A 288358-nucleotide genomic window follows, 5' to 3' on the forward strand; every position below is an offset into this window, starting at 1 on the left:
TAATGAGGCATTGCCATGAATATGCAGCACCTCACTGGCATAATGCCGGCCGTGGCGATTTGAAAGTGCTGCTTTCCAATTGAGTACTGCCTATGTAGATTGGGGCTTTTCAAAAGGACCCCCCGCCCCCCCTTAGTCTTCGAAAGCCCTATACTCCTATTTGGTTTTAGGAATAAGGGGCTTTTGAAGACTGGGGGGGGTCCTTTTGAAAGTCCCGTCCCCCCCATCTGCATGGGTGGTGTGCAATTTGAAAGCAGCATTTTCAAATCTCCATGGCTGGTATTATGCTAATGAGGTGCTGCATATTCATGGGAGCACCTCTTTAGCATCTGCCGAAGTGTCTCATTAGCATCCCCTTTTCGAAAGACTGGGGCTAGTGTAGACATAGCCACACAAATGCATTTTAAAATAGCATTTAGCTATTTCAAAACACAGCACCTACACACTTACAGCCTATTTTGAAACAGAGCCATTGGACGCACTATGGCTTATGTCAAAATAGTCTCTATTCCCTGTCCTACCAGTCCCTATTTTCAAATAACTGTTTCAAAATAGACACTATTCCATGTGGAATGAGGTTCACGTATTTCAAAATAAGACCACCAATATTTCAAAATTATTTTGAAATAGTGGTTGCTTTGTTTAGGCGCTGGGGCTGTGTCTACATTAGAGAATTTTGTCAACAGAAGGGGCCTTCTCTCAATGTGACTCAGGGAGCCTCTACACATATACAGCGTTCTGTTGACAGTCTCAAAAGAATTCTGCATTTTTCTCAGTGTTATCCCTTGAAATTCAGAGGAATAAAGCTTCTGTCGACAGAGTTCTGTTGGCAGAAGTGCAGCATAGACACTTCTATCAACAAAAAAGGCTTCTTGTTCACTGGACATTTCTGTTTTCAGAGTTTCTGGTGAGCCTTTCTGTTCACAGAGGGCAGGGCAGTCTGGCTGCTCTTTCAACAGGGGATTGTTCTGTTGATCTGCTTTTTTGTGTGTAGATGAATTTTGTCTACGGTTTCTGTAAACACAACTCTGCCAACAAAGGTTACTGTTGACAGATGCTTCTATTGTAGATGTAGACTAGGATAGTTATTTCAAAATAGCTATCCTCTGTGGACCTACCCTTGTCTCTACCTGACATACTTTCCTGATTCATCCTAGGACTTCTTTAACCCTTTTTCATGGCTGCATCACACTGATAGCTCTTAGTCATCCTGTGGTCAATCAATCCACCTAGGTCTTTCTCCACATTTGTCACTTGTTATTGGTAAGTCCCCCATTTATAGCAAAAACATCTGGGCTGTGGCCACACTTGGCTAAAATTTCAAAATGGCCATGCTAATAGCTATATTGAAGAATATTAATGAGGTGCTGAATTAAATATTCAGTGCCTCATTAGCACTGGCACACTTCTGGCTGTGGCACTTCGAAAGCCCTGCTTTCGAAAGCACGCAGCTCAGTGTGGTTACACAATGGTCATTTTCGAAAGGATCTGGCACATTTTGAAATCCCCTTACTCCTCTCAGCTGAGAGGAATAAGGGGATTTCAAAAATGTGTGGGGTCCTTTCAAAAAGGACCCATGTGTAGCTGTGCTGAGCTGAGAGCGTTTGAAAGCAGCGCTTTCAAAGTGCCATGGCCCGAAGTGTGCAAATGCTAATGAGGCGCTCAATATTCAATTCAGCACATCATTAGTATTCTTTGATTTGGCTATCAGCATGGCCATTTCAAAGTTCTGGCCAAGTGTACACAGCTCTGCTGTTAGTCCCTAAATGCATGACCTTGTCCTGTAAAACTTTATCTAATTTTCATTACTGCACTTTACAATGTCTTCTAAGTCTTCTTTATGATATTATGTTTTCTCTGTGATGACAATACCTCCCAATATTGTGTCATCTGCAAATTTTATTATCACACTTACTTTTTCCACTCAGACCATTAATAAAAATGTTAAATAAGCTTGTTCCAAAAACCTATCCCTTAGATATTCATTAGTAAATTCTCTCTAGCCTGACAGTTTATCTTTTTTGTATGATTCATTTTAGTTCCCCCTTTAACCAGTTCCTTATCCACCTTTCAATTCTCATATTAAACCTCATCTTTTCCAATTTAACTAATAATTTCCCATGTGGAACTATATCAAATGCCTTACTGAAATCCACGTCGATTAGATCTATTGAATTTTCTTTATCTAAAAAATCCACTTATCTTCTCAAAGGAGATCAGGCTGGTCCGGCACAATCTACCATGTTGTATTTTATTTCGATTGCCATTCTCCTCCATGTTCTTAACTAATTTTCCTGTTAAAATTGCTCCAACCCCTTGCATACAATTGATGTCAAACTCGTAGGCCTATGCTTACTTGGGTCACTGTTTTTCCCTTTTTTAAAAATAGGAATGACATTAGTAATTCTCCAGTCATAGAGTATGGCCCTCCTGAAGTTACAAATTCATTAACAACTCTTGCCCTTGGACTTGCAACTTCATGCACCAGTTCCTTTAATATTCTTGGATGGAGATTAGCCAGGTCCCCCAATTCAGATCCATCAAGCTGTTTGATTTTGACTTCCACCTCAGATGTGGTAATGTCTACCTCTATCACCATTGTCATTAACTACCCTGGTGCCATCCTAATCTTTTCATCAGACTAATTAAAACTGAGGTAAAGTATTTGTTATTGGGGTTGGTCCATGTCTACATATATATCTACTCTTTACTCTCCACTTAATTCTTGGTGTTTAGTGGTACCACTTCATTCCTTTTCATTTCTTATTTATATGGCTATGGAGGCTTTCACTATTAGTTTTAATTCCCATTGCAAGATCCAGCTGTGCTTCAGTTTTGGGAGTTCTCATTTATTCCTAAATGTTCTGTCCTTCTAGAAATAGTGGTCCTATCTGACCCCTTCGCTCTTGCATTCAGTGAAGGCTTTCTGTTTTTTCTTAACCACCTGTTTGAGACGCTTGCTCATCTGGCTTGGTCTGCAATCCTACCCTAAAATTTCATTCCCCTTGTTTGGGATTCAGGCCTCAGACAGTTTCTGCAATTTTGACTTAAAATTATTTCATCCTCCTCCCCAATGAGATCCTTGACTTTGTTGGTCCAGTCCACCTCCTTAACTAATTCTCTTAATTAAATTTATCACTTTTGAAATCAAGGAAATTGCAGGTCTATTTTTGTTTACACTTCCATTTAGTTTGGACCAAATTAACTCATGATCAGCTGAACCAAGTTTGTCTTCTACAACCAATCTACAATAAGGAGGTAAGAAACAAACATCTTTTTATCTCAATCAAAAAAGTAATCAACATATGTGCATTAAAGTTCAATGTACAGAACTGTGAAGGATATATATGTCAAGATCTCAATGACTCAGGCTAGAATGTTGGGCAATCAGTAGTTCATATTACTTTACTTTACACTTCACCGAAGTGACTATTTATGAAACTGCTTTGTCACCCACTATTAACATGATCCAAAGTTCCTGAGATCATTGAGGTCAGTGGTGGGCTTTTTGATTTCCATGAGGTTTAGGTGAGGCCTTCCTGAACTTCAGCGGGAAGATTAAACTTGCTAGATTTATTTCCAGAAATTATGCAGTGCTACACTTCTTAGTAGTCTTATAGGCTCTAACTTATAAAAGCAAGAGCCAGTTGCAAAGACAGAAATAGAGAATAAAGCTACAGTATTAATAGTGTGTTCATATGGTATTTCTTATCAGCAGTGACATAATTAAGGCTGTGCCTAGACAGTGGGAAACTCTCAGCAAAAGACATGCAAAGTGTGCACTTGCTATTTGTGCATCTTTTGCAGACAGTTCAGTTGGGAGAGGCTTTTCTGACATGTGGTCCATCCGCACTGTCAAGACATCCCTTTTTCCTCAAGGAATGAGGTGTACGGGGATGTTGACAAAATGCTCCCAACTGGCAGATCTCATCCAAGACACATACATCCTGGAGGCATGCTCTGTTGACAAAACTTCTGTTGACAGAAGCCTGCTGTCTAACATATCCTCAGTGATCCTCAAACAAGCAACACAATGTACTCATTGTTGAAATATTTTAGTTAGCTTATCTGGTGCTGAAATACCACCTTTTTTTGGAAGGTGTCCAGTTCTTAACTTCCACTGAGTTCGTTAGATGGCCGTTTTGGGCATTCTTTTTCAAAGGCTCAGGTTCACAATAAAGAGAGAATTGCTTTAATGTTACATCTTTTGAATTTTCCCTTTCCAGGAACAGCCAAATTATTTTTGGGAGATTCCTTCAATGTAAAATGCCAGTTGTATTCTTTGAGTAAAATATGCAAAATATTAGATCCAGCTAGAGCAATTAAAAATAATATTCAGTCCCACTGAAGCAAATTACTAAGTCCACTTGCTGATATGTAGATGTGATGAGTCAGCTTTTTATGAGAGTTAATGAAAACAGTTTAACATTTATCAGAAAGCACTTACAACTATATCTTAAAGTTCTTATTTTAGCTTCTCTCTTATGCCAATAATTGCAGACTCTTGTCCAAAATCACTGAACCATACCTAAAAATACACACAAGTGTTTAAAACCAGAAGTTCTCTCTAATTTAATTTTTCCTTCCCAGCTTTAGATGCTTAGACCTCCTTTTGATTTTCGAATATAACACTATCTACCCTAGAACATTCTCAACCTAAAATTAACTTTTCCATGCTCAAAATAAAAATTACTACATCAACTCTCTTTGGCTACGTCTACACGTGAACACTACATCAAAATAGCTTATTTCGATGAATAGCGTCTACACGTCCTCCAGGGCTGGTGCCGTTGACGTTCAACATCGACGTTGGGCAGCACCACATCGAAATAGGCGCAGAGAGGGTATGTCTACACACCAAAGTAGCACACATCGAAATAAGGGTGCCAGGAACAGCTGCAGACAGGGTCACAGGGCGGACTAGTGCTTCCGGGGCAACAGCTAGCCGCTCCCTTAAAGGGCCCCTCCCAGACACACTCAGCCTGCACAGCACACAGTCTGCAGAGCCATAGGCACGCACACCTTGAGCAATGCAGTCATGGACCCGCAGCACCAGCAGCAGCAGCAGCCAGAGGTCCACCCAGCCGCCCCTGTAGGAGCAGGGCTCGCCCTGCTCCATGCCATGCAGGAGGCAGCTAAGCACATCCTTGCCACAGAGGAGGAGCTGCCCGCAGGGGAGGAGCACCAACCCCCAACCCTGCAGCACCCCGCCCCCCGCCGCCTCATACGCCGCCGGCTGTGGAGCTACCCCACCAGCACCAACTGGTGGGAGCGGGTGGTGCTCGGAGAGTGGGACGACGACCGCTGGCTCCAGAACTTTCGCATGAGCCAGCAGACATTTCTGGAGCTATGCCAGTGGCTCACCCCCGCACTGAGGCACCAGGACACCTTCATGCGGCGTGCCCTCAGTGTGGAGAAACAGGTTGGCACCGCTGTCTGGAAGCTGGCCACTCCAGACAGCTACCAATCCGTGGGCCAGCAGTTTGGCTTTGGCAAGGCCACCATCGGGGCTGTCCTCATGGAGGTAAGAGGACCCACAGGGGGAGGGGGAGACAGCCCTGGCAGGGGAGGGCCACACACACCCTGCACACCCCTTTATTGGTGCTCTCCCATGTGCTTCCCCTGCAGGTCGTCTGCACCATCAATGTCCTGCTCCTCCACAGGCTCATGAGGCTTGGGGACCTAGATGCCGCCATCGCGGGCTTTGCCACCCTGGGCTTCCCCAATTGCTTCGGGGCTCTGGATGGGACTCACATCCCCATCCGTGCCCCAGAGCACAGTGGAGGATGCTACCTAAACAGGAAGGGCTACCATTCTGTGGTCCTCCAGGCCTTGGTGGACAGCCGGGGCCATTTCCTGGACATTTATGTGGGCTGGCCTGGCAACACCCACGACCTCCGGCTATTCCGGAACTCGGGCCTGTGCCGCCGGCTGGAGGCGGGGACCTACATCCCCCAGTGGGAGATCCCTGTGGGAGACACCACCATGCCCCTCTGCACCATTGCAGATGCGGCATACCCCCTCCGGCCCTGGCTCATGCACCCTTACAAGGGCCACATGTCAGCCAGCCAGGAGCACTTCAACATGCACCTGAACCATGCGCGCCAGGTGGTGGAGCGCACATTTGGCTGCCTCAAAGGGCACTGGCGGTGTCTCCTCACCCGCCTTGATGCGGGCCCCACCAACATCCCCCAGATTGTGGGCACGTGCAGCGCCCTCCAAAACCTCGTCGAGAGCAAGGGGGTGGCTGGCAGGGCCGATGTGCAGCCACCCGCTGCCCCCAGTCGCCAGGTAGACCCTGAAGGGACCCGGGTCCGGGAGGCCCTGCGGGCCCATTTTGATGTGGCCACGGGGTGAATGCGGGCAGGCCCCCCACCCTCCACAACACTCCCTGCCCCTACGTCCACACCACAGAGCACCCAAGAGCACACCCCCACCCACTTTTCTTGTAAATAAAAGCAGACATTTGTTCGTCAAACCAGATATATGTTGAGCTCTCATTATTATTATCCTAACTAACTATTTACAGGCCAAATAAATATTATATATATATATATATAAGTCAGATAAGATGAAAGAAAAAAGGGGAAGACAAGGAAGGGGATAACTATGTACATGGGGGGGTAGGTATCAGCATAACATCATCATAACAGCATGGGTCTAATAGAAACTATTTACAAAAGAAGATAAAACTGAAGGGGATATATACAAAGGGGGGGGCCACATCCTGGGCCCCACACCCCCTAATGTCCAGCGCTGGGGGTGGGCGGCCGTGACCCATGCCTCGGCCTCAGCCCTGGCAGGGGCTGGCTGGGGGCCGGGCGGACCGGGAGATAAGGCCGGCGGGTGTCAGCTGGTCCCAGGTCCCGCACGGCAGAAGGGCCCTTGGTGGCGGGTGGCGGTGCAACGGCGGGTGGAGCAGCGGGTGGAGCGGCAGGTGGAGCAGGCAGGGCAGGCAGAGCGGTGGCTGGCACGACATGGGGGGGCCAGGTAGTCCGTGATACGCTCGAATGTCCTCATAAAGGACCCCCATGCCTCCTGGCGCCAGGCCAGCGCCTGCTCCTGAAGTTGAAGGCGCCGCTCCTCCACCCGCAGGCGCTGCTCGGCGACTTCCAGCTGCCGACAGTGCATCGCCAGCAGCTGGGGGTCCATCGCCGTCCAGGAGTGGGGCTGGCTGTGCTGTCGTCCCCACCGTGGGCCTGGTCGGTGCTCCGCCGAGGGCTGGCCTGGAGGGATGGCCCCGGTGGGCTCTCTGGGACCACTGACACCTCGCCGGCGCTCTCCGGTCCTTCCGATGGTGCAGCTGCGGAACACAGGGGGGGAAGAAGAGTGGAGACAGCTGTTAGTGTGGGCCCCGAGCCGTGGCCCTTGTCCCCCCACCCCTCTGCTGCAGGTTCCCCATCCCCGTCCCCGGGAGATGCTGCTGATGATGTTGGATGTCCCATCCCCTCCCCCCAGGGGACCCTAGGTTCCGCTCCCCCAATCCCCAGGGATGGGGCATGGCACTGTCCTGCTGGGGGGGCAGGGGCTGATGCACTCCTGTGAGGGACATGCCACTGCTGTCCTTGGGGCCATGGTTATCTGGGCATGTGGAGGGCCCTGGTCATGTCTGTTACCCCCGCCCCTCAACCCCGGGGGTGCGCACCGGGGGGGTACATACCTGATTGTCCGCTCCCATGGTTGGGGGACACCCGGTGGGCGGACGCCCTGCTGGAGCTCCCTGATGGCAGGATGATGTGCAGCCCCCCGTCACTGGAGGAGGACTCCACCTCCTCCTCCTCCTCCGGCATCCCAGGGGTGGGCTCCTGGGGGGGCCCCCGGGGTGCGGGGCTTACCTCCGGGGCAGACTCCACCTCCGGGGCATGCTGGGGCTCGTCGGCCGAGGTATCAAGAGTGGCCGGAGGGGAGGAGGTGTGCCGGGGGCCCAGGATGGCCCTGAGCTCCCTGTAAAAGGGGCAAGTGATGGGGGCGGCCCCAGATCGGCCGGCTGCATCCCGGGATCCAGCGTAACCCGGGATCCACTTTACTGCGGACATGATCCGGAGTGCGGGCTGGGTGACCCCAGGTGGCCAGGCCCTTGGCCAGCTGAGCGAATGCATCCGCGTTCCGCCAGTTGCTCCCCATTACCTGGAGCACCTCCTCCTAACTCTAGAGCCCCAGCTGGTCCCGAAGCTCGGCCTCCGTCCAGGAGGGGCCCCGCTGCCACTTCCCAGACTGGTTGCCAGTCTGGGAGCCCTGGCTCCCCTTGGGGGGTGTCCTGGGGGCTCTTAGGGGGCTGGCGGGTGGCCATCACAGCGCTGGGGGGTTGATGTGGCTGCTCAGAGATGTGCAAGCTGGCTGCATGGCTGGGCGGCCGCGTGGCTGGGCTGCCACCTACATGCTCTCTCAGCTTCCTGCACAGGAAGGCAGGGGGTGGGGAGCTTTAAGGGGCCGCTGCACGTGGCGACCATAGAGCTCAGGGGCTGGAAAGAGCGTCTCTCAACCCCTCAGCTGATGGCTGCCATGGCGGACCCCGCTATTTCGATGTTGCAGGACGCGCAACGACTACACGTTCCCTACTTCGACGTTGAACGTCGAAGTAGGGAGCTATTCCTATCTCCTGATGGGGATAGCGACTTCGACATCTCGCTGCCTTACGTCGATGTCAACTTCAAAATAGTGCCCGCCATGTGTAGCTGTGACGGGCGCTATTTCGAAGTTGGCGCCGCTACTTCAAAGTAGCCGGCACGTGTAGACGTGGCCTTTATGTTTAAAATTGTCATCCTCATTTCCATTATGAGCAAGCCCAAGTAACAGTATAAATTGTAAAGCAAAAGTAAATACTATCCTCCTCTTTTTCCTTTTCCAGATGCAGATTCATTCCCTAGTGCACCCGTGCAGATATCTACAGTTTCCTGCTATCTCACAGAAAAACTTAAATCCCAAACTGTGCTTCTTGCATACTGATTCCTGCTGCTGTTTATTTGCATATATTTCCCTAGGAGAGTCAGACCTTGCACCACCACTCATCAAAAATCTACACGACTACCCTTTTTTAAGTGTAATGAACAAGAATCAGGATAGGGAAATTTGAGGAAGATCTACTTTCTATTTCATTTCAGACGTTCAGTTAAAAAGCAAGAGAGAAAGTCAAATGGTACCTGAAACAAGTACCAACCCTCCAGACTCCAGCATGTACAAAATGTGTATGCCAGCCTTCACAGAGGTATAAACAAGCGTGACATCATCCCAGTTCTCCCACAGTTGTGTTGATTTCCCACTCATTTCAAGATGCAGTTCAAAAGAAGACTTCAAAAAGCCCAGAAGAAAGGACAGACATAATTGCAGTGTCTGCTGTCTCTATCCTCAACTGGTAGCTGATGCTAAGGGTGGTGGAAGAAAGACAAAGGGAGAAGAGACAACAAAGTCGTAATTATACATCACCATAGTGCCATGTCCCACAGAGCTAAGTGACTGTATGAAATTATAACACTGAACTCCACAAAAAGGTTGAATGCTCTGGGGTTACCGTCTTTATCTGTTTGGGAGTCCTGGAAGGAATTCTTTCTGAGGCAGAAAAGCTCCAGGCACCCCTTCCCTCTTCAGTGGTTGAGTCATAAACATCTAATGAGTCCTTAGTCTAAGAAGCTGGAGTGGGAGTTCTTCGCAGTATGGATTTAGGAAGGATCACAGCATGGGGGTAATTTGATTAGGTTTTTTTTTTTGATTTCTCAATGCATAGTAAATAAATTAATATATATAAGGCACACAGATGTTTTAAACTTGAAAAAGAAAGCTATCAATAGATCAGGAAACCTTCAGAACTCTGTAAGCCAAATAAAATATTTGTACCTCTCTAGCTTCCCAGCATGGTTTGAGCTTCATTGTATATTCTGTATAATGTGAATACATGCAGGGGGTTTTCTACTCTTTATTGCGCTACTATTAGAAATCACAAAAGAGAAAAAATAATAATAAAACAATACGTGACTACTTAGACAACTTGCTAAAAATGTTAGTCCAGTGATTAATTATAACAACTCGTGTTCAAGACAGCTATGCATATTAGTCACAATGACCATGGTTTACAACGAGTGTGTAAAAATGTGTCATAGAGAGGATGCATGCAGAATTATTAAACATGAGTCATCCTTGGATGCCTACTCAAAATGTAATTAGTGGAATGTAATTAACATCTAATTATAATTTCCAGTACAAAAAAAAATCTTGGCTGTTTTGCCAGATTCTAGTCAAAATGTGGCAGAAAGTCTGCTATGTCTTTGTTATGATTATTTTAGCCAAAGGAAGCACATTTTGACCTTTTAAAAATATGCTTACTAGCTTGGATTTTTAACTGTCAGTTGTCATGTTATTAATTAGCAGTTGATGGGCAATAGCAAGACTATAAAGTGATTAGATAGAGAAACATTAAAATATAGCAACAATCAGAGCTTTTATGGTGAACTAATTAAATGAAGACCACACCTCTCCTGACTCACCTTCTCCAGTAGATGGCACTGTGGAAACAGACTGCAGCTTTGCATTCGGAAAGTCTTTTAGATCGTAGGCATTCAGTGATTTAATATAATATGTAACATAATTAATTATTTAATTAATTAATTAAATATAAAATACATTGTTGAATATTTTGGGTATATATGTCGCGTGATTGTAATTAACACTGTAACCATCACTAAGCTGTCGACTTCTAGTGTTGCTATAGTATGGTGGGGTGGAGAAAGGAGAAACATGGCAAACAGACGGTGAAATCAGAAAGAAAGTTGAGAGAGAAAGATAGAGCAGTGGAAATCCGATATTGATGAGGAAGAGCATAAAAGAGAAAGAAAGAAAAGATCTTTGTCTTTGATTAATTTCATTCAGGGAAGGGGGAGGGGAAGTTAGAAAAAATGTGCTTCCCTGCCATGTAACCTGTAACATTCTTCTGAAGTTTGAAAACTGGGCATGCCTGCCGGATGAAAGTCTTCAGCCCTGTTCCTGCTGAAGTCCCAACCCCCCTCAGGCATTTCACAAGGCGGTTGAAACCCTGAGCGGCCCCACCCGTTGCCTTAGGCCAGAAGCGCCTACCTCACCACCCTGCTGAAAGGCAGAAACCCTGAGCTTCTCCCACACCAGACTGGTAGGTGGAGATCGGGAGCTCCATGAGTCACAATTTAACGGTGAAAGGCACAAGAAGTGACTATTCCAATGCAGACGAATCATAGACCATAGTTTTACTTCACAGTATTTCCAATATTTGGATTTACTAGAATGAAGAGGGTACTCAAAAGCTAATATCATTATATTGTCTCAGAACATACTGCAAGTTAATTTGAATGAAAACAGAACACCCCACAAAGTGCATTTAATCACACTGATTTGTGACTCTTCAGTCTTAGAATCTGGATTCTGGACCTTCTGCCATGTTCTCTTTCTTTTTTTCCCAGATATACAAGAGCTACCATTTGCCATATGGAACAATATCAGAAAATAACATAACAGAGAGGTAGCCATGTTAGTCTGTACTCCAACAAAACCAAGCATGTACTGCAAAATCAGCATTTATATTTAAATTATATAACAAGCATTAAGACATCCTTACACATATTATACATTTTTTAAGCTGTTTAGAGCTTTGGATGCCACAATTTAGCCAATTTGGCCATTCATTCAGTTGTCTTTATTCAGCCCAATTTCTGGCCATATTTAAACTAATTTTAAATAGAAAAGGCTATTTCCCAAACCGTCTAAAAACCAATGACCAGATTCTCTAGTATAGGCGTGCTTTCATTTGTTTTCTTAGGCAAAACTATTTTTTAAAGAAAATAACTATATATTTTCATTTTCTCTATGTTGTGTTGAAATACTGTAAAATCTAAGCAGGCAGTTTTGTTCAGGGTGATGACAATGAATATGCTTTGAATAATTTCTATTTTGTGTCCCCCCATCAAAAAAAATCCCACAAAAACAAACAGGAAATCATCTTTGATAGCGGGTAAAATTAATACGACATGGATTCTTTCTTCACCTTTTATAATGATTATTTAACCACACTTAATTTGCATCATTAAAATAAATTTTGCATATTATAATGATGAGCAACAACGAACCATATAAAAAACTTTAATTAGAACATGTACATGTAATTAAATCTGGTCTGATCATTTAAATTCAGGTGAAAGCTACTTGCTTTCCAAAGTAAGTATTATCTAATCTGTCTGTCTGTCTAATATTTGTCTTTATAAGATGATTATGTAAATTACAAGTAATGCTTTCTGAGTTATGTCTGGGGTACATAATTTTCAGATGACTCCTTTTTCTTTATATCTCATATCTGCTCAAATTACTTGAAAGTCAATAAATAAATTTATGTACCTGTATCTTCAAAATATTAGACATGACCTTACATCTACATTCTCAGTGTGTGTTGAAATACCAGCCTCGTGTACAGCTATATGTATAGGAACAAAAAACTAAAAGCAATTCCTTAGCAGAGTCTGGGTACATCACACTATCTGCTAAATATTAGTTTATCAGCAAATGCATGCCAAAGGGTAAGTACAGGAAGATGTTATACAAGATAAGGCCACCTTCCTTTCCTCACTACATCCTTTCTGATTATAAAAGATGTATTTACTTTCTTTGGGTATTGGAACTTTTATACAAATATATTGTCGGTGTTAAAAGGGGGAATTGCTAACCTCTCTACCCGCTCTGGGCAGCCCCAGCTAGCGCAACTGGGGGCGAGGCTCCCAGACACCAGCTTTCCGAATCTTCAAGGGCCTAGGCCTGAGATGGTAAGGACAGACAGCGGAGACCCATCGACGTAAGATCGCCCAGCCCCTCTGCAGACCGCCCCCACCCACCTCTGGCAGGGAGATCCAGGGTTGTGCACGTACCCTTGCCGCTGTATGATGGAACTTTCCCCTGGCAGGCAGTGGCTGGCCACCAGGGCAAGGTTGAGGCAAAAGAGGGAGGCTTTAGACATGGGTTTGGTTAAACTATTGAGTCTATTTATTTAACAGAACCAATAGCAAGCAAACAGGCAACAACACATATAAAACAAACACATAAAACAATTCATAATAACTCCTATAGACTAACAAACACTTACTATAATTAATATTAACTCCATAAAGGCAACCTGTTGGACTTTCTTTATTTCACCGGAAGACAAAATGTGAGGTTAAAGGAAAACTGTTAGGAAAGAGGTATAAGGAGGTCTGATATTTTAGCTCCAAGCGGGGGGAGGGCACTGCTCCTCCCCCTATACGCTCCGGCCGGGTTGCTAAACTGACCTATTGGAGACCTTAGGGCTGTGCCTTCTAAGGCCTCCTCCCAGCTGAGTGAGTATCTTTGGACTCCCCATCTGGTGCTTGGAGGATTAGGATAGGGAAGAGGGGATAGGATAAGTGCAGGGTAGGCTTGGGGAAGCGGGAGGCTGAGCCTCCACCGTTTCGACCCACCTGCACAATAAATTAACGAATATAACTATTAAGTATATACTAATGGCTGACTATAATAACTAAGTTAAACTACAAGGCTGCGTCTACACGTGCACGCTACTTCGAAGTAGCGACAGTAACTTCGAAATAGCGCCCGTCACGTCTACACGTGTTGGGCGCTATTTCGAAGTTGAAATCGACGTTAGGCGGCGAGACGTCGAAGTCGCTAACCCCATGAGCGGATGGGAATAGCGCCCTACTTCGACGTTCAACATCGAAGTAGGGACGTGTAGACGATCCGCGTCCCGCAACATCGAAATAGCGGGGTCCTCCATGGCGGCCATCAGCTGGGGGGTTGAGAGATACTCTCTCTCCAGCCCTTGCGGGGCTCTGTGGTCACCGTGGGCAGCAGCCCTTAGCCCAGGGCTTCTGGCTGCTGCTGCTGCAGCTGGGGGTCCGTGCTGCATATACAGGGTCTGCAACTAGTTGTTGGCTCTGTGTATCTTGCACTGTTTAATGAAAGTGTGTCTGGGAGGGGCCCTTTAAGGGAGCGGCTTGCTGTTGAGTCCGCCCCGTGACCCTGTCTGCAGCTGTGCCTGGCTCCCTTATTTCGATGTGTGCTACTTTGGCGTGTAGACGTTCCCTCGCTGTGCCTATTTCGATGTTGGGCTGAGCAACGTCGAAGTTGAACATCGACGTTGCCAGCCCTGGAGGACGTGTAGACGTTATTCGTCGAAATAGCCTATTTCGATGTCGCAACATCGAAATAAGCTATTTCGAAGTTGGGTGCACGTGTAGACGTAGCCCAACTGATTTAAACTGAACTATTAATACAAGTGTACAGCTTTTTTCTGTTTCCCTTTTTTGTGTTAGTGTTTATATTTGGGCAGTTGGACCTGGCCCTAGGGTCGAGCCCCTGGGTGTAACCCTTCCCTGGCCCTGGAAGGGCGCGGCCCGGGTTGCGATCCTGAACCCCCCTGGTAGGAGACCCAGTGCCCTGAAATATCTGTGGAGATGTGAAAAATCTGTAGAGTAGTGTCAAGAAGGTCCGGGCTATGCCACAGGCCTATGGGTAAGTTACGTGTCCTGACGTAAAGGTCCAGTCCGGCTTGGTATCTTGTTCAGGTAAGTAGTCACGATCGGTAGTCACGGGTAGTGAATGATGGTCCCAGCACGCAGTGCGCAGGCGATGATGTGGCCAGAGGAGCGGCGTTGATGCAATGACGTTGGTGGGCCTCTGGTTTCCCCACCGGGTACACAGTACCCGTGGCCAAAGCCACGGGCCAATTCGCCACCTGGTGAGTACGCCTGAAGGCCCACTTGCCACTCCTAGATGCAAGCGCAGTGCTGGGGCTCAGGGAGGCGCTTGATCCACGGCACTGCTTCAGAACTCAGCTGCCCCTGAGGCGAGCTGCAGCTCCAGTGATTCAGCACAGCTTCAGCGCTGCCCAGAGGCAGGTGCTGCAGAGATTTCAGCTTTAGGCGGAGCCCCCTAAAGGGCAGACGCTGCTGTGATTTCAGCTCTTCGTTCTCTTCTTGAGCTGGCCTAAGGGTCAGCAGACATTGCTGTAGCAACCAGCGCTCCCCTAAGTGGCAGCAGCTATTATGATAGCTGGCTCCCAGGGCCACAGAATGGTGGGTGGCTCCTGAATTTATAGAGCAGTCTTATGAATATGTATGACATGATTATCATATGAGAGTTCTGTACCTGCGGTTCTCAACCAGGTCCTCTGGGCTGTGGAATTTACTAGAAACCCCCCACCTGTGCCCAATCAGAGGCCTGGATTTTGAACCTGGGGCATGAATTATTCATGAGTTCAGGTTACCGGGAAACCAACTGACACAGAGTGACCGTTTCAGGGGGCTGCTAAATGGCAGCCTATGTAACTTTAGATTCTACCTGTACCTGCATTGATGTTTAATGGCCAAAGGCTTGTTTTCCCTGGCCCACGGGGGCGATAATGCCCAACGGATAAAAATCCCTGACATATATGTGTTCCCATGGCCTTCTTGCTCTTGGAAGTTGCATTACCACAGCTAAAAGAAAGATGCTTCCGATGTTTTTTTTTTAAGAAATTGAAATTCTAATGTCAAAATTTTATTATCTACAAACAAGTGATAAATTAGCTTTTCTTTAAATCTACTAGTGGATGACCCTAATTTTGACATCAGCTTGACAAACAGAAATTTCTTTTCTTAAAAAAAATAAGTTGATCTGTAAGTGTTTGAGGCATTCATGGCCAAATAAGAACCTCAGAATATAAGGCCATCCATATTGGCTCAGATCAAAGGTTCATCTACCCTAGTATCTTCTGACAGTAGCCAATGGCAAGTACTCCAGAAGGAATGAACAGAACACAAAAATCAAGTATTCCATTGCCTCTTGCTAATTCCCAGCTTCTATCAAACACAAGCTAATAACCCTATCCCTGTCAAACCTTGTTAACAGCCACTGATGAACCTAACCTCCATGAACTCATCTAGTTCTTCTTTTGAGACCAGTTATAGTCCTGGCCTTCACAACAAATGAAGTTTCACATATTATAAGAGCTTTGGCTAGTCAGACTTTGTGATCATTGAAGTAAAACATGGCCCTGTGATGGGTAGTTTCAGGGTTGTCTCTGTAACTTGCGTACCTTATCAGCTGTCCAGCACAGAACTCATGCCTACCCCATAACTATGTACTAATACTAGATATGGATAATGTCAGGAGACACTGTGCATCTAGAGAATGTGCCTTTCCCAGGGACAACTCTTGTGCACTGATAGGTAGAGAATATAAGTGAAAAGGGTTTGGTTAAAGAGACCTTGTATTTGTAGACACTCTAATGGAACGATCAACTGAGAGAGAAGGCCCAGGCTTTTCTTTTGCTTACAGCCCACTGGATTCAAGAAATTCAAAAGCAAATTTGAGATTTTATTTTGAGGATTTTCATCATTATCCACCTGGGAGCAATGGCATCGCATGTCTTTTTAAGTGTATGTAACATATCACTAGAGTATGTCATGTCTTCTTGTAGGAATTGTTTCATAGGTAATGCAAGAGCCTGATACTTCTAAGAGGCACAAAAGTTATATTCTTTGTTATGGTGCTAGTTTTGTGCAAGAGGTCCTAGGCTTGATCCTATATGTGCATCATGATGGAATTTATTACACAAGATAAATAGCAGGCAGATTACACATATATCACATCTATGCTGTAAGTTAATGGCATCAACATTGATGATGCTCTCTTTGACTGTATATGGTATACAGTTTAGTGTATGTTGTCTACCTCCTGTGATTTCTTATTAACAATCCTTAATTAAAACAATTCTCCATGGACAGTTCATTTATGGCTATCCAGAAACTGCTTGGCCATTTCAAATGCTACCTTTCTGCTGTTGCCGAACTGCACAGCTTGCAAATAGAACTGCTATAATGCAAGATACTGTGACCTCTTGGAATTCGACCTAGAACACACTACAATGCCTGCTGAAGAACTAACAGGTTCTGACAGGAATCTGCTCTGAAGACTTAAATACCAATTTTCTCACTCAGTGCCAGAGGAACATGGCACAGACTCATTCAAATCCTTGACCTCTGTGAAGAATTAACTCAGCAGATAAAGTCCAGCAATGACTATCCCTATCATACTGCCAGCTGTCAGAGCACCAAGTATTCATCTCAGCTCTGAAATTCTTCATGAAGGTATCTAAGTAAAATGTAGAAAAATATGAAATCTATCTCTGAGCAATTCAACTATAATACTTAGCAATTATATATTACTTTATACGATCAGGCTTGTTGAGTCTCTGAGTACTGACTATCATGGCTTGTATGCTTGATAGTCCTTTCTAGCTTTACTCTCTCAGATCCATGGCAATTATGTTCAAACTGCCACACCTGCTAGTAGATTTTTTCAAAAGAATACTTGCCGTAACGAAATTGGAAAACAGACAGACTCCTAACAAATGCACTTATATTTTCCTTTTCTTCAATACTTCAGACGGAAGGTGAGGAACTCAGTACAGATGTTCACAGTTATCTGCAAGGTCCTTTCTCATATTTCACACTCACACAAAACAAATAGAATACTGGTCTTTGCTCTTGCACCTAAACAGGGAGCAGCACATTAGAAATATTTAGTAAAGTTGATTGGAATACAGAGCTTTCTTTCTATGTGAAATTTTGATAAAACATTTCCTTTTCAAATTTACATCTACATATTCTGCATAAGAAGAAAGTGAGGTAATATGTTTTATTAATACAAGTTCTGCTGATGAGTAAGAGAAGGTTCTGGGCTTACACAGAGTTCTTTTTGCTTTGTTACTAATGTAAACTAACTCAGCGGTGTGCTTAAATGGAAGGGTGCATTTATCCCAGCTAAGTTAATAAAATGATATGCCTTTGTGCCTTTAGAGGAATAAACTCCCCTAATTATTCTTCTGAACTGACTGGGAGAGGGCTTAGTGCTACAGAATGCATGGTTTAGGAAATCTTAGAGTAAAGAGTGTGTTGGAATCACCTTGCAAGTCATAAGCAAGAGTGGTGGATAGAGTGAGGCTATGGAAGTACAGAGAGGCTGCTGGGATCAGAGCAGATGATACAGGGCAGTCTGTCACTCAGACACTCATTATAACCTGCATGCATCAAAAGCTCATCACCAAATGAATCTTTTTGTTAAAGTGCTACATCTCTGCTGTCTTGTTGGAGTACAGACTAACCTGGCTATCTCACTGTTAGGCTACGTCTACACGTGCCCCAAACTTCGAAATGGCCATGCAAATGGCCATTTCGAAGTTTACTAATTAAGCGCTGAAATGTATATTCAGTGCTTCATTAGCAAGCGGGCGGCAGCCGCGCTTCGAAATTGACGCTCCTTGCTGCTGCGCGGCGCGTCCAGACGGGGCTCCTTTTCGAAAGGATGCTGCCTACTTCGAAGTCCCCTTATTCCCATGAGCTCATGAGAATAAGGGGACTTCGAAGTAGGCGGCGTCCTTTCGAAAAGGAGCCCCATCTGGACGCGCCGTGCAGCGGCAAGGCGCGTCAATTTCGAAGCGCCGCTGGCGCCCGCATGCTAATGAAGCGCTGAATATGCATTTCAGCGCTTCATTAGTAAACTTCGAAATGGCCATTTGCATGGCCATTTCGAAGTTTGGGGCATGTGTACACACGGCCTTACTGTGCTTATAGGCTGATTACAAGCATCCACAGTTGGAAGCTACAGCATTTGGGGAATCCAGGATTGAAGAGCAAGTGGTGACACAATCACTAACTTCTAGATTTCACCTCAACTGTGACCCAAAGAAAAGCTCAGAGGAAGTATCTACTCCATTTCTTTCCTCACTTGTAGACCTCAATCCTTGCCAAGTGTTCACAGAGTGACTCCTGTGAGGCTGCAAGAGGGAGGGCTGTGGTGGCTATAGAACTATCATTTCCCTTTGACATCCTGAAGCATCCTAAATGTATATGTTTGTCCCATTTTTTCTTATAGGACAACTGTTCCCATTTCCTAGAAAATCCTGTAGAAGGGCCAGGATATTTCTTAAACTCGAACTCTGAATTCTTGTTAAGTGGTTTGTTTAAGGCTCATGTGATGTCAGTCCTCCTCACAGAGAAGGCAAGGGTCTTAACATTGCAAACTAACAAATCAAAAGACATCTGGAGCATATTCATGGCCACTCATTATGTTTGCATGATTCCTCTGTTGCTTTCACAATCTATATGGTGATGTGTCTCCCACAAGGACATCCTTCAATCTGCCCTGTGGTAGAGATGGTTCAATATACAGTTATTAAAGGTGGATACAACTATGGTAATTAAGCCAGCATAAATATTTTTTGTGTTTGTACAGCACCTGATGCAATGGAGACCTGGTTCTAAGTTCTAGTACAATACAACTACAGGGGTCATCTGTATAGCTCATTCTGATGTACATTATTTTGTACTTAAGCTGTTGGAACTTTGAGGAGCACAATGTAAAAATTCCTTGCACTTACATTATGTCACTTAGAAAACAGAAAATTCATATACTGTACCCACTCTTCCATCATAGTGTACCCTCCCAGCATCTTCTACAACTCTCCTCTGTCTCAGTTGTTGATCTTGCATTGTGTGCAGTTGGCGCTTAGCACATACATCAATGGCTCTATTTCCATTGTTTCTTACAGAGAAAAATTCTCATTATATGTCATTTCACTTTATGCCGCAGCTTTCTGATTCCTATCCCTGACATATATCAAGAACCCCCTGTCATTGATTGTTGTTATCATGATCATCATTTCCTTACTCTTGAAAATCCCTGCAGGTTTCAAGGAGTATAATCCCCCAGAGAATATACCTGTGCCAGGTCTGATTCAGCATAATTTAGTCTCTGAACTTCTGTAACTCCAGAACTGCAGAGATACAAATGCAAGGACCTGGGGATATGCTAACATTTAGACTTAGCCTCGTTGTCTCTAACAAAACTTTATCTCTTTTCTGTGAAAATTCCAGTGTTCCCACCCTCTGCAGGATTCTCTACAGCATGGTTTTCTAAACTAGGGGGTGTGCCCTCCTGGGGGGATATGAAGAAATTCCGGGGGGGGCGTGAGGTGACCCAGTCCCGTGCCACTTCATTCTCCTACTCCAAGAAAGAGATGTTCTTTGCTTCCTGCTCTCAGCCTCCGCTATTTTACGTGGGTGACCCAGTGCAGCTGCTATAAAAAACAGGCTGTCAGCAAAGACCAATGTGGAGCTAGCTCCCTCCTTCAAAGAAGTGTGGGTTGTGGGGGAGGGAGGAAGAGGAGTAGGATGGGGTTAGATGGTGGACTGGGGTACCCCGGGTCGGGGGAAGGGAGGGAGATGGGGTAAGAACTGGGGGCTGGTGGTGCCTGGCTTTGGGGGAGGGGCTTGGGCAGGCGGCTTGTAGGGCTTGGGCAGCTGGTCCCAGCAGCGCAGGGCTCAGGCAGCTGACCTGCTGTTTGGGTGGGCAGGTTGGGCAGCTGGCAGGTGGGTGGCTAGCCCTGGCAGCAGGCAGGCGAGCAGGAAACTGGCCCCAGTGGCTGGTGGGTAGGCAGGCAGCTCTGGCAGTGCAGGGATCAGATGGATCAGCTGGTGTGGGAAACTCTGGCGGCTGGCACAGGGCTCAGGAAGCTGGCCAGCTGGGGCTGCACCAGGCACGCACAAGGTGGGGCTGTTCCATTAACCTGTCCAGTCCATAATTGGCATCTGGGCTGGGATGGGGCCAGCACGGTGTTCGGCACCCCACCCAGGACAGCAGCTGACCTCTGTAGGGCCCGAGCCATTCCTGCAGCTCTGGGGCTATGTCAGCAGCCCACTCAGGGCAGAGCTGGTGCCCATGGGGCCTAGGCCTTGTACCACTTGGGGCTGGAACCAGCCATCGCAGCTTGTGGCTGGGCTGGTGTCAGCCCAGCAGGGGTCAAGGTCCAGCAGGAGGTAAGGGGGCCCCAGGGCTGAGGGGGCACACTAAGGCTTTGGTGTTTGTCATGCAGCTCAGGGCAGGGAAGGGCAGCACAGCTCCACTGAGTCTGCTGTCCACTATTTTCCAGACAGCTTTTCTGGTAACCCCACTCATAAATTAGTAAGCAATCCATTCAATGTTGATGTCGATACATTGCCAGAAGCATTGCAAGAACAAGCACTTCAAATAAAATGATTCAAGTGTAAAACAATTTCGAAAACTCAGGCTTGGTTGAATGTTGGATAAAGTATTTCCCAATGTACTCAAAAGCTGGAGAAGAAGTGCTATGTATTATTCTTCCATGTTTGTAAATATACCCCTGTCAAAAAAGCTTTTAAAGTTTACTCACATTAAAAACAAAGAAATCAACTGCATGTCAAAAACTTGTGCACTTTCGTCTTTCAAACCTAGGATTTCCCAACTTGTGAAGAAAATGCAGCAGCATTCTTCATGTTAAATTAATGTTGTTTCTGCTGTTTCTGATGCTAAATTACATTTTTATTAAATTGTTGGGCAAAGAAAAACTATTTGTGCTTATTTTTCATTTTAATTAACAATTTTATGTCAAGATTGTGTTTATTTTAAATTATGAATTAAATTGTTGGTTAAAAAGGGGGTTGGATGTTGGTAAAGAAGAGGTGGGGGGCATGAAAGTCTCTCAAAATCAAAAGGGGGATGTGATGCTGAAAAGTTTGGGAACCACTGCTCTACAGTATCTAAACTGGCCCTTAGAAACTAAGCTAAGTCCATCTGGGCTGGAACTATGTGCCAATTAAAACAGGCTCACGGCAAACCCATTGAGAGTGTAGCTTATAATAGAAATGCTGATAAAACTCTTTTTCCATATTAAATAAATACTAAAATGTGGGCTTCAACAGATACAACTGAAATTGAGGAAAGTCAAAGAGCTCAAAAGAAAAGTTAGCTGTCTAAACTTCACTCATTCTGTTATTATTTTAAAGTCTTTTATTTTGTCAGTGTAAATCAAACTTTGGACAGTAGATTTTTGTACTCCCATTCCTTTCAGGATTTTGATTTATAAAGGTTACTGAAGAATGGGAGCTTTTCCACACACTTTAAGAACATGTAGATCAGAATCTACATGAGTTAGCTGATTGAAGATTTTTCCAACTCCTTACTTTATTTTTACCAGCATGGAGGCTTATTTCTATAGATAAGTTATCAACAGTAATAAGCCATTAAATATCTTTTTTTTTCATTCAAGCTAGTTCTATGCATTGAACAAAGGGTCTAGCTAGAAGCACTTGGTAATTTCTATCATGATACAAAACAAGGCTAAAGTTACACTATGGTTTCTATTTCGAGATACATACATGCAATGTTTCATTCCCAGTAGCCCTCATCCAACAAGGGTTACTGGGAAGCTCAAAATAAGCACTCATGTCAAACCCTGGTACAGCGTCGCCTGCACTTCCTTCGTAATAAGATACCTCAGAATAAGTTATGCAAGTTGTGCAACACAATTTAAATTGCATAACTTACTTTGAGCAAGGTAGCTTAAGAGACTATATTTGATGCAACTGCAATAGGAAGAGTTACAGCACTTTGGTATAAAACAGTAGACAAACAATTCCATGAATACATTTTCTATTGAAAATTATGCAAAAAATATAATTTGACCTTGGACACCAAAAATATAAAGAAAAAAAATCAAAGATATTTTTCTACTTACACACACACACACGGAACTCTCCTGCAATTGGGAAACAAAAAAAAGCAGTTTAAATAAAAGTCAAGAACAAGTCTTCCCAACTCCTAGAAATTCCTGTAGAAGGGACAGGATATTCCTTAAATTTAAACTCTGAAATCCTGTTTAATGATTTGCTCAAGGCTCATGTGCTTTCAGTCCTCCTCACAGAGAACACAAGGGTCTTGACACTTCAAACTAACAGCTCAAAAGACATCTGGAGCATATTCATGAACACTCAGTATGTCTGCATGATTCCTCCGCTGCAAATAATCACATCAAATAACATATGTAGCAAACAATTTTTTTCTGCTTACAAATTGTTAGTGAGCAGCTTACAATTTTTGCAATTGTATTCATAATTATCTGCTGAATAATATGGGCAAATAATTTCTGGCTTGGAAATCACTCATGAGTCATTCACCTAAAACAGTTGACATTCAAAATCCAAGCACATTCAACACTCAAGCTGTACTGGTTACTTTTCATTGGATGGATAGCTGTATCTAACTCCACAGGGTACTAAAAACATATCCAGTAACCTTTATACAGCCATGGCATGAAAGTTCTCATAAAAGTTCTATCCAGCTGCTGATGTTAAGTTAGCTGTCTGGTTACTCTTGGAATCCTTTTTTGGATTTTTAGTGGTAGGTGTCAGGGCCCTTTGACTCCTGGTGACGCGGAGCTGTGTGAAGAGGAGCTTTTGCCCCTACCAGTCAGTGACTGAACAGGAAACAGAGTTTCAAAACAGAGCCTCTCACATCCCGCTGTTGGATTAGAGACCTGAGGTTTGTTACACAGCTGTCTTTATTTTATGAAAAGAGGCTTTCTCCTGGTTCCATAAAATGACTTTTCCTGCTTTATATCAGTCATTGGCATTATTATTATTACCCGATCTCTTAAGGGATTTTGGATGCCTGCAGACAACGGGATTGTAGCAACTTTGGCCCACAGCAGCACCCCCTCTAGGTGTTGCAGGCCAGTACGGCTTGCCCTCTTTCTGGCTGCCCCTGGGGCTTTGCCCCTTTAAGGGCCGGCTGAAGGCAAGTGAGCAATTTGAGAGCCCAGCCCACAGTTTGGGGCAGGGCAGAGGTCAATCTGACAGTCTGGGATCCTGGCCGTCAGTTTGGCGGGAGGGGACAGCAGACCCACACACTGTTTGGAGGGCCAGCCCTTGCTTCCAGGCCGGGCTGCAGGTGAGTAGACAGTTTGCGGAACCCAGCCTTCAATTCAGTGCAGGGCACCAGTCAAATACACAGTTTGGAAGCCCAGCCTTCAGTTCGTGGCGGGGCAGCAGTCACACAAGCAGTTTGGATGCCCGGCCCTTGGTTTGGGGTCCTGGCCCTCAGTTCAGGGTGGGGCAGCAGACACACACAGTTTGAAAGCCCAGCGCTTGCTTCAGGGCACAGCTGTAGGTGAGTAAACAGTTTGGGAAGCCCAGCCCTCAGTTCAGGGTGGGGCATTAGACACACACCCAGGTTTTGGGACCCCAGCCTCAGTTCAGGGCAGGGAGCAGCAGTCACATGATTATCCCCTAAACAGGGGTGGCTTTGGAGAGGCCAGGGGTCTAGAGGGTCAGATCTAGAGAAGTAGTTATTCCTCTTTATTTGGCACTGGTGAGAACACATCTGGAATATCATGTCCAGTTTTGGGCACTCCAGTATAAAAACAATGTGGATTTGCTGGAGCAGGTTCAGTGAAGGGCAACAAAAATGATTAAGGGTCTGGAGCACAAGACCTATGAGGATAGGCTGAGGGATTTGGGCTTGTTTAGTTTACAGAAGAGAAGACTTAGATGTGATTTAATAGCAGCCTTCAACTTCCTGAAGGGGAGCTCTAAAAAGGAGGGTGAGAAACTGTTCTCAGTGGTGTCAGATGGCAGAACAAGGAGTAATGGTCTGAAGTTGAAGAGGGAGAGGTGTAGGTTAGATATTAGGAAAAATTCCTTCACTAGGCAGGTGGTGAAGCATTGGAATGCATTGCCTAGAGAGGTGGTGGATTCTCCATCCCTTGAGGTTTTTAAGTCCCAGCTGGACAAGGTCCTGGCTGGGATGACTTAGTGGGGGTTGATTCTGCTTGAAGCAGGGGGCTGGACTAGATGACCTCCTGAGGTCCCTTCCAGCCCTGTGATTCTGTGGGGTGACCCCGCCAGGGAGAGGGGTAGGGTGGTGCAGGCCCTCCCACTCCACTGCAACCCAGCCCAGGGCCCTACTGATCGCTCACACCTGAGCTTGGCAGTGGGGATCCAGACCACAACACACTACCATGGGCTCAGGGGGAGCTTTCCTGGGGCCACTTCCTACCTTGACCTCCGTCGGTGCAGGGTCCCAGTCGGCTTGGTCTGCCGGTCCCAGCTGGTTGGTTTTGTCAGGGTAGACCACCCTCAGTGGCTCCAGCCAGTCAGACATCTCTATGTCATTTGGATAGTCCACTGGTGGCAGAAACATGGGCTCCAAGCAGCTGGAGGCCTCAGAGCTGCAGGTGTCAGGCAGGACTCCGGGACCTTGTTGTTCTGGATCCTCAGGGTAACTAGCCCCAGGCTACCTCTCTGTTCCTGGAAGGGTCTTGGGGGAGGGAGCCCTCCACTGACGCGAGGGCCCTGGTTGATCCAGGAAGTCAGGGTAATAGCCCAATGGCAGGCGTATCTGCGTCTGCCCAGGCTGGTCTGGGTAGCTGGGGGTCAACTCTGGCCGGCGGGCTGGTCGGAGGTGGGTCTCCTGCTCCTGGCACCCAGGAGCCTCGTCAGGGCCCCTCACCCTGCTTGGAGTCCCGGCCTTTAATGGGCCTGAAGCCCCACCCCTGGTCCTTCTGGCTTGGGCGCCACCCTCTGCGGAGCAGGGCCCAGGTGTTCCAGCTCTGGGCCTGCCCACCAGGGTCTCTGAGAGGCCTCCTCTGCCTCTGAGTCAGGGGGAGGCCACAGCACCTTGCTACAGGGATCCAAGGGCATCCACGCTTGAGGTAGTATCACTTACAATAACCAAACTTGCATGAACAACCACCATGAAGTAGGCATAGTTCTAGATTTCTTTGGGGTGAGGGAGGGGGAGATAGCTATATAATTAAGCTGCACCATTACGGTGGCCAGCCAGTTCATCTTCTGGGATCCAAGACTTTTTCATCTTAATTCTGACAATTAAACAGAATCAGAAAGGAGCCAGATGACATCGCTACCTCTACCATCTCTAGCCAAATCCTGAATACTACCTGGAATATGAAACCTTCTCTCTCACTCCCCACCTTCCCTTTCTGACATTTGTGTATTCTTTTCCTTCTATACTTTACTTCCTCTTTGTCCTATCCTGCTTCTTTTACCCTCTGTTTAAAGTCTGGCTTAGGTAGCGAAGACTTCATATTTTTCAATACTGATATAAACGTGACCATAGAGAAAACTAGAAAAACCCTAACCCCTCCAATTCTGCTACTAGATTGCCATGACTCTGAGTGCTGATTAGACCATGCGCTGTGCCTGTGTTTCCCCAGCAGTCGTTTTGCAAGTGAATGTCAGCACCTGAGACAGAACTGGCATTTTGTCTCTTAGCTGTTTTTTTTTTCCTCCGTCTCCCCTTTTGTGTGTGTTTGCTTTGTTTTCTCTTTTGGGAAATGGGATCACACTTTAATAAGAACAGAAGTAACAACACTCCAGTCCATCTCAGCTAACTTCCTCTCTGTTTCCCCTCCCCAAAAAGACAGTTATTACTAGCTTTAATAGCATGTAAGAGATTGTCAGACAAGGTTGTCTCCCTCCATCACCTTCTAAAAACTCTCTCCAGATAAAGGGAAAAGAAACAGAGGATGTTGTTAGAAGGAAAACCTTACTTCCTACTTTACATTTCAAATGCTCTAAATGTTCTTTTTTCTCTTTTCTGTATTTTAATATGTTTTAAAGAATTATTAATAGTGTGTTTGCCGTGGTACTTTTTTGTACATCAACCCCTGAGCCTTTTCTATACTGTTTAATACTAGACAGGGGTTGGATTATGTTATCATCTTTCATCTGTGGGCTCATATAGTCCACCCACATTAATACAACACTCTTCCACCATTAAACTCCAATAAGAAGAATGGGAACTGTCACTAGCAGCATTTGCTGAAAGGATACACATTTTCTTGAACACCTTGGAAACTTGGATAGCTGTTTGAAAAATAGCCACACCTTCTTCATCAGTGGTTTCCAATAGAGGATGTAAGTTATTGCAACCCAATTACACAGGAATTTCTGGACCGGGTACCTCTCTTCTGTGGCAGTCTACTGGATTCCTGGGCCAGTTTCAGTTCAGAATCAATGATCTTGGGCACTTTCTCCAGAAAACAGGCTAAAGCAGTAACCCCTGGTATCATTCTATTAGAGCTTCTCTGTCATGGAAAAAATGTTTAGTGTCAGAAGAATCCTCTAGATCATGTGAAAGCAAATAAGAGCAAATAAGAGCCCTTATCACCGTGACCCTAGTCTACCCAAATCTAGCAACTAGGAGAGGCTGAAGCATCATGAATGATCCAAACTAGCATCTATACTGTCCTGAGGAAGGGTAGGGGGGGAAAACTGCCATTGAGTCTTGGACCAAATTAAGGTATTCTGATGCCTGAAACACAGACCATTATGAGGAGCCTGATGGTCCCAGCCTGCATTGTAGGTGAATTCTTTTGGCACAGCAATACATTTCAGAGTTTAAATGGATGGCACGGCTTATACCTTCTAGAGATATTAAATTCTCTGCATACTCAGACAGGCTTAGTATACAATCAGTTGAGCTCTTCAAGCTTTTTTGTGCATCCATGAAGGACAGAAACATAAAACCATATTTTGCAGACTACCAAGTAGCAGCATAAAAAGAATTTAAAGCAGTAGCAAAATCCCACGGGAGAATTACCCTTGGTTAGGGGAAATCTCTGTCCACAGAAAATGCTGTAGGGTGAACAAGCTCCCTTGCACCCTGGACACATCTACACAGGCAGAGGTCACTGTTGACAGAGAAATCTCAACAGTACCTCTGTCAACAGATAGCATCTACACACATAAGTAGATTGAGTAAGCAAGCTGTTCTGTTCACAGAGAGCAGCCAGACTGCCCTGCCTTCTCTTGACAGAATAGCTGACTGGATTATCTGCAAACAATGTTGCCCAGGGAACTGGAACCCCTCTCTGTCAACAGAAGTGTCTACACTGGCACTTAGTTGACTGAAAACTGTCAACTACAGAGGTGCTATGCCTGATCAGGAACAGAGATAACACTGGCAACTAAACAGCTGAGTTTTGTCAACGAACCCTCACCAGAGTGCTTTAAAGGTGTAGACTCTCAGCGAGTTTGTCAGCAAAAGCCCAGTTTTGGCGACAGAAGCTGCCCCTGTAGACTCTGATCCTCCTGAAATTGAGCAAGAGGAATGTTTCAAAGTCAGTACAGAAGGGCATTTGTAGAGGATTATGAGTGATCAGTACAAATTGCTGAAGATCTACTAAGCATTCCATCATGAGAATTCCCTTGTAATTTATATACATGAATAGAGGAAGGGCAATCTTGAGGCCTCAGTATATCTACAGATGAGCCAACTCTTAATATCATTGACTCCCCAGCAAATAAGGCCTTCCTGAGTGGTTCTAAACTAATTATTCTGTCAACCCCATTCCTGTTAATGTTTGACTTCACTTCTATGGTGTGTTTGGAAGAAAAGTGGCTCCCTGCCAGCACTAATATACATTTGAACAAAGCTCACAAGAAAAGAGGGGCTTGGTCAGATTCACTTGGGAGACATGAAGAGAAGAGTGGAATGTCAGCACACTTGTACTTCACAGAAAGGATAAGCCTTGCATACATTTGCAGAGAAAGACTTTTCAGATGTGACTGTAACATTTTCTCCTGATTATTTATCTTTATTTCGATAGTTATTAGAGTTCCAGCAGTGTTTTTTAGGCTAAAGGGAGATTTTGGCAGATAATGTTTGAGGAAATTGATAAAAGACATGAAAGGAAACATGTAGAACCAACCTTCACAACTAACTTTATTTTCTTATTTATTACATTTTCTATGCGTGTTTCCTGTTCAAATTAAGTTACTGCTCTGGTGCAAGCCAGCACAAGCCAAAAACCTGATTATAATCTAGCCTTCAGTTATTCTATTTAGCAAGACACATAAATCAATTAATTACTTAGCAGTTATATAGAAGGCGTAATCAGAAAATAGATGCTGTATTTACATTTTTTTCTCTATTTAAAATGAAAAATTCCATTGATATATCACAAAATTAGCTACCGTGAGTGATACATCTGCAGATTACTTTGGCTCTCGCTGCAAACTGCTATGTGTGTGTATAATGAATGACAGGCATAAAATTAGTAAGACTACAAAGAGGTTGAAGGGTTGACTAGTTTGGTTTCACATGCATTTATTCATCAGAAATAAAGAGGTAGGTAATGCATATATAAATGTATATAATATAGAGAGTTGTACATGGAACATTTTGATTATTTTCTCTTTTCCTGGATGCACATCATTTTTGCAGGGTGAGGAAGGGAGTAAGGGAAAGTAGAAATAATTAGTTTTGTGCTTATCATCACACAGACAACTCTGATTGCGTACCACATTCTTCTCCCTGTGTTTCTGTCGGTTCCTTGTCTTTCTAGATTGTAAGCTCCTTGTGGTAGACACCATTTGTCGGACAACTAGCATATTGGGGTCCCTAGTCTTAAATGGGGTCTCTGGATGCTACTGTAACATAAATATTACATGACAATAGATGATATTTACTAACTGACATTTTATAAGCCTAGAAAAGCATGATACTGAAAGGAAATAGATGTATGTGTGTGCTGAGTCTGACTCCTTGACTGTGCATTTTTAATAAGATGTTCCTCAGTTCTTTCAGTCCTTGCAAGCACTTTCATTTGGGAAGTGCACTCATCTTGGTCAACAGCTTTTTGCAGAGTGAAATCTATTCTCACTGACTAGGTTGCCATGTGTATAAAAATAATTATAGAGCCCCACTTACTCCATCTGCTAACTATTCATATTCACATGATTTATCATTGTAACTCTGTAATGTTATTGTCAATGCTCCTTTGGTTTCTTGTTAACTGAAAAGTACATTCTTCTTTAAATCTTCATGTTCTTGAAGCTGTCTAATTGCTTTGTCTAGCAGTCTGCAGTGCTTTTCACGCTTTCCAGTGTTTCCGACCCTGCCCTCTTGAATTTTTCTTCAATACCACCTGGTTCTAGGAAAGCCTGAAAGCTATGTAACCACCTCTCCCTGTTCTTCGCAAGTTTATATTCTGGAGTGTGATGTTCAGGTGGCTTCACTTGCTACATTTTTGCTAAAGAATTGATTTGCTGGAAGCACTGTGTAATAAATCTGGGACAAAACAGCATGCCAGTCCTTGCCCCAGTCACTATGGTTACAAAAGGCTATTTCCCTGTTGCATGAAAAGGTCAGTTTCTATGGACCCCTGGAGCTACTGTTACATTTTCAACCAATTCTGAGCCTGTCTGTAGTATCCCCTTGAAACAATGGGAACATTTGTTTGATTCTGAGTCAATGCAAAAGGAGAGATTTGGTGTTCATTTTAATCTGAAAATCAAAGCAAAACTCCAGGGATATGAAGCCAGATGAATCGAAAACAAAATGAAGATTTTGTTTATGAAACTCCATGGAGTTGCATGAAACACTGTTGGGTATAACACTCTACTACCATACCACTAGTTCCCACTCATAACTTTGAATGCGACCAAGGAGATTACCTCCTCCGCTAATTTTATGGGAAAAAGGAACTCACTCCCCAGCTGTTGTTTATTACCTCAGAAAGAAGGCTGACAGTTGGGTTATAACAAACCCCTGATGATAAAGGGTATAAATGTTATCTCAACTAACTATGCTACCAAAAAAGGTCCAGTTATTGTACAGCAAATGACCTGTCAGCTTCTGTTCGCTGAGCATCACTGTCCATCACCACTTCACCAGCAGTAAGTCAAGGGAGAGAAAATGCTAGTTCCACAGATATAATGCCCCTTGGGAAAAGCACAGTCCTGTTAATTTATTGGTGGCAGTGAGAGAACAGTTGTCAAAGTGCCTGGAAGCAGACCAGCAGACTGTTGACTTAATTATGCCAGACAACACAGCCAACATTTTAAAGCTGTGAAAGATGGCAATTTTTCACACTCATCCCTCCCCCATCTCCTCCCACTGCCGGAATCCACTCGTATAAGACATTCAAAACATTAAATACAGAATTCAGCATTATGCCCAGTCTTTAAACCAAAAAAAACAACAAACCAGAAACAAAAAAGACTTAACATAACGGCACCAAAACAAAACAAAAAATTCACCTTTACAATTACTTCACCAAAGAATATCTTTTCTAGTAGAATTCAATGCTGAAAACCAAAATGCTAGCAAGTCAGTAGCTAATTCACAACAAACGAAAATAACAAGATACGCTGCACCTTGCTACTTTCTGGAGCTCACATCCTTTAATTAATAAAGGAGTGGGATGGTAAATGCAGTCTAGGAAATAGAAAATATCACACATGCATTTCTATCCAGAGATAAGGGATTGCTGAGGATTCTGTTTGTCTAATCAAATCTATATAATTACATTCCAGAATTGTCATTTTGTCTGTGTGTCACTATGAAGCCTAGTGTGTCTGTGAAGTCTTTGTGAAGCAATAGAAACAGCTGTGGGTCAGAAGTATGATGTTGTAACATGTATCTTGCTCTGTCCAGTGATGATAACAATTCATCTGCATGTCCCCTGTATGGTATTCTGGCTCTGTGCTGATAGTCTGTATAGCAGACTCCAAGAGGGCCCCCAAAGACCACAAAATCAAATAGGGATCAAAGTCACACAGACAGATTTGCTGTAAATGAAACACAATAATAGTTGCCTATATCAGATGTCTCAACTATGTTAAGGATGTGTGCCCATAAAAATGAACTCAGGTCAGAGAGTGAAAGAGATTTGTCACTTCCCCCCTCAGATGGACAAAGACAACTTCCTTAGGGTTACCTTTTTATACACAGGTACAATCAAGTTACACATCACTTCTGATGTACCAAGTAACCACCTCTGATCTTACCTAGATACCACCAATTACTTTGCACATGGAGGTTCGATAACTACATCACTATCTATCATGCTGTCATTTTAGACCCTGTCCTGAACGCAAGTCAGTATTATTCCTGTAGAGTGTGTTAGTATCAACGTGCTTCATCATGAGGTGTTCTGTTACCATCCTTCTGGAATGTGCTTCCAATCTACTTCTACTACCAATTAGTATTTTATATCATTAATCCTGTTCGTGCCAGATTCTGTTAGCAGGGCCTGCCTCTTGCTCACAGCTTAAGTTTGATTTACATTAGCATTGTCTTGATCATTGCAGCATATTCATGGCAGCGCCTCATTAGCATCTGCCGAAATCCCTCATTACAATGCCGCGTCCAAAATGAGGGAGATACTGTACATGTGGCCAGAGAGAAAAGATATTAATGGATGAGCAACTTTGACATCATCTTAACAAAAGCTCAAGCACTGGGATCAGACTAAGATTTAACCATGGATGGATCTTCCTTCCCTCCTTCCACATGTAAGCAGTAAGACAATGGTTTTCCCATATTAATTTCTGTGGAATATTTCCACAAACAATTCTGGATATGTATGTCTTGTTGAATTACAAGTGTTCAATATATAACATTTGAACTGTTTGGTGTTCTTCTGAGATCTGTTACCTCATATTTTCCTGTTCTCTGGTAGGATAAATGTCCTTCTTCAAATAAAGCTTTTGGTGCTAATACTCAGATTAATAAATGTGTTTCTTTTTTTTTTAAATAGTCATCAATATTTGTAAAAAAATTGCTTTTCTCCAGATCATTTCAGTCAGTAAAATCATTCGTAGAATTCAGTGAAAAGGAAAAAGGAGTAGTTGATGCACACTAATTTGTATTTTTTCAGGGTTTGCCCAGCTTTAATTAACATTCTACCATGCTTGGATCTAATAAAATGTTACTTCCCGACCTTGTACCTCTGGACAGCTCACCTCATGTGCTGCAAATGTGATCTCAAACAGTGTGATCCTGCTTTCTGCTGCTATTTCTCTTATTCTCTTCTTTGTTAAGTGATTATGTGACACCAGTTCAGGAGTTGAATAAGACACCATAGATGCAGGATTCCTCCCTTTCTCTCTAGATCCTGAACAGGCAACAAGGGCCAATCAGCAGCTCTCAGATTTGTGCTGTCTGCAGCCCTGTTGCTTGAAGATGGTCTGATATATCCTGTTACTTTTGGTCTGGATCTGAATCTGAAGAGCTTGCCTTAATCCTCCAGTGGGTTCAGTAATGGATCCCCTTAACAATGGAAAGCATTTGAGCACAGATCCTATGGGTAGAATGTTCAGTGAATAGGTGATCTACCTAGATAAGCCCTTTCTGCCACTGGTGTTATGGGGATGTGCTGTAGAGAGGTGAATGGGGCTTGAGGCAAACTACCATAGTTAAGCCCTTATTTGCATAGTTGTAATTGGAGTGGAAAAGGAGGGGCAAACTTCTCATTTGGAACAGTTACACTGGAGCTGTCATGGATCACAAACCGTTGCTGTAATTGTATTTCCTTTTGCAATGGTTGAGAATCTGAATTAAAAATTCCTTAACTCCTGATATATGAAGGGAATACATGATGAAAAAGAAGGGAATGCTTGGAAAAAGGAGTGCAGCACTTTTACCAGACAGAGGTTGTTCTGAATTTTCTTTGCTGATGAAGATGTTTGAATAAGTAGTTTTTGATCTCCCAGCCAAGTGTCTTCCTCTGCTTGATGCTGTAGTGATGATGTACTGTGTCTGTTGCCATTACTTCACTGCAGGATCCAATCAGAGGAAAAAAAAACTAATTATAGAAATAGTTTTGATAACTAGAAAAATAAGCACAATTTATGGAAAACACATCATACCTGAATGAGTTAATGAAATGTTCTCTACAGGGAAATAAAAAAAAAAAACATCCCATACAAAATAAAACCCCTCTCCAAGGCCTGATTCCATGAATGGCTGAACATATCCTGGGAAAATGCTCAATGAACTCTGTTTCCCCCGGAAATTGAGGGAGCTCAGTTACTTGCAGGTTTGGGCCTTGAGTGTTGACAAGATCTTAATCTAGATTTAAAGTTTCCATGACCTTCCACCAATAAAAAAAGGAATGAGGCAGCAATTAACATTAACTTTCATTTTTTAATGAAAGCCAAGGCAAAAAAGGCTTATGTCATAAGTAATGTAACAAAATGCTCTACATTTTTTACTTCCATTTATGTCCTAAAAACAGATGAATAATTATAACTGGTATTAATCAACAGCATTTGCAAATATTTCCATTAAAAATAAACATCTTGGATTTCAAAATATAAATGAGAATTTTTCTTCATATCCATTTTCAATCTACTTATGTGTGAAAATCTATATAGTGTGGTCCCTGGATATTAAGCTCTTAAAATAAAACTGGTATCAATTTAGACTATTCATATATTCTTTAAGATTTTGAAGCACCTGAAGTTAAAGGGACATAGATCTAAGGGCTTTCCTTTGACTGTATCTGTGAGACTAAGATTGGCCAGGGGAGAAATAGAATGTCAGTAAAGAAAAGAGTTGAGTTTCAATGACTAGGCAAGAGAAAGGAAGACAGAATTCAACAAAACTAACAAATGCCACATGCCAGAGGTGAGGAAGCTGGTAGAATGTGTGTCCTAGACTTAGTTCTGGCAGGTACAGGCAGAAGGAAAAGTTATTGATCAATTTTTGTGAAATCGTAAGTTGAGATGGGTGGTAGTAATTTTGAAGGCTGGCTACTACTGGCAGCTCGGGCTTTTAGAATTTGCAGGACAGAGTGACAGAGACTGGATATAACAAAGAAACAAATATGAGGAAGAAGGGTGCTTTCAAATGCAGGGTTTCCATTCAAATGAACCCCATGTACATGTTTTTTTTTTCTGAAAACAGCACTTCCAGAACAGTGAATGGCCACCATTATGCAAAGTAGGTGCACAATATGTAAATCAACACCTTATTTGCATTTCTGATTGGCCACATTTGCCGTCCACTTCTGAAAGGGGAATGTTGTGCAGATGCAGCCTTTAAGACTGGATCGATACAGTATCTTTGTATTGGAAATATACTTGAAGATCATTTGCACTTCAGGTAGGGTGAACATCCATCCCCTTTTTATTGTGACAGTACCTTACTTAAGCTGTCTCACAGGCACCTTAAAATAAGACAGTCTTTTTTAAGAAACAGTCTTAAGTCGTAAGCTGTATTAAGATAGTCTATTTTAAGAAAATGAACAAATTTTTCATGTTTTGCTGGTACCCTGTTCCCTGGCACCCAGTGTCTCAAGGTGGCAGCCGCCACTGCCATGGAACTCCTCCACTGGGTGGCAGCCCCATTTACTGGGACCCCATGAAAGCAGCCCCCACAGCTGGTGATCTCTGCCTTGGGGCAGCCTTTTAATTCCCTGGGGCCCCCCTACTAGGAGGTTGTGGAGCCCCCATCTTCCACTCCCCCTCATCAGGAGGCTACAAAGCTCCTGTCACTGGTGCCTTATTGTGGGGCAGTAGTCCTCATTGCTGAGAAGCCCTCACATGGAAGAGCAGTCATGCATCCCCAGAGGCCATTGTTCTGTATTTGCAATAGGGCAATGTGGTCACCCTAACTTCAGCTCTTGCAGGATGTGTCTTCTACATTACTTAGCACTGTTTTTTCACAGGTATTGAAATTCAGCCCTCTGAAGATAGCCAGGATGGCCTATAAAATACTTAAGCTTTGCACTGAGGAACTGTATAGGATGTTAGTGTGGCATAGGCCTTGTGCTGGTCCTCTGCCCAGAAATGAACATCACCCAGCAACAGCATTACATGTATACTGCATTATTATCACAGTGTTACAACTGAATTATGGTCTGAGTACTATGTATCTGATTCTGTGTCTTTTTACTATTTCATCTCCAATAGCTGAGAACTAGGGCAGTCCTTATATTCCCCGGAGCTCTTGGCATTGCCAGTCAGTGACCATCAGCTACGGAATTCATGGAATTGCTTTCTTGGTTTCATCTTATTGATGCTGGGGAGGCAGGGGGAAGAGTGATGGGGGTTTGTTGTGGTTTTTACAATTAGGGCGCTTTTGAAGACCTATCTATGTTCCAAGGCTGTCTCTAAGGGAATGATCAATTGGAGGTGAAGTGATGGGCCACTCTGTCTGTATTTCATTACTGGGAATGTTATTCAGTTCACTTCCTTTTATCCATGGCATTTTTTTATAATACTGAATCTTTGTTATTTGTAATGTCATGTTTCTTTAATTAATTTTCCTTCTTGCCTGGTTTTCTCTATTATGACTGAGATGCTTAAAAGAAAATTGGCAAAAGAGAGTTTTCCTACATATTGGTACATAATTAAAAATATCAGACAGAGGGACTTTTCTGTATATATGTGCTACAGCTTTAGTTCACAGTTTACTCAGGTATCTCTGATGTGTCATGCAACTATGTCTCAGTCAGCAGCCAGGTAGACAATAGTTTTCTATACCATAGGAAGGACAGGGCACTAAACTATTTATATTATTTTACTGTCTCTTACAATTTGATTGTTTGGTAATCAAAAATACTTATTCTGAAGAAAAGTTGATTCTGACCAGCATGGGTTGGTATGAACTTGACTTCTTGTTTGAACCTATGCTCACACAACAGTAGTTTGTTAGAAATATAAAACTGATGAGTGCTCTTATATTAATCTTATTATTTAAATATAATCCAGAATGTTTCCTAAATGTGACAGTGGATACTCTCAAACCTGTTAACTTTCCCATTTAGTAATTTCTCTGAATATGCCAGTGAAGCCATCAAAACACAGCTCATGTGTATCACACAAGGGCAATGTCTATACTAGCCCCCACCTCTCAAAAGGGGGATGCTAATCAGACACTCTGACAGTGAATATGCAGTGCCTCATTTCCATAAAACTAGCTGCAGCAATTCGAAAGTGCCACTTACTAATTGCGCATTGACCTTGTAGACAGAGTCCTTTCGAAAGGAGCCCCCCAGTCTTCGAAAGCCCCTTATTCCTGTTTGGTTTTAGGAAGAAGGGGCTTTCGAAGACTGGGGGATCCTTTAGAAAGGACCCCGTTTACAAGGGTGATGTGCAATTAGAAAGCGGCACTTCCAAATTGCCACAGCCAGCATTATGGTAATGAGGCACTGCATATTCATTAGCATATGCTGAAGTGTCTCATTAGCAAACCCCTTTCAAAAGGCAGGGGCTAGTGTAGACATAGACAAGATATGATACAAGAAAGAATTCCAGTAAAGTTTGAGTCCACTTGAACATCATGGGTTAAATTCATTCTTGATTTAAGAGATTTCCTAGGGATGGCTTTAGAGCCATGTAGTTTAAATTTGTATGTGGTAATAGAAATTTTGATAAAAATGACTAATTTAAGTTCCCTTGCTAGTGTTCATTATTATTATTATTAGTAGTAGTAGTAGTAGCAGTAGTAGTAGTAGTATATTGATAGCCCCCAAGGACCCAGTCATGGGATAGACCACTACTTTGGTAGACACTATACAAACACATAAACTCAGAAAACTTACCTTTCCAAATGATCTTACAATTTAAGTATAATATCACCAAGACACCAAAAAGAAGCATACAAAAATATTTAGTGTGACGCAGCAGGTCCCAAACAATGTTCCAGTGGAGCACTGGAGATCCCCAAGCTATGGCAAAGTGTTCTGCCACTGAAAATGAATAATGGAAGTCTCTTCTCCATTCTCAGGGGAAAAAAAATAAATTTTGGGATGGAATTTTCTTGATTTTAGTTTTCTTGAAATAACTGTACAGTAACCAATCTTTCTTAAAATTGCTGATTGTTAACAGGCAACAAGGACTTACCTTGTTAAGTCATTGCTTGTGTCAGTTAATAGCTTAGAGGCCTTAGACCAGCAGTGAGTAACTTTTTTGATACAGGTCCAATTTAAATTGTCATTACTATCCGAAAGTCTTTGCAGGCCACAGCAACATGAAAATAAATTTTTGTTTCACATTTTTTAAAAAAAATAAAACTAATTTAAGTGTTTTAAATATAGGAAGCAGTATATTGATCTCACATTTTATAGGGATTTAAAGCTGGAATTTTCCAGTGACAATCTTATCAAAGTCTAGGTAAAAGTGCAGCATAAAATTCCCAGAGATTGCTAAACAAGTGCTCCTGAAAATCCTTCCTTTTGCTACCACCTATCTTTGTGAAACTGGATTTTCCAGGTATAGCACCACAAGAACAAAGTACAGAAATAAACTGGATGCAGAGAATGAACTGCAGATTCAGTTGTCAGGTATCACACCTGATATCAGGCATCTTTCTTCATCCTGTCAGTCTCATCCATCACATTATTACACATTTATTTAGTAAGTATACTGATTTTATGTATGTTTTCTCTGTCATCCTTGTTATATTTGTTTTCTTAATGTCTGCTTTAATTATTATTTCTAGAATTGTGTTTACCATGCAATAATTCAATTAATATTATTCTGAAAAATTTTCCATTAGTAATGTTCCTCTTAGTTATTATGATGAGGTAAAAAAGATAAAAGTGTTCTGCAGAGAACACCTTGATGTCCAAGTGCTCCATGATGAGAAAAAGTTTGGGGAGCACTTGTGTAATGGACTGAGTACCCGAGAATAGATGTCTCCCTTGAGTGAACAGAGTGGCAGGAAGACACGAGAAAAGACTTCACAGAGTGTGGGTAAGATGTAAAAGAGAGAGAAAGAATGATGGTTTGGTGGAAAACTGCCTGAAAATATAATCCCAAACATTCTGAATCCAGCATGCAAAGAGTGAGTAATCACATTGTCACCACACTTGTGAGTTTCATAAACCCTCTTATTACCCAAAAGCCCATTTTAGTAGGTCTTGATGTGGTATAGTGCTTCCATTAAGTTGCAGTTCAGAAGTTCTTGGTAACTTTCAATAAAATAGAAAAAGATATGCTAATTTGCTTTTATAATCCCTTTTCTGCTGACGCAGTCAAAGTTATTCCTTCACTGTATAGATAAAATGCTCATTCTCATCACATATGGATAACTGATCTTAAACACATATAACGAGCTTTCAGCTCATGAAATCTCTCACTGTCTATCCTGCAATGTCCCTGAGGCTTCACAATGTGAATCTAGTGCTTCTGGAAGAAAACGGATGCACAACAAGCTATACTAATAAGTCTAGTTTTGTTGAGGCCCACTGATGACAGATGGGTGTGCCAGATGTGTAGTCAACAAAGGTTAATTGTATTTAACAAAAGCAGACATCCATATGAAAGGGTCAGCAAACACATCACAGTACTGATGCTGAGGTCTGATGGTGCGATCCAGATAAATAAAGTTTCAGTTACAAAGCAGTCTTTTTCCCAGAGAGTTCTTTGCACTGGAGTTCAAATGTTTGCATGACAATCCTGAGGGGACACCAAATAAAGCATGAAGACATCTTTTTGTTTGTCTTTTACATCATTTTTATTAAAGTTTTTGTTTATTAAAAAAACCCAGTAAGAGTAGTTCTAACTCTTGGCCTTTTTCACTAGTCTCACACTATTTGGTGTGGTTCTTAAAGTCCTAGCCACTAGAGGCATTAATTTATATGAGAAACTCAGGTTTTCATTTAAAGGGACACTTTTATCCTTTAGGATAGCAAAGAATAGCCAAAAACATGACTCTTAAAGCCTCCAAATCAAGAAAAGAAATGAAAATGACCCCATATTTATTTTATTTTAAAACCTCCCATATTTTCTGAGGATTTGATACATTTTTTAACACTTATGGCAGGCAATACAGCACTAGTGAAACCAAACGAAGCCAACCCATGGAATGAGCTTGGGGCACTTATGAGGGAGACAGAGGAGAGCAGGGATTTTGCTAGGTCAGAGAAATAGCAACGAGTAAGTCCCACTGCCCTTGGTCTCAGCCAAATTATACCACAGCCGTGTAGCTTTCTACACCATTGCTCCTCTATATGACTGTTCTGTTCCTTATCTCCACCTGTCTGGCCTTACTCTCGTTCATTCTGTGATCAGGGTTGGGTTGCATAGCTGCATAACTGCAGAATATAATGACCCTTGAGTATAGTTACATGCTTAGTAGCAAAGCACTATGTGAGACAGTATGAGGCCAGAGTTAATACTGAATATGAGGAAGAGGATGTGCACCATGTAACCGGTTAACTTTTGGAAGACATGCTGTAATGTCAAGAAGACCAAAGGTACATCTATGCAGCAACTGGTTGGTGTAATTCTCATCTGGGGTAGACATATATACTCTAGCCCCTGCCTAAAACAGTGCAGCCATGGCAGTACAGGCCTTTTTTTGGGTGACCGCTCATGCAGGTATCTTGTGGGTCAAGTGTCATTGTATTTGGGCAGCTAGTCCATGCCACCACACATGTAGCTACAGATACACTGCAAAATTTAGCACTAGAAGTTGATCAAAGCTAGTGAGTGTGGGCCTGGCCAAGCTATGAATTAAATTTTCTAGATGCTGTGGATATGTATCCTTCAAGAGTTTGGCTCTTTTGATATTTGGATTAAGAGTTGAGGTTGCTTTTGAATATGACTGCTTGCTTAGCTGGTGATTTCCTGGACTTTTAGTGATTGTATTAGAGTCAAATGCATTTGAACAACTTAATTCTAAGGGCATGTTGTCATGATCCTGCAGTTCAGAACAAAGAGATATAAACGTGCAGACAACACTTCTCGTGTAGCGCTATATCTGCCCTGTACAATCCCTGAAAGCATAATCTAACAGGTTCCTAGTACCTATTAGATTACCTGTCCATGAACTAATTAAGTTTCTTTTTCTGCTGGCAGGGTCTACTTGGGAACATGTACAGAGCATCACACTAATGCCTGCTGTAATTTACATCTCCATAGTCCAGACTTTGAAATCATCTGTACAAGTCCAAACAATACTGTTTTAAAGTGGGACTACACAGAAGAGTCACTCTCATATGCTGTCATTCTAAAAATGTACATGAGGATTAAATTCCATTAAGAAAAAAATTCCTACTTCTCTGGTGATCAGTTTAAAATACATAAATAAGGGAGTAAATAATATATTTGTGTTACCATAATACTTTAAGCAAACTTTAGTTAGGTAAATTATCTAGGTCTTCTCTATCATTGAGAAAATATTTGACTAACACCAAACAGCTAAAACCAATTAATTGATATTGACATCACATGATAATCTGCAATTAGCAGACTATGATTGCAGAGTTATATCTGCTGACAGTTAATCTCATTAACACAAATAGAATCAAATCAAACAAAAATATATTATTCATCACTCCTAAACTTTATTTGGAATCGTTTTTAAATATACACCTGTTAGCCGGCGGCCAGGTAATGTGGGGTGAGGTACCAACTATGCCCTTGTTATCATCCAAGTTTAAAACTACAAGAGCAGAGAGCTCGTCGCTGCAAGCAGCCAAGACAGGCTGACGGATTCCCCTGGGTCCTAAGCAACCCAGTTTTTTACTGTTAGAGCAGGCAGCTCCTAGCACTCTTACCTACGGCCAGGCTGTTGTAGCCAAATGGTTAAAGTTCTTTTGTTGTGCCGGCTGTGTTGCAGTGACAAAAGGGTTAACAAAATAGTTAGGCTTGGATCTTAACTAGTTACAAGTTATTAAGCTACAGTTATAAGCGTGTGGTTACAAAAGGCTATTGTTTACTTCTTATATGCTAGCAAAGTACAGGTGTTAACAAGTTACGTTACAATCCAATACAAAGATATCTGTTATCATCTAACACAATGATACCTTGATGCTAGTTACAGAGCTCTAATTCTTTAGCTGTGCACAAAAAAAAAAGTCAGAGACCTAGCATGGGTGTATCTTACCCTCTCTGCGTCTCTCGATACCAGCGTAGCCAAGCCGGATCGGTCACTCAATTCTGACGGAAAGACGAATACGAGGTTGGGCGTCCCCAGCTGTGGACCTCGGGAGGCAATCACCTGACCCGACCAGCAGGAAGTTGGTCGAATGCACTCAAAGTTAGAGTTCTGCTGGACCCATCTTTTATACCCCCTTTTGGGTTACGTATTCTCTTTCTTATCTATGGTGCCAGATCATACTGGTTTGTCTTTGTGACTCCAGTTTGTTACAAGGGCATTTCTACTTAGTTTGCACTTGTAAGACAAGAGATAAACAATTTAGGAGTACAGGACATTCTTTTGTGCGGGCGGGGCACGTCCCCTTCTGGGTGATTGTGTGTGCATCATATTGATCAATGCCAGCTGGGGTGATTTCTTGAGGGTTCACCCCCCGCCCCTCATGTTGACAGTCTGGCCTGTTAGCCTTCTAGCTGTACTTTCTGCTTCTCAGGGTCACGATAAGCCAGCATATCTGGGCTCAATGAGGGCATCAAAGACTGTGCTGTCAGCAGCCATTTCCGTGCCCTGTGTGCTCCTCAGTGGGGGGGGGCAACGAGCAAGCTGGCTTGTAAGGGGGAGACTCTGTCTGGCTACATTCCACCCCCTGATGCACCACACTACATCCCAGAACGCAAGGTGGCGGTGATGCCAGCACCTTTTGCCCTCCTTGGGGGAAGTCTAAAAGTGCCCAATGATCCGATCAGTATGTGGGGAATCGCGGAATTGGCTAGGATCACTTGTCAGCTCCATGTATCGGATTTGCATAGAGGAGATAGCCATATTAATTAGTCTCCTGACGATGCACAGTGTTATACAAAACACAACTACTATGATAAGAACAACCAAAATAGTGGTTACAATAGAATGCAGGAATGGAGAGAGAGAAAATCCTAATTGTTGGACTAACCACTCCAGCCATGAGGTTTTTCCAGTCTCAGCTGTAGCATGCAGGACTTGAACTGCATCTTTGATAGCAGAGACATCTTGCTCGATTTGTCCTGAGTGATTAACATAAAAGCAGCAGGACTGATTTATTACAGCACAGACACCTCCTTGTTGGGCTAGAATGGCATCTAGAGCAATTCTATTTTGTAGAGCAAAGCGAGCTACGGATTGGAGTTGGTTATTTAAAAGATTTAAGGCATCTGCAGTATGATTAAGAGCTATTTCTAGTTGGCCTGAGATGTTAACTAAGGCTCGCTCAAGTTCAGCAACTCCCAACCAGGGAAAAAGTGCACGGGTAAATCTGTGGAAGCCTGTGGGTCGCTCAATGAAGGGGTTACGAGTGAACTTTCTTTTGGATCGATGCAAGAAGCTTCCCAGGTTGGTTATGCCGGGAACGGTGATGTGAGGGTATACAGTTAATCCCCCGGGTACTATGTGCCCAAGTGAGCATCGTCCAGTCCAGTTTGTTGGTAAGTATTTATAAGCTTTTTCCCCACAGATGAAAAACAATACAGGCTCTTTACTGAGGATGGGAGAAAAGGGTCCCTTATACCATCCTTCGTTTGGATCGAGCCTGGGGGCATGGTATGGGACACAATAGTGATCACTGGTAATAGAACAGTATAGAGTAACCAGTAGGTCTTGCAAAATTTGGTCTGGCTTGAAAAGGTTATCTTTAGCACACTGATTTGATAACAGAGTGTTGGAATTTACAAGGGTGGGGTCATATATGTATCCTGTGTGAGGGAGGATAAAAAGGGATTTGTTATACCAAGCTTGGCTTTCAGGGTATTCATTAAACTTTAGAGGGACAATTGCAGCATCCTTAACACCAAACAAAACTTTGTGACCTAGGGAGGCATTAATGACATTTCCCCAACAGTTTAACTGCAGTCCCTTTTCTTGTTGTGAGTGAACATCCTAGATCCCTAACTTCCTGTTGAATGAGACCAGGTGGGTGCACTGGTGGTCACCCAGGCTTCCCATCTGAGCCTCAGCATTTCCCCTGCTCTCAAAACAAATGGGATACATTGCTTTAGACGACCCTATTACATATTCCAGTGGTTGCCCCCACATAGTACGCTGCCATTGTTTTGGCTCCCCCCCAGAGTTAGTGTGAGGACTGCCTCCGGACCATTCCAGTCCCCACCGGAAAATGTCGCTCTTATTCCACCAGTCATTTAGGCCAAGGGGCACAAACTCAATTCCAGGTCCAGTGGGGGAGTTGAGCAGTGTGCACATCCAGCAGTCGGTTGCTTTGGTGATGGAGGCGATAGCTTGAACGGCACCCCGGAGTGGGTGGTCGGGTATGGCGATGGCAGTTGGAGCTAGGAGGATGATGATGAGTTGAAGGAGCGCATCCCTTGTCAGTCGGGGCTTTCCTAGATAGCTCATTTTAAAACTGAATACAATAATCAAAGAAGCTATAACAGCAAGCAGTAAATATATACAGAGTTCATAGTGCAGCTTGGCGTCTGGGCCAATCTCGGGAGGCGTCCATTCCACTGAGGAGTTGTTTGGAGCCATGGGGCTGTTTCTGGAACAAATCACAAGGTCAGCCGGTCTTGGATACAATCCAAGCCTCAGTGATAGTTAGTGGTGCCTGGTCAGGGCCAGCAGTAATCCAAACTCCCTTCCCTTTGTATGAGTGCAGTACATGAGTCTGTGTTCCCAGGCTAGGGTGTCTAATTACAACAGTATCTCCAGGATTATATTTGGAGTCCTTGAGCGGTGCAGCTGAAGCTGAGAAATTTCTCCCAGTAGGGAAAAATCCTCTGCTGATTGGACTGCCCGTAGGGGTCTGTCGGTTGTTCAGTCTCTGTACAACCTCATCCAGCCTGTTTCCCCAAGTGCCATCTGTGGGCTTCAGGTGGTTTTTTAACAGCCCATTCCAGCGCTCGACTATGCCGTTGGACTGGGGTCGATAAGGGAGGTGGTAAGTCCACTGAATTCCATGCTTAACAGCCCACTCTTGTACTGCTTTGTTTTTAAAGTGTGAGCCATTGTCAGATTGGATCTCTTGGGGTGTAGGGACTATTGCTATTACACGATTCAGTCCCGTGATGGTGGAAAGTCCTGTTGCCCCCTGGGTGGGGTATGCAAACCCTATTCCTGAGACAACCTCCACTCCAGTTAAAATATATTTCCACCGTTGTCTGGTAGTAGGGAGTGGGCCAATGTAATCAACCTGCCAGGTTGCCCATAGTGTTTTTCCATCTTTTAGTCTGGCAAATCGCTGCCCTTCTGCTACATGTTTTCGGGTTTCTGCACAGATAGTACAGGCTTGCACCAGGTCTCTAGCCTGTCGGTGGGTGATGGGCCACCCCCTGATATGTGCTTGCCGCGTTAACTCCTCACTTCCAGTGTGCCCTAAAGTATCATGCAGCCATAGGTACAAACGTTCCCAATCTACTTGGGCAGCAGAGATCTGGGCTGCTGCATCTGCCAGGTTATTTAGCTGTGCAGCTGGAGTATTATTCTTTTGATGGGCTGACACATGGCCTATGTTTAAGGCATTTTGGGTTGCATGATGGTATATCCATTTCCAGTATTTTAATCCCCATACAGGCTTTCCTCCAATTTCCCAGTTGTTATTTTTCCAGTTAGTTATCCACTGAGTAGCCCCTGCCCATATTGCGTAGGAATCGGTGTATACAACATTGGCTCCTGCCTTACAAGCTAGTACAATAGCAGCTAGTTCAGCTAGTTGGGCTGATCCCTCTATGTCTGCAGTTAGGGGTGCAGCTGATGCATCCGCTGGGACCGCTGCAGCTTTTCCCTTCCATTTCCCTTTTACCAGCTTTGCACTGCCATCTGTGAACCATACTCCCTCAGATTGAGATGGGTTAAACGGAGGAGCATCCTTAATAGGAGATGGTTGTGGGGGTAGATGGTATTCGGTAGGCATTCCCACTTTCCACAGGGACTCCTTAACCATAGTGGGATTCTGCGCAGTGTCTGCCCCACTGACCCTGTGATGTATGTAGAGTGCCCACCTTTGTACAGTCATCTTTTGGGCTACCCCAGGTGGTAACTCTTTTCCCTCCAATATAGGCTTAATGATCGGGAGAGGAGTGTGGAGTGTTACAGATTGGCCTTGGGTTAACTCCTCTGTCTCCCTCAGAGCTGTGTAAGCTGACAGGAGTACCTTTTCGTAGGGGGTATAATTGGTCTGTGACCCTTGCCATGACTTTGAGCCAAATTGAATAGGACGGCGAGGTACAGTTTCACTCTCCTGCCATAGGGCATAGGAGGACCCAGTATTCCCCACGGTGAGGTACAAGTGGAAGGGGGCATTGGGGTGGATTGGACCCAGAGCTTGATAGGTATGAATCTCACCTATTAGCTGTCTGAGGGCCTCCTCATGCACAGGGGTCCATTCCCATGTGGCACTCTTTTTAAGCAAGTTGTAAAGGGGTCGGGCTATGATAGCAAAACGCGGTACATGCTTTCTCCAGAATCCCAAAACCCCTAACATTTGTCTCAGTTGGGCTTTATCTTCTGGGGACGATGCCTGACTTAATTCATTTACAGTTTCATCAGGTATCGACCTTCATCCTCCCATCCAGATGGTACCCAGGAATTTTACCTCATGAGAGGGACCTTGGCATTTATCAGGTGGTAGATCTAAGCCAAGACCTTTCAGGGCTACCTTTACCTCAGTTAAGGCTTCCTGTACCTCCTCAGAGGTATCCCCTCCTATTAAGATGTCATCAATGTACTGTAGGATCTGGGTGTTAGAAGGCAGGTTTAGACCGTCTAAAACCTTTGCTAGTGCGGCATGGCAGATGGTGGGTGAGTGCGTATAGCCTTGGGGCATGTGAGTGAATGTATATTGGACCCCTTTCCAGGTAAAAGCGAACTTTTCCTGATCCTGAGGTTGCAAGGGAACCATGAAAAACATATCCTTTATATCCAATACAGCTAACCACTCCTTATTCCAAGTCTGTATGGTGTTTACAATGTCAATAATGTTGGGGACTGCTGCTGTAAGGGGCCCTGTGTTGCTATTAAGCTTTCGGTAATCTATGGTGAGCCTCCATTTTCAATTGGGCTTTTTCACAGGCCAGACAGGTGAGTTATATGGAGAATTGGTACGGATTAGAATACCCCGTTTCTCCAGGTCCTTTACAAGTTCAGAAATCGGGCCTATAGCTTCTGCTGGGACATTATACTGTTTCACGTTGGTTAAATTAAAAGTGTCAAAAACTCAGACTGCTGGGAGCTGGGAGGAGAAGATGAGATAGATCACTCCACTTCCTCTGTGCTGTACACTCCACAAGAAGCTCTAGTACAAGCCACTGTCAGAAGCAGAATATTGATTTAGATTGGTTTAGCTCATTTAGGGGGGAGGGAGAGCTCAGGGGTTTGAGCATTAGACTGTTAAACTCAGGTTTATGAGTTCAGTCATTGCAGAGACCCTTAAGGCATGGGGGCAAATAGATGTCAGGGATGGTGCTTGGTCCTGCCAAGAGGGCAGGGGCCTGGACTAGATGACTTCCCAAGGTACCTTCCAGTTCTAGGAGGTGTGCACCTACAATTACCTTATCTTAATGAACCCTTGGTCTTATCCAGTATGCCAGGTCTTATGTACTTATATCAGCCTAAGCCCCCGCCCCTGCATATTTATTGCTTTTTTTCAAATGGATTTTATTTATTTATGTTAGTCTTCAAACATGCATGAAATGGATGTGTGGTTGTAGTACACACAAATGTTAATAGCTAAGCATGTACAGACTGAATTCTTTTATTAGATTTTTCACTTTTCTCTACAGATATGGTCCATGTCAGTTTTAATTTCTACTGCCCAAAAGGGACAAAAAAGTGACAACTAACCAGATTGTTGACACAAAGAATACACACAGCTGAGAATTAGTGTACAGTTGTCATTGCATCTTAGAAAAGTTAAGAGCAGTCCTCAGAGAAAGCTGTAAAATGTGATATGGGAATTTTAAAGAAATACAATTCATTTAGAGACAAATATTGACATGGACCTAGCAACTGGAGCACTCATTTGCTTTATGAGAAGATATGAGAGCTCAGCAACCATTGGGATTTACTAGTGTTTCTCGTCGTAAGAATAATTACAGTAGGACAAAGGAATTTGGCAAACATACTAGAAATAAATAAATGCCAAGAGATACACATGTATTACCTTATGTTCTTAGTTCAGATGCTTAAACAAAACAGAAGTAAATACAGTAAAAGAAGACTGGATGGAAACTTTATATGGATTGTCACCATTTCTGATAGCCTTCACTACCTCTGCTCCCACTAGAGCCCATTAGACATTTTTGCAAGTTGAGAATTAGAATGGATTGCAAACAGGCCCACTGACTTGGGGAGAGAAGGGCATGAAGGGGGTAATTGCTGCAAAGCCACTGAATCAAAGGGGTGTGGAGCTCCTGGCTGCTCTGAAGGTTGGGGAGGAAGGGTGCACTGAGATCTGGGCAGCACTAAGGGCTGACTGCCCAGTGCCTATGGTGGCTGTTGGCCCTGGTGTTTGCAACTCCTGGTACCTGTGCAACACCAGCCCATTTTCATTATGAAAGAGTGAAACAGAAGATTGAGAAAAGTAAATGTCTATTAAAAAATAAAGAGTATGAAAGAGCTGCGAGTAAAACTAAAGATTGGGAGGTGAATATATTATGATTTTTAATTAAATGCCTTTTTTTCAAAAGCATGTCTATTACAGTATATTCTTAAAAAGAATGTAGTACACTTGGACCTCTTTAATCCAACAACCTTGGGAAATATGCTGAGCCAAATTTTGGAGTTTTCCAGACCATGGGTCTTTGCTATAAGGGTAAATAAAATCTATTACTAAAGCTTTTGTAAGTACAAACCATCATTGAGTATGCTACATGTATAACATGTTATAAGATAAATCCTTAATGCACTTAATTTAAACTGTTTTTTTTTATCATCATGTAGGTAATTAGGCAGAAAACCACTAATTGTACAGTACAGTGCTCTGCCATTTCTCATGTTTCCAAGTTAAATGTGTGCTAGATGGTACGTATATAGAACAGGCAAGGGAGAAAAGGAGGAGGAGTTGCACTATGATTGCTTGGAACTCCAGTAGATAGAGGGAGAAAAGCCTGCTGAGAATCTATGGGTCAAGCTTAGTGGTGTAGGCAGCACTGGAGATGTGATGGTTGGTGTCCACTACAGGCTGCCAAATCAGGATGATGAGGTAGATGAGGCTTTTTTTGGACAACTGAGAGAAGTTTCCAGATTGCAGGCTCTTGTTATCGTGGGGGACTTCAATTACCCTGACATCTGTTGGGAGACCAACATGGCAGTACACAAGCAGTCCAAGTTATTAGGGACACACAAAGAATTCCTCCAACTCTGCACGACCTCAATTCAAGTTCTGTTCAGATTTTCAGTTGCAGCCATATTTCCTGCTTCTTTCTAAGGTGTCAGAAGAGTGGAAGCTGACTGAAAAAGGTCATGGAGGGGGGAAGATTAAATCAGGGTCAGGAATCTGCCTCATTCTGACTTCCTTTTGCATGTTGATCATGGAAACTGGAGAGGAGCTGTTGCATGGGGACAACCACATGGGATTGTTGGGAAATTCCCAGGTGGGATTATAATGAACTGCCCCCCTCTGCTCCCTTTCTTATATTCCTCATAGAGTAAGGAAGAAACCAGCCTCAAGACAGGCATACTATCCCTTCGTCCATAAAGGAGGTACAACTGATTATGATAAATATCAAAGGCACAATTCTATTTTTGCTTATACTTCAATCAGTCCTGTTGAATTTATTGTGATTTACTGTAATGCCTTGTTGATTTTCATGGTATGTCTCTGGGAAAGTCATATTTGGCATGCGTTTTGTAAAAGCATTACAGAGAAACAGCTCATTCATTGTCTTTTAAGTGCATTTATTGAACATTACTAACATGGGACTGGTTTTGGTACCCTTGTTCTCAATGAACTGACTTTCTCTGGAAACAAGTCATCCTGCTGAAATCAGTTATATTACTTGCCCCCAGAGAAAGAAACTTGTAAATAGAAATATTTGAAAATAAATTAGGGACTTTACTGACAACATGCATTGACAAAGAATTGATGCATTTAAGTATGAGTCAAGTAAGGCAGAATCTGGTTCATAACAACTTTTAAAACTTCCCAGCCATCCTAGGATTTATTGTTGTTATGAGACGCCAAAGAGGAGCCACAACGCCTTGCCCACGGGGAAGGCCATGGTGTATCATAGTAAATGTGATTTGGTTAGTGAGTGCAGCACAAGAGGGAAAATGGGGGGATAAGACACCAAATCACTTGTCCAGTTAGGCAGCTCAAGCAAAGAAAGACTGATTTCCAGCTGGCCAGAAATAAAATGCATGGATTCAGTTAGACAAGATTAATTTTTTTTTATTTAGCTCAATCAATCCAAATTAAAATATTTCAATTAGTGTTTTCTTACTGAAAATTGAAAATTTTCTGCAGTTCAGTTTTTTCTGCCAAGTCAGTGTTGTAGAAACTGTATTTTCCTTCCACCTTCAACCCCAAAAATCCATTGTGATGTAAAATCCCAACTAAATATATTTGTAGCACATTTGTGGTTTTCTGGAAGCACCTTGGTAACAATGAAAGGCACTTTGCAATTACTATATGTCAATGGGGCCTGAAATGGAGTCTTTTATCAGACCCTATCAGTACTGGAGGGGTAGCCATACTAGTCTTTGCTCACAAAAACAATGAGAACTCCTGTGTCACCCTATAGCCTAACAGATTTTTGAAGCATAAAATTGCATGGCCGAACAACCACTTGGTCATGTAGTGGAAATTCCAGAGGCAGGTATAAATATATAGCACATGAAAAGAAGGGAGTACCAATCAAGAGTAAGGTCAGAAATGATGAGGTCCCTGACTGAATTGACCTTGTCAGCTCTGGCCTTACTCTTGATTGGTACTTCCTTCTTTTCATGTGCCTGTATATTTATACCTGCCTCTGGAATTTCTACTACATGCATCCGAAGAAGTGGGTGTTTGCCCATGAAAGCTTATGCTCCAAAAAATCTGTTAGTCTACAAGGTGTCCAGGACTTCTCATTGTTATTATTAGTACTGGTAAATGCAATTAAGATTTTAGACCAAGACCATGCAGTGATTCACCAGCTAATACAGACCTGGGTCTTATAGTGAACTCTGCAGGAGAACAGGCATCTGCCCCAGACAAAGCTCCATTCAGTGAGTAGCACTGCATATTTGCAGTCTAGATTCTTAGTTTTTAGGTTAAGGGTTCTATTAAGGGACCTCTCAAGATGAGAAATGGAACATCTATTCCAGTGCATAAAACCGTCTAAAGGAATGTGGCTCAAGACCAATTACTTGGGAGAGCTTAAACCAAGATTACACAAATATGAGAAGACATGCTGCAAGGAAAGGACTTGGTATGACAGCAAGAAGTACTAGATAACCTGAAAGATTTTTCCCACATCTTTTATATTTCTGTTCCTATGCAAATATTATGAGGTCTCTGGTAAACAGAAAAACAGGATGTTGGCTGCCAAAATCTGATTGAGTGACCAATGTACTTTTTCTACCGTGAATAAAATTGAACACCTGATAACAAGAATGGCATTAACATTAGGTTTTAGGGCCTTTCAAAGCCTTCATGAAATGCCAGGATGACCATAAAATCACAATAGTCAAAATCATTTATTCAACTTCATGGTGAGCATGAACCAAATATCAACTAGACACTTATTTTACTTACATAAATACCACGGATTCTCAAAAAAGCAGCGGCTTTTCAATTTCTTATAAATCTCCTTTAGCCACTTTATTACACAGAGTATTTTAGCACTTTGCTTAAAAGCAAATGTTCTGAGTGCTGTAGTTTGTGAATGTTAATGTGTATAAATATATACACACCCACAAAAATCAGGTATCTGTGGGTTCAAATTAGCACACCATTATTTATATAATTTGATAATTTAGATTAGCTGATAAAATGTCATTTTCGGCAGTCCACAAACTCATGCATGAAAACAAGCTCTTTCAGCTGAAAAATGAAGTGATAAAAGACAAGAAGTACAAAAAAGTTTCCATGCACAGAAGAGAAATGTGAGAAATTGTTTCAACCTATTTCCTTCTAACTGGTTTTTATCATTGTAAAAGAATGACATGAATTTCCATGATTGTTAACACTGTCTCTTTCCATTCAGATACATAAATTAAGGCATAAATTTGTAGGACGTCTATCTCGAACAACTGTAATGTGCTACTGAAATATATTTATTTGTAATGACTTATTAATATGGTGCTTAGCTTGTTCATTTGTCATCTTTTCAATTTTTCCTGCCACTTTCTGTCACAAAACAGGAACTTATGAGTCAATAAAATTAGACATCTCTTATCCTATTAAACTGAGAAATGTTTAGACAGTCAAATATAAGCTAAGGCAAAATGTTTGTGTCTTCAGTTTTCATGGTTATCTAAGCCACTCATTATCTACATAAAAATACCTCAGATCTGATTTCATTTTGAAAATAATTGTAATCTCCACCTAAAACTGCTTTGCTTGTTATTTTCTGCAGGGGCATAGCAAAGGAGTTAAAATATTACCAACAGACATTATTGATAATAATAATTTGAGTTTTTGAAATTCAAATAAAGTGTAAATATTTTCCGTCTATCCCATCTATTCTACATGAATGATACTACAGGTTGAGGGAAATAAATTATAGGTAACAAAAGAAAGACATTAAAATATTGTCTGAGGCTTTAACTGGCAAATAGCAAGTCTTCCACAGGGTACGGCTCAGAAGCAAAACATGTGGTTTTCAAATCCATGTTATTTCCTCATATAATTCTGTTTAATTCAGGTTCTTATACAACCCTCATCACCATGGTATCTGTTACAGTTCCAAGTGGGCACTGAGTGATGTGGCTAATATCTACGGCAGGTGGTTTATTTTCTCTGTAACAAAAAGATTTGGGAGAATTTCACACTTTTTGTCTTTCATAACAATTCATAACATTTGAAAATTTGCCATTCATTTTGCAATTGTTCAACCATTTAGACAAATTGAAAGAAAAAAAGAGTGAAAATACTATAAAAAAGAAATTATAGTATTTTTTCATAATAAGGGGATACATGATTGTCTTCCTTGTACCATATTGTAGAACCCTAGACAAGAGGTCTTATAAGGAAACACCATAGCAACTGGACTTGGGAATAAAGCGTTTGTCCTCTACCTTTCCCCATAAAGGAATGCATACAAACAAGTTTTAGGTGGGTGACATGATGATCAACTTATTGATGCCAAATGTTGTACTCTGTTGCCCAGATACTGCTAAGGTATAGGTACATGCTCAGCTTTTTGAACTGTTGAATCCCGTTAAAGCCAATGAAACTTCTTAGACATCATAAGGTAAAGCACCTGCCTATGCAGCTGTACAATCAGATGCCTTGAATTTCTGTACTTAAAAGTGAAGATGAGAAGGGTTTCTAAGAACTCGCAGAACAACACCATTTATGAACATAAGAATGGCCATACTGGGTCAGACCAAAGGTCCATCCAGCCCAGTATCCTGTCTGCTGACAGTGGCTAGTGCCAGGTGCCCCAGAGGAGGTGAATAGAAGACAATGATCAAGCGATTTGTCTCCTGCCATCTGTCTCCAGCCTTTGACTAAAGCTGTGTGGTGTGTTTTGTCAAGAAAAATCTCCAGAGTAACCATAGCCCTGGAGGGTAGCTCTTTCCCTGATGACCTGAGAAATGCTAAGCTGTGTCTATACTACATTGATCTGTAGACAGAATTCACTGTCAACAGATATTTCCCAACAGAACCTCTGTCTACAGAACACGTCCACACCTAACACAGGTTCACCCTGTCAAAGCCTTCTGTTGACAGTGAGCAGCCAGACTGCCCAACCCTCTGTCGACAGAACAGCCAACCAGAAGCTCTGCTAACCGGGCAGCCTGGTGAACCAGAAGTCTTCTCTGTTGACAGAGCCCTGTCACCCCCACCCCCGACTCGAGAACATCTGCGCTATTTTGTGTTGACAGAATCTGTTGACAGAGGCGCTATGCCTCATATAGTCAAGAGCAAATTCTGCAAGTAAAACTGCTGTTTTCAGTCAACAGATTCTTGACAGAATGTATTTATAGTGCAGACACTCCCTAGTTTTGTTGACAGAACTCTGTAGTGTAGACCCAGGTCTGTAGGTTAGCTACACTTCTGTAGACAGAATGTGCTCTTGCAGCTTACGTTAAGTGCTGCAAGAGCAGAGAAGAGAAGCTTAGCTGATACGGAACAGCATCCTGTCTGAGACAATTCAGTGGTGTATGTATTGCTTCCTCCTGTGACCAGCCACATTAAAGCTTTCATTGAAATAAGGAAGGAATCCGGACAGCTTTCAAGGAGACTCCAAATACTTTATCTGCACAAATGAGCGCAGGGAAGTGTTAATCTCTTCCTGATGTAACTTGAGTCCAGGTGATCCAAAGGGGGTGAAGTGACTCTTTTGAACTGAGAACAATTGCAGTTTTCAGGGCTTTTTTATATTTTCTTTTTCTGCTAGGGCAGCAGAGAGAAAGATGGAGGGAGGAGATGTCTCCCAGGCAATTGGAATAAGACCAAAAATAACCAAAATCAGCCACAGTGGTGTAAGTAACTGGAAAACATGTACTTAGATGTGATCAGATTATGGTTACTTTGAATTTGGTTGGACTGGCTATCTGCTGTTTGCTTGTTACTTTGTTTTGTTGTTTGCTGCTCTGTTCTTTTTTGTTATTTTGATTTGAAATTTTCCCTCAGTAATTTTTAACCTGAATCCCAGGGAAATATTTTTCTCTGTATGCAATCAAAGATTTACTTTTCTCTTGTTTTTTGAATAAATCACTGTTTTTAAGTAATTTATCTGATCCTGTGTCCTAAGAAGGGTCTGTCTGGTGCCTTCAGCCACACAGCTATCAAGTTACAACTTGTTGTTCTCAAGCCCTCTGCGGAGGAGAGAATGGGGCTGGAGTTTTCCCCACAGGTGGCATTCCCCAGTTTGCCTGCCTGGGTTAAAGAAGTCTCCGAGGACTGGGGTGGTGACACCCTACCTTCCAGGGTCCTGGGATCTGTGACCTTGGGAAGATCTCAAGTAAAGCCTGTACATAGGCAAGGTGTTTTTAAGTTTCTGCAGGCCCCCACTTTCTGTGGTAGGAGTGCCAATGGGGAAGGATCCCTGACGTATCCCAAAACATATCTCAGTAGGAATGGAGTAGATGAGGTTAAAGGATTCTGGAGTAATACAGATTTATCTCTCTCTGCTCTGTCCCGTCTTCCTACACCCACAGCCTGCTCCCTCACATTATATTCTGTCAAGTGGTGTGGTATTGCTGGGGCCAGCACTGCCCCCAGCTCCTCTTCAGCCCGTTGAGCAACAGCATAGTCTTTGTGCTCCTCCCATGTACTAAAATTCTGCCTAGGTTTTACAAGTCTGTACACACAGCAATGGAAAACCTGTGGCCGGCATGTCCCAACTTGGACTCAAGGGCCGTGTCTACACAAGACCCAAACTTCGAAATGGCCACGCAAAGGGCCATTTCGAAGTTTACTAATGAAGCGCTGAAATGCATATTCAGCGCTTCATTAGCATGCGGGCGGCCGCGGCACTTCGAAATTGGCGTGCCTCGCCGCCGCGTGGCTCGTCTCGACGGGGTTCCTTTTCGAAAGGATCCCGCCTACTTCGAAGTCCCCTTATTCATAAGAACATAAGAATGGCCATACTGGGTCAGACCAAAGGTCCATCCAGCCCAGTATCCCATCTGCCGACAGTGGCCAATGCCAGGTGCCCCAGAGAAGGAGAACAGAAGACAATGATCAAGTGATTTATCTCCTGCCATCCATCTCCTGCCCTTGTACTGAAGGCTAGGGCACCATACTTTACCCCTGGCTAATAGCCATTTATGGACCTAACCTGCAAAAATTTATCGAGCTGTTTTTTAAACCCTAAAAAAGTCCTGGCTTTCACAGCCTCCTCCGGCAAGGAGTTCCACAGGTTGACTGTGCACTGTGTGAAATAAAATTTCCTTTTATTACTTTTGAACCTACTACCCATCAATTTCATTTGGTGTCCCCTAGTTCTTGTATTATGGGAAAAGGTAAATAATTTTTCTATATTCACTTTCTCCACACCATTCATGATTTTATATACCTCTATCATATCGCCCCTCAATCACCTCTTTTCCAGACTGAAAAGTCCCAGTCTGTCTAGCCTCTCCCCTTATGGGACCCATTCCAAACCCCTAATCATCTTAGTCGCCCTTTTCTGAACCTTCTCTAATGCCAATATATCTTTTTGGAGGTGAGGAGACCACATCTGCATGCAGTACTCAAGATGTGTTGTGTACCATAGTTTTATATAGGGGAAGTATGATATCTTTTGTCTTATTATCTATCCCTTTTTTAATAATTCCTAACATCCTATTTGCTTTACTAACTGCCGCTGCGCACTGCGTGGATGTCTTCAGAGAACCATCCACTATAACTCCAAGATCCCTTTCCTAATCTGTCGTAGCTAAATTTGACCCCATCATGTTGTACGTGTAATTTGGGTTATTTTTTCCAATGTGCATTACCATACACTTACCCACACTAAATTTCATTTGCCATTTTGCTGCCCAATCATTCAGTTTGCTGAGATCTTTTTGTAGTTCTTCACAACCCCTTTTGGTTTTGACTGTCCTGAACAACTTGGTGTCATCTGCAAACTTTGCCACCTCACTGCTTACCTCATTTTCTAGATCATTGATGAACAAGTTGAACAGGATCGGTCCAAGGACTGACCCCTGGGGAACACCACTAGTTACCCCCCTCCATTGTGAATATTTACCATTTATTCCAACCCTTTGTTTTCTGTCTTTTAACCAATTCCCAATCCATGAAAGGACCTTTCCTCCTATCCCATGACAGCCTAATTTACATAAAAGCCTTTGGTGTGGGACCGTGTCAAAGGCTTTCTGGAAATCTAGGTATATTATGTCCACTGGGTGCCCCTTGTCCGCATGTTTATTAACCCCTTCAAAGAATTCTAATAGATTAGTTAGACACGACTTCCCTCTGCAGAAACCATGCTCACTTTTGCCCAACAATTCGTCCTCTTCTACGTGCCTTGCAATTTTATTCTTTACTATTGTTTCTATTAATTTGCCTGGTACTGATGTTAGACTTATCAGTCTATAATTGCCAGGGTCTCCTCTAGAGCCTTTTTTAACTATTGGCGTTATATTGGCCATCTTCCAGTCATTGGGTACTGAAGCGGATTTAAAGGATAGGTTACAAACCACTGTTAATAACTCCACAATTTCACATTTGAGTTCTTTCAGAACCCTTGGGTGAATACCGTCTGGTCCTGGAGACTTGTTACTATTCAGCTTATCAATTAACTCCAAAACCTCCTCTAATGTCACTTTTATCTGGGAGAGTTCCTCAGATTTGTCACCTAAAAAGGCTGGCTCAGATTTAGGAACCTCTGTAACATCCTCAGCCATGAAGACTGAAGCAAAGAAATCATTTAATCGCTCCGCAATGGCACTGTCTTCCTTGATCGCTCCTTTTATATCTTTATCGTCCAAGGGCCCCACTGCTTTTTTAGCGGGCTTCCTGCTTCTAATGTATTTAAAAAACATTTTACTATCATTTTTTGAATTTTTGGCTAGCTGTTCCTCAAAATCTTTTTTGGCTTTTCTTATTACATTATGACACTTAATTTGGGAGTGTTTGTGTTCCTTTCTATTTTCCTCACTAGCATTGGACTTCCACTTTTTAAAAGCTGCCCTTTTCTCTCTCACTGCCTTTTTAACATGGCTGTTTAGCCATGGTGGTTCTTTGTTAGGTCTCTTAGGCTACGTCTACATGTGAAGCCTACATCGAAGTAGCCTATTTCGATGTAGCGACATCGAAATAGGCTATTTCGATGAATAGCGTCTGCACGTCCTCCAGGGCCGGCAACGTCGATGTTCAACTTCGACGTTGCACAGCCCAACATCGAAATAGGCGCAGCGAGGGAACGTCTACACGCCCAAGTAGCACACATCGAAATAGGGATGCCAAGCACAGTTGCACACAGGGTCACAGGGCGGACTAGCGCTTCCGGGGCAACAGCTAGCCGCTCCCTTAAAGGGCCCCTCCCAGACACACTCAGCCTGCACAGCACGCGGTCTTAGGAGCCATAGGCACACAGACCCCGGGCGCCGCAGTCATGGACCCCCAGCAGCAGCAGCAGCGGCAGCAGCAGCAGCAGCAGCAGCAGCAGCAGCAGCAGCAGCAGCAGCAGCTAGAGGTCCACCCAGCCCTCCCGGCGGGAGCAGGGCTTGCCCTGCTTTGTGCCATGCGGGAGGCAGCTGAGCACCTTCTTGCCCCAGGGGAGGAGATGCCCCCAGGGCAGCAGGGCTCAACCCCTACTCCTGCAGCACCCCGCTCCACCCCCCGCCTCACACGCCGGCGGCTGTGGAGCTACCCCACCAGCACCGACTGGTGGGAGCGGCTGGTGCTTGGGGAGTGGGACGACGACCACTGGCTCAGGAACTTCAGGATGACCCGCCAGACATTCCTGGAGCTGTGCCAGTGGCTCACCCCCGCACTCAGGCACCGGGACACTGCCATGTGGCGTGCCCTCACAGTGCAGAAACAGGTCGGCATCGCTGTCTGGAAGCTGGCCACTCTGGACAGCTACCGATCTGTGGGCCAGCAGTTTGGTGTCGGAAAGGCCACCATCGGGGCTGTCTTCATGGAGGTAAGCGAACCCACGGGGGGAGGGCAGGGAAGGGGAGGGGAGGCCAGGGTAGGGGGGCCAGAGCAGGGCAGGGCCACACACACCCTGCTCACCCCTCATTGGGGCTGTCCCATGTGCTTTCTCTGCAGGTTGTGCGTGCCATCAACACCATGCTCCAGCACAGGCTCGTGAGGCTGGGGGACCCAGATGCCACCATCGCCGCCTTTGCCACCCTGGGCTTCCCCAACTGCTTCGGGGCTCTGGATGGGACTCACATCCCATCTGCGCCCCGCATCACAGTGGAGGACGATACCTCAATCGAAAGGGCTACCATTCTGTTGTCTTCCAGGCCTTGGTGGACAGCCGGGTGCGTTTCCAGGACATTTATGTGGGCTGGTCTGGCAGCACCCATGACGCCCGGGTTTTCCGGAACTCGGCCCTGTGCCGCTGGCTGGAGGCGGGGACCTACATCCCCCAGCGGGAGATCCCTCTGGGGGACACCACCATGCCCCTCTGCGTCATCGCAGATGCGGCATACCCCCTCCGGCCGTGGCTCATGCACCCCTACACGGGCCATCTCTCCACTAGCCAGGAGCGCTTCAACGAGCGCCTGAACCATGCACGCCAGGTGGTGGAGCGCTCATTTGGCCGCCTGAAGGGACGCTGGAGATGTCTCCTGACCCGCCTGGATGCGGGCCCCAACAACATCCCCCAGATTGTGGGTGCCTGCTGCGCCCTGCACAATTTGGTCGAGAGCAAGGGGGAGACCTTTTTCCAGGGCTGGGCTGTGGAGGCCGCCAGGGCACACGTCCAGACACCTGCTGCCCCCAGTCAGCAGGTGGACCCCGAGGGGACCCGGGTCCGGGAGGCCTTGCGGGCCCACTTCGATGAACAGGCCGTGGGGTGAACTCTGCCCAGGCCCCCTACTGTCCGCCCCTTCCTCCCCCACACCATGGAGCACCCCACCGCCCCCCCCGCCATTTATCCTGGACAAATGACAGCACGCACTTGTGGCTGAACGTAATTTTTTTTTTCTTTCCGAAACGTTTTTTTTTTGGATGTAAATAAATATGTGAACCACAAACAGAAAACTATGTACAAACGTTCAACAAAAGCAATACGTACAAAAATAAAACAATACAAAGAAACAACTGTCTGACATAATAAAAAGAAAACCAGGGAGGATAAAGGGGAAAACTATGTACATGGGAGGGATGGGGCAAACGGGGCGCCGAAAAAAACAGGGTCCAACTATATACAAGCGGGGGGGCCACGTCCCGGGCCCCTCGCCCCTATAGACCGGTACTGGGCGTGGCCGGCCGGGAGCCCCGCCGCGCTCACAGCCTGGCTCGTGGCTGGGTGGGAGCGGGCTGGACAGGAAGGTATGGTGGCTGGCGAGTGTCAGGTGGCTCCAGGGGTCCCTCAGAGCTCCGGCCCTCACTGGTGGGTGGCGGGGCGACAGTGGACGGGCCGGCGACGGGCGGAGCAGCTGGTGGTGGGGCTGCAGGAGCAGGCAGGGCGGGCGATGTTTCGGCCGGCGCGGCATGGGGGGCCAGGTAGTCAACCAGGCGGTTAAATGTGTCCATGTAGGCCCCCCATGCCTCCTGGCGCCAGGCCAGCGCCTGCTCCTGCAGCTGGAGGTGCTGCTCTGCGACCTCCAGCTGCCGACGGTGGATGGCCAGCAGCTGGGGGTCCGTCGCCGTCGGCGGTTGGAGGCGTGGGGTCCGCCGTCTAGCCCACCGTGGGGCCGATGGGTCCTCGGCCAAGGGGCTGCCCTGGAGTGATGGTCCCAGAGGGATCTCCGGGACGACTGAGGCCTCGCCGGCGCTCTCTTCCGGTCCTTCTGATGGTGCAGGTGCAGGACACAGGAGAGGACGGGGGGAAGAAGAATGGAGACAGGCGTTAGTGTGGGCCCCGAGCCGTGGCCTTTGTCCCGCCAGCCTTGTGCTGCAGGTTCCCCATCCCTGTCCCCGGGAGATGCTGCTGTGATGGATGGGGTTCAGGGGTCCCCCTGCCCTGCACCACGTCCCCTGGTGGGAGCGACTCTCACTTCACCCCACAGGGTCTGAGAGCAGGAGAGGTTTCTTAGGCCACAGATGCCCAGTTTCTGGCAGGAGTGACAGCACCAGCTGTCGGAAGAGACAGTCCTTCCAACCCGTCGTGGGGAGAATACCCCAAGGGGTGCCCCTCTGGGATGCAGCTTTCCCCCTCCTCAGGCTGGCTGCCTACCAGCTCTCCCTTCCCCTAGGCTCTACCTGTGGCCCCCGCCCTCGCCCCCCAATTCCAAGCCAGCTCGGCTCCTCCCTCCTGTTTGTTCAGGGCAGAGGTGTCACCTGCCAGCTGTAGCGCCAGGATCCTCCTTTGGCCCTGGGAGCTATTCGGCTCTTGTTGCTCATATGTAGCCTGAGCCTCCCTTTGGCACTCCCCCCACTCCATCACATGCTGCTGCTGCAGGGTGTCCCACCCCCTCCTCCCGGGGGCCCCTCAAGGTTCCACTCCCCCCTGGCCCGGGGATGGGGCATGGCACTGTCATGCGGGGTGGGGGGGGGCAGGGGCTGATGGCTCCAGTGCTGTGAGGGCCAAGGCCGTGTGAGCATGTGGGGGGCCCTGCGCACATATCTCTTACCCCCGCCCCTCAAGCCCAGGGGTGTACACCAGAGGGGGGTACCTACCTGTGGGTCCGCTCCCACTGTCCGGAGATCCCCGGGGGTCAGAGGCCCTGCTGCTGCTCCGGGATGGCAGGAGGAGGATCTGCAGGCTGGATTCTGCGGAGGAGGAGCCCCCCTCCTCCTCCTCCTCCTCCTCCTGCCGCAATGTCCCGGGGGTGGCCTCCGGGGTGGGCCCCCGGGGTGCGGGGCTTGCCTCCGGGGCGGACTCCGTCTGCAGGGCCTGCTGGGGCTCGTCAGCCGAGGTGTCAAGGGTGGCCAGAGGGGAGGAGGTGTGCTGGGAGTCCAGGATGTCCCTGAGCTCCCTGTAAAAGGGGCAAGTGACGGGGGCGGCCCCAGATCGGCTGGCCGCATCCCGGGCCCGGGAGTAACCCTGCCGCAGCTCCTTGACCTTACTCCTGACGTGGTCAGGAGTGCGGGCAGGGTGACCCCGGGCAGCCAGGCCCTCGGCCAGCCGAGTGAACGCATCCGTGTTCCGCCTCTTGCTCCCCATTACCTGGAGCACCTCCTCCTCGCTCCAGAGCCCCAGCAGGTCCCGCAGCTCGGCCTCCGTCCAGGAGGGGCCCCGCTGCCGCTTCCCAGCCTGGCTGCCCCTCTGGCTGGGCTGGCTGCCCTGGCTCCCCTTGGGGGGGGTCCCCTGGGGGCGCTGGGGGGGCTGCCGGGCTGCCATCGCAGCTGGCTGGGTCGCTGAGGGAGGTGCAGGCTGGCCGCGTGTGCAGGCTGCAGCCTGCACGTTCCCTCAGCTTCCTGCAGAGGCAGGGAGGGGGATGGGACCTTTAATGGGCTGCTCCACGCGGCCACCAGTGAGCTGAGGGGCTGGAGAGAGCGTCTCTCAACCCCCCAGCTGATGGCCGCCATGGAGGACCTGGCAATTTCGACGTTGCGGGACGCGGATCATCTACACGGTCCCTACTTTGACGTTGAACGTCGAAGTAGGGCGCTATTCTGATCCCCTCATGAGGTTAGTGACTTCGATGTCTCACCGCCTAACGTAGAAGTTAACTTCGAAATAGCGCCCGACGCGTGTAGCCACGACGGGCGCTATTTTGAAGTTAGTGCCGCTACTTCGAAGTAGCGTGCACGTGTAGACACAGCTTTACTGTGTTTTTTTATTTGGGGTATACATTTAAGTTGGGCCTCTAGTATGGTGTCTTTAAACGGTTTCCATGCAGCTTCCTGGGATTTTAGTTTAGTTACTCTACCTTTTAGTTTCTGTTTAACTAGCTTCCTCATTTCAGTGTAATTCACCTTTTTGAAACTAAATGCCAGAGTGTTTGACTGCTGTGGTGTTCTTCCCAACACAGGAATATTAAAAGTTATTATATTGTGGTCATTATTCCCAAGCGGTCCAGTAACAGTTACCTCTTGGACAAGATCCTGCATTCCAGTCAGGACTAGATCGAGAATTGACTCTCCCCTTGTGGGTTCCTGTACTAGCTGCTCCAAGAAGCAGTCATTTAAGGCATCAAGAAATTTAATCTCTGAATCCTGTCCTGAGGTGACATATACCCAATCAATATGGGGATAATTGAAATATCCTATTATTACTGTGCTTTTTATTTTGATAGCCTCTCTAATCTCCCTTAACATTTCAGCATCACTATCACTGTCCTGGTTAGGTGGTCGGTAATATATTCCTAATGCCATATTCATATTAGAGGAATGAATTGTTACCCATAATGATTCTATGGAACATTTTGATTCCTTTAGGATTTTTGCTTCATTTGATTCTATATTATCCTTCACATATAGTACCACTCCACCACCTGCATGACCTGTTCTGTCTTTCTGATATAATTTATATCCCGGTATGATAGTTTCCCACTGATTGTCCTCATTCCACCATGTTTCTGTGATACCTATTATGTCAACTTCCTCCTTCGATATGAGGTACTCCAGTTCACCCATCTTATTAGACAGACTCCTAGCATTAGTGTAAAAGCACTTTAAAAAACTACCACTATTTATGTGTCCGCCTTTCACAGACGCATTGGATTTTTTTATATGTGATTGTTTCACATCTGATCTTGCCCATATATTATTTCCCACATTCCCTATCTGACTAACTTCTAGGGAATCCCTATCTATGGAGCCTCGTGTAAGAGAAGTCTCCGTCCTATCCAGGTGCTCCCCTGCACCAGTCGGCTTTCCCCCACCTCTTAGTTTAAAAACTGCTCTACGACCTTTTTAATGTTTAATGCCAGCAGTCTGGATCCACCTTGATTTAGGTGGAGCCCATCATTCCTGTATAGGCTCCCCCTACTCCAAAAGTGTCCCCAGTTCCTAATAAATCTAAACCCCTCTTCCCTACACCATCGTCTCATCCACGCATTGAGACCCTGAAGTTCTGCCTGTCTATCTGGCCCTGCACGTGGAACTGGAAGCATTTCAGAGAATGCCACCATAGATGTTCTGGATTTCACTCTCTTTCCTAGTAACCTAAATTTGTCCTCCAGAACATCTCTTCTACCCTTCCCTATGTCATTGGTACCAACATGTACCACGACGACCGACTCCTCCCCAGCACTGCCCATAAGTCTGTCTAGATGCCTCGAGAGATCCGCAACCTTCGCACCAGGCAGGCAAGTCACCATACGGTTCTCCCAGTCATCACAAACCCAGCTATCTATATTTCTAATGATTGAATCCCGCACTACTAAAACCTGCTTCTTCCTAACAGCTGGCACTCCCTCCCCCGGAGAAGTATCCTCGGGGCGAGAGGATACCATAGCACCCTCTGGAAGGAGGGTCCCAACTATGGGATGGTTTCCCTGTGCTCCCATTGTCTGGTCTCCTTCCCTGAGCCTTTCATCCTCCGTAACAGCATCAGGACTGTCAGATTGGAGGTGGGACAGCCCTACTATGTCCCGGAAAGTCTCATCAACAAACACCTCTGCCTTCCTTAGCTCCTCCAGTTCAGTCACCCTGGCATCCAAAGCACGCACTTGGTCTCTGAGGGCCAGGAGCTCCTTGCATCGAGCGCACACATATGCCACCCACCCACAGGGTAGGTAGTAATACATATTGCACTTGACACAATCAACAGGATAGCCCCCACTCTGCTGCTGGGCTTCTGCCTCCATTTCCTACTCTAATTATATATGAGGGTTTAATTAAATGTTTCAGATAGAGGTTGTTATAAAGGATTTAAGCTTAAGGGCAATAGAAGTCACTGGCTCCCTCCAAGCTCCCGCTCTAAATTTCCCTCTCAAAACTCCCTCCTGTTAGCACTCACCCTGTTCGCAAGCACCCATCGCAAAAGCTCATCAGCTCATGGGAATAAGGGGACTTTGAAGTAGGCGGGGTCCTTTCGAAAAGGAGCCCCATCAGGACGAGACTCGCGGCGGTGAAGCGCGTCAATTTCGAAGTGCTGCGGCCGCCCGCATGCTAATGAAGCGCTGAATATGCATTTCAGCGCTTCATTAGGAAACTTTGAAATGGCCATTTGCGTGGCCATTTCGAAGTTTGGGGCTCGTGTAGACGTAGCCAAGGGGTTCAGGCCATTGAGCTGTTTCACAGTGGGCAGCATTTGTTTCTAGCTAGGTAGACTTCCAAGTATGGCCTGGAACCTAGTCTCCAGGACCCTGTGAAATAGGAGGCTCGAAGAGCTCACTGTCCAGTCCAGAAATCTACACAGCAATGAAATAGTCCTCTACAATGCACCCCATTATATGCTTGCTGCCTGGCACAAGCCAGCCATGGGTTTTAATCATGCCCTATGTGAACTACACAAAGGAATGGGAGGAGTGGAAGAAAAGAAACACTGCTTATCCTTTTTATCCCATACTATATATCAACATAAGGGCTAGGTATATTTTGGTCTCAAATAAAGACAAATCATAACAAATGGGTGGAAAAAAATGGAAGGAATAGAGCGAGGGAGAAGCTGACAGCTTAAACCCTTGCAATAGCTATTTTTAAGTTGTAGAACAATAGATCACACCAAAGATGTGGATTGGATAGAGAAATTGTGTTATATATCTGGTAAGAACACATGGTGATAAATATCTGTGAAGAATCGTTTGCCTATTGCCTTTTGCTGTAATGTTATTGCGTTAACAATAAAAAAAAATCAATATGCAAAGCATGAAAAGAAATTTTGCATTGTATTTTTAAAACTATTTCAACAGGTGCCCTGTGGCCACAATAGGCACTTCCTGAATTTTCATTATAAATCTAAATAAAAATAACATCATAAAAGTTTTCATTGCTCGTATTTAGCTGTTTCTTTTTCAACCCTTGAAAATGGGGAAGGCGTATCTTAAACATAGCATTGCCTCTGGATGCTTTATGACACTATCTTTCAAATATTTAGAAGCTCTTTTCTTTTCTGCAGAAGCTGTGTACAGGGATGTATTTCATCTGGACACATGGAGATATGCACAAAATACTCTCATTAACACTAATGGAAACATAAATCACTGTGCACCAGGACTCCCATAACATATTTCAAACAGGTGCAGAATAAACACCATGCCAAATGCACTCTGGGACTTGCATTCAGATTGAATAAAAAGGAAAGTAAATGTTTCCCATGGCCATATCTTGATTTAGTAGAACAGTGAGTGCTAAAAGTGAGCCATGCTGCATAAGCTTAAGTGGTGGCATAGCCTACTGTGGCAAAGGGCAAAATACCTAACTCTAGAAACAAGTATGCTATCGAGTCAGACATGCGACAGATCATATATAATGCCTTGGGGTTTCAGTTTTTACCATATTAGCTGAAACATTTATTTTATCATTATTTTTACAGAATCACAACTGGCCTCTAAAGTCTTCCAGGCAGTTATTCTCAGCTTTAGCTACAAAAGGCACCATTAAAAGAGTGAAATATAGCAAAGGTGGTCTATTTTTAGTGAGTAGAAGAGTGGGAAAAAAGTGTCATCTCCAATGAGACACAATGCCTGATACTAAGCAAAAAAGGAACACCAGTTGCAAGACTGTCCAAAGCCAGCTTCACAGTCCTCTGACAGTGAGAATCCTTCCTTTCCACTTATCACATCCCATCCTGTAAGTATTGTTTCACTAACAGAGAAAGAGATTAAATCCTCACTGCTGTCAGTGTACTTACTGTGTTCTGTAGTACCATGTTGCTTTTGAAAAGTTCTATCAATACTTCTCTTTCATTATTACCAAAGAAGGCTCAGCAGTCTTTTGATGTCTTCTTATCGGTATTATTACAGATTTCTAAAACCAGTTAACAGATCTGTAGGCTTTATTTGGCACCATGTTGAAATTCAGATCTAGAAGTGAGATGTGTGAAAGACAGGTGTGTTTACACCTACACCAGAAATGATATGGTCTTCATTACTTTGTTTATATTGCCTACTTTCTGTGGTCAGTTTCCAAAGCAAATGAAAGAGTGGCTTAAATTTTATTTTCCAAACATGTGCCAAGTTTTTAACCTGGCTATTATAATCCACAGAGTAAAACTCTACACGTCTATCTTTTGCTTTCTTATAGACTCAGCTGAGTTTGGGGGTAAATAATTCTGCAAACATAGATCACTTATTACTAATTGGCTGCGGCTCCACTAGCACCCCCCTTTCGAAAGGGGGGTGCTAGTGTAGACATAACTATTATGTTTTGGCAAACGTTTGGCTGGCAGCATTCTAGCAAGGAATTTTCTTCCCATCACAATAAACAGGAGACTACAGGTTTCAGATGCTATTTATAATTTAATGCTAACAATGTAAGGCAACTCAAAATCAGTCCTAAGAACAAGTGTGCAAGGGCATGTGGGTTTGCATGCACTCTTGTGCATACACATGGGGGAAATCTAACACAGAGCATACACTTAATCATTCACTCCTGAGCTATGTGTAGAATGTTCCCACTACTATAAATCAGGCACTTTGCTTCTGCTGCTCTAGGAACATTTTTTGAAAATTCTTTAACACAGGCTGTTCCAGGTGTTCTAATCCCAGTTATCGTGCTGTGACACTTTGGGGAGTCTGTCTATGCACAATTTATGAATTCTGATTAATTTTATGAACTTGATATATAACTCTTACCCCCATGTACACCAGAGAAGCCATTTGCTGATAGGCATCATGCCACATATTCCACACTTTTAGGGCTGCTAACCCTCCAGGATTGTTCTGGAGTCTACAAGAATTAACGATTAATATTTAATTAAAGATTATGTCTTGCTATGAAACATCAAGGAATACATTCAAGCAAAAGTGGCAACCCTGTGTGTGACCCCTTGTCTGGAAACACACATAGGGCAATCAAAAGAGAAGGCAAAAGAAAGGAGTTAAAAGAAGAGCAAGCCAACAACTCAAAAATAATAGCAAAAAATGTTAAGTAGGAAGCAGGAAGTCTGCTAAACCTAAATGGGCACTCAATGTTGATAAAGCTACTGTGGAGAAACTAAATGAATTCTTTGCGTCAGTCTTCATGGATAAGGATCTGATGGACGTTTCCAAACCTTAGACATTCTTTTTAGGAGACAAATATGAGAAACTGCCCAAGAGTGAGTTTTCACAAAAGGTGGTTTTGGAGCAAATTGATCAGCTAAACAGTAATAAGTCACCAGCACCAAATGGCATTCAGCCACCAGTTCTGACGGAAGGAACTCAAATGTGAAATTACTGAGTTATGAACTGTCATTTATCTACCAGGTGACAGAAGGATCACTAATGTGATGCAAAATTTTAAGAAGGGCTCTAGAGGTGATCTTGGCAATTATAGGTGGGTAAGATTGACTTCAGTACTGAGCAAACTGGTTGAAACTGTAGCAAAGAACAAAATTGTCACACACATAAATGAACATAATTTGTTGAGGAACAGACACCATGGTTTTTACAAAAGGAAATGATGCCTCACTGATTTTCTTGAGTGGGTCAGCAAACATATGGATGGAAGGATCCAAAGTGATCCGAGTGCACGTAGATTTTAGAAAGCTTTTGAGAAGATCCCTTATCATAAGCAGTTAAGCAAAATAAGCTGTCATGGAAAAAAAGGGAATAAGCTTAGAATGGAGAGAGGTAAATAGTGGTGACTCTCCATGGTCTTTTGTGGGACCAGTCCTATTCAACATATTCATAAATGATCTGGAAAAAGACGTAAAAAATAAGGCGGCGAAATTTGCAAATGGTACAAATCTATCCAAGATAGTTATGCACCAAACAGACAGTGAAGAACCACAAAATAATATTGTAAATCTGGGTAACTGGGCAACAAAAAGACAGATAATATTCTATGTTAATAAATGCAAACTAATGTACATTCAAAAACATAATTCCAACTATACATATAAAATAATAGGATTTAAATTACTATTCAAGAAAGAGGTCTTGAAGGCATTGTGCATTGTTCTCTGAAAACATCCACTCCACGTGCAGAAACAGTAAAAAAAAAAAAAAACCCGAGAATGTCAGAAATCATTAAGAAAGGGATAGATAATAGGACAGAAAATTTTATTATGCATCTATATAAACCTTGTAATGGACCCTTCCATACTTAATGGAGAGTGGGTTATGAATATAAATATGTATAACTCAGAAATGCTTTGAATAAAAGTGGTTTGTGACCTATCATTTTAAATGTTATAACCTGTTAGATGTATAAATCCTGTTTTTGTGCATATATCATTTTTGTAGCAGAAGTTATAAGTAATGTCTGCATATTTGTATTACAAATGTTTGTCTCTGTGAAGACCTCAACAGGAGTGGCTACCTTATTGTGAGGGTATGGGTTATGAGGGATTGTAGTTCTTAGCCACTTAATGGGTGCCAATCTGCATCTGAGGAAATTGTCTGTGAACACGGGCATGTGTTTTATATAAATGTCTATATTTTTCAAAAAATACAGTGGTGTTTTTATTTTTACTGTTATTTTTTACTTTGGATTTCTTAAAAAGGGGATAGTTAAAATGTGCCTATTTATTTTTTAATATTTTTTTAAAATGGGAATTCCCTCAAGCATGTTTTTTGTTCATCCCTATAAAATCTTACCATTTGCTATCTTTTAACAGAAAAGGGCTATCATCAATTTGGTTTCCAATAACAGTTTCTTCTAGGTTTAAAACCTTAGACATTGACCGAGGTGTGGCGAAACACAGTGTCACTCCAAATTTCTCCATTTTATCTCTTTTCTGTAAGATTTATTTAGAGACAGTCCTATTCCAGGGTCATCATATTTTTCTGGCTCATCTTGATTCGGTCTCTTTCAACATTCACTGAGTTACGTCAGTTTTGAGGACTGTACCTGATTTGGTAATTCTGACGCTTTTCTGTCTGGTTCTAGGAGAAGCAAAGGCATTCCAGGCACATCCCATTTCCCTGGCACAACCACACCCTCGTGTTGCTTTAAGTTATGATAAGAGGAAGCTATATACCATATTTGATAATCCTAGCTCTTGCCATTTAGTTCTTGATCAAACAGATAAATTGACAAAGAGACAAACTTTCTAAAATATGTAGTAGGTGGTAAGCCTACATGTTAAATACTTATAAAGTCAGCCTATCTCAAATAAAGATATACTGGAATTGAAAAAGTTTCGGCAAAGGGCAACAAAAATAATTTGCAGTGTGGAATATCTGCCATATGTATAGAAATTATCAAGACTGGGACTTTTCAGGTTCGAAAAGAGACAACTAACGGTGATATAATAAAAATCTATAACATCATGACTAGTGTGGAGAATGTAAATAAGGAAGTATTATTTACTCTGTCTCATAATAACACAACTCGGGTCACCAAACAAAATTAATTAACAATAGAGAGGCAATAGCAAGTTTAAAACAAAAGGAAATACTTCTTCACGCACACAGTCAACCGCTGGATCTCTTTACCAGAGGACATTGTAAAGGATAAGTGTATAATAAGGCTTACAAAAGAACTAGATAAGTTCATGAAGGATAATTCCCTGAATATTTATTTGCCAGGATGGACAGGAATGTTTTCTCTAGTCTCTGTTTGTCAGAAAGTAGGAATAGGCAACCTGTTCTATTCATTCCCCCTGAAACACCTGATATTGGCCACTGCTGGAAGATAGCATACTGGACCAGATGGACCTTTGGTCTAACCCAGTATGGCCATTTTTATGTTCTTGTGACTGTAGGAGGGATAAAAGGAGAAACCCTGTCCAGTTGTGGGTTGCCTAGCCAGGAAGAAGATCTGTTGTTCTGCCTAAAGGGAGCTTTGCATTCAGAATTATGGAGAAATAGACCTGCTAGCTTCAATAGACATGGGGAGATGCAGTTAGTGTGTGGTCACCAAAAAAGAGAATGGGAAACAAACCAGTAGGAAAGGTACATTGTGTCCCAATAGAAAACTAGGGAACAGCCCAGTATTGTGATTTATTTGCTTTTTTAATTTTTTTGCTTCCGAACTTTTCAGGGTGGTCCCTCTCTTACTCCTCCCACTGAAGGGAGATAAAATTAACAGGACATATATCTAGTAGGCCCAAGTCCTGCTACAATTGTCACCAGAGGTTCATGGATGCAACAGGGTTCGTGGAGTGCTACATGGGAGTGCAGTTCCCCAATGCTGCTACAGATAGTTTTCAATCACAGGATTTTGTCATCCCTCGTGCCTCACAAAATTGATTTTTTTTTCTCCTTTATACTTTCAAAGCCTAGTACTAATTAGTTAATCAGTTTCCTGCTTTACGTTCTTTGCCAGGTTCTATTTCTCATCAGTAGTTAATTACTTTTGGAATATTTTATCTTAGTTGAATATTGTTTCTGTCTCTTTGGCTACATCTACACTAGTCAAAAACTTTGAAATGGCCATGCAAATGGCCATTTCAAAGTTTCCCAATGAAGCTCTGAAATACATATTCAGCGCCTCATTAGCATGCGGGCGGCCGCGGCACTTCGAAATTGATGCGGCTGCTTTGAAGTCCCCTTATTCCTAGGAATAAGCAAGGTTAGCCTAGGAATAAGGGGACTTCGAAGTAGGCAGGGTCCTTTCAAAAAGGAGCCCCGTCTGAACGAGCCGCGCGGCGGCCAGCCGCATCAATTTTGAAGTGCCACGGCCGCCCACATGCTAATGAGGTGCTGAATATGTATTTCAGCACTTCATTAATAAACTTCGAAATGGCCGTTTGCATGGCCATTTCGAAGTTTTTGGCTAGTGTAGACACGGCCTTTGTGCCCACCGAAAATACCTCCTCACCATTTTACTGCAGATTTGCTACTGGACAATGGCAAAGTTCAAGCTTAAGAATCAAATTATGAGACACCAAATGAGTTGTGAGATTGGAAGATTTACCAGACTATTCCCAGTGTTGTAATGCATGATCTTGCTGAAAGATTTAAACCTCAGCCTGCCACATCAATAGAAGTGAGTTGAAAATGAGTTAAAGAAAATTTACGTCAGTGTTTCTGGGACATGGGGATTTTAGAATGATTGAAACAGCACCAAAAGTAATTCTTCTCACATTACCTGTTGCAAAATTGTCACTCCCTTTGCTCTTTGCACACTATTTCAGAAGCTTTTTTAAATTAGACAAAAGCCAAGTTGATATAGTTTATTGTGCATTTTGGGACTTTAATTCTACTCATTAAAGGTCACAAAGACCGTGTGTATATTTACTTGACTTTGTGAAGGTGATAAAGCTGCAGCAATAGACAACCTGAAGGAGATCCACATTTCTTTATTTAAGCTTGATGTAGAAATCATTCATCTTTCTTCTCTAGGCAGCCCTGGTTCAATATTACAGAATAAAGGCATTATCCTTCACAACCTTTAGCTGGTTTCTCATTGATCACTGACATTAATATATCTGTATATGACACAACACAGCAAATTAATATAAATTTGAGCCCAAGCAATTTTATCTATTCTGGAGGACTACAAAACAGCAACATATGTTGTGGTAGGATACAACTCCCACCCCCACATCTTGCTAGGGGCTTGCATTGCTCCATCTGACTGGGGGTTTAGCCTGAACCCTACCTTTGTGTGTCTGGGCTGGTTGAGCAGTTTCTCCCCCTAGCCATTCTGGGCTTTCAGTCTCACTGGGGAAGGGGAGTCCAGGCACTCCTCCTTTGAGCCACGCCCTCCCCCCTGCTGTCTTTTGCAAATGCTTCCAGCCTCTGTGTGCACAGGCATGCATGCAAACCAGTCTCCTTGACTGTGTCTACACTATCCTCCTTCTTCAAAGGGGGCATGATAATCAGCCTGAGTGGAGAACACTAATGACATGCTGTGATGAATATGCAGTACCTTATTAGGCTAATTCTCCCCATGGCAACTTTGAAGTTGCAAACTTCAAAGTGCTGGCATGTCGTGTAGCTGAAGGCACTTTGAAGTACCCGCACTTCAAAGAAGAGTGCTGGTGGAGACAAAGCCCTTGTGTGTGATGGGTGGGTCTGTCCCATTTCTCTACCTTCTTCCATCCTTTTCTCCCCACCCCATTGACTGGACAGATTTTTTAAAGCCCTGTCAGTATGCTGGCCATGAGATCAGCTGGTCCTCACTGATTGAATGCAGTCCCTCCCTGCTGCTTTCACTTGAGGGCTTAACCAGTGGTTTCCCTTCTTCCTCTAGCCAGGGCTGGATCCTGAGCTGCCTTCCTCCTTTCCTACCATTGTCTGATGGCCTTTCCTTGTTATACTATGCTATGAGGTAATGTCAAGTGAGGTTGCAGTCACAATTCCTGTTAGCTAAATCTACTTTTTTAATTGGCATTTCTCTATTCTTTTAAAGTAAAATACCTAAATGTGAAGTAGACGCTTCCTTACTAGGGTAATACCTGGTAAAAATAGAAACTTTAGTGTCTTTCCCCACTCAACTCCCTCACCCTGAGAGGGAAATCTGATTACCTCTAGTTTATAGAAGGGGAACTTAGGTGTGAAGAGTCCCAATGCTTTACCCACAATTACAGTGGAAACCAGGGGTGGAGTAGGGAAATTAACCTAGGTCTGAAAGGAGTGAACCTTTCTCCAGCAGCTTTCTGTCTTTATCATCCAGTGATTTTGGTTGCTTCGGATATCACAGAATTGGACTATATTTTCACTGATCAGTGAGGATTGATGTAAATGAAGTTAGAACCATGGACTAAGCACTTGTGATAAACCCTTTTGTGCCATTACTACTTTGGATGAGATCAGGACATGAAAGTGGTGTTTAGCCATCTTTATGATTTCCTAATTCTAGGGTTGCCAGCAGATGCTTCGATACAGAAACATAAATTCGAGCAGTCTAATGGCTACTTTAAATTACATGGCTAGTCAGGAGACCAAATGAAACAAATAGGAAATGGCCTGGGTGGAGGTGAGACAAAAAGAAAATAAACATAGTGACCAACAGAAGTCAACCAACAAAGGTAAAGTAGGTCAGCTGTTAAGTGAGTAAACCAAGTGAATAAACATATGGGCTATGGCGACACTAACCCCAAACTTTGAAATGGCCATGTAAATGGCCATCTCGAAGTGTAATAATGAAGCATTGAAATACATATTCAGCACCTCATTAGCAAGCGGGCAGCCGCGGCACTTCGAAATTGACACGGCTCACCACCGCGCGGCTTGTCTCGACGGGGCTCATTTTCAAAAGGACCCCGACGACTTTGAAGTCCCCTTATTCCTGTGAGCAGATGGGAATAAGGGGACTTCGAAGTCGGTGGGGTCCTTTCAAAAAGGAGCCCCATTGAGACAAGCCGCGCGGCGGCGAGCCGCATCAATTTCGAAGTGCCATGGCTGCCCGCATGCTAATGAGGCGCTGAATATGTATTTTTCAGCGCTTCATTAGAAAACTTCAAAATGGCCATTAACATGGCCATTTCTAAGTTTGGGGCTAGTGTAGACACAGCCATGATGTGGCAATGAAAACTAATTGGCACTCAAATGGTGTAGATATATTATGTTGGTAAAGTTAATGTACTGCAGCAAAGCAGTCACTTAACTGGAGCTAATAGTTTAAAAAAATGCAAAGACTAGTTAGATGGCACACCATAACAAGCTCTCCATTAAATACCAGGAACAACACAAATTGGCAAACTTAATTAAAAAGCAGAAGAAATGAAAACCATTCAAATATGCAAGTTCCAGCTATTACATAGAGGTGCAAGAAGCTCTGAAGCTGTGCTGTTTGAGCCCAGGCAGCTGTACTTGAGTCAGTGGGTGTATAGCCTGCTAAGGCAGTGATTGTGGGGATCAGAATTAGGCCCCTGTAACATGTGGCAGTCTTGGGTCCCTTTGAGACAGGAGAAAAAATTAAAGTCCTAGTCCTCTACGAAGTCTGGAGAAAAATGCTAGTTAATAATACTAATAACCTATAATGAATTACTCAGGATGCTGAATCAATGTTATACTATAAATAGCCCCCTTGAAGCAGTTATTTTTTCTGTATTTTATGAATTTTATAAATAGCCTTGAGTCAAAAAGGAGCACCATTCCTAACTTCAAAGAGGTTTGCTGTTTGTCACCTAGCTTAACGTTTCCAAGTAGTAAAAAAAAACCCTATATGATACCAGATAGACCATGAAATAGGGAAAGTATGAGGGACTAAGAGAAGTTTTGTCAAACTTTCCCCAGAAATACACTGCACAGCACTGCAAACAAAGTTGAGAGGACTATGGGGGATATGAAAGTTAGAACTCATTTGTCACTATCCGGAGTCCCCTATGGCTTGGGACTTTTATCAGATTTCACCATTCAGAAAATAACAGTCTTTTCCCCAGTTTTATAAGGCCACTGACATTTTCCTCCCTATATTTAGCCTCTCACCTCTTGCCCTCTTGGTAATACATTATGCAAGAGGCCTGCATGATGAGTGCCTTTTGCAATACATCTGGCACTAAATTGCTTTTGTAAAAAATTCTCAAATTAAAAGAAACAGCAAAATATTTTTCATTCTTAACTGTAACAGAATAAATACTTTTCCATCTCTTCTTAAAACACATATCTGTAATTCCATAGGGTTACAGAAAAGATTTATAGACAGAATGCCTTTAATTCATGGTGAAGGTTTGATAACATTACAACAGGGTTTGGTACATTTTCTATTGAGATCTTTAGGGAATCAAGGTAACAGTGCTTAAAATACTATATAGGATATCAGACAGACTTTCAGTTATTCTCTTCAAAGAAATTGCTACATTTTTCAAATTCCACAGAACAGCATGGAAGCAAAAACAGCTCCGTTTGAATGAATTCTCATCACGAACAGGCTTACAGAATTGTGTGGAGGGTTTTATTTTTTTCTTAGAATCTCTCAAAAGCAGCTGAATTCAGTAAGCAAGCGATAAAACTTTAATGAAAAGGCATGCTGAAGCATTTGAAGTGGGGAAAACAATCACTTCACTTCTCATCAGACATGCAGGGAGATTAATCTGGAGCTCTTCAATAAATATAGGCAAGAATTTTATCTAATTACAGATGTCCCTCCCAAGTCATTAAGGAGTCCCTCACTGAAGGTCAAAATTCAAGGAGCAAAGCTTAAGGCCACATCTGTTTGTGACCTTGCTCACTACAGGGAGTCAAGAGCACTACTGCTTCACAGGACTTTGATTTGTGATTTCCTATTCCCAGCAGAACTGCTGGAGCTGGGCAAGAACATGTGACCTGCTGAAGTTCAGTGAGGGATGGAGGGGACGGAGAGACAAAGATGGTGGTGGGTACGTGGACAAAAACAGAACAAGAATGAGGTAAGATGATAAGGATAGAAGTGAAAAAGGAAGAGTTTATGATGTTATCATGCCATCTTTCTTTCTTTCATCTTAGAAAAAAAAAAGTGAAATGGAGTATATGTGAATAATTGTTTTCCCTGTCTGAGTATTTTGTTTCTTTATGTCATCTATAGCCTAACTGAAGAAGTTGGGTGGCTGACATCTTCTTATGTTACTACTATGCCAGTCACCAATGCTGGTAGGACATACACGTAGCTACATGCCGCAATGGAAAACAGGCCGCATCCATGCTCAGGTGCACTGCTGCATATGTCAGGGACAGACTCCAACTGCTGCAAGGCAGCAGAGAATGACATATATTCTCACTCCAGCAAGTAAAGGGTCTGGCAGTGGACACCACTTCATGTCAGGGTGTGTGGCAGCATCCCCGGCAGTCCTATTTCCATACCACTGGTAAGTATGTACGGCAGGGATAAGGAACTTCTGGCCCGCAGATCACACACAGTTCATCAGAGTTAGCTGTTGGAGGGCTGCTAGTGGATTTGTTTACCTGAGCATCCACAAGCAGCCAGGTGAACTGCAGCTATTGGAAGATAGGAGGCTCCATGCCTGTGGACGCTCAGAAAATCAGCTCATCTGAAGACCTGCCAGCAAGTAACCACAAAAATCGGTATGTCTCCTGTGGGATGGAGGTGTCCCCAACCCCGACGTAAGGCATAGAATTCCGCATCAATCACAGACATAGAATGAAACATATATGGCTGTTTCTAGACTAGCCCAACTTCGAAGAGGGCATGGTAATTAGGGTGTTAGGAGATTACTAATGAAGTGCTGCTGTGCATAGGCAGCACTTCAATAGGCTAAATCTCCCCCACAGCAATTTCAAAGTGTGAAATTTAGAAGTTCTGGCTTGTGTGTAGCTGCGGGTCAGCAGCAGGTACTTCAAAGTGCCCACGCTACTTCGGAGTCCCTTTATTCCTCAACATTTTGAGGACCCTGAAGTGGCGCGGGCACTTTGAAGTACCTGTGGCTACACGCAAGCCAGAACTTCGAAGTTTCACACTTCGAAGGTGCCGTGGGGGAGATTTTGACAAATGAAGTGTTGCGTATGCACTGCAGCACTTCATTAGTAATCTCCCAACACCCTAATTGCCACTCCTTCTTTAAAGTTGGGCTAGTCTAGGCACAGCCATATTAGTCTTATATTGCCATACACAAAGGATGGACAATTTCAAAGACAAAATAACATGCAGATTATATAATATTTAAATATAATTATTTTTATGTTTTTCCTTTTCATCTCCTTCTTAGTCTTTTTCTCTATTTCAGTTTTAAGTGTTATATCCCTATTTTTACTTTGCAATGACTGATATACGTTGTCTTATTTATGATCTTGTCTTTGAGTCTCAAGGTGACCTTGTGAGCTTTTTCATTTTTTCCAGTTGTCACGTGTTTATGTTTCTCAAGTACACGAGAACACCAATTTGCATCCTATTGTGTCTGTTGCAATTACATAATCACCCCCTGGGTTCAATCTGTGGTGTACCATGTTAGCTGAAGCTAAATGCATTAAAATTCTTGCTGTAATACCTGCAATAGACTTTTAAGGTTTCAAGAGTCTATTTTAAATTGCTGAATCCCCAAAGGAAAGCATAGGGGTTCCTAAAAGCTTGTGAACTCTTTTGAACTCTGCATTGCTGTGTACCTGCAGCAAGTCTGGCAAAATGAGTATTTCTTTTGCTGTTTTCCATACTGGAAGGAAAATTCATTTTTCCTTGGGCACTTTTGTCAATTTCCCTACATTTTAAAAGCAATTTTTCTTAGCTAACTACTGTATAGTCACTTCCCAAAAACATGTGTGAATCATTTAATGGAGATGGGAGCTGAAGAGCTGAGTGGCAAGTTACTGTGTCTCTTATTTTTCAATTGATCTGAATACAACCCAAGTGATTGCTGGCATTAAAACTCAACAGGTGTCTCCTGGAAAAAAATTAAGGTCAAGTGTGTTTATTGCTTTTACCATTTTCATTTTTCCTTGGGCACTTTTGTCAATTTCAATACATTTTATAAAGTTGACGGTGAGTACCCATATGTTTAGAAAGTCAACATAGTGTGTCCCTATTACCTTTGCTAAATTTGACTATGTCAGCAGTACATTGTGGATACCTGTTCCACAGTTTCTGCATCCCCATTGCATTCTGGAATTCTGTGCCAGAATTTTATGGGAAAAAATGTGTCACAAGTGGTTGTGGGTCTCTGAAGTCATCATCCCAGAGTGCACTGCCCTCACTACCTGCTCCCATAAAAACCAACTGCCAAATGCATTTTGTGCCACTTCTCCACAGTCTGCCCCAGCCCACGCTGTTACAAGGCTAGTGGGCCGGTCCTGAGAAACGTGAAATGTGAAATAAAAATCTGAAAAATTTAAATTTGGAGCTATTGAAAAATTGGGTTTTTTTTGTATTGTTGAAATGTTTCATTTTGATAGTGTTATTTTGATTCATTTCATTTTGACCTGGCAGCTGATTGGTGGGGGCGGGGGCAGCTATTTGGTACAGGGGACAGCCAAGAGCCTGACAGCTGCATGGTGATGAGGCGGCAGCTGGAAAGCCTGGCAACTATGTGGTATGGAGGGCAACCAGAGACCCTGGCAGCTGCATGCTGGAGGGGCAGCCGCAATGCGCAGTGGGCAACCAGAAAGGCAGGACAGCAACATGGTGCAGAGGGCAACTGGAGAGCCCTGCTGTAGGTGGTGCAGGGGGGTTGAGTCGAAGAGCTCAACAACCACATCGTTCAAGGAGCAGCTGGAGAGCCCAGGCTGATTCTTACTTTCTGTTTCCTACTCCCTGCTCATCTGAGCTGTGTCTACACGTGCACGCTACTTCGAAGTAGGGGCACTAACTTCGAAATAGCGCCCGTCGCGGCTACACGCGTTGGGTGCTATTTCGAAGTTAACTTCGACGTTAGGCGGTGAGACGTCGAAGTCGCTAACCCCATGAGGGGATCGGAATAGCGCCCTACTTCGACGTTCAACGTCGAAGTAGGGACCGTGTAGATGATCCGCGTCCCGCAACGTCGAAATTGCCGGGTCCTCCATGGCGGCCATCAGCTGGGGGGTTGAGAGATGCTCTCTCTCCAGCCCCTGCGGGGCTCTATGGTCACCGTGGGCAGCAGCCCTTAGCCCAGGGCTTCTGGCTGCTGCTGCTGCAGCTGGGGATCCATGCTGCAGGCACAGGGTCTGCAACCAGTTGTCGGCTCTGTGTATCTTGTGTTGTTTAGTGCAACTGTGTCTGGGAGGGGCCCTTTAAGGGAGCGGCTTGCTGTTGAGTCCGCCCTGTGACCCTGTCTGCAGCTGTGCCTGGAACCCTTATTTCGATGTGTGCTACTTTGGCGTGTAGACATACCCTCGCAGCGCCTATTTCGATGTGGTGCCGCGCAACGTCAAAGTTGAACATCGACGTTGCCAGCCCTAGAGGACGTGTAGACGTTATTCATCGAAATAGCCTATTTCGATGTTGGCTTCACGTGTAGACGTAGCCCTGGAGAGCAGTGCAGGTGAAAGCAGTGGTCAAAATGGACAAGTGGGGACATTGTGGGATACTTCTGGAGACCAATAAAATTGAATTAGATAACTCTGTGTCTACACTGGCATTAAGTCAACCCTTAAAATCAGCCTTATGATATTTGTAGTGAAGACAGGTACATTATAAAGTCAAGCTAACTCCCTTAAAATTGGCTTTATGCTCTAGTGTAGATATAGCCTTAGCAGAAATGACTGTGATGACTAAAGGCAATTTGGTTAAAACCACAAATCTGTGCAGTTTGACTTTCTTATACTCCTGAACTTCATAAAGAGGATGCAAAATGAACTGTGGGGCTGAGTTTTAGAAATGAGGTAGGAAAATGTGTGTAAAAGGAAAAAAGAGAAAATATAGAATATGAACAAATAAATCATTTAAGTATTGTACAATATAGTCACCAAAACCTGGAGTACCTACAGAAAAAAAATTGGACAGTCCTGTGTGTCAATGACCCATCCATCACAGTGCCTCCTCCCCACCACAAATAGCTATTCTGCAGCATACACGAGGTTCTGGAGGGGAAGTTAACAAGTGAGGGCTGTGTGCTACAGGGGAGGGGACAGGAAAGAGAAGGGTGGGGTTAAGGTGGGAGTGGGAAGAGACTGGATGTAATGGGATTTTGGGGAAAGGGAACAAGTGGGCAGTAGGGGAGGGAAGCACCTCTCAGCCTGTTACAAGCTCAGTTCCTATGCTGGACAAAAACATGGTAAGAGACAACCTCTGCCCCCCAAAACTGGCAATGTAAGTAGACAAATATTATCATTCCAATTTTACTCTTGGATAATTGAAATAAAGAGAGATTATGGCCTGAAGGCAGAAAAGCACTTGAACATGCACTTATTCTTAAGCCTGAGACAGAAGGCAATGTCTACGAAATTAAATGTGTTGAGAGTTAATTGTGCAAAAGAGCTGCAGAGTTATGCACATGACTTAAACCACGTTTCCCTAAATTCATGAGAGAGTCAGGATCTAAATCTAGATTGTCTGATTCCTGAGTTATTGTCTTTGTGGAAACATTGTACTTCCTCCTTAAGAAAGCTTTAGGGCTTGTCTACACTACCATCCTCCCTCGAAGGAAGGGTAGTAATTTGGGTGTTGAGAGTTTACTAATGAAGTGCTGTGGCGCATATGCAGCACTTCATTAAGCAAATTCCCCCCCACGGCAACTTCGAAGTTTTAAACTTTGAAGTACCGGCAAGCATCTAGCCGCAGCTCACCCACTGGTATTTTGAAGTGCTGGGGCAACTTTGAAGTCCCTTTACTCCTCAAAATTTTGCCCCAGCACTTCAAAGTACCAGCGGATGAGCTGCAGCTAGACGCTTGCCGGTACTTCGAAGTTTAAAACTTTGAAGTTGCCACGGGGGGAATTTTCTTAATGAAGTAATGCGTATGCACTGCAGCACTTTGTTAGTAAACTCCCAACACCCTAATTACCATCTTTCCTTCGAAGGAAGGTAGGAGTGTAGACAAGCCTTTAGTGTTCTTGTCAGACCTCTTTTACCTTATTTGTTTGAATTTTGATTCCTCTTACAAAACAGCTTGCTCAATTCATTATGCACATTAGCTTTTATGTAAGTTAGTCCCCATTTCTCAGAATTCTTCATACAGATGAGATTGCTGATGGGTCATTTTAATTTCATTCTTATTGTGATTTTATTTTCAGTTTTGCTCCAAACTTTCTGGAAGCAATACTGACAGTTTTTTAGGAAGAATTAATGTGAATTCTTATATAGAGAGGGAGAAGAATTCTGATTTTGTATGGAAATCAGAGGGGCTGACAGCCTCACCAAGTCTCTGAGCAAGGTGGGGAGGCCCTGCTCTGCAACCCAGGAAAGGCCGGGGCCTCAGGCAGCAGGAGAGGTGTCAGGGAAGACAGATCTCAATACCACTTGCACCACAGCAAACATCCATATCAGCCCTCAGTCCTGCCTGAACTATGCCATGTGGTGCTCTGGCAAATGATTTGAGTGTCCAGTAGTAGCAGTGGGAGTGGCTGAGAATTCCAGACCCTTTTGTACAGCCTGGTCCCAGGGGAATTGCCCCATTTGTCTTTGTTTTCCCATTGGCTGAGTAAATTCACCTCATGGTTTGCTAGCTTGGGTCCACTTGAGGTTCTGCTATTTTATGGCGCATTATAATTCAAGTTATGGGTTTTTTTAATGCAGTCTATGAATGTTGATTTCTGAGACATCTGTTTATATCTTGTGAGTTTTTAATAATCACTGACAGAGAAAGGCTGTGATTGCAGATAAAGATATAGGGTCTGATCCTACACTGATTTTGCCTGATCACCCTCAACTTTTTTAAGTAAAGAAAAATTGCAGGTTCTTCATTCCTCTGAAGATTTATCCATTTGAACATGATCATATTTGCCTTTCTTCAGATGGGGAATCCATTGTCCCTTTCATGGAATTTTGTTTTGTGTATTAGTGTTCTGAAGACCTAAAATATGTAGTACTTTTCAAATAATAATTACTAATGATGAGCTAACTAATGGAATAACAGTAAGTAGCTAATGAGCTACTTGATCATCTCTTCTATCTATTCAGAAATTTATGCAAAGGATAATACATTTATTCCATTTAAAAATCTTGATCTCTAGGAAAAGATTTTCACCTCCTCCTGGGATCAAAGGTGAAAATGAGATTAGTGGTCACATCCTTGTCCGTTATGCACAAACAAGGGACACAACTGCTGCACAATTTAGCTCAGTTTGACACAACTTATTTTCATGGACACATTTTTAAATAAAAAACTTGAATGTTGATAACAAAGATAATCAAATCTCAGCCAAGTTTGCAGAGAAAAAATACCATGAAGGCAACAGACAGGACTATATACATATACTATATACATAGTTAAGGCTGAATTGAATTTTGCCTTCAACACAGTTATATACAACTTATGGTACTTGAATGTCTGTGAACCCACACACTGAAAAACCATTGACAAATAAAACAGTGATACAATACTGTTTCTCTCTTCACCATTATCTGTAATAGACTGTCACTTCTCAAGTACAATTCATGAAGGAGTTCATGTCTAGATTGTTGTTTATTCTACAATGGTCTCTTGATTTTAAGGTGGTGTGAGTTTCAAGGTCATATATTTACAGCTCAGGGATTTAATCCTGTGGCAGTAGGTTTTATGAACCTCAAGAGTCAGCAACCCCCTCTGACACAATTTGTGTTGTAAGGTACTTTTGCTCTGTACCTCTCATGCTAATAATGTACATACTGTGATGTTACCATATATATTTAGAGTATGGATCTAGTATCCACAGTGTTTCAGTTCAAAGGGGAAAAATGAAGTTCCTAGACTATTCTTTGATTTTTACATTAAAGTGACTCTTTGGCTTATGTTAAGAACAGAAAATAAAAACACCCATCAAACATGACTGCTCTGGGAATAGTTTGTGTTGAATTTCATGTCTTTTTGTGATGTGCTCAACAAACAGGCAAAATGACACATGGATTGGGGCATGATATACAGGTTGAACCTCTCATCTGGCAACATACATAATCTGTCATTATTCTGGTTAGCCGGATGACTACTTATCATGGGTGTGGCCAAATTTCCTGTGGGCCCATACATTTTTTTAAAGCCATCAGTCCTGGCTCTCAGGCTGCGTCTACACTATCAAGTTCTTTTGAAAAAGTTGTGCCTTTTTTGAAAATCCTCCTGGATCATCCAAACACAAATCACACTCTGTTGTTATGAAATCAGAAGAATGCACCCTTTTTTCAGCAGATATCTTCCACTCCCAAATGCGGAAGGCTACCTTCTTTCGAAGGAGTCTTTTAAAAAAAGGTGTGTGTAGATGTTCCGAGGGCCCTTCTTTTGAAAAAAGAGTCCTCCATGGTGCCGGCCACTCTGGCCAACACTATTGGAGCTCTATGGTCCCTGTGTCTTGCCATATTGAAGGAGCAGGGAGACTGCAGATCCCATGGAACGAAGCTGGGAAAACGGAGGCAGCAAGGCTTCAAGCCCAGCAGCACCATGCCCTTATGGCCACCCTCTTCAGAAACCAGATGCACTAAGGCTAAGAGCCAGCCACCACATGACCGTCCAGGGACCTCCAAGGAGCCAGCCAAGGGGTTCCAGGAGCCCACGCCCAGCCACAAATCAGAGGGCTCCTCATGGACTAAGCATGAGCTCCAGGACCTCCTGGGCCTCTGGCAGGATGAGGAGATCCTGGTGGTAACAGTTTGAGAAGAGGCAGAACACCCCCACCTATGGCTGTCTGGTGACCGGACTCACTGCCCAAGGACACCCTGCCTGGATTTTGGAGCAGGTGTGTTCCAAGGACAAATAGTTGCACCAGGGCTACGTTCAGGCCAGAAATGCAGCCAGGCCCTTTGTGGCAGGGCCATCCACCTGCCCCTTTTAAAAGGAGCTGCATGGTCTCCTCACAGATGAGGACAGCTCCCCCCCAGCACTTTCCTGGATCCGAGTTCTGAGGAGCCCCCTGCAGTGCTGGAGTGGGAGCCAGAGACAGTGACAGACCAGCCAGGACCTTCAACCCGGACCATTCAGCCAGAGCTGAAGCCAGAGACAGAGGCCCCCTCAAACAGCAAGTCCTCAGATGGGGTCCTGATCATCATCATGCCCTCAGGATTATCGAGCCAGGTGACCTCCAGCAGGGTATCTCTGGACATCTTCCAGGGACCCTCCACTAAGTGCTCTATGCATCGCACACCCCTGACCATGGGCGGGGGGGCTGCCCAACACTCCCTTGGCCCAAGGTGGGACAGCTACCTGGACAAAGGCCTAACCCTAGATGAAAACAATGAGAAGTCCTGTCGCACCTTATAGACTAACAGATATTTTGGAGCATAAGCTTTTGTGGGCAAAGATCCCTAAACTCTCCACTACACTGCAGCTGATGAAATGGGTCTTTGCCCACAAAAGCTTATGCTCCAAAATATCTATTAGTCTACAAGGTGTCACAAGAGTTCTAATTGTTTTTGTGGATACGGATTAACAAGGCTAGCCCTCTGACACTTGACCCTAAATGTGCCACTGAGGACTGGTCCCTGCCATGCCAGTCCACATAAATGTCCATAAAGAATAGCCTCTGGTCCACCAGAGCATGAAGCACTACTGAATGGTAGCTCTTATGGTTCACGTAGCAGCCCATGCTGTGGTCTGGGCCTTGGATGTCAATGTGCATGCTATCGATGGCGCTGAAGCAGTAGGGGAAGCTGAGAACAGTGAAGCCAGTGATGGCTGAATCTAGGTCCCTAGCGGAGATGACCTTCTGGAGCAGCATTTCATTGATCACCTTCACAACCTGCAGGTGACAGAGAGCAAGCACCCTTGTGACTGCGTAAAGAGGTGTGTCTGGCCTGGGCAGGCTCCCCTGCCCCCTCCCGGCCAGCTCTTGGACCCCCAGGCCATCTGGGCACCCTTTCCCCCATGAGGCCATCCCTCTGGCAGCTGGCCTGTTTAACGGTGGGACATCATGGTCTTGTTTTCTAGGCCTCCTTGCCCCCAGTGCTCTGCCCTCTTGCACTCCCATCCCCTGGGAGTCCATCTTACCTGGCAGCCCCTCCCTACTCCCCTCCCTCTGTGCTTGTGAGTAGAGCATGCCTTACTTCCATGAGGTCAGCCCCAGGGGTCAACTTGACCACCCCAAGCTGCTGCCCCACAGAATGATAGCTGCCTGGGGTGGTCAGCTTCCAAATGGTGATGGCCATGCACTTCTCCAGGGTCAGGGTAGGCCAAATGCCGGGGTCTTGACATCAGAGGGTGGGGCTGAGCCAGCTGCATTCCTGTATAATGCAGTCCAAGAATGTTTCTTTCCATGTGTGGAAAGTTTGCAACTACTACATGGCATCCCACTAGTCCAGGACCAGGTGGTCCCACCAGTCAGAGTTGGTGGGGTAGATCCAGAAGCACCAGATGGCCTGGGGGTGTGGGGATACAGTCGGGGCCATGGTGGGTGTGGGGGTCCCGGGAGCAGGTTTCTGCCTCCGGAGGAGATGGAGGATGGCCACAAAGATGGAGGCCACCAGCTCAGCCAGAGTGAACATGTGGGTCTGGAGCTACTGTTGATCCATGGCTCCTGGCTATGAGCTTTAGGACTATGCACGGGCTCTGCCATACTGTAAGCAGCAAGACAGGCCTTAGCATGTGCAGAGAGGAGGTGTTTGGAAGGGGGCCTTTATGGGACTCATGGCTGGGGCTTCCAGAAGCATTTGCCAGCCGTGCAACCCTGTATGTGGCATTTCCTACCCCATTCTTTCAAAAGAGCGGTCAGGACTTTATGGTTGCTCTCTTTCAATTCGCTTGTTGTGTGTGGACACGATCTTTTGAAACAAGTTTTTCCAGAAGTGACCTTCTGACAGACCTTCTTTTGAAGGACTGCTGTAGTGTAGACTTTCCCTCAGAGTTCTGGACTGCTATTTATCTATAATTTACCTGTAAATGTCTTCTAAGATCCCCATAAGCAGTGAAAGTGTTGGTAGTGCTGCTAGACAATATTGACCTCCAGTGGTGTGGCAAATTTTCGAGGACGACAGACTACAGAGGTTCAACCTGTATTTTGTTTTAGATACTTGCACATAGCGGAGAATAGAAAGTTGGTTAGATTTGGCTGGATTCACATATCTACTGGCAGCTGCAACCATCTTACTGATATTTTTCTTAGCAACAACTGTAATTTCAGAGTGTTCTGTCAAAACCCCATAGTCGGACCTTGAAAATACAATAACCAGCTGGATCAAAAAAAACCCCAAGTAAATAGAAAAACAACCTCATTATGTTGCCAGTGAGAAAAGGTCTTGTTTATGATTAGCTGCCTTTTGTTCCACTTGTGCCTAATCAACTCCTGTTCCAACCAATTCCATCTAACCAATCACTTTCAAATGAATAGTCTTGGTCTGAAAGGTGCAGTAACCACACAGTTCTTAAATCTCTATACCACAATAGTGTGTAGTTATCAATACGTAATTCATTAATTTCAAAGTAGTATGATAATCAAATATAATTTGATGTCATGATGGTCCATGATCATTTAGATCTGGATGAACAGATTCTTAGATTCCAACACCACTGCGATCATTTATCAAGAATTCCTGTATCAGGTAGGCTAGATAGCTTACCCTTAATAATTCTTGCATCATGTCTTTCAAGAGAGACATCCGGTTTTGCTTTAACATTTATCACTGATGGAGATTATACCATTAGCTTTGGTAAATTGCTTGAGTTGCTAGTTACTCCCACTGTTAACAAAATTATGTCTTATTTCCAGTTTAAATGTGTTGAGTTTTAATTTCTGGCCATTGGCATTTGTTATACCTTTTCCGGATAGGCCGAAGAACCCATTATTAAATATGTGTTCCCCGTGTAGGTACTTATGGACTCTAATGAATTCAATCTTTAATATTCTTTTTGTTAAATTAATCATATAGAAGTCTTTGGGTCTCTCACTGAGGCATGGTTTCTGATCCTTTAATCATTTCTCACCAGAAGAGGGCATAGCATATCACCGGTGGCCACAATGGTGCCAAATACAGACTTAAAACAGTTTTTCTACTTAACATTCCCCTGTGTGTTCATTTTGGGATCACATTAGCTCTTTTGGCCACAGAATCACGCTGGCAGCTCACATTCAGCTAATTACCTCTGCTGAACCCCACCAAAGAAGTCTTTTTCAGAGTCACTGCTTCCCAGGACAGGGTCCTGTATGGATGGCCCACATTACTAGATGTATATATTTTACCATATTAAAGTACATTTTAGTTTGCTTGCACTCATTTATCCAAGCGTGATCCTGACCTTTTTGAATCAGAAATCTGCCCTCTTCATTCTTTACGTCTCCCCTTCCTTTGGTGTCATCTGCAACCTTTATCACTTGTGACTTTATATTTTCTTCCAGGTCACTGATAAAATTTTTAATAGTATAAAGCCCAAACACACCATTCTGATTCCTCATTTACAATTTTAGATCCCTCATTTACCCAGTCTTTAATCCAGTCAATGCATTTGAATGCCTAGGTGAGGCAAAAGTAGTTCTATTCAGAGGAAGAAGCTTAAGTGCCAAAAGAATTTTATTGCAAAAACTCTGGCACCAAATGAGGTTAGGGTGGCAATTGGGGTTTTGTGCATCACATTGGCCCTTAACAATTTGAGTTAGGGATCTGAACATGGGAATAGGTTCCATATATTTTTGTGGATCCCAGGACATGATCCTTTCTCCATATCATTTTCATACTCTGAGTAGGAAATAGTAATTGTGATACAGCCATAAATATGTGATTCTTTCAATGGCCTGGTGCAGTTCATGTTTGTTCCTCAGTTATATACATAAATTTGCTGAAAGTAAAAATATGCTGTTTGGAAAATACCAGAGTTGCGGCTTCAAACCAGAATCTTACATTCAGTCTGTGTTGCTTCTGCCCAGTTCTTCTCCACCCTGCACCAGGCAAACACACTGCCAACAATAATGATGCCCATTCTGTAAGGGTATGTCTACACAGCAGAAATATATTGAAATAAGCTAGTCCATAAGGCCGTGTCTACACTTGCATTCCTCTTTTGAAAGAGGAATGCAAACGAGAGAAATCAAAATTCCAAACAAGGCACTGATTACCATATCTCATGCTTCATTTGCATAATCTCTTTTCAAAAGAGAGTCTTTTGAAATAAAAAGACGTGGCTTTTTTGAAAGTAAACCCCATCTTCCAAAGAATCCTTCTGCTCATAAAAAAAGGGAAGAAGGGTATTTTTTCAAAGATGGGGTTTACTTTTGAAAGAGCAGTGTCTACATTGCTTTTTGTCTTTTGAAAGAAACTCTTTTGAAAGAGGAATAGGCAAATGAGGTGCCAGATATGTAAATCTGTACCTCATTTGCATTTTCAATTTCCTTCATTTGCATGTCTCTTTCAAAAGAGGAATGCAAGTGTAGATGCATCCTAAGAGTCTGTCTTTGGAACATAATTATTTCTGTTGCTGATGTGAGAGCCAAAATGGAACTGAATTCACTTTACCTTAATTATTCCTGCCACTGAAGTGCTGACAAAAGTAAAAGTACACTTTTTTTGGTCACTGAAATAAGAAGCTGTATTCCTGTATACATAAAATTGGAGGTTCTGCTGAGTTGAAAGTGTGACATTTTTCCAAAAATAACTTTTCTAACCGTCATTTTTGATGACCATTGAATAAGCCATTTTTAATAAGTACATCTTAAAGCTGCACATCTGATGTTCACTTAATCTTCCTTTACTGATGAACAGTCAAAATGAGAGCTCATAAGGATAAATCAGTTAGTGATTGGAAATATGTTCCTGATTTTTTTTTACATTTTGTTTTGCATTTATTTCTCCTTAATAGATATAAAATGCTTATTTTACCTGTAGAACAGTAGTTCTGTAAGGTGATCTAATCAAGGCAAATCTTAGATTTTTTTTTCCTTGATGAAACAAGCTCACAATCCTTGCTTCAAAACCAAAAAAATTAATAAAAAACAATATTTTATGTCTTTTCCAACCACATATTTTCAAGAGTGTGCAAGTCTCCTTGTAGACATTTCCTTGGCATTATCAAGAACAGCTATTAGTTGAGCTCTGCAATGGAATAACAATGCCTCGACATTGCTGATCTCCATAGCTATCAATTATCTTGTCTTCATTCATGTACAGATCACAAGAGGTTAGATGTCAGACATTAAAAATGCAGCTGAAATTTCAAAGTTGGCATGAAGTGAGATTAGAAAGGAAAAATGATTCTCAAATCCAAATGTAGGCATGTTGCTAAGCACAGATCATGGTTCTCTTGTAAACTAGCACAAAGAGGTTAAGAAGTGTCCCATTATTCCTTCTGATTAGTGATCTGTACTGCCCTTCTCAAGCTCTGAATAGCGCAGCTACATCAGAGTGCTAAGTGTTTATTTTATGCCTAACATAGAGCCCAAGAAGACCTTGGAGTCACATTCTTTCTCCTGTAACAGCAATGAAGGGTCCTGTGGCACCTTATAGACTAGCAGAAAAGTTTTGAGCATGAGCTTTCGTGAGCACAGACTCACTTCATCAGATGCTGGTCTTGGAAATCTGCAGGGCCAGGTATAAATAAGCCAGAGCAAGGGTGGGGATAACAAGGTTAGCTCAGTCAGCAAGGGTGAGGCTCACTACCAGCAGCTAGATCTGGAGGTGTGAACACCAAAGGAGGGGAAGCTGCTTCTATATTTAGCCAGCTATTTGCAGTCTTTGTTTAAGCCAGAGCTGAGGGCGTTGAATTTGCAGATGAATTGTGGCTCAGAAATTTCTCTTTGGAGTCTGGTCCTGAAATTTCTTTGCTGTAGGGTAGCTACTTTTAAGTCTGCTATTGTGTGGCCTGAGAGATTGAAGTTCTTTCCTATGGGTTTTTGTATATTGCCATTTCTGATATCTGATTTGTGTGCGTTTATTCTTTTACGTAGAGACTGTCCAGTTTGTCCGATGTATACAGCAGAGGGGCATTGCTGGCACATGATGGCATAAATTATATTGGTAGATGTGCAGCTGAATGAACCCACGCTGGTGTGGCTCATCTGGTTAGGTCCTGTAATGGTGTTGCTGGTGTAGATATGTGGGCAGAGCTGGCAACGAGGTTTGTTGCATGGATGGGTCCCTGAGACAGAGTGACTGTGGTGTGGTGTATAGTTGCTGGTTAGGATTTGGTTATTCTCTCACCAGCCTGGTGAAAGTGAGTGAAGGTGAGGTGGGGTCTCAGAAAAGGGGCAATATGGGGGTATTGCCACAGTGAAAGGGTAGGACACAGTTTGGTGCAGGGGTCTTTGGGTTTGCTTAAGTATATAGTTGTCAACTCTACTGGGCAGCCATGTACAAGCCCTGGCCATGCTGGAAGAATGTGCCAAACAGAGCAGCCAGCAGGTCACTGGGTACTTGGGGGAGGGGTCCTGAGTTCAACTGTGAAAACATGAGACTCCCTTCTACCATTGTCACTGAGAAAACAGGAAACTCCGTACTACCAATGGCCCAGCCTCTCCAGCCCACTGCACTCTACCTTCCAAGTGCCTGGCACCAAACTGGGACCAATAAAAATAAGAGTAACTGGTTATTCTGAGAACAAATACCTTGGCAGTCAAGCAAAAAAGTGTAGGACATCTTTATGTCACTCTCCTATTTGTCAGTCTGTTGATGGCTGATCAGCCCAGTTTTGGAACCCCAGATCTTACCACAAATGAGACAGTCACCCCTTTAAAGGGCCCTCCTCAGGAGCCTCAGCCTGCACACGCTGAGGATCAATTAGTCATCCCCAGGCAGGAAGAGGAATGGTGAGTGGAAGAGGTACCCCTGATTCACCTATGGACCCTGATCAGCTGCACCCCCCGCATCGAGGTTGTGGCCAATGCACTGGCTGCAGTGCTGGCCATGGTGCTTCAGCAGCTCCGGGTGGCCACCCTGGTAGCTGGACATGATGCCCTAACCCAGTACCCCAGGTCATCTGCTGCTTGCAGAGCTTCCCCACAAACAGTGACTGGTGGGACCAGCTGGATCTGGATGACTGGGGTGATAACCAGTGGCTACAGAACTTCAGGATGATCAAGGGGACATTCCTGGAGCTGTGCCACTGGCTTGCGCCATTCTCCAGCACCACAACACCTGCGGTCCATCAACAAGGTCCTTCTCTGGCAGTTGATATGTGTTGTAGATCTGGACGATGCCATATGGAGCTTCCATGAACTGGGGTTCCCAAAATGCTTTTGGGTGCTCAACAGTATGCCCATTGCCATCTGGGTCCTGGAGTGCAATGGTGGGGACTATGTGAATTGGAAGAGCTACTACTCCATGATCCTGCAGGTGCTCATGGATGCAAGGGGATGCATCCAGGACATCTGAGTGAGCTGGTCTGGCTGTGCCCATGATGCCAAAGTGTTCCAGAACTCAGGGCTGGGTTTCTGGCTGGCGGAGGGGACCTTCATCCCCCAGCGGGAGCTCCCTGGCAGGGATACCACAATGCTGCCCTGCATCATGGTGGATGCAGCCTACCCCCTGCAAGCCTGGCTCATGAGGCTGTATAGGGGACACACTCAGCCTACCCAGGATGTTTTTAACAAGCAGCTCAACCATACCCACAATACAGTGGAGCAGGAATTCAGCCACTTGAAGGGGCGCTTCAAATGCCTCCTCTCCAGGTTGGAGGTGGGCCTCTACAACATCCCAGTGGTGGTCAGGGCCTGCTACACCCTGTGGAACTTGGTGGAAGCCAAATAAAATCCCTTTGTGCAGGGTTGGGCTGCCGAGGCAGGGCCTGGGTATAAGCAGCCCCCTTCCATCCCGTGCTGCCAGGCCCAGCAGGATGGAGTGTGGGTACAGGAGGTCCTTCACCAGGCCTTCACCTGGAAGCCACAGTGATGCCCCCACCCTGCACACACACACCACCACCCCCACACATGCACAAAGGACACAGGGTTAAACATAACAATAAACTGTTTACTTGGAACCTCACACCTGTCCGTACCTCTCCATAACTGTGGAAACTATTTACAGGCTGATTGGGGGATCTGCAATCTGGAGGCTGGGGGAAACTATTTTCAGATGGGTGGGGAACTTCAAACCAGGGGGCTGGGAAAAACTATATTCAGGGGCAGTGTGGCTCAGGTAGGGCAGCCTGCAATGCCCCAGGAGGGCTGAGGGTTGGGATGGGGGCCTACCCCTTGACAGGGTCAATTTCTGGGAGCCCTGTCACCCATGCCCACCTTGTCCTTCCCCATTTCCAGGGGGGGCCCACTGGGGCTGGGCCGGGAGCAGGAGCCTGGGGAGGTAGGGCACAGCTGGAGCATGATCCCCATGGACTCACAAGGGTCAACACAGGGGAAGCTGGAAGTGGGGGAGGGTGCGGTCTCCTGGCCAGAAGCATGTGGGCCAGCTGCATGACAGCAGCCAGGGGGAGGTGGAGGTGGGTTGGGACCAGGGCAGCGAGGTAGGGCTTGTGTGGGGGCAGTGCAGGGAGGGAGGTTGGCAGCGGGGCTGGAGCAGGGGAGGTTGAAGGGGGAGAGGGTGACAGGAGGAGTGGGGCAGGAAGGGAAGTTGGAGCGGGGAGATAGGAAGGTGGTTGGGTGACGGGGGGACAGGGGATGGTGGGGTGAGGGTGGGAGGCTCAGGTGCAGGAGTTGCTTGTGAGGGGGCAGTGGCCATGGCCAGGTGGGCAGTCAGAGCCTGGGTCAGGGAATGCAGATTGGCTGCCACCCAGTCCCAGGCCTGCCACTCCATGGCCAGCCACTCCTGCCACATGCCCATGAGGACCTGTAGGGCCATGGTGTGGGCAGGGTCCACCACCTTCTCCTTCCCGCACTGGTGGGGCCAGCAGACAGACTAGGGGTGGCCCCATGCTGTCCTGGGTCGGGGTCCGTGCCACTCCCCATTGCCCTTGGAAGTTGGGCTCCCTGGTTTACGTACAGGATTGGTTCAGCTGCCAGCCACTGGAGCTGTGGAAACACAAGGGGAGAGAGAAATGGGCTGTTAGTCCTGTGCGCTGGCCCCCACATCCCTGCCACTCCTTTCCCCATCTTGGGGGCCCTGTGAAGACCGTGTCCTGGGGCTCCCCACATGAGTGGCACAGGGGCCGGCCCCCTACACGCCCCCAATCCCTTCACAGCCATGTGGCCCATGTTGTTGTCCCAGTTGCATGCTGCTGAGTGCCACATATTGGCCCTCTGGGGTGGATGGGCTGTGACCCTCCCGGGCAGGACAAAAAACCAGCTCCCCAGGCCCCAGGATGACCAGACTGCATGACACATACCTGTTAGTCCTTCCAGGAACTCGGGGAAGGTGCGAATGGAGGGGGCCCAACTGATGGCCCTTCGTCATCACTGATTGTCTCCAGCATCCGTGGCCTCCATGGGCACTTGGTGTCAGTAGCTGGTCCTGGACAGCTCTTTCCCTCCATCCCTGTCTCTAGCTCCAGCTCTGTCTTGGGGTTCATAGTGTCCAGGACCACATCTGGGGCTCCTGCTTCCTTGAGCCTAGGAGGCAGTCAAGTTCTTTATAGTACGGGCAGCTGGTGGGCACTGCCCCGACTGTCCGGCCGCTTCCCAGGCCTTGAAGTAGTCCTGACATAATTATTTAACTTTGGACCTCACCTGATCTGGGGTGTGGGTGGGGTGGCCTCAACAGTGAGGCCTTTGGAGAGGCACTTGAATGCTGCAGCATTGCAGTGCCAGACCCCTGTCTGGTGTAGGATCTCCTCATCTTCCCATAGAAAGGTAAGGTTCCGGAGCTTGGCCTCTGTCCAGAAGGGGGCTCATTGCTTCAGGGAGGACTCCCCAGTCTTCCTGGGGTGCACCTGGGGTGGTCAGGGATCTGTCTGCCTAGCCATGGAGCCAGGGATCATGGCAGATTGGCAGAGGCATCATCACAGGATGCAGGCTGTGCAGCAGCATGGGCTCCCTGCTGCCTGCATGCTCTCAGCTTCCTGCCCTGGGGTGTGTAGGAACCTGCATCTTTAAACGCAGCCGGACGCTGGAACCACAGAGCTCTGCTTGTGAGGTGAGTAGAGCTGCCACCAGCCAGCTGATCAGCACCATGGAGGACTTCCTCTTTCAAAAAAGTCATCTGCACTGCATCTATACTTGCTGTCTTTTGAGAGAGTCTTTCAAAAGGGGCCTCTCCTCCTGCTTCAGGAATGGAGTACCAACGTCGATGGAAAGGCCCCATTCTTTCTAAGTAAATATTGAAAGATTTTGGTTTGTGTGTAGGTGTTCCACCAGGAATTTTGAAAAACAGCCTCCTTTTCATGTTACTTTCAAATGTTCTTGCTAGTGTAGATGTGGCCAATCTGTTTTGGGAGGTGGTATACAAAGAGCTTTGTCTTAGGATAGATGTCCGAGGTCTCGAAGATGCTTTGTTTCAGGTGGGCAAAAGCAGAGCTTGCACATCTGAGATGATGCTGGTTTTCCTTATCAATGTCGACTTTAGCAGAAAGATAACTTCCAGGGTATGGAAAGTGCTCCACATTTTCCAGTAGTTCTCCATTGACTTCAACAGGAGCATGAGACTGTCCAGTCAGTGAAGTTAGTGGAGCACCTTTTGATGTTCAGTGTGAGGCTGAGATTCTCATATGCTTCAGCAGAGGCACTTAAGATAGTCCGAAGGGTTGCGAGAGAAAGCACTGACCATATAGTGATCCGCATACTGGAGCTCCTGGTCAAGGCTATGGAGGACTTGTATTTAGCCTTTAGTCTCTTGAGATTGAAAAGCTTCCCATTCATTCTATAGACAGTCTTCATGCCATCTGGAAGCTTGCCATCAGTGAGATGAAGGGTCATGCAATGAAGATACAGAACAGTGATGGGACACTGCCTCGTCTGACTCACACTTTGACCTCAAAGGGGTTGCTTTGGGATCTGTTGTTTTTCAATACTGTGGCAGTCATGTTGTCGTGAAGAAGCCTTAAAATGATAATGAATTTTTTTAAGGCAGCCAATCTTTGACTGCAATTGACTGAGTTGAATGCTTTGGCCAAGTTGATGAAACTCATATATCAGGCTTGGTTTTGTTTACAACATTTTTCTTGCAGTTGATGGGCAGTGAAGATCATGTCCGCTGTTCCCTGGAACAGTCAGAAGCCACACTGGGATTCTGGGAGAATTGCTTCTGAGAATGGCAGGAGTCCATTTGCAAAGATTAGAGCTAAGATTTTCCCTGCTGTTGCCAGGAGGGAGATGTCATGATGTCATGATAGTTTCTGCAGTCTGACTTGTCACCCTTCTTGAAAAGACTGATGATCAATGTGTCCTTGAAATCTTGTGGCATCTGCTCCCTAGCCCAGATCTTCAGGAGGTGGAGTTGTTTGTGGAGCTCCAGTGCACCTTCTTTGAAGACTTTGGTGGGAATTCCATCTAGTCTGGTTGCTTTGTTGCATTTCATCACTTTGATGGCAGCTTGGACCTCGTTCAGGGTAGATTGACTCTAGGCAGTTGCTGATAGTTTTGGTCAAAGTATTCTAGGACCACAGTGGAGGGGCAGTTCAAGAGGCAGCTCATTATAGTGCTCCCTCCAGGGAGAAGCAATGACTGCATTGTCTTTCAAGAGCTGGGTACCATCCTTTGACCTCAGGGGATTGATTCCATGGTTTCTTGGTCCATAAACAACTTTGGCAGCATTGAAGAAACTCTTGTATCATTGATGCCTGTGAGATGCTGCAGTTCTTATGCATTCTCAGTCCACCACTGTTTTTTCTGAGTCCTTGTTTTACATTGAACTTCTGTCTTGGCCTTGGCATGTGCTTCTCCCTTAGTTGTGCAATTGATGTCACTTTGACAGTCCCAAAGGCTTTTCTTTTTGCCTCAATCAAGCATTCAATTTCCACATCATTCTCATCAAACCAGTACTGATGCATCCTGGTCAGGAAGCCATTATATCTCCACAGGCTCCAATGATGGCAATTTTCAATTGACACCAATGTTCTTCCACATCTTCAGGGTGTATTGTCAGCAGCTTCCTTTCAAGTGCTATCTGGAAGTCATTTTGTCTGATGGGGTCCTTCAAGCCTTGTACATTGATCTTTCATTAGATCTGTTTCCTCTGATTTCTCTATTTGGTGACAATGCTAATCACCATTGTGGATTGAATAAAGGTGGTGATCAGTACAGCAGTCATCAGCACTAGTCTTTGCATGTGTAAGAAGGACATAATGTTGATCCCGAGCGCAGACAATGACGTAGTCTATGAGGTGCCAGGGCTTTGATTGAGGACATTGCCATGATTTCTTAAATTTGTTTTTTCTGGTGGAACAAGGTGTTCATGATGATGAGCTTGTGTTCTGCACATTTTGTAGGAGGAACGCTCCATTGGAGTTGCTGTTTCAGACTTCCTCTTTCCCAATGGTAGTCTGCCAGAGAGCTGCATCTCTTCCCACCTTGACATTGAAATCCTCCAAGATAATAATCTTGTCTTCTTTGGGTATGTCTTTCAGAACTGTGTCCAGTTGGGTGTAGAACTTCTTCACATCATCTTCAGCATCTAGAGTTGGTGCTTAAGCACTGATGACAGTTTCTTGTTGGTTTTTGGCAAGCTTCAAACACAGAGTCGTAAGACACTCGTTGCTGAGAGGGACTTCAGATAGGAGCTTTGTCAGGTCATTTTTTATGGCAAATTCTACTCCATGAATTCATTTGTCTTCCTTTGGGGTTCCTTTTTAGAAAAAAATGTGTACCCTCCACTTTCTTTTTAGCTGTCCTTCTTTCGGTCTACGTGTTTCTGCCAGGCCAACAATATCAAAGGTGAATCATCACAGCTCGCTGGTGATAATTGCCATGAATCTTTCGGGTGATTCACTGTCTGGATTGTCCATAACAGTCCAAATATTCCATGTTCCAATATTTACTGTTTGATTTCAACCGCATGGAGGTGAACTCACTGGATGTGGTTATCCAGTCAAAGGGACTGAGGTGGAGTATGTTCAGGGGACCTTTTCTAGTCCCCTCCCCATGTGGGGTGAGCAGAGTGGATCCTAAATAGGCTGTTCAGTCATGGATGCAGCAGCTGGAGCATTCTATTACTTCAGTCCTTGAAACAGAATGACTGATACATACATCCACTGCCTACTTGCTGGTTCATGACTAAAAACTTCCAGTTTTCACACTCCTACTCCCATTGCCATTTATGAGTTGCTGTAGGGTTAAGTTTAGCAGAGCAGTACACAGAGGAAGATGCTTGTGCATGACTCCTTTTAACATGGGGGGACAGTTGAACTGCAGCCACCACACAGTTATTGTTGGGTAGAAACTCGGGTCCAATGGTATATAATCCATGAGAACTGACAGTCTCCTTCTGCTGCAACCTTCATCCACCTTCACAGCTGTTGTAGAATTACCTCTGCTATCCTCTGCCTGTTCTGCTATTGTGGACTTTTAGGACCATTCTTTATCTGCACCCTCCCACTTGATAATGCCACCATGGCTGTGTCTACATAATCCCAAAACTTCAAAAAGGTGATGCAAATGGCCATTTCGAAGTTTACTAATGAAGTGCTGAAATACTTATTCAGGGCCTTATTAGAATGATGGTGGAGACAGCACTCCAAAATTGCCACGGCTCATCCAGATGGAGATCCTTTTCGAAAGGACCCCATCAACTTCAAAATCCCATTATTCCTATCAGCAGATAGGAATAAGGGGGGGTTGAAGTTGGTGGGGTCCTTTCGAAAAGGAACCCTGTCTAGGTGAGCCATGGCAATTTCAAAGTGCAGTGGCTGCTGGAATTCTAATGAGGCACTGAATATGTATTTCAGAGCTTGATTAGTAAACTTGGGATAGTGTAGAAGTAGCCCGTGTGTGAAGATTCTCACTCTTAGGTTTAAGGTGATGATCCAGAGATCAGGTAGTGAAGGAGAGGTGCATTGGTAGCCTCAATCTCTAAAACATTATGTACAGGGTCCTGTTCACTGTACTTCTAGAGGGAGTAACACCAATTTAAGGCTTGGCCACAGTCTTGTATAACGGGTGCTCTCACTCACAGAGTATACTGAACTTGGCTATGATCACTCTTTTAGAAATATCATGACCTGCTATTACAGAGATTTCAAAGATTCAGTTTCTTGCAGGAAGAACATACAACCCAGATAAATCGTCAGATCTCTCTAGGAATCCATCCATGAAGAAAGGTGTCATTTTCACTCTGTGATAAACTGAAGAAGGAATTTACAACAATGGAAGCAACGTATGCAATACAGAAAGTAGAGGAGTCAACAGAGTGGGTAAGCTCCCTTCTCATTGTGGAGAAAAGTAAAATCCAGCTATTCATATGCTTAGATACCAGCAACCTCATCAGGACTATAAAGAAGTCTACATTTTAAACTGTAAAACAGAGAGGAGTTCACATGTTCAATATTTCAGTAAGTTTGATCCATCTTCGGGTTTTTGCCAGCTAAAATTAGCTGAAGAAAGTTCATAACTATATTTAATATCACATTTGGAAGATACGGAATCTTACACTAACCTTTCAGCATAGCTCCACCACCAGAAGCATTTCATAAAACCAAGCGTGTGATCTATGAACATATTAGTGGTGTTGACATTTCAACGAATGATATTGTCATCTGGAGCTCAACAAAAGAAAATCATGATTGTAGTCTTTGGGAAGTCCTGTATGCAACTCGAACTGCTAACCTCAAACTAAATGGGGAGAACTGTGTTTTACAGGTTAGAGAACCAACTTCTGCTGGGGACATTATTTCTAATGAAGGTGTATAACCTGGTAAGAGGAAGATTTCAGACGTTGAAATGTTTCCATATCTCCAGATCAAGAAAGATGTCCAACTGTTTCTGGAAATAGATAATTATCTTGGAAAATTCATACCTAATCTATCTCCCAAAGGACCCACTTTGTGAAAACTCCTAGGCTGTTTCTACACATTGCCACTTCTGGAGAAAGTGGTTTGCTAATAAATGGCCTGAAATAAGGGTGGAGAGAGAACAGGAGCAGGAAGAGGCAAGATGGATTCTGACGGGGGCCTGAGGTGGAGGGGGTCTGCCCCATGCCCTGGTCCAGTCTAGGAAACCTAGTTAGTTTTGGTGTAGTGATTTTACAGAATCATGAGGATTGTTGGTAACCAGTGGCATATGCATCCAAATCACTCACTGAGCAGAAATCAGATATGAACAGATCAAGATGGAGCTTTTAGGAACATTGTTTACCAGTGAGAGATTCAAGCAGTATAGTTATGGACAAGCATTAGAATTTGAAATGGATCATAAGCTCCTGCAGTGTTATTTAGGAAACTGCTAAATGACTTACAGATATTTTGGAGCATAAGCTTTCATGTACAAAGACCTGCTCTGTCAATGCATTAGTGGGGGTTCCAGAACAGTTCCTCTTGAGTGGGACTCTCTCCTTTTCATGATCCTATAAATTTAGACCTTCCTCATGCCCATGAAAGCTTATGCTCCAAAATATCTGTTAGTCTATAAGGTACCACAGGACTTGATGTTTTTGAAGATATAGACTACCTCTGCTGCCTCTCTGATGCTAAATGACTGTATCAGGGGGATTCAAAGAATGATCATAAAGCTACAAAAGTATAACTTGGTTACAACCTCCCCATCCAATGAATCCATGTTGACTGCTGATGCACTTTCCAGAGCAGTGGCTTCTGAAAAACTAGAGAACACATTAGAGACAGAGATGTAAGCCCATGTAGATTTGATTGTAAAAACAGTTCCCATAGCTAGAGGAAATGGTGAAAGAGGATTGGGAATCCTTAAAAGACTGATAATTAAAGGATGATTTGGAGAAGTAAGTACTGTTGGAAACAGGAATGATTTTACATGATAGATGGGGTGATTTTGAAGGGCAGTACGCTTGTAATTCCAATGACCCTCTGAGAAGAAATTCTACAGGAGATATACGAGAGTCATTTAGGAACGGAGACGTGCAAAACATGAACACACAAAGTGTTTTATTGGCTGCAGATGAATCATGCCGTTGTTCATATGGTAGGAAACTGATGTTCATGCTTGAAATACAAGCCAGGCAAACCAACAGAACTACTGTGACTTCACTGAGTTCCTCAAAGGCCTTATGAGAAGGTAGGCACTGACTTATATACCTGGTAATCAAAGGATTATTTAATAACCACAGATTATTCTTTTCTTTATCCAGAAAGTTTCACACTACACAGTTCTAATAATAAGTTAGTTACAGATGGCAGGAAGGGATATTCTTCACACATGGAATCCAGGCGATGTATTTAGCAATAATGGTTATAATTTTCCTGTGCATAATTTAGGCAATTTCCCATAGTTAGAGATTTTCATTACAAAACATCAAATTCAAATTACTCCCCTCAAATGGATTTGTGGAAAGGTCTATATGGACAACAAAAAATCTTACGAAAAACAGATTTTTGAAGGTAAGAGTAATATGAGTAAAACATGACTGATTTACTGAAGCATAACCCCAAAGAAGGACTTTTCTTCAGCTCAGCAGTTAGTGGGAATTCACCATTACTGGTAACTTGGCAAAATAGCAAAACAATGTAACCACATGGAAGATGAAAGAAAATCAGAAGTGGAAACAGAAATATTATTTTAACCAAAGGGCCCATGATCTCCCATCTCTTACTCCACATGATGGCATGTTCCTGAGGAATAACACCTTTAATACTTGATATCAGCAAGGGTACCATTAAAGAACATATGCTTCTTATGCATACCAGACAGAGACCAGTGGGACACAGTTTGAGATAATCAGAGGGATCTACAAATAATCGCAGAAAGAGACACCTCGTTGACAGTAGATATGGACTCTGGCATTTCACATCTGACTGATCCTAAATCATCTTCTCAAAAAGGAGAAACTGTCACAAAACAAGAAAGGATCTCAAACTCTAATAAAGGCTGATACTGAGAATATGAAAGCAGGATATTAAATGTCCTGAAAGATTCATAGGGTGCATCTACAATAGCAAGTACATTCAAAATTAGGATTGGAAGACAGAGTTCTTTCGAAAGAAGCTGAGGAGCATCTACAATGACACAGCGCTCTTTCAAAATTAACTTCAAAAGAACTCTCCCGTTCTTTCGAAGTTGGTCTTCCGCTCCCGGGATGGAAAAAGTGCCCTCTTTTGAAAGACAATTTTGAAAGAGAGAAAGTGTAGATGCTCCACGGCCCACTCTTTCGAAAGAGTGGGTCCTCCATGGCTGCGATCATCTGGTAGGCGGTGGCACCACTCACAGCACAAGCAGAGCTCTATGGCTCCAGCGTCTGTCCACTTCCTAGTATGCAGACTCCCAGAAGCCCTCAGGCAGGAAGCTGAGACCGTGCAGGCAGCAGGGAGCCCACACTGCTGCCCGCACAGCTCACAGCCGTGATGCCCCAGGAGAAGCTACATCATGTCCGGCACTTTGGCCAGTAGCTGGGACTCCCGCCCACCCCTGGGGCCATCCAGGGACTGGGGGGAGTCCTCCTAGGAGGGGAGCCAGCCCCACAAACATCAAGCGCCCTCCTGGACAGCGGCCGAGTTGCAGGACGTTCTTGTCCTGTGCAAAGACAAGGATGGCCTGCAGCAGACAGGGGTCCAGTGCCGAAACGTGCCCGCCTTTGAGCACCTCAATGGCCAGGGTCACCCCACCTTGACCCTGGACCAGGTGAGGTTGAAAGTGAAAGAGCTCCGGCAGGCATACTGTAGCCGTGTCTACACGTGCCAGCTACTTCGAAGTAGCTGCACCAACTTCGAAATAGCTCCTGCCACGTCTAACGTGGCGAACACTATTTCAAAGTTGAAATCGATATATGGCGGCGAGACGTTGAAGTCGCTATCCTCATGAGGAGATGGGAATAGTGCCCTACTTTGACGTTGAACGTCGAAGTAGGGCACGTGTAGCCGATCCGCGTCCCGCAACATCGAAATAGCGGGGTCCGCCATGGCGGCCATCAGCTGAGGTGTTGAGAGACGCTCTCTCTCCAGCCCCTGTGGGGCTCTATGGTCACCGTGTGCAGCAGCCCTTAGCCCAGGGCTTCTGGCTGCTGCTGCTGCAGCTGGGGATCCATGCTGCATGCACAGGGTCTGCAACCAGTTGTCGGCTCTGTAGATCTTGTGCTGTTTAGTTCAAGTGTGCCTGGGAGGGGCCCTTTAAGGGAGTGGCTTGCTGTTGAGTCCGCCCTGTGACCCTGTTTGCAGCTGTTCCTGGCACCCTTATTTCGATGTGGGCCGCTTTGGTGTGTAGATGCTCCCCTGCAGTGCCTACTTCGATGTAGTGCTGCCCAACGTCGACGTTGAACGTCTACGGCACCAGCCCTGGAGGACGTGTAGACATTATTCATCGAAATAACTTATTTCAATGTTGCTACATCGAAATAAGCTATTTTGATGTAGCATTCACATGTAAACGTAGCTTGTAGGGCCACCAGCTGCCCCTACTACCAAGAACTGGACTGCCTCCTGGGGACCCCCTGGCAGGACCCCCTGGCCGTGTATGTGGATACTGCTGACCCCCCAACTGAGCCGGAAGAGACGGGGATGGGGACCAAGGGGGAGGACCATCTCAGACCACCAGCCACCCACAGGAGCCCCCCAAGGATCCAGTGATGATGAGGGCTCGAGCGAGGGGACCCTTGTCATCAATGTCCCCTTGGGCCCATCCAGCCTGGTCCCCTCTGACTGTGCCTCACCTGAGTTCCTGGGGGGATGAACAGGTATGTACAAGACACACCGGTGGCTGCGGGGCCAGGAAAGGGGCGCGCAGTCTCACCTGGGGTGGCCACAGCCCACCCGCAGGGATATCAGATGCAGGGCACGGGCAGGCCAGATGGTCCCACTGCCCCAGCCTCACAGAGCTGATGTGTAGAACCCAGCACCATGTGGGCTGGACAGTACCATGGGCCACTGGGCTGTGGAGGGACCGAGGGAAGCAGAGGAGAGCCAGTGCTCCTGCAACCCAGACAGGGAACCCCGGATGCGGTCCCTGCTGGACTGCCAGGATGGGGTGGGCAGGATGGGGGGGTGGGTTAATGGGGTCCTTCCAGAAGTGGTGGCTGCGAGCCAACCTGGAGTGGAGGGCTTGGACGACAGACGACACAAAGCTAGTGGAAGAGGCAAATATGTTGATGGGTAGGGATAGGATCCAGAGTGGTCTGAATAAATTGGAGGATTGGGCCAAAAGAAATTTATTGTGGTTCACCAAGTAGAAGTGTAGAGCCTGAATCTTGGGAAGAATCCCAAGCATTGTTATAGGCTAGGGACCAACTGGCTAAGCAGCAGTACAGTGGAAAGGGACCAAGGGGTTATGGTGGATGAAAGGCTGGATATGAGTAAACAGTGTGCCCATGAAGACAAGAAGGCTGACTGCATACTAGGGTGCATTACAAGGAGCATTTTGAGCAGATCTAGAGAAGTGATTGTTCCCCTCTATTTGGCACTGGAGAGGCCACATCTGGAATATTGTATCCAATTTTGGGCCCCCCAGTATAAAAAGGATGTGGATGTGCTGGAGCAGGTTCAGCAGAGGGCAACTAAAATGATTAAGGGGCTGGAGCACATGACATACGTGGAGACGCTGAGGGATTTGGGCTTGTTTAGTTTACAGAAGAGAAGACTGAAGGGTGATTTAATAGCAGCCTTCAACTTCCTGAAGGGGAGCTCTAAAGAGGATGGCGAGAAACTGTCCTCAGTGGTGTCATATAGCAGAACAAGGAGCAATGGTCAGAATTTAAAGAGGGAGAGGTGTCAGTTGGATATTAGGAAAAAACTACTTCACAAGGAGGGTGGTGAAGCATTGGAATGTGTTGCCTAGGGAGGTGGAAGATTTTCCATCCCTCGAAGTTTTTAAGTCCCAGATTGGCAAGGTCCTGGCTGGAATAATTTAGTTGGGGTTGATCCTGCTTGAAGCAGGAGGCTGGACTAGATGATCTCCTGAGGCCCCTTCCAGCCCTGTGATTCTATGAAATGGGAGTGATGGAAGCAGGTCTGGGACCAACTTATGGCCAATTTCAACATGGCAACTGCCATCTGGCAGACCTTGTTGTCCCACACTCCCACAGCTGCTGCCTCAACTCACCCAGCTGCCATCACTTCCCCATCCCTGTCCCCCCACCCTGACTACCCTGCCTCCAGGCATAATGCAGATCATGCAATGGGCAGTGGCCATGGCCAGCATCCCTGCTCCCCAGCCCCCTCACCTTGCCTACCCCCTACCATGCTTGCCCTCCCTGATCCCCAGCCCTGCCACTCCCCTTGCTGAGTCTGACCCCACTGCAGCCCACACATCCCTGTATTCCCACGCCAACCCAGCCCAAATGGGGACCCCGAACCTGCAGCAGGAGGGGACCCCATAGCTGATGCCACTCAGAGTCCTGCTCCCCATGGGGTTGTCACCCCCTCACCTCCTCCTTAGACTGAGACCCCTCACCCCCGTCACAAGCCCCCAGTGCATATGTTTATATCTTTGCATATGTAGGTAGGTTTTTGCACAATGTTTATTTTCTTCATGTTCATATTCTTTCAAGTAAAATAGTTATTTGACTACTACACATGCACCCTTCTGTATTGGGGAGGGTATGGGGATGGGTGAGTAAGTGAAGGAGGGGTCAGGATGGGATTGGGGTAGGGCTGCAGGCCCAAGGCCCCCACCAGGAATGCTGTAGAGAGGGTCTTTGGGAGAAGCTCTCCCATTGGGCCTTCCCTGTGGGCTTGGCAGACTGGAGCTGCACCTGAATGTTCATAGCCACAGTTGCCATCTGCACCCCCACCACCCCAGTTGGAAGGAAGTCCTGCCCTTTTCCCTCCACAATGTTTTGGAAGGCACAACAGGCAGACACTGCTTGGGGGACTGTAGTGGGTCAGTATGGCCTCCTGCGGACCCAGAGGCCGGGGAAGCTATGCCAAGGCCCTGGTGGGCGGGGCCGGAGTCAGGAGACCAGAGGCCCGCCCCTCAGAGGGCGGGGCCAAGGGCTAGAAGAGCCAAAGGCGGGACTCGGGCACCATTCAGTGCTGGGCCTCCGGTCAAGGAGGACGTGCCTGCACGAGCTCCCCGGGGCCAAAGGGTGAGGGCCTGCAGCCGCCCAGCCAGGCGGGAGGAGCAGGCCCCCAGAGGCTCCATGCAACTCCGCATCCGTATGCCCCAAGGAGACTACCCGGACTTCCCGGACCTACCAGGACCTTCCCGCCGGTGGAGACCCCCTGCCGTGGAAGAGGCCCCGGGAGCAGGCTGCCTCAGAGCCCCGGCGGATCCCTATAACATTCGGACCCAGGACCGCCCTGCATCTCCTGTATTGCCACCGCCTGACTACCCTAACGACGTGGTCATGGACGATTGGCCAGGGCCCCCACAGGTGGATGACCCAGAGGAGACCGACCTAGGAGGACCCCTCAACCAGATGGACTGGGACCTGCCGCCAACAGAGGGTGAGGTAGGAAGTGGCCCGGGGAACGTCGCTCACGAACCAATGGCAGTGTGTTGCGGCCTGGATCCCCACTGCCGGGGTTGCATGTGAGCGACCCCCAGGGCCCCGGGCCGGGTCGCAGTGGAGCGGGAGGGCCTGCGACCCCCTACCCCCCTCCCTGACAGGGCCAGCCCCCGCTGAGCCTGTCTATAGTCCCTTGTGTTGCTGCCCTGCCCCAAACTGAGGGTTGGGCCGGTGCGTATCCTTGTGTTGCTGCCCCGCCCCAAACTGAGGGCTGGGCTGGTGTTTTTCCTTTGTGTTGCTGCCCCGCCCCAAACTGAGGGCTGGGCAGGTGCTTGACTCTTGTGAACTGCTGCCCCGCCCTGGACTGAGGGCTGGGCCCAGAACTATATAACTCTTGTGAACTGCTGCCCCGCCCTGGACTGAGGGCTGGGCCCAGAACTATATAACTCGGGTGAACTGCCGCCCGCCCTAGACCAAGGGGCTGGGCGTCACGGGACGTGTTACAGGGACATTGTGCTCCCGGATGTCCATCCTGGTCAGGAGGCACCTAAAACATGCCTTGAGGCAGCCAAAGGCATACTCAGCCTGGTTCCATGCCCAATTTAGGGGGGCATTAAACATGACCTGGTTTGGATCCAGGTAGCTGATGTGTGGCCTGATAAACCAGAACATGAGGAAGTACGTAGCATCCCTCACCATGCACAATGTCATGTCCACATCCCCAACCACCGGCTCCCGGTGGGGGGACACCAGTGCCCACTTCCATCCTCCAGAACAGGCTAGAGTTGCAGAACACAGGCACATCGTGTGCCCAGCCTCACAACCTGGCATAAACATCCAAGAATGGTCCCCAGTGGTCAGCCATGATCTGCAGCACAACAAAACGGTATCCCTTTCAGTTGTTGTACCATGCTGCCCTGTGGTCCAGGGCATGGATAGGAATGTGGGTCCTGTCAATTGCCCCAAAGTAGTTTGGGAACCCCAGGGCGGTGAAGCTGACCATGTCCAGGTCTTTAGTGTGGATGACTCTGTGGAGCAGGAGTGTGTTGATGGTCATCACTACCTGAAAAGGGACAAGACCAAATACACATGTGACTGAGAGATGGTGTCCCTGGGCACTGGCAGGCTCCCATGCCCCCATTCTTGTCCCCATTCCCCCAGTCTTTCCAAGCACACCCTGCTACAAGCCCATCCCCCAGCAGTGGGTCTGTTTGAGGGTGGAACAGCACAGTCCCCTGGGGATGGGGCTTGTCTGCTCCCCAATCCCACCCCTCACACCCCTGACCATGGTCCCCAAGAGTCTCCAGAGCAGAAGACTCCTTCCCCCATCCTACCTACCATGCAGGGCCTGCAGCCTGAGAATGCCTTATCTGTCTGAGGACACTACCACTGGTGGACTTCCCCATGCCAAACTAGTTCCCGATGAAGCAGTAGTTGTCCAGCGTGGTGAGCTTCCACAGGGCAGTGATGACCTGCTTCTCCAGGGGGATTACAGGAGACAGATGGGTGTCCTGTCTGCAGAGGATAGTGGAGAGCCAGGTTCAGAGCTTCAGAAATATGTCCTTCTTCATTCAGAAGTTCTGGAGCCACTGATGGTCATCCCACTGCCCCATAACTAGCCAGTCCCACTAGCTGGAACTGGTAGTGTACCTCCAGACCCACCTGATGGAGCAAGCACAAGTAGGGCCATGGGGCACCAAGGGTGTGCTCCTGAGTCCTGGTGCCAGGTGGGTCCTGCCAGAACAGGTGGAGAATGCCTGTGATCGGCACGAGCAGCAGCTCAGGTAACTGTGAGGGGGTCCAGTATGGTACTATGGCTATGTGGAAAGCACAAAGTCTATTGCAGAAAGTCTGTGAGCCCTGCAGTATCTAGGTTGTCCCTCAATGAGGTAGGCAAGCTTCTGCATGGGAAGGGAACGCACATTGCAGGTGGGGTCTGGAAGGATTTGCCAGCTATGTGACCCTGTCTGCCAGGAAGTCTGGCCACTCTGTGGCCACAGGGCACAGGGCACTCTGGCCACAGGGCAGATCGACAGAGCAATCCATTTTTGTGTGTGGCTGCACTCGATTGACAGAAGTTTTGTCAGAAGATCTCTTCCAACAGTAACTCCTGTTGACAGATCACTCTAGTGTAGACCTAGCCATGATGAAAATTCTTAAATGGAATCTTTTAAAAAAGTTATTCTTTCTAATTACATAAAAAGTAACATGTTCTTGTTTACCTTCTCTTTCACTCTTAGACTGAAGTTGTGTTTTTTTTTAAAGTTGCAGTATTCCTTCATTATAAATGGATCATAAAAAAATTGTATTTGGAAGCCAACCAATCATGCTTTCAATATTTTACTTTATCTCACTCTGTTTCACCTCATTTTCCTTCCCATGTTAACAAATGGTTTAGCTATCGTGTTTTTGAGATCTACAGCCATGTACCAAGAATCACACAAATTCATGTCAACATTCCAATAGCAAATTCCTCATTTTCACAAACAGGTTTCTATGGTGACACTTCTTATATGTTTTCTCATGCCTTAACCTTAACCTTCATTTAGTCAATCTCCACAACACCTACAATACAAGTAAATGCATTTTCTTTGCAGCTCTTTTTGGATTCTGGCCAAAGCCCATTAATTTTTTTCTCACACAAAAACATGTATTTCACAGCTTGATTTTGTTTGCTCAGTCTGCTAACATATGATCTCATTTAAATGGAGCTTCTTATAAAGGCACCAATCAGAGTTTTTTTACTAGTTGTTGTGCATCTTCTGCTGATCTGTATTTACGGTAGCTAATAAGCTTTTGCAGATATAAATTGACTCATATAGCAAAGACTGTATCTCATTTATAACCAGCTTGCAATTTGATACAATAATAATTCAGGGATAAGTCTGTGTAATTTTAGGGTAAGTAGAAAATTAATCAGATTTCCACTTCCTGTTTAGAAGTATCTTAAACAGAGAAGAGTGTTAATTTTCTTAGATACATAAATAACCTTCACATATTGATCGAAACATCAAATATGTTCATTTCCTATCTTCAGATAAGAATCTATAGTAAGTGTAGAGTGTCCTTTCAGGTTCCCTAGGGCCAGGGATCAGCTCTTACTGAAACAGAAGTCTTGCCTCATGGATCAGATTTCAGGAATCAAGCACCACAGAGGAGGTAACAAGATCATGGACCAGGAGTCATTGATCATGTATTGAAGATGAAGGAGCATGTGAGAAACATACCCACTTCCTTATCTTTATTGTGCCCATAATTCTGCCCCAAAGCCCTTCCTATAAATAAGCATGGTTCATTTGCTAAATACAGTCTCTACACTCAGTAGAAAGTGAGGTTTTTATATTCCTGTGGTGAAAGTGGCTACAGGGTATGGTAACAGTGCAGGGTGAGTTACTGTTGTATGCAAGTGGGCCTTCTTTTACACCTCTTACAGGTCCAGCCTTGTTGCATGCATGCTTTCTGCAATAATAAACAATAAACTAGACAGCCATACATTTTGTAGCTCTGTAGGCTAAGCTTCTGCAGACATTGGGGGCCTTTGCCAGAAGATTCCTGTTCGCAACCTTCCCACTCTCCTCTATTCCAGGGTACTAGGCATCCTTCATTCTGCATAGACTATGGATCGCGCCCTTTATAGTTTCAATTGAGGACTTCATTTACAGTGTCTACTGTGACTATGAAGACCCACACGAGAGTGACAGTCCTTGCTGCATCTCTTGCAGATGTGGTGGGTGTCTGGCAAGTCCTTAGTGTGCTTTCTGTGTGCTCGCTTCTCCTCTGCTAGCTGTCTGATTCTCATCTCGCCCTTCTGAAGGCCCTTGTTTAACCCCTGCCTCCATCTGCTGTGGTCGTCTGCTAGTTCTTCCCAGTTGTCCAGCTCGATGTCTACCTCTCTGAGGTCTCTCTTGCAGACATCTTTGTAGCACAACTGGGGGCGTCCGGGAGGTCTTTCGCCAGAGGTTAGCTCACCATACAGGATGTCTTTTGGAATCCTTCCATCATTCATCCTGTGGACATGGCCAAGCCAGCGGAGCTGACGCTGCCTGAGGAGGATGTGCATGGTTGGGATCCCAGCTTGCTCGAGGATGGTGGTGTTGGTCACTCTGTCCTTCCATGATATTCCAAGGATGCGCCTGAGGCAGCACAAGTGGAAGACGTTCAGCCTCTTTTCCTGGCAGGTAGACAGGGTCCAAGTCTCGCTGCCATAAAAGAGGGTGCTGAGCATGCAGGCTCTGTAGACTTGCATTTTGGTGTGAGTGTACAGTTTGTTGTTATTCCACAGTCTCTTGCTGAGTCTGGACAGAGTTGTGGCCACTTTTCCGATCCTCCTATTTAGCTCAGTGTCCAACGACAGGGTGTCAATGATGGTGGACCTGAGGTACACGAACTCATGGATGACCTCTAACGTATAGTTGTCAATGCTGATCGATGGGGATTCAGCAACATCCTGACCGTGTACGTTTGTCTTCTTTAGGCTGATGGTAAGCCCAAAGTCCTGGCATGCTTTGGAGAACTGATTCAGCTGGTCTTCTGTGTGAGACACTACAGCAGCATCGTCTGCGAACAGCATGTCTCTGATGAGGACTTCCCGCACCTTAGACTTAGCTTTCAGCCTTGCAAGGTCAGTTTCCCATCAGATCTGGTGTGCAGCAAGATGCCCTCTGTTGAAGATCCAAAGGCATGCTTCAGGAGGAGTGTGAAGAAGATCCCGAACAATGTCGGAGCAAGAACACATCGTGGTTGGACGCCACTCCTAATTCTGAAAACATCCGATAATGTGTTGTCATATTGGATGGTTCCTCTCATGTCTTCGTGGAACGACTGGATCATCTTGAGTAACTGTGGAGGACAGCCTATGTTGTGGAGCAGTTTGAATAGACCATCCCTGCTGACCAAGTCAAAGGCCTTGGTCAGGTCAATGAAGGCTATGTAGAGTGGCTTCCTCTGCTCCCTGCACTTCTCCTGCAGCTGCCTTAGAGAGAAGACCATGTCAACGGTAGACCTCTCTGCACAGAATACGCACTGCGATTTGGGGTACACCCTCTCAGCAATCTTCTGGAGTCTGCCAAGGATGATGCAAGTGAACAGTTTACCAGAGACGATTAGGAGGGAGATTCCACGGTAGTTGTTGCAGTCACTTCTGTCTCCTTTGTTCTTATACAACGTTACAATGTTAGCGTCGCACATATCCTGTGGAACCTCACCCTCTTTCCAGCACAGGCACAGTAGCGCATGTAGGGGTTCCAGGAGTGTGTCTGCGGCACATTTGATTACCTCTGGTGGTATACCATCCTGGCCAGGGGCCTTTCCTGCTGCAATGCTGTCGATGGCTCTCTTCAGTTCATCCACAGTCAGTTCTTGATCCAGTTGGTCCATTACTGGTAGGAGCTCGACAACATCAAGGGCTGTGTCAATCATAACATTCTCACATGAGTACAGCTTGGAGTAGTGCTCGACCCAGCGCTCCATCTGTTTGGCTTTGTCAGTGAAGACTTCACCAGATTTGGATTTCAGAGGTGCCATCTTGTTCTGGGTGGGTCCTAATGCCTTCTTCATACCCTCGTACATTCCTCTGAGATTACCAAAGTCAGCACAGGTCTGGATGCTGCTGCATAGCTGAGCCAGTGGTTGTTGGCACAGTGCCTGGCTGTCTGCTGTACTGTTCTTCTGGCCGCTCTAAGTGCTTGCTGGGTACTCTGGCTCAGTGAGCGTTTGTACTCTAGGAGTGCAGCGCGCTTCTTTTCAATGCCTGGAATCATCTCATCGGAGTTAGCTTCGAACCAGTCGTTCGTGTTTCTAGCTCTTCTTCCAAACACTGACAAGGCCGTGTTGTAAACTGTATCCCTCAGATGTTGCCATTTGGATGTCACATCGGCGCCCCCAGGGCTGCTGCGCAGATTTTTCTGGAGGGTCTCTCTGAACTTTTCAGCTTTCTCCGAGTTTGCCGTCTTTCTAGCATCAATGTGGGGCCTTCCAGCAGGTTTAGAGTGGTACAGCTTCTTGGGTCTCAGCTTGAGCTTGGAGCAAACTAGTGAGTGATCTGTATCACAGTCAGCACTATGATAGCTGCGTGTCAGAAAACGTTTTTGAGATTATTACGCCTAGTGATGACCACGTCTAGTTGATACCAGTGCTTCGAGCGTGGGTGTCTCCACGACACTCTGTGCTGTGGCTTCGTTTGGAAGAATTCACATTCCTATTCCAGGGGCTGCTGGCAATTTCACTCTAATCTCTTCCTTGCTAGGATCTCTGTGTGCCCTCCATTTTATGTTCTCCGCTTCATGCCCGAGGCTGTGTGCATCCCCATTATCCCACTTCCTCCTTGCCCCCAATCATCTTCCCCCATAGCAGGTCCTCCAATTTCCCTTCCCACACCACAAAATATATGTTCTGTGTACCTGAAAGAAACTCATGCAGCCTGTGCTGGGTTTTAAACTAAATTAGTATAATTTCCTGTTTTGGTCATTGTACAACAGAGACTGTCCATGGTGACTGTAGAGAACTCAGTGAGTGTAGTTGCTATGTGTTCAACACAACATCTGCCTGGCTTCTTGTCCCCTAGATGCTGGGCTATATTTTCAGAACAGAGGCTGTTACCACTTCAGCTGAAATGGAGTCCATTGTGTTGTCTTATTCTGTGACCAGACTCATCATCTATTGCACCTGTTCCAGCATTCCCTGCATTTTTGCCCCTCCATAGCAGAGTTTCTCTCTCTGTCCCTTTGCTTTCCCACCCCCAGCTGTTCTGTATGTCTCATGTCCCCTCCCTCATACTATTGTTCCCCTAGTCTCTCACCCCCCTACTCCATAACAGGTTCACCCTACCCCTTGCCCCCTTCCTTAATATCAGGGTTCTCAAATCTCTCCCTCCCTATGCCACCCTTGGCATTCCCTATCCAGAAATATCAAGGTCTTCAATTCTCACATCACATTAGAGTTGGTTTGTGCTCTCCCATATTTCCCTCTTGACCCTCCATTCCCTCCCCACATACTATTGGACAATCTAGGGAACTATAGACCAGTCAACCTTACCTCAGTACCCAGAAAATTAATGAAAGGAATCCTCAAGGATTGCATTTTTCAGCACTTAGAAGAAGAGAAAGTGATCAAGAGTAGTCAACATGGATTCACCAAGAGCAAGTCATGCCTGACCAATCTGATTAGCTTCTATGATGAGGTAACTGGCTCTGTGGACATGGAGAATTTAATGGAAATGCTATACCTTGACTTTAGCTAAGCTTTTGATACAGTTTTTCCACAATATACTTCCTATAAGTTAAGGAAACATGGATTAGATAAATGGACTATAAGGTAAATAGACTGCTGACTAGATGGTAGGATCCAATGAGTAGTGATCAGTGACTCAAGGTCTGGTTGGTGGTTGGTTTCAGGTGGAGTGCCCCAAGGATCAGTTCTGGGGCCAGTGTTGTCCAACATCTTTATTAATGACCTGGATGAGGGATGGATTGTACCCTCAGCATATTTTCAGATGACACTAAGTTAAGGGGACAGGTACATATGCTGGAGGGTAGGGATAGGGTTCAGAGTAACTGAGATGAATTGAAGGATTGGGCCAGAAGAAATGTGATATGTTTCAACAAGGACAAGTGCAGAGTTCTGCACGTGGGATGGAAGAATCCTGAACAGTGTTACTGGCTGGGAACCAACTGGCTAAGTAGCAGTACAGCAGAAAAGGACCTGGGGATTGCAAGTGGATGGATGAGAGGCTGGATGTGAGTCAACAGTGTGCCCTTGAAGCCAAGAAGGCTAATGACATATTGGGGTGCATTAGGAGATCAAGAGACGATATTATTCCCCTCTACTTAGCACTGGTGAGGCCACATCTGGAGTATTGCATCCAGTTTCGGGGCCCCCAATATAGAGAGAATGTAGGTGCATTGGAAAGTGTACAGCAGAGGGCAACAAATATGATAAGAGGGCTGAAGCACTACTTAACCAGTTGTCTCCAGCCTGTAACAATGCTTGAGATTCTTCCATCCCATGTGGAACACATGAGGGATTTGGGCATATTTACTTTGCAAAAGAGAAGACTGAGGGGCAATTTGATTGCAGACTTCAACTTCCTGAAGGGAGGCGCTAAAGAGGATGCAGAGAGGCTGTTCTCAGTAGTGACAGATGGCAGAACAAGGAGCAATGGTCTAAAGAGGGAGAGGTGAAGGTTGGATATTAGGAAAAACTATTTCACCAGGAAAGTGGTGAAGCACTGGAATGTGTTACCTAGAAATGTGGTGGAATGTCCATCCCTAGAGGTTTTTAAGTCCTGGCTTGAAAAAGTCCTGGCTGGTATGATTTAAATAGATCTGATCACTATAGAAACTCTGCTACCCACAATGACTGTAGCAAAAAGGAGAGAAACATTTTTCCACTGACCCAGCCACATCTGCACGAGGATTAGGTTGCCATATGCTCTGTGGTGTGGATTTTTCACCCCCGTCCCCACACACCTGAGAGTCAGAGCTTTGTCAACTTAAATTTGAGGTGTAGTTAGTCTTTAGCATGTACACATGTTAAACTATGAAAAGCGTAAAGGACTGATGTAGAGCTCTGTGTAGCCCAAAAACTTGTCTCTTTCACCAAAAGAAGCTGGTTCAGTAAAAGATATTACCTCACCCACCTTATCTCACTTATGGGCAGGATAAGTGGAAATGAGCAGGGTTCTTATGTGTGAAGGTATCAGTGAGTGCCATCAACTGGTTCTTTGATTGCTAGATAATGGCAGAAGTGCGAATGGATGTAGCTGGCTATTGTCTTCTATTTTCCTTCTTTCATTTTTCCAGTTTTGCCCATACCACTAGGGTTTTGACCACTTATGTCTAGAAACTTCCTTGGACTTTTTGAGTGGATAAGATCTAGCATTCAAAACTCACTGTACTGCAGATGAACAAAGAGTTGCCATTGGATTTATTGCAAGCCCTTTGCAAATTCAGCCTAGGATAAGAATGACCGTAGACTCCTTTCCAAATGATGACCAATACAAGCAGATTCATAATATTTGCAGTTCCATGAACCCTCCTCATTTGGCTTTTAAACATAAGTTGGGTTGCAATCATTTCATATGTGATGGAAAATAATAGTCTTGAGCTGTCTCCTGGAAGCCGTAAGTCATCATGAGAAAGGATGCATTTCAGGAAGGTATATCCCTACAGAAAGGGAATTGCACATTTGACAGTCCCATAGATCTACCACAACATAAAATGAATTTTCCTACAACTATAGAGAAAGTACTTGTCCCATGTACTCCTCACACTATTACCAGTTCTCTTTGAGCAGTGTAACACAATACAAAATTCCAGATTCTAAAAATGCCTCACAGACCAGGAACCACTGAAATATTTACACTGAGGAGAAAAAAAGAAGAAATAAATATGTTAATGACAGATTAAGCCTCAATTTCTGATTTCTGAAATTTGATCATCAAGACTCCAATCTTGGTTCATAATTCCAGAGACCTGTCCCATATTCCACAAATCTGCCCCTGGTTCAACACCTCAGGATGTCCTAAAATGGATAATCCATACAACTGTCAGCAATGGAGCCATAGCCTCTGGTTTCAGATTCCTGAGCCTTAGCCTGAAAGGTGGCCTAGAGTAGCCCTCATCTCAAGTGAAAGATATATTAACTATGAGAATTTAAATTTCAGCTTCAGAAAAGCATCTTCACACACTGAGACTGCAGTGCAATGATCTTTCTCCTCAACTTATGCACATAAGTATTTGTCTAAAGCTTCTGAAGATAGCAGCTTTGATCTTACTAAGATGAAGAGCTAGAGTGGCTTTTGTGCAGTGGCCAGAGAGGAAGACAGTTACTGGCATCTTCGCTTCCCAGTACAAGCATGTGGGACCACTGCACTTCCTCTGTTCCATATATCCACTAGGAAACCACCTCAACATGCAAAAGAACAGATGGAACCATGGTCTCACACCACTTTCCTGATTACCTCAGTGATGCTGATCCAGCATCCTAACAGATTAGGCTTCAATATACCTCATGCCATGAAAGTTCTGTCTACGCAAGATTTTGCACCACTCCTAATTCAAATTAGTAGCTACCTGTTCAGATATGTATATGGCATTTATTATTGTATATATATATTTTTTCTGTACAATAACCCTGAAAGTAGGGAAATGTTATGTTGATCTTACGTGCCTGAAACTCAAGCACAAATGGGACCAATTAAGTGACATGATCAAGATCACATGAAGAAATTTGTGACTGAGCCAGTAATTGTACTCTGGTCTCCAAAATCCCAATTCAGTGCTCTATCCTCTGTACTGTCCTTCCTTTTGCAAATTGCATGACTTCACTTCAATGGAGGATTATATCCCATGCAGATAAGGCAGAATTTCTTTATGTTTAACATATCTGCATCCTTCTGCATTTTTAATGACTATTAAGATTGTCAGCTGCTCCCAAAAGCTACAGTGATTCACACATTGTCCTGAAAATTATTGCTTCCTTTATTTCATCTTAAGAAAATCAATGTTATATTATACATTATTTTTAATAATCCAGTCCATGCCATCTGCCTTCTCTTCTTATAAGTGAAAAAAAAAGTGATTAAAAATAAACCATAGGGAGGTCAAAGGTTTCATGTTCTGACATAGACTCATTTTGATTAGGTGGCACACACCAATGGTGGCAGTCATTATCATAGTCTCTTTACTCTTAAAGGCTAATAATCAGTGTAATTAGCTGACCTATTGGAACCAGATAACATTCAACTGAGATAAGTGACAAGTGATAGTGGTGATTAAAATAGACCAAAACCAGACTCTCTGACACTGCCACTTACTTTAAAAAAGGCTTTCCCCGAAGCTTACCAAGAGTAGCTGTGAAAAAATTCAGTATCATTTGCTGTTGGAAGCTTTAGTTTGACATGCTCTGTGATCACGCTGAAGCCTCGGACGTCGGATGCATCAAAAATATCAGACAGGGATATGGGAAAAGAAATCTTGTTTGAAATTTTGAAATGGGATTTATCATTGATTAAAGACACCATTAAATGGATTTAGTTACAGTTTATTTGTTTAGATTAGTAGAATGGCAAACTGGAGTGGTACCTCTCGAGTTCTACAACTGTAGCCGGGAGTTATGTGAACAGTGTTTAGAGGTCAGCAAAAATGAGGCTGAAAGGCTCTTTGTTAATTGGCTATCTCTCCTTCCATTCTTACAACACCACTATGGTATAGTAGATGAGCATCCATCAGACATCTGAACTGTGACTGGACACCCATGCTTGCCCACTAGCCCATTCCCCAGGGGAAGTGGAGGGCCTGAAATGGTGAGCCCCTCCTTCATCGCATTGCAGGGTCCATGTACAGCAGGGCCCGCTATGCAGGGCACTCATGCCACCGCTCCTGTAACATCCCCAGCCCCCTGCCCAAGGGTGAGAGTCACTGTCCACAGGGGGTGGGACGCATGGCCCTTGGGGCTGGGCCAAGTGACTGATTATCTGTCTTGTTCTCTCCCCTTCCATCCTTACAGCTGCACCATCCGAGGGCTGGGAGAACCCCAGCACCATGCCAGGGCTGTCCAGCCCCATCCCCAGTCTTGAGCTATTTAATCCAGGTGCAGTGGCCACAGAGAAGGCTGGAACACACCCACCACCAGCGCCCAGCTGGGCCTGAAAACAGCAGGCATGGCGGCGCTCCCGGTATGACAAGGCCATCACCTACAAAGCCACCCTCCACCTCCTGAACCACCTGCAGCTGGACAAGACTTACCTGGCCTGGTGGTGGGAGGCCTGAGTCAAGCTGACGGGGATCCTGTGGTCCATCTGTAGGGCCCTCATGGGGCAGCCTGCCCAGCCTCCCATCCTCACCGGTCCCCCAGCTGCTACCCCAGCTGCTCCCCCAGCCACTGTCCCCCCTGCCTCTCCCACTGACCCTGCTGCCGTGTTCCCACCTGACCTCCCATCTGCTGCTTTATGGGGCCTCAGCCACTGGTTTCTGTGTGCAGTGGGCCCCACTGAGCCAGCTTCCTGTGCTCCCACAGTGTTTCTGTCCCCCACCAAGCCCAAGCCCACTGCCCTTGTCCCGTGACCCTACCATCCCATGCTCCCAGGCCTGTCCCAGCCCCACTGAGGACCCCATGCCTGTCGTGGAAGGGGATCCCACAGCCTTCATGTGTCTTGGCCCCTCATCCCCATCGAAGACTAAGGCCCTCCACCCTCTGTCCCCGGCCCTACTAATGTATATGGTTCCTTCTGTAAATAGTTCAGATTTTTTTTGTTGTTGTTAAACATTGGGTTTTTTTGACAACCTTCTTTTTTAATTTTTTCAGAACCCCCATGTCCCTCATTATTGGTGAGGTAGTGGGTGGGGTAGATAGATGGGAAGGGTCATGGTGGGGACAGGGTGGGTCAGTAGGCTGGAGGAGCCTGGGGAGTTGCCTGAGGGAGGGCCACCTGGACTCATGAGTAAAACCCTCCTGGAAGGCCTCCTGAATTCAGGGCTCATCATGGTGGTCAGGGCTGCAGGGGGCCAGTGCTACTTGGGGCCATCCTCAGCCAGCCTCCCCATGAGGAGGGTCCTGTTCCTGGCCTCTACAGGGTTGTGGAGGGCACAGCACACCCCCACCACCTGGGCAATGTTTAATGAGATTAATGTATTTCTTTCAATTTCCTCTTTCTGAGTCCACACTGGAGGGCAGAGGACACCAGGGAACAGGATGGTAATTGCTGGTTCGTGGCTGCAGCTGCATATCAGGGGGAGGAGGGAAGACTGGCAGGGACCTGGGTGATAGTTTCTGTCCATTTTGCATGCTGGACATGCCCCTTCTGCCCTTTAGCACATTAAAACAGTCCTATTCATATTCTTCCTATAGTGGTTGAGTAAGATTGGCGTGGATTCAGACTCCAGTAGCCTAAATCAACCAATCATTGCAGCAACAGGTCCAGAGGTCCTGTTTGACCTGCTCTATTCTCCTTTGTGCCTCCCAAAAGTACCTGGCACCCCTCAACCATCCCCACCACCTGTTGGTCCTTTGCTTTCAGTTGTTACAAATTGTCATACTTTTAATTTTCATGAAAACAGACGAATTTCCAGGAAACTAAACAAAAGCACAAACTAAAGGTTTTACCAATAGCCAATCTGAGTCCAATTACCTATTCCAGAGTGGGCATTCAATGGCCTTCACCCCTGGGGTAAAGATCATAAAGGTACCTACACACACCCACATACCCCCTCCCCCCCACACACACACATTGTTTTCTGGCCTGGCAGAAAAAAATAACTCTCCAAGCTGAAACAAATGGATTCAAATCCACAAATGGTTTTGAGACTACAGCTTTTGGTGAGTAATCAACTGATCTGAACAATTTCATCTAGTTCAGATGTAGGACTATGTATTTGTGGATATTATGTTTTATATTTGCCTACTAATTTTATAAAAATAAAGAGTAAACCATTTACATAGTATGAAAATTAAATGCATATGATGTACTGTAATAGATTTCTGTACATAGTAAAGTATGTGAAATGAGCCAAATACGTAAATATATGATACAGCCCTCAGCATGTTTTGGAGCATGATGGCAATTAAGAATGTTAAAACAGGAGGCAGTTTGTGTAGTGGATAGAGAAGAGGACCAGGACCCAGTGCTGGCTTTGATGATGGCTCACCCTCTGACTTGTTTACACAAACCGTTTAGGTTTCAATCCCACTAGTTGTCAAACGTTCTGCCTTTGATTAAAACCCATCAGCATTTAAGGGAATTCAGCACCTAGAACAGGAAAGCTCATGATCTCTATGGCTGTGTCTACACTTGCATTCCTCTTTCAAAAGAGGCATGCAAATGAGGGAAATTGAAAATGCAAATGAGGTGCAGATTTACATATCTGGTGTTTCATTTGTACATTCTCCTTTCGGAAGAGCTTCTTTCAAAAGAGAAAAAGCAATGTAGCTGGGGCTCTTTCCAAAGTAAACCACATCTTCAAAAGAACCCTTCTTCCTGTTTTGTTTCAGGAAGAAGTGTTCTTTCAAAGATGGAATTTATTTTCAAAAGAGCCGAATCTGTGCTGCTTTATGTCTTCCGAAAGAAGCTCTTCTGAAAGGACAACATGCAAACTAGAAGCCAGATGTGTATATCTGCGCCTCATTTACATTTTTAATTTCCCTCATTTGCATGCCTCTTTTGAAAGAGGAATGGAAGCACAGACACAGCTTATATGTCTCAGAACAGCTGTCGCTATGACTGAGGAAGGGTTAGGTGTTTGATTCCAAGCTCACACAGACATATTCATGCTAGGTTGCATTAAGCTAGTGTACTCAAAACAGTAATATAGCATAGGTGAACTGCTCTGAGTACAGAAGTTCCTGATCCTCACGGTTATGTAGCTGGGGAGGCTAGCACATACAACCACGACAACGCTCTTATTTTTAACATACTAGCTCAGATGAGAGCTAGTATAAATAAGGGTACAGGTACACTACCCTTTAAATAAACCCAGCCAGGGTCAATCTTCTAGGGTCCATTTAATGCGCCTAGTGGAGGCTCACAAAATCAAACTATTGGGATAGACAGTCGACACCAGTACTCATCAATCTTGTGTGGACTAAGGGAGGTCAAAAGGAAAGGTTCTCCAGTCAACCTCCCTCACTTAGGATGGACAGGTAAGTTGATCATAGTTAAGTCAATTTCTACTACGCAATTGCTGTAGCTGATTGACTTTAAAGTCTATTACAGACACGGCCAAAGTCTTCACAAGTTGTGAATATGTATTATATGCCAGTGTTGACATAGCGTTGGGATTTGGTAGGGGTTTCAGCTCGCGTTGCACATACCTAAGGTGAAAAGGTTTTATGTTTTTGGTTTTTTAAGAGAAAGATGTAGTAGCATTTCCTAAAGATGGCCAGAAACTGAATTATCTTATTCAGAAAGTTAGGTCCAGAACTGGATCCGTTTGATGGAGAATACTTTGTCCCCAGCAGCTCTGATATGTTTCAAACTGCGCATTGTGATATGCATTGTTAGTTTTGTAATGGGTCTGATACAATTGCTCATTTCAAATGTTGTAAGCTAACTATGTTGAAGTGGTTAAAAAAATTCATGGAAAAATATAGTAGAAAATAGCAGAATTACAAATTAAACTATAATTATTAACTACATATGTAATATTAATATATGCCCATTATTGCTGAAGGAATCCAGCATTATAAAACTTGGGCAATACAGCACAGGACAAAGAGATAAAGACAGAAAATCAGAGTTAACTCTAAATAACTTAACTTTTTAAGGCAAACGTTGACATGCATTTTTAATGCAGGTGTTTGTGATTACTTTCCCAGGAACAGTAATACTTAAAAAAAGTGACTGGCACTAAGTCCAAATGTGCTTTGTCATCATACTTACCACTCTTCTTCCCTGTTTTACCATTTTAGGAAAAGGCATCCTATTCAATAGTGTTTTTCTTCTTACCCAATGCTCTGGTTATGCTGACTGTTTCTGAAAGAATAGCTAGAGGGCCCTTAATTCCACAATAAATGAAGCAGCTTATTTTCCCACACAGTGTCTTATGTAATAGAAGGAGGGTAGAAAGCACTTTTTTTTCTCTCTTTGGCCAGGTTTTTGTATCATTGCACTAAATCTGTTTTTGCTTTTTTAATACCTGTTCCACTTTTGCTAACTTTGAGCATTGACAGCTATAAAGCTCCATTCTAGCCTCTTAATGTAGTCAATCATTTAAAATAAAGAATGCTGTTGAATCTTCCCCACACAAGGCTGCTCTTAGCTTTATCATATTTGAACTTTCAAAAAAGAGGACGCCCGAAAGTGAGTGTATCTCTATCAGTATCTACCTACTCATGTTGTACAAATTCTATCTGTAACACACTAACACAATGTGAGTCGGTAGATACTGACACAAATATTTCCCTCTCGGGAGTATCCTCTTTTTTGGAAGTTTGTACAAGGTAATCCTAACTTACCTTTTCTAACAATGTAAGTCATAGTCCAATACCTGGGACCAAACAACTGAAATACTAGAACCAAATACATTTCAGCACATGGTTCTTCAGGGTCATAGATAGGAAATGGAGAACTACATTTAGATGAAAAAGCGAAAGGTTTTGCCTCAAGCTAACTCTAGGGCATTTAGAGAATGTTATAATTCTATCAGAACCATCTTAGTGAAATTTATATTGTACAATCAACTGCTCATAAAGTAGCTGTAGATATTAAAACATTTCATAAATGCTTTCTAAATGCTTATTCTTAATTGGAATTAGATTAGCTTGAAGGCATAAAAGTGTGTCTAATGTATTTTTCTTCTTTCAGTTTAATAAATAATTACAGAAAACATTTAATGAAAATGTTCATAATATTGGCATTTCAGAAATCATTGCTTAGCTTTTAGATCTGTCTTGTAGTAAAATAAATCATGTTACAGTAATGGAATTATGGTGGTTTTAAGCCAGGAGAGGATTTTGCTTTTAATTCCCCAACTCACAACAGTTTAAAACTGAAAATTAAATATATCAGTTCCATTTAGGACTCTATTCTGAATGCACAGCTTCTGTGTGGCAAAATAGGCTGTGTTGCCAACAAAATATAGAATCAGGGACCTCAGAAATAGATATAAAATAGTGTTTTAAGTGGTACATACAGCTTCTCTAAATATTGCCTTAAATATATACATTTCAATTTTAAAACACTATTCTCCCTTTAAAAACTGTTTTATAGGTCTTTTATTCTCTAAAATACCACTGGGATTCCCAGTAATGAATCAGCTACGATGGTCTTTGTTTCACTGTAATCTAACTGAATTATAATGTTCTGAATATTCTCTTTTGCCAGCCTCCTTGACTGTTATATACAGACTATGACTTTTTCTGTCAATTTAATTAGACATAAAAAGTCTTAGTCTTAGAAGTCAGAAATGTCTAAGTCTAGAAATTTAGTCTAGAAAATATAACCTTTTATCTCAAATTAGTTTCTCAGTAATGTATCAGACCCCTGCATTGGTGAATCATTTATGCACTTTCTGCTATTATGATGTCATCAGGCCTCTTGTGTCAAGTTAGAGATATTTAGTTAAGAAGGATGGTCATATGCTCTTTTTTAATATTTTTGCCCATATTTGCAGCACCTACCAATGTTCATACATCATGCAGCACAATGAATCTTCTGCTTTCAGGAGCTATGGCAATGTAAATAAATAATAATTATACCAGTAGAACTGACTCGTATTCCAACATGACCAACATACTATTCCTTCTTTGAGTGGGAGGTTGGACTAAATGACCTCTTGAGGTCATTTCCAAACCTAATCTTCTATATCTCTAACAGCTTGTCTATACTACATGGAAGATCAACCTGGTCATGGTCAATCTTCTGGAGTTTGATTTCAATTTCATGTGTCTGGTAAAGACATGCAAAATCAATTTGTCTCTGGTCAGCAATCAACCGCGGTACTCCTTGGTATCGCAAAGAGTATGGTAGGTTGACAGGAGAAATGCTCCCATCAGCCTTCCTTAGTGAAGACAGTCAGGTAAGTTGATTTCTGATACATTGATTCTAGCTATTCAATTTCCTGTCTAGAACTGTGTAACAGAAATCAACTTAGTCTTCTAGAGTAACACATAGACTCATATTCTATGACTGTAATAATTGTAAAGCCAACATTTTTAAAACCTTTTTGAAAGTATCCTTATCACTACTATAGATAACCATGGAGGTATGGAATATCAAAATTCTGAAAACCTTTTACATTTGGGGGCCTGGGAAGGGGAGACATGAACTCACTTTACTCACAAATATAAAAGAAAAATCTGCTTTATGTGCTCACTTATACATCATTATCCACAATGTTTTTTTGCCTAAGAGCTATTTCATTACAGTCTTGATATTTCCACTCCATGATAAAATATTGGGAAATGCTTGGAAATAGAGCTTTTTTGGTTTTCTGATGAAATGGATGAAATAGTCAATAACTGTTTCATGACTACAGCACTGATCACAATTTTAAAGCTTTGAAATTTGAAAAAAAATAAGCTTCACTTTTTTAATTAACTCATTTGGAAAGAATTCTTTGACATAAACAGGAGGGCCAGCATACTCTAAAGTAATGAGAGTGGAACTGGAAGCACAGAAACTCCTAATTCCTAGTTTGTCATTACCTCGCTGATGAAAGTGTTGGTGAATGAGGCGGCCTATGAGGTCACAATTTGCAAATGCCATTAATAAAGTGTTGGGATTTTTACAGCCTGGTCTGAAAGTATTTTGTGAAGTGCTGGTGTGATAAGTATAAATTTGGCCTTTACATCTGGTGTGTGTTTTCAGAGCTGTGCAGTTTCATTCAGCCGTATGCAGAGATACTAAATATAATTTCAGCATATATTGATCCTAACTTCCAGATAAGGTCGGGATATGTTCTCAGCTTACTTCTGCCAAACTACCCAAAAAATCGAATCAATTTATGATAGGTATGTGGCAGGAATTAGTAACAAGTGCCTCTTTTGTAATCCTTACTTTTTGTACTGGTACCCTGTGGTATCTGTTACCTGGCTCCCTTGCACCTCCCCCAGCATGTTCCATTTGTCTCATTCGTCTATATAAATTTTACTTCAGAGAGTGAAAACTTAAAAAACCAAAACATTTCATGTGATACGAACCTACAATTAGCATTGGTTTATTATGCTTCACTCTCCTTTTTGCTGCCTTGTTTTCTCACAGACTTTAAAAAGATCTACTAATAAAAAATGCCTGATATTTCTACTAGTTCAACTCCAGTGGGGATAAGAAGAAAATAAAATCTCAAAATCTCACCGGATAGGAAAACTGTTTCCTGGACAGCACTATTTGTAAGACCTTGGGTAGAATAAATTCTTCATTTTTGCTTACTTTGAGAAGACTATCTGTGTGAATAGAGACTGGAGTTGTTAGGTCAACAATCTTATTATGTGGATAGGAATGGGGTTGGGGGGAGACATGAATTATGGTTTGTAGAAGAGTGAATGTGAAAAACACAGCAAATATAGATACATATAAAACTTAAACAGCTAATGCTGTTATTTTCTGCTTTGTTTCAATAACCTCTCTGACGGGAGAGGTTGATATGTCAACATGGTAACAATTGTCAACAAAACCGTTGTGTGACACCCCTCTTCCTTCCTGTAAACATGCCTCTGTGTGCAATACCTGAGTCAGAGTTGTCAAAGACTCTCATTCAACATTCTGAAGCCCTGGCCAGGAACACAAAAGGGTTTTTCTTAAGTTTATTTTCCAGATTTGTTGCCCTAATTGCTACAGGATCACTTCCACACTGACTGTTTCCAGGCATATCTTCTGTCTCTTCTCTGTAAACTAATGTTGCCAGTGTGCACCTTCCTTCCCTATGTGTAAAAATGATGCACCAAGCCAAACATCAGAAGAACATTATAACAGTCATACTGGATGAGATCAACAGTCCATCTAGCCCAGTATCCTCATTACTTCCACTGGCTAGTGCCCAGGTTCCCTCCATATGGGAGCCATTCTAAACCCCTAATCATTTTAGTTACTCTTTTCTGAACCTTTTTAATGCCAATATATATATATCTAAAATGAATTGGGAGTGGGGGAATTTTGAAGTTGGGATATTTCGAAGAGCCTGCATCTAGACTGCCTGTCAGCACTTCAAAGTTAGCATCTTCAAAATTCGCACTGCCACCATTATGCTAATGAGGGGCTGCATATTCATGGCAGTGCCTCATCGATATTACCCTGTCAGTGTCATTTCCATGCTCTTTTCGGAGAAGGGGGCTGGTGTAGACACAGCCCTACACTGCAGAAATCTTTCAAAAGAAGCCCTTCTGGAAGATCTTTTCTGAAATAACTTCTTTAGAAAAAGTGTGTCCACACACAAAAAAGTGGATCAAAAGAGTGATCTGCTCTTTTAAAAAAGTCCACCCACACAGCCCCCACTCTTCTGAAAGAATTGTCCCAGGATCAAAAAATCAGGTGCAATGAGGACTGCTCCTTTGAAAGAAAGGTCTTGTGGAGCCTCTACACAAGTTTTCTTTTGAAAGAAGGAATTCTTGAAATGGCTGTGGAAGCATGCTTTCAAAAGGAGCACTGCATTCTTTCTATCTACTCTTGACAGAACATTTTCTTCATGTGGATGCTTCCTGGGATCTTTGAAAAGAGCCCCTTCTTTCAAAAAAATTTTTGAAAGAACTTGCTACTGTAAATGCCCTTTCGGAAGGGCTACAGTAATATGGCACTGTGGAATATGCTAATGAGGCACCTCCAGGAATATGCAGTGCCTCATTAGCATAATGGCGGCCACACAGGCTTTGAAACACCCGTGTAGCTGGGCACTTTTTAAAATTACTTCCCTGATGTCGAAAGCCACTTCTTCCCGAAACCAGATGGGAAGAAGGGGCTTTCAAAACTAGGTGGCTGTTTCACAAGGCCCCCGGCTACATGGGCAGCAAGCCTTTCAAAACCAGCAGTTTCGAAGCACACTCATCCACCATTATTCTAATGAGGTGCTGACTGTTCATGGTAGCACTTCATTAGTGTGTTCCAAAGTGCCACATTACCATAGCCCTTCTGAAAGGAGGGTCTAGTGTGGGCACGCCTTATGTGTTTAGGTAACGTATTTTGAAATGGCTAAGTGCTATTTTGAAATACATTTCTGTGTGTAGCAGCGTTATTTCGAAATAATTATTTTGGAATAGCTATTCCAGAATATATTATTTCAAAATAGTGTTGGTGTGTAGATGTAGCCTAGGAGAACAGATTTCTGAAGTCACCTAGGGTGCAGAGAGTTCTGAGAACTTGCTTTATGGACAACTAGAAACTAGAAATAGTAACAGAGAGGGAGCCGTGCTAGTCTATATACTATCAAAACAAAAAAGCACTCAAGTTGCAGTCACTTTAAAGACTAACAAAATAATTAGTTAGGTGAGCTTTCGTGGGACAAACCTTCTCCGTGGTCTGAAGAAGTGTGTCTGCCCCACAAAAGCTCACCTAATAAATTATTTTGTTAGTCTTTAAAGTGCTACTTGTCTGTTTTTTGTTTTAATAGAAACTAGAAACATTGCTGAGCTAATGTAATTCCACACACAGTGAAATGTAGCCTCATAGATGTTCAAAGGTCTTCTGTGGAAAGGACATTTGACCTACCTTGTTCCTCAGTAGAAACAGAATTTTGCATTGGCTGTCCACATATCTAAGTTTCTGCTTTCTGGAACAACAAACACATTTAAGTTTATCTATTTCATCTTTTAGGTATTTCCACTTATAAACATGCCATTCTCCAGACTGATGAAAGTTCCCGTTCAGACTGTTAAAATGATCTTGCCCTACATGAGAGTGTGCAACTGAACCTATGTCTCTGTGTGAAATAAACAAGTCTGAATTCTCAATTTTATTATTACCCATTTATACCACTCTAGCATGTAAAATATATATCAGCTTAAAGGCTTCTTCATACTGCTAGAGCACTTTAATAGGGCCTTATTTTCCATTAATATCACATTTGCTTTGTCCTGAGTAACTCATCTTTAGTGTTACCTAACACTGACAATTATTAAACCCTTATTCCAACTCTCCAGTTCTCTCCCACAGCCCTTGCTTTTCCCAAGCATTAAGGAAATCTAGAGATTTATCTGACACATCCTCTGTAAATTCTTTATACACCAAGCCATATTTTAGGATATTGGGCAACTGCATATAGTATGTTGGGAGAAACCTACCTACTCCCCATGTAGTATGAACCCATATACTATTTCCAAATAGTGGAACATTTGCAAAAATAGAAGTTTTCTCTTTTCCCTCCCATATGAGCCTCCTGCTCCCACTAAAATAGAGATTATTCCTCAGTGCCTCATGTACATTTTCATAATAGTATTTTCAGTGCACTTACATGTCTTCTTGTTCCATTACCTCTTGGCTATCTGTCATCCAGATGACAGTACAATAGGACAGAGTGATTTGGGGAACACCTTGACAATAACAAAATCCCCATTTGTACCATCACTCTTTGTTGCTTATTCTGCCCACTTGCTCTTCATCACACTTGCTAGTTTTTATTTCTTTGTTAAGACACCTGAGAATGTTGAATTTTCTGATTACGGCACTCATCTCCGTAATAATGCTGATAGGCTTGTTGTGATATTACTTTATTCAGGTCATGTTCTGTGCTCTTTCTAGGACTGCTTTGTTCACCTCACCCTCACAGATCATTTGCTTAATGTTTCTTGTCACACAAATAGCACCTGCATATGTATACTGCCACTTGAAGGATATGTCTTTCTCAGGGGTTAGAGCAGATGAGCTGTGGGGTCCTTCTAGAGGGGTTATCCACTGAGGTCACTTCAGGGCCTCCTAAAATTGCCAAATACTCAGATCTGAGGTTATAACATCCTCATCTTCCTCAGTTCCTTCATTTCAACAGCTAACTATGGGTGTAGTGGCCTTGGTTCCATGACTGGAATATTGTGTTTGGTTTTGGCCAGTCATCTCACACCTTAGTTCCAGAATATTTAGGAAATTGTTTGGTAGCTTTATGTGGTAACTGGGCTTTGGGATTGTGCACTTAGGCTCCTAAATTAGTTCTAGCTGAGTTTCACAGAGGCAACTTTTACACTTGCCCCCTTCTTCAAAGGGGGCTTGGTAATAAAGGTGATGGGAGGTTACTAATGAAGAGCTGTGATACATATGCATCACTTCTTTAGGCAAATTCTCTCCCACCGCAACTTCAAAGGGTCAAACTTCAAAGTGCCAGGATGTGTGTAGCCTTTACTGCCCAGAATGCTGGCACTTTGAAGTTGCTGTGGGGGAGAATTTGCCTGATGAAGTGCTTCATATGCATCGCAGCACTTTATCAGTAATCTCCCATCACCCCGATTAACATGCCCCCTTCAAAGAAGGGAATAAGTATAGACATAGCCACAGTTTAATGTTTACATCAGAGCATAAAAAGACTGGTACAAGCAGCATTATTTGTTCCCCTCCCTCTTTCTGAAATCAAAAGCATCATGAGGAAGAAGACCAGGCATGAATGTCAGGGCTGAAGACCTTTATGTCTCACATCTGTAAAGCAGGGAATAAGTAGCAGATTAAATTTATATAATTGGAGAGGCACATCTCCTAGAACTGGAAGGGGCCTCAAGAGGTCATGTAGCGCAGTCCCCTGCCCTCTTAGCAGGGCCAAGCACCATCCCTGACATCTATTTACCCTAATCAGCCTGCTTGAGGATTCAGCTCACAGCCCTTGGTTTAGCAGGCCAATGCTCAAACCACTGAACTAGATTTTTTGAGCTTTTCCATAGCATCTAGGCACAGGGATACTCTAGGCCGTTATATGCTTCCATGTTCAATGAAGTACAGCAACTCACCCCTCCTTGGCCAGGTTCGCTGACATGCATCTGGCTTGAAGTCTGTGGATCTTTCTGTGTCAAGTTTCAAGTTGTTGCAATGCAGGGAAAGACATTTCCCTTGTAAGAATCTGTCAGTGACAGAGCCTCCATGATGTCAGGGACACTGTCAGTGGTTCTACTCAGGGTATAACTAAACATTGCAAGATGGAGTATACATAGCAAAATTCATCTCATATTGACCAAAAATGTTAATGAACATTTGGAAAAACACTAGCTCAGTTACTAATTATAGTTATAATAGCACCTGCCTGCAGTACTAGAAGTAGTGACAAATGTAAAGCAGACCTAACCCCTCTTCCCACCTCAGTATATCGCCTAAAAATTTGAGCATATTTTGTACGCTTTCTTTCTCCTTTCATACTTTTCAAGCACTCACCTAATTGTTTCCCTTATTCATTCAAACTGGACTGAGTTTTGAGAGGGGAGGCATCTCTGTTTTGTGAGGCTTCTTTTGTGGAGAAGGCTTTCAGGCTTGTTCACTTGAATAATAGAAATGTGACTGGTGGTTCCACTTCACCAGACATCAGCACTAACACAAATGTCTTAATTTTCCCAAGATAATCCAAGTTGCCTACTGCGACAATAAAAAGATAAAAATATGATCTTGGGCTGCTCCAGTACCAGAGAAAGCTGGTATCCATAAATATATTTTTCTCAGTTTGATTAGGTGAATTATCCTGTTTCAATTTCTTTTGTGGGAAAAGGACTCAGATAATATGCTACCTCTTTGTTTTGTGTAACTTGAAGTTTGACAGTGAAAGCTGAACTTGTAATATTGTTCAATGGTATTGAATCACCTCAATTTTTATTAATGTTACTAGTAAGAAATGTGAACAGAGAGAATAAATAGAATTATTGGTAAAAGAACACTTGTGATGTTAAATTGATTACAGTTTCTAGATAGTCCATCTTGATTTTCAGAGATTTAATACACTTTTCTAATTCTTCTCCATAGACATTAGTAAATATGGTAACAGTTCTGAGACAGAAGAAGAACCAAGCTTTTCAGCTATACAGCTGTGACTCAATAGAAAATTATGGTGGTCCTGGAAAACAAGAAATTGGCAATAATCAGTTCTGGGGCTAAATGATGGCAATATGTGAAGCTGATATGAGGATGAGAAACGATTGATGAATGTGACAAAAGAGCTTTGACTGGTATCATTTTGTCACCTACTTGTTAAGTATAATCCTTCTACTCTCATCTATACCAGCAAAGCTAAGAAAATAATTTGGCCCAAAATTAAAATAATTGCAGCTACATGGAGTTTCATGACCAGTTCTGCATTAACTGAGCTCTCACAGAATTTAGTCTGAAGTGTTTTTAAGATGTTTTAATATGATTAATATAACAAATATATTTTAAAATGGTACACAAGAGCTACACCTACATATCACAGTGCTTTTGTCAGCAGGTCTGTAGTTTTATGTTATGGGATGATTATCAGAAGTATGTGTAACACCAACAGACCCAAGCTACTAGCACTAGGGATAGAACCTGTCAGCATAGGGTCTTAAGCCTTATACTCCACCACATGAGCTAAGGGCCAGCTGGCTGTCAGTTGAGGTTGTAGAGCAGAGACTTCACTCATACCTGATGAGGTCTCTGTGCCTCTGGGTACTACATATGTAGAGTCATGTTCTTTAAAAAGTGAGATACTACTAAACCAGATAAACAAAAACAGAGATCTTATTCTACTCCACCACAAAGAAACTTTTGAAATGCCCAATGTTAAGCTGGGCAGATGTCCCTATTTCTGTTGTGTTTGTTATGAGTCAGCTGTGACAATGGTGAAAACATTTTTCACCCAATATGTTTTCAGTTTAGTCAAAAAATATAATAATGAACTAAAATACACTTGAAACTGAAATTTGAAGATAATTGTGATGATTTAAGAAAACCAGCTGTTGATAAGATGAATGTTTCCTAACTCTGGTCTGAACAGAAACTGAATATAATGCTAACAGAGAGTAAGCCGTGCTAGTCTATACACTATCAAAACAAAAAGCAGTCAAGTAGCACTTTAAAGACTAGCTTAGCTCACCTAATAAACTATTTTGCTAGTCTTTAAAGTGCTACTTCACTGCTTTTTGTTTTGAATATAATGCTGAATTTCATCAGGATAAAAAAAATCAGCCAGTTCACATTTCTTGTAAATTATTAACTTCGAGTACTAAGACTTTTCTCTTTCCTTTTCTCCATTCCAGAGCAACTGCAAGTTAACTAATACTAAAATATAAAATATAATTCACTAGACTTGATTAGATACATCTGATGAAGTGGGTCTTTGCCCGTGAACGTTTATGTTCCATAACATCTGTTAGTCTATAAGGTGCCACAGGACTCCTTGTTGGTTTTGAAGATACAGACTAACTTGGCTACCTCTCTGATAGATTAGATAAGGAGGCTTTGCAGTCAATAACAACAAAAAACTAAATTGTTGATCACCCACTGAAGTCAAGACAAAAACAGAGTTTGTTCTTTTGCTTATAGGGCTAAAACAGCATCAGAAATAAAAATCTATGGCAGAAGGTACCAGGTTATGTTGCTATGCTATCGTTGCAGTTATTTCTTTTGTTTCTTTCTTATTCTGATCATTTCCCTTGGGTCCTAGAGCCTTCATGCTTCATTTACTGTTGATTCAGAGTGCTACATCTAGGGATTGGAAAGATGAAGAAATATTCAGAGCTGAGCAATGAGCAGTCAGGTGCAAGTGAATTTTTTATGATATAAGTAACTTGAAAAGATTGATGTCAGGGTGATCTTATATTGTACTTGAATTCTTCACTTAATTCTACCCTAAGTTTCATATTTTACAGAGCCTGCAGTTTATCTCCTCATACCAATAGACATTTTATTTAATTTTCCCAACACTTTGCAGTTTTATGGCCCTGAATAAGTAGAGGATCCAATAATGGACATCCTGTGGTTATTTACAATGTCTGCAATCATATTGTTTTGACAGTTAAAAATGTTCTTTTCCAGGCTGGATTCCACAGTGCATGGGAGGCTTCCATAACTATCATTTGATGGCCCCCTCCATTTTAAAAATATATAATATCAATAGAATACGGGGCTCTTGGGTAAGCTCACAAATTCCATTGGATGTTTAATCATAAGGAAAAGCTGAGACCATATCTGAAATGTCCCAGTTTGCCTTAATGAAGCCAGAATATTCTCTTGTTGTTCACATACTTCTCCTTTGGGAATCAGCCTGATCTTGCAGGACTGTTGCTACTTACAGCCATATTGGCTCTTTTGGGATCCCTCTGGATGGATCCAGAATGCTGTATAACCAGAAGATAAGATTTTCAGATATGACGTAGCAATACAATTAACCTAATCAAAGTAGTGCATTGCACAAGCACTAGTCCATGAAAACCATCATCTGCACTGATCTAAAAAGCCAGCTCTGCAAAAGCAAATCAATAGTCTGTACTTCATCATTATTTAGAACACAAGGACATTCATTAACAACAGCAGTTTAAATCTGTAACTTTTGCAGTTGTGAAAGCATTGCAAATATTTTTAAAATCCATACAGTCAGACAATTATTATGAGATTACAACTTAATCTCTCTTTTTCCCATCCAGTATTACTAATACAGCAAATAAATGAGAAAATAAATTACTTCAGTAAATAATTCACCAAAACTAAATCCACAAAATATGTTCTTGGACATAAAATCAAAAATAAAAAATCATCAGACAACCCACCAAAATTAATTTTGAAATGGAACTACCACAATAATTTATTATTTTTCAAATTATTATTCCAACTTATTTTTTATTTGTTCTTTTTGACCTAAGGGCTATGTCTACACTTCTTCAAAGGGGGCCTTGTAATCTGGGTGATGGAAGATTACTAATAAAGTGCTGCAATGCGTATGCAACACTTTATTAGGCAAATTCTCCCCCGCAGCAACTTCAAAGTGTCAAACTTCAAAGTGCCGCCATGCTGTATAGTTGCTTAACCATGGAAGGGCTAGTGTGGCCACAGACAAAATTTTTATTTTGGGTTGTGTAAACCAAACCACTGGGTTTCCATTTACATTTTCTGTATTTTGCAATTTATCTCTACTCTTTCCTTTATTTTCTCATCTCTTTTTCACATTGGAAGAAAGAGAAAAAAAAGGTAGTAGACATATAAAAGCATGGGGTTGAAAAAGACCACAAGTACTTTTCATGTCTTTTCTGATTTTCAAGGACAAAACAATTGCAAATATTTTTAAGAGGATGAAAATTAGATGTTTACATACTTTTCCATATTTTGTGGGCTAATCCCCCTTTTCCGGTTGGAGACACATGGGATAGAAAGAAATGTGATAAAGTGGAGAGAAAGTGAAGGAAAATTAGAAAATTCAAAACAGGAGACAAAAAAAAAAATGAAAAAAACCCCTCTGATTTCCCCAAAAGGAAAACTAAAATGATGTTTTATTTTGAAAAACATTCACAAAAATAATTTAGTTTTCATATTTTAAAGCAAATTGAAAATATGTCTTTTGAATTGTGATTTTGAATCAATATTACATGCTTTTCTAAGCTATATTCAGAAATTCTTGTAGAAAACAGAATTTTCCATTAACATTTTTGATGGAGTCTCTTTTATGTTACATCTAAAATAGATTTTAAAAAAGTGTGTCATACAGCTGTCCTATCCAGGTGTTTGTAGATGTCTGTGCATGTATCATAAGCATATATCACACGTACATATGTCACAATCCTGACTAGCAGATACACAGTGCTCCTTAATACAATCCTGCTTATTCAGCTAAATGTAGTTACTTTTTTATTACATGTATATTTTTAACAGAGTAAATAGCAACTATCAAAATATTTGATATAGCCCCATGTTTATATTGTTCTGCACTTTTTCCTTCTGAATAGCTCCACTGAAAGAATTCCCCATTAAGGCACTCGTCATCATATGCAAAGATAACAGTATCTGGCCGGAAGCCATAAAGAATTAACTCAGTTTACCAGAAGTTAGATTTCTGAAATGATTTAATGTTGTTTATTCGGTGTCTACCTCCATTAAAAAAAAAGCAGCTAATACTCTAGAAAGTTTCTCTTTGAGGTTTTGAATATAATTGTGTGTATATTCAAAAGGCAATTACATGCAGCTACCTGATTAAATGTTCCAAGTGTTCATTCACATAATGATTAAAACTGTCTTATGATGACAGTTATAGTATGTCAGGTTTAGAACTGTATGATTATCACCTGCTGATTGTAGAAGTGAATGTCTATAATGGGAGCAATTTTATAGCAGCACTTATTATAAACTAATACTGATCAGACATTGCCATGATTATTTTGTTGTGTCAGATACCTATTTAAACTGAAAGAATGTATTTGCCGCTCCTCATTTACCTGTTGACAGGCATAGAATTTAGAAAGCGAAAATAAGTCTTTTTGAGTTGTTAAAAATTAAGTCAATATGAATATTTTGGAAGAAATAAAATGAAAGCAGGAATCTTTTTTTAAAAAAGTCACATTTTACTGAAATACAACAAAATTATAAAAAGTAACATATCTGTGTACACACACAGCATAAATATTAATCATAAAGAAATATGAAATAAGATTTCTTAATCATAAGTTTCCTAAAGAAGAATGCTGATAAACTTCTTTGTCAAGTACCATTTGTTGAGTGTCTGTTATTGTTCATAGAATCAGAGAACACTAGGGCTGTGTCTACACTTGACCACAATTTCAAAGGAGCCATGCTAATGGCCAAATTGGAGGACACTAATGAGGCACTGAAATGAATACTTGGCACCTCACTAGCATGCTGCTGGCTGCAGCACTTGGAAAGTGCTGCGTTTCAATCGCACACAGCTTGTCTACACAGGGCCCATTTCTAAAGGACCCCACAAACATCAAAACCCCTTTTTCCTATCAATTGATAGGAATAAGGCGATTTCGACTTTGCAGGGTCCCTGTGTAGACAAACCACGTGTGAGCAAAAAGTGGCATTTTCAAAGTGCTGTGGCTGGCAACATGCTAATGAGGTGCCAAATATTCATTTCAGCACCTCACTAGTATTCTCCGATTTGGTCATTAGCATGGCCCTTTCGAAATTTTGGCCAAGTGTAGACACAGCCTAGAACTGGAAGGGAACTCAAAAGGTTATCAAGTCAGGCCCCTGCACTCATGACAGGACCAAGCACTGTCTAGAGTCTCTAGACCATCCCTGATAGGTGTCTGTCTAACCTGCTGTTAAATATCTCCAGTGATGAAGATTCCACAACCTCCCTGTTGCTTTAATTTGCTGATCCCTGGAAGAGCACTCAGTCATGGGTAAGACTTTTAAAACAATATAGTTTCTGCTCCGAGTAGCATGTGAACTAAAGCCGCAGTCCTGCATTCACTGCATACAGCTGAATCACTAAACCATTGAAATCAATGTTCACGAAAAACAAGTTGTAGGATCAGAGCCTAAACTGATGGACAACAAGCAAATTCACTAGTTCTACGTCTATACTACAGTGATCTTTTGAAAGAAGTTCTGCCAGAAGATCTCTTCTGAAACATCTTCATTTGAAAGAGAGCATCCACGCACAAAAAAACAGATGGAAAGATCAATCTGCTCTTTTGATGGGGAGCATCCACACAGCCCCTACTCTTTCTAAATAGTGGGCCAGGGATGAAAAAATCCAACATCATGAAGACTGCTCTGCTGAAAAAAGGACTTGTGGAGCATCTACTTGAGCTTTTCTTGCAAAAGATGCTTTCAAAAGCTGTTTCTACACATGCTACACATGCTACATGCTAATAAATGGCCCAAAATATGCTAATAAGGCATGGATGCAAATTTCCCAGGCCTCATTAGCATATGGTCACATGATCTGGAGTCTGGAAGATGCTCTTCTGGACTCCAAAACAATGTGTAGAAGCACGGGCCCCCGTGGGTCTTCTGGAAGGCAGTCCACCTTCTGGAGGCCCCTTCTTCCCAAAAATTTTCAGGAAGAAGGGGCCTCCGGAAGGAGGACTTCCTGCTGGAAGACCCCTTGGACCTCGCTTCTACACATTGTTTTGGAGTCCGGAAGAGTGTCTTCTGGACTCCAAATCATGTAACCTTATGCTAATGAGGAGTGGAGAATTTGCACTTGCATCTCATTAATATATTCCAGGCCATTTATTAGCATGCCACTTTGAAAGTGGGATGTGTAGAAACAGCCAAAGGGAGGAGCTCTTCCTGATCCTGAAGCAGAAGTTAGCTTGTGGAAGAAGAGCCACATTCTCTGGATTTTGGATTGGAAGAGCGCATTTTGTATGTGGATACTTCCCATGTTCTTTCAAAAAAAGGGCCTGATTTTGCAAAAAGACTTACTAGTGTAGAATGTTTCTATCTTAACTTATTAAACCTGAGTCTGGTCCACATCGGTGGTTCCTTCCTAAATTCTTTGCAGATCAGAATGAAAGACTAGGAGAATTCTCACATCAGTTCTTTTCATTAAACTGAATGGATTTAAGATGTGCTAATGTTAACTTTATGAAAAAAAAAGGTTTCCCCAGTTGTGAAGGTATAGAATTCTCATTTAAATGGAGTGTATTTTCTTAATGTCCCTAGCAATAGGTATACAACTATATGTGATTGAGAACAGGCAAACACTGAGTTTGAAATCCATAAAATAAATAGTTAAACATGACACGTAGATAACTGATTAAGCACAAAGACAGATCTAATTGAAATAAAGGGGTAGAAATGTCTTTCCATGGCTGTTTTCAATTCTGAAGACTGGAATGATACAGAACAATCTTTGACATAAGTCATTGCTTTGTCATTAATGATCTCACATCGCAAGAACACAGAAAGCCTAATCAATTGCTGGTCAACTGATACTGACCCTTTGTGGGTAGCAGTAGAATATTTCCTTTTTGATAGTTAGAAGAAACTTGTAATACTGATGCTTACTTCATTATACCAGTGATTAGAATATGGCCTTTACTGAAAGTGTGAAAAGAACAGCTGCATTTAAATTCTTATCCTGTTATATGTTATTGCTTTTCCAAAGCCATCAGAGTGAAATGATTTTAAGTCACTTTTAAACTGACCAGCACAAAATATCATCTACAGTTGAGATTCTGACTTACCATATGCCATTTGAGGTTAGAGTGTATTCAGCCCAAACCACTTGTATTTTAGAAAGATCAAAGTGATTCTTAAAGGTATAAGTGTATTTGGAGCTTAAGCTTCATGAAGACTAAAGGCACAGTACCTGAGTAGTTTTCACTTCTATATACATTGTTATAAAGTAATAGCAAACATTTACACTGTAAATGCCCCATGACAAAATGACCCATCAAAGAAGCCTTGTGAAATGCCAATAAAGGACTGTAACGGAAAACAACGACAAATCCTATGGTGCTTTAGAGACTAACACATTTATTAGGTTATGAGCCTTTGTGTGTTAGGGTCTCTTAGGAGCCGAAGGACTGCTCACTGTTTTTAAAGTTACACACTAACACAGCTACCCCCACACCCCACCCCAAGAATTTCTAATAGAAACGTATTTCAAAGCAATTGGCCATTTTGTATGATGATTGGAGGCTAATGACATAAAGTACATTCCTCATTCACCATCATCAATGGAAAAGTTTATGTAAGTAGAGACATTGCCAGCTTGTTTTGTAAGAAAAATTTATCAATATGGATTTACAAAAAGGATCTCTGGACTGTTTGGGTGCTTAGAAGGAAATGTATCAAATGTAAAGCACAGGTCCCCAGAAACAACCTGAATATCCTGAAAAGACTTTTGTGGAAACTGGCAATTTATTACATAACTGCCAACATTTGGAATTACAAACTCAGTCTCGACTGTGTGTGCATCTCTTGCTCTCTCTCTCTCCATATACATATATAGTACCCAGAGGTACTGAGCCCTCATACTAGGGTGAGTGAAGTTTCTGCTCTATGGTGCTGGCTGAAAGTCAGCTGGCCTTTAGCTCATGTGGTAAAGTGCAAGGCTTTAGACCCTCTGTTAATAGGTTCTATCCCTGGTTCTGACAATCCAGGTCAGTTGGTGCATTGGCTGAGAAGAAATAGCGGATGGCCTTAAAAACTCAGGATGTGCTTTTTCAGCCTAGGGAAGCATGTAGTACCCAGAGGTACTGAGACCTCATACTCAGGTAAGTGAAATCTCCACTCTACAGCCTGAATTGAGCATTAGCTGGCCTTTAGCTCACATGGTGGAGTGCAGGGCTTTAAATCCTACACTCCCAGGTTGTATTCCTGGTCCTGGCAACCTGTGTCTGTTGGCATTACACATATAAAACCAGCTTTAACATATCAGTATTGCTCTTTTCCTTTTCTCAGCTATTGAATCTTCGGTTAGTTTTACTACAGAAGTGGATCCAAGAATTGTTTTTGGTTTACGGTCTGGAATACCAGTTAAACTGGGTTAAGTGATTTTTGGGGACTAGCAGCAATCTGTTATAGTGTGATTTCAGATTTAAGAGTCCATTCATCACAAAATTCAGTTTGTCTGGGAGGAAAGAGAGTAGAGAGTCTAAAGGGACTAGCTGTGATTTCATGGTAAGACTGGTACAGTGATCCAGGAGTTCACATTTGTTACTCCCTTGGTGAAATCTAATTATAGACTACACAGACATCTTGGGGTATCTTCCCCAATTGTGCAATCAGCCTTGAGGTAGGAATTTACAGACAGAGTAACATATGGAATCACTTACAGCTGAGTAAAATCAGACTGTCCCCATTGAAAACCATGGAGCCACCCTGGATTTTCACCAAAGTGATCAACATCAAAATCTGGCATAATGTGTGTTTCATACATGAATAGATACAGGAATTACTTTAGAGCTTATGTTCAGTTACTTTCACAAGACCTTTTCCTTTTTTCCCCCTTCCTCCCTCTGAGCACTCCACATGGCCTTAGATGGTTAATCATCTCAGCCTAAGAAATTATTTTCCATTTACTTCTAACTGGTTACAGCTGCAGTTCAAAGGAACTAGGAGGATGTCTAAAAAGGGAGAATGAAATAGTCCTAATAGTTCCACTTATTATGAATAGCACTACTTCTTCCTAAATTATGTAATTACCAAGCCTTATTTATACTTTCATATGGTTTAACCTTTATTGATCTAATTAGGATGAAGCTTAAACAGCCTTTCTAGCCAAGTTGATGGAGCAGCTGTAATTCATTATTTTAGCCACATTCTAGGAGGTAAAACTACCATAGGTGATTGTGCTCTTGACAGTGCATTGCCCAGCACACAGACTAGAAAATGGATGTTGAAAATGGTGATCAGCTGAGATGCCATGCTGTTCTGATAAATAATATGGGACAGATATTGAGCTACTGTAAAATGTCACAGACGTATTGAAGACAGTGGAGCTATCCGAGGTGAAACTACATTTTCTGGAAGGAAATTGAAGGAGTTCAAGCAATGAATTTCAAAAATCATTTTTTAATGTGCAAGTGGATCGACAGTTTTAAACTCTTAGGAAACAGAGTAGAAAGTGCTGATTATGGTTATTCAATACAAAAAGAAAAATGTTAAAGTATTTTAGCTATATCTTTTCAAGATTTAAAGGAATACTAATAAGGTGTCTAAAATGATGAGAACTGAATTATATGAAAGTTTTCTTCAGTATCAATAACATTCTACACACTGGTTTTATTTAGGACAATTTTTTCAGACTAGAATGATTTCTCATGAAAGTAACAATCTTTCAACATTTCACTGCAAATGTGTTAAGTAATTGACAAGAAGTGAACACGTAAAAAGATGGAAGAACAATGTGCAAAGAGACAGCAGATTCCTTTTATCTGATGGAAGCATGGAACACCAGCAATGTACGTGAACATATGACTCTGATATTAAAGTAAGCCTTTTGTGCACAAACATCTGCATTTGCTGATCAAACTACATCAAGATGGCCTTGCTGGCTTATCCCTTACTAACAATGAAAATTCACAGACACTGAGTCATTATTGTCAGGAAAATCAAAAGATAATTTTTTGCTCCATAATAAGATTTTTCAGCTACATCTACATGAAAGGGTTTTTTTCCCAACAAAGCTGGGCTTTTATCGAAAAAAACCCGTGGAGCATCTACACACAAAATGTGCTTTGTCAACAGACTGGTAACAAAACCTGGCACATCCACTGGCTGCATTGTGACTCTCTATGTTGAGGAGTAACACCTTTGTCTACAGTTTCCTGTTGACAAAAAAGCCATGGAGACACTATTTAAAATTTTCTACACCTCTACATACATACATGTCAGAGTTCAACAACTTACAATACAAAACAAAACAAAGCAAAAAGCAAAGTCTTGTAGCACTTTAAAGACTCATAGTTTATGTAATTCTTTTCCCTAACTAAAGTAACAGAAATAAACCTTTCTGGGTTATAAATTCCTTATTTCAGACAGATAAAGATTATAGAGACTTGTAAAGTGGATAAAGCATGGAGAAAGGGTCTCTGCGTGCATGGAAATGTGACTAATAGCGATGGGGTTGGCAGAAGGAGTCTGTGAGAATGTGCCAGCCCCTCAAAAATGAGAAAAGGGAAAAAAAAATATAGCAAAGCACTTAGCACCTGGAAAGAAGAGAGCCGTGCCCAGCAGCCAAGAGCAGTAAAAGGGTCATTTTAGGATAGCAGGTGCTGAGGGCTGATAAATTTAAAGGGTCTGCCTCCCAGAAAGGCAGGCTGGGGAAAAGCCCTTTCAAAAACCATTCCTTCAGAGGGGGATAAACTTCTTAACTATCAGGATGTTAAAGCACTGATATGAATTGCCTATGGAGGTTGTCGGATCTCTATCCCTGCAGATTTTCAAGAGAAGGTGAGACAAACGCCTGTTAGGGATGGTCCAGAACAGGGGCTGTCAACTAGAATTGTAAGAAGAGCCCCCCCACCACTTTTTTTTTAATTCAGCAAAATACTCATTAATTCAAGAGCTGCAATGCATTTGAATACAAGATGTTCCTTAGTATATAATGTCAAATTGTACTTTATGTAACCCTTATTTTAAGAACAGTGCATGCACAAATATTTGTAATGTGATACATGCTTACTGAAGGATGTTCACAAACTTATTACATATTCTATTTCTTCACAATTTACATGTGTGCATTTGTATCACTCTTTTCCTGAGTTTCACTCCCAAAACTTCTCTGTCTGTGGCGGAAGCTAGAGTCCGAAAAAAAATCATTTTTGTTCTTGAAATCACTGTACAGTTGCTCTGGTACTTTGATAAAACACTCTTTTCTACATTCACCATCCATGAACATCTTTCCTCATTTCACGATCTCTTGAGTAGCCACAAAACTAGCCACAATTATGTTACTTGGTGATTTCATCCATTTAGTGAACACGTTCTTACTTTGCTCTGCTTAGCATAGCAGCTGCTTCACGTTTTTTTTTTTTTCCAGAATCTCCAGCTGGATACTGTTCAGCAAAAGTAACATGTATTTTGAGAAAATGTCTCTCAAGTTTGCAAGTTTTATTTTTGCAAATGAGGCATAAAGGCGCCTCAGCTGAGCTTGATATGAATACGGATTGGTTCCATTGTTTGAAATTCTGTTTCCTTCTTCGATTTTCCCCTTTTCTGAAAACATTCCAACCCCACTTTAATTATGCCAATTTTACTTCACATTTAATTTCAGTTTTCTTTCTTAAAATATGCGTTGCCCTTCACAGCAGGAATGAGACAAGTTTCCTTTTCCTTTTCAAATCAAAACTTTATTAGCAGCGTGGTCAAAACACAGATACAGTATTGTATCTCACAAAGCAGTGCTCATATTAAAGGGGAAGTTATCCAACATTTCAAGATCACACATCGATTGCTATTTAGATATGAGTTGTTCATTGGGCTTTTAGGCATTCGCCACTTATAGAAAATAATCAGGAGATTTTGTTTTGTTGTATTTTCAAATTATAGCATCAGGAGCCACAAAGATAGGTTACAGACCCCGGTCTAGATGGTGCTTCATCTTGCCATGAATAGACAGGGCTGGACTTGATGGCCTCTCGAGGTTCCTTGCAGTTCTGCTATTCTGTGATTCAATGAATTTGTATACATAGTTGGGGCAAATTAGGTATATAAGGACAAATGTGAAAAAAGTAATCAGCTGGAAAAGTACACCAATTTTCAGAAGATAAAACTTGATAAAAATAAAATACATTGTTAGATAAATATCATTTCTAGGCCTTCAGACATCCTGTTTTCCTAGATACAGACTTACGTATTAACACTAAACTGCTACCTTATTCAAAGGGAAACATGCATCCCATTTTTGTCACTTTACAACCAATACAGAAATTATGCTAAATAAATGGTACTGACTTATTCTGACATCCACATTATTCAGTGACTACTGGTCTGCTGTGACTTGTATCATATATCAGCAGGCACCTTTTTTATATATATTTTATATGACACATTAAAATGCACAAAATATGCTATCAACTGCACTGAATTTCCCTATTGCTAAATCTCTGAATAGTGTATAGTAGATTTACCCATACATATCAGAGGGAAATATACAGTATAGAACTATCTAATAGAAAACAAAGTTTACATATAGGAAAAATGTTTCAGAGCTAGTTTAACTGAATGGTTTGTATAATAAAGCAAATTGTGTTACAAAACATGGTGCCAAAGGTATACTGGCCTTGCTGATGTCAGTGCAGTTTTGCCATTTACTTTTATGAGGCCAGGATTTCACCCTACAGGCCTTATTAACCTAAGTGGATTGCACAAGATAAAATGTTCAGAAGCTGTAGCAAATAAGCATGAGGAATGTAAGGACATTTCTCAGCAAATCCCTTAATTTCTTCTAAGGTCTTTTTTTTGTTTGTTTGTTTGTTTGTAAATCTTCTCCCTGTTTACCTGTTGTTAGTAGTTATTGCATGTTGGCTTTTCCGCCAAACCTGTATGGTAAATGATTTTTTTTTCTTTTACATGTATTTAATTAGATCCCTTCAGGCACAAATGCAGAGTTTTTCCCAAACAGAGGTGTAAGAAGCATTTTGAAAGACCTGTTTGGTTTTTCTGACCTGCATACTCGCAGAGTACTTCCTTGTGCATAGATACATGCACTGTGGATAAAGATGAAAATATACATTCTTCTGAAATTTAATTGCCATTTAAGGACCTAGTTGAAGTGATGGTACCACAACTACTTAGCATGTATTATTAGCTTTATTAATATACATTTATATTAATTTAATTGCACCATACAAAGCTTTGATCCAGTATAGACTATCTAGCAGCAACCAAAATCAAACAGAGAAGACCAGTGCTTTTACATGCAGCTATCCAGGGTTCGATCCCACAGAAAATGGTATTGTTAAAATAGTAACAGGGAAAGTTATGCGGGTTTCATGTTGTTTATGTTGTTTTCCTTGGAGAAGTTTTCACTTCCTAGCTTCCTTTTTTTATAAGGAAAAAGGGTTCTTTCGAAGACAGGATTACTTTCAAAAGAGCCATGCCCACACTGCTTTTTTTCTTTAGAAAAAAGATCTTTCAAAGGAAAAATATGCAAATAAGATGCCAGATATCTAAATCTGTGCCTCATTTGCATTTTCAATTTCCTTCATTTGCATGCCTCTTTTGAAAGAGGAATGCTAGTGTAGATGTACCATTGTGAGGTATACGAGTAGTTCATGTCATTTTATGTGTTTTAATTACGATATTTGTAATGGCTTGTGACAGTGTCTTCATCTCATTTCTCCAGAAACAAGTTATTTCCAAACTGAGATCTATAAAGACAGTCTATCACTATTTCAATCTCAAATGCCTTTTCTGAAGACCAAAGGTCTTTTGGTACTGAAACATTGATAACCTTATGTAAGAAAATATCAAACTTTATGTAGCAATTTAGGCAAATTGTATATATTTCATGAAAATATCTGAATTCTTTGAACTAGTGTGTTTTTTTTTATTTTATTTTATTTTTTATAAACAGCCACTTCTCAGTGAATAATATCCAGTATGCTCAAACTTCCTTTGAGGAAAAAATTGAATCTGTTTTCAAAGCATGTTATTGTAAATGAATTATGTTGGAACTTTTCCTTCATCTCATGTAAAGTAATGTTATTTTATAGGTTAGAAAATGTATTAAATAAGTTCTATCAGGTTGAATAGTGCTTAATCAAATCATCCCAAATGTCTAGTGCTGTTCCGAAGTGCAATTAACCAGCCGTTATTACAAGACTTACACTATTTTCAAGTTATGGGTGAATAAAAACTGTGCAACCTCATTACAATTTTCCTTATATGTGTCACTTGTTATTACAAGATATACAAATATGTGAGACTATAACCATTAATGACTGATGTGGCCTGTTAAAGAAGGCATCATTTCCTGTAGGAACTCAAAGGGCAGACTGGTCTAGTGGCTTAAAAATAGATATGAGACTAGGAGTACATCTACAGTGCAATAAAAAGCCCACCACACTGAGTCCCAAACCATGGCTCAGTTGATGTGGGCTCACAGGGCCCAGACTGCTGAACTAAAAATAGCACTGGAGACATTTAGGGTTGGGATGGGGTCCAGACTCTAACGGCTTATCTCCATTATGGGGTGGATTGTGCAGTGATCCATCCTCTTTTCTATCCAGGTGGTCACTTGATAATGGGTAGGATATGTTGATGTCACCCTTCTATGTATAAGTCCACTGATGCCTGATCCACCTGATTCTAGAGCAGCAGGTCTTATCACATAAGGGGCATGTGTTGATAGCTATTAGAGAGATGCAGGGCAATTTTGACACTCTTCTTCTTCTCCGCCTCTCCTCATCTTCATTGCTTCGGGATCTCTCAGATCATGCTATCCCCTCACAGATTATGGCTCTACTGGGGATGGTCCTGGGCAAGGTTCCCCCAGGTGTCAACACTGACACTGCACTTTTTTATGTGTGCCATCAGCATGTCCTTATATCACTTCCTCTAGGCCCCAACACCCCTCCAGCCTTCCTTCAACACAGAAAACAGAATCTGTTTTGGGAAGTGCTGATCAGACATCTGAATCACATGACCAGTCCAACAAAGCTGTTGATGAATTATAGTAGCTTCAAATCTCTTCATATTCGACTCTTCCAGTATGCTAATATTCATGTGCCTATCTTCCCAAGAGATATTTAGGATTCTCCTGTGGCAGCACTGTTGATATTGTTCAAGTGTCTTCAAAGGATGCTTATATGTTGTCTGAGTCTCACATTTGTACAGTAACATTGGAATAATCACTACATGGTATAAAAGCAGCTTTGTCCTGGCAATTTTTGAAGACCCTTTGTTTCAGGTGGGCAAAAGCAGAGCTTACACAGCTCAGACGATGCTGAATTTCTGTGTCAATGTCAACTTTAGTGGAAAGATGACTTCCAAGGTATGGGAAATGCTTCACATTTTCCAGAAGTTCTCTATTAACTTCAATAGAAGGTACATGAAATGGTCCCATCAGCGAGATTTGGTGGAGACCACTGGTCTTTTTGATGTTCAGTGGGAGGCTGAGATTCTTGTACGTTTTGGTGAAGGCACTTAAAATGATCTGAAGAGCTCCAGGAGTAAAAGCAAAAACCATATTCTCATCTGTGTACTGGAGCTCCATGATTGAGGTCATGGAGGTCTTGCTTTTCGCCTTCAGTCTCCTGAGATTGAAAAGCTTCCCATTCATTCTATAGGCAATCTTCATGCCATTTGGAAGATTCATGGCAATGAAGATGCAGCAGTGGTGCAGCCTTGTTTGACTCCTGTTTTGACCAGTTTCCACAGTACAACTTGTTTCCCTTCTTGAAGAGACTGATGATCATCATGTCTCTAAACTCTTATGGCATCTGGTCCCTATCTCAGATCCTGAGCATCAGGAGGTAGAGGTGTTTCTTGAGCTTTGACTAGCCTTCTTTGAAAACTTCAATGGGGATCCCATCCAGTCCAGTTGTCTTCTTGCACTTCATAGCATTGATTGAAGTTTGGACCTCACTCAGGGTAGGAAGTGTAGCAAGATCATCCCTTGGTGACTGCTTAGTAATTTGAAAAAGGGATTTTAGGTAGAGGGGCAGTTCAAGAGCTCATTATAGTGCTCCCTCCATCAAGAAGCAATTATTTTTTTGTTTTTCAAGAGCTGGGTACCATCCTTTGATCTCAGGGGACTGAGTCCATGATTTCTCAGTCCATATACCGCTTTGGTGTTATTGAAGAAACCCATTGTATCATTGATATTCTGGAGTTCTCTCACTTTCCTACTTCACAACTGGTTTTTCAGAGTCCTTGTTTGTACTTCTGCCTTGGCCTTGGCATGTGCTTCTCTCTTTGTTGTGCAGTTAATGTCACTTTGCCAGGCCCCAAAAGCTTTCCTTTTTGTCTCAATCATGCATTCAATTTCCACATTGTTCTCATCAAACCAGTCCTGATGCTTCCTGGACTGTGGCAGCCAATGGTTTTGTCTACAAGCTCCAATGTCTACAAGCTCCAAGCTATTAGCCAAGGGTAAAGTATGGTGCCCCTAGCCCTTAGTCAAAGGCTGGAGACAGATGGCAGGAGACAAATCACTTGATCATTGTCTTCAGTTCACCTCCTCTGGGGCACCTGGCACTCGCCCTGTTGGCAGACAGGATACTGGGCTGGATGGACCTTTGGTCTGACCCAGTATGGCCATTCTTATGTTGTTATGTTCTTAATGATGTCATTTTTCAATTGACACCAGTGTTCTTCCACAACTTCAGGGGGTATTATTGGTAGGTTCCTTTGGAGCACTATCTGGAAGTCACTTCATCTGATGGGGTCCTTCAAGCCTTGAATATTGATCTTTTTTTCAGATGTTTCCTCTGACTTCTCCATTTGGTGACAATTCTAATTGTGGCTCAAATAAGGCAGTGGTTGGTCGAGCAGTCATCAGCATTAGTTATTGTGCATGTGAAAAGGCCATCATGCTGATCCAGAGTGCAGATGATCACAGTCTGTGAGGTGCCAGGGCTTCAACTGAGGATGTTGCCATGAAGTCTTAAATTTGTTTTTCTGGTGGGAGAGAGTGTTTGTAATGACATACTTGTGTTCTGCACGTTTGGTAAGGGGAAGCACTCCGCTGGAGCTGCTGTGGTGCCAATTCCTTCTTTCCCAGTGGTAGTCTGCCAGAGCTCTGTGTCTCTTCCAATCCCGTCACTGGAGTCTCTAAGGAGAATAATCTTGTCTTCTTTGGGAATGTCTTTCAAGACTGTGTCCAATTGAGCGTAATACTTCTTTTTCATGTCACCTTTGGTGACTTGTGTTCGTGCATAAACATTAAGAATTGCCTGTCAGTTTTTGGCAAGCTTCTGGTGGAGAGTCTTGAGATGCTCATTGATGCTGACAGAGACTTCAGAGAGGGTCTGTTTACTTCATTCTTTAAGGCAAATGCTACTCTATTAATTAATTTCTCTTCATTTGGGGTTCCTTTACAGCAAAAAAATCTGCACACTCTGCCTTCTTTTCTTATCTGTCCTTCTTCTGCTTTATGGCTGGGTCTACACGTGCCCCTTCCTTTCGAAAGGAGCATGTTAATGAGCCTGTTCTAAATATGCCAATGAGGTGCTGCAATGAATATGCAGCACCTCGTTAGCATAATGGTGGCCACGACCATGCAAAAGTGCGGCTTTTTGAATCGCGTGCCGCCCGTGGAGATGGGACCTTCCAAAAGGACCCCCCCGCAGTTTTCAAAAGCACTTCTTCCTATCTGGTGATTGAAAGAAGGGCTTTTGAAAACTGGGGTGTTCTTTTGGAAGGTCCTGTCTCCACGGGCAGCGTGCGATTCGAAAAGCTGCACTTTCGAATCGCCGCGGCCGCCATTATGCTAATGAGGCGCTGCATGTTCATTGCAGCACCTCATTAGCATCCTTCGAACAGGCTCATTACCATGCCCCTTTCAAAAGGAAGGGGCATATGTAGACACAGGGCATATGTTTCTGCTAGGGCAGTTGTATTGATAATTGGTGTGTGTCTTTTGGGTTGCCCACAGTCTGAGTTGTCCATTAAAGTTTGAATATTCTATGTTCCAAAGTTTACCATTTGATTTTCACCAAAGAGAGGTGAACCTACTGAATCTGGTTATCCAATCGGGGGGGCGGAGGAAAACTCTATGTAGGGCAACTTTTCTCTCCCACTTCCCCTAGTGGGGTGAGCAGAGAGGATCCTAAATAGGGCTGCTCAGTCATAGATCCAACAGCCAAACCATTCTACTACCTCAGTCTTTGAAACAGAATGACTGATACATACATTCACCACCTAAAAACTGGTTCATGACTAAAAGCTTTCGGATTTCAAAATCCTCCTGCCATCACCATTTGCCAGTCACCATAGAACATCGGTTTAAGAAAATAGCACATAGGAGCTGTGTCTACACTATCATGGCCTTTTGAGAAGAAAATTGAAAATAGGGCGTTTTCAAAAGAGAGCACTGAGCGCCTCCATACAAAGAGTGCCCTTTCAAAAGGAAATTGAAAGAATGTGGTGCTTTTCTGAAAGCACTCCTCAGATCCTGGATCAGGAAGAACGGCCCTTTTTGAAAGAATCCTTTGAAAAACTAACGTGTGTAGATGTGCCATGGGCTGCTCTTTCAAAAGAGGAGTCCACTATGGTACGAGCCAGCTGACACATGGAGACACCCTGGCTGGTGACCACAGAGCTCTATGTATCCTGCATCCAGCCATGTTTAAGGTTGCAGGGACTCAGAAACCCCATGGCAGGAAGCTGAGAGCACGCTGGCTGCAGACAGACCACAAACCAGGCACAGCATGCCCTCCCAGCCTTCACCACAGTCCCAGACAGGCCACATGGCAAGAAGCCAGCCCCCTCAGGAGCCCTAGGGACCCCCCTCAGAGGTCTCACCAGGCTGTCAGGCAGTTCCCTTCTGGATGGAATCTGAGTTACAGGACCTCCTTGGACTGTAGCATGAAGAGGAAACCCTCAGGCAGGCGGGCACCACCTTCACCCAGTTTACCACTGACCTTACTGCTTGAGGACACACTGCCCACAATCCTTACCAGATATGGAGCAAGTTGAAAGAGCTGTGGCAGGACTATGCACAAGCCTGGGGCAACATTGGCTGCTGCAGGGCAGGACCCTCATGCTGCCCCTACTACCGGGATCCCTGCAGTCTCCTGGGGCCCAGGGACAGCTCTCCCCCATCTGGCTGCCCATCACCTGGCTCAAGGACTGAGATGGCAAGTCAGTTAAAAAAAATCCCCTCCTCACTAGATGCCACAGTGGCCTGCTCCAGCTCCACCCTGGAGAGCGCCTTGTCTGACACAGTGTCCAGGACAGCGGGCAGGGGGAATCTGTCCCTTATCCCTGACTGGTGACAGAGGAGGGTTTAGCTAGCAGAGGCACATCCACATGGCATCTTTAGTTCTGGTAGCCCCCTCTGACAGGAGTGAAATCTCATTCCACTATGCTTATTAGCCACGTAAGTATGCAAATGGAAAACCATTTGCAATTTCTAGAAACTATGCTCTGGGGCTGTTTAGACATGGCCATAGTGCAAAAGTGGGAAGTTAGTGGATTACAGATTGTTGTTATAAAACAATCAACCAGTGTGTCTGTTCAGTCTACGATTTTTAGTTTGTAGCATAATTATGAATGCAGGGTCCCAGGATTGTCTTTGAAAGGGTGTTGATTTTTCTTGTGGACTGGTAGGTCAGACATAGAGCAATTGCTTTGTGAAAAATGTTCGGTTTCACCACATAGTTGTTATTAAGGAATTTAGCATGCTGGATACAGTATACCCTATGTTGTGATAGGCCTGTGTAGGAAATCTTGAAATATGTTTCGTGAAGAGTGTTGATCACTGTAGGAGACCAGAAAATAACAATTCAAAGCAGCACTGCACCCTACCAAAACAACAGGGCTATGTCTACACTAGCCCCCTCCTTTCAGAAGGGGCACGGTAATGAGGCAATTCAGAAGATCCTAATGAGGCACGATTCAAAAATGTCGCTTTCAGAAAGCACACTGCCCATGTAGACAGGGGCCTTTGGAAAGGACCTCCCCCAGACTTCTAAAGCCTATTCTTTCAAAGTGCAGGGCATCCTCTTGAAAGGCACCCATTCACACATTCAGGTGTCCCTTCTGAAAGTGGTACTTTTGAATCACTTGCAGCTCCATTATGATAATGAGGCAGTGCATATTCATGTCAGCGCCTCATTAGCATCTTCTGACCTGCCTCATTACCACGCACCTGCTGAAAGGAGGGGCTAGTGTAGACGTAGTTCAGATGTGAAAACTGCAGAGATCTCTCCATTGTGACCCTTCACAGTTTGCTTTGAACTTAACTGTCTTGAGAAATTGCTGATAGGAATACGGGGATTTCAAAGTTGGCAGAGTCCTTTTGAAAAGGAGCCGCATCTGGACGAGCTGCACAGCAGCGAACTGCAGCAATTTCAAAGTGCTGTGGCTGCCAGCATGCTAATGAGGTGCTGAATATGTATTTCAGCACCTCATTATTAATCTTTGAAATGGCCATTTTCATGGTCATTTTGAAGATTTGGGCTAGTGTAGACACGGCCAATATCTTTTCATTCCGTGTTGTTATAAATCATTTACTTTATATCTGTTGTTCTTTTACCATTAAATTTCCAGTGGAATCATTACTATTAAATAAAACAGGTCCTCTATTTGATGTAATTTAGCGACTTTACATTTTTTAATATCATAGTTCAGTACTCATTTACCATCCTGAATTACTAATGAGCATAAACTTTATTTTCCTTATCTGAGCAGTTTAGTTATGGGAGACAAAGTGCTCTATTGTGAACATTCTTATCTTTTTCAAACATGAGTTTTCAAGGGACTTTTTCCTCAAAGTTTGGCATTTGTGCTTGTAATTCATCACAAATCCTTATCAGCAATTTTGCATTTTGACATTCTTATTTGTTTTAGGGACACAATGTTCAAGTGTTCCACAACAGTCAAGAAAACAAAAAAATATTGAACTTTGTTAGACTATGCAGTAGTATCCCCAGGGAAGTGCCTGGCTTTGAAATCCACAATGGGATCTTCAGTCAAAACAAATAATGTGTGTATGTAAGTATATATGTTTGGTTTTGATTTCACTAAATCCATTTGGGCTTGTCTACACCACCTCCCTACTTCGAAGGGAGGATGGTAACTAGTGTGTTGGGAGTTTATTAATGAAGTGCTGCACTGCATATGCAGCACTTCATTAAGCAAATTCCACCCTACCCCCACCCCCTGCAGCAACTTCAAAGTTTTAAACTTTGAAGTGCCAGCTCATGTCTAGCCGCGGCTCACCCACCAGTACTATGAAGTGCCAGGGGTACTTCGAAGTCCCTTTACTCCTCAAAATTTAGGCCTTGTTTGTGTTACAGAATTAGATGGATGTATAAGCTACCTTGCATCCACCTAGCTGGGAAAATGACAACATTCAAATTAGTCACCCACTTATATAAGTTCCCTTTATAGAGACACAGTAATACATTTTGTCCAAATGGCGTTGAACCATGGTTGACACACCCATGTTGACACAGTGTAAGTGTAGACACAATATCACCTACATCAACTCTCAGTGAGATCCTGCAGTGCACCAAGAGAAGGGGTCCTAGAAGATGACTGCTGCCAGTAGTATGGAGAGTGAAAGAACAGACAGGACAGGCCTATAAGCAGTAGCAGAAAAAGGAGAGGAGATGCACCAATACAAAACAGGGATTCTCTGGAAGCAAGTATGGATGCTGAAGGCTCCTGTGGAGCTTCTGGTTCAACACTCATGGGCCTATCTCCTTTTTCAGTCCATGGAGAAGTCCATTACACACTTCTCTACATCACCGCTCAACAGTGAAATTAAAAGCAGGGACTACCTCTACCCCTACCAAGCCCCACAGAGCGGGGAATAGTAAGGACAATTAAAAAGCTTTACATGCACTGTGAGAATCACTGTTATATTATAGTCAAAATGGACATGCATGTTCTTTCCTTTGTAGTTTTTTGCTTAACTAATGTATTAAGTTTTCAAAGTATTTGCTGCTAAATTACACAGTTCTTTTGTTTTCACATTCACTCAGTAAAATTTTATTTTTTGGAACATAATTCATCTGTATTAGTTTAGAACATACAGGCTGTGGCCACACTAGCCCTTGCTTTCAGATGGGCTATGGTAATGTGGCACTTCAGGATATGCTAATGAGGTGCTTCATGAATATGCAGTGCCTCATTAGCGTAATAGCTGACACGTGCGTTTGAAAACTGCGGGTTTTGAAAAGCAGCTGCCCATGTAGCCGGGGGCCTTCTGAAGCAGACTCCTGGTTTCAAAAGCCCCTTATTCCCAAAGCCTGATGGGAAGAAGTGGCTTTTGAAATCAGGAGGTTGTTTCGAAGGGCCCCACAGCTACATGGGCAGCTGCATTTTGAAACCGGCAGTTTCGAAGAGTGCGCAGCTGCCATTATGCTAATGAGGCACTGCATGTTTATGGCAGAACCTCATTAGCATATCGTGAAGTGCCATGTTACCAGAGCCCCTCCAAAAGGCCACACTGTAGAATGCTGAATGGTCCTGGAAGCACCCACTTACATGCACTCTGACAGAACTCATTGGATGAGTGACCAAAGTAGAAAGATCATAAATGTACAGAAAACACCCGGAATTCATAGATGCATTGTGAGTGTTACACTCATAGATGTGCACCAAGAACCACATGTATCCTAACACAACCCCAAACTGTATGGCCAAGTACAGTACAGTCCACCACTACACATAACTGTGGCTCACTATTTAAGTTCTCTTTTAAGGTTTCCCTCGGCCATGTAGCTTCATGTTGTGTATTAGACCATTTGTCTGGCTGTTCATTTTCAGACAGCAACTCCAACTCCACACCAGTAACAACGTTTACCCATTTGACTAACAGGCATTATGTAGAACACAGAAAGCAGCCCTGGGCATTGGGATATTTTTGCAAATAAGCAATGCCATCAGCTCGTCAATCTACCCAAAACACATTCAATTGTTATTCTGCATCAGCTGAATCAGTAGCTAAATTTTGCTTGATACTGTGCAAGTGCTTGGTGGATGGTTTCATGATCAAAGTGAACAAAGATTCCCCCAGGGGATCACTGCCAGAGCTGCTCTCTTTCTGATATCCAGATGGTGGATGGCAGAGTCAAGCTCAGCACATAGACTCCAGCCTTTTGCATGCAAACATTATCCAGCGGCATCTTGACATCCCAAACCAATATTCATACTTGATCCCATCAGTAACAGCTTATTTCCGAGGCCCAGACAGAGCTCTCCACCATCGGTATCTCCTCTTCAAATGCCAACAACAAGCTGGAAATGGCTTTTGATATGTCCCACAACAATATCTGCTCCATGAAATCATCATGTTTCCTGCAGATACAGGTCTTTTTGAAGCTCTGCAGATACTAGAGGATTTTGCATCTTGCAATCCCCATGACAGCAGCGCTATGTTGTGGAGATTCCAAGCTTCTGTCAGAGATGGTAGATAGCAAGGAGGGCTGCAAAGTTTGGTGAGATTTTTTTTTAAAAAGCATTGCAATAACAGGGCCTGGATAACAAGAGACTGTGGAGAAAGTTGAATACTGGGACCTTGGCCCTTTGCTTCCAGAGACATCTCAACAACTAATCTTTGTCTCACCATACATTTTCAAAACATGCAAAAATACACTGTGCCAGATGGGGATGAGTTGCACAGTGGGTTGTCTATTCATGTTGCACTACACTGTGCATGGACACAGGGCATGCTGGTGGATAAGCACAGTACTAACACATGGAGTCAAATATGCATGTGCCCAAGGTGATATACTAACTACTGCAGCTTTATGCCAACATATTTTGCATTGACCAAGGTTTTTAGCATAGATATGTCCTTAATTAAATCAGGACAGTTTTCTTGGGTTGACAAACCTTTTGTCTCAATTTATCTTGCTGCACAAAAGGGGCTCTTCCAGTAGCTGAGGTACTGCTGATAATTCCCCATTAACTTGGAAAACATCCATTAGCTTTCAAATTGTAACACCTCATTCAGACAATGAACATCAATTATTTTAATTGCTCATTAACTGAGCAACTGATGTTTCAGTCAGAAGTTCCTCCACAGGTTGTGAGCTAGTCTGCACAACAAAATTAGGTTGGCTTAACTGTACGGTTCAGAGTTATAAATATTTTCACACTAAAGCCAACCAATGCCCCAAGTTAGACATTATGAGGTCAACGGAAGAATTCTTCTACCTAGCTAGCTATTGCTTATTAAAGAGATATATTTACTAGTGTGCTGGAAGAACCCCTTCTCTCATTACAGAAAGTACTTAGACTAAAGAATTGTGACTGCAGTGGTGCTGCTGTAGATTTCTAGTGTAGACCGATCACATGACTGTTAGCTGAGAAATTCCTTTCTATCTTGTCTGGAACTTGCAAGAAGGGTTACTGACGTTGTTGTTGACACTCCCCTTTATGGCTGTGAATCTGCCAAGTGGGGTCAGCATTTCCTGCTGGACTGTCCATCTAGCTCTGCATGTAGGTGCCATCAGAGGGAGTGGGGGAAAGGGAAGAGGAATGAGTTTGTTGTCATGCCTTCTGTGCCCATATGTAGAGATCGGGCCAAATGTTTGTAGTTCCGGTTTGAGTGCATTGCTAGAAACACTTTCAGAGGAGACTGAGTTCCATGTATTTGATATGTCAGTTTTTATTGCCATTTTTTTGTACCTCTGTACTACATAATTGAGTCTGGACTGGAAATAGTACAGATCTGAAAAAGTGGGCCTGTCCCACTAAAGCTCACCACCTAATAAATTACTCTGTTAGTCTTTAAAGTGCTACGTGACTGTTGTTTTGTTTTATTAGAATACAGACTAACACGTCTATCTCTCTGTCACTATTCAACAGGACAGGGTAGAGGTTGTGTAATTGCATTTTCTTTGCTGTAAAAAAACAGCTGAAGTAGTTGATTGTTGGTGTTCTCTTCAAATGCTGCCAAAGGCCACGTGTCATACCCATGGCACAGGTGGTCTGGCCTGTTGTCAGAGTAGGAGGCAGGAGTTAGGCTCTGTTACGCACCAAAAGTTCAGAATACAAAGCAGGCAAACCGAGAGTCAGGAGGGTGTCAATGTTAGGTTGCACAGAGTATGTCTACACAGCAGCCTTATTTGAAATAAGCTATTTTGGATTAGCTATTCTGAAATAGTTTATTTCAAAATAACACTGCTACACATTGAGGCCATGGCTACTTTAGCCCTTGCCTTTCAGAAGGGGTATGTTAATGAGCCACTTCAGTAGATGTTAATGAGGCACCTCATTAGAATAATGGCAGCCACACACTTTTCATTTCATTTGGTTTTGGGAAGAAGAGGTTTTAGAAGTCCAGGGGGTCCTTTTGAAAGGTCCCTGTCTACATGGGCACTGTGCATGTAGACAGTGGCACTCTTGAAATGTGTGCAGCTGCAATTATGCTAATGAGTTGCTACATATTCATGGAAATGCCTCATTAGCATCTGTGAAAATGGCTCATTATGAAGCCCCTTCCAAAAGGTGGGGGCTAACAGCTACAGCCTGAGGCTGTGTCTACACCACAGAGACCTTTTGAAAGAAGTCCTCCTGGAAGATCTCTTCTGAAAGAACTTCTTTCGAAACTGTGCGTCCACGCACAAAAAAGTGGCTCAAAAGAGAGATCTGCTCTTTTGAAAGAGAGCATCCACGCAACCCTCGATCTTGTGAAAGAGCAGACCAGGGATTGAAAAATAAGGTGCCATGAGGATGGCTTTTTTGAACGAAGGCCCCCTGAGGAGCATCAACACACTTTTTCTTTCCAAACAAGCTTTCAAAAGAAGGCATTGTTCCTGAAATGGGAGTAAAAGAGCACTTTCAAAAGAAGCCCAGCTTTCTTTCAATTTACTTTTTGTGTGTAGAAGCACCGTGGGATCTTTCAAAAGGTCCCCTTCTTTTGAAAACTCTTTTGAAAGAAATTGCTTGTGTAAATGCAGCCAAAAATGCATTTCAAAATAGCAGTTAGTTGTTTTGAAATACATCTGCTACACAGATAGGCCGTGGGCACATAAGCCCCTACTTCTGGAAGGGCTATGGTAATGTGGCACTTCAGAATATGCTAATGAGGTGCTGCCTTGAATATGCAGTGCCTCATTAGCATAGTGGCAGAAACGTGTGCTTTGAAATTGCTGGTTTCGAAACACACGCTGCCCGTGTAGCCAGGAGCCTTTCGAAATGGCCCCCTGATTTCAGAAGACCTCACGTTTTGGGAAGAAGGGGTTTTTGAAATCAGGGGGACATTTTGAAAGGTTCATGGATACATGGGCGGCATGCATTTTGAACCTGGCAGTTTCAAAGCACGAGTGGCCGCCATTATGCTAATGCGGCGCTGCATATTCATAGCAGTGCCTCACTGGCATATTCTGAAGAACCACAATACCATAGCCCTTCCAAAAGGAGGGGTTAGTGTGGCCACAGCCATAAAGCTTGTTTCAAAAATAGAGCCTTTGGACATATTAGGGCTTATTTCAAAATAGGCGCTATTCATTGTGAAATGAGTTCTACCAATTTTGAAATAAGTCAGCTTCTATTTCGAATTTATTTTGAAATAGTGGTTTAATCATTTAGACCATTTCTACACCTGCCACTTTCTTTGAAAGTGGCATGCTAATAAATGGCCCAAAATATGCTAATAAGGCACAGATGCAAATTCCCCATGGGAAGAAGGGGCCTCCGGAAGAAGGATTTCCTTCCGGAAGAATCCCTGGGGGCCACGCTTCTAAATGGCGTTTTGGAGTCTGGAAGAATGTCTTCCAGACTCCAAACCATGTGACCTAATGCTAATGAGGCACAGAGAATTTGCATCCATGCCTCATTAGCATATTTCAGGCCATTTATTAGCATTCCACTTTCTTCAAAAGTGGCATGTGTAGAAACGGCCCTAGATTCTATCTTAATTATTTTGAAATAACAGCTGTTATATTTTTAAATAATTGTCCTCTTTAGACCTAACCCAAGAAAGCAGGGTCTGAGGCTGTGTTTACACTTGTATTCCGCTTTCGAAAGAGGAATGCAAATGAGGGAAATCAAAAATGCAAATGAGGCACTGATTTACATGTCTCATGCTTCATTTGCATCATCTCTTTTTGGAAAATATTCTTTCAAAAATGCAGTGTAGACGGGGCTGTTTCAAAAATAAACCCCATCTTCAAAAGAACCCTGCTTTCTGAAAGAAAATAGTTAATTTAATCTTGGTGCAATCCACATGGCACGAAAATTTAAAATAAGCAGCTATTTTGAAGTTTCTGCTACCCATCCTATGAGAAGGTGTACTGGAGCTGAAATACCACACTCAAAATGATGCTGCTTTCTCAAGTGTGGTGTTTAGCCATGGAATTTTTCTTCCAGGGTATATTGTATGCTGAAATAGCTACGATAGTGTATCAATAGCCTTGGGGTTTAACTTATTTTCTGTCAATTGTTAGCAAGATATGCAGTCCCTAAAACTTTATTAAGTCTTCCTCAAGCTCCATGCTTCCTAAAGCAGCCTCACAATGCACACTTTTCCACCTCCGCACCATGAGACACTGCTTAGGAAAGTCCATTCCTTACATATATGGATTGTGGCTGACACTGAGACAAATAACAAACTACATTTAATGTTTTGTTTAGTACCTTAGCATCCTTCATATTGGGATCCTAAATTCATACTTAGGTATCCAAATACATGTGTGACATTAATAGGTGCCCCCAGATGCTCAGCACTTTTGGAAAGAAACTCATATATTTTGCATCTAAACATTAATTTAGGAGCCTAAATTTAACTACCTGTTTTTAAAAAAATCTTGTCCTATATAATTTCAGACTTTGCTATCTGCTGGCCTTCTAGGCACACTGCAGGACCATTATATACATGGGGTACAATTTTCCAAAGCACCTGCATGCATAAGTGACTTTTTTTTTTTGGACTTAGGCTCCTAATGTACTTAACTGCTGTTGAGAATGATAACCACTGTCTTTCCTTCTGATGGGATTTTAGGTGAGGCATATATTCTGATGGAATTGAGCCAAATTATAAATTGTTCTTTAATTGCTGCAGATGCTCTAAGAGATTACCCTCCTGTTCCTCACATTTGATCCATCATAAAGAAAAAATACATTAGGTATAGGAGCACAGAAGGCTTTGTAGTCTATCTGGCTCCTAAAGCAGGCCTAGTTACATTCTAGCTTTTAATGTAAGTTTTAAATCTGCCAGCATGCTGGATCTTGGCTTCTTTTGGTTAAGGCTCACAGGTCAAACCGGTGAGATATGCTAAGTAGAAACTGTGGATTTATTTTTCAGTGTGTGTGTATAAAAAAGCAGAGGACTGGAAATAAAAATAATGAAACAGTAGAACAAACTATAACTGATAACAGCTACTATGACTGATAACTACAACAAACGACAATACCCAAATAGAGTCTCCAGCAGCATATAACAAGAATCAACAGTATCCAGTGACTGGGGAAAGGAAATGATTCAAAATGTTTATTAGTCTTTTGCATCTGTCTCCTTCTAAGAACATTTGTGTAGGATGTTACAGAAATAAGGCCATCCCTCTTTATTGCATTTTTGTCACCCTTATTGCCTCTAATCAACACTGCATTGAGTGGAGAGGAACCAAGGGTCAAAAATAACCCTCAAAATTGAGAGTAATTCTGTATCTTCAGGGAAGGTTCAGAAGATCGTAAAATGACAGTCAATTGGGGGTAAGTGTTAGTTTAAATTGTAAATTTTTAACGCTTACTTTATGAGGAACTTGGGACATAGGCAGAACTAACAGCAGTTTCATTTTCTTGGCAGATTCTATTTCCAAGTAAACAATGACATATTTTCTCCCCACTGAGAGAAGTGAACTAGGGCCATGATATTATCATCCTTGAATTTTTCTCTGGTCAACTGAAGAATGATTGAATATGTTTGTTTAGTTAACACAGCAAGGAACAGGGTGGTCTTTGTTTTTATGATCTTCCTTAGTCCTTTCAACCCCCAAAAGTATTTGTTTGGTTGACTATTCTTGCTTCCTTCCCATTTAGATGACTCAGCAATGTTTAAAGTGAGGAGGATTTTGCAATCCTTTAAAGCAGGTATTTGGAATATCTTCAGAAAAACAAGTTGAACAGAAGGTGGCTCCTTGACATATTTGATAAGTAGTATTAAAATGATCATGACAATCACTATATTAATAATATAATATGGCCCCTTTTCATCTCGAGAGATGGTGGTTAGCAGAGGTGGTGAGGATCTACGGGCAGTATTTGAGTCTGCAGCTTCTCTCATAGCTTATCCATCCAATATTGGATTTACATGGTCGATTGTAATATCCGCATATCAGTTGATTTCCGAATTCTTGACTCTTGGAGTTTTTCTTTCTAAGATGAAATGCTCTTGCGTGGCTTGCACATATACTATGGAAGGATGATCTGCCCTGTCATACCAATCGTCACCAGGTAGTTCAATCTGATGATGTAGATTCCCAGGACTTTGGATCAATGTTGAATTTTTTCATGAGATTTTTGCATATATCCTTGAATCTTAGCTTTGGTTTTCCTCTTGTTCTCAACCCACATGACAGTTCACTAAAGAGAATTTCTTTGGGAAGACATTCATCACCCATTCTTCTCATATGACTAAGCCATTGTAGTCTTCAGCTGTTGAGGATCTCTGTGAGGCTGGGTATGCCACATCTTGACAGGAAATCTGCATTTGAAACTTTATCTTGCCAGTTGATATTCATAATTCTGTGGAGGCAGCGAAGATGGAAGCTGTTCAATTTTTTCACCTGGTTCGAGTAGGTGATCCGTGCCTCAGAACCATATAGCAGGATACTCAATGCACATGCCTGATAAATTAGTACCTTTGTTTTCACTGTCAGCTTAGGATTGTTCCATACTCATTTCATAAGTCTGCCAAAAATCGTAGCTACCTTCCTTATTCTGATGTTCAGTTCTTTGTCCACTGATAGGGTTGGGGTGACAACAGATCCGAGGTAACAGAACTGTTGAACCACACCTAATGGGCTGTTATCCAGATTGACACTGGGTCACTGAAGTATACCCTGAGTCAATACAACACTTTTCTTCATGCTTATGTCAAGAGAAAACCCCTTACAGGCTATGGATAGAGAATCCATCAGTGACTATAGCATGTCATCATTATGAGCGACAAGAGCTGCATCATCTGCGAACAGGAGTTCCCTAATGAAGACTTTCTGACCTTAGTTTGGGCCTTGAGTCTTGCCAGGTTGTAGAGAGAGCCATCTAATCTTGTGTGAAGAAATACATTGTTGCATGAGGTTTGAAATGTGCAATTTAGTAGAACTAAGAGGAATATGCTGAAAAGGGTAAGGGCAAAAACACACCCTTGTTTGACTCCGCTGTTCATTGCAAACAGGTCTGATGTAGATCCATCATAGTGTGCTGTTGCTTTCATATTTTCATGAAAGGATGTTATGAAATTGAGTAGGGTTGGTGGGCAACCAACCTTGATTAATACTCTGTATAGTCCTGATCTACTGACTCGGTCAAATGTCTTTGTTAAGTCCACAAATGCTATGAATAATGGCTTTCCTTGTTCTCTGAATTTTTCCTGTAATTGTCGATGTGAGAAAATCATGTCCTTTGTTGATCTGCCAGCCCTGAAGCTGCATTGTGTTTCTGGATAGAATCAATCTGCAAGTTTTTGCAGGCATTTGGGAGTGACACAGGCAAATGCTTTGCCTGTGATGCTCAGTAATGAGATGCCTCTGTAGTTGTTGCAGTCACCCTTACACCTTTGTTTTTATAGATAGTGATGATGTTTGCATCCTTCATGTCATGTGGGACATCACCTGCTCTCCAACATTTTAGGAGTAAATCATACAGGAAGGGGAAAAGCACAGCCTTGTTTGCCTTCAGGACTTCAGCTCGAATTCTATCATTTCCTGGTGCTTTTCCATTGGAGAGAGCATGAAGAGCTTGATAAATTTCCTCCACCATAGGTTCTGCATGTAGCTCAAACATTTCTGGAAGAGTTGGGGTGAGGTTGACAAGTTCAGGTCGTACTGTATGCTTGTGGGAATAAAGACTTGATTAGTGTTCCACCCATCTGGACTTCTGAAGCTTTTGTTCTATGATCACCTGTCCATTTCAATGCTTCAGTGGGGTGACTTTGGTAATGTTTGACCCGACTGCTTTCTTCAGTCCATCATACATGGTTTTCAGGTTGCCCAAAGCAGATGCCTTTTGAATATTAGAAGACAGGTCAACCCAACATTGGATTTTCTCTGAAGAAGAGATCTTGCATGTCAAAGTTGACCTCTTGTGCTTTGAGATGGGTTTTTTATGTTATTCAGATATGCCTTGTGTTTTTCTTCCAGAAAAGGCCTAAGAATGTCAGCATTTTCATCGATGCAGTCTTTGGTAGAGAATTTGCATGTTTCAAAGGCAGATTTGGTACATTCATAAATTGCATCTCTCAGCATGGACTACGTTTCATCAATAGTTTGTTGGTCAGGTTTGTGTTCCATTTTGAGAGTGATGTCATTTGTGAAGACAGAGCATTTCAGTGCATCTCTGGTATTGAAGGTACTGATTTTTGGCTTATTGCATTCCTTTGTCATATAGAGTTTCTTTTGGATGATTTTCTCTATGCTGATGATCAAGGAGTGATCAGCGTCACAATCTGTGCTATGATATGTGCATACAATTTTGAGGGCATTGAGGTTTTTTTCTGTAAACCAGTACAAGGTGAAGTTGATGCCAGTGATCAGATCTGGAGTGATGACATGAAACCTTGTGACCATCTTTCAAGTTAAAAAAAAGGATTAGTGATTATTCGTATTAGAGCTGATTCTGAGAGATGAATTCGAGAAGCCTTGGGACATTTTTGTTCATTTTCCCAATACTGTGATGACCGAGGCAGACAGGCCAGGACTGATGATCTTGTCCAACTCTAGCATTGAAGTCGCAAAGGATGTATAGTTGTTCACCAGCTGGAAGGGAGCTGATAACTTTCTGAAGATTGTAATGAAAACGGTCTTTGTCTTCAGAACATGATGCCAACATGGGTGCATAAGCACTGATGATTTTGACATATCCTGACTTGATGCCGAGCTTCAGGGTATGATGTGTTCCGATTCAGCTGTGGGCATATTGATAGATTTCAGCAGATTGCTCTGAACAACAAATCCATCACCATACAGGTGGTGTTCCTCTGAACTCAAGCCCTTCCAGAAGAAAGTGTAGTTGCCTTCTTTCACTGACACAGCATCTGCCAGCCTGGTTTCCTGGAGAGCAGTGATGTTGACATTCCTTTTGTGTAGCTGTTGATCTGTGACTGCTGTTTTGCATATTGAGTTAGCATTCTTAAGGCGATGGGCAGATTCAAGTCTCAGATACATGGCCCATATATTCCATCTACTGAGCTGGAGGCAAGTCAGTTTATTGTTTTGTTTTTGGGTGGGTACATCATTTACATCTACTTTTCTATTTCTGGTCTATCCTCATGCATCCAACGGGGAAGGCAGATGTGGCGGATCAGCACCTCATTGACTGAGGGCTGCCCAACTTGGGGCAGGTGGTAGCTGATCAGTGGAGTGATATGACTCTTCCCACCGATGAAAGCGACCCATGGCATCCTCCTCTTTGCCAGTTGAGAAGGGCTTATAACCTGTAACTGCCACTTCCCATTTTGCTTCCATGCTACCAGCAAGGATGGAGTGTCCTCTCTATTTGGCACTTTCTTACATGCTGAATTGCCTTGGCTAGTGTTTGGAGCTAGTACGTTGTCCAAGTGGCACTGTCTTCCTCTCAGTCTCCACAGTTGGAACTAGAGGAAAGACAGAAGTCAGTACGCTTGGAATTGAGGTGACTGCAAGGCGATGCTGGAAAGCAGATTTGATGAATTCTCCCTGATAACCACCTTAGGGTCTCCATTCTGGATTTTCTGTCTGGGTTTACTCCCATAGCCTTTGTATTTCCCAAACCTACCTACAAAACAGTTGGGAATTTTCTGACAGGGTTGTCTTCCCTGGGGTGGTGCAAGGAGTCATGCTCCCTTGGATGCCAATGACCAAATCATTGTTCATATTCTAGTTGGATTAACCAAACTAATCCAGGGACCCAAGTATCCGAGACCCTCATCACTATATTAGAGCCCTGTAATTATGGTATGATATAAAAATTACGCAATGATAGAAAAATATAATCTGTTCTGATTATAACATGCAATTGTTGCTTTGGGGGAAATTGTCCCTAAATTATGGGTCTCTGGAAACAATTTTAAACACTTAGTAATTAGTAGACTGTCCTAGGAATAGGAAAAGCATTACTGGATGCACAGTGTGAGCCCTTAGCTTATTTAGCTGGCAAGTTCAAGAGTTGGAGAATTATGGAGGTTTGAAGAATTTAAGTCAAAATATTCAAGCATTTTAAATCTGTTGATATTAAATGCAATTTTCTTGCTTAAATAAATACAGTCTGAAATACTCCTCCACACCACCCCGGTTGAAGGTTAAATAATTCAAACCTGGCTGCACATTGCAACTTTAAATGTGGAAGTTGCATATTCCTCTCTAATAAATAAATTCTGGGGGCTTATATTTTACTATGTTTAATGTGTTAAGAAATGATGAAATGACCAAACTCTACTGGGCTTTTACTATCCTCCAGTGCCCAGTCACCAGTCCCAAAACAAGAGGGTGCCCTCACATGAACTCTATATTGTCATTGAGATTGAAATTTGTTCACGTAACAAGAACATCACTATGGTGTCTGTACAGGCTAGCCCAAACTGCCCGAGACTCTACATAGGTACTCAAGCAACTAGCTTGAGTCCCTGCTCCATGTTGCATGAGCTGCAGTCATACCTTCTGACTACAGTGCAGAGATACCCTAAAGCCTGGTCTTCACTATAAAATTAGGTTGCTTTAATTATATTGGTCAGGGCTATGAAAATCCATACCCATAAGTGGTGTACTGAAGCCAGCCTAAGTTCCTATATAAGCAGCATTCATCGGCTGATGGAAGGATTATTCAACCTAGCTTCCACCTCACAGTGAAGTGGACTACCTATGCCAGTGAGAGAATCCCTCAGTGCTACAGAGACATAATGACAGCCATGTAGCTGTGCTGCTGTAGTGTTTTAGTGTAGATAAGCCCTTTGCTGTCGCCTTTTCCTACTCCCTTTTGGGTAGAAGAGCTTTCTGAAGCAGGACTTGCTATATATTCCTGTGATTTGGTTCAAGAGGCAACTAGATTATAAACACCTGTGTCTAGTTCTGACTTCACCAGTGTTGGTGTGGTATGGTAAGGGTGTAGGTGTGTGTTTAACTTATGTGTAGCACTTTCCACATCTTCCTGCTTTGTCCTTTTCTATCTTCCCTCCACAACTTAAAGCTGACAAAGATGACTGCCATTCACTTGTTTGTAAACTTTTGAATGTGCAGCATTGCTTTCTCAACCTTTTAAAACAGTAGCAGATTTCCTAAGGGAAAAAAAAAAAAAAGTTGACCCCCTATCAACATTTCAATGAATTCGTTAGATAATTTCAATTATAGCTCCTTCGAACTTCCAAACTGATTCTAATATTTTAAGAGTTCCCTATTTAGTCAAAATTTCATTTATAACCATGGGTTTAATTTTTACAGCTTACCAAAAAAGTGGAAGAAACACACTGCAGACAACTAAGTTAGGGTGCTAATAATGTAATATACTTTTTCTTAATCTAATAAATGGACTTGATCTGAATTCTTATCGTGTTGTTACCTATGTAACTGAATCACCATTTTGTTCAATATAGTAACATAGAAACAAAACAAAATAAAATTGTAACAAAATTAACCAAACAGGAGCCACAATAAAAAAAAATCCATACTCTAGTCCCTAGGTTGAGATCTGAAACAGGTTATAGAAAGAATATAATTGAGGTTACAAGTTTGATATTAGTATGAACATAACATGAATGTCAATATATTATATGTTTGCAATTGAGCTCAGGTCAGTGGCCTGTTTATAAAGAAAAGAAAGAAAATAAAAGGATCTTGTCACAAACCTCTTTCTGACTCCTTGCTTAAAATATGTCTTACTCAATGAAAAAGAAACAAACATAAAATCATAATAATCACTGAACTAAATTATCTTCTTTTCTTTGGGTGTTGCACCAGGCCCTAAAATATGTGCTGTTACTGAGTTTGCAAATCCCAAAGGAAGGTCTTAGAAGAAATACATAATGGCATCTTTACTTCCTAATTGCTAGGTTAATGTCAATAAGAGCTGCTAAAACAGCTATACTAAATTGTACATTTACACAGCTAGATTTTTTAAACACTAATGTGTAATTCAAGCAGATCAAAGCACAATCCATATCATTTACATTTCAGTTTAATACAAGGAGTTCAAAAGAGAAAAAGTATAATCCTTTTTAGAGAAACACGGTAACTGCTTATTTGTACATTTCTGAGGGTATCTAATAATATACTTCCAACTCTGTTTACGCAAATAGGGCTTTTATATATAAAACAGATTAACATCTTTCTGCCTTTGGTACAATTCTGCATGATCAAACCCTATTTTGTGCAAGGTCTCCATAACTGTGAATTAAATGATTAGTAGAGTTGCAGGATGACTATACACTGCTGTTCTCATGGACACTTACTTATGTTTTATTGTTTTAATTATAAGAAATAATCATTATACTGACTGTGATACAATATTAGTATGTAAAACAGAGCTAAAAGGATTAATGTGCTTTTAAATTACACTATAAATTAAAAGATATTTATCTGGCATTAATTTTAGGTATCACTTAGTGGAGCAGAGATGTATTTTTATTACACTGTAGAAGGGAAAGTAGAAGTTACATTTCACTGTTAACCGACTGTTACATGACAAGTAAACAAGTTTAATCGTGTTATTCACCTCATTGACTTTAATGATTCGATAATAGATGTAATAGGCACCTCAGGACCAGATGGCAGAAGGAAAAAAGTCCCTGTGAAGTACTACTTTTTCATCTCAAGTATCTGATAAATATGTTAACAACCTACATTACATTGAGTGTTGGAATTTCTCAACAGCTGGCCAGTTACCCAGCACAGTGGGTGTTATCACACACAGCCCAAAGTTTCAGTTCTCTGCATGGGGATAAGGTGAATCCATTTTGTTGCTGTATTAAAACATTGTTTTATCATTTTCCAATGTGCCCTATAACAATGACAAGAAGGATAAAACTATTATTAAAAGCTAGATCTAATTCTGCAGATGTAGGTGGTCCTCTCCAAAACAATGCTTCAGCAGCATGTTTCACATGTGTAAGGCGTAAACAGGGCTTTCTTAGCTCACTGGTGGAAAAGACACAGCCATTGCCTATCAAGCCATATTCTGCCCCATGTATTTGCTCACTATGCCAAGTGTGTTGCCTCCAACAAACAGCTCAGACACAGGAGCAGTGCTTATTTATGGTTCACAGCCCTGGTGTCAGCAAAACGAACTCTGAGGACAGGTGGATGAAACATTCCTTTCTAACCCTGCATTCCAATCAGAATGAACATATCTCTGTTTACATATTGGCTGCATCTACACTACAGTTCTGTTTTGAAAGAATGTATTTTGAAAGAGAACATTGAAAGATGGTCTTTTGAAACAAAGCGTCCACACACACCAGCGGGGACCTAAGGTCCGGTCTGTTCTTTTGAAAGGCCTCCAGCACAATTCTGAGGCGGTCCTCCCCCTCAGTCCCTGTCCTCTCCAGCTCTGGCTCCATTGGTGGGTCTGCCATGTTGAGGAACACAGCCACGGGTCCCGCCTCCTTGGGCCCAAGTAGGGGCAGCTAGTGGGTGCTGCCCTTGACAGCCTGGCCATGTCCAAAGCCCAGCAGTATCCCTGCCGGAGCTCCTTGACCTTGGACCTCAGCTGGTCCGGGGTCTGGGTGGGGTGACCCCGGCTAGTGAGGCTCTTAGCGAGGTGCTCAAATGCTGCCATATTCCTGCACCGGATCCCCATCTGGTGTAGGACTTCCTCATCCACCCAGAGGGCAAGGAGGTCCTGCAGCTTGGCTTCAGTCCAGGAGGTGGCCCGGCACTTGGGGGGATGGCTCCCCTCCTGGGAGGACTCACCCCGATCCCTGGATGGCCCCTGGGGTGGGCGGGCATCAGTGGTGCTGTCCATGGTGCTGAGCACAGTGAGAGGCGGGCTGGAGCATTGCCCTTGCTAGATGGCTGAGTAGCAGCATGGGCTCCTTGCTGCCTACACGCTCTCAGCTTCCTGCCTGAGGGCTTCTGGGAGCCTGCGTCCTGAAATATGGCCAGATGCTGGATCCATAGAGCTCTGCTTGTGCTGTGAGCGATGCTGCCACATGCCAGCTGATCACAGCCATAGAAGACCCGCTCTTTTGAAAGAGGGGGCCACAGAGGCCGTGTCTACACTAGCCAAAACTTCGAAATGGCCATCATTGACATAGGTCTCTCTCAAAATTAACTTCAAAAGAACTCCCCCTTTCTTTCGAAGTTGATCCTCCATCCTGGGATGGGAAAAGAGCCCTCCTTCAAAAGATTATTTTAAAAGAGAGCAAGGGTAGACACTCTAGCTACATCTACACTAGCCAAAAACTTCAAAATGGCCATGCAAATGGCCATTTCAAAGTTTACTAATGAAGTGCTGAAATACATATTCAGCACCTCATTAGCATGCGGGTGGCCACAGCACTTCAAAATTGACACGGCTCGCCGTGGCATGGCTTGTCCAGGCGGGGCTTCTCTTCTAAAGGACCCCGCCTACTGCAAAGTCCCCTTATTCCTATGAGCAGATGGGAATAAGGGGACTTCAAAGTAGCCAGGGTCCTTTGGAAAAGGAGCCCTGTCTGGACGAGCTGCACAGCGGCGAGCCACGTCAATTTCGAAGTGCCGTGACCGCCTGCATGCTTATGAGGTGCTGAATATGTATTTCAGCACTTCATTAGTAGACTTCGAAATGGCCATGCAAATGGCCATTTCGAAGTTTTTGGCTAGTGTAGATGTAGCTAGAGTGTCTACACTTGCTCTCTTTCAAAATAATCTTTCGAAGGAGGGCTCTTTTCCCATCCCAGGATGGAGGATCAACTTCAAAAGAAAGGGGGAGTTCTTTTGAAGTTAATTTTGAAAGAGCCCTGTGTCAATGAAGACGCCCTACGGGTTCTTTCTAAAGAACTAAGACTTCTGATCTGGATTTTGAATGTACTTGCTGCTGTAGACACACCCATTTTGTCTGTCTCTGTCTTTGGCTTGGTGCACACCCTATGTGCTACTGGGAGCACAGCTGCTCAATTCCTTCATGTATGCTAGCATCCAAGCTTCCTGCAGGTGCACTGATCACTGCCCTACATGTGCTACTGTGCTCATATAAGCAAAGTCATCACACTTTTGTACTCTGTGGAAAAGAAAAATAAATATTTCCCTAGTTGTGAGGGGAAGGATGGGGGTCAGTGTTAAAAGTAGTGAAGAGGCAGCTCTGAAAACATGCAGGCTTCTAACTCACATGTTCATTGAAAACATTAAACTGAATTATAAATCCTTGACTACTTACACTACAAAATGTGTGTTCGAATTCTACTATATTTTAGAAACAGCGAAGGAGGCATACCATGTCCTAATAATACTTTGCATATCTTATTATAACCTTTGGGAGGTAAAATAATCAAACCACATGTTAAATATTAATTACATCACTTAATGCACTACGGAAAGGTATTCAAATACTACAGTGATGAGGTTGGTGTGAGAGCATATGGAACAGAATTAAGTAGTATTCTCCATTACAGTGTCCTAAAATGACTTACACACATTAATGAATTTGTCCATTCAGTAGTAAGATAATTATTATTATATTTTATAATAATAAAATACTATATATTTGATAATATAAATTATTATTATTATTATTATTATTATTATTATTATTATTATTTACAAAACAGGAAATGTAATATTATAGGATTCTGGGGCCATTGTGCAAAGTCAGATCAGGGCACATTGTTTAGAAATAGGGCTACTTACAGCCCAAGTCTGGGGTCCTCTGCCATGAGGCACACAGACCAGTCACACTGGCTAGCAAGAAGTCACACAAGCAATCTTACATGCTCCAGTTTCCCCTGTGCCTCAAACAATATCTTCCTTATACAGATGAGATTTTCTGAAAACCAGTCTCACCAAATCTGAACAGGTTCTTTTGATCCAAAATGACCAACCACATTCCCAGGTGAAGTTATACCTCAGCTCTTACCCAATAGATCACGTGTAGGAATGAAGTCTGGACACCATGTAGAATCAAGCAGATTTGTTTATTATGTACAGTTGGCGGAGTGTCAGCTCACCCGCCAGGCTAGGCTCAGTGAAACACTTTCAAGTAATAGGTTACGAGTGATCATATGGGCCATTAATGGGAAGTAATAGGCTATGGGATGAGAAGTCCCAAGCCCCTGGACAGATGCTGGCAGCAAGACATGATGAGCACAGTAAGCCAATAATCTAAAAGGTTGCACAATGACACCACCCATAATTTACATGAAACATTTTATACAATACATAGGTGGTTTTTCTTTACTCAGCTGTTTAAACAACATATACATTGATTCTAATCCCACTTAGGTATCCATGGGAGTAATGATGCCTTTGTTTAATTGCACATGCACCACAGGTTTGTATCTGAAGGAGTTAAAATAAAACAGTGAAAGTACATAACAAACATTACTTGTTTATAACACATTAATCTTGTATCTGGGGCCCTGGGTTAGTGAATTAGGGAAATGTTTTGTGGAAAGGCAGGAGTGTATCTCATCTCTGGCAGCTCAGGCTTGTCTCGAAGCCTCTGGACTTGGCCTTGGAGCACAGTTGCTGTGGTTATTATCTCTCTCGCCAGACTATGAGAAAGGTATGTACGTTCCTTCTCACACTAGCTGTATTTGTGAACCGTGTGACATGTTAGCCGCGTCTACACGTGCTGTCTACTTCAAAGTAGCTGCGCCAACTTCGAAATAGTGCCCGCCACGTCTACACGTGGCGAGCGCTATTTCGAAATTGAAATCGACATAAGGCAGCGAGACGTTGAAGTCGCTATCCTCATGAGGAAATGGGAATAGCGCCCTATTCGACGTTGAACGTCAAACTAGGGCACGTGTAGCCGATCTGCGTCCCACAACATCGAAATAGCGGGGTCCGCCATGGCAGCCATCAGTTGAGGGGTTGAGAGACGCTCTCTCCAGCCCCTGCGGGGCTCTATGGTCACCGTGGGACATGTAGACGTTATTCATCGAAATAGCTTATTTCGATGTAGCATTCATGTGTAGACGTAGCTGTTATGTCATAGTTAGGTCTTATGCCAGACTATGAAATTTGGACATAAGAGTGGCAGGGGAGTCTTAACAGAAACCATAATACACATTAGGAATTTGGAATTTTCACCTTACAGCATGCTGTGTTAATCCTTTGGAATCTAAAATCTAAAGCTGTATTAATAATCAAGAAAGAAAGAACAGGCTGAGAGTAAAATTGTTAAAGGAATCAAATTGCATACACAAGTGCAAAGTTTTTGGTGCAGGCTTGTAGCAGAGATGGACTAAAAGTCTCTGGAATATGTCCTTTGTTAGGATGGCTCATCAGTCCTTTTGGGCTCAGTTTAATAGGAAAGATGCTTCAGAAGGATGAACTGGAATGAAGACCAAGATGGAGGATCCCCCATGGACCTCTTTATACTCTTGCCCATATGGAGGGAATTCCATTATTCTCTTTGTGTAAAAGTATGCCCCATGATGGAGTTTGTCACATGAGCATATTACCTGTCCACACATGACTCAGTCTTTTGTAAGCAACAGCCATGGCTTATATGCTAGTCTGAGTATTCATAGCAACAACACCATTCCGAAGATGGGGACTTGCACCACTTAATGTCTATTGTCAGTTGAGTACTCTGATTCAACAAACTAGCAATTATTCCACAATGGGTTGAGATCCCCTCCAAGCAAACATTTGAAATACAAGTGCATATCCAATACTCTTACCTTTAAATATAAAAAATGAAACAGTTATATGAGAAGTGTGAACAGAATCAGTGAATCATCAGCCTTCAGTAGACATCTCATTTGGCCTACATTGACCAAGATTTGGTGCAAACATATAACAGTGGTTGCAACAATATTTGGCATGCTCATATCAGAATCCAGTAACGTTATAGGAAACTCATGGTTCATGATAGTGAGAGAGCTGGTACATGGCTTACATCCCTCTTAAGCCACATGTTAAGTGCTAAAGTCAGTATTTTGGATTTTTTGGAAGTGACCATTGTCAGGAAAGCACTCCTGCCCCCACACTCTTCCATATCACCATCACAAAATAATCAAATCACAAAATGGATGTAATTTCTCTGAACCAAAAAAATAATAAGCCACCATGCTCAAATGAAGAAGTACCAAAGATTTTTCAGGACTAACAAGTATCCACTAAAAAATCACCAGGTGAAGGAACATAAACTACAACAGGTAAAAGGTAAAAAGGGAAACATGGAATAGAAGGGTGAAGAGGGAATTAGAAGAGCAATAACCTAAAAACTTCAACAAACTGTTTGTTTTGTGATTATTTTTAACAATGCTGTCACATTTTCCCAAACGTTTTAATTTTGAGAATGTCCAAAGCACAGGGAAGAAAGAACTCAACTCAGTAGATCCAGCACATATGAGTTTCATTATCTTGTCTCCCAGAGAAAAATAGCAGAGTACTTTAGATATGTTCTTCATGTTATTAACAAAAAAAAAAAATTACAGATATATTTATTGAGTGAAAATCTGGCCCCGCTAAAATCAATGGAGATAAAAACTTGGTTTCTCTGTAGGATTTTGTCCTCTCTATTTATCCTTTACTCTACTTTCCAAACCCATGCTTGAGGAGGCTGTTCTATCTGCTGTGCAGTACGATCAGTGAATGTTCATCAATCTCAGCTAAAACCAATATACCATATTGCCAATCTAGCTATCTTTTAGCATCATCGTCAATGTTTATCCCCTTCATTTACCTTGCTATAAAGGCAATAATTGCCTTGTGTATAAATTCCTTTCTTAACTGTATGAATCTGTGTCACTTCAACTGAGAAAATTTAACTACCTGAGGAAAAAAGGTGAATTCTATGTTCTTGAAAGATCAGTCTCCATGTGATGGTAATAGGGTGTGTATGCAGGGCCATAAGCAGGACGGGGCAAAGAGGGTAGCAACTCAAGAGAGAAAAAATATAGGAACAGATATATGGGACAATATAGGGGCAAGGCACATCAGGTCACACACTATCCCAGATTTCTGCCTTCCAGTTAGCACAGGAGTTTTCTAAGTATGGATGCACCATCAGGAACCTATGAAAGTTGTTATAAATGCCCCCAGTTCTAGGTAAAGAATAATTTTATTCTTACTGGGTTTTTTCAACCTTCATATAGAATTTGATAGGGGAGTTAATTCCCTGTTTAATTTTCTAGGTGGGGGTCAAAAACATATTAAATCTATACAAAGTTTAGAATTTAACATTCCTTAAGTTCTGTAGAACTATTTCTTCACTGTCTTGAGTAAAACATTAGTCCACCTTATTCCAGCCTCTCATGCTCCAAATCTTGTAAATGCCCAGGATCTATGTGCATCTCAGGATAAGGAAGGTAGTCTACGCCTATCATCGTGGGGCATGTGCCTCTGTGACCCACACACCTAGGTGTGAGTCACTGTCACCTAGACCACTGCAAAAGAACAAGTCTCCTCTCCAGCCTTAGCTGGGAAACACCTGGCTTTTAGCTCGTAGGTTAGATGCTTATAAAGTAAGCTCTAGAGGTCCCAGTATCAAGTCTGCCTGTGGGCAGTTACATGTCTACAGCTCCATGTTTTGAGCAGCTCGGACCCTAGTCTCATAATACCTTTCCTAGGGGGATATTTGCCACGAGCAGGGTGAAATGTTGTGCTACTTTGCATTGGCCCTCCCCAATCTTTGCCACCTCTTCCCTCCATATAGAGTCCCAAAACATTGCAGAGATCTCTTCAGAAGCCGGGGAAGGGCAACATTTCCATAGGTATAGGTGACAGCATTTTCCATTTCAATGTGTGGGTCTGGAGGACACATTTCTCCTTCTTCCTATGTTTCCTTAGTTTTGAATAGTCATTAACATTTTGTTGTAAGTATATACATGCAACTGCAGCATTCCAGAGAGCCTGTACCAATGTCTGATAACTGAAATGTCTGCTATTGAAATGGAAATCACTATGTTTAGGGTCAGAGAGTTCTCTAGTAGGAGTACCTTTTGAGATCTGCTCCTTATAGCTAAGACAAGTGCCATATTTCAAGCCAGTTATTTATCTTGTTGAACCAATATGCAAACATCTCTTGCTCTTTCTTTGGTACTATATGATGTGAAAATGCCTAAATAAATAGACAAATAAATAGTGCAGAATTGCTCTGCCACAATATGTCTGGAAGTTCCAAATTGTTGTACCTTTTCTCAACAGTAAGTGCCAGAAGATTTTTTTCTTCGACCTCCTCTTATATATGCTTAGATATCTGAAGGTAATGCCATTACTTTCCCTTCTAAATGGTCTTTTTAAAAGTTATTAGTAAACTATGTGGCACACAGGATTTCTCTTAAAAATTTTTTTTGTTAAAAAAATTAGGGATCTTCACAACATTTTCCCATTCTCAAACCAGCCATAACTCTCATAAGCACATAAGAATAGAACATAAGGACAACCATATGGGGTCAAACCAAAGGTCCATCTATCCCAGTAGCCTGTCTTCCAACAGTGCCAATGTCAGATACCACAGAAGGAGTGAACAGAACAAGTAATCATAAAGTGATCGCTCCACTTCCAGCCTCTGACAAACATGGGCTAGGGATACCATTCCTACCTGTCCTGGCTAATAGCCATTGATGGACCTAACCTCCATCAATTTATCTAGTTCTTTTCTGAATATTTTTAAAGTCCTGGCCTTCACAACATCCTTTGGCAAGGAGTTCCCCAGGCCTATCATGTGCTATGTGAAGAACTTCTTCCTTTTGTTAGTTTAAAACCTGCTACCCATTATTTCATTTGGTGACCCCTGGTTCTTGAGCTAAGGGAAGGAATAAATAATTCTTCTTTATTCACTGTTTCCAAGCCTGTCATGATTTTACAGACCTCTATCATATCCCCTCTTAGTCTTTTTTTTCCTAAGCTGAAAAGTCCCAGGCTTTTTCATTTCTCTTTATATGGAACCTGTTCCAAACACCTAATAATTTTGTTGCCCTTTTCTGAACCTTTTTCAATGCCAAGATATCTTTTTTGAGATGAGACAATCATATCTGTGTGCAGTATTAAAGATGTGGGCATATCATGGATTTATATAGAGGCAATAAGATATTCTCTGTCTTGTTCTCTATTCCTTGTTAATGATTCCTAAAATGTCATGTCACTAACAGACCAGCTACTGCATTGCTATATTTCTGCATCTTCTTCATGCCTCTTCTGCACAGACGAAGAAAATGCCAATGTTTAACCACAATCTCTGGATATTTCAAAGAAAGAGACTGCCAAGGGGTGAGGAATAAGTTGCATCAAACAGTCATGGAGCTATTCCCTGGAGCAGATGGCAAAACATTCTTAATACTGTGCACTCTGGACAACATGCAAGCATCTATTAAAATCTAGAGTATATTAAAAAAGGGAATTTTTTAAGAAGGAAAAAACTGTATGAAATTACAAACATCCAGTTACCCCTAATTCTTCTATCCAAACTAATAGGTGCGCAAGACAACAGTTTTGAGTGACTCCAAAAGCATACATTATTATTGGTATAGCATTGACACTCTAATTACTGTTCCATCACAACTGCCGTTTAAAAGTCAACCTTCCAAAATCATTTAAACTTAACATGCTTAGTCTGGTTCTTTTACACTTTGGTATGCTTCATAATGTGCAAGGTGAGGTGAGTGACCCAAATTTGTAGTCATTTGAGCTATAAGTATTGGTGATGCAAGTCCTGAAATCATAGCAGTTTTTAAAAAAAATGTTTTTTTTTGTTTGTTTGTTGTTTATGTTTCTTTGTGGTTTTTGTTCCGAGCTAAAGATCAAACTACTGATGGGATGTGAATCAAAATGACCACAATCTCTTGAGCTTTCCCAAGGTTGTGCAGCCCTCAAACTTTTTGGAGGACCCAAATGATGAATTGCATGTAAGGCAATGTGCACTGTTTACAGTGTGCATGTGCCAATGCAGAAGGACAGCAAGAAGGTTTTCATTCCTGCAATTGTATACGCTCTAATGTTTGAATTCTGTAAATGCTCTGAATTCTGACAGGTTAGTCAGATTGCTTTGTAATTTCGTGTGCTTAATAGAAGTGTGGGGTAGCATTAGTGATCCAAATTCAGGATCACTGAACCAAGAGGTTCTTGAATTACAAATCTCAACTGCCCCAAAATGATTTTCTTCTGATATCTTGTACTGTTAAACTGAGAGGTACTAATGACAAGATGAATTGCAGGCCAGTTAGTGGCTGTGAACTCACTCTTCCTTTACAGTCTTTAAAGATTAGTTGTTCAGAACACCTCATATGAGACAGAAGGAGTTTTAGACTTAGCAGCTGGAGGTTGATATAATTTATGAATCATGTGTGGCAATTTTATTTTGGGGGATACAAATGATACAAATAGATACACGACTGCTTCCTCGAAGGGGAAAGTACTAGGGAGCAAGGAAGTGGAGAAACAGGCAGAGTGAGCTTTGTGGTTAGGGAGAGCAGGTTGTGGTAAGTGGGATAAATGAGTATTGGGCCAGAGTTTGGGGTTCAGGAAAGGGAGGAGTAGGGGTTAGGGAAGGAAATGAGTGGGCCACTAGGGATGGAAAATGAGGGTGAGAAGTGGGATTGGAGAAGAATAGCAGCAGGAGCATCTCTGAGCACCATATTGTCTCCTCCCTATGTGTACCCAAGTGAGCCTCTCTCTTTACCCCATTTTATTGACTGAGATATGGGTGGGGGTCCTCTGGCAATGTCTGAGCCCCTCTCACTATCCCTATGTGTCCTATGAACTGGGAGGATTGTATCCAGATGCCTGGTGAGGGCACATCCTGAAGGGTAAGAAACATGACCTCTCCTTATGTCTTCTTCCAGACCCTCCCCCAGCATGGGGAATTTGCGTTCTCTCTGCCCTCCTCCATGCACCACTACCTCCGGTCGGAGAAGGTGCTCTGTCCACTCACTCCCTTGTCTCCCTCGAGGCGTGTTCAGCTGTTCTCTCTGGTAACCAGGCCAGAGTGGGGAGTGAGACACAGCCTCTCTCAGCCATTAATCTGTGCAACATAGCCAGCACCCTGAAGGAGAGTCTGTCTGAGGGTGGTTGGCAGATACAGCCTGCTCCCTGCCTGGGTTTGGCTTTCACAGAGAAAAGCTGAGCATGCCAGGAGAATGGGGTCTCCAGCTTGCTTGGCTGCTGTCCACAGCAGGAGGGGCATTGGAACCAGCCGGCTAAGCTGCAGCAGGCAACATGCCAGCATGACTGGAAAAGTCTCTGGCCCTGGCCATTCTGTTTCTGCTCTGGGCTCACCTCTTCCACTCACCACCTGGGCAGCTTCTGTGGGGACACTTGAGTCTAAGTGTTTCCCCACACACTGCATCACTTCATGCTTCCCTGCCTCTCTCATGTGCATAGGGCTGCAGGAGAGTAGGCCCGTTAGGGAGGTCCTGAGGCCTCTATCTTTGCTCCCCATGTGAGACAGCATTCAGGCAAATCCTGACCCTTTAAGTTCAGGAGTGATAATGGGCACATACCATATATATCATGGGTTCTAACAGCACTCAGGAGGGGACAGGAACAGCTAGTGATATATACGCCTGGAGCAGTTTGCATGGCTCATAACTATTGTTTCAGGTTGTACTCATCTCACTAGGTATTTGTTCAACTGAGAACATGACATTGAGCTGAATGGGCCACTTCACACCTTTAAGAGCTGACTGTGCTGCAGAAGTGTGTGTAGAAGAGCCTTTACACTCCACGATTCCTCTATCCTCCCTGCTTTAAGGATAGCACTTCTATGTACTCTGAAACCTGAGTGCATTCAGGGGAGTGCAGAATAGGGTTAATAACCTAAAAGTGGGGTTATTTTAGCCAGGGATTACAAAGGCAAAAGTTGTCCCTTTTGCACCCCTGACATTTTTTTCAACAAAGTTCTAGGAATTTTGATTTTGTTATATTTTTGCTTGTTTCTTCAGTGCTAGATATCAAACTATTGCCACGATGCTGGCCCAAATGGCATCAAGTGCTAAATATTTATTCAAGTTAGTGTATGATACCTACTAGTTTTTTGGGGGGACCTGAGATCAGAAGGGCATTTAAAAACATGTTTCCTTTGTCACTCACATACATTTGTATACCTAAAGAAAAATAATGAAAGAAAGAAAGAAAGATAAAGAAAAATAAGGTTTCTGTGCAATCATTTTATGCTTCTTGAGTAGTCCAAGTGAATGTGCCCATGGCCTAGTGACATCATCTTCAGTGACGTTTGTAGTCTGAACCTTCATGCACCTGTTCGATGAAGAATTAATAAAAACATGTTGCTTGAGATAAGTCAAAATAATATGCAGTTTTATTTTATGAGGTTTATGAAGAACACATCAGAATAGTCAGTAGCCATTTTTTTTTTTGTGCTGGGTGGGAGGGAGCTGAATACAAGTCACTTTGGGCTTGTCTACACTACCTCTCTACTTCGAAGGGGGGATGGTAAGTAGGGTGTCGGGAGATTATTAATGAAGTGCTGGGCTGCATATGCAGCACTTCATTAAGCTAATTCTCTCCCACGGCAACTTCAAAGTGCCGGCACACTTCTAGCCACGGCTAACCTGCCGGTACTTCGAAGTGCCAGGGCAACTTTGAAGTCCCCTTACTCCTCAAAATTTTGAGGAGTAAAGGGAATTCAAAGTTGCCCTGGCACTTCGAAGTACCCCGGGTGAGCTGCAGCTACACGTGAGCCGGTACTTCAAAGTTTAGCACTTCGAAGTTGCTGTGTGGGGGGAATTTGCTTAATGAACTGCTGCATATGCAGTGCAGCACTTCATTAATAATCTCCCAACACGCTACTTACCATCCTCCCTTTGAAGTAGGGAGGTAGCATAGACACAGCCTTTGTGCAAAAGGTGGGAGTGGTAATGGTGAGACAGATAAAGGGAAGTTGGTTGCAGCTGTGGCGGGGCAGATTATGAGAACAGGTTGCAGGCAAATCTTTTGAGAAAAATCAATACTTTGCTAATTTCTGAGGAAGTGGTTGGGTGGCAAGTGCTGCTTCCTGATCTCAAAGATAGGTTAATGTGGTGTTCCAAAGCTAAAGAGCACAAAGGTTTGATATGGTTAATGCCTTGACCTTTGTGAGAAAGGCAATATGCACACTGCCAGGGTTGCCTACATGTGGACTCTGATGCAGCAGAAGTCTGTGAAAGAGTGGACCATGGTGGAGTACACCATGGCATAAGAACTGATGACTTCAGGCTGATTTAAATGGAGAGAAGTAGCTAGCACTGGTTTCATATTGTGCCTATTCTCCAGCATCTCACCAGTAACGTAAGGGGTTGTGAACTGATAGACACAGTGGCAATTCATTAGGATAGACATGACCCGGTCCATATTTCACATTAGTGCAATGTATGAAAGCAGATTTGATCACATCAGCAATTTGTTTCCTGGAACTGTGAGTTTTCTCTGATTTGGCAAGTACCTGAATAACTGCTCTACAGCAACAATATGAAAGCTAATAATAATCACTGGAAGAACATGAGTCTGGAGACTGGAGAGTTCATGGGTGACCAGAAAATGTGTACAGAATGGCACAGAAACATTATAAGCTGGCTTAACTCACTGTTCCTGAGATATGGGGGTACATCCGTTTGACAGGTGTCAGGGATCATTCTGTCAAATATACAACTGTGAGTATTTCAGAACACAAACCCTGTCTGTGATTTCTCTCACTGACTCTGCCATAAACTCCTCATCCCAATTACTGTGAAGCAAATAGGAGGAAAATACAAAAGAGTTGCTCTTCATGCCAGACACTGCGTGTGTCAGGTTGGATGAGGGGGGAAGTGACGGCAATACAAATGCTGAGATACCAAGAAGAGAGGGCTTTAAGAAAATGCTTTCCCTGCTTGCAGTGTTGGAGATGCTGGTACGGGAGTGAGGTAGGACTGGACTGTTGTGGAGGGAACTGAAATGAAGGGGCAGGGTGGCTCCATATGCAAATTAAGTGACATAATTTGTACAACCATTCTAATAACCACTCTTACCAACAGCAAGTCATTTCGTGTTTAGGAAATGCAATGGCAAAAAGATAAGTTAACACATATTAATGATTTCTGGTGGTGTCTTCCTCTTGCAGAATATTGAGTTGAGCAAAATTCAAGATTCTTAATAAAATGGAAAATACAGAATTAAGGCTACCCATGCACCCTTAACTCTGCCATCTTTCAGCAATGTCCAAGAAGCCCGATTAACACACGTAGCCAAAGACACTGACATGTAAAACCTTGTCACCTCTTTTCACAACCCAATCACTCCCACACACAACTTTCTATCTAACACTGCTGCAGGACAAAATAGGGTGGTGTGGGGGTGAGAAAGAGATTGCCCATCATACCATCTACCCTCTCTTCCTCTGAAGTGGGCAGAGTCCCATGGGATTTTTGTACACACAGTCCAGGTACATTCAGTCTACTGGGTGTACCGACAGTAAATGGTGGAGTCAGCAGTTGAGACTGCTTGGGAAAGGGGTGTTTGTGCAATGAGGATATATGCCAGTTGAGTGGTGTGAGACAATGCAATGATTATGCTGTGAGGAGACCCAAGTTTTTCATCTTTCAACATGTGTGAACAAAATGAAGGGCTTTATGTGGTAATCAAGATCCACTAAGTATCATTCAAGGCAGAATTGTAAATGTTATGTATTAGCTGTCCCCAGGGGTTTTATTTCAGAGGGTATTGTCAGTAGTGAGATGAAATATGAGGGTAGTCTAACCAAATGAATGTGGTTGCTGTCTGGCTTAGCTGTATGGAATGTTGGAGGCAGCGGTTTATGCTGCTTGAAAGCCATATGTTTGTGAGATCTGTGGATTATGCTAAGGTATGTGACAGAGCTGTGATTGTGACATGAGGTGATCTATATTTTCCACCTCTTCTGTGGAAAGGGAAGAGGTGAATGTGTACCTTCAGAAAGCAGTGCACCTCATTCCTGTGCAGAATGGTTTAGGCCCCGTCAGTAACTAGGCATAGGTCTTATATCACAAAGGATATTGTCAGCAGTAAGGAGGAATATGAGAAGATTCTAGTGCTTTAATGGAAGTGTGTGTTGAGACAGAATCCAGTGAATAAATGTAAGTGAGCTGTAAAATGCTATGATGTTTACAGTGTACATTTAAAATTCTGAGGAGCAAAGGAACTTCAAAGTAATGAGGGCACTTCGAAGTACCCTCAGCTGACCATGGCTACACGCAAACCGGCACTTTGAAGTTTCACACTTCGAAGTTGCCGTAGGGGAGATTTAGCTTAAAGAAGTGCTGCATATGCACCTGCAGTACTTCATTGTTAATCTCCTGTTGCCCTGATTAACATGCCCCCTTCGAAGTTCTGGGCTAGTCTAGACACAGCCGTGGTGAGGTATTCTTTCTGGGGAGATATCTAGGTGTGTGAGTGTATGCTAGAATCTGCAACCTCATCTTTTAGTGTCAGGGCCACTATGTGTGTGTACATACTGAGGCACTGTTCTGAGAAGATAGAGGGAATGTGGTGTGAGCTTTCTTTCTTTCTTTCTTTCTTTCAGCAGAATTTATCCTTGAATTATTATGCATTTATATGTTTCATAGGTAACATGGACTATATCCTAAATGCTATATGGGGGATATCTTACAGATGTGGTTTGGTATGAAGCAAGATGAATTGGAAATAAGGGAATTTCGAAGTCAGGGTTTCCTTTCAAAGTGCCAGCATCTACACAGCACTTTCACTTTCTAAATGACCCCACTTAGAAGGCCGCATCTCATAGGAATGTGTAAATGAGGCACGGGGTAGTTAAATCTCCTCCTCAGCTGCAATTTTGATCCCGCATATTTACATACCTCCTGCAAAAGGGAGGGGGTGTGTAGCCATGGCCCTAGATTATTATTAAATAAATATTAAGAAGTAAAGGTTGTTAGCAGAACTGTAGGAAAAAAACGTACCCTGTACTACAGCTCAATAATTAAGCTTTTTTGAAACAAGATTACAGCAGCAATAAAAATGATACTGTTTGACTTGAGGTCACCTTTCAATTGCAAATTGTACATGAGGATCATTCTCACGAGAATAGAAATAAGAGACAGCTACTATAAGTGGCCTCCTTGACAGGGAAACACTTACTTATGTGGGTCTGCTGCAAATTGCCCTTTCATCCATCTATTACCGAACAGAAAAAAATAGTACTGCTTTCTAGTGTGTATGGTGAGGACTCCAGGATAAACTGGAGATCTCCTTTCTGGGTGCCACATTTCCTCTCACGTACATCTGAAAAGCCAAACAAATGAAGAATAATAAAAGGTTTAATCTCTCTGAGACAATTTAAAAATAAAAGGTTATTGAAGTATGTGTGTACTGGTTTTGTGATATATTATGATGATTTGGATTTGGTTTATGTAACTTATGAACATGAAGTATGTTGGGGACATAAAAGAAAGCAAAATGCTTGAGTCTTGCACTGCAGAGTCTTGCAATCTTGTTATACACTCCTGACGTTTTTTGTGATTCTTTCACTTCACAGAGCTAGTTCCAACAAACCCAGGAAAACTTTTTAGTATAGTCAGCCTATCTCCCACTTCTTCAAGAATCTCTGAATCCAGACATTCGTATAGGAAACCAAACATTTATTTTCTGCATTTTATGCCCTTTATTGCATTTTATGCTGAATTACACCAATTGACAACAATTTATGTAGAACATTACATGCTGTCACTTACTGTGAGGTCAAGCAACACATTACAGTGATGTCAGAAGTATAAATTATGGATATTTCCCGGTTTCCAATTCTTTTCTTCAGCCCATGATGTCATGATTCTTTTTTTTTTTTGTCCTTGACTGCTGCACCTGGCTTTAAATTTTCCTGTTATCAGAAAGCAACAGCATATATACCCATATATACTGCTACAGGTTCAAAACCCCTTTTTATTTAACTCTTAAGTGATAGCTTATATATATACAAATACACACACACAAGTTAAATTAAAAGAGTTTTTGAACCTGTAGAGGTAAATCAAATAGCACACACATCATACTTTATTAAAATTGGGCTACAAATGCAGGCCAGGACTTAAAATAATGAAGAAGAACCCATGAGTGGTTTTGATAGGCTTTAAATTATGATCTTGTGCTACATCATTAAGTAGAGCTGATGCTATAACTTTTGTGTTATAATATCATTATATATGATGTAAGCATTTTTTTCATTACTGCCAGAATTGTCAAACTTTTCCCAAGTTTTTCCTTTTTGTGCCACTGGAATTAAAGGAAACTTTGAATGCATTTTTTTTCACTTTATCATGGGAAAAAATAGTCTTACATTAGAAAAGCGTTTTCTTTTTTTGGCTTGAAGGTTAAATTGGTCTGAGCCTGTTTCCCTACTATCAGCCTGGCAGTGCTGTTGACTTTAACTTCACTTCTGTGATACACTGGAGCGGGCTGAAAGTGACAGATCTGCAAACAGAGAGAGGCTTTATGCTGAACTGCTAATCAACTCTCCTCAACAACTGATATTAGTTAGGGAACTAGTGGATTAGAACAATGTATTTGCAAAATGTCAGATCTATTTGTTTTGAGATTGCAAGAGCCACGTTCAAGGGAGTTTAAAGATCAACTGAGGTCCTCTGGGCAGAAAAAACCCAGCTAATTCAGTCAAAGCTTTTCATTAGAAACATTTGGTTTAATATAACAAAATGCACATATTATGGAAGAATTTTCTTTTATAGGGCCAAAATATTTGCTGATGTAAAACTACTGTGGACAAGGGAGTTGTACCAGCAAGGGTTCAAGCTCCCAAATGCTCCATGATTATGCATGGAAAAATATGGATTTAATCTTCTTTTGTCGACACAGATAGCAGTTCATTATTCTCTCAAAGGGAAGGAGAAAAAATGCATTATATATGCCCTTTGTGTAGGGTGGTGTTAGGCCATGCCCACTGACCTGGGAGGATCAAATGGGGCAGTTGCACAGCAGCCCAGCATTTCACTGGGCCCTGGAGTTCCAGCCACTAACACTGACTGCTAGTTTGGCAGTGGTGGTGGCTGGAGCTTGGATCTCTTTCAAGAGCTGCGGCAGTGCTGCTCTGCCTCTCCACACAGCTGTAAAGGTGTGGGGGAGGGTGGGTAATGTTCTGACCTGTGTGGTGCCAAGACTTTTCTGGGCTCCACCCTTTCTGTCCTTGGCCCCACCCCTTCTGAGGTTGTGGAGCTCGGTCCCCCTCCCACCTTGCTTCAGACCCACAGCAGCTGTCAGCCCTGCTAGGTCAGGATGGAATATATTTTGGAAATTAAAAAAAAAATCTCAGACAGATAATGCAGATTAATTAACCTTTAAAACAGGACCAGAAGAACACAGACTAAGTCTTCAGAACAATAATATATGATTAATGTTCCCTGTCACAAATACATCTAAAGCGAATGGGAGAGATTTACTCAAGACTCAAATGAGAATGTAATGATGCAGAATCATGCCCTTAAAGAGATCAGAGAGGTATTTTTAGGCTTGAATGAGATCTAACGTCCAGCTCCTAACAATTTCAATAAAGTTGGGTGACTAACTGCTCTTTCTTCATGGGAAGGTACATATCTTTTTTTCAAGTAGGCATTTTAATACATATGCAATTAAGTAATAAAAAACTGTATAGCTCTGCCATTTTAAACCAATGCTGCTCTCTTTTTAGAGGATTTTCCCCAATATATATTTTATAGCCAATACCATTTACCTCATACGAACAACTAGTTCCAATCACTTCAGTGGAACTATATGTAAAAAATAAGATGAATAAGCCTGAACTCTTAATACTACTCGTGGGCTACATCTACACTGGATAAAACTGTGGTTTAGTAAACAAAACTTGTGGAGTGTCTCCACACAAAATGCATTTTATTGACAGAAACTGTCAACCAAAAATCTGTGTAGATGCTCCGGGGGCCCTTTTTGTTAACAGAGCCAGTCGAAGATCAGACTGCTTTTATGTGTAGATATAATCTGTCAACAGAAGTTTTGTTGTGACATCTCTTCCTACAGTAACTTCTGTAGACAGATGCTTCTAGTGTAGATGTAGCTATGAACAATAAGACATTTTGTTGCATTACACAATTGTTTGCTTGTCTTCTTGAATACCTTAGCAAGGGAGAGAAGAAGAAACTTAATATATAAAATTGGTATTAAACCTGTAAATTGAGCAGATGAAAATAAACCACATGGACAGATTTGAGAATAAGTACAATATCTGTAACGTTAGTAGTTTTAATGTTAAATTTTTTATACATCTGTAGCACAAGCTCAGAATAAATGCATTATAAGCATATTACAGTTAATTTATATTCTGCGTAAATGCATGACTCTTCCATAAGATTGGAAAAAAAGCTATACTTTTATTTTATGATTAATATTAACGTATAACAGATACAAAGCCATTTATCAACAAACATTGATGCTAGAAAAAAAGCCTGTTCATCTAAAATTTTTCTAAATCATACTTGTATAATCATTCTTTAAAATATAAAATATGATAGTTCTTTTTTTCTTGTAAGAAAAACATGTGTTTTATTCATCAGAGGAGAAATACTATATTTTCCCAAGAAAGCATGACTGTATAATTTACTCTGTTTGTGTGGGGATGATTCTGTAGCTCCATATGTCAACGTTCAATAGAAGGAGAAAATAGCAAAAGCCATGTGGTGTGTTTACTTGTTCAACTAAATTAATTACTAAGTATTTAAACACAATTTGGGCTGTAACTTGTTCCTATTAAATATTCTTTAAGCAAAAATGATCATCAAAGAAAGGTTGCCCCCCACCCTTATCTATCCCTCATAGGCTATGTCTACACTAGCCAAAAACTTCAAAATGGTCATGCAAATGGCCATTTCGAAGTTTACTAATGAAGTGCTGAAATACATATTCAGTGCCTCATTAGCACGTGGGTGGCTGCAGCACTTCAAAATTGATGCGGCTCACTGCCGCGCAGCTCATCCAGATGGGCCTCCTTTTTGAAAGGACCCCGGCTACTTCGAAGTCCCCTTATTCCTATGAGCAGATGGAAATAAGCGGACTTCGAAGTAGGTGGGGTCCTTTCGAAAAGGAGCCCCATCTGGACGAGCCGCACGGTGGCAAGCCATGTCAATTTCGAAGTGCCGCAGACGCCTGCATGCTAATGATGCGCTGAATATGTATTTCAGCACTTCATTAGTAAACTTTGAAAAGGCCATTTGCATGGCCCTTTCGAAGTTTGGGGCCAGTGTAGACACGGCCACAGAAAAGCTGGTCTTCTATAGTACCCTCCTCACAGTAAGTGTTCCATCCGTAAAATGCCATGGAATTTATACTCATGCACTGCTGTTCTGTTCCTACACAATAAAGCAATCACTAGTATTGAGTATTATGGAGCTCACACAGGTAAGAAGGAATGAAGGCTTAATTTAAACTGATTTCCTTTGCTATTTCCTCTATCTCTTGTTCTCATTCACACACCCAGAAACTTGTTCTATGCGGTGTAGAAGGTTTGCCTTAATGCAAGTAAATTCATCTCAGAACTTTGTCCTAGAGTCTACAAAACGCTTTAGTTGAAAAATAAATCTCATATGCTGTGCTATTTAAAATCCAGTATTAAGGGGAAAAGGTCTGTGAGTGATACATTAAGGAACAACAGACAGTCTAACAGAAAGACTTTTCAGAACTTGGATAAAATTTCAGATTTGCCTTCTTCAAGCTGTGCAAGGGGAAACACATGGTGGAGATCTCATGCTGCCAGTAGCAAAGATTCCTTGGAGTTTCTAAAAGTTGCAAATAATACTTTCCTAAACTAAAATATTGCTAACAGAGTAAAATTGTTAGAGCTCCCTGTGACAGATAAGAAAGAATTTATTACTGCACTAAACATTAGTCCTTGCCCAGGTACAAGTGATCAGTGCCAACTTGGTTTACTCTGTGGACTGGCACAAAGGGGGAACTTTAGCCTACATTCACTAATGGATTATACAAATGTGACATAGTCCAGACCAGCAAAATTATGATGCTTTAAAGGGAGCCATTTTCCCAAAGATAAAAATAATTATGAACACAATTGATTCAGCAGAAGATTTAAAACAGAGACATGAGAATGAACATTTGGTATTGATCATACACATATGTGACTGCCTTTTTGACGTACTGCCTCACTGGCAGAGCTGCACAGGTGCTAGAAAATTGTGACATGAATTTAATCTGTGCACCCAGCAGTTACCTGAAACAGACTTTTGTGAGAGACAGTGAATATACCGTAGTTTCCTGCTACAAAAATTACCTGTTCAGAACCTTGAAATTCAGGCAAATAAACAAATGAATGAAGGAAGATGAGAGTACCCAATGTAACAAAAAAAAAAAAAGATTTACCAACATCCAATCAAGTGCAAATATTCTATGTGACTGTGATAAGAAAAAATAAATATTAATGCCGATATATGGATAATAATAAAGATGATTTTTTTCTTTTCTTTTTCCTCAGCATCATTTTGTGCATTCAGCCATTATTCATATTTGTGAGAGCAGATGCAAGTAATGTTTGTCGCTTAGGAGGGACTGCCACACCACAAGGAAGAGATGACCAACTCTTCTGTCAGGAAGAAATTCAGATATTTTTAATTCTAATCTCTCCAGTGACAAAGAGGAAAGGAAACACAACATTTAAGTTGCTCTTATTTTCTTTCTGCTATGTCTGCTTCCTGTGTTCTTCCTGAGAGGATCAAATCCCCTACCTGTAAAATTTAACTGTGATAGAATCAGCAGAAGTTTGTTAAAAAGAAAAGAAAAGAAAAGAAAAAACCTTTAAAGATTTATCACATTTGGCTCTGTTTTTGAGCCATTCTATTAGAATTCAGTAGAAGAAATAAAGTTTTCCATTGAATTTTACAGGATTTTCCTCAAAAATATTAAATATTTTGATTTAATTAATAAATTCTCCAGGACAATTCCAAGATGGCAAAGATTTTTTTAAGACAAGGTGACTGTTGATTAAATTTAAGTAATCTAGTCATGACCATGTCAAGTCAAGTTACGTGACCAATCCTAATATTCAAAATAGTAGTTGTGATGAGCTGTTTGTGGAGATTTGTTCTCCAAAAATGTCAGTAATGGAAAAATTATCAGTAGAGAACAAATCTGTTTAAAAAAACCTATGTGGTTTGCGGCTGAAGAGCTTTATTCATTGAATAAGCTATGCTACAATTTTTGCTCAGTTAAGATGTCAGTATTCTTGCTAAACATAGTCAGCAGAATTAGCTTGTAATTGGAATGGTACATCAGTGTTTGGCTGTTCCTTTAGCCACAATGATCCTTGATGGACTGCCTGTGACACTACTTGGGAAAAGGAATTGAACTGTCTTCCATAGTGTAATGGGATGAATATAGGGAACTTTAGACTCAGTAAGAATGGAAATCTTCTGACAACATAATCTACGAAATTATGGAATAGTGTATGCATAAAAATAACTTTATCAAAAATGGAAAGTTGTAACCCTTTTTATTCATGAACACTCAAAATTTCCCATAAAAATGCAGTGGCATTTATTCACATGCATATGTTTATTTCAATGTCAATAATTATTAGTATTTTAATGTCTAAAAATGTACACCTAACATTTTCAACAATGTCAGGTGCATTCTGAAATGGATTATTTTATCTACTGTAATATATTAGCAATAGGTCTTTCTAATCATAGTTATTATTTTAGTACTTGAACCACATACTTGTCCTAATTTGACAAAAAATGTTGATATAACCATATGAAGGTATTCTAAACTTTAGGCTAAATGCATTCTGTGCACTTAAGACACATGTGGATTTTGGTACTCTAACCTTATGAGCACTTGCACATGTTCAGGAAAGCCCACTGTATAAAATTTATGTATTGCTAATGATTTTTATTGGCCCCATGGCCCAAAGTGGTGGCAAACTGCCCAGGAATCTGAAAGAATCCTGTTTTTACTTAGTTATCAGAATGAAGGCGTCATAAAAAATCAGGAAAAAAGCTTGGTGATAGTCCAAATACTTTAAAACCAGGTAGAACTGGGGTTGGCTGTGGTATGTGGACTTTTGCCTCCAGACCTTTAAGGCATTTTATTTCATCAGGATTTTCTAGTTTAATATATTTACAGTTAGCCAAAGGCAGAACTGTATTCCTGGGCCAGATTTTCCCCTCTACTTTTCCAAGGTAAGGAGGCCCTACACAGACAGAATTAAATCAGTATGCATGGAAGGGAAATGTGGGAGACGCATGCTGGCTGCCCAGCATCTCCTGCCACTGTCTCTGCAGGACTACATGGAAACCTCAGCTGGAGCACAACAGAATAAGGTCTTGGCTAAAATTTATGTGGGGGAGCTGAAGCAAGGTCACTGAAGCTCAGGAGCAGTGGCTTTCCATAGTATTCTCCCCTGCTGCTGACCCTGAGGATACTAAAGCAGATGTTTGCTCCAAAATTAGTATGGCTTCAAAGAGCATTAATGTTTGCAGGCTTCTTTGTACAGCTGCATCTGTGCAGCGCTGGAAAGGGCAGCTAATGGTACCCCAGCTCCTGTGCAGACTGTGTTGACAGGAGGGCTGGACCAACAGTTATGCAGAAGCTCTCTGGGCTTTCCCAAATGTCCCAGGGCCTGGGCAGACGCATTGAGTTTGGGGCCTATTCTTCAGGTTGAATGAAAACTCTCTCCTTCTGATGAAATGGTTAGGAGAATAAGAAGAGAATAAGAATCTAAAACAGAAGTCCGTTGTGCCCATTATCTCATACAAATTTTAGCAGCTGAACTGAATTTTGTATCACCCAGTGCAATTTAATGTAGAAAAATGCAATAGGAAAGCACTAAGAAAAGATAAATTATTTAAGCATGAAGAGGGCCTGAAGCATAGCCCCACATATTAAGGGACTGGTATGAGGCCTGAGGCCTGAGGCCTGGGCTGAAGTGGTCAAAACCTTGCTGATATGAAGCAAAGTTGTGAGCAAGGGGAAGGCCCAGCACCATAAATTTCGCAAGCACAAGGCTGATACTGCAGAAATACATATTTCTAAAAAGAGGTGGGCACAGAGACCTCAGGAAGCTGCATTCCAGCAGAATGATACCAAAACACCATGATACCAGCACAATCCCCACAGATAAAAGGGTGACGTCAGGATAGCAGAATAATGAATAAAAATATTTTAATCAAACCAACATATACAAGACCAGGGGTCGCACCCTAATACGAAGGGGCAGTACATAACTTGTTTATACTGGTGTATTAAGATGTTTGGCAGAAGAAATGCTTTTGGCCAGACTAGCAACAGTGAAAAGTCCCACCATTGACTGAGCTGAATCCATTGTCATGGACATACATGTACTAGAATCCTCATTATGTCTGCCAAGTGCTATTACTGTGCTTAGTCAATAGGAAACATGGCCTGATGCCTTGGATTTAAAAAAAATAGTCTATAAATTTATTGGGCAATTTAAGTAAGGTCTGTTATCTCTGCTACCTGCACAGAGCTAAACCAGCACAAGAGATTAACACACATGAGGCCAACATCTCATGTGTTCAGTTGTTAGCTGAGTGCGTATTTCCTTAGTGTGCTGTTCCAGCTCTCAACATAACAGTTTAGAGACGAGTTTAGGGAAGTCTGGACTCTGTAAGAATGGATGTTTGCTGGCAGTGTGATCTATAATTGAATGGAATCTATGGGATAATCTCCCAAGGTGAAAGCCATCTTGAAAGATTAAAAACAGGATTGGACAAAGAATTAGGAAATACATTGTAGAGAACAAAACTACATTGGTCTTACAGGATGGAGTAGATAACCTGCCACTGGGGACAGATTAAGAAAGAGGATTTAGGGGCTTCTGCCCGTGGCTCTGGGCTAAGCAGGGTCCCCTGCAAAACAAAAGATCTTCAGAATCCCAAAAGTGCAGATATTTTGCAGGGCCCCCTTAGTCTGGGGCCCTGTGCTGCAGCCACTACAGCTCCTGCATTAATCAAACCTTGACTGGGGAAGGCTACGGCTACATGCACTGCTGTACCTCATCCCCACAGGGCTGGACCTGGGAGTGCCAGAAAGCGACATCCATGTGCTTCCCTTGCTTGAAGGCTCGGCGCCTACAGCTGCCATTGTTTAGGGTGTAACCTGCCATTTGCCCCCCCCCACACCAAATGGGAGCTACCCTAGATAAGCCTCCACAGCCCAACTCACCCTCCCATCCCTGAGACCTCTCCCTCACCTTTATTCCCACACAGACCCTGCACGTCCCAACTGCCTGCCCTGAGCCCCTTCCTGCACTCCAAACCCCCCCAGGACCCAGTCTAGAGCCCCTCATGTACCTGAATGCTTCATCCTTAGTCATACCCCAATGTCTGCACCCCCAATTGGAGACCTCGCTCCCTCCCACACTCATCCTCCTGCCTCAATGCACAGCCCCTTCCTGCACTATGAACCCCTCATTTTGTCCCCACTCCAGAACCTAGGGTGTCCCCAAAGCTCTAACAGCCGCAGGCTCCCAGAAAATTTAATCCAGCTCTGGCTATCATCCCTATTAGAAAAAGAATCAGAAAACCCCAGAATAGAACTGCCCTGGAGACTGAATTCCCTTCAAACAACCCTATAGGTGGGACCTTCAAAAAAAAAGAATCTAGCCACAAAAAAACAAATTCTAGAATGATTTGCACTCTGAGTTTGAGGGAGATCTATGGTTTGCATAGGAAGTGAAACAAGCTCTCTTTATTTTGCTTCAAGGCATGCGCAGCTGCTTCGTAGCACAGAGGATTTCTATTGTAAACACTGAAATTGTTCTACACAAATTACAGCAATTATATTGCTATTCATGTTTTTTCTGTTGGCTGTTAATAATCTATAATTTATGCTTACTTTAATATTTCTTGTCTGTAACTTGTCAAGTAAAATAAACTATATGGTGAGAGTTGATGCAAATCACCAAACGTTAAGGGAGCTATGCCATTTACAGAAATTCAGGGTTTGGTCCTTCAAATTTAATAGTCTTTTAAACAAGAGCGTGGGAAGAGTGTTGCCTTGACCTGCAAGAGTACTAGCTATTAATTATTTAGAATAAGATGCAATACCCTGCACTGTGACTTTTAATTCCATAATAAAAACAGGAACATCTTTGGTGTTTTTGAAACACTTTTGACTTGTTTTGTGGGAGTTTGCTCCACTCACTCTCAGGCCAAGTACCAAGAGTGGTGGAAGTGTGGATAGCAGGATGTAAGGGGAAAATTACTTGCTAGCATGATCACTCTGATTATTATAATTATAAATTATTATTTCAAATTGAAGGAAATGACATGAACAGATCTAGAACAGATTTCATTTTGATTTCTTTATGGAGACTTCAAAGAATGGGATCAAATTTGGACTTATCAAATCTGACTACATGAGTCATGAAAGGGGATGAAATTTTGGGAATTTACATAGGCTTATTAAGTTGCTGTTGTTGGGAAAGGGCAAAATAAAGGTTTGATTTTGCTCCTACTCTGCTTTCACATTAGTTTAACTTCACTATTACAGTAAGGTCTTCCTATTTTATACCACTGTGAGATAAGAACTTTCTCAATTTTTTCCCCTATTTCTAGTCCTTATTTAGATAGAAATGAGTTATAGACTATACTTCTGCAGTTCAATCTATTAGAACAGATTCTTCGCCCCTTTCAAAAACCCAGTGGGAGAAATACAGGTCTCATTTAATTTAATGATAAAAAGCCCTGTTGAATTCAGTGGGATAAAGATGTCTGCCACCGACATCAGCTGAACTCCTGAACAGCACTCTGGGTTCCATCTGGCTGATTGCTTTATATGTTTTGGAGAGTACACTTGATAAGGTCTTCACAAATATTTTGAAAACTAGGTCCTACGTGTTAAACAAAACCAGAACAGTTAAGTGACTTATGCTCATACACTTGCGTATGTCAACAAATATATAAGTTTTTAAAAGGCAGTTAGTGTGATAAAGTTATTTGTAATTTGTAGATGCTTGGACAAAAAGACATGGTAGGCAATATGCCTGTCAATAATTTATTGCTTATATTAGTTCAATACCATTTGATGACCAACTTGTCTGTTTACAAGACCCGCATGTTCTCACTACTTCTGATTCTTTAATCAGTCAGTAACCCACTCTATAAACTTTTTGCACATTCAACTCCATCAAGTCGTGTAAAATTCCAAAGATTGACATGGCAGGGAAAAATGCAGCTTTTTTTTTTTAATTGAAAAATGGTAAATTGACAGTAATTGCATTTGGTGGAGGACATCATGAGATATCTGGAGCATTCCACCAAAGGTTTGCTTTAATGAGATTCTCTTCAATACCTAATAATGTTATATCCTTATGATGTCATCAGTTGAGGTATTAAGTTTAATAAATTTGAGGGTGTCCTTTCTTTCCTGGGCTGCTGTTGAATTCAGAGTTTGCTCAGAGTTGTGCCAGAGGATTTAATACTCATGGCTTTGATCTATGATTTACATGTTCTGTGATTGTGGCTTTCTAATGAATCTTTCTGACCCCTCATCAGGGATGAAAGTTCACTCACGCTGAGCGGCAGCACTCGGCCTGTCTGTACAGTGTTGCAAAGGCCTTGGGATACCAGTCTCTGCACAGTGGATAAGATAGTACCCTTTAGTCGATGATACTAACCCCGACTCCCTTATCCTTTCTGTTTCCCACACTAATGTGGAAATATGAAACGAACACATGGATATATGGTATGCAAAGCCTCAACCCATACATGTACTGGAATGGAGTGAGACAGAGCTCCATGAACAATATACCCATGTTCACAGAACCTACTCTACACACACCTACCCATTAAATCAGAAATTCCACCCAATCTTTCCATACATAGATAGGGCCCATGCAATAGTGAGAGATCACAGAACAAATGGGAAATTCCTTGCAAAGCACATATAGAAAAAAATACATGTACTTCCTTAATAGAACATTGGGAGATCATTAGTTTAAAAAATATTAAACATTATTGTGTGTTAAGAATGAATGCATGGGCACCACAGCTCATGTTTGCTGAACCTACAAATTGATTGTAAGCAAACCACACAGGCACATCACTGAGTTAGGTAAAAGAAGATTCTCATCTCACTGTCATAATTCACATGGCTAATCCAAGATGCTGAGGTAATAGAATTGGTAAATAAAGTTCATAACTGTGGCTTTTTAATGACAAAAGTTTTTTTTTATTCTCTTTAGCCAATAATTGACAATATTTAAAATATTTTGTTCTAACTTTAAAGAAAAAAAACCAAAAAACACCCAAATGTAGCCAAAATTTAGCCCCACAAGCATATGTCTGAGAAACATACAATCAACAGGAAAAAAAATAGTTAAAGATACTTTGGAATGGAAACACATAAGTAATATAGATTAGGTACAGGTGTTGTCATGTGATCTACCAATAATAAAAACAACCAGGTGCTCCAAGGATTTCAAGATTCCATGGTGAGCAGGTATTAAAGAGATAAAGTGATTTTCTGGCTCACATTATAATGATCCTTCTATAAAAGCTCGAAAATCATGGGTAATAGAAAATGTGGTCTACTTTTGGCTTTTGAAGTGTGAGGGGGGAGTTTTCAATGCTCTCTGTAGGTTTGTGAGTTATTTATTTATTTATTTATTGAGTACTCTGTCCCAACTTTACTACCAGCTTATAATTGCTCATTCCTCGCAATTTTGTCTCCCAATTACATTTCTTTTAGAAGTGCTGAAATGTTTTCTTTCTTTTAAACATTTATGTATTTGTTCCTCCAAAATAGCTTCTTCTTTCCTCTGATGTTTTCAACATGTGAAAATGTTTGGCTTTCTGCCACCTGTGGCTTTTTATTCAAGTGTCTTGCATATTTGAGCTCTGACTGTGAAGGATGTAGCAGCAAGACACTCCCTGCACATTTATTCAATGCACACATGGCCATATATAAGGTTTCATGAGTGAAATAGTCATATAGCTCATTACTGCATCTCTAATGGCTGTAAATGATCATTCTGCTTTACCTGATGTAATGAGAAATGCACATTAGCATAGCCCAGTTTTAGATTAGGCACATTTTTCAATGCAATAAGCATTGCCTTGCTGGGGCAAATCAAGGACTAGTCAAGAAATTACACTATTAATCCAGCTTCCTACTAGAATAGCACATGAACACTGTGTATTTTAAGAGCAGTTCATGGTGGGGTTTTTTCCCCTAAAATGGAATTCCTTCCCACCCCTTCAAAACACTACAACCAAAATGCCACCCTCAACAACAACAATGGACCAAAAAAAAATTACAGAGCATGGAGCAAAATAGATCTGGTGAAAAGTTGCCCTCATTTGAATAAAAAACGATACATTTTTGGAAATTTTAAAAGATAAGGCTATTTAAATATATTTTAAAATAGTTTTTTAGCACCTCTCTGTGAACAGTTGTCTGATTCCAGGTTGTAACAGAGTGTTTTCCATGGTTCAAAATAATGCAATGTTTTTGATACCTTAGTACTTTAGTTGGTTTGTTAAATACTTTTTATAATGAGGATTTATTCTGATTGTATTCTGATTGTATTCTTATATCTTTGGGGAATCAATGGGATGTAAATCATGAAGACTATAAATCACGAAGAGGAGATTCTGTGCTATGGAATGGAACTTGGTGGGGTTATGGTTACACTTAGCAGATGTTTGTGAAAACTATTGCTTGCTAAAGGTGCATAAACCCCAATTTCTGTGGCAGTAATACATTCCTCCAAAGCATCGCAGTTACACAGGACTGCAGCTGGTATCTCCCTGCTCTTATCCTGCATTTCTGTCTGTGTATAGCTGTGGTGTGGCTGCTAGATTTCCACAGCCATGAACTTATCATTAAATACAACCTCTTTGAAAGTATCCACAGACAGAACAGACATCAATTTTAAAAGCGTGTGACCTTGAAATGAGCTATAATTTTAGATTTTTTAATCTAAAAGTACGTCTGCTAAGGTCACAACATGTATCAACATACTGTATAGCTGTTATCATATTATTTGTAATGTGAAAGTGTCTAAAGGGCCCAACTGAGAGCAGGACCCCTACTGGGTTCTGTACCATTACATAATAAGAGATCGTTTCTCTTCTGAGTCACTCGCAGTCTAAATCTGTCAGGCAAGATTTGCTGATGTCCTTACCTGGATATGTTTCCCAAGAGTTTGCTTTAGATGCATTTGTGAAAATAAAATTACTGTAATTCCACTTCATGCTAGTGCCCTGCTGTGTAACAATCACGATAGTCCTTCAGAAATATCTTGTTTTATGCCTTACTGTCTAGATAGCATTCACATGAAATTAATCCAGTTTTGAAATAACCCCTCAAACCAAGTGGCATTGTGACCAGGGTTGGATTACAAAAGGATTGCAGGGAGTATTCCAGGGGTTCCAGGCTAAGAGGAACCACAAAAATATCTCTGGGCTGCTCAAAGTGCACATCTTCTTGTGTGCCCCCCTTAGCCTTGGACCTTGGGCAGTAGCCACCAAAATCCTTGTGCTAATGTGATCCTGCATTTCTGGGAACACAGAAGGCCATCGGGAGATATGGCTCCATGTTCTGTTGTTTCCCCTTCCCCGGTAGGCTGGACCTGCAAGCTCCAGGGTGCTCCATCCATGTACTTCCCTCACCTTCTGGCTGTACTTCCACAGCTCCCATTGGATGGAAATCTCCAGCTCCACCCCAAAACCTGAACCCTCAGTAGGAGACCTCACCCTCTCCTGTACCCAAACCTCTGCCTCAACCCACAGCCTCCTCCCTCACTCAAAATTCCTTATTTTGACTGTTCCACAGAGCCTACATGTCCCCATGAAAATCTGATTGTCCTCATCCCCCAGAATAGCTAACCTGTCTCTATTGTAACCTGGCACATGAGATTTTAGCACCATTAAGGTTTGGCCCAGCAGCCCTCTCCAAAATGATGAAGACTAGCATCATTCTCAGAAATTTGACCCACCTGTCTTTCCATCATGACAGCGTCACCTTAATAACACAGGAAGTCTATGGCGGACACAGTATTAGAACACACATATCCTAACTGTCAGATTTATGCCTTAAAATAAAGGGCCATCCGTCCTTTATATGTTACAAATGTGCTGCACTCTTAAGATCTCAGTCCAAACCACAACAAGTAAAAATTATATTTTCTCAGTCAGCGTCTGAACACACAAAGGAAATGTGCTGTCTTCAGCCATAGATCCATTAGAAGCAAGATGGAAAACAGCTCTAGCAGTTGTACATTTACTCCCTTTCTCTCTGGATATTTACAGGCAATTACACCCTTCATGAAGAAGGGAATCATTTGCTCTGCTTCCTGGAAATAATGATGATCCACATCAATAAACTGCAAGTAGCCAATTGGCTCCATTCCACTGCAATTCTGGCATCTTTAACAGGAGCGTCTGGTTGGCCAGAAAGGGAGAGAAACAGAGTTTAATGCCATCATTGTCAGATCTTTTCCAGGAGTCTGTTCACACCACTGTCATATTGGACCCCTATCAGACAAGTGAATTTGTTGCTTTGTGCAAGACTGACATCAGTGGAAATGTTCAAAAATGCCCCAGAGGTGGTTTTCAAACTGCTGTAAATATCACACTTTCTGGGTATTAGCTGACTCTGTAATGTCTCCAGAATCCCCAGTGAGTAAGAAGTTGGAGAAGTTAGGTCTAACTCTGCTATATGTAAACATGGTAAAAGGCTTGATCCTTTACGGGGATATGTGATTTAAGGTGGATTTAGGATGAATGCAGTGTCACTATTTTCTGGAGAAAGTGAATGGAGGTGGCCCTTCAGGGGGAGGTGAAGTGACAAGGGCAAGGAGGGTAGAGGATGAGAGATGAGGCAGATGGGGAGACTGAGAGAAACAAAGAGTCAGAAGAAACTTGAGAAACAGAGGGTGACCAGGCAAATGGCAGGCACAGAACAAAGAAACAAGGGCTGAGAGAAACTGACAGGCTGCATCTACACTACATTCCCCTTTTGGAAGGGGAATGCCAATACGGCCTATTGTAAATTCAAACAAGGTTCTGATTTGCATATTGTGTGCTTCATTTGCATAATGAAGACCACTCACTGTTCCAGAAGTGTTGTTTTTGAAAAAAAAAACAAGTAGTGTAGTCAGCGTTCATTTGAAAACAAACACCATTTTTGAAAGAACCCTTCTTCCTGAAAGATATGAGGAAGAAGGGTGCTTTCGAAAACAGGGTTTATTTTTGAATGAACCCTGTCTACACTGCTTGTTTTGCTTCTGAAAACAGCACTTCTGGAACAGCAAGTGACTGCTATTATGGAAATGAGGTGTGCAATATGTCAGTCAGTCCCTCACTTGCATTTCCGATAGGCTGCATTGGCATTCCCCTTCCAAAAGGGGAATGTAATGTAGATGCACCCAGAGTGAATAGAGAGGTTGAGACTGGTCAGGACAGGCATTTGTGCAGGATAGGGTCCTGTCAGTATGAAGCTGGCTGGTCAAGTCACTCCATGTGTGATGGCATTTCTCAGCATCAGCTCTGGTCATCACTTGTCATGGATACATTCTGTCAAAGAGATCTGGAACAAAGTGAACTAAACGTTCTTCAGATCCAGAGGGGCTTCTCTTACATGCACCCCCAAAGGTAGGCACCGCAGGAGTTAAGTCTAACTCTTCGGAAAAGTTCTTGCGTCTCAGAAACATGCTTGGGAATTAGACAAAAGTCAGTGAGATAACTGGGGAAAGGGAACTTTGAACTATTAAATTATAAATAAAATAAATTAATTGTAACCATATAACAATCCATAAGATAATAGCTTGTACATATAGAAATAGTAACAGAGAGGAAACCGTGCTAGTCTATACACTATCAAAACAAAAAGCAGTCAAGTAGCACTTTAAAGACTAGCCAAATAGTTTATTAGGTGAGCTTTCGTGGGACAGACCCATTTCTTCAGACCATAGCCAGTCCAGAACAGACTCAATATTTAAGACACAGATTACCAAAAACAGTAAGCAAGGAGGACAAATCAGAAAAAGATAATCAAGGTGAGCAAATCAGAGAGTGGAGGGATTTGCTCACCTTGATTATCTTTTTCTGATTTGTCCTCCATGCTTACTGTTTTTGGTTCTCTGTGTCTTAAATATTGAGTCTGTTCCGGTCTGGCTGTGGTCTGAAGAAGTGGGTCTGTCCCACGAAAGCTCACCTAATAAACTATTTTGCTAGTCTTTAAAGTGCTACTTGACTGCTTTTTGTTTTGATATAGAAATAGATGTCTTTTTAGAGGTCTTTTTATATTTAATTATATTTATATTTTATTATGTGCATCTACCAGTATGTTATTGTATCTCTGTGTATCCAAATTGTTATTTTTATTGCATATATTCTTCATATATTTAATATTTAATTTTATTCGAAGTAGGTGGCATCCAGTTCCATTTGTTCTGTTTTAAATGAATCCTTATTGTGCTGGTGTTTTTTGTTCTTGTTCAATCACTTGTATGATCTTGTCTGCCATAAAATAACTTTCTATCAGCATGTGACACCACTCCCAGTAAGTTATACCACTGCTGTGAGAGATCTTCACTACATTTTGGCCAGTGGCTTTTGGATTGTGTGACCATCCAATATATTTCAAATTAAGGCACAATAAACCTACCCTGAGAGGTCAGATTACATAGTGGAATCTGGCTGCCAAGAGATTAATGATCCTCTTCTCCGTTTATTTGTAAACACACAGTAACTCCCTCTCCACATTTGAAGCTAACATTAGCTAGTGTGACACTGCCAAAAAACTCTAATCAGATTCAAGAGTAATGGGCACTACCACAATACCTTAAAAATAAGGCAGTTTTCACTTTGCAAAAAACAACTTTTCCAAATGATATTCACAAAAAAGTAAAAGTAATTAATAATCCTTATGGGTTTTGTAAACCTCAAATGTGCTGAGCTCTTTGACTAAACTCTCTCACACACACACACACAACCACTTCCTTCTAATTGGCATCATAATACTTAATGGCTATTCCTAACTATCAGGTAACTGACAAAAGCATGGGGTTTTTTTGAGAAGTGTTGTCTCAGCAGCTCTGGAATTTACATGCCAGCTGCTGGTAACTAAACTTTCCTTCTGCATGACAGAAGTAGGTGGCAACTTTCTTGTTTGGAAATAAGATAGCATCAGAAATTCCTTACGCTCCTGGAAAGGCTTTGAGAATTCATGAATAGATGCTAATAGGCCAGTGGTAAGAATTCCATGTATGATTGAGAGCCTAGAGTGACTGGACATACAGGAAATTTCCTTGTTTAAAAGAAGAGATCAACATTTCAAGATATTTATGTAATGGTGATGACACACATTCATGCAAACATTATTAGCTGATAACTTACCATCCAGATGAGGTATCACTGAAAATTAACTTTGACCTGTCAGCATTGTTTCTATTTAGTAGTACAATGATCTGAAGCAAATCAAATTGAATAAATTTAGTTAATGTAGATCTCTGACTATGATGTGAAAGTGAAACCACTTTTAAATTAAGATCCTTCTAAGAAACACTTAGGAAGCCATGTCTAAAACAAGACCTAATAGATCACGAAAATGTGAAGACATGAGTCTTACCCATGAAATCTCATGACCTAATCAATGTGTTACCCTTTAAGGTGCTACAGGACTGCTTGGCACTTGTGAAGCTATGGACTAACAGGTCTTCCCCTCCGAGGACTAATTTTGTCACACTTCAATGAAATACAGGTGTTGAGTCTCAGAGCCCAGATCAATGGATTGTGGTTCATGGGGCTTGTGCTGTGGGTCCAAAAATCTCAGCGTAGACATTCAAGTTTGGGATGGAGCCTAGGTTTATGAAGCCAACCCCCTGGCAGGGTTTCAGAGGCTGGGTTTTACTATGCATCAGTTTTTAGTCATATAATTCAAGCTCTTCAAACCTGACTCAGCAGACCCACAGCAGTCATGCCCATGCCACAGATCTTTTGTTGTAGTGTAGAGACAGCTATCCGGACAGGATGAAGAAAGGGGATTTAGGGACTGCAGCCCACAGTTTCAGGGCTTCCTGAAAAAAAAAAATCCTCTGGGTTACCAAAATACAGATCTTTGTGCTGGGACCCTTAGCCTATGGCCCTGGGCTGACACCCTGTGGTATGTGGGAATGGGGATGTGGGGACACATGGCTCTTTATGCAGATGCCCCCGTACATCTAGGCTGGAGCTGCAAGCACCAGGAAACTCCATCCGCATGGTTTCTGTGCCTGCAGGCTCTGCCACCTCAGCTTCTAATGGCCTGGAATCAGGGCTGGGGCAGGGAGATGGGATGCAGGGAGCTTACGTGGGGCAGTTCTCCATTGGTGAAAAAGCCACCTGCCACATCCCTTCCCTAGGGCCAGCACTACCAAAGGAGAGCTACCCTAGGCAAGCATCCTGCAATCAATCCCCCTGCTGCAGTATTGAATTCTCACACCTTCACCCCAACCTCCTGCCCTAAGCCATCTTCTGCACTTCAAACCCCTTGGCTCTATCCAGGAAACCCCTTCTGTACCCAAAATGTCTCATTCCCAGTCCCTCTCCAGAGCCCACCCCCCACCGACAGTGCCCTCACCCCCTTGCACAGTCAGCTGTCTGCCTCAGTCCACATCCCCCTCCTGCACTCTGACCTCCTCATTTTTGGACCCAACTCAGAGCCTATGGGGTCCAACAAGATATTACGGCCCCGGACTCCCAGAAGAGTTACTCCAGCCCTGGTAGCTATAGAATCTGCTCAAAACTCACACCCTCCCGCTAAGGAGTTCCAATGGGGATTATGACAAAGTATGTGGGGGAGGTGTTGAGGGAGGAGAAACAGTGAGCAGGATGCTCACGCATAGACAAAAGATGCTACAGGAAGACTCAGAGGGTACAAAAAACACAGCCTATATTATGGAACCCTGGAGAAGTCTAAAGAAAGATTCTGACTCTGGTTTGGAGGTATGAGCAAAATAAGCTGTTATTGTACTGTTTGATTCCCTCTATCTCTAGAGACACAGAACTTTGTACATTCTTTATAAATAAATGATAATAATAAAAAAAAACCCTACAGCAAAGAAATACATGTCACCATTTTCTCCTCCCAGATGTCATATTCCCAAGGCCCTGATCTTTGACTGGCTGCTTAGCTTATAAAGGAGTGACTAGATATAGACTTAGATATGAGATTAATATGTAAATAATGGTGGTAATGCACATTCATATATATAGATCTTTTATACGACAGTTCTCTGAAACAATTCTGACTGTTCCGAGTGCCCACCCTCTCACTAACACATATTTGAAAAACAGTGGCAAATTTAATCAAATATCAAAGTATTGATCATACACGGAACAGTCCATTCACCATTGCTTCTTAGCATCACTGGGACACAAATGGAGTAAACACAAAGTTTTTATGTAAAGAGCCATCAAAGACAGCATGAAGAAGAAAAAGAAAATGTGTGAACTAGCCCCCCCCACATACTAATGTTAATTGCCTTCACTTCTTGAGCTTCAGAAAAACAGAGAGACTCCAGTGACTTTAATTAAGTTTTCCATTTAATCAGCACTTGGACAAGCTTTTCTTTAAAATGTAACTTTTTTTGTCATGCTGCTTTTCAGAGGCCTTAATAGTGCTCATTTTGATGCAACACAAGCAGGCAGTTGACTAGTTATGGTGACATCAGAAAAAGTCCCGCTAAAAACACACAAAAAATAACATTGAGGTAATATAGCTTTAAAAGAAAGGTGGTTTTAATAAAGAATTCTTCTTATAGTGGAGACATTTGTTTAGATTTATATCCTGTAGACTCTGATGACAACTCAATAATGATTGCTCCAGACCCTGTATTAATAAGATTTAATATAGCAAAGTTTCCAGATATGTGTTTTTTGAAATATTATGGGTCAGAAAATGTTCCTCTGAAGCTGAATCTCATCAACAGATTTTATGAGTTTGAATTCAAAGAATTATAAGTAGTATGTAAAAGACCAAACAAAAAAAAAGGATAAAAGAAAAGAAAACCTAAGCAAGCAAATTAGTTAACTACTCCTTATATATAGCAGATATGTATGTTCGTATGTTATACATCTTTTTCTAAGCCTTTTGAAGTTCCCATATTGGAGTTAAAAGTAGAACAAAATCCATTCTGTTTGCAGATGTATTGCATTGTAATTGCCAGACGTTTTGCATTGAAGTACCAGTTATGTTTAAATGCACTACAGTTCTAGAAAGCTCTAAATACATCACTCCACAGAGGTGAAAGGATATGGATTCCCAATATAAAGAATCTAGCAATTCATCAATAATGTAATACAAGTAATTTGTGTATCACCCAGCATTCATAAATTAGCAATAAGATATTAGGATATTTTTAAATACAATTTCTTGTTAATTTGGAAATATTGCTCCAAGAATATCAACAATGCAATTTTATTAAACAAATATATTAACTACGTCCTTCACATAGGTAATGTCATTGGAGGGAGAACTCTGAAGTCAGATATTTTTATTCCTTCAATATTGTTTTAATAATGGATGTATGCTTTTCAGTGGTCTTAAAATTGATTTCCAGCCTTCATTTTTCTTGTAATAGTACATACATTAGGCTCAATTTCAACCACAGAATCAACTAGAATTGCAAGTGGTTATGCAACTGTATGTACAGATGAGGGCAGAATCTGGACCTTACTATAAATTCCATGAATTTACTTATTCAAGGCCAAACACTAGACTCCAGCAAATATGCAAATATTTTGCCTGAATGGTCCGGATGTTTATTTTCTGGAAAGTACAAGCATCCATGTGCATGCATGCAAACACACACACATACACACACACACATACCGCCTTCTTACTTTGAAACATGTATGTGTTTTGTAACTTTCCTGCATATCCTGTGTAGATTATATAGATTGTTTTAGAGACAGTCCATGATGGCATCGTGGGCACATGACACACACTGTTGAGGACTGCAAAATGATTCAGCTTCCTGGAGGTCTTCATGCCTTCATGAACATTACTGATGATTGTGGCTTGGATCGATAAATAAATTTATTTTAAAAATAGTTTGGACTTTGAAAAGTTATATAGAAGCATGATTTTTGAGTAAGTTATTTTGCATATAATGCAATTATAATGGATTTAAAGAGATCTAAAAGTACCAAGAATGTTCAAGCCAAACTAACATACAGTAAACTGTCATATATGGGAGGCCAGGGACTGGGAGGTTGCCAGATATTCAAATATTCTGGATAATAGAGAAGTATACCTAGCGATGAGTAACACTCAAGAAAAAAAATTAGATATTAAAAAGCAAACAAAAATGTATGCAGAGTACTTTATTACCAACAACGGCAATACTGTACACTGTAACTTATACTATATTTGCTGTATTTATTTGTATTTACTTTCACTATACTGTACTTATGGAAAATGTAACTAACATTTACTTATGGTTAAAATGCCAGGTATTTGAGAGTTCCAGATCATAGAATGCCAGATATGAAATAATTGACTGTAGTAACTCATGTATAACTTCGTATCCAAGTAATTGAGAGCTAGTTTCTCAATTACTTTATTTAGTTAAGGTTCACAAATTGCTAAGGCCCACACAGCCATGTGAAGTAATATAGGAGTCTAAAACTTCCTTGCCTTCCTCCACCATTGTGTGTCTAGCATGAGATCACGTGAAAGCATCCAGGTATGATGGCAGACTGGAGGCGGGGTGGAGAAGGGGAGAGAAGAGGAGGCTCCATGCAACTGTTATGTACATGGACATTCAGGAAGTGAACAGAATCATTAATTTATTCCTTCCCTCCCCCAATCCCCATGCATTACTGTGTGAGGACAAGGGGAGGGCATAGGCTTTATTTGGTAAATGGCAATGGCAGCATCCTCCCCAAGCCTGTACGAAATTGAAACACACAGCAACTGAGTATCAGAAAGGTGACTGAGTCACTGTTCCTTTCTGCAGACCTTCCTCTCTCAGCATAGTTAGGTGTCAGCTGTCAAAGAGGGCTGAGAGGAAATGTTCACTCTAGCTTTTATTGCTGTTTAAACATTAATATGGTTACGTCTACACTACAAGATGAATTTGAATTTAAAGCAGTCAGCTCAACATTACCACGTGACTGTCTTTACTGTAAATACCGTCATCTTGACTTAGGGAGCACTAATATCAATATCACAATATCGTCAGAACGTCCTGGGTGTAGCATCAAGGTTGAATTCAGAAGTTCAATTGAAGACCAGTGTGGAAGCACCATGTCTTGAAATCTAATTTATTAGCTTCCAGAGGTGTCCCTTATACAACCCACAATGCTCCACAGTGCTCGAGTCTGTCTGCAGCTCTGTGTGCAGAAATTAGGTAACAGGAAGACCTTGAATTTCAAATCAAGGGCCAAGAAGTCTGTGGCTGTGGGGTCATATTTATATGAGAAGCTGAGAAATGTCTTTCTTTGCTATTAGTGCTGTGAGTGCATCTACCCATTACAAATAGCCCCTGCACAGAATTCGTGCTTCAGTCTCTATGCTTGGTACTCTTTCTGTGCTGCCTGGCGCCAGCCACAGCCCCACCACACCATGTGAAAAAAAGGTTGTTGGGGTGGTCATGCTTGCATAAGAAGCTGAGAAACTTCTTCTCAGTGGTTAAGCATTACCCCCACCCCTCACAAGTGCCACACAGTCAGGGTCTTTCCCATCCTCATCCTCATCACGTGGCTAGCCCCTGACCCAAGGAAAGGGCATGATTGTGAGTCGATGCTGAGCATGCTGCCAGGCAGGGCATGTCCTGGCTTGTGCGTGGCTATGACTCCAAGGGTGGGAAAGAATTTCGGGGTCTTGCAGCCACCAGAAGTCTTCCCTGGAGGCTAACATTTTTGGGGGCTTGCTGCTGTGTGCAGGGACTACTTCAACTGCCCTCCCCCGAAAAAAATATTTTGGGGCTCTTCTGCTGCCAGGGGGAAGTCTCCCCTGGAAGCCAAGTTTTTCGAGGAGTATCTGCCACTGCCTGGAAGTGTCCCCTGGTGGCTAAGATTTTTGGGGCATTGCTGCCGTCCCCTGTCTTGGCAATTTCTGCGTAGTGAAAAGGAAAGACAAAAAAAATTCTTTCTCTCTTCTATCCTTTTTATTCTAATTTTGCACCCCTTCATGCAGGGAAGAGCAGGTAGAGGGCCAGCTGAGAATACAGACTGTACACAGAAGCTGTATAATGAATTGGAAACCCAAATACCCTCCCCTCAGAAACTTTTTTCAAAAACTTAATTATCTATTCTTTCTTCATGCTTTTCATTGTTCCTGTGATATTTTCAGGGAGCAAATGCAATCAAGGGAGGGGGCGCAGTCAGAATGGCCAACTGAGAAGATACACACTTACTGATTTTTATAAAATCCTTGGTAATTCAGTTACAGAAGAAAGAGATTTCTGTTAACTTTGCCATCTTTGTCGATGCACTATTTTTCCTTCCTTCCGACTGGAAAAATGGATATTTACTTACCATGGGAGGGGAATGAGGGCAATGCAATGTGGCAAGATGATGTCAAATACCAGCGAATATACCCAGAATGCTATGGGGATGAGGGAACTGTGGCACAGGTTCCCACAATGCATTGCTGCAATAGTTGATGTTTGCCGATTGAGTGTGGCAGCAATAGGTCGACTTTGTGAGGAGCATGCAGGGAGATGAGGGTAGTAGAATTCAAATTTATAAAATCCATCTTTACAAAATCGATATTCATAAATATTTATCTCATAGTGTAGATATAGCCTAAATTGTGGTCACAAGTAGTCACACACAATCGCTACCAGTAATACCTTCATCTTTGATGCACTCAGGTTTTTTTCCCTGAGCTCATATTACTACTCAGAAGCTGCATCTACACTACACACTTACTTATTTACAGGTCCATCGTAGGGAAGCCACCACAGTCCACCGGACCAGGCCACAGCCACAGGGGCCTGGGAGTCCACCACAATGCCCCAGCCTGCATCACCCTGTGGCTGTGGCAGGGCCTCCTGGACACGATGCTGGCGGGACAAGGAGGCAGCTGCCAACTGGGCAGTCATGTGGGAGATGACCATGGTGCTCTTGGGACTGGCTGACAATGGAGTGGGATGTGTGGGTGAGGCTGACCAGCAGCTTGGATGCCAGGGCCCAGGCCTTGGCTGCCTGCCTCACCCAATCTCCTGCCCCCTCATCAACCTGGGCTGCAGCCACCCCTTTGGCAGCCCATCCACTCCCTGCAGCCACCCCTCCAACGGCCACTCAGTCTGTGGTGGATCTATCACTGGCCACTCTCCTCAAGCTGGCTTGACAACTGCTGGCCAAGGCAAGTGCACCTGGCCTAGCCCCAGTGATGCCACCCACACACCCTACATAGGCTGAGCCCATGGCACCCCCACATCAGCCCTACTTCCCCATAGTCCTGGCCCTGTCACAGTCTGCAAGTGGCCCCGGACCCAGGGTGGTGGGGGCAACTGTGGCCAGTGTGTCTTCTGGCTCCCTAAGCCCCTGGGTGACTGAGCCTTCTCCCATTCCAGCCCCCTTCCCATTTCAGGCTCATCACCTAGCTCACTTCCTGGTTCAGTCCCCACAACTAGCCCACCTCTTTCCCCCGTGGACCATTCCCCCCATGCAATATAAATGGTTTATCACATTGTTCTCCTGGTTCTACAATTACATTTATTGCCCTCAGTAAAGTTTATTCTTCCCACCCTAAACCTAGTCCCTGGCGGTTGGTGGGAGAGTGGTGAGTGGAGAAAATGGGAAGGAGTGCTGTTGGTGGGGGAACATGAGGTGTGGGAGAGTGCTGGCAGGGCATGGTACAGAGTGTAGCTGGGAGGATCAGGGCAGGCCCTGTGTAAAGGCCTGGCACAAGGCCTCCCAGCCCCAGCCCCCATCCCTTTGGTCCTTGCAGCATGGGGCAGTGGGCAGCTGTTTGTAGCCAGCCCGTGGGTCCGTGGCTCAGTCCTGGTAAAGGGCTGCTGCTGGCTTGCCACAAGGTTGTGGAGGTCACAGCAGGTGGTGATGACCAAGGGGATGTTTGGGAGGCTGCCATCCAGCCTGGTGGGGAGGCTGCGATACCTCTCCTTCAGCCTTCCAAACACCCACTCTCCTGTGCCCCTCGCATGGCTGAGGTGACTGTTAAAGACGTCCTGTGCCGGTGTGTTGCATTCGGTATAGGGCCGCATGAGCCATGGGTGCAGTGGGTATGTGGTGTCAGCCATGATGCTGAGGGGCTTTGTGATGTCCCTGAGCAGGATCTCCTGCGGGGGAACATTTGTGTCCTCCTGCATCTGGTGCCTCAGCCATGAATGCCAGAACACCCAGTCTTTGTGGGCCCTGCCTGGGCACCCCACACACATGTCCAGGAAAGGCCCCCTAGCGTCTACCAGGGCCTGGAGTACCACTAAGTCTGTGGTGGGGGCCGGACTTACCTCAACCGTCATCACTCCGATGGTGGGCTTGCCAGCTCCAAATTGGTGTCCAATGGACAAGAGGCTGTTGGGGTGGCCAGACTCCACAGGGTGATGGCCACCCTCTTCTGCACCAGGAGCTCTGGCTGCATCTGGGTGTCCCAGTGCTGGAGGACTGGGGTGAGCCAGTGGCAAAGGTCTTTGAATGTCTGCTGGGTCATGAGAAAGTTCCTCACCCACCACTCATCGCCCCAGTCCTCCAGCACCAGCTGGTCCCACTACTCAGTGCTGGTAGTGACGGCCCACAGCGCTGGATCAAGGGGGTCTGTGGGAGGGGCAGCAGGGCCCTGGCCAGGGCCTGCAGGCGGTATCCCATGGGGGAGAGCTGGCCATGCCACCGTAAAAACAGGGCTCCCAGCGTGGCCAGCAGGCTGGCCAGGGTGGAGAGGACATTGTCCTCGGGGAAGGTGGGGGTAGGCATGTTGGAAGCTCTTTTCCCCAGCATGTTCTCTGCTGTGGGTGGAGCCTGGTAGCCTATAGCACATGCAGGGTTTGGGTGTCGGGGATCGGCTGGCTGCGAGCCCAGAAGGGCCGTGTCTACACGTGCCCCAAACTTCGAAATGGCCACTCAAATGGCCATTTCGAAGTTTACTAATGAAGCGCTGAAATGCTTATTCAGCACTTCATTAGCATGCGGGCTGCCGCGGCACTTCGAAATTGACGCTACTCGCTGCCGCGCAACTCGTCCCCACGGGGCTCCTTTTCGAAAGGACCCCGCCTACTTTGAAGTCCCCTTATTCCCATGAGCTGATGGGAATAAGGGGACTTCGAAGTAGGAGGGGTCCTTTCGAAAAGGAGCCCCGTGGGGACGAGCTGCGCGGCAGCGAGATGCGTCAATTTCGAAGTGCCGCGGACGCCCGCATGCTAATGAAGTGCTGAATATGCATTTCAGCGCTTCATTAGTAAACTTCGAAATGGCCATTTGCATGGTCATTTCGAAGTTTGGGGCTAGTGTAGACGTAGCCAAGGTCTTCTTGGCCATGCAACTCCATGCCTCCATCATTTCCTGGCCCCTTACTTCAAAGGAGGAGCTACTGTGTGTAGACATTTTACTTTGAAATAGGAGGAAGCCTACTCCAAAGTAAGGAAGGGTTCTTTTTGTGTGTAGATGCTCCACTTCAAAGTTGCTTACTTCAGAGTACAGCTTCGCAGTAAGCAATTTCAAAGTTATTTTGTAGTGTAGACAGAGTATGTATGAAATTAATGTAGCCTCATCTCCCCTCCAACATACAAACACACTAGCATTTATGTTTCTTTGATATCAATTGAGAAAACAACTATGAAATTAAGAAATTCCCTATTAAATTCATACCCAGACTTCCGAAGTCCAAAATAAAAAAAAATGATTAAGAGATTCACATGTTCTTCCCTGCCACGTTTCAGATCTTCTAGCTAAAGTGCATAGAGCATTTGGTGCATTAGAACTCACTACACTTAACAGTCTAAGTGCTTTGCAAGCAAACATCTTTGCAAGGCTCTTACAAAACATAAAGTCCTGTAATAATTTGCCTGGACTGATATTATTGTTTAACTAGGTGACAGAAATCTGCCTTGTCATTTTTCTGGGTAACAGGATTAACAGAACAAAAATGTAATGTCACATCAACAAGCTGGAACACTATGGCTGTGTCTCCACATGCTGCTTCTTCAGGAAATGGCATGCTAATGAGCTAACCAGAAGATGCTAATGAGGTGTGGAAAATTTGCATATGTACCTCATTAGCATCTTCCAGTTAGCTCATTAGCATGCTACTTCTGGAATAAGTGGCACGTGGAGATGTAGCCTGTTTGTAGGGAAAGTCCCTATGATAGGGCTTGTACAAAAATAAAAATTTAGAAAGAAATAACTGTATTTTTTCATTTAATTTTGAGGGAGGGAATATTTTGTATTTGACATAGAAAAATCTAAGCAAAATGAAAATTTTCAATTTGAAACATCAGGTTTAGTCCAGTTTTCAAAAATAAACTGTTTTACATAAGAACGGCCATACTGCGTCAGACCAAAGGTCCATCCAGCCCAGTATCCTGTCTGCCGACAGTGGCCAGTGCCAGGTGCCCCAGAGGAGGTGAACCAAAGACAATGATCAAGCGATTTGTCTCCTGCCACCTGTCTCCAGCCTTTGACTAAAGGCTAGGGGCACCATACTTTACCCTTGGCTAATAGCCATTTATGGACCTAACTTCCAAACATTTATCAAGCTCTTTTTTAAACTCTGTTAGAGTGCTGGCCTTCACAGCCTCCTCCGGCAAGGAGTTCCACAGGTTGACTGTGCGCTGTGTGAAGAAAAATTTCCTTTTATTAGTTTTGAACCTACTACCCATTAATTTCATTTGGTGTCCTCTATTATGGGAACAAGTAAATAACTTTTCAATATTCACTTTCTCCACACCATTCATGATTTTATATACCCCTATCATATCACCCCTCAATCTCCTCTTTTCTAGACTGAAAAGTCCCAGTCTCTCTAGCCTCTCCTCATATGGGACCCATTCCAAACCCTTAATCATTTTAGTTGCTCTTTTCTGAACTTTTTCTAATGCCAGTATATCCTTTTTGAGGTGAGGAGACCACATCTGCACGCAGTACTCAAGATGTGGGCGTACCATAGTTTTATATAGGGGAACTATGATATTCTTCATCTTATTCTATATCCCTTTTTTTAATAATTGCTAACATCCTATTTGCTTTACTGACTGCCGCTGCACACTGCGTGGATGTTTTCAGAGAACTTTCCACTATAACTCCAAGATCCCTTTCCTGATCTGTTGTATCTAAATTTGCCCCCATCACATTGTATGTATAACTGGGGTTATTTTTCTCAATGTGCATTACCTTACACTTACCCACATTAAATTTCATTTGCCATTTTGCTGCCCAATCACTCAGTTTGCTGAGATCTTTTAGAAGTTCTTCACAATCTACTTTGGTTTTGACTATCCTGAACAGCTTGGTATCATCTGCAAACTTTGCCACCTCACTGCTTACCCCTTTCTCTAGATCATTGATGAACAAGTTGAACAGGATTGGTCCCAGGACTGACCCTTGGGGAACACCGCTAGTTACCCCCCTCCATTGTGAAAATTTACCATTTATTCCAACCCTTTTTTTCCTGTCTTTTAACCAGTTTCCAATCCATGAAAGGATCTTTCCTCCTATCCCATGACCACCTAATTTACATAAGAGCCTTTGGTGTGGGACCTTGTCAAAGGCTTTCTGGAAATCTAAGTATATTATGTCCACTGGATCCCCCCATTTGCATGTTTGTTAAACCCTGTTTTGTTTTGTTTTGAGGGTTTTGTCTCATTCTCCCCATTTTCTCTGGGACAAAAATGATGGGCAAAGAAAAGCAAAAGAGGAAGGCAGAAAGGGAGAGAAAATGCAGAAATCTGAAAAGTGATATTTTTGAAATGTGACACAAGAATTGTCGATTTGAAATGAAAATTTCATGTCAAATCTTCTCATTGGATCACTCAACAAAACTCAACATTCTTAATGAGACAAAACAAAATGGCAGAAATGTAGCACTTTGAAGACTAACAAATGATTTATTCAGTGATGAGCTTTTGTGGGACAGACCCACTTCATCAGCTCAAGCTCATTTCCAATACAGGCTGACAATTGTAAGTACAGAGGACCAAAACAAAACAAAACAAAACAAAAACCCAAAAATTTGCAATAAACACTGACAAATCAAATACATGAGAGGGGGATGAGGAATGTGGGGGATGTTAATTGTCCTGACTGAGACAATTAGGACAAAATCCCTCCAACTCATCAGTCTCATGGGCTGTTTCTACACATGCCACTTTTTCTGGAAGTGGCAAGCTAATAAATAGCCTGGAAAATGCTAATGAGGCAAGGATGTAAACCCAGCACCTCATTAGCATGTGGTCATGGGATTCGGAGTCCAGAAGAAGCTCTTCTGATCTCCAAAACAGCCGTGTAGAAGCATGGCCCCTGGGGATCTCCCAGAAGGAAATCCAGGTTCCAAAATCCCAAATTTTCAGCATTTTCCGGGTTGTTCATTAGCATGCTTCTTCCAGAACAAGTGGCACATGTGGGAACAGTCAGAGACATAGGGCTAACCTACACTAAAAATACTACAGCAGCACTTCTGCACAGTGCAACTATGCTGTGCAAGACAATTAACATCCCCTCTGCCCCTCATCCCTCCTTTGTATTTGATTTGTCAATTGTTATTGCAGGATTTTGGTTTTTTTTTTTGTTCTCTGTACTTATTAATGCCAGTCTGTATTAGAAATGAGTTTGATCTGAAGTGGATCTGTCCCATGAGAATACATCATCGAATAAATCATTTTCTTAGTCTGTAAGGTGCTACATTTCTGCTGCTTCGTGTTGTTGGAGTCCAGACTAACACGGCTACCTCTCTGTTATTAATTTTTAATTAGGTTATTAAAAAATACCCAAAAGTTTTCAGCCAGCTCTTCTATTTTAAGATACAACTTTAGAGAACCACAAGGATGGTATTTTTCCAGCCCCTGTGAATATGACAATGGAATATCACTTCTCAGGGCTTGTCTGCACTAATGTTTACTTTGGTATAACTTACATTGCTCAGGGGGCCGAATAATCCATAGACCTGAGAGACATAACTTGAATTTACCTTATCACTGGTGTTGATAGCAATGTAATACTGAGAGAGATTCTCTGGCTGACATTGCTAATGCCCCTCATGGAGGTGGAGTTATTATGTCGATGAGGGTACTCTGTTCTCTCAGCATAGGGCATCTTCGATGGAGTGATCATACATCCCTGAACAGTTGCTTTTAAAGCCCTGTCTTGGCTCTCAAGAGGAAACAGGACAAATGGCTCAATTTTGTCCAAAAAGTGTGGTGCAGTGTGGCAGTATGGGGTAGGCAGGGCTTGCACAAGGAACAGATAGGTTTCCAGTCGCAGGAAATTACCTGTTCCTGGGGAGTGGTGGTGGTAGGTTTCTAGCTTCTTGGGAGGACAGAAAGGGTTTGTTTTAGTAACTCCAGTCTTATGTGGGGAGGAAGGGCTCAGGGTAGTGGCTTGGGTCATCCCCGTGGAGGGAGAGGGCTCAGGCCAGCTCTTCACAGTTTCCCTCTTTCCTTTTAGGAAATATGGTCACTCTAATCTTCACCAGACATGCTACAGAAGCACAGGTTCAGCTGTGCAGAAGTGCTGCTGTAGTATTTCTAGTGCAGGTTAGCCCTGTGTCCCTGAGACTGATGGGTTGGAGGGATTTTGTCCTAATGTATTCAAGAAGCATCTTGGTCTATGTTTATTTGTAGCTATGACCATGTTAGTCCCTCTGATGCTCACTTTAGGGAATACAGTCAAGCAAGGTTAACTATTTCTTAGTTTCTATAACAATAGAAGAGCCTGCCCACTTTTGCAAGGGATGGGTCTGAGAGAGGCAGAATAAGGCTTTATTTGTACCTTAAAATGACTGACTGGAATGTTTGCACCTCAGAAAAAAATTGCAGCGGTGAGTCTCAGAGGCCAGGTTTTCAAGCTCATACCCATGTTGCAGCACTAAAAAGGCTGTGTAGAAATTCCTGCTCAGGCTGGAGCGTGGGCCATGAAACCCACCATCTTTCCAGGTTTCAGAGTCAAGAACATCTGCACTGTTATGAATGCTTTCATACCACAAATCCAGATTTTAGAAAGTGTCTGTTCATTTTAATGCTCTGCTACAGGGCAGTAGGAATTTATCACCAAAGAAGACAGCTGCAAGCCTTCTGCTTCTCTTGGGGATGGGGGCATAGAGTCAAATCACAGTTGCTTGTTGGTCCTCTGATTCTCCCCAGCTTTCCTTACAAACACACAAAGCCAGTTCGAGCTAGGAGAATTCTTCCTGCTTCCACTCATTCACAAATAAGTAAGTTTCTTTAAGGATACATATTTCTGTTGACATGAGTAAGACATCTCTCCTTATGCATTCATGCAAATAGCAATAAACAACAGCTGTACAAACATTTGTGGAGAGTCTAACCAAAAAAGGTTGTTTTGCATTACACTGCAATTAAAAATTCTCAGATGTATTCCTAATCCCCTAACTCTAATGATTACCCCACAAAGGAGTGGCAATTACTTTCAAATATCAGTGGCAATAGCCAGCTTATAATGTGTGTATAATTGCTAGAATTTCTCAGCATATTTTCCATATTTCTTACAGGAGAAAAACACTGTGCATGGTTATTGGTGTTTGTTGAGCTTTAAAAATAAATTTTTTTAAGCTCACGTTTAAAAGTCTTCATATTTGCCATTACTACTTCCACTCCTTGTCTTTTATTTGGTCTTTATTTTGTAAACATATTAATCATTAATACAATCTAATTCTTAACCTCCCCACCCACCGCTCCACTCTCTGATTTGCTCACCTTGATTATCTTTTTCTGATTTGTCCTCCTTGCTCGCTGTTTTTGGTTCTCTGTGTCTTAAATATTGAGTCTGTTCTGGTCTGGCTATGGTCTGAAGAAGTGGGTCTGTCCCACGAAAGCTCACCTAATAAACTATTTTGCTAGTCTTTAAAGTGCTACTTGACTGCTTTTTGTTTTCATATTTTTTCTGTGTGCCTTCATTCCTTCTTTACCTTCCCTTACTGACCCCAGGATTTCACAGAAACTGAGTAGCTCAGCCATCACATTGTCTTCAAAAAGAATGCCACATGATAAATAAAAAGGCTTGTACACTCACAAACTATATTAAAGTTTTCAAAGCAAATGAAAACAAACTTTGTTTCCAAGCTCAGAAAACTTAGTGCAGTTCTCATAAGTGTTTGGGCTACTTTATAGAATGACTTTTGCGGAGAGCTGCTAGAGCTGGGGAAAATACTGCCTGGTGCAAAGATGTCTTTTAACAAAATAGCTCTCTTGTGAGTGCAAGGAGGGTTTTATTAAAAGAGTTGGCTGTTAACAATTTAAACTGTGCTACTAGCAATCTTGGGTCTATAAAAGCATTCTTCATCTGTCCTCTCCTTCTCAAGTTTAAAATCCTGATATAATCCCTGATATACATACTGGTATTGATTTATTCAGTCTAAACATAGTAATTTTCTTTTGTCTTTGCTTTCCCTAATGCAGCTCATCACCCTGATTCCCATTATTTTCCACAGCTTACAGAAATATTTCATTTGAAAAACCTGCCAACTGCTATTTCTGTACATAAATATCAGCTGAGACCTCCAGGGCTGAATCAGATGGTGGAATGTGAGAGGACTTTAGTGGTGTAACTTTATTGGTCTTCCAGATGAGGTTGGAAAATCATATAGAGTTTGCAAGTTTAGAGGGAAAGGAAAAGGAGACAACCTTTTGCTATGATTCCAATATCTGGAAAACAACTCTTCAGAAGTTTCAGTAATCTAGTGACCACTTTGTCATTTCTCACTAAGGATGCACGTGGTACCACTTTCAAATTCAACTTTTCAAAAACCCTTAACAATATGGTTCTACAGATGCTGTTGACAGTATTTCTAGAATCACTGGAAGAGGGCACTGGAGAAAGAGAAAGCCAAAGCCTAGCCCTCCTTCCCTCATTAGCCAATGGAGCTGAATGAGGACAGATGGAAGCACAGATTGTACCTGTTGCAAGCTTGGCGGAACTGTTTCTGTGGCAGGGACTATGCAGGAGCTTCTCTCTAGGAAGAATTCTGGCCAAATCCGTCAGAATTCTCTGAGGGAGCTCATGCTGTAATGTAGCTTCTTTACTCACATACCACACAGCACTACAATTTAGAGACAGTCTGACATTACACATGATTAATTACTTAATTAATGCTTATAAAATGCATTGAGGATGATGTGCATTATTCAATGCTAACCACTACTTGTTATAGTTGGTGCTAAAGGCAGCATTCCATTATGAAGCAGATTTTGACAGCTGAGGTTAAACTTCAGGAAAAATTGCAGCAGGCTACTTTGAACTTCACGTGCTTGATCTTATGCAGATGTGCATTTTTTCTAGACTTTCCAATGAAAACTGATCAATCTGTCTGGGAATACATACAGTTTATGCACAATGAGAGATTTTTTAAAAATACTCCTTTTTTAAAATGTGTCATAATTCCTAAATTACTTGATCTGGAAACTTCAGATTTATATAAATTGCTGTTCTCAGTGAGGATTATTCCATTTGATTGTCTCTCTCTTTGTCTTTATATCTGTCTCTCTCCTCCTCCATTTGAGGACTGGATCAGAAATAAATCATATATATGCCGGTCAGGTAGGCTAGTGGGAAATCAGACTTGTGTACCATAGACAAATATCTACAAAACCAAAATAATTTACTCTAGAGCTCTCAATCCCACTGCCAAATTATATAAATGAAGTGTATTTAATGGATATCAGAGAGTCCTAGCCACAGACTGAAAACTCCCTAAGCTTAGCTAAAATCTCTTCAACCAAAATGTCTCATATATCACAAAGTGAGTGCTTGATGGGGCAAAGTTAAGGTTATTTGGGGTGATTTCTGTGATGCACTCTGAAATTTACCATTATTTGGCTTTTTATTTTTTCATGCAAGTATAATTTAATTATGAATTGCTAGGCTTTCTCATGCAGGTTTTCTCCCTTATATTACATATTACTTTTATAGATTTCTAATGTTTAATAAATAAATATTTACACCATTAGCAGCTTAAACTATTTTAAATTAGGAAATGTTAAATATCAATAAGAAATATGTTCTGACAGTAAATCTAGCAATGCTGAGCTCTGTATCATGTTACCTTTGTTTCCCTCTCACACCCCATACGAGACAATGGTTTGTCATGTTTTGGCAGTGGAGATACATTTACAACTATTAACTAGCATAAACTGTTCATACATTGGACTTCATAGCTTAACAAATATGACTTGTGAATGTTCCCATCTTCTGATGTCCGTATACCTTCATGAAGTTGTTTGCAGAACTGTATGGAATAATGGTTTCTTTTCATAGCTCACTTTTTTGCCGAGATCATGGGTGTCACAATGTCCTTGTGTGTACTGGACCATGGATGGGAACTAGCTCTCATGCCTCAGAGTTAGAGCAACCTCTTTTCTTGTAATTTACCAAGCATTCCTTCCTTCTGCCAAACAATTAGCCTGTAAAAGTTTCCATTTCCGCATCACCATTCTGCATTGCTTTTGGTTTGTTCAATGCATTAAGATATCAATTTGCAATCTATTTAAATCTGTCCCTCTGCACACAGCTGTGCATCATCACACCTAATCTTGTTTACATTACCTCTGTCAACACTGCAGCTCTTACAAAGTTTAAATCCTTTTGATGCTTTTGTGGTTCCCTCACTGTGCAATTACATATATCAACCTAAGCAATATTAGATTTTAAATGTGTGCAATTCTGATTAGCAGGAAAAGACTTTATTTTTCCCTGCTCCACAGATGTGATATTAATACAACAATTTACAAATGTTTGTTCTTGGCTATAGAAAAAAAAATCTCAAACAAGTTGCCCAGTTAATAAGATCATCAGAAGAATAAACAATACAGAAACGTGCTGCTTCCTAAAGTATTAAAATAATAGGCCAGCAAATAACCATTTTTCCTCTGCATTTCAATTTCCTACACTAATTTTTACAGCATTTTAAGATAATACTATTAGAAAAGTCATTTTCAAATTGATTGCTTCCATAGAAGCCCTACTGTGTCATAAGGAATTATATTTTCCCTCAAGATATAGAGTCAGATTTTTTATAAGAGAGTGAGTGCCATGATTAGTAGCCTAATCAAGGGAGCTATATATGGGCTCTTTTTCTTTTACTGGGATTCAGTTACACTTTAGACTCAATGTAATAGTCATGAATGAGACTCAGGATTAGTCATGAATGAGAATGTCTTGCACAGAAGCTATTCAGTAAACAAGATCATCTGTAACAAGATTATCCTGAGATGAGATAAACCACGGAGGAATTCAAGTTATAGTGATATGGTCCAGAAGTGCTATTACATGTGAGAAGAGCTAGTGGTAACAGTATTACCCTGTCTATTTGGACAGGTGTATTGCAACATGTATACATACAGGTGATGAAAATATTAGATTAGCTCCCCTGAAGATAAAAGGTACTATGAGGTTCTAATTATTTATAGTACCAAAGCACTTTGAGGTTCACAGACAGTAGGTGCTTCAGATGCTCAAAGTATTATCATTATTTCATATGCAGAAGACTATTACTCAATCTGACTGAATGCATATTGGATGAGTCTAACAATTTGGCAATCAAACTGTTTTTGAACTGGAAAGATTTGTGGTGCATATGTTAACACAACACAACCTCCTGAGCTTGTTAGTTGTACACAAACATGCATTATTCGGAGTTCTTTAATAAAATTGCTGGGCAACACAAGTGTTTATGTCAAGTGTAAACTTTATAAAATATGGGTAGCAAGGTAGGGACAAGTACTTCTCTCCTTCCTGACCGCTCAGTAGCAATAATATTTTGCATGATGATTTCATTGGAATTACTTGCATGGCTAAGGTGAAAAAGAATTGGAACTGGCCTGTAGTGACAGGTAAGTGGAGAGAGACTTAAATTTGGGCAGGGGAGCTTTGAGGCAAAATTTCCATGACAACTGTAGTCTTTCGAGCTCCCTCCAAAATTTGAAACTAATACACAGAAAACTTGGTTTCAGATGATATTTGATCAACTGGAACTCTCATGTAACTGGCATAACACTGGCAAACCCTGAGCTATGATGCTGCTTCCCCTTCTTATTCTGCCAGACAGCAGAACTGAGTGTGCATGCAGCCTTCGGGGGCTGGCCCATTCAGCGCCCACCTTGTGTCCTTCTGCGCTGCATGAGTGTGCAGCCGATGTGCTCCACCTCTCTCCCACCCAGTGTTCTCCACCCAGAGCAGCTCCCCGCCTGAAGCAGCCATGTGCAAGCCCCACAAGCAGCTCCTCACGTGGCACAGCCATGTGTGGGCACTGCAAGCATTTCCACACCATCCCCACCAACTAAGTAAATGGGGCAGTGGTTGAGCAGCAGCCAGCACTGGGTGGTGGGAGGAGCAGAACTTTCTTATTGTGTGGGCCACTGATCCCTGCCTGTGCCTCCCCACACCTGCTCCCTATTAATTGGAATATTTGAACATCTGGCAACCTCCCAGTCCTGGAGTTGAAAAAGTTTACTGTAATTAAAAGCTGTACATATTTTGACAGAGCTCGATGTTAATATCTATTATGCGGATAGGGTAAATAGAGCCTGGGTGTTTTAGGACGTCAAGAAGATGAACTGGCATGTATCATGTACTAGTATAGTATCAATGCAGATTTGTATGGTGACATTTTTCCAATTTATCCTAATAGCTAGTGATTTACATATTTTTAACAAATATGTATTTTAGATTACAGATTAAGCAAAATACAGCATAAGGAAATGGAAAATCAAGATGCTATACCAGCAAATAAAATACCCAAATTTTGAATATTCTGTTTGCATGTATAAAACATTGAGTTCAATTAAATTACAGTGTTGTCATCGTGTGAAGCTGGAGGAGAAGAAATTCTTTACTTAGTCCAAAGTGGAGAACAGGATCAGGTCTTGGAGATTTAACTGGACCAATTGGTAACGGTGACCGTAATATAATTAGATTATACTTCCTTGTGGTGGTGAAAACTCCACAGCAGCCCAAAACTGCACCATTTAATTTCAGAAAGGTAGATTACACAGCAACAAGGAAGTTCGTTAAACAAAAATTAAAAGTCACAGTGACAGAAGTGAAATACCTGCAAGCTGCATGGAAACTTTTCGATGATGGCATATAATAGCAGCTCAACTTAGATTTGTACTCCAATTTTTAAAAAAAATGAAAAGATTGAGAGCTAAAAAAGTGTTGTGACAAAGTAAAAGAAACAGCGAGAGATAAAAAGGCATCTTTTAAAAGGTGGAAGTCAAATCCTAGTATAGAGAATAGAAAGGAGCATAAGCTCTGGTAAATGAAACGTAAACATATAATTAATAAGACCAAAAAGGATTTTGAAGAACAGCTTACCAAAAGCTCAAAAAATGATATCAATCTTTCAAGTACTTCAGAAGCACGAAGTCTGCTAAACAACCAGTGGGGCCATTAGAAAATTGAGATGCTAAAGGAGCACTCCAAGAAGAGTTGCAGAGATACTAAATTAATTCAATGCACTGGGCTGCATGGCTGAACATGTGAGGCAAACCCCCAAACCTAGGCTTTTTAGGTGGCAAAACTATCTCAGATTGAGTATCAGAGAGGTAGCTGTATTAGTCTAATCAGCATCCTGTACAACAAACAGGGTAACATCAAAAGAGAGCTTTCAAATCTGGAGACCCTCATAAATAAACAATCTTCCACGCAAACCTCCACATGGCTGGACTTTACTAGAACAAGACAGGAGATTTACAACACACATTTCTCTTCTCTACAGAAGAAAAAGGACTGCAAACAATCTAAACTCCTACTTTCCACATGGGGCTACAATAGTGGTACCCCAACTCACCCAGCAACATTGTCAATCTATCCAACTACACACTCAGCCCGGCAGAAGAATATGCCCTTTCTCGGGGACTCTCTTTCTGCCCCACCACGCCCACAAACTTAGTACAGTTCTGTGGTGATCTGGAAGCCTTCTTTCACCATCTGCAACTCAAGGAATATGTCTAACATGACATAGAACAGTGCACTGACCCACAGGTACCCTCCCACCTATGGTACAAGAAAAAGAATTCCTCCCCCGATGGTTGAAATGACAGACTGGACCTATACATAGAATGTTTCCACCGGCATGCACAGGAAGAAATTGTGGAAAAGTGGAATCACTTACCCCATAACTTCAGCTGTGCAGAATGCAACACCATCGACAGCCTCAGAAACAACTCCAACATTCATTCCAAAAGGCCGATAAGGGAGGCGCTGTTGTCATCATGAATAGGATAGACTACCAAAAGGAGGCTGCCAGGCAACTTTCCAATACCACATTCTACAGGCCTCTGTCCGAGGATCCCACTGAGGAATACACAAACAAACTACAACTTCCTCAGGAAACTACAATCCATTGGTGACCTTCCTGAAAACACCATCCTGGCCACCATGGATGTAGAGGCCCTTTACACCAATATCCCACATGAAGATGGACTCCAAGCTGTTAGGAACATTATCCCTGATGAGACCAAGGCACAAAGGGTGGCAGAGCTTTGTGACTTTGTCCTCACCCACAACTATTTCAGATTTGGGGACAAATTATACCTTCAAATCAGTGGCACTGCCATGGGCACCCGGATGGTCCCACAGTATGCCAACATTTTTATGGCTGACCTGGAACAACGCTTTCTCAGTTCTCGTCCCCTGCGCCCCTCCTGTACCTGCGCTACATTGATGACATCTTCATCATCTGGATCCATGGGAAGGAGGCTCTGGAAGAGTTCCACCATGATTTCAACAGTTTCCACCCCACCATCAACCTTAGCCTGGACCAGTCCACACAAGAAATTCACTTCCTGGACACTACTATGCAGATAAGCGACGGTCACATAAATACCACCCTATACCAAAAACCCACGGACCTCTATGCTTATCTACATGCCTCCATCTTCCATCCAGGGCATACTACTCGATCCATTGTTTACATCCAGGCACTAAGGTACAACCACATTTCCTCTGATCCATCAGACAGAGACAAACATCTACAAGACCTTTACCAAGCTTTCCTCAAACTACAATACACATCTAAGGAAGTGAGGAAACAGATTGATAGAGCCAGATGGGTACCCAGAAGCCACCTGCTAGAAGACAGGCCTCACAAGGAAAACAAGAGAACACCACTGACCATCACATACAGCCCCCCTCAAGGCATCTCCAATGCATCATCAGTGACCTGCAACCCATCCTGAACAATGATTTTTCACTCTCACAGACCTTGGGAGGCAGGCCTGCCCTCACCTACAGACAGCCTGCCAACCTTAAACAAATCCGCACCAGCCACTACAAATCACGTACCAGTGACTCTAGGCCTGGAACCAGCCCCTGCATCAGTCCTCGCTGCCAACTCTGCTCATGTATCTACACCAGTGACATCATCACAGGACCTAACATCAACCATACTTTATCTGCACATCTACTAACATAATATATGCCATCATCTGCCAGCAATGCCCCACTGCAATTTACTTTGGCCAATTGGACAGTCTCTCCGTAAAAGAATAAATGGACATAAATCAGACATCAGGAATGGTAATGTACAGAAGCCTGTGGGTGAACACTTCAATCTCCCTGGACATTCAGTGACAGATTTAAGGGTGACAGTCCTGAAACAAAGCAATTTCAAAAATCAAACGGAAAGTGAAATCTCTGAGCTGCAATTTATTTGCAAATTTGACTCCATTAACCAAGGATTAAACAGAGACTGGGAATGGCTCACAGCTTACAAAAACAGCTTCTCTGACTGGGTGTTAATATCTTCCCATTAGACTCTCACAAAGGCTCACATCCCCATGTCTGATGTAACTTGGTTTTTCCTCTTTTTATAAGTACTATTGATACTGGGCCATTTCCACCTTGCTGAATAGGACTTGTCAGCTCTGGCCCTCCCTCTTACTGGGACCCTACTCTTTAAATACACCTCTGAACCCCCACACCCCATGCATCTGATGAAGTGGGTCTTTGCCCACAAAAACTTATGCTCCAAAATATCTGTTAGTCTATAAGGAGCCACAAGATGTCTTGTATCTCAGATTGAGGTCCATTACAGAAGATTTTGCAACAAATCAATAAATTAAACAGTAATAGGTTACTGAGACCTGATGAATTCACCCAAGAGTTTTGAGGGAACTCAGCTGTGAAATTGCAGAATTACTAACTGTGCTTTATACCAAACTTTAAACAAGCATCTATATCAAATGACTGGAGGATAGCTAATGTAATACTAATTCTTTTTAAGGGCTCTAGAGGTGATCCTGGGAATTAAAGGCAGGTAGGCCTAACTTCAGTCCTGGTAAAAATAATTGAAACAAGAATAAAGACCAGATATGTCAGACAGACACATACATGAACATAATATAGTGGGGAAGACTCAACATGTTTTTTGTTTGTTTTTTGTTTTTTTTAAGGGATGTCAAGCCTCACAGTCTTCATGGGGCCTGATTTTTTCATCCCTAATCTGTTGTTTCAAAAGAGCAGGGGCTGTGTGGATTCTTGGATTCTCTCTTTTGATGTGCTTTTTTGTGTGTGGATGTACTCTTTTGAAAGAAGTTCTTTCAGAAGAGATCTTCTGGAAGGGCTTCTTTCAAAAGATTTCTGTAGTTTGGACGTAGCCTCATTCTGCACTGGCGTTAAAAAAATGAAATAAAAAAGGAACTGAATGCTGGCTATCTATTAAGAAAGAGGTACATAATAAGATAGAAAATATCCTGTTTTGCCTTTATAAATCCATGGTAAGCCTGCATGTTGAACACTGTGTGCAGATGTGGTCACTTCATCTCAAAAAAAGATATATTGGAACTGGAAAAGGTTTAGAAAAGAGCAATAAAATCGTTAGAGGTATGAACAGTTGCCATAACAAGTTTTTGACTTTTCAGCTTTCAAAAGAAGTGATTAAGATGGGCATATGATAGAGGTCTAGATGATCCAAGCAGAGACCCAGATATGTTTGTCAAGTCTCCTGGAAAACCAAACACCACTTGTGACAATAGCATCTGGACTGTTCAGTCTAACTGAGTTGGCATCCCTAGGCCCAGAGAAAGAATGGAAGCTGTTATCAGGCCTTTACCTGAATAAACAGACATCTACCAGGGGTGGCTGAGGCAGTATTTGGCCCTGCTATGAAGACAGGGGACTTGACCCAATGACCTCTCAAGGTCCCTTCCAGTTTTAGTGTTCAATGATTCTAAGAAACAGAACATTATAGGCACTGCAGCAGTAAAGCACACCACATGAGAGGTCATTCAAGACTATGCAGCAGCCTTATTCTGAAATAAGCTATTCTGAAAGAGCTATTCTGGAATAGCTTTTTTTGAAATAACACTGCTACGCACAAAATGCATTTTGAAATAGCACTTAGCTATAGCAAATAGCTTAGCTACACACCCAGGGCCTATTTTGAAATACAGCCACTCTGGACACTCTGGCTACGTCTACACTAGCCACTTCCTTTCGGAAGGGGCATGGTAATGAGGCAGTTCAGAAGATGATAATGAGGCACTGACATGAATATGTAGCACCTCATTAGCTAAATGGCAGCAGCATGGGATTCAAAAGTGCTGCTTTTGGAACTCACGCTGTCCATGTAGATGGGGGCCTTTCAAATGGACCCGCCAGACTTTGAAAGCCCTTTTTTCCTATTTGGTTTTAGGAAGAAGGGGCTTTCAAAGTCCATGGGGTTCTTTTGAAAGGCCCCCACCTACATGGGTGGCGTGTGTTCCCAAAGTGGCACTTTCAAACCTTACTTTGCCACTATTATGCTAATGAGGCACTGCATATTTACATCAGTACCTCATTATCATCTTCTGAATTGCCTCATTACCATACCCCTTCCGAAAGGACAAGGCTAGTGTAGACGTAGCCACTATTACTTATTTCAAATAGGTGCTATTCCCTGTCTTAATAGCGCCTATTTCAAAATAGCTATTTTGAAATTGGCGATATTCCTCAGGCAATGAAGTTTACCAATTTCTAAATAAGCCAATCACTATTTTGAAATTATTTCAAATAGCAGTTGCGTTGTATAGATGTTAGGATAGATATTTTGAAACAATGGCTGTTACTAAAACATTAGAACAATCAGTAAAACATTAAATATGACACTCTATTAGAAAAAGGAAGACAAAATGCCCAAAGATGTCCTGTCTGCTTTACTGTAAAGCTTCCAACAAAATCTTCCTTGTCCTTATTCTCTCTTTTGGCTTGGCTGCTTGCACATTTTTCATTTTTAAGGGAACCATGTACATCCTGCTATGTTCCCCTGCACCCTGGCCACTCTCTTGAACACCTAATACCTACAACTAATGATAAGAAGAGAGATTTTCAATATTAATAGAGAACAGAGATACAGTCCTAGGAAAACTGAAGAAACTTGTATTGATGAGTTAGGAAGGATAACAGCTTGAGTTGTGCTGGTTTGTTATTTCATGTTTCCTTTGTCTATTTTGTTTGCTTGGCAAAATACATTTAATTCCTCATAAAACTTACCACTTTGTCCTCCAACACATGCACCCACACTCTCTGTTTGGGAATGTTAGCTTTGAGTAGATAACTTACGGCTCTTACATTCTTCTCCTAATGAACACACACACACACACATACATATAACACAGGTGGCAGGAAAATTTAGAAAAAATGAAATACAAGACAACAACAGCTGCTTGAAATTGTTTTGCAATTCACTTCAGAGTTGTGCATGCTCTTCCTCAGAGTGTTTATACCCTTACAGTTCTGCACTGTCAACAAAACTGTGCATTGACAGGATCCCAAAGGAAAAGAAAGGAAAACATCCAACTTCATGGGCCACTCGTACTCTTTGCACACCCTTCCATGTCAACAAGAGTCTCCTAAGAGATTTTCTTCCAACAGGAATATCTACCAACAAATGTGTGTGCTCACATTACACATAATCTGCGTCTACACGTGCACGCTACTTCGAAGTAGCGGCACCAACTTCGACGTTAGGCGGCGAGACGTCGAAGTCGCTAACCTCATGAGGAGATAGGAATAGCGCCCTACTTCGACGTTCAACGTCGAAGTAGGGACCGTGTAGACGATCCGCGTCCCGCAACGTCGAAATTGCTGGGTCCTCCATGGCGGCCATCAGCTGGGGGGTTGAGAGATGCTCTCTCTCCAGCCCCTGCGGGGCTCTATGGTCACCATGGGCAGCAGCCCTTAGCCCAGGGCTTCTGGCTGCTTCTGCGGCAGCTGGGGATCTATGCTGCAGGCACAGGGTCTGCAACCAGTTGTCAGCTCTGTGTATCGTGTGTTGTTTAGTGCAACTGTGTCTGGGAGGGGCCCTTTAAGGGAGCGGCTGGCTGTTGAGTCCGCCCTGTGACCCTGTCTGCAGCTGTGCCTGGCATCCCTATTTCGATGTGTGCTACTTTGACGTGTAGACGTTCCCTCGCTGCGCCTATTTCGATGTTGGGCTGAGCAACGTCGAAGTTGAACATCGACGTTGCTGGCCCTGGAGGACGTGTAGACGTTATTCATCGAAATAGACTATTTCGATGTCGCAACATCGAAATAAGCTATTTCGATGTTGGCTGCACGTGTAGACGTAGCCATACACACACACCATTCCCACCTGTAAAGACGTCATGAACTATGGAGAGATTGTAATGGTTATTCTCTAGTTTTCAGATGAATTCCTGAGGAACGTACTGATTCCCCTTAGGGAAGCACACAGTAAAGAATATCTATTTGCATCCTTACTCTCAACCATCCTTCCTAACTGCAGGCTATCATCCTTGTGCTCTATCTATTGACAGGTTCCAGAGCCATATGGGAGCAAGGAAACTTACTAAGAATTGCAATTTTTCCTTCTCCCTTGTGCATTCTCTACCTCAGTCCTACTCAGATGTGTTTTTTCTCAAGTCATCACAGAGAGAGATTTCTTCATTACAAAGGAAAGCAACGTCAGAACCCATTTCATGTAAAATCTGTAGGTTTGGCTGCTCATGATTAAATGACAGGAATGGGGTGCTGTTTTGGTTAGGGGTGCCATTATAATCAGCAGCATTTATAGTCTGTGAATGGTGTCAGTAAAGTACCTCACAATGATACAACTCTGTTTACTTCTTCAGTGAAACCAAACCCATTTGGTAGCCAAAATGCAGGAGGCATGGCTTATGGAACAAGTCCAGGAACTTGGTGTGTACCTTAATGCAAAGGAAAGAGGTATGAAGGGGAAGCTGTGCACAACCACAGCTTCAAAAAGCAGGTATAGGATTGCATTGCTTTTCTGGACTACTTGTAGTTTAGATGTCAAATTGGACCTATGGAAGTGATTGTTTTCCCTTTTAGCCAGAAGTTACCTACATCACACTGGCATGGGTAGGCAGTATATGCTTCTGTTGTCAGGGTGGGCTAGTGGGAAAAGGGGTAAAAATAACAGTCTAGAATGAAAGAATTTATTTTAAATCCCATTGGGATAGGCCTAACGTACAGAATGACTCACACACTTGGCAGAAAATTTCTAATATTTAAAGTGGAATAGAAAAACAAATGCAGGCTTAAATATGTTGTGGTAGCAGTTATTGAATATTTTCTGATTTCTAGTATTTACCAGACTAATTTTTACGGCCTGGTATTTCAGCGGTTTCACCATTGGCAGTACACCTTGGGTTAACAAAACTACTGTAGAAATACCTAAAGAACAAAATGCCCTTGCCACTGAAAGATGGATTTTTCATATTCTTAACCTGACTCTCTTCTTATTTATGCTAGTGGAAAATCAGTAATAAAATGATAGAATTAGAAGGAGTTACTCCAGTGAAGTCACTTATTGCAAGAACAATAAATCTCATAACAACATATGTATCTTTTGAACTGAACTGAGTGGAACAGTATTATCAAGGCTGACTAAATCTCCAAGTTATTGTGAAAAACTACAACCATCTGATAATGAGTCAGAAGGCTCAAGAAACCATTGAGTTACTGAGAAACAAGATAGTTCTATCAGCCAGCTTTAAGCAAAATTTACTCTTCTAAGCCTGACCATCTTCCGTAAACTCTTTTTCAGAGCACATTTAACATTTAATCTAGGAGACACTGCTAGCAACATTTCTTTTGTACCTGGTTTTGAAAACTGCTGAGTGCCCTATTTTTCTGCAGTGAATTTTAAAATCTCCCTTGATGTTTATTGTTTTAACATTCCATTGAGGAGATGAGATGAATGTAGGCAGCAGTGACAAAGATTTAAGGGATTAAATACATAGTTTGTAAATTCCCCTGGGAATCCCAAATCTCTTTGTATGTAAACAACAATATTCATCATCTAATCCTCTTCACTTTGTGCATTGGTGAATGCTCCTGAATGTATGACAGCCATGTAACATGGGGTGGAGATCTGGTATTCTATTATCATGGTAGTTGTAAGTATCCATTTTTATTTTTGTAGGCCTTATTTTCATTCCAGTCTATATAGCAAAAGTGAAAGTTTCAAAGAAACCAGAATTTATTGTTTTAGACAAGATTTGTATGAGTGGTTAGGTTTGCTAAAAAACAGCTCTTACAATAATATCAATAATACCTGTAGCTGTGTCTACACTCCGGAGTTCTGCCGACAGAAGTCATTGTCAACAGATCGTTCCCGACAGAACTTCTGTCTTCAGAATACGTCCACACATAATACAGGCTCCCCCTGTCCGTGCCCTCTGTCAACAGGGAGTGGCCAGATTGCCCAGCACTCTGTCGACAGAACAGCCATATGGAAGCTGTGCAAACAGGAGAGCCCAGTGAATTGGAAGCCCTCTCTGTCAACACAAAGCCACTGGGAGGCTGTGTCTACACTGAAGAGTTCTGTAGACACTCATAAAGCCTTCTGTCAACAGAGTCTCAACAGAACTCTGCTTTTGCCTCGACAAAGTTATCCCTCAGAAATTTGAGGCATATCTCTCTGTCGACAGAGAGTTGCTTATATAAACTATGAATGACTTCAAAAGCCATTCCACAATGCCCCACACTCAGGCCTACTGACAGGGTGGGGTAAGGAGGCCAGTTGCATTTAGCTCCTTTGAAACGCTATGAGAGAGTCACTCTGCTGCTCCATTTGGCTTCTGAGTGCTGGATGTGGGGAGCTCAGTGCTGTGCTCTGGGCAGTGCTAAGGACTCTATGCACTTGCCCCTGCCCCTTGGGCCTGAGGCTTCACCCCTTTTAGGGACATAGAGCCAGCCCTTCACCACCACACTCTTGGGCCCACAGTGGCCATGGTCCCTGCTGCCCATACTATCAATATAGTCAGTACAAGCACTTCTAGTGAGGATGCACATCACTGATACAAGAGCTATAGTACGGATATGGAAAAGTGGTTTCATTGCAGTAGTGGGTGTATGCTGACATAACTTAGGTCAATATAATTCTGTGCTTTAACCGTGACCTTAGTCCTTCAGTCTGGCTGCTTCTACACATGCACAATCTTCTGGAAGACGATCCTCTGGAAGATGTCTTCTGGAGAATCATGATCCAGTAGACTGCGTCTACATGCCAAACGTGCCCCTTCTTCCAGAAGAGCATGTCTACATATGCACAGGTGCTCTTCCAGAAGAACAGGGCAGGAAATGGCACAGGTGGGGTTGCATGGCCAGAGATCCCTTCTGGGGTTGCTGGCCACATGGCCCTTTAAAGGCCCCCACCTAAACCCCCTCTCCCTGCACAAGCTGCCAAGGCTTGCTGAGATGTTTGCAGCAAGGCAGACTCAGGGCCCTATCCTGCACATCCCAGCCAGGCATGGACCCCCAGCAGCTGCAAGCCAGCAGGCTTGCCTGACCTGCAGGCTGGCTGTCCTCTTAGCCACCCTCCTTGGTCTCCTATGGTGACAGAGACCCAGGCCCATGGGTCTCTACCTCACCCCACCCCTGCTGAGCTCCCACTGGGCTGCCCAGAATGTTTGGACCCACGCCACCAGCATGAACTTGTGGGACAGAGTTGTCATGGAGGAGTGGAACAATGATTGCTGGCTGCTCCAGATAAAGAAGGAGACCTTCCTGGAGATCTGCAGCAATGCCAAGATACCTGGATGAGGCCAGCACTTTCTATGGAGAGGTGCATGGCCATCACCGTATGGAAACTGTCCACCTCAGACAGCTACGAGTATGTTGGGCAGCAGTTCGGGGTGGGCACATCCACCGTCAGAGCTGTTGTACTGGAGGTAAACCCTGCCCTGGGCCCAGCCCCAGCCATGGGGGAGGGAAAGGGCTGGCAGGCATGGGGGACCTCCAAAGGCCGGGAAGGCAGTGGACCAGACTGGGGGTGGGAAGGCTTAGCCCAGGTGGAATATTACATGCCTGTTGCTGGAGGGGTTCCCCAGGTGATGGAGAACTTGATAGGGAGAGATGGGGAGGATGGAGGAAGGGAGCAGGGACACCCCAGCGTACACCCATAAGTATGCCCACCATCATTCCCCTGCAGGTCATGAGGGCAATCAACCATGTGCTGATCTGGCAGCTGGTGTGCATCAGGGATTTGGATGTGCTCATTGACGGCTTCGCAAAGCTCGGGTTCCCCCAGTGCTGCAGGGTGATCAACAGGACATATATCCCCATCAAGGCCCCGGACCACTGCGGTGGCCTGTACATCAACCCCAAAGGGTACCACTTGATAGTAGTCCACTGTGGCGGGGGCCTCCCTCACCTCTGGTGAGGCAGGGGGCTTGGGTGCAGCCATCTTGATGTTGACCTGGGGGAATGAGGCTTCATTTGAAACCAGGAGGTCCTGCAGCTCCCTGTGGAAGGGCAGATGACTATGACATGACCGGACCTGTAGGCACTGTCCTGGGCCCCCATGTACCCCTGCCACAGCTCCTTCATGTTACACTGAACCTGCCTGGGGGTCTGGGAGGGGTGGCCAGACCCTGTGCAAGGTGGGTGAAGACAGGGGTGTTCCGCTGATGCCCACTGGTGTCCCAAAGCACCCCTTCTTTGTGCCAAAGCCCTAGGAGGTTCTGGAGCTCTGGCTCAGTCCATGAGTGGGCCCTCTGTTTGGGAGCCCAGTTGGGGTCCTGGCTGCCCTTGTCTGGATTCCCAGGGCTCCCCGGGTGGTGCAGGGTGCCAGCCTGTTGGCCATCTGTACAGCTCCAGGTCTGTCGGCACTGCAGATCCTTCCTGGAGTGTGGCTGGCATGTGCTGCCTGTCTCCACACTCTCAGCTTCCTGCCTCTGGGTCTCCAGGTCTTTGCAGCTTTAAAAGCTGTAGGACCCAGAGACCATAGAGTCCCATTGGGGTCGCCTATAGTGTCTCTGCTCTCTGGTGGGCTGCTGCCAAGGAGGACCACTTCTTCCTGAAGAAGTGGTCTTTTAGGCCGTTTCTACACAGGCCACTTTCTTCGAAAGTGGCATGGTAATACACAGCCTGAAATATGCTAATGAGGTGCAGATGCAAATTCCCCCCACCTCATTAGCATACGCTCACGTGATTTGGAGTCTGGAAGACCGTTCTTCTGGACTCCAAAACGCCATTTAGAAGTGTAGCCCCCCGGGGGTCTTCCAGAAGGACGTCCTTCTTCCGGAAGCCCCTTCTTCCCAAAAATTTTTGGGAAGAAGGGGCGTCCGGAAGAAGGACTTCCTTCCAGAAGCTCCCCCAGGACCATGCTTCTAAACGGCGTTTTGGAGTCCGGAAGAACGGTCTTCTGGACTCCAAATCACGTGACCATATGCTAATGCGGTGCGGGGAATTTGCATCCATGCTTCATTAGCATATTTGGGTCCATGTATTACCATGCCACTTTCGAAGAAACTGGCCTGTGTAGAAACAGCCTTAGTGTCTACACTTGCTTTCTTCTGGAAGAATCTTCTGGAAGAAGTCACTCTATCTGGTTGCACAGTACAGTATGGAATCCAGAAGATGGGGCACCTTCTTCCAGATTCCTTCCAGAAGATAGCCTTACATGTGTAGACACTCCACTGATCTTCCAGAAAAAGGTGCCAGTCTTCTGGAAGACTCTGCATATGTAGAAGCGGCCTCTGTGAAGATACTACTCTTGTATATGACATTTCCAAGATAAGATATGGCCATTCAGCATGCCTTGTGTCCCATCTTTCCTAATGGCCTCTTCCATCTTGATCGGTGTCTTGAATGGGTCAAGGAGGGAGGAAAGATGTCTATACCTGGGTTCACAGATTCAGGGCAAACATTTTCAAATTCATAAAGTAAAACTTACATATTTTCCCCTAGCATGGGGCACACACATCATAAGTAAGATTAATGCATATAGCAACTCACAAGAATTTCATAGAGCCTAAACACATCCTAATAGAACTAGCACTTATTTTGAATAAAACTAACATAGACATGAGCTGGTTTGGTTTCCAGCTATGAGTTTTTAACTAGCACATGAAGCTTTGGCCATATCTCACTCTTGGTTCACCAGCATCACAGATCTCAGGAAGGCTCAGTGAGCTATCGTTCTTTAGAAAGAGGAATCCTGAGAAGTCTCCTGAGCTGAGCCGCTACCACAGTAAAGTTCTGCTTGGTGTCCATATGTACCCCATTATTTTTTGTCATGAATATGCTGGGCAAGTATCCAGCCAATGCCTCTAAAAATCAGTTGCACCCCAGCTCTCATTTGCACCCCATAAAGGGACGAACACCTTTGAAAATGTATATATAAATGGCCTTGTATTCAGGTGATACTTGCCAGTGACAAGCTCCCGCCAAATTAAAGGTTTTCTGGCCTATAAATTAATGCAGGCTTGCAGAACTGAATCTTGATTTGATTATTTCCAGGTTCTCAGCTTTATAAGATTGACCTACCTGAAAAGAGTGAACAATTCGTTAGCAGTCACTAGTAATGAACATGTCACTATGACAACACAATATGCATCTCTACTGGTCTTCCATGCTGTCTAAGTATCATCAGACTAGCCTCTGATATGATTCTGGTACTCCCTGTGCCTCAGTGAACTGAAAAGTCCCTAGCAGATATGAGAGCACAGGTTTAGTATAAAAGAATGTCTATAAGCCAGCTGGCTCAATTCTTGTGCACCGTCACAGGGTCAAAGATCTTGTATGGTCTTAATAAATGGAATAAACTTACTTCATATGTATTCTGGCACTAACATGTACCCTATGACATCATTTCCCAAGCTTTAGTACAATATTAATAAAAAAGTCTATTCCAGATTAGGTCCAAATCAGTGTTAGAGTTGAGAACAGCTTGCATGTTGCTCAGACAGAAAAACACTAAATGGCACAGAATAAAGTATAGATGCTAATGGCATAACTTTGAAAACTCCATTCAAATATTTAAGATGAGACTTGCTTCATTTAAAAAAAAAGTCTTATTAACTTACTTTAAAGCAGTGAATTTTCTCGTTAGAAAGAAAATAAAAGTATAAAAAAATCCCCACTCAGGCTAGAAAGCAAAATAATGCACATGCCAATGATAAATCCAGGTTTAGCCTTTGCCTTTGAAACACCCTGAATTCATTATAATTGTTTGTGCAGCCATTCTTAATCCCATGTGACAACAACTATATTCTGATTTAAATTAAAGAAAATCAAGAGATAATTATAAGTCTATTTTCTCCCCCGCCACCCACCCTCCCACGGTTACTGGCCCAGATCATGGACTCACCACCTGCCAGTCTGATGCTTCAGGAGATTTCCTGGCTAGGTACTCCCTTCATATCCACTGAAGGCTCCATTTTCAGTGTAGCATGGAGGGGACAGGAGCTTTGTACATTAACCTCTTCCTGCACCTCTTTGCACCAAAGGCACTTATTTCAAATCTCAGTTCAAAACACATCTTCTCACCCACATACTTACAAAGCCTTTGCTTAGCACTGCTAAACTCTCTGGCTGGCCATTTCTACACATGCCACTTTTGGAGAAAGTGGCATGCAAATAAACAGACCAAAGTGTGCTAATGAGGCCAACAATTTTCAGGAAGAGGGGCCTGTGGAACGAGGACTTCCTTCTGGAAGACCCCCTGGGGGCCATGCTTCTACACGTTGTTTTGGAGCCCGGAAGAGCATCTTTCAGACTTTAAATCATGTGGCCTTATGCTAATGAGGCACCAGGAATTTTCATCTGTGCCTCATTAGCATATTTCAGGCCGTTTATTAGCATTCTCTGAAAGTGGCATGTGTAGAAACGGTCGCTATCTACACTAGAAGCATCTGTTCACACAAGTTACTGCCTACAGGGTAATCTCGACAGAACCTCTGTCAACAGATTGCATCTATACACAACTTCCTCCATCACAAAGAACTGCCAGACTGCACTCCCCTCTGGTGCCAGAAAGCGGAATGGCAGCTCTGCTAAGAGGGCTGCCCAGCAACTGGCAGCACTCTCTGTTGACCAATTGCCATGCCTCAAATTTGTGAGGGATAACACTGTCAAGGCACATGAAGAATTCTGTCAAGAATCAGTAGACAGAGGCTGTGTCTACACTAGCCAAAAACTTCAAAATAGCCATGCAAATAGCCATTTCGAAGTTTACTAATGAAGTGCTGAAATACATATTCAGCGCTTCATTAGCATGAGAGCAGCCGCGGCACTTCAAAATTGATGTGGCTCACTGCCGCGCGGCTCGTCCAGACGGGGCTCTTTTTTGAAAGGACCCTGCCTACTTCGAAGTCCCTCTATTCCTATGAGCAGATGGGAATAAGGGGACTTCGAAGTAGCCAGGGTTCTTTTGAAAAGGAGCCCCATCTGGACGAGACGCATGGTGGCGAGCCAAGTCAATTTTGAAGTGCTGCGGCCACCCGCATGCTAATAAGGCTCTGAATATGTATTTCAGTGCTTCATTAATAAACTTCGAAATGGCTATTTGCATGGCCATTTCGAAGTTTTGGGCTAGTGTAGACACGGCCAGAATGTTTAAGTATGTAGATGCTCCCTGAGTTAGGTCGACAGAAGACCCTTTCTGTTGACAAAACTTTCTAGTGTAGACCCAGCCCTTCTCTTTTCCCAGCTATAATTCACGACCCGACTCTGGAAACAATTTTGTGCTGTAGGCCTTAGGAAAGATAATAAACAAAATAAAATTAATCTTCAATAATGATCTATGTTCATGACTCGTGCAGCCTGTACACAGGTATGTACACACACATAATACATACCCTCACAAGACACGAGAAGTCATTCTTCTACTCTACTCTGCACTGGTTAGGCCTGAGTTGGAGTATTGTGTCCTGTTCTGGGCACCACATTTAAAGAAAGATGTGGAAAAATTGGAAAGGGTCCAGAAAAGAGCAACAAGAATGATCAAAGGTCTAGAGAACATGACATATGAAGAAAGGATGAAAGAATTGGGCTTGTTTAGTTTGGAAAAGAGAAGATTAAGGGGGAACATGATAGCGGTTTTCAGATATCTAAATGGGTGTCATAAAAAGGAGGAAGAAAACTTGTTCTTCTTGGCCTCTGAGGATAGAACAAGAAACAATGGGCTTAAACTGCAGCAAGGGAGGTTTTGGTTGGACATTAAGGAAAAGTTCCTACCTGTCACGGTGGTCAAACACTGGAATAAATTGCTTAGGGAGGTTGTGGAATCTCCATCTCTGGAGATATTTAAGAACAGGTTAGATATATGTCTATCAGGGATGGTCTAGACAGTACTTGGTCCTGCTATAAGGGGAGGGGGCTGGACTCGATGACCTCTCAAGGTTCCTTCCAGTCCTAGCATTCTATGATTCCATGATTCTATGAAACATACATAATCACTCCTTAGTAAAGAGTGCATAATCACATCTACCTGCACAGTAAAAGACATTTTGTTTCTTTTTTTTCCAGTAACTGTCAGACTATGTCTGTCCCCAGTCATGCTGTGATCTGCCTGGTGTGACATCTAAGTCCATATGTTATGTAAATTATTGAGAAAAGTAGGGATTAAAAGAGATGAGCACCTCATCAACATTTGTTTTCAAAGTGTTAGAAGTCTTCTCAGAATTTTTATCCTGTTAAGTCTTCTTGCAATTATTGACTTTTATAAAGTCCATTATGGAAGTTGCAAATAAAACAAATTTAGGGATAAATCTTTAATAATAACCAGAAAGTCCCAGGAAGTGTCTTCCTTGCCTTTTTTTTTTTCCCTGGGAGACTAGACATATGGTTAAAGTGGGCACTTCTGTCATTACTGTTATCAAGAATATACCTTAGGAAGGTCTTTTTCCATGGTTCCTAACTTATATTTAGTCAGATTAGTGATAAGACTGGCTTCTTTCAGTTATTCTAATACCGTTCTCATCTGCTACAGATAAGCCTTCTGCATAGGTCTGTAGATAATATAGGTAGGCACTAGTGTATTGGTGGTGTTCTGAGTACTTTATTCATGAGGTGTTGGAAGGTTGCCATGGCATCATACAGACCACATGGCATGATTTGGAGATGAAAGTGCCCAAAGGAGATCTTCACTCATGAGGTCTTCTCTCATAAGAGGATTGCTTTGTGTGATCAATGGTGCTCATGTATCTCACTGGTTTTAACTACTCCAGTACCCTTTTTATCACAGCATCAATTAAGCATAAAATGTTGATGCAGAATTAGCTTCACAAAACTTGGTTCAAAGTTGATCAAATGGTCTGACTCTTTGGCTTTCTGATTGTTCCTATTCTAAGCATTCTCTGTACTTCTTTCAGAATGTTGTCCCACATGGGAGGGGTGGGCGTCCTCTCAAACTTGTTCTTTAGAGCTGCATCTACACGTGCACGCTACTTCGAAGTAGTGGCACCAACTTCGACGTTAGGCGGCGAGACGTCGAAGTTGCTAACCTCATGAGGAGATAGGAATAGCGCCCTACTTCGACGTTCAACGTCGAAGTAGGGACCATGTAGACGATCCGCGTCCCGCAACGTCGACATTGCTGGGTCCTCCATGGCGGCCATCAGCTGGGGGGTTGAGAGATGCTCTCTCTCCAGCCCCTGCGGGGCTCTATGGTCACCTTGAGCAGCAGCCCTTAGCCCAGGGCTTCTGGCTGCTTCTGCGGCAGCTGGGGATCTATGCTGCAGGCACAGGGTCTGCAAACAGTTGTCAGCTCTGTGGATCTTGTGTTGTTTAGTGCAACTGTGTCTGGGAGGGGCCCTTTAAGGGAGCGGCTTGCTGTTGAGTCCGCCCTGTGACCCTGTCTGCAGCTGTGCCCGGCATCCCTATTTCGATGCGTGCTACTTTGACGTGTAGACGTTCCCTCGCTGCGCCTATTTCGATGTTGGGCTGAGCAACGTCGAAGTTGAACATCGACGTTGCCAGCCCTGGAGGACGTGTAGACGTTATTCATCGAAATAGACTATTTCGATGTCGCAACATCGAAATAAGCTATTTCGATGTTGGCTGCACGTGTAGACGTAGCCTAGGTGTCATTTCCAAGTGGTATTGTAGTCAGTGTTGTAAAAAGTGGTGGCTTTTTCCCCACAGGTGTTAAAGAGCCCACCTAACAGATGGTACCTAAGGGGTAACTCAGTGGTTTGAACATTGGCATGCTAAACCTGGACTTGTGAGCTCAATCCTTAAAAGGGCCTGTTGGGGATCTGGGGCAAAGAGATTAAAAAAAAAAAGTGGAGGGGTGGTCCTTACTCCTTCAAGGAGAGTAGGGGACTGGACTCAATGGACTCCTGAGGTTCCTTCCAGCTCTATGAGGGGTGTGTCTGAAGTAGCCGTCACAACATTGAAATAGCACGTGTCACGTCTACACACACTGAGCTATTTCTACATTGAAATCGATGTTAGGTGGCAAGACATCAAAATCGCTATTCTTAGCCAAAGATGGGAATAGTGCCCTACTTTGATGTTCAAAGTCAAAGTAGGGTGTGTGTAGATAATCTGCGTCCTGCTACTTTGAAATAGCGGAGTCCTCCATTGCGGCAATCAGCTGAGCAATTGAGACGTGGTATCCAGCCCCTGCGAGGCTCTATGATCACTGCATGCAGCAGCCCTTAAAGCACCACGGAGCCGGATTTCCTGTGGCAGGAAGCTGAGAGCATGCAGGCAGCAGCACATGCACATGCTAGCCCTGCACACCCTCTACAGACCCTGACCTGACCACCCAGCACCATGGCATCAAGCCAGCCCCCTGAGCACCCAGAGGGCTCCCCCCTGAGGGGACCCAGAGACCCACGGCAGCCAAACGGGGGGTCAATAAGTGGCGAGGCCCCTCCTGGTCAGAGGCTGAGCTCTGAGGACTGCTGGGGCTCTGGGGAGAGGAGGAGGTACTCCATGTGATGAGGAGCAAACGGCAGAATGAGGAAGGGTTCTCCCGACAGACCGAGGGCCTGGCTGCCCAGGGTCACCCTGCCCGCATGCTGGATCACGTCCGGAGCAAGGTGAAGGAGTTGCAGCAGGGTTATGCCAGGGCCTGGGACTTGGCCAGCTAGTCTGGAGCCACCCCCATGGCTTGCCCCTATTACAGGGAGCTCAGGGTCATCCTGGGCCCCCGGGACACCTCCTCCCCCAGGCCACATTGGACACTGCATCCAAGGAGTCCCAGCAGGCCTTGGATCCAGAGTCTGGCCTGGAGGCCAGCCCCACACCCTGTGGCCCACCTGGGAGGAGGAGTTCAGCAGCGAGGGGCGCGGGGCTCATCATAGATCTCCCCTCCCAGAGCACCACCCAGGTGTCCGCCCAATGGAGTTCCCACGACTGTGGCAGGGGATTGTCAGGTACGTACCCCACAGGGCACACACCCCTGAGACACAAGGCAGGGGCACCAGACACAACCAGGAGACCCACACACCCCACAGCAGACCCCAACCTGCTACTACCCAGCCACAGCACAGTCCCAGGATGGCGGTATGACCATCAGTGCCTGTGACCACCCACACCCATGCACAGCACTGTGCCCTAACCCTGGGGGCAGGGGAACCATGCAATGGGGCCACACAACAGGGACACCACACCCACTGATGGGGGACAGAAATCCAGCACCCAAGGGGGGACAGGGGGAATGGGCCATGGGCCAGGGCACAGTACTAACAGCCTTCCACTCCCTCTCCGCAGTTGCACCATCTGAGGTCCCAGGCAGCCAGGCACCCTCCATCATCCCTGAAAGCCTGCCAGAGGCCAAGCACCACGAGTGCCCGGGGACACCTCCAAGGCCAGCGGAACAGGCATGCCACCGCCAGACCCAGGGGATGGCCCCCATGGACCCTCAGTTCCTGGCAGCTCTCTGGTGGTAGACAGAGGTAGCCAAGGAAAGGCTCCACTTTGATAAAGAGGGGTCCATCTGACGCCAGATGGCATGTCAGGAATTCATGGTCATCTCCCGGGACATAGCTGGGTCACTTCGGGAGGCTGTTGCCCAACTCCCGGCCCCCATTGCCCTCCCACAGCTTTCCCCACCACTCCACCTGATGCCTTCCCCGCTGCCCCACCTGCCATGCCACCTGCCTTGCCATCTGCCTTGCCACCTGCTGCACCTCCTGCCAGCCCCTCCAGGACCGGAGCCCACTGGGGCTGGAGACCAGCCGGTGGAGGCATCCTGGCCACACCTGCCAGTCCTTCTGGCCCCCCAGCCATCCGCTCTGGGGACCACAGACAAGGGGGGACTGCGACCCCTACCTGCTGGGGGTTGTGCCTCTCTACCTGCACCCCAGATTGATGGGCCATCAGCTGAGCCATCCGCTGGCACCACATTTGTATATAGTTGTCCCCCTTGTATATAGTTGTTCCCCTTCATATATTGGTTCTTATTTTGGTTGTGCACATAAGACAGTTTTAGCAGTATTCAATAATCGACAGTTTTATTTTCCAAAGAACCTAAGACATGCGCTAGTTGGGGGGATGGTGTGTGGGCGGTGGAGGTGGTGTGTGGGAGGCCCTCTGGGGAAGGCCAGGGAGATGCTCAGGGGTCTCCCTGATAAAATGGGCCTGCAGGGCCTCACGGACTGGTACCCTCTCATGCTGGGTGTGGTGGCCAGATGGGGGAAGCCCTGCCGGTGTCAACTACCCACCCCTGGACAAAGGCCTCCTCCTTTCTCTCAACAATGTTGTAGAGCATGCAGCATGAGCCCACAACCTGGGGGATGTTCTGGGGGGCCAACATCCAGGTGGGTCAGCAGGCACTGCCAGCAGTCCTTCAGGCAGCTGAAGGTCCTCTCCACCACCTGGTGGGTGTGGTTCATTCGGGCGTTGAACTGCTCCTGGCTGGTGGTGAGATGGCAAGTGTACGGGCGCATGAGCCAGGGCTGGAGGAGGTAGGCCGCATCTGCCACAAGGCAGAGGGGCACGGTGGTGTACCCCAGAGGGATGTCCCTCTGGTGATGTAAGTCCCTGCCTCCAGCCGGCGGCACAGGCCTGAGTTCCTAAAAATGTGGGAATTGTGTGTACAGCTGGGCCAGCCCATGTAGACATCCTGGAACTGACCCCAGCTGTCCACCATGGTCTGCAGGACCACAGAGTTCTAGCCCCTCCAGTTGATGCATCTTCCCTGCTGTGGTCCAGAGCACGAGTGGGGATTTGGGTCCCGTCCAGGGCCCTGAAGCAGTTCAGGAACCCCATGGCAGCAAATCTGGTGACAGCTGCATCCAGGTCCTGGACTCAGACGATCCTCTGGAGCAGCATGGCATTGAGCACAAGGACCACCTGTGGGGAGGGAACACATGTTCCCATGAGGGTGTGCAGGGTGCCCCAGGCTCCTCCCCCGGATCCCTCTCCCAGGCATCTCCCCAGATGCCCCTCTCACCTAGCCCCTCCCTCCCCAGCCCCACACCTGGCCCCCTCCCTGGCCCCCCACCCCCCAGTGGGTGCATGCCCAGGCCTCCTTACCTCTATGAGGATGGCCCCAACCATGGCCTTTCCCACTCCAAACTGGTGTCCCATGGAGTGGTAGCTGTCTGGATTAGCCAGCTTCCAGACAACTATTGCGAACCTCTTCTTGATGGGGAGGGCGTGCTGAGTCCAGGTGTCCTGGTGCCTCATTGCGGGGGCGAGCCACCGGCAGAGCTCCAGGAAGGTCTGCTGGTGCATGAAGAAGTTCTGCAGCCACATGTCATTGTCTCACTCCCCCATGACCAGCTGCTCCCACCATTAGGAGCTGGTGGGGTAGCTCCAGAGTCAGTGGAGCACCTGGTGGGGGAGGAACAGGGGAGCCTGGTGGTCAGGGGCATCCCCATCTGCCCCCTGGGAGGGCACCCCTGGCAAAAGCTGCTGAGCGGCCTCCCATGCAACACCTAGTGGGGCGCTTGCTCCCAGGTTAACTACCTGGAAGGCTTCCAGGTGCTGCTGCTGCTGCTGCTGAGGGTCCATGTCTGCTGTGACTTGGTCTGCGAAAGTGTGGCTAGAGCTCTGCAGACCTCATGCTGTGCGGGCTGGGTGTGTCTGGGAGGGGCCCTTTAAAGGTGTGGTTTGCTGTTGCCACAGAAGGGCTAGTCCAGCCTGTGCCCCAGTCCACAGGCTTTCCTGGCCTCTAATTTCAACAGGGAGTGGTTGTGTGTGTGGACGTTCCACATTTCCTTCTGGGGCATCTCCTTTTGACGTTCCCCATCGTCACTTCAATGTTGAATGTTGACGGCACCAGCCCTGGAGGATGTGTGGACAATATGCGTCGAAGTAGCCTATTTTGATATTGTTACTTCAAAATAGGCTAAGTCGATGTAGTGATCTAGTGTAGACATAGCAGTCGTGTAACTTCTCAGTCACATGGAAGAAAGTGTTGTCTCTGTCCAGGAGAGACTACAGGAAATTGAGATCTTAGTTACTGTCTTTTGGGTAAGGGAGTTGTCAGAAAAATCTTCTGCATGTTCCAGGGTATAAGAAGATTCACGCGATAGTTTCTGATCTTCTTTTCTTTGGTCTGGTAATTGTATTTCATTATCTACTGGCCTTACTTTCCCACTGGCCATAAAAGGAGCCTTACCAACAAGCCATTAATTTAGATTCAGCAAATAGTAACAATAGGACTGAATCCAGTGAGAAGAATGCAGTTATGAATGACAATTATGGTATCATTCTTTTAGTTGTTGTATGTGATGCAAATTTTCTCCAGTAAACATACCCAGCCTTTTTAGGTACTCCATTAGGTACCTATACTGGATCAAGCTGATGGTATTCACATACCTTTCTTTGAAACCCTTTCACAACATATATAAAAACTTCAAACTGAAAGCCACACAACAGTTCAAGGGGGAGAACCCAGGAGATTCCCATGGGGATCTCCCCTACAATAAATACATTGAAATAAGGGGAAAATAAGAGTGAGGGGAAAGCAGTTGACTCTGATGTCTGTATTTAGGCTTGAACCCAGACGAGCTTGTTAACCTTCTCCGAACTGGAATTGGGACATTCCCCTTCATCACACATGCAGGCAAATACTACTGAGAAGGGCTGGAGATTTTCACATTCTGGCTACGTCTACACTAGCACACTACGTTGAAGTAGCCTGTTTCGAAGTAAGAACATTGAAATACGCTACTTCAACACATATTGTCTACATATCCTCCAGGGCTGGCAACGGGGAACATTGAAAGGAGCCACCCCGGAAGGAAATGCGGAGCGTCCACACACACAAGTGCTACCCATCAAAATAAGGGGCCAGCAAAGCTTGTGGACAGGGTCACAGGCTGGACTAGCCCTTCTGAGGCAACAGCAAGCTGCTCCCTTAAAGGGCCCCTCCCAGACACAGTCACCCTGCATAGAACAAGGTCCGCACGAGCTGACAACCAGTTGCAGGCCCCATGCACACAGCATGGACCCCCATCTGCAGCAGCAGCAGCAGCAGCCAGAAGCCCTGGGCTAAGGGCTGCTTCACGTGGCGACCACAGAGCCCCGCCGGGGCTAGACAGAGCGTCTCTCAACCTCTCAGCTGATGGCCACCATGGAGGACCCCGCTATTTTGATATAGTGGGATGAGGATCGTCTATATACGCCCTACTTCGACGTTGAACGTCAAAATAGGGCACTATTCCCATCTTCGGATAGGAATAGTGATTGAGACATCTCGCTGCCTAACGTCGATTTCAATGTTGAAATAGCTCATGGCATGTGTAGACACAACGCATGCTATTTTGGCGTTGTGCCAGCTACTTTGAAGTAGGCGGCTACTGTAGACGCACCCTCTGTATCCAAAAAATTGCCATCCGACTTTAAAGTGACCCGTACCTAACTCAGATATGGGTCATGGTCTGTGACAACATATCGTATAGCTTTCCAGGGAAGAAATTCACTCTATTCAGTGATTATTCACCCACTTAAGAGCTATTTTCTAGATTTAAGTGGAATTTAGACCTTGTGGAAGGCTACTTCGCAGAGGTGAATTTCACTTCCTTTGGCATGGGGAGAAGCAAGGACTAGAACCAATATGTAAAGTTTTCAGGCAGTGTCTAATGAGTCCATAACTTTACATGGGGAATATAAGCTACTTCTACTGCAGTAACACTTATGGCCCAAACGCACGGGTGCCACTTAGTTAGGCTTCGATAGTATTTTTGTAGTGTAGGAATTATATGGCCTTATCTTCAGAGGTGTTCAGTGCCTGACACTCTTATCTCTCTGGACTTCTAATGCCACACCTGTTTTAAGCATCCCGATGCCCATCTTTATTCCTGGAAATCAATGCTAAGGTGATAACCTATTTGATTGATTTCATAATCAATATCACCTTTAGGGAAGGAGGAACATCATATGCAATGGGCTTTGTCTGTTTGAATTTCTGCCTGTTGGGATTTATCTATTTATGTTTTAACACTACATACACCAATTCTAGGATCTGTTTTGGACTGTACTGCTTTCCAGTAGTTATTGATTTTTGTTTTGTTTTGTTTTGTTTCACTTTTTAATAAGACTTTTTTGTTTTTGCATAAGCATGAAGCCAGGGGGAGTTCAAAGCTTGTAGCAAGAGTATGGAAGCAGCACAATGCCAGATGCTTCTAAGAACTTGAATATACACGGACATAGATTCAGATTATGCTAGGGAGGAAATGTCTACATCTGAAATCCTGAGATTTTCTCCTTATTTACAGTCCCTGACCATCAACCCCCATGCCCTATGTATTTGTGGTACAATTACTCATCTAGGCAGCTTGGAGATTCTCTTTGGATAGCCTCAGCATTGTTTCTTAATAAAATATGTTACAATAAACGATGTGTCCATGTGAACAAGCTCACAGTGGTACAGCTGGATTGATACATCTTTGCCACTATAACATACCTCATGTCGCCCTTGCTTCCATCTTTTATTCTCTCTAGAGGAGCTCTCCTCTCAACATAATTAAGATATCTCAAGGTAGCAGTGGTAACTATGTCATTGGGAGAGCATGTCTCTTACTGACATCGTGCTGTCCTCATTGGTACTTCTCTCAGTGTAACCTTTGTCACCCACAGGAGTGGTTTTCCCCACCCCACATACTCCTGAGCAACATCAGTTATACCAACAAAAGCGCTAGTGTACCGATAGCCAAAGCATGGAAGATGCTCCCTTTCTACCCAAAGGCTGAACATGGGCTAAGGAGCATGGGAGCAAAAGTCTAAGAACTGGTCCGAGTATGCTAAGGTCACAAAATGCTAACAACAGGCTGCCGAGCCAATTTTTGGCTGTTTAGAAGCTCGTCAGTAGGGCTGTGTTTGGTTGCTGAGAACTGTCGGCAAAAGTTATGCAAATTGTGCACCACATTTGCGTATCTCTTGTCAACAGCCGTGTTGGGAGAGGCTTTCCTGACATTTGGCCCAACCACACAGGGCCAAATGTCAGGAAAACCCCCTCTGCTGAGATATCCCTTCTTCCTCATGGAACAAGGAAGACAGGGATGTCAGCAGAATGCTCCCAATGTGGCAGACTTCTGCTGAGAGACCTCTGATCTCCTACAGAAGCCTGCAGCTTCGACATAACCTAAGACATTGGGAATTTCTGGCTACTTTTCTGGCTTTCAAACTACAGCAGAAACATTTAAAATAGTTTGCAAAACTAACCCATCATGCAATACTTCCAGAAATAATGCTGCATCAAGGAAATCTTTGTGTTGATTTTGCAGGACATATACTGAATTTTTAGTGATGTGCAATGCATGAATAAAATATTAGCAATACATTATGGTCCCACACAGACACTTCTGACGTTCTAATAAGTGAGCCATTCCATAAGGTGCTAAACAAGTAATATGTCTCTCTCTAGTTCTATAAAATCCCCATCTGAGAAGTGATTTATAGTCTACAGTGTTCCTTGCTAAAGCATTTTTTTCAGTCTGATCCATATCAGCAAAGATATTGAAAACAAGGAGGTTGGTTCTCCCAAGACGCGGACAGAAAGAAATAAAAATGCCCAAATCCTAAATCTTCTCTATAAACAACATCTCCCCTCTGCTTTCCTGTTGATTTGCTAATATGCTCATGCATATCCCCATTCACATTAATAGGATTTACAATGAGAGGAATATTAATGCATGCCAAAGCATGCATTATGGAAATAACTGATTTTTCCTTCAGTGATGTCCCCGTGGGTGCTTCACTTAAGGTGACTGAGCATCCCTGAACTTCTAGTGGGAGAATATTGACAGAAATTTTCTGGACCACACATGTGCTCTCCTCATCTCACTCCTATAGTGGCGGTTAACTAACTCTGTGTAACCAGTTTTGGTTCCTCTTCAACCACTCATGGTCTGAGTCAGAGCTCTAGCAGTGTCCTTACGTGATGTTCCTTATATCAACTTTTAAGATTAGCTGCACAGTAGAAGATAGACTAGATAGTGAGAACTTACTCTCCTGTATCCTTTCTTTCTTCCCATTAAAAAGTAATACTGTTTACTTCACATTTTGTACGTCACTTTCAGGGACAACATTATTTGAGAATTCCTGGGGATGTGGGTTTTAAATGCTGCCTCTCCTGCCTAGAACCAATTCCAGTTTTGGGCAGACATTCCCAGCATGTCTACTGTTTGGGGACAAGTATCAGAAGAGTAGCTGAGTTAGTCTGTATTTTCAAAAACAACAAGTTCCATGGCACCTTATAGACTAACAGATATTTGGGAGCATAAGCTTTTGTGGGCAACGACCCACTTCATCATACGCATGAGTGGGGATTCCAGGGGAGGGTCTAAATGTATAGGGTCATGAAAAAGAAGGAGTCCCAGTCAAGAAGAGGGCCAGAGTTGACAAGGTCTGTTCAGTCATGGAGGATGTGGCCCATTATCAGTAGCTAATGTGGAGGTATGAAAATCAAGAAAGGAGAAAATGGTTTTGCAACTGGCCAGCTACTCCTAGTCTCTGTTCAATCCTTGGTTGATGGTGTCAGATTTGCAAATGAATTGCAGTTCTTTGATTGCCACAGACTTAAAGTCTGTGCCAAAAAAGTGAGGATCTTACATTTCAAACTTATCTTTGTGGAGAAATCTCTCCACCTGGCTTCAGACCTGGGTCAGAAAACTCCTGCCAGTCATCAGTTGCCCATCTCATCTTGTTATACTCTGCCTCATCAACTACACAAGGGACAGAGACTCGTCTTTGGAAAAAAAAAAGAGGCATTCTCTGTTTCATTCTACATTATCAGTATGACCACACCACATTTAAGGACCTACATATCAGCAGGATATTTCAGTATTTCTAGTACCACCAAAGCCAAAGACCCTAAGCAGACAGACTCTCCAAGACACAACAGAGACATGGCTGCCTCTTCTATCACAGTAACAACTGCACCACTCAAAACCCAGTACTGAGTAGCTTTGCAGAACCTCATCTTATGGTGCCATTTTCTGGTTCTGTGACACACAGTGCAAAGATACAAGTGCCACTTTACCTCCTTTGCTACAGTGGGGCCCTTGGACGATAAAGATATAAAAGGAGCGATCAAGGAAGACAGTGCCATTGCGGAGCGATTAAATGATTTCTTTGCTTCAGTCTTCACGGATGAGGATGTTACAGAGGTTCCTAAATTTTAGCCAGCCTTTTTAGGTGACAAATCTGAGGAACTCACTCAGATTGAAGTGACATTAGAGGAGGTTTTGGAGTTAATTGATAAGCTGAATAGTAACAAGTCTCCAGGACCAGACGGCATTCACCCAAGGGTTCTGAAAGAACTCAAATGTGAAATTGCGGAGTTATTAACAGTGGTTTGTAACCTATCCTTTAAATCCACTTTGGTACCAAATGACTGGAAGACGGCCAATATAACACCAATATTTAAAAAAGGCTCTAGAGGAGACCCTGGCAATTATAGACCGATAAGTTTAACATCAGAACCAGGCAAATTAGTAGAAACACTAGTAAAGAATAAAACTGCAAGGCACGTAGAAGAGCACGAATTGTTGGGCAAAAGTCAGCATGGTTTCTGCAGAGGGAAGTCGTGTCTAACTAAACTATTAGAATTCTTTGAAGGGGTTAATAAACATGCGGACAAGGGGCACCCAGTGGATATAATATACCTAGATTTCCAGAAAGCCTTTGACTCGGTCCCACACCAAAGGCTTTTATGTAAATTAGGTGGTCATGGGATAGGAGGAAAGATCCTTTCATGGATCGGGAATTGGTTAAAAGACAGAAAACAAAGGGTGGGAATAAATGGTAAATTTTCACAATGGAGGAGGGTAACTAGTGGTGTTCCCCAGGGGTCAGTCCTGGGACCAATCCTGTTCAACTTGTTCATCAATGATCTAGAAAATGAGGTAAGCAGTGAGGTGGCAAAGTTTGCAGATGACACCAAGTTGTTCAGGACAGTCAAAACCAAAAGGGATTGTGAAGAACTACAAAAAGATCTCAGCAAACTGAGTGATTGGGCAGCAAAATGGCAAATGAAATTTAATGTGGGTAAGTGTAAGGTAATGCATGTTGGAACAAATAACCCAAATTACACGTACTACATGATGGGGTCAAATTTAGCTACGACAGATCAGGAAAGGGATCTTGGAGTTATAGTGGATAGTTCTCTGAAGATATCTATGCAGTGTGCAGCGGCAGTTAGTAAGGCAAATAGGATGTTAGGAATTATTAAAAAAGGGATCGATAATAAGACAAAAGATATCATACTTCCCCTATATAAAACTATGGTATGCCCACATCTTGAGTACTGCGTGCAGATGTGGTCTCCTCACCTCAAAAAAGATATATTGGCATTAGAAAAGGTTCAGAAAAGGGCGACTAAGATGATTAGGGGCTTGGAACGGGTCCCATATGGGGAGAGGCTAGAGAGACTGGGACTTTTCAGTTTGGAAAAGAGGCGATTGAGGGGCGATATGATAGAGGTATATAAAATCATGAATGGTGTGGAGAAAGTGAATATAGAAAAATTATTTACCTTTTCCCATAATACAAGAACTAGGGGACACCAAATGAAATTGATGGGTAGTAGGTTCAAAACTAATAAAAGGAAATTTTTCTTCACACAGCGCACAGTCAACCTGTGGAACTCCTTGCCCGAGGAGGCTGTGAAGGCCAGGACTCTATTAGGGTTTAAAAAAGAGCTTGATAAATTTTTGCAGGTTAAGTCCATAAATGGCTATTAGCCAGGGATAAAGTATGGTGCCCCTAGCCTTCAGAACAAGGGCAAGAGATGGATGGCAGGAGATAAATCACTTGATCATTGTCTTCTGTTCTCCTTCTCTGGGGCACCTGGCATTGGCCACTGTCGGCAGATGGGATGCTGGGCTGGATGGACCTTTGGTCTGACCCAGTATGGCCATTCTTATGTTCTTATGTTCTTATGATGCTATGGACACTGATTCTTTCCACACTGTAACACTTCCTGGTACTTCAGCAGCTACAGATGCCACCTTTGGTATCATGACGTTTTAGAATGCAATGTAAGGACTTAACATTTGCTGTGGTACTAGAGCCACCCCTTCTTGGTATTGATGTAGCATTGGCACAAGTCAATGTCATTTCACACACCAATAAACATATCTGCCACTTCTTTCTTTGAAGGAGAAGAAGCTGATGAGGACTGAGAAGTTATTTCATCCCACCATCTTCACATACCAAGGGAAGAATCAGATCAGAGCTACTGAAACAGCCAGGACACAGTTATAGAACTGGCAATCTGTGTCTATATGGACAGCCATGGATGCCACCACTAATGCCATTCCCACAACAATGGACATGCTGGGACCCATTGGCAATATATACCCCCCCCCATATCACTAAGGTGAGACATAGAAGCTTCTCATCAGTATCAGAGGTGGGACTCTATAAACATACTGAAGAGACTTTTCAGGAGAGAGAAGAGGTTCTAGATCAGGAGACCATGCCTGCAACTAACACCTTCCCCTCTTCAAACCAGAGTCCTCTGTTTTTTGTGACCGAACACCATTTTAGGAAATTTTGGAACAGGTATAGAAGAATCACAGACATGCTCCAAATCCTCCCGGAAGAGGTTGCTGGGTCCCAACACAAGGTGTTGAGTATTTTGATCACATCAACCTCATGCAAATTGCTCTCCCCTACACATAAAAGAGACAACATTTTTTTATTTTCACATGCCCATCCAAAGTCATTGTTGGCAGTGGCAGATAATGAGAGAGGTAGGAATAACTATCTGAGGACCACCTTATATGATAAAGAATGAAAAAGATGTTATAGTTCATAGTCCTCAACTATGACGCCTGGGTAAAAAAAATACAACTGTATCCATTACTCCAAACTGGCTGCATTTACTAAATTTATACCAGAAAACAAGAAGAAACAATTGAGGCCAGTCAGCTCTGAAGGCCCCTTTGTAGCACACACTATTTCCAAGTACCCTTACCCTCAGGAACACCAGTAAGGTCACCATGGTGTCAGTGCCAGATATGTGTTTATTTTGGTGATTCAGTGTATTAGTTTTATTCTACAGGTTGAATCTCTTTAGTCTGTTACCCTCAGGACCTTACCAGTGCTGAATCAGATTATTTGCCAGACCATGGGAAATCAATGTTGTCTAGCAGCATTACTTCTTCTGCTTACAGGTCCCTTGGGAGATATTTAGGGGTAAATTAGGGCTAAATAACAACACAGAACACTGTGAGCCAGGACTAGTGACTGTACACAAATTTTACAGGATCATGGGAAATTTCACCACCTTCATGATAAATGGACATCAGGATAACTAAAATCGTGGCTGACCATGATGTTGCTGTACCAGAGAATTTTGGATTAGAGAGTCTCAACCTGTACAAGATCTTTGAAATAGGAGACCCGTGTAGAAAATACTTCACTCCTTTCTCGGGCGGAATGTGTAAGAAGTGTCCCACAACAGCTCAAGACAACCTTTATATTAACCAAAGGTAGTGGTGGCAAACAGAATTCCCATTTCAGCATACCAGATTTTTTTAAGACACTGAAGTGTTTTTAAAACACTGTAGACCATTGTGTCTTGGCCTACTGTAACAAAATTATATATTTTAGAAAGAGTCTCCAGCAGAAGAAACAGATAATTGTCGCATGCAACACAGAAATATTTTTTTAAAAAATAAAATAAGAAATGACAAACTAGGAAAGAGCTAATTAGATTCAATATGTCAATATGTAACAGTAAAATAAATAATTAAAAAGTTTACACAGTTTCAACTTTGTCCGTGGTAAAGTGAAAATGCCTACGTGAAAAAATAATTATGCAGTATGAAAAGTTAATTAGAAGTGAAATATTTCACAGAGCTGAACAACCACCTCCTAGAATTAATAAAAACATGCCTTGGGGAATTTTTTTTAAACTACCATTTATTCTATTATCTATTTGTGAAAAACAATCTTTTAGCATTAGCTTTCTTCCCCACATGCCTCCTTCTTTACCTCATCTGTAAAGTGGAGTTTGGAACTTTATGTTTTATTTTATGAATGCCAATTATATGGTATTTGTGTTACTATAGATAAGTACGTCCACAAGCAGCAATGCCACAAGTGATATTAAACAGTCCCAGAATGTACAATTATGGATAGCTGAGATAATCTTGCACTTCTATCCTATCTTCTCCTAAAGGATCCCAGAAGATATTATGTTGAATAACAAACTATGATTCACAAATAATTGATGTAAGGAAAAATGCTGAATTTCCTCTATAAATTATTAGCAACAAATAATTTGGGTACCTGCAACTGTACCTGTTATTTTTTGTTGTTGTGGTTGCTGTTGCTGTTGTTCTCATTTGTTTTTCTAGAAAGGTTAAAAAAGTGGTGGGTGATTCAAATCCCACATGGTCATTGTGTGAGGTAATAAAATTTTATTGGTAGGCATCAAAGTGTTAGTGATATAAGAGTTCTTACTACACGGTCTCAATTACTTTAATGAAAAACGCAGAAACTTAACTGGTCCAATCAATCCATGCTTTGGCATCTAATTAAATGTATCAGTTTTTTGAAAATGCTGAAGTCTTTTGAAATAAATGGGAGTACCCAGGTGTTCCACAATTTCAAAAATCAATATATTTAATTACATGGAACACCATTAGTTTTCTGGGTGTGACCAGACATCTAATGTTATAATCCCATTTTAAAAAATCATTGTCTCGAGTTTATGAACCTTCTAGAAGATGGTTTGCACCAGAGGTTGAAGACCAGGTACTTGGTTAAAGTCAGTCTCCTTTATGCAGTCCAAAGTGAATCCCACTGCTCTTATATAAGTTCTCCTGATGTGAGACTTATTTTACTGCTTCATTGGACTTGCTGGCTATATTTCACATTTCCTTTTTGGTATAGTAGCTGGAATGATAGCATAGAACTTGGATGTAAGAGTGACACACGGATTAGTGCACCCTTTTGATCCTCCAGGTTATTGTGGGAAGAATGCATTTAAAATCCAATTCTTTGCAGCCACCTCAATCAATCAGTCAATTTAAAGTGTTCTTGTATATAAGCCACATTTTATTTTCCTCATGTGGGCAAAGGAAAGAGAATGTGGCTGAGACTCAGGAGGTTTACGAACCTGAACCTTCTACAGAGCCATTAAGGATGCTATTCTGAAGCTATTTATATTTTTCCTCCTTCTTCCACCAACATTAAGGATCTCTGCTCTCAATTGTCTCCTTGCATTTTCTTTCTCTCTAGACAACCTTCTTTATTAAGGAGGCCAAAACATGTCCAATAAGGCCACGTATTTCTGACCATCCTTACTAACCTATGCATTCATATCAGTTAAATTACAGAGGCATCTACCATCCATGTTGAACTGTGTTCCTGATATAATAGCACCTCAGAAGCTCACAAGCAGGTACGTTAATGTGAGAGGAGGCCAAAGAGGTCAACTGCATCAGGGCCTGGAGATTCAAATGGGACTGGGGCTCCCAACCATCATGGTTGTTACTGCTGCAGCAGCAGCAGTCGAAGCCCTTGACCTTTAAATAGCCACTGGAGCCCCATGAGACATACTCTGGGCAGTGCTACCTGGGGGAGGCTAGCTGGAGCTGTGCCCCTTCCACCTGAAGTCCCGCCCTTCTGGAAACATGGAACCACTCTCCCCCACAACACCTTGCCCAAGTGTCTGACAACTCTGTTGGCCCCACTGCTCACAAGATTAAGTCAGATTAGTTTCCCATTCATCTGGATCATCTCCCACTTGATGCTCTTAGTATAAGTAAATTATTAAAATTAGTTTAATTTTACTGTCTCAGGGAATTTTATTTTTCATATCTGTGTAATCCATTTGTTGCTTTACATATTAAAATTCCTTAGGGAGCTTCAAATAGCTAAATAATATCCTTTAGCAATCTATTTTGTATTACCAATTCTGACTTAGCTTAGAAGTATATTAGAACTCCTGTGACCACCTAACATAAGCACATAAGAACCGCCATACTGGGCCAGACCAAAGTTCTGTTTAGCCTAGTAACCTGTCTTCCAACAGTGACCAGTGCCAGATGCCCCAGAGGAAGTGAACAAAACAGGTAATCAAAAAAGTGATCCCTTTCATGACATCCATTTGACAGACAGAGGCTAGGGACACCATTCCTATCTGTGCTAGCTAATATCCATTTATGGGCCTAAGCTCCATGAATGTACCTAGTTCTTTTATGAACCCTGTGAAAGTTTTGGTCTTCACAACATCCTCTGGCAATGAGTTCCACAGATTGACTGGGTGCTGTGTGGGAAAAAAAAAACACAAAAAAAACCCTGTTCCTTTTGTTTTACACCTGATACCTATTAATTTCAGTTCATGGCTCCCTAGTTCTTATGTTATAGGAAGATGTAAATATCTTTTCCTTATTCACTTTCTCCATTTCTGTCAAAAATTTACAACCCTCTATCATATCCCTCTTTAGTCTTCTCTTTCTGAACTGTAAAGTCCTAGTTTTTTTAAATCTCTTTATATGGCACTGGTTCCAAACCCCTAATCACTTTGGTAGCCCTTTTCTGAAGCTTTTCCAATGCCAATAGATCTTTCTTGAGATGAAGTAATTACATTTGCATGAACTATTTAAGTTGAATTTATATTGAGGGAATAAGATTTTCTTTGTCTTATTCTTTATCCCATTTTAATGATTCCTAACATTCTGTTTGCTTTTTTGACTGTTGCAGCACATTGTGTGGATGTTTTGACAGAACTATTCACAGTGACTTCAAGATCTCTCGACTGATTATAACTTAATTTTTTTCCCATCTTTTTGTATGTATAGTTGAGATAATTTTTTACAGTTTGCATTACTTTGCATTTATCAACATTAACATTCATTTGCCATTTAGTTGTCCAGTCACCCAGCTTTCTGAGATCCTTCTGAAGCTCTTCACAGTCTGCTTTCTTATTAGCTACTTAGAGCAGTTTAGTATAATCAGCAAATTTGCTACTTCACCATTTATCCCATTCTTCAGAACATTTATACAGATCTTGAATGGGATTAGTCCAAATACAGACCTTTGGGGGACACCTCTAATTAGCTCTCTCCATTCTGAAAACTGACCATTTATTTCCACCCTTTATTTCCTGTCTTTTATTTTCACCCTTGATTTCCTGCCTTTAAACCCATTATGAACCCATGAGAGTACCTTCCTTCTTATCCCATGGCAACTTACTTTACTTAAGAGCCTTTAGTTAGGGACCTTGGCAAAGGCTGTCTGTAAATCTAAGCACACTATATCCACTGGATCCCCCTTGTCCATGTCCTTATTGAGCCCCTGAGAGAACTCTGGCAGATTAGTAAGGCATGATTCCCCTTTACAGAAACCATGTTGACTCTTCCTCAACAAATTACAGTCACCTATAAAAAGCTTTCATAGGCAAATACCCACTTTGTCAGATGCATGAGATGGCAGGGGGTGTTCAGAGGAAGATTTAAAGAGGGGGCCTCAGTAAAGGGAAAGGACAGAGCTGACAAGGTCTATTCAGTAAGGATGGATGTGGCCCATTATCAACAGTTAATGTAGAGTTATGAGCATCGAGAGAGGAGAAATCAAGTCAGTTCAGTCAGGGGGGATATGGTCCATTGTCAGTTGCTAACATGGACGTTAAACTGACAATGGGCCATATCCTCCCTGACTGAACTGACTTGATTTCTCCTCTCTTGATGTCCACAACTCCACAATAACTGCTGATAATAGGCCACATATACCCTGACTGAATAAACCTTATCAGCTCTAGCCCTCCCCTTTACTGAGACCCCCTCTTTAAATCCTTTTCTGAAACCCCCTCACTCATGCATCTGACAAAGTGGATCTTTGCTCATCAAAGCTTGTGCTCCAAAATATCTGTTAGTCAATAACTTGCCACAGGACTTCTTGTTCTTGAGATAGAGACTAACTTGGCTACCTCTCTGATATAAGTTCACCTATGTGTCTGAATCTCCCTAACATCTTCAGCCATGAAGACTGAGGCCCATAATTTATTTCTTTTCTCTGAAATGACCTTATTTTATCTTTGAGTGCTCCCTTTTTAGCATCTTGATTATGCAGTAGCCCCAGTGGTTGCTTATCAGGCTTCCTATTTTTGATGTTCTTAAAAGCGTTTTGCACTTTTTTTTTTTCAATTTTTGACAAGCTCTTCTTCAAACTCTTTTTTGACTTTTCTTGTTATGTTTTTCCACATAACTTAAAGAGTTTGTGCTGCTTTTTTCCTTTTTTCCTCACTAGGATTTAACTTCCACTTTTTAAACAATACCTTTTTATCTTTCACTGCTTCTTTTACTTAGTTGTGAAGCCATGGTGGCACTTTTTCAATTCTCTTACTGTGCTTTTTTGATATGGGGTAACAGATGACACTGCTTCCCTTTTCATTAAATATTAAACCCTCATTTTTTTCCTAAGGTAAATTTAATATTTCTGCTAATGTAGAATTTGAACACTTTCTTCTTCTCTCAAGCAGAATTGCTTGGTATGGATAATGTAACTTTCTACCACAGAGGGATAGGGTTACTAACGAGAGGAAGATGACTCATGCGTGAGATCCATGGTACATCTACACTAGGGTGATGTCTACATTAGGCCCCACCTTTTGAGAGGGCGATGCTAATGAGACACTTTGGCAGATATTAATGAGGCGCTGCCATTAATATGCAGTGCCTCATTAGCATAATGCTGGCCACTGCAATTCAGAAGTGCCACTTTCAAATCATGCACCACCCATGTAGACGGGGGACTTTGAAAGGACCCCTTGTCTTCAAAAGCCCTTTATTCATATTTGATTTTTGGGAATAAGGGGCTTTTGAAGACTGGGGCTTCCTTTTGAAAGGCCCCAGTCTACACGGGTGGTGCACAATTCGAAAGTAGCACTTTTGAATTGCCACAGCCAGCATTATGCTAATGAGGCACTGCATATTCATGGAAGTGCCTTATTAGCATCTGCCAAAGTGTATTATTAGCATCCCCCTTTCAAAAGGTAGGGGACAGTGTATACGTACTTTAGGAGATTAGGTTGAATTTGTTCAGTTGATTTTTAGCAGCTGATTTTGTAAAGTGGTGGGTGCGTGTGCACACTGTCACATGAAGTCGATGGAGTGCAGCCCCATGCGTGTGGGAAACTTCAGCTTTCTCAACAATGCACTGTGGATACCTCGCCTCTCTGGACAAAGAAAATGAAATTCAGATTTTCCCGGACCATTTCCTGCACACATGGAGATCAGCACAGCTAAAATTGCTGATGAGAATTTTCACGTCGAGGCACAGTGGCCTCCTCCAGGAGGCCAAGAGTGTCAAATTTCACAGTGCTCCATCTGCACTACTGTAAAGTTGACCATGCAAGGTTGAATTTGTCAACTTTTGGTACTTCTGCTTGTTACAAAGGCCATGTCTACTCTACCTCTCCCCTTTGGAAGGGATATGAAAATGCTGCAAATCAGAAATGTTAATGAGGCACTAATATGGATATTCATCACCTCATTTGCATAACAACAGCCACCTACAGTGACAAAAGTGCTGCTTTCAAATTGAAAAAATGCCATGTAGATGGGGTTCTTTAGAAAGGAAACACCATCTTCATGGCTAGTTTTCAATCTGAAAGCAACATTTTTGAACCTCTGGGTGGCCACTATTATGCAAAGGAGGTACTGAATATTCATATCACTGCCTGATTAGTATTTTCATTCCACAGGATTTACATTCCCCTTCTGAAAGGGAGGGGTTGTATAGATGTGGCCTTTATAAAAAGCAGGAGTACCAAAAGATGACCTTAGGACCCCTTAAAGTCAGCATAAGAGACCCTGCAGTGTGGACTGACTGTAAAGAAAATCAGTGTAAGTCACAGAGAGGTAGCCATGTTAGTCTCTATCTTCACACAAACAAGAAAGCATTGCTGTAGTACCTTAAAGACCAACAAAATTATTTATTAGGTGATGAGATTTTGTTGAAAAGACCCAGTAAGTTCAACCTATTGTCTTAATGTAGACCAGGCCCTATTGTTTTAAATGCCCAAATAAATAATACTTTGATTTAGTCTGTGAGGTCCCTCAGTACTACTGTTACAACTCCTGGGGAGACAAGAATGGCAGGTATTGAACCTAGGTCCATCTTGAGGAGGTAAATCATGGTTAATATCTGGGGACTTCAGGCCAGGATGCAGTTTAAGATTGGGATAATCACTATTCCAACCCAAGAAAAACAACAGTTCAAGGCCTAAGACCAGGAGCTGGATTCAAAAAGAATGGGAAGGGTCAGAAGGGAAGGTAGACAGCTAAATCTGATAATAAAGTGACCCCTGCAAAGGAAGCATATTTCAGTGAAAACAATGAGAAGTCCCGAGACACCTTATAAACTAACAGATATATTGATGCACAAGCTTTCAAGGGCAAACACCCTGTTCATCAGATGCATTACATCTGCCTTTGTCAGTCTATAAGATGCCACAGGACTTCTTGCTGTTTTTGCAGATACATACTAACATGGCTACCCCCCTGATACATTTCAGTGACGTTTCCCATAATTCTCTTCTTGTAGGTCCCAGTGGTTTGACACATTTACAGATGATCCAAAGGAACAGCATGCTATTACAGTGCCCCAAACTATGATGTGATGTAAGGCATGTAGTACATTTTTGAAAGGCTAACATTTTTAGCTCCTTGACTTTCCTTCCCTCTCTTTCTCCTTACATCTCTCCCTGCATCTCCTCAAGTTTATATATATATCAGAGGCAGAGAATCACATGTGAGGGGCACCTGGCAAGTGTCTGTGCCTTGCCCCACCATCCCTGCTCTGCCCATGCCTCACCCCTGCCCCACTCATACCATCCCCATCTGCCCCTGCTCCACCCCTGTTGTGCTATCTCCTTGCCCCTGTTCTGCCACCACCTTCCTCTCCCTGTGGAAGTGCCACTTCTGGTGGCTACTGGAGACTTCCTCCCCCATCACTTCCCATGGAGCAGCAGCAACCTAGGACTAGCACTTTTGGGATGCACCACTGCATGGGAGTGGCAGGACTGCCTCCATACTCATAGGAAATGGGGCAGTGCTCATGGTGAATTCAAAGGCAGCAATGCAGGGCTTGCCTATCATTCTAATTTCTTTGTGCTGCAAGTTGTCTGAATTTCAGCTGGATAACTTACTAAGAAATTCATATATGTAAGCTGTGGAAAGTAGCACATTTGATCATAACCAATTTACAGAACATAGCTTATGTCAGTTAAATGATATATGGTGACATGAGAGGCACAGGGGGAAAAACAGAAAATCAGATGCAGCTATTATTGTTTCACTCTTCTCCTTCCATTTCATATGTCCCTGTTTGTATGCCATATTGTGTCAGTGATCCTGAAAGTTAATGGATGATGTTTGGTCCAACACCATCAATAGTTGTATGGGGATGATCACGTGGGGCTAGATTCACGAAGAGGCAGTATGATGGTGATGAACACAAGACCTAATTCATAGATGAAACACCACAGCAATGACTTTGCTATTCACAAAGGCTTCGTTAGGGCCCAGTGTCCCGATCCGATGAATAGTGAAAGACAGTCCTTTGGTATATTATACCTGCAGTCAAGCCCAGTAGTCCCATTCAAGATATAAATGACTGTATTTTATCCCTTATCTGTTAAAAATATTGGACTGCATTCTCATCTCAGCAGTTTAAATGAGAAGCAATTCCTTTGAAGCCACTGAGATTATTCTGTTATAAAACCAGTGAGCACAGAACTAGCTCATTTTCCTATTCCTTGTACATATTCATCCATTACAGAGTGAAAAATCTATATTTACCAAGAACTGCTTAACCTAGAAACTTTATAAATATATTCCACATGCCCAAGGAAGGATCAAAAAATACATGAATTTTGACTTTTTTTTTTATATGCTAGAAACTCTGAATTTACTTCAAGGAGCAAAGCAGTATATAGTTAAAACAGTAATAATAATCTATAGAAAAATTTTTAAGGTAGACTGGCATCCTGACATAGAAGATGAAATTAAATGACGATATCAGAGAGTATTATGGCCTTCTGTTTGGCAAGTGCAGGTTTTTTAGCTGTCTCAGAAGTTATATAATTGTTAAATAAGCTAAGTCTAGCATAAAATCACATGACAAACTTTAGAGCACAGATTGTTGATTTTTTTCATTGGTTGGATTTCAAAGATCTCAGCTGTCCACTTCCCCCACTCATTCATATTTTAATAATAACAGTTCTATTACATTCCTTTCTCAAGTCTATCTCCCTCTCCAAATTCCAAAGAGAAAATACGGTTCTTTAACCTAGATGCTGTCAGGGCAAATTTTTATTCTTCTCCATATTATAATATTTAATATATTATGTGCGTATATATGGAGAGAGAGAAAGTATATTATTTTCTGAGAAAGACTTTCTTCAACTTACCTATTATATGCAGAGTAGTACATAAACAATTGCACACATGAATCTAAACTGATTTTTTTCAGGTCATTGGCCAAATGGAAAAATTGAAGGACAACGAAAGTTTTGAGTGGAACAAAACATTTTATTTGATTGAAAGAGGAACGGTTTGTCTTATTTCCAAGTTTGTCATTAATGAATGATAAAGGAAAATTCAAAAGAAATATGGATTTTGAATTTAAAAATTAAAATGTTTTGATGTTTACTTTTTTAATAACTCAGCAAATTAGAAAGAAATACAAAAATATTTCAGTTGACCCAAATATGCATTTTTCAGCACCAAAAATTTTAGGTTGAAAATTTTCTTTCAGCCCTAATAATATTTTATCGTGTCACATGAAAAGACTGTAGGAACAATTCCTGACTGGGTAATAGTCCCAAGTAGCCAAGGATTTTCCTTGAATGGTGAGCTTTTGAGTGGCATCAGGCCAGCATAAATGGCGGCTTGCCACCCCTTTTCAGTTCCTCAATGTTGGAGTACCTTGGGGATGGAAAGACCTGGCCAGAGTGTGCCATCCTCTAACAATTTCCAGGCAGCAGAATGGTCCTGGTTACATAGGTGAACCTGTTTTAAATTATGCAGTGTTTAAACTGACCTTTGGAAATGACAGGAACACAATGTTTTAGTGACAAACCAGCACTGCTTCAGTGAGAGCTGGTTGGTTATCATGACAGCATTCACAGTTTCAAAACACATCTGTTTTCAAACTGAAAAGGGCAGGTTTTCAATTCAGGTCTCTTACTCTTTCATCAGAAGTGACTAGAAAGCACTGGAAGTCAGGGCAGGCCTACGCTTAATGTCACACGAGTGCTACTGTGCTGCTGTAACACTTTAGCAAACGTGCTGCTACGCTGCCAGGACAGGAGCCATCAGTGTAGCCCGCTCCATGAAAGAGAGCAGCTCTGTCAATGGAAGAAACTCTGATATTGACAAAGTGCTGCCTACACTAGAGGCATAACTGCATCGCTCAGAGATGTGGAAATTTCACATTTCTGAGCGACCCAGTGATAGCAAAGTAAGTTTGTAGTGTAGACCTGGCCTCAGCAACCTTCCTGTTCAAAATGTTGAAACCAGTAAGTCTGCATTAAATGTTTAATTTTGAACACTGCAGTGCACCTCACCAAAATTGCTCCAGCCATCTACACCAAGAATCTGAATGTTCTCTGTGTGTGTCTGCAAAATAGTGGATAAAGGAGAATTGTCTGTGTCGTGTATAAACCATCTACACAGGCATTATCGCCCCTGTGAGTCAGGGACAGCATGATTTTGGCAGGAGGGGACTGTATGATAAAAATCCCCACAGATACATGAGGCTTTAAATTGTCATTGCTTGCCCATTGGCAACACTGTAACGGTTCTTTTTGACCTGTAGCTCCCCCGGGAATTTGAATATGCTCATGAATAATTCATAAGGATTTGTAGTGAGGTCACAGCTACCTGGAATCAAGTGTTGTGACTGGTCACTTTTTAATCCCCCTCGGAATTCCACATGCAGATGACTTATGCAGATTCCCTCATGAATATTTATGAGGGATCTCTGTATAAGCAGGGCACACAGCCCATTCTGTGTGGCCCTGGATGGGAAGGCGTGGCTCGCAAGAGCATCCACCAAGTCCCTAGGCCAGCCCTTCGGGGCAAAGACTGAAACAGAAGACCCAAGAGAGGTGCAAGACTGTCACCAGCCTGCATTCCTGGGGCGGTGGCTTTGGCAGCAAGGCGGTGTCCCTGACAGCGAGCATGCCAGAGGTCTAACTGGCCTGCGTCTGCGCAGGTACTGCGTCTCTGGTTTTGCGAACGCCAGGGGCCACCACGAGTCCAGCAGCGCCCGCCTTCATCACCTGCTCAACCAGCCGCGATCTACTACCGGACGTGACACATCTTTATCAAACAAGTATCCTAACCTACCGGCAGGCCTGCGCTTTGCACAGGGCCTGCAGACAACATCATACCTTTCCCACCAGTAGCTTAAGGGACCCCTAGTTGGGAAGCAGGGCCAATCCCCCTGCTGTGTGCCTGTCAGGCAGGGCAGGCAGAGCACCCCGAGGACCGATCTTAGGCCGGGCCTTGCCGGCCACTGGCTGTGTTCTAGTGCAAGAGACACTTATTAAGACTTCTTGTAGCTTGGAACTGTTACCACTTCAATTAATTTGTTTATCATAGATAGTTCGTTTAAATGATAGTTTTAATAGATAAGTTGTTTTATTAATAGGAACCTTAGTGATAGATAACAGCAATGAAGGGTCCTGTGGTACCTTATACACTAACAGAAAAGGTTTGAGCATGAGTTTTCGTGAGCACAGACTCACTTCATCAGATGCTGGTAATAGATAGGATTGTTAATTAAGTTAGTAATAGATAGGATTGTTAAACCATTTTAGTAGTAAATTATAGGTAATAATTATTAGTTTATTAATAACCTAGTTGGGGGAAAAATGTTATTAGCTTGATAAAATATTGGTACCAACAAAGGATACTTACCAGGGTGAAGGCGTGGCCTCCCCTCTCCTTGTCTTATCTATTTGGCTTGATAAAGAGGTAACAACCTCCATCAGCCTTTCAAAAAATCACTATTACTATTGAGATCGGAGTAGTGACCCAGTCCCCGGTAAGGGCAGAAAGGAGTAGAGCCCTCTCCCTTCCTTTCATTTCAAAATATATACATACAAGTTACTTTCCTTTGAACTGGCCTTGAGCCGAATTTACCTGAGACCACATCACAGTCTGGTATTAAAATGGGCATCTTCCTGTTGATCCAAGTAAGTGTACACCGATATTAGAATAGAACTAGCAGTACTACTTCCCATTCCTTCCTAGTCTATTAATAAACCACTTGTGTCTCACATTTCTGTTGCCTGCCTCATTGCTCTCCTCGACCTCAGTCTTCCCGGGGGGTGCCAGCATAGGTCTGCATCATCTAGGAGCGCACCCCGACAAAGGCCATGGGGGGTGGGTTCCAGGACCTAAAAGGTGGTGAGGGTTTGCTTTGTGGTGTCTTCCCACCACCTGTCAGGGGCCCAGCATTGCTGGAGAGTCCCTGGGCAGTCTGATAACATTTCTTTAAACTTTCATCTGCCAAAGCCCCCATAGCAGAGTCTGATTTCAATACTGCAGTCAGACACCTCATGTGGAGCCCCAGTGAAGTCAGGCCTCATGGTCATGAGATGCAGAGGTCACTTTGCCTGGATCTGATTGGAAGAATGGGGTCTTGGTATCCATCAAATACAACTTCTGTTTGTAGATGAATAGTAGAACTGTTTTTAGTATGCATAATATGTCCTATAAAGGGGGGCACATCATATCTGAGGGCACATCATATCTGCCTGGAGACTGCCGAAGTCTTTAGGGTTTATTTAGTGTGGGTAGGATTTGGGGACTAACCATCACATTAATGTAATGTAATATTAATTATTTGGAAAATGAAATGAGCAAGCTTAAGAGATCAAGCATAAGACACTGTCAACAAAGTGGGGGTTTAGCAGGCAGTACCATGTTTACACTGCTTTTTTTCTGCCGGCTGCAGCCTCTGCCAGTGAGTGAATATACAAATGAGCATCTATTTGCATTTTCGAGACCGCCCATTTGCATACTGCTGCTGGCAGTTTGGGTTAGGATAACCATAGTCTCTGAATTAGCCACACCATACAGATAAAAATAACAACGTGCACTATACACACACATTGCTAGGTTTTAAATTAAATATGACCAGTCAAAAAAGATAAATATGACCAGTCAAAAAAGATTCAGACATCATTGTGACTATATATATATATATATATATATATATATATATATGCCCTCAATTTGAACAGTGGATTCAGTCCTGATTGCCAAAGGAAAACTTCAGCATGAAGAGAGATTGAAAACACTGGTATTTATTACTTTGGAGAGGAAAGAAATAAGTATGGGTGTTGAGGAGATACAAAATAGTGAAAGGTATAGGATTTAGGAAAGGTAAATGAGGATCTCCTTCTTACTTCTTCTCAAAATATAGGAACAAATGGAATGTCATTACTAATTAAATGTATAATTATTATTATAACTGACAAAAGGAGGTAAAGTTTGATAGACTGCTTAATTAACCCAGAGAACTCATTCTTCCTAGATCTTCAAGCCAGAGAGATTCCTAACAAGTGCATATAGGCAGATAAATAGAAAAAAAAACATACAAGAGCATTACAGTTATATCCAAAAAAGGATAAACTCTCTGTTCCTTCTCAACTTTACCATCTTTATGCATCCAACAATTGCATTGGCCTTTCTTGGCACAGCTTCACACACACACACACACACACACACACACACACACACACACACACACACACACACACACACACACACACACACACACACACACAGAGTCATTGAACTAAATTGTAAGCCCTGTATGTGATGGAAGCCACATCAAGCCAGCATTGCATCAGCAACCCCAGCACAACCAGTTCCAGCATTTATACCTAAGTGACAGGGTGAGCAATAAAAATAAATCCAGTGTGGTCTTGTTTGCATACACTTGACTATTAAGTATTTGTTTGTTGCATCTGCCTAAACAACTTTACAGAGATAGAATATGGATTATCAAAAAGTCCAGGGACAGAATTCTGGACCATCTACTAAGACTTTTTTTTCCTGTATAATAAATGAGCACAATACATTTGTAAGTGCGCATATATACTATAGAAAGCTACGTTTGGCTACCAGAGCCCCAGGACAAACCATTTGGTTTTTGTTTAGGTCAGGGTTGGGAATGAGAAAAGAGGCTGAAAGTCACTTTGGGATAGAATGACATGATATCCCAGTTTTATTGAGATAGTGGCTGTTTCTTATAGAAGTGCCTATTTTATTTCCCCCCACACCCTATTCCTGATTTTTCACCCTTGCTGTCTGGTCACCGTACTTTGTAGTTATCAAGTCACAAGGAACTGGATCAGCCCAAAAGTAATTTAAAGGATGCTCTAAATTGCACCAACTCCAAAGTCCAACAGGACTAGTACAGCAGCTAGGAACCACCAGAATGCCGTAAGTAATAGCCTCTTTTCCACACTTCCCTATGTAGAAGGATTCAGTGTACAGCTGGATTCACTATGCCACCAGAGATATTCTCAAGGCTAATTCAACTTTAAGGAGTTTTCTGCCACTGGTAGCTTTCCTGTGGGGCAGAATATGTCCCATTAAATGTAGACTGTCTCTGTGTATGAGAAAGTAATAACAGCCTTAACTAATCAAATAGGGGAAGACAATCAACTACTCTTGGATCCTTCTAGTCTGCTTTGGGTGCCAGTCTACTTTAAAGATTAATGCATGGATTGATTTATTTTCAGAAGTCAGATGCTTTACTGCAAGAAAATTAAAGTTACTAATATGAAAAAGCAAGCATATCTTTCTGTGCTATTTTAGATTAGCAAAATCCAGTAAAACAATCAAACCCATTTTAAACTCTGAAATTACATGATTATTTATGATATGTAGCTAACATTTTAAGTAGTATAACATAATAGATTAAAACATTTCACATGTTTTATTTTAATCACCCTACATGGTCTTGAGAATGTGATGAGCACAAAATAATGGATTAGGGCGGTGGTTCCCAATCTTTTCATTAGTGCAGATTCCCAATCACCGTGACAACCATTCACAGAAATCAATCACCCTCCCCGCAAAACTGTTCACAGACCCCATGAAAGTCAATTTTAGATGCTATGTTCACTTAATTAAATGTAAAAGGAAACCACAACATAGATTTTTAATTAATAACATTATTGGAAGATATTTAATTTAAAAATAATAATTAATGTTCACTTTGCAATTTATTTAAAACTTATTTTCTATTATCATTTTCATTTATGTTTTCTTTTTTTTACCTGGACCCCCTGCAATACCTTCCTGGACCCCCAAATGTCCGTGGACCCCAAGTTAGGAACCACTGGATTAGAGATCTTCCATTCCTACTCAAATGAACCCTGCAATAGTCTTCATGCCTCAGTACATCTGAAGAGTCAAGTTATTATAAAGTGAATTCATTTGTTTAATACATTTTATACTATGTCTACTATAAAAAGCGTCCATTAGCCCAACAGATATGATAAGGTTACCACACTTATTTCTTCTTCCCAGGCTATGTAAAAATTGAAGTATCACTAGTTCAGGTTAGAGGTAGCTGTTGACTTTTTAATGACTATAATTAATAGATTGCAAGGCCGAAAGGGAAATAATCTTGTCTCAGACCAGAGAACTTCCCCATACCTAGGTAAAGCGTATATTTAGAAAAAACATCCAGTCTTGGTTTAAAAATTGCCTATGCTGGAGAACCTAGCATGTCCCTGGCTAATTACACTCACTGTTAAAAAAAAATCTTTCCTTTTTTCTAGTTTGAAGTTGTCTATCTTCAACTTCCTGTCACTGGATTGATTTCTATCTTTCTTTGCTAGATGGAAAAGCTCATTATTAAGTATTTGTTCCCCATAAGTGGGGAGGGATAATTCAGTGGTTTAAGCATTGGCCTGTTAACCCAGGAGTGCGAGCTCAATCCTTGAGGGGGCCATTTAGGGATCTGGGGAAAAAATGGGTGAGATGGGGATAGCCCAGTGGCTTAAGCACTAGCCTGCTAAACTCAGGGTTGTAAACTTAACTGTTGAGGGCGCCATCTGAGGCAAATACTTTAAAAAAAAAAAAAAAAAAACCTCCGTCAGGAATGGTGGTTCATCCTGCCAAGAGGGCAGGGGACTGGACTCAATGATCTCCCAAGGTCTCTTCCTTTTTTGAGCTTATAGATTGTGCTCCTCTGGTCTATCGTTACAAGGCACGTGTGCTAATTCTTTAACTATTCTCTTGGATCTTTGCTGAACTCTCTCCAGTTTATCAACATTGCTGTTGAACTGTGAAAATTAGAACTGGATACAGTACTCCAGCAGCACTCACAAAAGTACAAAGCCATTTTTTTAAATATCTTTCTGTTAAATTCTCATTGCATCAGTTTATTTTTGTAAGAAGTTTCCAGATGTGAAGAAGTGGGACTGCCCACTAAAATCTCATCACCTAATAAATTATTTGTTAGTCTTCAAAGTGCTGCAGGACTGCTTTTTTGTTTTCTGAACAGTACAAAATATAGACCTAAAATAACCTCTTCACTCCTGCTCAACATTCCCGTTTATGTATTCAGGGAGCTTTTGGACACAGCATCACACTGGGAGCTCATGTTCAGCTGATCATCCGCCTCCCACTGCAAATCTTTTTAGTAATTGCTTCCTAGGATAGTCTCCCATGATGTAAATATGACCTATGTTTTTTGTTCCTAGATGTTTATGTTTAGATTTAACCATAGAGAAATCCAGATTTGGTTATGTCCAGCATACCAAGTAATCATTCTGCATCTGTGTCCTGTCCACTTTGTTGTTTATCCCATTTTTGTGATAGCTGTAACATTTGTCACTGATGATTTGATGTTTTCTTCTTATTAATTAATAAAAAAATGTTACATAACTTACCTTTGTGGACTGGTGACGAGGCTGCTACTTATACCCTGTCTCCTTCCTCAGCTGTAAATTGGAGATAATTATTTTAAAGCCCAATTAAGTTGTATTTTTAAATACTGTATATAAATAACTGTTATTAAAGGTAGTCATTTACATAAATGAAGATAAATTTCCCAACCCTGTTTGTTCCCATCATAATCATAATCAACAACCACGGCCTCAACACCCATTGGTGTCTGATATCAACCTCACTATTTTCTTTTGTCCTTCCCTGTCCAATGCAGAGTGGCTTAGTGTCTGTAGACTGTCTCTGCACCAATCTACTATATCATCTACCCATTCTCTGTGGGCTCTTTCTCTCCTATTCAAACTGTCCATTATGCTAAATACCAGGGTCTTGACTATTCACTCACTGTTCATTCTGCAGATACTGGCATCAGATGTCATTTGTATTGTTGTTTTACAGTCAGCGCACCGTCACTCATCTGACCAAGCTGCCTCCTTTATCCAAACTTGGGGTTGGCATGCCATGGTACCCTAGGGGCTTCCTGGCACAGTTTGTTTGCTCCCAGATCATTACTAATTTTCTGGACATTATGGGACTTGCACTGTTTTCCAAGTTATCAAGAAGGTTTGTTTTTTTTTAATTTAAAAATCGAATTTCCAGATTTTTGGTGAATTCTAGATATTGGGACTTTTTTTTTTCAAAATACCTCTACTTTTGCAGAGGTTTCACAAATATATCTAGTAACAATTTTTGTCAACACACACACACACACACCACCCAGCACCACAAGTTTTGTAACGATATTTTGCACATCTGTGTTCTTGATACTCTGATTTTATGATAAGTGTCATGGGATGGTTTAAATTACTTGTTCTCACCTCTGTTGAGTAGTTAAAAGTTCTGGCATTTTGGCATTTCAGTGGCATAATATTCAAGGTCACTACAAGCCAAATGAACAGACATCTGTAAAACTGTGATCTTTTTCAAAGTTTGCTCAGAGGAAATTTTCCCTGAATATCTTGATCTTTATCTGCACTAAACATTATTATACTGGTTTCATAGTTAATACTAGAACTGGGTGAATACTAATCACAAACCTGTGAATAATCATATGAATTCCAATTTCAAGTGCAGTCACAATACCTTCTTAATCTCTTTCCTTTGTGCTTTAACAAAGAATTTAACCCTAGAAATGTAAGTAAATAATAATAATAATGTTAATAATAATAATAAACCATTGAATGTATTATTCAAATTGACAACCAGCTGTAACTTTCTTAAAACCTGACTCTAAAGATTATACTCAATCAGGCTCAGAGCAGAAAAAAATTCCCTGTGTTGTATGAGTACAGCCTCAAATTTTGCATATGAAATACTGATAAATGCAATCTTCAGTTCAAGAATCGTTGACAGAAATTATCCAGCAAATTATATGAATGATAATAAATTTGGGAACAATGAGAAGTCCTGTGACACCTGAGAAACTAACAGATTTATTGGAGCATAATCTTTCCTGGGCAAAGACCTACTTCATCAGATGCATCTGAGGAAGTGGGTCTTTGCCCATGAAAGCTTAGGCTCCAATAAATCTGTTAGTCTCTAAGACACCACTGGACTTCTCATTGTTTTTGCAGATGCAGACTAACACAGCTACCCCTCTGACAGTAAACGTGGGGAAACTGTGATTTGCTCACAAACAACCCACAATTAGAAAAAAGGCACAAAATGTATTTGCATAAAAACTAATTACAATTATTTATCCAGCTCTACTAATTACAAAGCAGTCTAAACCATCTCCTCTGCTGACCTCACAAATACATTGGATTGATAGGTCAGTGTAAAAGATCTTTATAGGTCTCCCTCCATGTAAGAGAAATGTTTGGCAGATGATCACCCAGTTGCCACGTATGGGAGAGCAAAAACTTAAGTCAATCAAGGATGACTCCATTGAGCTTTATTAAGGTGTGTTAACATTATCATCAGCATAAAAGATGTTTACATGTAACAAAACAAATGTTAATTCCTCAGCTTTGTCAATAGCCCAAAAGAAGTCATAGTCTTTTGAGACCTATGCAGGCTCTAAGTGCATGTTTACAGTTAAAATCAAACTAGTAAGCATCAAGGAAGTCTGAGGACATTGGGTATTGTCAGAGCTAAAGGACCTCAGTTTTACCATAATCTGATAGAGATTCAGCACAAGGTGCATAATGATGAGCAAAATCAAAAATTGGCTTCTTGAACTGGGGACTAGCAACTACTCTTTCAAGAACAAGTCACATCCTGCCTTCTCAAAGACAGGAACTGAAAATCTCTACCCAAATGTACCTAGCAAATGAGACACTCAGTCTAGTGTTTTGAATGTAGAGGTTGAACCACTCAAATCTGGAACTCTCTCATCTGTCTCTACAGAAGACAACAGGCACAGATCCTGCTTATTAATTAGCCGAATGACCACTTCTCATGGATGTGGTCAAGTTTCTCATGATCCCATAAAGTTTGTTTACACCCACCAGACATGGTTCTCAGGGCCTTGCATTGTTATTTAGCTATAACTGACCCCTAAGGCTGTGGCCAGACTAGCCCCTCCTTTTGGAGGGGGTATGGTAAAGTGGCACTTCAGAATATGCTAATGAGGCCCTGCTATGAATATGCAGAACCACATTAGCATAATGGCAGGTGCGCAGGCTTCAAAACTGCCAGATTCAAAATGCATGCTGCCCCTTGATTTTGAAAGCCCCTTGTTCCCATTTGATTTTGGGAAGAAGAGGCTTTGGAAATCAGGGAGGTTGTTTCGAAAGGCCCCCAGCTACACAGGCAGTGTGTGTTTTGATACCAGCAGTTTCAAAGCATGCTCGGCCGCTGTTATGTTAAAGAGGTATGACATATTCATGGGAGCACCTCATTAGCATATTTAAAAGTGCCACATTACCTTAGCCCCTCCAAAAGGAGGGGCTAGTGTGGCCACAGCCTAAATGTCTTCTAAGAGCCTGGTAAGCAGTGGAAGTATCGGTAATGCTGCTAGACAATATTGACAATTATCCTGCAAGATCTCTCATCTGGCACCAGTCAGGTCCCAACGGTGCCAGACGAGAGAGGTTCAACCTGTACTGAGATTGTAAACTGTCATAGTAAATGCTCAGGAGGACTTCCTGGTCCTGCTTGCAAGCTAGGGGGCACTGTAAGGAAGTGTGTAATCTGGGCCTAGCAGGAGTCAGATCAGCAGCAAGCCACCTTAGAGTAATGTGGAGTGAGTTGTACCTTTCTGTTTTAGGAAGCAGACACCTTTGTCTGTCTGGATTATGAGGTTCTTCTTATGAGGGCTACAGTAGTGTTAAGTTGTGACATTCCAGCAAAAGTATTTACATTTTTCCCCCCACTCATTTGTTTGCATGCTGTGAAATATAACTCACCTGCCACAGAGGCTCCAGAGTGGTATAAAAGGTGTCTTAGAAGCAGAATAATTCCTCTGGCACAAAATCTGAGGAAGGAAGTTGTTCAGGAGTCATCCTGGGGTTTAAAGTGGTGTATCTGAGATGGAGGCCAATTGTCAGACCTGTTGGTCTTTTGGCAGGACTGGTTGTTAATCTTTAGACAGGAATCCAGTGCTGAGTTAGGCCAAGGGATTTTCCAGCCCCAGGATCAGCCAGGATGAAGAGGATGCAAGAGTAACTTAAAGCCATCCTAGCCCTTCTCTCCTTTTAGGCTTCTAAAAGCATGCACATAATCTCATGTGGTGTTTCTCTGCAAGATTTCACCAGACATGAGAGATATGGTTCCAATTCTCATTTCTCTCAAAACAAACCTCTTTAGTATTTGTGTTATCACAGATTGTTTTCATGGAAATGATCATGATGCTATAAATCCAGCATTTTGATTTTACTGCATTATCAAGGAGGAGGAACAGTTGGGTTGAGAGACGAATTTTTGTTTAAACAATAATCTTTGATAATTAGCAAAAAAAATGGCAAGGGAAATTGTCATTTTAAACTTGATACTTTTGAGCATACCCTTCATGTGAAAGCCTCTTTTTAACATAACACTGTTGATCTTCCTGGCTCTTTGCATTCTTTTCCCATAGACTTCTTGAACAGCAATTATTACAGAAGGACAAGATATGTATCCTTTACTCAAGGACGCTTATCTTCAGTGGCATGGAAACATCAGTGAGAAACAGGTGCTTTCCGCTTGTTTATTGGCATTTGGATGGCTTTCAGTTGATAAAACTCTTTTAAAAATATGCTGACATTGTTTTCCAGTTTAAAATCAAAACTGGTACAATTAGTCATATTTTAATTGCCAAGAATATTTAGTTTTTCGAAAGCATTTGTTGGACCTTCTTAGCACTTCTGCCAGTCTGGCTTTTTCCAGCTGTACAATTGAGACATCTTGCCAATTGCTATGGAGAGCAAACGGTGCTATTTAGTTTGTTCCCTTAGGAAAAAAAAGTTCTGTATGTGTATACATTCTGTCTGGAAGATATAAATTATGAAGGACTCCATCTTACTTTTCCCACAAAGCCAGCATTCCTCTTTCACTTGATTAGAGTGTTTGGCCAACTGGTCCACCTTTACTTGTGTCTGATCTTGAATACCTAAGATTGTTCAGTTGTAGAGGAAAAAAGGTTCAAAAGCTGGACTAGCACTGCAGGCCCTCAGAGTTCAGTTCCTATTGCTGTCATAAATTTTCTGTGTGGTCCTTGGTGAATCTCTTAACCACAACTGTGAAATGGGGATAGAAACAATTACATTCTCTAAATTCTTTTATTTGTCTTTCAGGGAAAGGACAGTTTCTTATTTTGGGTATGTGCCACTATGAAGCATTCAAGTGTTACTGTAGTATAAAATAGTAATAATTTCTATGCATATCTAAGAATGATTTGGAAATATTTGTCTAATGTCAGGTACAAGTCGCTAAGGAAACAAACTGCACTTTGGATAAAAATAAATAAGAGAAAAGGGTAAATTCATGTCAGAGTGAAAGTAGTTGTAGCTCTTTAGTGATTTGGCATTCAGTGTACACAAACACGTGTAACTTATGGAAGAAGAGGAGTTGTGGCAGGAGTAAGCAGTAATGAATGAAAACAGAGAGGGGAAGATGCTTTACCATATACTGCTTTTTGTCTGCTTTTCCCACATTACATCCCTGTTATATATCCACAGAATGCTAAATTGATGCAAGTTATACCTTACACCTATTTTCTGACTCCTTTTAGTGTACAGTGGAATTTACCCCATCATCAATACGACTGCTGAATTTGTCCTTTGAGTGTGTCTTTGGAGAGAAAAAAAAATCACATAAAATGTGTGCTATGTGATGTATAGGAAAATACATAATGAAGACCCTCAGTAATTAAGCTCAAAGCAGTTCAATTGAATTATATTGACATTGTAATGTTCTTATTCTAATGAGCTAATTAGTAGAAACTATTATAGCTTAATTATCCAAATATAGATGTATTCTATCTAAAGGTTTATTTAAAATACGTCATGTGTTATTCAGGAATACTTTTCATGTTTTAGGATACATTTTAATTAACAGAACTGAAGCTTTACTTTTAATCCAACTCCTAACATTCTTTAGAAAAGCTATGGGATAGGTTCATCCATTAGTGGCTACTAGCCAAGATAGTTCTTTGTGTCCCTAAACCTCTGCCTGACGGAAGCTGGGACTGGACAGCAGAGGATGGATCACTCAATATTTGCCATGCTCTGTTCATTCCTTTTGAATATCTGTTTCTGGACACTGTTAGAAGACAGGACACTGGGCTCGATGGGCCATAGATCTGATCGAGTAAGGTCATTCTTACGAAACTTACGTCATCTTCTTTTGACTTTTTGATTTGCCTGGAAACTAAAATGTAATTGCATATTAACTAATTTTAAATTAATCTACATATTATGAAGGGATTTATATACTAAATTAAACCAATTTACAATGTGTCTCTTCCATCTAACTTACTGTATAGTCACTCAATATTTACTAATGTAGATAAGTATAAACTTATTTAGGTCTTTTAATAAGATTCTGTGTCAGATTTCTCACTCATAGAAGATATTGCACTCATTAATGACCCTGGAGGCATCATACTGCGTTTCTATGTTTGGCATAATAAACGTCTTCCCTGGATCAAGAAGAAATAGACATAAAGGAAAGGAAGTTTTGCTTTGTAAAACCTCATTGATCTGTTTCTTGGACTGCAAAATGAAAACCAAATTCTGGGTATTCTGTGTCCGTTTTCCAGTGATAGTCAATCAAAATGAAAACCAGTGGTGCAGATCTGTACCACATTGTGTGACATACAAAAGTGTGAGCAGAGGTAGGAAAAACATGTCCAGTTTTGTCTAATAATTAGTATTGATCCCTCAGTCTGTGTACTCAACAACCATTGATATCATTAGCCATTATACATGCAAAGTTACAGCATGTCATGAAATTCATAGTGCATCTGTTAGTGTAGCTCCACAAAATATTTGTCATGAAACCCTCCAAGTAACATAAAGCTACTTGATTGTGGTTCCACCAATGAAAGTAACCAAATGTTTTCTTTATATTTGCTCTTATGGTTTTCCAAACATACAGCTGGTCTACACCAGAAAAGAAATTCAACTTAAGATACGCAATGCAAACAATGAGAATTGCATAGCTGGAAATGACCTCCTTAGGTCGAATTTTCATCATGGTGCCACTGGGGGACGTTGATGGGACAAACTCTCCTGCCAACTTTCCTTACTCCTTGCAACAGCAATAAGTACAAAGGTCAATGGGACTGACCTGAGGGTTCAATTAACACTTTCCTACTAGGCAGGCTAAATCAAACCTCAGAAGATTGACAACAGCAGTTGGTACTGTCTTTGCTGTCTTTGCCGAATGATTTGCTCCAAACCCATGTATTTCAGTCAAAGGGCTTAAGTATAATACTGGTTCAATTCAACTATTTTTAGGAATGAAATGACAAACGTTAATTTTTCTTAGTTTTATAGGCATGGGAAGTAATGGTACCTGAGGGTGCTGCAGTAGCCCCAGGTTTTGCACCCAGCTTCCCTGGGCTCATGATCTGGCCCCACTGCTGAACTGCTGCTAGTTCCACCAGCTCCGGATTCCATGGCTTGCCATTCCAGTAAGAGCAAAATTTCAGGAGGTAGTGGGAGGGGCAGCAGCTGTACATACAGGAGTGTTACATGATGTTTTTCCAATTCCCCTATCATGGAGCAAGGGGAAAGTACCCCGCTTGTGTGCATTCCTCTCACTCCTGGGAAGGAGGAAGAAGAATAATGAATGCAAGCTGTGTACTTGCCCCCCACTCCCTGTTTGTCAGGAGAACGGGAAGAAGAGAAAGCAGCATCCCCCTGCCTTCCCAAAATGGTGCCCTTGTCCTGGGCTCTTCAGCCTGCTTTCCCCTGGTTCCAAGCCTCCAGATATGAGGTTCTACTGCAGCTCAGGACCCCACTGCCAGCCCGAGGCTCCACAGCCATCTCAAGCTGTGAACAGAGTTGCCAGCTTTCCTGGACTGGACATACCAGATGCTATTTGCATGAAAGGCATCCATTCTATCTAATCCTGGAGAGGTAGTAGTCCTACACGTGACCCCCTAACCAGGTACAGTGAGGTGAACAGAAGTGTACGCATGGAAGGGGGCAGCTCAACACCTCCACACCAAAACTAGCCCTAGTGCCACTGTTACTTTTCCATAAACCCCAGGACTGAAAGTGAAACTGGTGTCTGAGGAAATGCAGTACTGTGCAACTGAATCTGTCGGAAAGATTTAACAAAATTCATGCTTACTGAAACTGTTGGGTGATTAGTGTTATTGGTGCTTAGATCCATCAAAATGTCAGACTGTCCCAAAAATGTTTCCCCCATACAGACTCTCTCTTCCCTAACCACATTGCCTCTCTGACAACAAATTCTTTCCCATGACCCCCAGGAAGATTTTTGTCTGCCTTCTGCTCTAGCGTTCTTGATTTTTCTTCCAGGTTAGACAGCTTGGTTCACCCAAGCAGGCATCTGGCCAACATCAATCAGCTGTGCCTCATGCAGCCACCTGCTCCTTTACCAAAGACTCACTACTTCATCTGGGCCCCATGACCTGATGGCACAAATCCCAGTCATCCTGATTTGCTTTGCTCCTGAAGACTCTGCTTGTCATTCAAGAGTATACAGGATAAGAAGCAGCAAGAGAGGATGAGGTTATAGAAGAGTTTCAGGAGTCAGAAATGCTTTAATACTCATGAGCCAGAACAACAGTACACAGAATAGAAAACAAAAAGTATCTTCTGTACTAGGACTTGTATAGATACATAAGATGATCTGTGTAAGAGATTTTCTGTTACTAAGAATTTTTACTCCAGGAATGGCTCACAGATACAAATCATATTGAACCAGAAGGAACCTCAGTAGGCCACCAAGTCCAGTCCCCTGCCCGCTTGATAGTACTGAATATTCTTTCATCTTCCCCTCTCTATTTTCCACAGAACCTTAAATAGCCCCTGCAAGGATTGAATTCACAACCTCAGGTTTAGAAGGCCAATGCTCAAACCACTGAGCTCTGACAAAGCAGGTCTTTGCCCATGAAAGCTTATGCTCCAAAATATCTGTTAGTTTATAAGGTGCCACAGGACTTTTTGTTGTTCCCTTTATGTTGACCACTCTACCTCCAGCAACCATTGCACTGCACAGAAATTCAACCACAAACAAGCAAAAATAAATCAGAAATTGAATTAACACAGCTATGTTTCCATACATCACTGGTTTTATTATGTTCTCATTTTTTATCAAATGTGGTACAAGCAATCGTCATACAGCAAGTTCACAAAAACATTTTACACACATCTCATAAAACTGTAAAGGAGCTTGGGAGGTCATTAAGTCCAGTCCCCTGCCCTCTTTATAGAACTAAGCACCCTGCTTTTTTTTTTTTTTTGGCCTGGGATCCCTAAATGGCCCCTTCAAGGACTGAATTTACAATGCTGGATTTAATAGGCCAGTGCTCAAACCACTGAGCTCTCTCTCCTCCATCAGGCTCCATTTTCAGGTTAAGTGGAAATTTGAAAGAATGCACTGCTCTTTTGGTTGAAATCATGTCCATTAACACAGCTCTTTACCAGAATTATGCAGCCCTTGTCTCTTGAACAAATAATGTGTGGTTGGCTCAGTTTAATACTTAAAAAAACCTGAGAGTCTTGTTCATACAAAGAGACTCCTATTGACAACTGCACGTATGGATTTTGCTGATAGGGTTTCACAAATTATTATCCAGCCCAGGGGTCAGCAACCTCCATCCTGGATGCCAACAGTGGCATGTGAGCTGATTTTCATTGGCATGAGAGGTGGGAGCTCAGCCCCACCTCTCCTCTCCCATGCACCTGGGAGCTTGCTCAAAGCCATGTTGCCTGTTGATTAACAAAAGATCAGCTAATGCTACCAACCACCACCTAAATGGTGAAGTTCTGCATCTTAATGTATTTATTAATGAAGCTATTGTAAGTAGGACTACTAGGTTATGTCTAGATGGTGGGCACTATTTTGGGATGCAAAGGTATCCCAAAATAGCTGCTTATGTCTATGTAACATGCCTGTTGTCTCAAAATAATTTTCGAGATATCAGTCTTGGTATTTCAGCATCCCTGTAAACCTCATTGCGTAAGGAGTACAATGATGCCTCAAAATGAAGCTTTATTTGGCATGTGGTGCCATAGAGACAGCACTACATGCTGAAATAGCCTATATCACAATCTACTCAAAATAAACTACACAATTTGCTGCACTGTCTAGACATAGCCTTAGTTACTTTAAAAATTATCACCAGCACTCGGATCATATATAAAGGTCAAAAGGTCAAATTTCAGCACTCTGCCTCTGAAAGGTTGCTTACCCCTGATCTAGCAGTTGCCATAAGGAAGCATTGTCAACATCTGGATCTTACATTAAAGAAACTATAGCTATTGTTTGATTGCTCTTTCCCAAAACAAAGGTTAAAAAATAGTACATCAGGCATCTGCTGTATGAGATCCATACAACGAAGCTGTTGACTCTGCTGGCACAGCAGTTCTCTTTACTTTTCTTTTTCAAAAATTGTTTCAAATAATATTTTAAAGTGCTGACAACTTTTTAAAATTCACAAATCTATTTGTGATTACGCTTTCAAAAACAGGATTGTTACATCAACAAACTTTTCTGTTAAAGTAGTATAAGAAACCTAAAATCATAATCCTGTCTTCTCCATGTTTTCATACATAGCATAAGAAACATGACATGACATTTACTAATTTTTGTGTTTTTTCATGAACAGTAGATTAAATTCAAAGAGATATAAAACTCCAAATAAAATGGGTAGCACATAAATTATTACTGGTCTAGGATTGTGTGTGTGTCAAAAACTTGCCCAAACCATTCTTAAGGTCTAGACAATTTAGGAAACTTTTACTACATTTCTCATTTTGTCTGGTGCTCCTCCTTAATGGTTTCTGTTGGGAACAGAAGGAAAAATGCTCATAGGAACTTAATCTAGTGACTTTTCAGACTCCATCAAAATCAGGAAGTAATGTTACTAGTGGTTTGTGCATGTGCATGTGCATCTGCATGTGTGTATTTGTAAGAAAATTTTTAGACAAAATTAGGTTACTAATTTAAATCTGCCTCCAGGCATTTTGAATGCCACAAGAGGCATTACCCAGTTACAACTGTCATAGCAATATTCCTAGGGTCCTGCTTTTGAAGGGATAACTTGTCTGTGAACATTTTTATCATACTTTACTGCTATGAAGCCTTTCATCTTTGCTGATGGGTAATTCCACTAGTGATCACATTTAGCGTGAAACATTATGCAAGTTCTATAAGAGGGTTGTGATGGTCCTTGGCCTACCACTAGGTCTGCAAATGCAAACAGATTCTAACGTCCTCAAAGCTCATATTTTCTTTCAACGGTGGTATCCTTCCCTTCATTCAGATAATGACTCCTAAAAATTCTCTTTTACTGGGGAAGGTGGTGATATATTTTCAATGGGTTTATTGCTCACTGGGGTAGTGTATAAATATGAAGAGATGGTAATTTATATGTAGCTGTCTTCAGTAACTGGAATTTCAATGTTACCCTATGAGTTTTTAAAACACATATTGCTCTATAAATATTAACAACTAATGCTTATTTGAAGGGGAAGGGAGTTTTGAGAATAGGAGGATGGCATTCCTAAGTGAAATACTGATAGTTTTCTCACTATATTTAACAAATATGCCCAAACTCTGCAGGTGAGAAAGTTCTATGGTAGAGACAGTCTAAACATGTGAAGAAGACCTCTAGGGTTACTACAAGAACAGAAGCCTTTTTATAAGTATTTTTCTCCCACATGCTTCCTCTTTTGAAATGAACTTCTGTTCCTGTTGGTTAGCTACAGTTTTAAGTTCAGGTTACTTAAGGCTCAATGATCTAGTGTTTAGGACTGGCATGGAATCCCAAGAAGGTTTAGAACAAGTAGAGTTATGAGACAAGGAGATCTGATATTGCTGAATATCTTCATCGCACACCTAGAGAGAGTGACGGACAAGATCAAGGAAGAGGTAGAAGGGATATCTGTGCACAGGATGAGAAGCAACAACTTGAGGTTTGTGGATGATATAGTTATAATTGAAGAACATAAAGAGGAGCTAGTGAGAATGGTTCAGGTGCTAAATGAGGAAGGGAAGTGGTACGGACTGATTATGAACACTGATAAAACAAAAACAATGGTATTTGGAGATAAGGAAATAGGAAGGAAGATTGGTGTAAATGGGACCAAACTAGAGAATTCAGAGAAGTTCATGTATCTAGGGAGCAACATAAAATATGATCTAGACTATAAGGAGGAAGTAGTGACTTAGAATAACAAAAGCAAGGTGAGTTTGAGGGTGGTGGATAAGCAAAGAGATTAGCTTAGGAACAAAGCTGAGCATCTTGAAAACGTATGTATTCAGCAGCACATTGTACTGATGTGAGATATTGGTGATAACGAAAGATTCGAAGGAATGGTATTGGCTTCCAAGGGGAATTGTTACAGAAAGATCCTGACAATGGGATGGATGCAGAAGGTCATCAAAGAGGAATTGTATAGGAAGATAGGAAGCTGAAAGTGAACCTATCGCAGAAGGTTATACAACGCAAGTTACAGCTATTTAGGTATTTTGCATGTTGGATAGCAACAGAGAGTAAGCCGTGCTAGTCTATACACTATGAAAATTGTTTTGATTTTGTTTTGATAGTGTATAGACTAGCACGGCTTACTATTTAGGTATATGTGCAGAATGAATGATGAACGAAAAATCAAGACCCTGGTATTCGGCAGAATGGATGGTTTGAATAGGAAAGGCAGACCCCACTAAGAATGGGTAGATGATATAGTAGAATGGTGTGGAGCTAATCTACAGAAACAAAGGCACTCCACACTGGACAGGGAAAAATGGAAGGAAATAATGAGGGAGGCATCAGAAACCAATGAGCGCTGAGCCCATGGTTGTTTATGGTGAGGATAATGGTGGATGAGGATGATGATCTAGTGTTTTTGAATTTTTTTCAGGTTTCTTTCTTCTGATGCTCTTCATAATCTGCAACATATCCCGGGCTGATGCTTAGTGGTATAGCTATATGCTCATCGGAATAAGTGAAAGTACAACAGTTTATGCAAGATGAGGATTTGTATATGTTAATGTTCTTTTGTGAGCTGTCTCCCTAAACTATTGGACTAAAAAAATAAGATATTTTTTGAACTCAGGAAAATTAGGGTGTCTGATGTGTCTCCTAATAACACTTAGCAAGTACAGCAGAGCTACAAAAAATATCCTCATTGCTTAACCAGTCCCACACTCAGGTACAGACAAGAGGCTACAATTCAAACAGCATCATGCTTTACCACAAGTCACTTAGCTATATTTGGAAATTCTATTACATTCTGTATTACAAGTTATACTGCAGATGGCCACAATATCAGCACTAGCAGTGATAGGTAATTTTGTCTCCAAGGTAGCTTATTCCAGTGCTGAGGCTTCCACTTCTAAAGGACTGTGCTGCATTATAATGCAATGCTGTTTTAACACCAACTGTTGTCCACTCAAGAATAAGCATAAGGCACCAATCTCATTTCAGAAAATTGGAGATCAAGCTAAAAACACATTTCATTGAAAGTGTATGGTTTGGATGCCAAATGGGTAATGGAAAATTAAGTTAGAAGTTAATTTCAAGATGAAAAAAAAGCTGCCATGAACATAGAATGAAAAAAAAGTTAATAACACTGTTTAGTTTTCATGCCAAGCGGATCTAAAGAAACAGCCAGAAAACTGTCTTTGGGGAAAAGAATTGTATTACTTAATTCTCCAGTTTGAGGCCTCAGTTATAGTAGCGCCTGCTAGCCATAATTCTTTCTGAAGTGAGCATGATTCATTGACAAAAAATAGACTGTTTTTCTTAAAAATAAACTTAATAAAAGCTTTATATCAGAAGCCTATATAAAAAGATATGACAAGAAACTTTGCTGTAACAGTTTAGTATTCTAGGAAGCATAGGGAATATGTAACCTATCCACATCTCTGTGTATATTATTACATTAAATGAAACTATGTTAACAGAAAATTAATAAAGTTAAGTATTCAAAAGTTAAGAAATGCCAGAAGGACTGTCCATGCAATCTTAATTTTCCCCCCTTGAGCATATGCATTACAATGCAGTCTTTAATTACATGATCACATGCTATTTTTAACAAGGCTGTTGTCTCATTTCTTGCACTCACTGGGTGAATAGATTTTTCCTTTTTAAGCTGTTTTTATTCCTATTTTTCAGTGTTTGGCACCACGAATTATTTAATTATATATGAAAATGTAAACCTAAACTGTGAATGGAATTATTAGTTGCCTCATAGATTTTTCTGTGACTCACATCATAGTATCTTAGTTCAGTACAAACAATAATGTGTTTCTTTTCGAAACATTCATGCTTTATGTGTGAGGGGAATGAGGTACAGGTTGAACCTCCCAGATCTGGCACCATCGGTACTGAGTGGTCTCGAATCAGGACTTTTCCAGACCAGGGGAGGTCAGTGCACCTCTGCTAGCTTTTGAGACCCTGCTCCTGGTCTCCTCCCCGAGCTGTTGCCCCGCCCCTGCAAGCTCCCCAGCCACAACTCAGACACAGCTGCCATTTCCTGGCCCTGGCCATGGCTTCCTGGCTTCCAGTCTCAGCTAGCTGCTCCCTGGCCCCAGCCACAGCTTCTCCAGGCTGTGGCTTCCCACCTGGTCCTGGCCATAAGCCACCACAAACAACCACTCCCCAGCCTGGGCTGCTGGCTTCCCAGCCCCGTCCAGTGCTCACAGGGTGAGACAAGCTCATAGCTGCTCCTGGCTTGGGATCTCTGGCTGCTGCAAGCCTCCCCCATGCTGTCAGACCTGCTGTGGCTGCTCTACTATGAGCTCCAGCTACTAGTCTGGCTAGCCCCTCCCCCTTCCAGCCCCAGAACTCCCTGGTCCTGGAAGAGCCATGGTCCTGTTGGGCCACGGATGTTACCACATGAAAGAATCTCAGATTTTGGAGTTTCAACCTGTAACAAGTTAAAGGCAAAAGTATCTATTGATATGATACTGAGAAGCAGACGATGAGATTTTTTCAGCATATTCAGCAATAAATTTATTTTATAAGTTTGAGCACAGCTCCCATTGAGCTCAGTTGCAGTGGTTAGTCCTCAGCACTTCTGCAAATATGTCTTATGTTGGGATATTAAAAATGAAAAGCACACAATTAGTGACCACCTATGACAAATTTGGTTCACATCTCTAGTCCAGCATCACACCAAGATAGAATCTAATTCTTAGGTGTCATTTAGCTGCCTTAAATCAGAGACTATTTTTCCCCATCCTACAGTTCCCTTCCTCATTCATTATATACCTTCCCGTGCCTGCAATAAATTAACCAGAAATTCTGCAGGCAACAACATCATTCACCACATGGCCCTAATTCAACTCCAGAGCAAGCCTATTCTATGGGTAGTTAAAGACTCTATAATAGTGTACATGTCAAATGGACACTTTGATGAATGATGGTTAGGGGACAGTTTCTGGACATTCCAGCCATTCAGTTAACTAAAGTATTTTCTCAGTAGTTAACTCTTTTTAAAAACCTAATGCTAATTGTCTTGCCTGTAAGGATTAAAACCATAGACAATGGGTCTGAGAGATTTCCTAGGAAAGCTAGAGAAACAGGAAGTGAGTTGGCAGGAAACCAGCAGAACAAATGGAAACATTATATGTGTTTAAATTGGGAGCAGTAGTCCTTCCTGTTCCTTTTGTAAGGCTAGAGGACAGTCTTGCAGGTTATAAAATAAGTTAGGGATCCAGACATGATGGATCCAGTTACATCCATGCCTAGGGAAGTACTAAGTCCTGAAACTACAGATATGTGAATTGAACTGGCAATGCTTCGTCAACATGATCAAATTATTTTCCTTATTTTGGGTCTGTTATACTTCTCTGTGCTGAGCACATGTAACTACCCCCTTCCACTGTAACTTTCCAAACAGTATCCAGGGAAAGCAGTTCTGTGTGATTTTAATCCTTTTTTTGAGTTGTCTGTAACTCCTAGCAACCAAATAATATTTTACCGTGTATTTCTTTTTTATGTTTTCTTTTTTGTTGTTGTTGTTGAGCGGGAGGATATTAATAAAATTGACCCTTTTAAGACCATGATCAAATTCCTATGTCCTAAAAAGGGAGAGTTTTTGTGTGCATGTGCCTAAGAATGCATAGCTGAGATATGAAGAGGAATTACATTTTCCAAGATCTCTCCATAGGGTGGGTTGAAGAGCTTGAATTTGCATAGGTCATTTTAATTTTGGAAGTTCCTAACTTTTGAGTGCTTGATTTTGAAATGGTAACAGTCTTTTAATACATTCTTTTGTCTGAGAACACATATTTATAAATGCACACATGCACATTACACACACATGTGTAATCTTTGTGTACCTAATATTGCTTCTGCCAGAGTCAAAAGCAAACAAATATGTGTATAGTCATAATATCACCTGGCATTGCTTGGGTCCTCATATCTATTAAGGTTTAAAAGTGTACGTGCTTTCTTTAAATAACTGTGCTTTAATGAGTTTAGTATTAATTTTGGATTTCTTTCATGTTTTTTTTTTAGTATTTTTTTAAACGGGAATTTCATCAAGTGTATTTTTCTTCTTTCCTATAAACTCTCATCACATGTTATGTTTTAACAAAAAAAGGGCTATGGTCAATTTGATTTCCAATAATACTTCCCTCTAGTTTTCAAACTTTAATATTGATTAGCTGTGCCACAACAGAATGTCACTCCAAATTTCTGTTTTATTTCTTTTCTGTAAGGTTTATTGGGAAGCAATCCTATCCCAGGTTCATCATATATATATATTTGGATCGCCGTGGTTCAGTCTTTTTCAACATTCATTAAGTTATGTCAGTTTTGAGGATTGTATTTGATTTGGTGATTCTATCTCTTCTGTTTGGCCAATATTTCAAAATGGCCATGCTAATGGCCAAATCAGAAAATGCTGATGAGATGCTGAAATGAATATTAAGCACCTCATTAGCATGCTGCTGGCTGTGGCACTTCAAAATCTCTGCATTTTGCTAGTGCACACCTCGTCTACACAGGGATACTTTTAGAAAGGACCCTTCAAATGTTGAAATCGAGCCACGTGTGAGTGAAACATGGTGCCACAGCTGGCAGCATGCTAATGAAGTGCTAACTATTCATTTCAGTGCCTCATTAGTATCCTCCAATTTGACCATTAACATGGCCATTTCAAAGTTTTCCCCCAGTGTGGACATAGCCTTTGGTTTTATAAGAAGCAATCCTATTCCAGGTACATCCTATTTCCCTGGCACAACCAAACCCTTACATTGCTTTAGGTTATCATAAGAGGGTAAGAGGTACACTGAATATGATGCTCCTACCTAGCTCTTACCATTTAGGAGGAGTTCTTCATCAAACAGACAAACATACAGGCAAACTCTGTACATGATGATGTGGTATGAAGTTTTTATCGATTCTCTTTTGAAACTATGCACAGAATTCACTCATAGTTTTGCAATAGAAGAATAAGGTAGACAGCCCATATTCATACAAATAAATCTTTTATATGCTACCTCTGCAGCTGTGCTTAACTGATCCTTTTGTTTGGTATATAATCACAAAAGAGGAAGAGGGCTAAAGGAACAGCAGTGACTTCATTGACTTTCCAAACTGGTGGCCTGTGCAGGGCTTGTTACAGTCCTTCAGAGAAGTCTGAGTGATTAGAATTTGGGAGGAAGCCCTGAGGGCAGACATGTACAAACAACAAGTGAAGGAAAAATGCTATAATCTAGCAGAGGTGTGGGCTTTAGGCCTACTGTTTAACCCTAGCCTTCATTTCAAGGTTTCCAGATAGGCTGGCAAGAAGTCCACTTTAATCAACTTCAGCAGGGAAGAGGCAATTTTTTGAGACAAGAGTAGTGACTTGTTTAGACGTGAATTGCAAAGGATTCTTTGGAACTGCAACAGGTGCAAAAGATGTGGGATATTTTGTTCACTGGACTTCAGTTTACTCTGTAAAAGGAGGAGTTCTGATTTATTCATAGGACCCTGTTGACTAAAACTAGATAGTTTACCTACCAGCTGAATGATATTGACACACTGAAGAAAGGAAACTGAGGTACAGCTTCATCTATATGTCAGGATGAGGTAAACCCTGCTAGATTACCTTTGCATATATTTTAAGATGCTCAGTCCAAACATGTATTGACTATCTTGTATGTCGAGTAAAACACATGGCTAGTCTCCATAAACATGATGTTCCCCCAGATATTCCCCCTCATGGTTATATGAAAATTGATTTTTGTGGCACTTGTTTCCTTGATTTAAATAATCTTACCAAGTTTGTTTTTGACATGAAGTGACTTTCCAATCTAGAATTGTGATGCAGAGCAAGATCCTATAATTATTTTTGTTACAGAATTGAGGTATCAATCCTGTGAACACTTATCCATATGGTTCACATAGTGACATCAACACGACTACTGATGCCATTAAGCTAGGCACCTGAGCAATTATATACAGGATTCAGACTTACATCTCTTGTCCTGTAATGCTGTGAAGGTATATTTCTACTTGAAATCCTATGGCATAATATGCTTTATATGAACGTATTTTTACTCAGCAGCGTTTAAAAAGACAATAGGTATGTTTGTGAACACAGCAAGCAGAACAGCAGAATTGTGCCATGGAATATGGCCTAAATGTTCATTCCATCAACTCCTAAATAATTAGGTGAGTCAGTGGAATGATGTATGAGTAAATGATCATGATGACCAATTAAGGATTATAAATGCATACCTGTGAGGCATATAGTTTGAGCTTTATTGTAACTTTAATGCTGTCTCTCTGCAGAGATGTTTTCATTACTCTTTCAGCCTGTTACGGAAAAGAAGCATAAACACTGCTGTTTTTATTTGCCTTCCTCTGAAATCAATTTTATAATTTACAGGTATAGGCAAACAAAATATCCTGGGTTACAACCAATTGTACATAATTATAATTGTACATAATTAACACCTTTTGGTTAATATTTAGTGCAGACCTATGTTCAGGTACCACTGATATTAAGAACCACTCATGGAAATAAAATAATTCTAAATAAAGGCAACCATATTACCTTACGAACATAGGGATGGCTTATCATAAAACCAAAGGTCCATCCAGCCTGGTATCCTGTCTTATGACTTTAATGCCATGTGCCCCAGAGGGGATGAACAGAAAAGGTAATCATTACTCATTTCCAGCTTCTGACAAACAGGATAGGGGCATCCTTCCTGCCTATGTTGGCAAATATCCATTGATAGACCTATCCTCCATCCATTTATCAAATTCTTTTTGAACTCTGTTATAATCTTGGCCTTCACAACATGTTTTGGCAAAGTTGACTGTCTACACAGAGTGTAGACAGAGTGTAGACAGAGTGTCTACACACCCAACAGCCTCTTTTGAAATTGTTTTCAGAGAAAAGGGGCTCAAATCAAAACCGCTCTTCCCATCTGGGATTGGGAAGAGCGTCCTCTTTCAAAACCAAATTTCAAAATAGGGCATGTGTGGATGCTCTGAGCCCGCAATTTTGAAATTGCAGGTCCGCCATGGCGATATCTCCAAGAAGCATGGAGACGCACTAGCAAGCCCCGGCGGGGCTCTATGGTCCCTGGGCCAGCCCCTGAAAGCTGCACAGCCCCGGAAACCCCCTGCAGGAAGCTGAGAGTGTGCCCAGGACCTGAGGAGCATGAGCTCTGCCTGTCACATGCTCTAGCAGACAGACATGCACCAGACCGCTGATAATCTGGATGGTGAGCCCCCCCACACTCTGTGGACCACCAAGAGGTCCCCTCCTTCCAGCCTGAGGGGTTGCCCGAGGAGAACCAGGGCCAGAAAAGGAGAGGCCACTCCTGGACACAGGCCAAGGTGAAAGACCTCCTTGGCCTCTGAGCAGAGGAGGAGGTGCTGCTCTACAGCACCAGGTGGCCCTGCAATGCAGCCACCTTTGAGCAGCTGTCACTGGGGCTGCGGAGGCGGGGACAATCCCAGAGTTTATGTAGCATCCCACGCTACGGTCCAAGGCGCAGATAGCTATGCAGGTGCCATCGAGTGCGCTGAAGTAGTGTGGGAAACTAAGGGCTGAGAATCCTGCCATGGTGTCATTCAAATTGCTAAGATGGACATCCCCCTGCAGAATGAGGCGATTGATGGCCTGGACCACCTGTAGAAGGGGGGCACCAACATGTGGGGCCTGCACATCGGGGAACCCCCCCGCCCTCTCCCCCTTCCCCTGCAGGCCCCCCACCTGGGGGCCCCCTTGCTCCCTCCCCTTTCCTGGGGTGGGTGTGGTGCCCTTGTCTGACTTACCTCCAGGAGGACAGCTCCGACGGTGGCCTAGCCCACCCCGAATTGGTGCCCCACTGAATGGTGGCTCTCCAGGATGGTGAGCTTCCAGAGGGCAATCCCCACATGCTTCTCGACTGGGAGTGCAGGCTGCATGCAGGTGTCCACATGTTGCAGGGGGGGCGTGAGCCATTGACAGAGATCCAGGAATGTCTTCTTCGTCATTCTAAAGTTCTCAAGCCACCTTTCATTGTCCCACTGGCCCAGTACCAGCCTCTCCCACCAGTCTCCACTGCTGGGGTGGCTCCAGAAGTACCATGGGGGATGGGGAATGGGGAGTGGTGGTTGCCCCATTGCCAGGGCCTGCAGGACCCCTATAGGGGGGAAGGTGGGCCCCAGGGCATCCACCACTCCCAGGATGGCAATCACCACCAGGGTCCTGGTGTGGGTGGGGGCATTAGCCTCAGGCAGCTGCTGTTGCTCCATTCTCCTCCTGTTCTTGGAGCATGGTCCACACAGTGCTGTGTACTGCTCTGTGATGCTCTGTGTGTGGAGGGAGAGTGCGTTTGGGAGGAGTCCTTTAAGGTGGCTGCTGGCTGTGGGACCCGGAAGGGCTTGTCGGCCATATGACCCCGTGCATGGTGTTTCCCAGCTGCTTATTTCGAAAGAGCCCACATTTCTGTGTGGACACTCCCTTTTGAAGAAAGGGGGCAGTTCTTTCAAAATAGCGGATTGGTACAGTGATCCGTTTTGTGTGTGTAACTGTGCTATTTCAAAAGCCCTTATTTCGATTTTGTTTTTCGATGTTTCCCCTTTCAAAATTTCTTCGTAGTGTAGACACACCTTCTCTGTTTTACTCTCCATCCCTTAACTAGTGATTCCCAATATTCTGTTTCCTTTTTGACTTCTGCTGCACATTAAATGGATGTTTTCAGAGAACCATCCACAATGATTCCAAGATCTCTCTATCAAGTTGTAGCAGCTAATTTAGTCCCCATAATTTTGTGTATATAGTTGGAATTAGGTACCTTCATCTGAACGCAGCTGTTCCCTGGTGTAGAAGCACATATGGTTCTGTTTCTGAGAGAACCAGAACATAAGCTGATACTACAAATCCTGAGGGGTCATTTGCAGGTATATTATAATGCTGTAATATAAAAATGAGCATATTTAGTATGTGTAAATTCATAATAGAGAAATAATTTTCTTAGTGCTACATTGGCAATGAATGGCTAGAGTTGTACCAATGTGAAAAGTTTGCAGTTCAGGTAAGTATCCAGAAATTCCAATTCTTAACGTAAGACCTCTCCTTTTGGTATCTCACAAGATTTCTGTAAAAAAACCAGCAATTATTTTTTTCTGTCTGTTTGGAAACAGGAATAGCACATCTCAAATTCTAGAAAGTCAAAAGTTCCCTTCAAGGTAGTATTAAAAATAATTAAAAAATTCACTTTGCATGTCTTATTTTAACTGAATTATTCGATCCATCTCAAATAGGGTGACCAGATAGCAAGTGTGAAAAAATTAGAACAAGTTGGTAGGTGAAAGGCGTCTACGTAAGAAAAAGGCCAGAATAACAGGGCTGTCCCTATAAAATTTGGACATTTGGTCACCTTAAGCCCTAGCGATGATGGATGCCTTCTAGGAAACAAAAGTGCAGTGGTTGTAAAACTGATGTTAGCTCAAAAAGTTGTGTGTTTGATTGACAAAAGGATCATTGCTTCTTACTCTTTTTTAAGCAAATTTTCAAGACATGTCGTTGATTCTTTTTCTCTAGCAATTTCTACATCCACTATTTTTCTTTGGGTTTTTGTTTGTTTTTTATTTTTTCTGTCTAGAAGATATGTTATATTAAAAAGGAAATAATTATGGTATTCTTATGTCCTGTGTTACACAGGAGGTCAGACTAGATGATCTCAATTGTTCCTTCTGGCCTTATAATCTATATGTTCTCCAATGCAAAACAAAACAAAAACAAACAAATAAACATACAGGAAAAAATTGATATGGTTTTCTGCCTCCAATACCTTCTTTATTTGGAAAGACCACTTCTAGCTTAAAATCTTTGTTCCCATAAGCCGTTTCTACACAGGCCACTTCCTTTGGAAGTGGCATGCTACACACAGAGCAAAAGATGCTAATGAGGTGTGGTTGCAAATTCCCCGCACCTCATTAGCATAATGTTACATGATTTGGAGTCCAGAAGATCGTTCTTCCGGACTCCAAAACACTGTGTGGAAGCGTGGTCCTGGGGAGGGGCTTCCAGAAGGAAGTCCTTCCAGAGGCCCCTTCTTCCCAAAAAGAGCTTCTACATGGAGTTTTGAAGTTCAGAACAGCGGTCTTCCAGACTCCAAATCACGTGAATTTATGCTAATGAGGCATGGGGAATTTGGATCTGTGCCTCATTAGCATCTTTCGCGCCGTGTATTAGCATGCCACTTCCAAAGGAAGTGGCCCGTGTAGAAACAGCCATATAACAGAGTAAGAAAACAGCATACTGGGACTCTGGAATAAAAATAATAAGCAAAATGAAGGTTTGTATATAAAACATTTTATTACCCAGTTAAAAAACAGAGAAGTTTAAGAAGGTTGAATTATTATTCTTGTAGCCATGAATTTAGACATGTATCTCCAATATGAGTAGAGGCAGGGCACTCAGATTTAGCATCTTTCATTGTTTTTTATTATTATTATTATTATTTAGAAAGCAATAGACTGGCATTGTTAGGTTATGTTAATGATTTAATGTTAATGCAGGGGCTTGTGTACACTTGCACCCAACTTCAAAGGGGTCACGTTAATCAAGGTGATGGGAGATTACTAATGAAGTGCTGAGGTGAATACACTGCACTTCATTAGGTTAATTCTCCCCCACAGCATCTTCGAAGTGTCAGACTTCAAAGTGCCAGTATGCATGTAGCCAAGGGCACTTTGAAGTGCCCATGCTACTTCAAAATCCCCTTACTCCTCAAAATTTTGAGGAGAACACAGGCTTCAAAGTAGCATGGGCACTTCAAAATTTTGAGGAGTAAAGGGGCTTTGAAGTAGCGTGGGCACTTCCAAGTGCACACAGCTACATGCATGCCGGCACTTCAAGTTTGACTCTTCAAAGTTGCTGCAGGGGAGAATTAACCAAATGAAGTGATGCATATTCACCACAGCACTTCATTAGTAATCTTCCATTTGCCCTAATTGCATGCCCCCTTCTAAATTGAGGGCAAGTGTAGACCCAACCCATGTTATGTATATAACTCTAGTGCCAAAATGCATTAATGTTCAAATATTTTAGG

The 288358-nt window shown here is 42.6% G+C and overlaps 1 long non-coding RNA gene across 4 annotated transcripts; it reads left to right on the forward strand.

Moving 5' to 3' along the window:
• Positions 1-43808: 43808 nt before the first annotated feature.
• Positions 43809-190139, forward strand: LOC142011057 (uncharacterized). Of its 4 annotated transcripts, XR_012644951.1 has the most exons (5): positions 43814-44383; positions 53996-54075; positions 75328-75443; positions 116362-118170; positions 185975-190139. It is a non-coding gene; the product is annotated as an uncharacterized LOC142011057 (long non-coding RNA). The 4 variants fall into 4 exon arrangements; XR_012644953.1 differs by lacking the exon at positions 185975-190139 and having other exon boundaries at positions 43809-44383; positions 53991-54075; positions 116362-117137; XR_012644955.1 differs by lacking the exon at positions 185975-190139 and having other exon boundaries at positions 43812-44383; positions 53991-54075; positions 75331-75443; positions 116362-117137.
• Positions 190140-288358: the final 98219 nt, after the last annotated feature.

The sequence above is a fragment of the Carettochelys insculpta genome, chromosome 1, assembly GCF_033958435.1.
Source record: "Carettochelys insculpta isolate YL-2023 chromosome 1, ASM3395843v1, whole genome shotgun sequence".
NCBI lineage: Eukaryota > Metazoa > Chordata > Testudines > Carettochelyidae > Carettochelys > Carettochelys insculpta.